General features: G+C 44.7%; 2 protein-coding genes across 5 annotated transcripts; both read left to right on the top strand.

The window, feature by feature from the left end:
- The first annotated feature begins 3377 nt into the window (after positions 1-3377).
- On the top strand, positions 3378-23173 carry ATP5MC2 (ATP synthase membrane subunit c locus 2). The gene is made up of 5 exons (XM_077297961.1): positions 3378-3451; positions 9046-9120; positions 15419-15496; positions 19823-19983; positions 22931-23173. The coding sequence occupies exons 2-5, from the start codon at positions 9082-9084 to the stop codon at positions 23043-23045; spliced, it is 393 nt and encodes a 130-aa protein (XP_077154076.1). The 5' UTR covers positions 3378-3451; positions 9046-9081; the 3' UTR covers positions 23046-23173.
- A 29515-nt stretch (positions 23174-52688) lies between these two features.
- On the top strand, positions 52689-164878 carry LOC143816956 (cyclic AMP-dependent transcription factor ATF-7-like). Of its 4 annotated transcripts, XR_013224032.1 has the most exons (14): positions 52689-52827; positions 114971-115026; positions 141243-141339; positions 148182-148303; positions 154483-154602; positions 155525-155679; positions 156498-156597; positions 156681-156797; positions 158170-158301; positions 158992-159189; positions 159281-159389; positions 159516-160132; positions 160238-161923; positions 161983-162223. XR_013224032.1 is itself a non-coding variant. In XM_077297962.1 (13 exons), exons 2-13 carry the CDS (start codon positions 114979-114981, stop codon positions 164710-164712), a joined length of 1443 nt encoding a protein of 480 aa, XP_077154077.1. In that variant the 5' UTR covers positions 52689-52827; positions 114971-114978; the 3' UTR covers positions 164713-164878. The 4 variants fall into 4 exon arrangements, 3 of the variants coding, with proteins under 3 accessions (XP_077154077.1, XP_077154080.1, XP_077154078.1); XM_077297962.1 differs by lacking the exons at positions 160238-161923; positions 161983-162223 and adding an exon at positions 164495-164878 and having other exon boundaries at positions 159516-159542; XM_077297963.1 differs by lacking the exons at positions 52689-52827; positions 160238-161923; positions 161983-162223 and adding exons at positions 52871-53009; positions 164495-164842 and having other exon boundaries at positions 159516-159542.
- Positions 164879-230162: the final 65284 nt, after the last annotated feature.

The following is a 230162-nucleotide window of genomic DNA, read 5'->3' on the forward strand; positions in this document are numbered from 1 at the left end:
ATCACTAATATATACCTGACAGGAGCCCGTACATTCTGATACCGTCAATGATATATATACCTGATAGGAGCCCATACATTCTGATATCATCACTAATATATACCTGACAGGGGCCCATACATTCTGATATCATCACTAATATATACCTGACAGGAGCCCATACATTCTGATATCATCACTAATATATACCTGACAGGGGCCCATACATTCTGATATCATCACTAATATATACCTGACAGGAGCCCATACATTCTGATATCATCACTAATATATACCTGACAGGGGCCCATACATTCTGATATCATCACTAATATATACCTGACAGGAGCCCATACATTCTGATATCATCACTAATATATACCTGACAGGGGCCCATACATTCTGATATCATCACTAATATATACCTGACAGGAGCCCATACATTCTGATATCATCACTAATATATACCTGACAGGAGCCCATACATTCTGATACCATCACTAATATATACCTGACAGGAGCCCACACATTCTGATATCATCACTAATATATACCTGACAGGAGCCCATACATTCTGATATCATCACTAATATATACCTGACAGGAGCCCATACATTCTGATATCATCAGTACTGTAATATATACCTCACAGAGGCCCATACATTCTGATATTATCACTAATATACACCTGACAGGAGCCCACACATTCTGATACCGTCAATGATATATATACCTGATAGGAGCCCATACATTCTGATATCATCACTTATATATACCTGACAGGAGCCCGTACAGTCTACAGTATATCTACAGTAATATATACCTGACAGGAGCCCGTACAGTCTGTATCTACAATAATATATACCTGACAGGAGCCTGTACAGTCTGTATCTACAATAATATATACCTGACAGGAGCCTGTACAGTCTATATCTACAATAATATATATCCGACAGGAGCCCGTACAGTCTGTATCTACATTAATATATACCTGACAGGAGCCCGTACAGTCTGTATCTACATTAATATATACCTGACAGGAGCCTGTACAGTCTGTATCTACAATAATATATATCTGACAGGAGTCCGTACAGTCTATATCTACAATAATATATATCTGACAGGAGTCCGTACAGTCTATATCTACAATAATATATACCTGACAGGAGCCCGTACAGTCTGTATCTACAATAATATATACCTGACAGGAGCCTGTACAGTCTATATCTACAATAATATATACCTGACAGGAGCCCATACAGTCTGTATCTACAATAATATATACCTGACAGGAGTCTGTACAGTCTATATCTACAATAATATATACCTGACAGGAGCCTGTACAGTCTGTATCTACAATAATATATACCTGACAGGAGCCTGTACAGTCTATATCTACAATAATATATACCTGACAGGAGCCCGTACAATCTATATCTACAATAATATATACCTGACAGGAGCCCGTACAGTCTGTATCTACAATAATATATACCTGACAGGAGCCCATACTGTCTATATCTACAATAATATATACCTGACAGGAGCCCGTACAATCTATATCTACAATAATATATACCTGACAGGAGCCCGTACAGTCTATATCTACAATAATATATACCTGACAGGAGTCTGTACAGTCTATATCTACAATAATATATACCTGACAGGAGTCCGTACAGTCTATATCTACAATAATATATACCTGACAGGAGCCCGTACAGTCTATATCTACAATAATATATACCTGACAGGAGCCCGTACAGTCTATATCTACAATAATATATACCTGACAGGAGCCCGTACAGTCTATATCTACAATAATATATACCTGACAGGAGCCCGTACAATCTATATCTACAATAATATATACCTGACAGGAGCCCGTACAGTCTATATCTACAATAATATATACCTGACAGGAGCCCGTACAATCTATATCTACAATAATATATACCTGACAGGAGCCCGTACAGTCTGTATCTACAATAATATATACCTGACAGGAGCCCATACTGTCTATATCTACAATAATATATACCTGACAGGAGCCCGTACAATCTATATCTACAATAATATATACCTGACAGGAGCCCGTACAGTCTATATCTACAATAATATATACCTGACAGGAGTCTGTACAGTCTATATCTACAATAATATATACCTGACAGGAGTCTGTACAGTCTGTATCTACAATACTATATACCTGACAGGAGTCCGTACAGTCTATATCTACAATAATATATACCTGACAGGAGCCCGTACAGTCTATATCTACAATAATATATACCTGACAGGAGCCCGTACAGTCTATATCTACAATAATATATACCTGACAGGAGCCCGTACAGTCTATATCTACAATAATATATACCTGACAGGAGCCCGTACAATCTATATCTACAATAATATATACCTGACAGGAGCCCGTACAGTCTATATCTACAATAATATATACCTGACAGGAGTCCGTACAGTCTGTATCTACAATAATATATACCTGACAGGAGCCCGTACAATCTATATCTACAATAATATATACCTGACAGGAGCCCGTACAGTCTATATCTACAATAATATATACCTGACAGGAGCCCGTACAGTCTATATCTACAATAATATATACCTGACAGGAGCCCGTACAGTCTATATCTACAATAATATATACCTGACAGGAGCCCGTACAATCTATATCTACAATAATATATACCTGACAGGAGCCCGTACAGTCTATATCTACAATAATATATACCTGACAGGAGTCCGTACAGTCTATATCTACAATAATATATATCTGACAGGAGCCCATACAGTCTATATCTACAATAATATATATCTGACAGGAGTCCGTACAGTCTATATCTACAATAATATATATCTGACAGGAGCCCGTACAGTCTATATCTACAATAATATATGCCTGACAGGAGCCCGTACAATCTATATCTACAATAATATATATCTGACAGGAGTCCGTACAGTCTGTATCTACAATAATATATACAGTACCTGACAGGAGTCCATACAGTCTATATCTACAATAATATATACCTGAAAGGAGTCTGTACAGTCTATATCTACAATACTATATACCAGGAAGGAGCCCATACAGTCTAGCATATTCAGTAATGAGCCGGCTAGAGTGTATGGGCTGCAGTCAGGACCTGGAAGGAGCCCATACACTCTAGGCTCAACCGTCACGTCCTGACCTGCAGTGTATGAAAGTCATCGTGAAACGAGTCTGTGATGTGTGCGCGCTGACGTCACTGACCTGACGATAGTCCAATCCCGAACAGCCTCTATCCTCCTCTCCACTAGATGTCGCTGTAAATTTTTGTCTAAGCTCTCTGTCTACTGGATTTTATAGCGAGGCGCTCTTGGAGAACGGACATGCGCATTCGTTCCTGTCAAAGGCGTTCATCAGCGCGTGCGCAGTCTGGTCGCGCTCCTTCATTCTCTCCCCGCCAAGGTGAGGCCCTGCTTTGCTGCAGTCTAGGTCCACGTTTGCCGGTGTGGAGGCGGCTGCGGTGCGGTGAGCCGGCCTCAGGGGTTCGCATAGTTGTAGTGAACGGGTGTCAGTGGTGCTGCGGTCCAGGCTGTCTGTGCTGGTAATATGACCTTGTGCATGTCCCTGTCCGTGCAGAGCTCTATCTGCACCAGGCAGTGGGGGGTGTAATGCTGAGTGGTCAGGTGGTGGGCCTGAGCTGCACAGAAAGCACTAGTGCTGCACGCCGGCCTCCCTATAGGAGATGTCACTGCTGATGCTGCACGCCGGCCTCCCCTATAGGAGATGTCACTGCTGATGCTGCACGCCGGCCTCCCTATAGGAGATGTCACTGCTAATGCTGCACGCCGGCCTCCCCTATAGGAGATGTCACTGCTAATGCTGCACGCCGGCCTCCCCTATAGGAAATGTCACTGCTAATGCTGCACGCCGGCCTCCCCCATAGGAAATGTCACTGCTGATGCTGCACGCCGGCCTCCCTATAGGAAATGTCACTGCTCATGCTGCACGCCGGCCTCCCTATAGGAAATGTCACTGCTCATGCTGCACGCCGGCCTCCCTATAGGAAATGTCACTGCTAATGCTGCACGCCGGCCTCCTCATAGGAAATGTCACTGCTCATGCTGCACGCCGGCCTCCCTATAGGAAATGTCACTGCTCATGCTGCACGCCGGCCTCCCTATAGGAAATGTCACTGCTCATGCTGCACGCCGGCCTCCCTATAGGAAATGTCACTGCTCATGCTGCACGCCGGCCTCCCTATAGGAAATGTCACTGCTAATGCTGCACGCCGGCCTCCCCCATAGGAAATGTCACTGCTGATGCTGCACGCCGGCCTCCCTATAGGAAATGTCACTGCTCATGCTGCACGCCGGCCTCCCTATAGGAAATGTCACTGCTCATGCTGCACGCCGGCCTCCCTATAGGAAATGTCACTGCTCATGCTGCACGCCGGCCTCCCTATAGGAAATGTCACTGCTAATGCTGCACGCCGGCCTCCTCATAGGAAATGTCACTGCTCATGCTGCACGCCGGCCTCCCCTATAGGAAATGTCACTGCTAATGCTGCACGCCGGCCTCCCCCATAGGAAATGTCACTGCTGATGCTGCACGCCGGCCTCCCTATAGGAAATGTCACTGCTCATGCTGCACGCCGGCCTCCCTATAGGAAATGTCACTGCTCATGCTGCACGCCGGCCTCCCTATAGGAAATGTCACTGCTAATGCTGCACGCCGGCCTCCTCATAGGAAATGTCACTGCTAATGCTGCACGCCGGCCTCCCTATAGGAAATGTCACTGCTCATGCTGCACGCCGGCCTCCCTATAGGAAATGTCACTGCTCATGCTGCACGCCGGCCTCCCTATAGGAAATGTCACTGCTCATGCTGCACGCCGGCCTCCCTATAGGAAATGTCACTGCTCATGCTGCACGCCGGCCTCCCTATAGGAAATGTCACTGCTAATGCTGCACGCCGGCCTCCCCCATAGGAAATGTCACTGCTAATGCTGCACGCCGGCCTCCCTATAGGAAATGTCACTGCTCATGCTGCACGCCGGCCTCCCTATAGGAAATGTCACTGCTCATGCTGCACGCCGGCCTCCCCTATAGAAAATGTCACTGCTAATGCTGCATGCCGGCCTCCCCTATAGGAAATGTCACTGCATCCTCCCCTATAGGAAATGTCACTGCTAATGCTGCATGCCGGCCTCCCCTATAGGAAATGTCACTGCATCCTCCCCTATAGAAAATGTCACTGCTAATGCTGCATACCGGCCTCCCCTATAGGAAATGTCACTGCATCGTCCCCTATAGAAAATGTCACTGCTCATGCTGCACGCCGGCCTCCCTATAGGAAATGTCACTGCTAATCCTGCACGCCGGCCTCCCCTATAGGAAATGTCACTGCTGATGCTTCACGCCGGCCTCTCCTATAGGAAATGTCACTGCTGATGCTGCACGCCGGCCTCCCTATAGGAAATGTCACTGCTGATGCTGCACGCCGGCCTCCCTATAGGAAATGTCACTGCTGATGCTGCACGCCGGCCTCCCCTATAGGAAATGTCACTGCTGATGCTGCACGCCGGCCTCCCCTATAGGAAATGTCACTGCTGATGCTGCACGCCGGCCTCCCCTATAGGAAATGTCTCTGCTGATGCTGCACGCCGGCCTCCCCTATAGGAAATGTCTCTGCTGATGCTGCACGCCGGCCTCCCCTATAGGAAATGTCACTGCTGATGCTGCACGCCGGCCTTCCCTATAGGAAATGTCACTGCTGATGCTGCACGCCGGCCTCCCTATAGGAAATGTCACTGCTCATGCTGCACGCCGGCCTCCCCTATAGGAAATGTCACTGCTAATGCTGCACGCCGGCCTCCCCATAGGAAATGTCACTGCTGATGCTGCACAGAGGCAATAATCTGTTCACTGCCTTAGGATACAGAGCCTTAATGGGTTGAGTGACTTAAGAATTGTGCCTGCAGGGTAGACAGCCAGTACAGAGGGAGACCTGGGTGTGTGCCATAATTACTGTGGGGCTGTAGCATTAGTCAGGCATGTTCTGCCTCTGCAGTGCTTTCCCAGAGTGCTCTCTACTCCTCACTGTTCTTTGCACAGCCCCTCCCCTTTGCCACTGCTACATCGCGATGCTTTAGAAGTCCATAATGTAAGCTTATGATACCTACACAAATCACATCAAGTAAGTCACAAAATATCCAAAAGATTGTTGTGGGTTCTTTTTTTTTTGTGACTTGCTTGTTGCTATAGTGTCTTTACTGCAATACAACGACATTGATTTCTTTAGTGCTGCGATGTAGCAGTGGCGCCTATTGAACTTCGTACTGTTTCTGCCAAAATCACGAATTTGATCTAGCCCAAAGAAAACCTGTCACTTTGTACGTGCAGTCTGACCTGTGGACGTCACGGTGTAGAGAACCTGAGCAGAACGATGTATAGGTTTGGTAGGAAAGATTCATTATAATTTCTGTTTTTATTCCTTGAAATCCCTCTTGTTTGCACGAGTCCAGTGGGCGGCCCTACTAGTGATTGACAGCTACCTCTGCTTGCACAGTCATACAGGGAAGACTGTCAATGCTTAGGCCCACCTGACTCGTATGCAAACAAACACCAGGGAGTTCCATAAAACACAACCTGCTGTAGAACATCCTGCCTGCAGACTAGAGACCATGTTCAACATGACAGGTTCCCTTTAACCTTTTCCAGCTTTAGGACGTGATTAAATGTCCTTGATAGGAGGCTGGAAGTGCAGAGAGCTTCCTCCACAGGCAGTGGATTCCGACATATGTGCAACAGCCGGGGCTGAGCTGACCGTGAGATTCTGCTGTCAGTGTATGGTGACAACTAGTGATGAGTGAGTGTACTCGTTACTTGGGTTTCTCCGAGCACACTCTTGTGGTCTCCGAATATTTTGCCGTCCTCGGAGATTTAGTTTTTGGAGCCCGCAGCTGTATGATTTGCGGCTGCTAGACAGGCTGAATACATGTGGGAATTCCTTAACAAACAGGCAATCCCCACATGCACTCAAGCTGGCTACCAGTTGCAAATCATGCAGCTGTGTCGACAAACTAAATTTCCGAGCACTCACAGATACTGAGACCACCCGAGTAACGAGTACACTCGCTCATCACTAGTGACAACATTTAAATGGAGCGATTGCTGGTGCTCACTGGCTGTGACCCCTGCAGCAGCCATAGTGCAGTATATAGTATAAGTGAGGAGACAATTACAGGGTTAGTTCTCCTAAGGGGAACAAAGAGGGTGATACACCATGGGGTGTATGCTGCTGCCACTAAGAGGCTGACACTAAGTTAATACAAAAAAAGTTACCTCCTCCTCTGCAGTATACACCCCCGTGCTGTCTCCAAGAGGTTGTATTTTGTTTTGTTTTTTGTTTCTTAAATGTAAAGATTTGGAAATAAAGAAATGTAAAAAAGAAACATATCTGGTCTGTGAAAATATAAAAATCCATGCTGTAATGAAGGGGGGGGGGGGGGGGCACTATGGCTGAGTTGCATTTTATTTCCTCCTTGCTTGGAATTTTTTTTTTTTTTGTCCCATATGGTAAAATGAATTGTCATTCAAAAATGCATCTCGTCCTGCAAAAATATTCCAACCCCCTAATACAGCTATGTCGACGGAAGAATAAAATCTATGCCTCTTGAAAGAATGGTGTGTGAGGGACTGAGAACAAAAATGAAGAATTGCCCTAGTGATTAAAAGGTTACTTAGGGTATTTTCATTTCCCAAACATGTTTGCTCTAGTGTGTGTTAAAAAAAAATATATAGCAAAAAAGGGGAACAGCACAAAGATACTTATCTTTGGGTGCAAAGCCCCCAGACAACCAATCCACCGATCATCCAAGCTTCATAAAATTTCAAAAAAAGAGGCAGCACTCCATTGTTTCAATATAAAACTGTGCAGGGTTTAATGTACCCACATGTTCAGGCCTGAACGTGTGGGTACATTAAACCCAGCACAGTTTTATATTGAAACAATGGAGTGCTGCCTCTTTTTTTTTTTTTAACAAAAAATAAATTCTATATATATAATATAAAAATTTTCTTCACATAACTGAGGAACAGCATAAGTGCTGTAGCTATTTCTCCTAGAAAACTTATGAATCAATTACCTGGGCATTTACTGATCAGGGAGTGTACCCTAACTGTTCACACTGCCCAGTGAGTGCTGATTATTCCTGTACATCCCCCTTCCGTGCAACAAATAAAAACCCAGTTATCTTATTCCTACATTCTCTACGCGGCATAACTGAGGAACGGTGTAACTGTTAGGGCGTAGACGGCCGTATAACACGGAGCACAATGCTCGGGATTGGCCGGTGCGTCGCCTGGCCCGAGCTGCATAGAAATACATGCTGTCACACTCGGGTCCTGAGTGCCGCCGGCCCGTCGGAGCATTGTGATCTTCGGGTGAGAAATATGGCAGTGTCGCCTGAATCTGTGATATCAGCACAGAGGAAAAAGGTGAGTATTCACTTGCACACACTTGACTTGCCAGCGCATACATTTGTCTGGGGATAACATACTATAATAAAAGTTACATATCCTGTATGTGCTGCCCAAGCCCTATATCAGAATAGTATTGGTAGATTACACAAAAATCACTTTCTAAAACGGGTCCTCTGTCACAGATGGCTGGTCATAATGCCAATGGCCAAATTGATTGGATCCTTGAAATGTGAGGTCTCCCTATGGGGAGTGGTTGTACCAGTCTGTGTGCCTGCGCTCAGTGCAGGGTCTCTGGGGGCTGCTGTTCTCTGCTCCGTGCATCTAACCTACATCCTAATCCTTTATTATGCAGCTGGCTTTGATAATATCCTGTGATCATGATTGACAGATGTATTATTCATTGATGCTGTCTGTGAGGCTGCAAACGGATATAGAATTTTTTTTTTCCTTTACGTATTCTTAAATCTTACATTCTATACTGGGCAGGAAGTCGCCCAGAATAAAACTAAGGGCAGAGAGTGACTGGTATGGCTATGTCTGATGCGTGTAACGTCTTTCTCCCTTCTCTTGCAGCTTCTTTTCATCCAGTCCGTCCACTCTACCAGAACAATGTACGCTTGTGTCAGGCTTATGTCCAACCCATCCCTGGTGAGTGCTTTACACTGCAGCACCTCTTTGTGGTGGAGGTCCACACAGGTGGATGTGTTGCCTGTGCATGAAAACAATGACTTATCATTATGGTATAACAGGGAAGCCGACACTATTTTCCAAAAGCAGTTAGAGGGTCTGTCCTCTCCCCTCACGTCTGTTTTGTAGATGCTTGTATAGCCCTGAAATGGTAAATCTCTAGCATCTCGTCTTAGAATTTGATGCTCTGTTCCTGGTTTTTCTTCTTGGAAATATAAGAATACGATCAAATGTTTGTTTTGCATTGTCAATTGATTGTGTCCTTACAGTATGACACTGCCTCCTATTGCCAAGTGTATTGGTAACATGTAATTGCATATTTATGCAGAGAAGCTGCACAATACAGAATCTTAAGAAATTATATATTCCATAACAAGTATGTATTTATTGATACAGATAATAATAATAATTTTTTATTTATATAGCGCCAACATATTCCGCAGCGCTTTACAACTTATAGAGGGGACTTGTACAGACAATAGACATTACAGCATAACAGAAATCACAGTTCAAAACAGATACCAGTAGGAATGAGGGCCCTGCTCGCAAGCTTACAAACTATGAGAAAAAGGGGAGACACGAGAGGTGGATGGTAACAATTGCTTTAGTTATTTGGACCAGCCATAGTGTAAGGCTCGGGTGTTCATGTAAAGCTGCATGAACCAGTTAACTGCCTAAGTATGTAGCAGTACAGACACAGAGGGCTATTAACTGCATAAAGTGTATGAGAACATCATGCGAGGAACCTGATTGGTTTTTTTTTTTTTTTTTTTTATTAGGCCACACAGGGATAGTTAGGTTAATGCATTGAGGCGGTAGGCCAATCTGAACAAATGAGTTTTTAGGGCGCGCTTAAAACTGTGGGGATTAATCGTATTAACCTAGGTAGTGCATTCCAAAGAATCGGCGCAGCACGTGTAAAGTCTTGGAGACGGGAGTGGGAGGTTCTAATTAGTGAGGATGCTAACCTGAGGTCATTAGCGGAGCGGAGGGCACGGGTAGGGTGGTAGACTGAGACCAGAGAGGAGATGTAGGGTGGTGCTGAGCCATGGAGTGCTTTGTGGATGAGGGTAGTAGTTTTGTACTGGATTCTGGAGTGGATGGGTAGCCAGTGTAATGACTGGCACAAGGTAGAGGCATCGGTCTAACGGTTGGTGAGGAATATGATCCTGGCAGCAGCATTCAGGACAGATTGGAGCGGGGAGAGTTTGGTAAGAGGGAGGCCGATTAGTAGAGAGTTACAATAGTCCAGACGAGAATGAATAAGTGAGACAGTAAGAGTTTTTGCAGAGTCGAAAGTAAGAAAAGGGCGAATTCTAGAAATGTTTTTGAGATGCAGATAAGAAGAGCGAGCCAGTGATCGGATGTGGGGGGTGAATGAAAGCTCAGAATCAAGGATGACCCCAAGGCAGCTGGCATGTTGCTTTGGAGTAATGGTGGAACCGCACACGGAGATGGCGATGTCAGGCAAAGGTAGGTTAGTAGAGGGAGAGAACACGAGGAGTTCAGTTTTTGACAGGTTCAGTTTCAGATAGAGGGAGGACATGATGTTAGAGACAGCGGTAAGACAATCACTGGTGTTTTATAAGAAGGTCGGAGTGAAAGCAGGAGAAGAGGTGTATAATTGGGTGTCGTCAGCATAGAGATGGTACTGGAAACCAAATCTACTGATTGTTTGTCCAATAGGGGCAGTATACAAAGAGAAGAGGAGGGGGCCTAGGACTGATCCTTGAGGAACCCCAACAGTAAGGGGAAGGTGAGAGTAGGAGGAACCAGCAAAACATACAGTGAAGGATCGGTCAGAGAGATAGGAGGAGAACCAGGAGAGAACGGTGTCCTTGAGGCCGATGGAGCGGAGCATAGTGAGGAGGAGCTGATGATCCGCAGTGTCGAATGCTGCGGAAAGATCCAAGAGAATTAGCATGGAGTAGTGACTATTAGATTTAGCTGTTAGTAGGTCATTAGAGACTTTAGTTTAGTTTCAGTAGAGTGTAAAGAGCGGAAACCAGATTGAAGAGGGTCGAGAAGAGAGTTATCTGAGAGATAGCTGGTAAGACGGGAGTGGACCAGGCGTTCCAGGAGTTTAGAGATGAAGGGAAGATTAGAGACAGGTCTATAATTAGCGGCACAGTTTTGGTCGAGGGAGGGTTTTTTAAGTAATGGATGTATGATGGCATGCTTAAATGAGGAGGGAAAAATACCGGAAGTGAGGGAAAGGTTGAATATTTTTGTTATGTGAGAGGTGACACCCGGGGAAAGGGACTGGAGGAGATGTGACGGAATGGGGTCACTGGTGCAAGTGGTCGGGCGAGAAGATGCAAGGAGCCTGCTTACTTCTTCTTCTGTAACTGGTTCAAAGTCAGAGAGTGAACTAGATGCAGTGGGGGAGGGAGGACAGTGCCTGGTATGCAGAGATTGGGAGATGATTTCCTGTCGAATGTGGTAATTTTTTTTCTTTGAAGTAATTGACCAGATCGTCAGCGCGGAGATCTGTGGTTGGGGCCTGCTCTCTTGGGTTGAGTAGGGACTGGAAAGTGTCAAAGAGACGTTTAGGGTTATTGGACAGTGAGGTGATGAGGGTGTTGAAATAGGTTTGTTTGGAGAGGTGAATGTTTTTAGCATGAACTTATAATGGATGAAATCTTCAGGTAGATTAGATTTTCTCCACAGACGTTCGGCGCACCTGGTGCACCGCTGCAGGAAACGTGTTTGCAGCGTGTGCCACGGTTGTCGCCGTCTGTGTCGAGTTGCTCTATGTATAGGAGGAGCAGCTTCATCCAGGGCACTTTGCAGGGTTTCATTGTAATGCTTCAGAGCAGAATCAGGACATGAGATGGAGGAGATTGGGGCCAATGAGGACTGCAAGTTCGTCATAAGTTTCTGGGTATTAATGGCCTGTATGTTTCTATAAGTGTGGAAAGTGGGGGTGACCTGAGCGGGATGGCAGTTCTTAATAGAGAATGAAAGAAGGTTGTGGTCAGAGAGCGGGAGAGGGGAGTTTGTGAAATCATCCAGTGATACAGATGTATTGAGACATCCTTTAAAAAAAATTACTAAACCTGCTATGTTGCTGTTGAATATTTACATAAATAAGGCCTGTTTTATATGCAGATGCTAAAATGTGCCCTCATTGTGGCCATCTGAGTGATGCCTTACAAGCACTTCACCAGATCTGTTGTAGCATGTAGTATCCATCCTGTCCACCAGGTTTTTGCCATTTGAGAGCAGCACAATGTAGGGGCTGATTCCAGTGATGGCTTTCTGGGCTGCTTGCTGTTATATTGATACAATCATGGGTTTTATCTGCTGCAGATCTACCTGTGCTCTAAATGCTGAGCTCTGTATAACTCTAAGGGTACCGTCTCACAGTGGCACTTTGGTCGCTACGACGGCACGATCCGTGACGTTCCAGCGATATCGTTACGATATCGCTGTGTCTGACACGCTACTGCGATCAGGGACCCCGCTGAGAATCGTACGTCGTAGCAGATCGTTTGAAACTTTTTTCGTCGCTGGATCTCCCGCTGTCATCGCTGCATCGGCGTGTGTGACGCCGATGCAGTGATGTCTTCACTGGTAACCAGGGTAAATATCGGGTTACTAAGCGCAGGGCCGCGCTTAGTAACCCGATGTTTACCCTGGTTACCATTGTAAATGTAAAAAAAAAAACACTACATACTTACATTCCGGTGCCTGTCACGTCCCCGGGTGTCCGCTTCCCTGCACTCCTCCTGCATCCTGTGTCAGCGCCGGCCGGCCGTACATCAGAGCACAGCGGTGACGTCACCGCTCTGCTTTACGGCCGCGCTTACACAGGATGCAGGAGGAGTGCAGGGAAGCGGACGCCGGGGACGTGACAGGCATCAGAATGTGAGTATGTGCTTTTTTTTTTTTTTTTACATTTACAATGGTAACCATGCGCTTAGTAACCCGATGGTTACCCGGGGACTTCGGCATCGTTGGTCGCTGGAGAGCTGTCTGTGTGACAGCTCTCCAGCGACCACACAAGGACTTTCCAACGATCACGGCCAGGTCGTATCGCTGGTCGTGATCGTTGGAAAGTTGCAGAGTGTGACGGTACCCTTACCCACACCACTGATTGGCCACTTTCTGTATGCACCGTGCATAGGCAGAAAGCTGCTAATCATTGTTGTGGGCGGGGTTATACAGAGCTTATGGATATGGTGGACCACATGGCAGCAGGTTTAATAATCTCTTGCTGATAAAACATCAATTTTTATAAAATGTACACTAAGAAGGTCAGTAAGTGACACATCGCTGGAATCGGGGGCATCTACATTATGGTGCGCTCAGGTTAGGAGGCTAAAACCTGATGACACTCCCTTTAACAGATGTGTTGGGGACACATCCCATTATATAAGTATTAGTTTCTTGCCCTGGATTTGTCACTGCCACCTTTATCACAGACTGCACAGCTCTCCTGTTCCCAAACCTGCTTCTGATGTAGGGGGATGTGACCTGTCCGTCAGCCTCCTCCATTTATAATGCGCAGACCATGGGGAAAGCTGCTATTGTATTGGATGTGGCTGATTGACAGGTCTGGTCATGCTTCCCCTCCAATAACAGTTTAATGGCCTGGAGAGCTGTGAGGAAGGTGGCATGAACAAGGGCAGGAGGAGAAGGTGTAATGGAGAGAATAGTAAATGTACACAATCATGTCCCCAACACATCTGTTCTAGGTGATCGACAGGACTCCTCCACAGTTAGAGATCTGTCAGTCATCTCTAGCAGTGCTGGGAGAAGCTGGCCAGAGGAGGTCTTGGATGAGTTTCATCTATTTCTTTTGTTCCTGGCTAGATTATTTTTTTATTATTATTATTATTATTATTATTATTATTATTATTATTATTTTAACCCCTTACCGACCTCCGCTGTACTATTACTGTGGAGGTTGAATGCCCTGCTTTGATTTGGGCTCCAGTGCTGAGCCCACCTCAAAGCCAGGACATGTCAGCTGTTTTGAACAGCTGACATGTGCCCGCAATAGCGGCGGGTGAAATCACGTTTCACCCGCTGCTATTAACTAGTTAAATTCCGCTGTCAAATGCTGACAGCGGCATTTAACCGGCGCATCCGGCCGGAATTGAGTGCATCGCTAACCCGTCACATGATCGGGGGTCAGCGATGCTTCGGCATAGCAACCAGAGGTCTCCTTGAGACCTCTATGGTTGCTGATGCTGGCTTGCTGTAAATAAAACGATAAAAAAAATCAAACCTACACATATTTGGTATCGCCGAGTTCAGAATCGCCCGATCTATCAATTAAAAAAAAAAAAAAAAAAAATTAACCTGATTGCTAAACAGTGTAGCGAGAAAAAAATGTTAAACTCCAGAATTACGTTTTTTTTGTCGCTGTGACATTGCATTAAAATGTAATAATGGGCGATCAAAAGAACGTATCTGCACCAAAATGGTATCATTAAAAATGCCAGCTCGGCACTAAAAAAAAAAAAAGGCCTTACCTGACCCCAGATTACGAAAAATGGAGACGCGCAATTTTTTTTTTTTTTTTTTTTTTTTTTTTTTTTTTTAAAGCAAAGTTTGGAATTTTTTTTTTTACCATTTGTATAAAACGTAACTTAGACATGTTTGGTGTCTATGAACCTGTAATGACCCGGAGAATCATAATATCAGGTCAGTTTTAGCATTTAGTGAACCTAGCAAAAAAAGCCAAACAAAAAACAATTGTGGGATTGCACTTTTTTTGCAATTTCACCGCACTTGGAATTTTTTTCCCGTTTTCTAGTACACGACATGCTAAAACCAATGATGTTAAAAAGTACAACTTGTCTCTCAAAAAACAAGCCCTCAAATAGCCATATTGACTGAAAAATAAAAAAAGTTATGGCTCTGGGAAGGAGGGGAGCGAAAAATGAGAACGGAAAAGGGCAAGGTCATGAAGGGGTTAAAGAGAACCTGTCACCAGAAAAATAAATAATTAGCCTGCAGATATGGGGTTAATTAAAAAGAACTTTATTCCTCGGCTGCGCTTTTGTTTCAGTGATGGAGGTGGCTTCTGCACGGGTTCATTCACCGCTCTGAGTATAGAAAATAGCGGCTGTCCGTCAGGGCCGGCGGTGCTGATACAGCTGCTATTCTATACTCAGAGCTGGCACTGGAGCTCTTTTTTTTTTTTTTTAATGCCCACCTGGCTGTAATCATGCAGCCCAGCTCTGATTTCATGGTGCTCATGGTTTTTGCTTCTGATGTGTAACCTCTTGTTTCTTTGCCCCCACAGGTGAGGAATGGCGCATGCCTGCTCTGCAGACCTCTCTCCACCACCCTGCTGAGCCAACCTGCAGCCAAGACAGAGCAGGTATGGGTAACTCCTAAACAGTCCTGTTCTCTGCGGACGCGCAGTTTACACAGTTGATCACATCATCTGATCATATAGTGCAGATGCTCAAGTCAAATATACAACGGGGAGGGGCTGTATTGCCGATTTAAAATAAAGTTTACGGCTCTAGAAACAAAACAATAAAAAAATTCCATGTCTTGAACAAGGTTAAGATTAGTATAGTTGAAGTAAAACTGACCAAATTTATAGTTTTTCGTGTTCCATTAAGAATGTCTATTTCTACCGCTATCTCTAAATATGACCTTGGGTCTGTAGAGTCTGAACTGCAGGGAAGTGAGGAAATCTGCATGAGTCCATTTTGTTAGATAATTGGGTGGGAGGCATCATGTCGGCAGCGGGCACATCTGTACAGTGTTGTGTAGGAGTCACCGGCTGTAGGGTGATGGTCAGTGACCGTAACGGTCCTGCCATCTATCCTTGTTGGCACGCTTTGCCAGTTCTTACTGCATCACTGGAGCTGCCAGGTTTTATAAATGGAGCCCCCAGAGCTGTCCAGTATTAATGGGTTGCCCTAATAGTGTTCCCCAACTTCGGTCCTCAAGAGCCACCAACAGGACATGTTTTCAGGATTTCCTTAGTATTGCACAGGTGATAATTGCATCACCTGGACAGGCAGTAATCACCTGTGCAATACTAAGGAAATCCTGAAAACATGACCAGTTGGTGGAGGTCGGAGTTGGCGACCACTGCCCTAATAGATGCCTGAACATTTCATGTAATGTAGTAATCATTTCCGATAAGTTAATACTGCATTGTGCATATTACTTTTTGTAAAAAAAAAAAAAAAACAACCATAGATGATATCAACATTTATATGCAGTTCAACCATTTCAGGACTGGGCCATTTATCTAGATATATTTTTGTTTTATACATCTCTCCCCTCACTTTTAGGCTATGTGCACACGTAGCAGATTTTTTGCGGTTTTTTTAGCAGTTTTTCGCTATAAAAACGCTATAAAACCGCTCACATTAAACATCCTATTTAATAGAATGCAATCCGCATTTTTTGTGCACATGCTGCATTTTTTTCCTGAGCGGAATCGGATTCCAGAATAAAATGCATCATGTTCATTGAATTTGCGGAATCGCGGGGATTCCGTACACCTAGGAATGCATTGATCTGCTTACTTCCCGCATGGGGCTATGCCCATCATGTGGGAAGTAAGCAGATCATGTGCGGTTGGTACCCAGGGTGGAGGAGAGGAGACTCTCCTCCACAGACTGGGCACCATATAATTGTTAAGAAAAAAAAGGATTAAAATAAAAAATCGTGATATACTCACCCTCTGATGGCCCCGGAGCCTTCCCGCCTCTCAGCGGTGCACGCGGCCGCTTCCGTTCCTATAGATGGTGTGTGTGAAGGACCTGCGATGACGTCGCGGTCACGTGACCGCGACGTCATCGAAGGTCCTGCACACACACCATCTATAGGAACGGAAGCCGCTGAGGAGATCGGCTGTTTGCGGAAGGTGAGTATAACCATTTTTTTTAACATTCTATCTTTTACTATTGATGCTGCATAGGCAGCATCAATCGTAAAAAGTTGGTCACACTTGTCAAACACTGTTTGACAAGTGTGACCAACCTGTCAATCAGTTTTCCAAGCGATGCTACAGATCGCTTGGAAAACGCTAGCATTCTGCAAGCTAATTATGCTTGCAAAACGCTAGTTTTCTGCGGGAATATGCATGTCAATTCCGCATGCGATATACCCGCGGCAGGAGCTGCAGAATTGCCACGGAAATATCCGCAGAAATTCTGCAATGTGGGCACTTAGCCTTACACATTGTGTGCCACATGAGGCCATAAGACCATTTGGAGGGGCATATGAAATATTCTTATTTCCCTTTTAACTGAGGCTGGTATATTTGCCCAGTTACAGGGGAAATGCAGCCTCCTAATTGGGTAGGTTCCCATGACCATATAAAAAACAAAAAACAAAAAAACCCTTCAGATTAGCACAGAGGCAAAGATGGTAGTAAATCGTCTACACCTTCTCTGTGGGGCTTCTGCATCCACATGATGGTGCGTAGCTGCGCTCCAATGCAGTGATGTTTTAGAACATGGGCAATCCGGAAGTCGTTAAAGGGGAAATCCAGGATTTTGTGAGGGGGGGAGGAGTGCGTAAGCACTAACAAGCAATTATTTGCTACGTACCTACCTGCCTGTTGTGTCCGGCGTCGTACTTTGCTAGTACAGAGTGGTCATGGATCGCTCTTGCCGGCAATTCCCCCTGCTGACGTCACGTCGACTGAGCCGCTGATTCTTTTCTGCTCTGTTGACAAGGCGCGACTTCCAACATCATTTTTGATAGGCAGTGGGAATCGGGCACACTGGGTTAGCAGACTGTCAATCAGGATGACTTTGGAAGTTACACCCCGTCAACAGGGCAGAAAATAAACCTCCGCTCTGTCAATGTGACATCAACAGAGACTGCGGAGTCGGTAAGAGCAGGTTGCTACCTCTGTGCCAGTGAAGCACAGCAGGCAGGTAAGTAGAAACTAACTGCCTGTTAGTGCTTGGGTACTCCTTTTTTTTTTTTTTTTTTTTTTTTTTTTTTCACAATGACCTGGATATCCCCTTTTCAACAAAATAAATACATAAATGTTGCCAGAGCTGTATATTTTTTAAGAGACCACCACATCAAAACCCTGTCATGGGCAGCCCAATCTCCAGACCTGCACCCCAAGAGGATGATGGATAGTCACAAGCCATCAAACAAAGAAGAACTGCTTACATTTTTGCGCCAGGAGTAGTGTGAAAGACTGGTGGAAAGCATGCCAAGACGCATGAAAGCTATGATTAAAAATCATGGTTATTCCACAAAATATTGATTTCTGAAGTCTTCCGGAGTTAAAACATTAGTATTGTTGTTTCTAAATTATTATGAACTTGTTTTCTTTGCATTATTTGAGGTCTGGATGCACTGGGTTTTTTTTTTTTGTTTGTTATTTTGACCATTTCTCCTTTTCAGGAAAAAAAAATTCAAAATGTATTGCTTGGAAATTCGGAGACATGTTGTCAGAAGTTTATAGAATAAATGAACAATTTACATTTTACTCAAATATACCGTATTTTTTGGCATATAAGACGCACTTTTTCCCCAAAAAAATTGTGAGGAAAATGGGGGGTGCGTCTTATATTCGGAACGCAGGCTTACCGGCATTGTGGCGGCGACAGAGGTGTGGGCATGATGTGTCACGGTGAGCTGTATGGCGTGAGCAGGTCCCATCCATATTTGAGGTGAATCCGCGGCCCGGTATTGATGGAGAGCAGCAGCGCTGGTGAGTTACGGTATTTTCCGGTAGCGGCGGCCATCTTGCTGAGGCCGCGCGTGCGCAGATTCACTACTCTGCGTCCCAGGGCTTCAGGAAAATGGCCGCGGGAGGCCGCGCGTGCGCAGATGGAGATCGCGGCGGCCATTTTCCTGAAGCCCTGGGACGCAGAGTAGTGAATCTGCGCACGCGCGGCCTCAGCAAGATGGCCGCCGCCACCGGAAAATACCGTAACTCACCAGCGCTGCTGCTCTCCATCAATACCGGGCCGCGGATTCACCTCAAATATGGATGGGACCTGCTCACGCCATACAGCTCACCGTGCCACATCATGCCCGCACCTCTGTCGCCGCCACAATGCCGGTAAGCCCGCCGCCACCAGGAAAACCACCCAGCTCTGCTGCTCTCCTTCACTACTGCTGTGGCGTCACCTCAAATGTGGAAGGGACTCTGGCCGCTGCCACCTGAGGAAGTGACCGCACGTCTGCCACCGCCACAGCAACCTCCCCATGGACACCAGGCCATGGCGTCGCCCACCTAAGCAGGATGGGACCCTGCTCAGGTGCACGCCATTGCGCCAACCGCACCTCAGCATCACCTCACCTCTGCCACCACCATGCCTCCTGTGACCCTGCTCTGCCACTGCCTGCCCTCAGGTAAGAGATCTTAAATTCGGACAATAAGACGGACCCCCATCTTATAAAAAATCTTTTTTTCTGCATTTTTCACCCCAAATTTGGGGTGCGTCTTATAGGACAGTGCGTCTTATATGCCAAAAAATACGGTACTTATAAAGAGAAAAATCAGACAAACTGACCATTTTGCAGCGGTCTCTTAATTTTTGCCAAAGCTGTATATTCAAAGGGGGCCAAAAAGTTATTCCTGTCTGTGAATATGATTTATGTATACACTGAGATTGCGCCAAATGAGCCATGTCTATACTGTTTGAATTGCCAATGCGTCTTTTTGTTTTTTGTCATTGTTCTTCATGATTGTGTTTTTCCCCAGATGGCTCTGGTTCCAGCTCGAGGAATTCAGAGCAGCGCTGTGTGCCGGGATATTGATACTGCTGCAAAATTTATTGGTGCCGGAGCTGCCACTGTAGGAGTAGCTGGTTCTGGTGCCGGTATTGGTACAGTGTTCGGCAGCCTCATTATTGGATATGCCAGGTAAAGGAATTTTAAGCCATTTATTTTTAGATTATCTTTACCATATCCTCACACTAAATGCATCACAGTAGTAGTAAAACTTCATCCTTATGTCATAAGTTGAATCGTGTTTCTAGTTTCAGAAACTGCAGGTTTTCTTCTCAGATTTGCATCCAGCAAACTGATCGGTTATTCTTGTCTCTAAAGGCCGCGTCTCACATAGCGAGATCGCTAGCGAGATCGCTGCTGAGTCACAAGTTTTGTGACGCAACAGCGACCTCCATAGCGATCTTGCTATGTGTGACACGTACCAGCGATCAGGCCCCTGCTGCGAGATCGCTGGTCGTGTCGGAATGGCCTGGACCTTTTTTTGGTCGTTGAGGCCCCGCTGACATCGCTGAATCGGTGTGTGTGACACCGATCCAGCGATGTCTTCACTGGTAACCAGGGTAAACATCGGGTTACTAAGCGCAGGGCCGCGCTTAGTAACCCGATGTTTACCCTGGTTACCAGCGTAAATGTAAAAAAAAACAAACAGTACATACTCGCCTTCTGATGTCCGTCAGGTCCCTTGCCGTCTGCTTCCTGCTCTCACTGACTCCCGGCCGTACAGTGAGAAGTGAGAGCACAGCAGTGACGTCACCGCTGCGCTCTGCTCTCACTGTACGGCCGGATCTCAGCCAGAGCAGGAAGCAGACGGCAAGGGACCTGGACACCGAAAGGCGAGTATGTACTGTTTGTTTTTTTTGGTAACCAGGGTAAACATCGGGTTACTAAGCGCGGCCCTGCGCTTAGTAACCCGATGTTTACCCTGGTTACCCGGGTGCTGCAGGGGGACTTCGGCATCGTTGAAGACAGTTTCAACGATGCCGAAGTCGTTCCCCTGATCGTTGGTCGCTGGAGAGAGCTGTCTGTGTGACAGCTCCCCAGCGACCACACAGCGACTTACCAACGATCACGGCCAGGTCGTATCGCTGGTCGTGATCGTTGGTAAATCGCTATGTGAGACGGGGCCTTAAGGCAGTACACAACCAAACGTAGCTGTCTGAAGGCCTCTAACGATGGGAATACCTATTGGGCCTTAGTTAGACTGACTCCATAGCGCTGGAGGAAGATGCTCCTCAAGAAATGTTGCTCTAGTCATGGGCTGGCTTACATCTTTGCCATAATTTATTCCATCTTTGTGGCACAAAATATGAATTTGATGGGTGGGCTTCTGCAAAACTTTGACGTTCCATGGAGTTTTACTCAAGAATACTGGCTAAGACTAAATCTGAATCTGAAGCCTAAAGGGATCAACACTTTCAATGTTTACTTGTTTAATGAATCTCATCAGAAGTTTGAGCAGTCATTCTGTGCGGACAGTCCCTTTTTAAAGGAATCTGTCGTCTGATTTAATGCTGCCCAAACCACGAGCAGGATGAATTGGCTTTGCTCACGACGGCATCCAGCTGGACATGAGACTAGTCTGGCTCCGCAGCCGGCCGACTTCTGTGTTGCAGCATGTGACTGATAGTCAGGTCTCACGCTGTGGAAGAGACCTATTGCCTCCTCAAGCAGAGCTGGACTGGTATTGCCTCGGCTCCAGCTACCATCCCTGGTGCTTTAGAGAAACGTGGCTGTGATTTATGCTGCCTGACATTCAGACAGCATGAAGCTGACTGGTTCCCTTTAATGTCAGGCTTATAAGCTGGAGTCCTACTAGTGTCTCGCTTGCAGAAGTCATCTTGGCGTAATGGTAGTACCGTAAAGTGAGACATCATCTGCCTTGTATCTAAAGGTTGATGCTTTGACAACTAGGATATTTAACACCCCCTTTGCTTTACTAGGCTAGCAGGACCCTCGGCTGGCTAACTTTTTTTATTTATTTATTTTTTAGCCCATTATTTTAACATTTCCATTGTACATGAATGCAAAATAAGAAAACTACTAGGAATGTAAATTGTATGTAGCATGTTCAGCATCACCTGTTCACTAACATCACTCTATAGCCGGCTTTATAATGTCTGACTAGATAAAGGCCTCTGGTTTTCAGATAAGCCCTAAGGAAAAACACAAAGGTCCCTGTTCATCAAGACTCATGAAAACAATACCTGTTAGTGAATTTCTTCCAGCTGTACAGTGGCATGCATCTCGCCACAAATCTAAATCTTACTCCAGGCAGGGTCTAAGAACGCCACAGCTCATCTTGAGTTGGAGTAGCTGCGATGTCTTACCCCCATCCTGCCTCATTTTGGCAAAGCTGAAATTAGCATGGAACACAAACTTGCAAAATTTCCATTACTACCCCCTTTCCCCTTTTCAAGGTGACTTATGCCAGATTTTTGGAGTAATGGCTTTGAGTAATCCAGGCCTAAATGTTAAAATGCATTTGGGCTGGGGTCATATATGTGGTAGTGTTATGTTTTGGAACCTGGCCTAAAAGATCCGCAAAATCTTTTCTTTGCAAATTTCAGTCACTTTCTATAGGCTGGTGTCAAGAATCTGCTGCTGACTTTATTGTTGTGTAAAATCCCTGTTTGGTGACATTGAACTATATTTTCTGTGGCTTCCTGGTACCTTCCAATGTTTATAAATCCATCTCTAGGCTCTAAAAGGATTTCCCACTACTGGATAATCCCAGCCTAATTGATTCAGGACCCCAATTAAAATAAAAACTGTATTTACTTACCTCCTGTATCGGCGCCATTCCAGCAATGTTGGTGCTGCTGTTCCCAGAGCGTGACATGACTTTGTCACGTGACGGCCGCAGCCAATGAGCGACGCCACTAAAGGAAGTGAGTATACACTAGTTTTACCCAAATTGGGATTTTAAATCAATGGGGGCTATCTAGTAGGTGACAACTCCTCCTTATTTTTTTTTTTTTTTTTTTTTTTTTTAATAAATCAAAATTCTTAACTTTCTGTGAGATTTGTTTTGTAATTTGCTTTTTAAATAAAATCAATTTTTCTTCTCCCTCATCTATAGGAACCCATCTCTTAAGCAGCAGCTGTTCTCCTACGCCATCTTGGGCTTTGCCCTGTCTGAAGCTATGGGGCTGTTCTGTCTCATGGTTGCTTTCCTCATCCTGTTTGCCATGTGAAGTATCTCCTGTTCTCCAGGTTCCTGTATATCTACCAGTGGCCGATGGCTCTGTTTTGGGGGGTGGTTCACCTGACGCACGACCTGCTGTTGAAGTCTGGGAAATAAATAAATTTAACAAAAAAAAAAGTTCTTCTCTGTCACTTTTTTAATTTGTCTTCTACTAATACTATAAGGAGCTGCGGATCTCCTACACGCAGCCCAGGACAAGCTCCTGACAGTGAAGTAAATGACACCTGCAGAGAGAATTCAGGACTGTAATCTGCAGTTTTCATCCACTCCTAATGGGAAGAGGGAGAGTTGATGGACTTTACACTACGTAACCTGCACAGTCTGAATATGGAGTTGTTTTCTTATACTCCCTTTTTATTCTTTTTCACCATGCAGTACTGGGAATGGCTGTTTCCGAAGCGGTGCATAGAAATGCACCATTTACATCATTGTAGTGTTAGGTGTCATGTCTGCAGTAAGGTGGAGAAACGCTATGGCCGCACATGAAGTGTCTGTTGGTCTGACGCATGGTGCCACATTGAGAACCTGTGTGACAATATATGGTGGAGTATGTCAGGAATCGGAGTCAAGTCTCAGGTTCTGTTTTTTTTATCAAACTTGGAGAATATTTTTCATTTTCTGAAGGTAGAATATTTCTGCTGCAGATTTCAAGGATGCTACAACAGTCAATTCCCAGGGAAAAAATACACACAAATTGAGCTTGGTTTTTTGTTGGTATTCATGCCGCACATAAACACATTTTCACATTGGCCATAAAACCTACAAGAAGCAAAATGAGCAAAAACCCTGCTGTAACTAAAGTAAAAAGTAATAATAATAATATTTATTTATATAGCACCAACATACTCCGCAGCGCTTTACAGTTTCAAACACAACAGTCATAGGTAACAACATTAACAATACAATAATAAAGCAAAATAAGACGACCCTGCTCGTGAGAGCTTACAATCTACAATGAGGTGGGGGAGATACAAAGTACAGGTGTGTATTTACAATGATGGTCCAGCCATCTTCAGGGGGTGGGGGGCAGATAGAGATAGTGAATGGGCTACAAACACAAACATAAAATGACTTTGATTAGTTAACGTGGTAGGCCGCTCTGAAATGTGTTTTGAGTGAGCGCCTAAAACTATGCAAGTTGTGGATGGTCCTAATATCTTGGGGTAGCGCATTCCAGAGAATTGGCGCAGCACGGGAGAAGTCTTGGAGTCGGGAGTGGGAGGTACGGATTAATGCATTTAGTAAAAGTGCATTTAAATAGCAGTTCTTAGTAATACTGTTTTTGATCAAAAATAGCATAAAAGCCATCCCACTGCGACAAGGTGACTCTGATCGGGAGGTCCTACACTGTCTAATATTAAAAAATACTTACCATGTGTCAAAGATGACCTAAGTGTGTAAATAAAGGCAGACAAAAGGACCGAGTCCCAACCAGTGGACACCAGTCTGCTGGGGAAGCCTTTAAATGTGATTTCCAGCTCGGGAAAGGGAGGCCACACCCCGGCTTGCACAGAATGCAAAACACAGAATAACAACGCCAAGCTCAATTTTTGTGTGTATTTTTGCATTCTGTGCAAGTTGGGGTGTGGCCTCCTTTTCCTGAGCTGGAAATCACATTTAAAGGCTTCCCCAGACTGGTGTCCACTGATTGGGGCTCTGTCCTTTTGTCTGCCTTTATTCATACACTTAGGTCATCTTTGACACATGGTAAGGTTTTTAATATTATACAGTGTAGGACCTCCCGATCAGTCACCTTGTCGACGGTGGGATGGCTTTTATGCTTGTTTTTGATTTAAAAAAAAAAAAATATTACTAAGAACCCTGTTTTATTTAGGCCTCTTTCACATTTCCATCGGTATGGGGCCGTCGCAAACCGTCGGCGCAACGGACGTTGTGCAAATAGTGGGCAGTGGATGCAGTTTTCAGACGCATCCGCTGCCCATTCTGAGTTCCGGGGAGGAGGGGGCGGAGTTCCGGCCGCGCATGTGCGGTCGGAAATGGCGGTTCCGATGGATGAAAAAACGTTACATTGAACGTTTTTTTTTCGTCACGACGGGCCGCAAAATCACGCAGCATCCATTGCACGGCAGATGCGACATGTGGCCATACATCGCAATGCGTCGCTAATGCAAGTCTATGGAGAAAAAACGCATCCTGTGTGCAACTTTGCAGGATGTGTTTTTTTTCTCCAAAACGACGCATTGCGACTTTGGCCAAACGATGGAAGTGTGAAAGAGGCCTTAAATGGACTTATGCTTTTTACTTATTTAGTTACAGCAGGGTTTTTGCTCATTTTGTTTTCTACAGGTCAATTCCCGCAGCAGTTTAAAAAATTATATTTAATCTAAATGTCATCCAACTTACTGGAGCTGTAATACACCAGCTTATGCTCACAAAAATGTCCAGCAAAAAAAAACACACAATCAATACTCGCTGTGGGAACTTGGCCCTAATAATCAGTGAAAGCTGCAGAATTTCTCCTCTAAAAATAGCCTAAAAAAATATTAGTTCTGGGTAAAACGTTAAACATACATTTTAATTAATTTGGACAGATCTAATAATGCATTGCTTTTAACCCCCTTCTTGACATGCCATACTGGTAAAAAAAAAATAAAAAAATTAGATGGTGGCCCTATTGTAACGCATCGGGTATTCCAGAATATGTATGCGTAGTACATTGCGCAGCCCACGCAGTACATTGCGCAGCCCACGCAGTACATTGCGCAGCCCACGCAGTACATTGCGCAGCCCACGCAGTACATTGCGCAGCCCACGCAGTACATTGCGCAGCCCACGCAGTACATTGCGCAGCCCACGCAGTACATTGCGCAGCCCACGCAGTACATTGCGCAGCCCACGCAGTACATTGCGCAGCCCACGCAGTACATTGCGCAGCCCACGCAGTACATTGCGCAGCCCACGCAGTACATTGCGCAGCCCACGCAGTACATTGCGCAGCCCACGCAGTATATTGCGCAGCCCACGTAGTATGCACCATATCCCTGTTTAAAAAAATTAAAATTAAAAATAGTTACATACTCACCTTCTGGAGCCTCCGGATCGAAGCGTCCGGTTACCGATGCTCCTCGCGCGCTCAAGTTTGAAGATTGCATTGCGGTCTCGCGAGATGATGACGTAGCGGTCTCGCGAGACCGCACGTCATCATCTCGCGAGACCGCACTACATGCAGCGGTCACCAGGGCGTCGCGAGGAGCATCGGTAACCGGCCGTTTCGATCCGGGGGGCCACCGGAGGGTGAGTATGTAACTATTTTTTTTTTTTAGTATTTTTAACATTAGATATTTTTACTATTCATGCTGCATAGGCAACATGAATAGTAAAAAGTTGGTTAGTAGCAGCGTTAACCGAGTGTTACACCGCGGTCAACGCTGCCATTAACCCTGTGTGAGCGCTGACCGGAGGGGAGTACGGAGCGGGCGCTGTGCCCGGAGGGGAGTACGGAGCGGGTGCTGTGCCCGGAGGGGCCATTTTCTTCCAGATTGTGCCCGTCGCACATACATATATACATACATACATACATACATACATACATACATACATACATACATACATACATACATACATACATACATACATACATACATACATACTAGATGGTGGCCCGATTCTAACGCATCGGGTATTCTAGAATATGCATGTCCACGTAGTATATTGCCCAGTTACGTAGTATATTTCCGAGCCACGTAGTATATTGCCCAGCGACGTAATATATTGCCCAGTGACGTAGTATACAGCACAGAGCCACGTATTTTATTGCCCAGCTACGTAGTATATTGCCCAGCCACGTATGTCACAGGTTAAAAAATAAACACTCGCCTTCCGAGGGTACCCTTGTAGTTCTGTCGCCTGTGTGCGGTGCAGAATATGTATGTAGTTTATTTATGAAGATTTTAGAATAATACATGGAATACACAGGATTCGGACGGACTGCGCCTGTCGCTGATTGTTCGCGGCTGGCCACGTAGTACATAGCACAGCCACGTAGTACATAGCACAGCCACGTAGTACATAGCACAGCCACGTAGTACATAGCACAGCCACGTAGTACATAGCACAGCCACGTAGTACATAGCACAGCCACGTAGTACATAGCACAGCCACGTAGTACATAGCACAGCCACGTAGTACATAGCACAGCCACGTAGTACATAGCACAGCCACGTAGTACATAGCACAGCCACGTAGTACATAGCACAGCCACGTAGTACATAGCACAGCCACGTAGCATATAGCAAAGCCCACGTAGCATATAACACAGCCATGTAGTATATATAACAGCCCACGTAGTGTATATAACAGCCCACGTAGTGTATATAACGGCCCACGTAGTGTATATAACGGCCCACGTAGTGTATATAACGGCCCACGTAGTGTATATAACGGCCCACGTAGTGTATATAACGGCCCACGTAGTGTATATAACGGCCCACGTAGTGTATATAACGGCCCACGTAGTGTATATAACGGCCCACGTAGTGTATATAACAGCCCACGTAGTGTATATAACAGCCCACGTAGTGTATATAACAGCCCACGTAGTGTATATAACAGCCCACGTAGTGTATATAACAGCCCACGTAGTGTATATAACAGCCCACGTAGTGTATATAACAGCCCACGTATATAGCAATGTGGGCATTATATCCCTGGTAAAAAAAAAAAAAATTAAAATAAAAAAGTTACATACTCACCTTCCGTTGGCCCCCGGATCCAGGCGAAGCGTTGGCACAGCCAGGTAGTATATAACAGGCCACGTAGCATATAACACAGCCCACGTAGCATATAACACAGCCCACATTGTATATAGCACAGCCACGTAGTATATAACAGCCCATGTATATAACACAGCCACGTAGTGTATAGCACAGCCCACGTAGCGTATAGCACAGCCCACGTAGCATATAGCACAGCCACGTAGTATATAAGACGGCCCACATATATAGCACAGCCGCGTAGTATATTGCACAGCCGCATAGTATATAGCACGGCCACGTAGTATATAACGGCCCACGTAGTATATAACACAGCCACATAGTATATTGCACATACACGTAGTATATTTCACAGCCCACGTAGTGTATAGCACAGCCGCGTAGTATATAGCACCGCCACGTAGTATATAACACATCCACGTAGTATATAACACTGCCCACGTAGTAGCAATGTGGGCACCATATCCCTGTTAAAAAAAAATAAAAATAATGAAAATAAAAAAAGTTATATACTCACCTTCCGGCGGCCCCCAGATTCAGGCCAGGCATTTAGCGATGCTCCTCGCTACGCTCCGGTCCCAAGAATGCATTGCAGCAATAACACGTGATGATGTAGCGGTCTCGCGTCATGCTACGTCATCAGCGGTCATTGCTGCAATGCATTCTTGTATGTCTAGGTGTATATATGTACTGTATGTGTATTTATCTATGTATACATGTGTCCATATATGCACTGTATCTGTATATATGCACAATGAAAACTATATGTACAGTATATACACTATACCGTGTGTGTGCATCTCTGTATTACATGCATAGCTGAGAAATGTGCGACATTTGACCCCCAATGTGCGGCAGGAGCTGAGGGGCTTTTATCTCCCTTGATTTGACTTATGATGAGAGAAGGAGGAGTCACTGACTGGACGGTAACAGAACAGACAGACACTCTCCGAGGAAAGGAGAGAGGCGGGGTGGGGGCGCCCAGAGATGGGGGACAGGGAGTTTGAAGAGTCGGGGGCCGGGCTATGGAGACATCAGGAGGAGGATGCTGAGAGCTGTGCGCACCGGACACGGTCTGCCCTAGCGACACCTCCACAGCGATATAGCAGCACAGGGAGGCGCACACCGGAGCGCGGCGCACACACACAGCTGCGTCTGCAGCGAGTGCACCACATCCAGCTCTTTATTAGTTGCGGCATTGGAGGAGCCCTGCAGCTGGCACGACCCCGGCACACATGGAGCACACTGCGCATCTGGACATGGGCTCGGAGGCTGAGGGTCTCCCCGGGCTGAGGGGAGTATGGAGGGGGTACTGACAGGAGGGTAGTAGGGAGGGGCCAATTCGCTGATTGGTCGAGGCCGGCTGGCCTCGACCAATCAGCAAGGCGTGATTTCCGAGACAGACAGACGGAAGTGGACCTTAGACAATTATATAGATAGATATATCTGTCAAACAAAAACAAAAAAAAAAAAACATAGATTGGGGGGGGGGAAGGCAAAAAAAAAAAATGTAAACCTGCCTGAGTAAGAAGTTAAGGGTCTCCACTTAAATACTGTGGTCACCTTTTTTTAATATGGATAACTTCCCACACCAACACCGTTTAAGCAATGGTGGTGCCACGTCTCCTGGTGTGCCTGATGTTAAAATAATGCATATAATGTCATAAAAATGTTAGAGGAGTGAGTAATGATGTCCTTAAGCGTCCCCAGTACCTCCACCATCCTCTGGTCCCTCTTGCTCTGCCTCCTCTTTCTGGTTTAAAAAAAAATAAATAAATGGGTGCATGTGCCCGCTAAGATAAGCTGCCACCTGACAACAGCGGGTATTTTTCTTACTTCTTTTTGATAACTGTGATAGACCCCATCACAGTGAACAAAAGACAATAATTATGTCAACCCCTTAGATTTTTTTTTCTTTCATTCTCTGCTTGTAGGGTTGGGGATAAAATATTTTTTTTTTTTTTTTTTTTTCAAAAGTTAAAAAAAAAAAAAAAAGTCTGTGAGCGAACATGCTGGCTACTCGAGTTTTCATTGGGGTGATCAGATATGCACAGAGTATATTGCGGGTGCTCGAGTCTTGGCCTCGCATGTGCTGCAGCTGTTGGTCCAAAAACATGCGGGTTTGCCTGCTGTATAAGAGCAGTCACCCTCATGTTTTTGTTTTTTTTTTGTGTGTCTTAATATACAGGTCCTTCTCAAAAAATTAGCATATAGTGTTAAATTTCATTATTTACCATAATGTAATGATTACAATTAACTTTCATATATTATAGATTCATTATCCACCAACTGAAATTTGTCAGGTCTTTTATTGTTTTAATACTGATGATTTTAGCATACAACTCCTGATAACCCAAAAAACCTGTCTCAATAAATTAGCATATCAAGAAAAGGTTCTCTAAACGACCTATTACCCTAATCTTATGAATCAACTAATTAACTCTAAACACATGCAAAAGATACCTGAGGCTTTTAAAAACTCCCTGCCTGGTTCATTACTCAAAACCCCCATCATGGGTAAGACTAGCGACCTGACAGATGTCAAGAAGGCCATCATTGACACCCTCAAGCAAGAGGGTAAGACCCAGAAAGAAATTTCTCAACAAATAGGCTGTTCCCAGAGTGCTGTATCAAGGCACCTCAATGGTAAGTCTGTTGGAAGGAAACAATGTGGCAGAAAACGCTGTACAACGAGAAGAGGTGACCGGACCCTGAGGAAGATTGTGGAGAAGGACCGATTCCAGACCTTGGGGAACCTGAGGAAGCAGTGGACTGAGTCTGGTGTGGAAACATCCAGAGCCACCGTGCACAGGCGTGTGCAGGAAATGGGCTACAGGTGCCGCATTCCCCAGGTAAAGCCACTTTTGAAACATAAACAGCGGCAGAAGCGCCTGACCTGGGCTACAGAGAAGCAGCACTGGACTGTTGCTAAGTGGTCCCAAGTACTTTTTTCTGATGAAAGCAAATTTTGCATGTCATTCGGAAATCAAGGTGCCAGAGTCTGGAGGAAGACTGGGGAGAAGGAAATGCCAAAATGCCTGAAGTCCAGTGTCAAGTACCCACAGTCAGTGATGGTGTGGGGTGCCATGTCAGCTGCTGGTGTTGGTCCACTGTGTTTCAGCAAGGGCAGGGTCAATGCAGCTAGCTATCAGGAGATTTTGGAGCACTTCATGCTTCCATCGGCTGAAATGCTTTATGGAGATGAAGATTTCATTTTTCAGCACGACCTGGCACCTGCTCACAGTGCCAAAACCACTGGTAAATGGTTTACTGACCATGGTATTACTGTGCTCAATTGGCCTGCCAACTCTCCTGACCTGAACCCCATAGAGAATCTGTGGGATATTGTGAAGAGAAAGTTGAGAGACGCAAGACCCAACACTCTGGATGAGCTTAAGGCCGCTATTGAAGCATCCTGGGCCTCCATAACATCTCAGCAGTGTCACAGGCTGATTGCCTCCATGCCACGCCGCATTGAAGCAGTCATTTCTGCCAAAGGATTCCCGACCAAGTATTGAGTGCATAACTGAACATTATTATTTGATGGTTTTTTTGTTTGGTATTAAAAAACACTTTTATTTGATTGGTCGGGTGAAATATGCTAATTTATTGAGACAGGTTTTTTGGGTTATCAGGAGTTGTATGCCAAAATCATCAGTATTAAAACAATAAAAGACCTGACAAATTTCAGTTGGTGGATAATGAATCTATAATATATGAAAGTTTAATTGTAATCATTACATTATGGTAAATAATGAAATTTAACACTATATGCTAATTTTTTGAGAAGGACCTGTATTAGCTATTTCAGCAGGGACTTGAGCATGTTTACTTGAGCACCCATGATACTCAGTGCGCACCCGATGTAAACTCGAGTAGTGAGCACTTTCACTCAACACTAGTGATGACATAATCAATATGACTAGTGATGAGCGAATATACTCGGTACTCGAGATTTCCCGAGCACGCTCGGGTGTCCTCCGAGTATTTGTAAGTACTCGGAGATTTAGGCTATGTGCACACGTTGCGGATTTTGCTGCGGATCTGCAGCAGCTTTCCATGCGTTTACAGTACAATGTAAACCTATGGAAACCGCAATCCGCAGTGCCCATGCTGCGGAAAAAAATGCCCGGAAATGCTGCGGGTTACATTGCGCAGCATGTCAATTCTTTGTGCGGATTCCGCTGCGGTTTACACTTGCTTCATAATAGGAATCCGCACAAAATCCGCATAAAAACCACGGTAAATCCACAGGTAAAACGCAGTGCCTTTTTACCTGCGGATTTCTAAAATCCGCTGCGGAAAAATCCGCAGAGCTCCTTTCTACGTGTGCACATATCCTTAGTTTTCAGCACCGCAGCTGAAAGATTTACATCTGCTAGCCAGCATAAGGACATGTGGGGGTTGCCTGGTTGTTAGGAAACCCCCACATGTACTTATGCTGGCTAGCAGATGTAAATCATTCAGCTGCGGCGCTGAAAACTAAATCTCTGAGTACTTACAAATACTCAGAGGACACCCGAGCGTGCTCGGGAAATCTCGAGTACCGAGTATATTCGCTCATCACTAAATATGACCTAATATCATTCTGTGTAATACCTTTTTAGGATTGAAACTCTTCACCATAACACTGTATAAAATCCTTGAGGGCTGTAGTTTCCGAAAGTTGTGCGGGGCTTCTGCTATTTGGGTGCCCTGCAAATGTGAGTTGTCACCTGCAATCTATTTCAGCCAGTTTGTGTTCCAAAACTCAAATATTGCTCCTTCCGTTCTGAGCCTGGCCGTTTGTCCAAACAGAACTTTTTGACTCCATCTGGGGAATTCCTGCTTTAATAAAGTGGTTAACGAACTGTGGGGTTCTCTCTTGTATAAGTAAGCAATTTGGGGATTTTTTTTTCCACTTTGCATTAATTCCTGTGTTGCAACTGAAGGGTTACATTTCCTAACAAGTGTAGTATTTGAGGGGAGTAGGTTTTTAAATGGTATCACTTTTTTGGGGAGTTTACAATTTATAGGACCTTCAAAGTCCACTCTCTCAGTGGGTTATAGCACCTGTAAACCGTATTTTCAACAGCAGAAAAAAAGGCAGCAACACTTACCTGCCTAGATCTTGGAACAAATGCACTGCAGGGTGCAGCCAGCCCATAAAGCAAGATGTTGGCAACACGTGCAAAATACTAGATCAACAGCCACTCTCCACATACCCACTCCTGGACGGGGTGACTGCCCAGTATACAATTGCACAATAAAGGCCCACATAGGGCATTGTTCACACAATGGTACTGCATAGTGTCTGGTTCACAGCCTATTAGTCACGCCCCTACTTTTCGATTAGGCGGGCTGGCCAGTACACTCTAAATGCATCCCAGTGCGAACACCCCTCATGCGAGGCCGAACGTGTTTGGGCTTGGCTGCACCCCGAAAAATATAGTGCAAAAATATACAAAAATAGTGAGGTATTGGTTGATATTTTGGCCAAAATACGCAAGCTCGTAACCCACGCCAAGGGTCCCCACGCTTACGAGTCCTACACTAAACTAAATAGCAAAGCCACTAGACTCAAGGTCTACAAAAATTCAATTTTCAACAGAAAAAAAAGGCAGCAACACTTACCAGCTGCTCCCACAACAGCTCAATGGGGTTGAGATCTGGTGACTGCGTTGGCCACTCCATTACAGATAGAATACCAGCCGCCTGCTTCTACCCTAAATAGCTCATGCATAATTTGGAGGTGTGCTTTGGGTCATTGTCCTGTTGTAGGATGAAATTGGCTCCAATCAAGCGCTGTCCTCTGGGTATGGCATGGTGTTGCAAAATGGAGTGATAGCCTGCCTTATTCAAAATCCTTTTTACCTTGTACAAATCTCCCACTTTACCAACACCAAAGCAACCCCAGACCATCACATTACCTCCACCATGCTTGACAGATGCCCATATTATTATTTTCCTTTTATTAGCCAGTCCTGAGATGGCTGTTTCTTTGCTACTCTTCCTTGAAGGTCAGCATCCCGGAGTCGCCTCTTCACTGTAGACGTTGACACTGGCGTTTTGCGTGTACTATTTAATGAAGCTGCCAGTTGAGGACCTGTGAGGCGTCGATTTCTCAAACTACAGACTCTAATGTACTTGTCTTGTTGTGCAGCGGGGCATCCTACTTCTTTCTACTCTGGTTAGAGCCTGTTTGTGCTCTCCTCTGAAGGGAGTAGTACACACCGTTGTAGGAAATCTTCAGTTTCTTGGCAATTTCTCGCATGGAATAGCCTTCATTTCTAAGAACAAGAATAGACTATTGAGTTTCACATAAGTTATTTTATTCTGGTCATTTTGAGAGTTTAATGGAACCAACAAATGTAACACTCCAGATTCTCAACTAGCTCAAAGGAAGGTTTATAGGTTCTCTAATCAGCTAAACTGTTTTCAGCTGTGCTAACATACTTGCACAAGGGTTTTCAAGGGTATTCTAACCATCCATTAGCCTTCTTACACAGTTAGCAAACACAAAGTACCGTAAGAACACTGGAGTGATGGTTGTTGAAAATGGGCCTATATACACCTATGAAGATATTGAATTACAAACCAGATGTTTGCAGCTAAAATAGTCATTTAGCACATTAACAATGTATAGAGTGTATTTCTAAATCATTTAATGTTAGCTTCATTGGAAAAAAACTGCTTTTCTTTCAAAAATAAGGAAATTCTAAGTGACCCTAAACTTTTGCACGGTAGTGTGTGTATGTATATATGTATGTACCATATATACTTGAGTATAAGGCTACTTTCACACTAGCGTTAACTGCAAACCGTCTCAAAACGTCTTTTTTGCCGAAAAAACGGATGCGTCGAAAAAGTGAAAAACGGAGACAAACGTATGCCACGCATACAGCATTTCGACGGATCCGTCGCAAATCCGTTAAACGTTTCCGTCGAAAATACTGGATGCGTTGCATACGTTGCATCCGTTTTTACCATCCGTTGCATCCGTTTTTACGACGGATCCGTTATTAAAATGGGAGGCTCCCAAATTTGATTGGCTACTGGAAAATATGGAAAACTATATAGTTACTGTTTTTACAGCCCATCTTTGAGGGTTTTAGTTTTGTGGCAGCGATGGAAGGTGTTCTTGGGAAGATTGCTAGTTTGGTTATCGACGTTATCTTTGAGACGAATCGCCTGGATATCATAGTGCAGGAGGAGGCGGCAGCGGAAAGACGGAGGATGCTTCTGCAGCAACGGAGATGGAGGCGACTCTGGATACATCCGATTAATGAACTACGGATGACCAGGGGTGTCCAGTCCACTCTGTACCTGGAGTTGCGGCACAATCCACACAAATTCTACAATTACATGAGGATGGAACATTTCGACTTTTTGCTTCAAAAACTGGAGGATGTCATCCGAAGACAGGACACAAGGATGAGGCTTGCCATCACACCGGCGGAGTGGCTGATGGTGACCCTGCGGTAAGCCTCTATTTTTTCCTGTCATTGGTCATTTTGAATGTTATATTACATGCTGCAGACAATACTGCGCTGGCATACTGCGCACTATTTTCTGCAGCATGTAATTTTGGTTTTCTTGGTGGACATTCCACTGCTTTTTTTAAATGTCATTGCTGATATTGAATGTTATATAACAGACTGCAGAAAATACTGCGCTGAAATATTGCGTTGCATTTTCTGCAATTTTTTTTTGGGGGGGGGTTTGATGACATTCCACTGCTTTTTTTTCCTGTCATTGGTCATTTTTAATGTTATATTACATGCTGCAGACAATACTGCGCTGGCATACTGCGCACTATTTTCTGCAGCATGTAATTTTGGTTTTCTTGGCGGACATTCCACTTTTTTTTTTTACACCGGTTTCATGCTGGTTTGATTGTGTGTCCCGTCCTTAAAAAAAAAACTAACAGTGCCATATTGAAACTTGTTGGTCTGTGCAATTTTTTCTAAAATTTTTTTTTTTTTTTTTTTAAGTTTCCTAGCTACGGGTGAATCTATGACTTCGCTCCATTACCAATTCAGGCTGGGCATTTCTACTATTTCCGGAATAGTGAAGGACACATGTCGGGCTATTTGGACCACTTTGCAACCAGAGTATATCCCCCAACCATCCATGGAAATCTGGTTGCGAAGTGCAGAAGAGTTTCAGCAAATTTGCAATTTCCCTAATTGTGTGGGTGCAGTTGACGGGAAACATATAAGGATTGCGAAACCGGCAGGAACAGGATCGGAGTATTATAATTATAAGAAGTATTTCTCCATCGTCCTTATGGCTATTGCAGATGCCAACTGCAGGTTCCTTGCCGTGGACATCGGAGCGTATGGACGGTCCAACGATTCGCAAGTTTTTAAAAACTCACCAATGGGTCGTTGCCTTTATGGAGAGAGCTACGATTTCCCGTCAGCCAGACCACTGCCAGGAACAAGTGAACCAGCCATGGAATATGTTTTTGTAGGTGAAGCCTTTCAACTGTCGCTGCACCTACTGAAACCGTACAGTAGCCGGAACTTAACCCATACCAAGCGGGTCTTTAATTACCGGCTTACTAGAGCACGAAGAGTAGTGGAGTGTTCTTTTGGCATATTGACGGCGAAGTGGAGAGTTCTGCTGACGGCTATCAAACTGAAAAACACAACTATAGATGAGGTAGTTAAAGCCTGTGTGGTGCTCCACAACTTTGTCCTTTCAAAGGAGCCCGTTTCCTTGGATGATGAAGAGTTGGAGACCACCTTGTGGGACTACCGCAGCAGCTCGGTTCGCTCTACAGGTTCTGTTACAAGGATGAGGGACCAGTTTGCGGATTATTTTGTGTCACCTGTCGGGCGGATCCCATGGCAAGACATGATTGTGTAACCTGTTTCCCATGTGTTTTGTTTATGTAAAAAATGTGTTTCTACCAAAACAAAAAAAAAAAAAAAAAAAGGCCCAAAAGCGTGGTTTTCTTGCTAGTAAAACCAATATGTTATACCTTTCACACGTCTGGTGTTTGTTTTTATTTTACCTTTTTTATTTATATTACCTTAATAAATCCACACACACACAAAGACTAGAATTTAAATCAGAGAAAATTTTATTTTAACTTTTTTTTTTAAATAATTTTTTTTTTCCAAAAAAAGATATTTTTTATTTTCCAATTTTTTTTAAAAAAAAATGTGCTAATTTTTTTTAACAAATATTAACATTAACATTTAACATAAATTTTTACAGGTCTTCAAAGTGTGGGGTGGAGATACGAGGGGAGGAGGGTCTGGAAGGTTGGACCACGTCGATAGGTGGGGAAACCCTACTTGTTTGGGGTGCAGTGGAAGGGGGGGTAAAACCAGGAGGCTGACCAGAGGGGGGTGGTGTTGGGGTAGGGGGAATACTTATTGGGGAAGGGAAGCTGGGCAAGGAAGAAAACACTGGGGAAGGAATTTGACTTAAGGGCTTGACTAGAACCCTTAAATTTCCCAATCCCAACATGTTTGATAGGATATTTAGTGACAACTGCGCCCACTTATAATGTTTTGCCTTATAGGTTGCCCATACAGGTAGCGTGCTTTTTTTTTTTTCATCAGTTGTTGTGAATTTCAAGTACATGGCTCTATCTTATTCATCTGTTCTTGCCATTGGGTCGAAAACTGCACTGCATGTTGTAGAACCGTGGTGATTTGCAGTAGAACTACTAATATGCTAAAAAAAGAAAAGGAAAACAAATGCTGTTGCTGCGGATCTGTATAGCACTGTGGTGCGCAATGGTTAATTCTCCGCGCTGTAAGCGCTCCGTAACAGCTGCTGCCACTTGCTGCCAAGTTGCCTTCTTGTTGTTACCATGTTGTTGGCAGATGTGCTGTTTATTACAGTTGTTCCTGTGTTTTGGAAACGCTGCATTTTCTACGAGGCAGAGCAGACGTGTGGGAAATCGGTGTCGTGCATGACGGTTATTTTTAGGAACGATTCATTTTTAAATATCAATCGCTGCTGCCAGATTGGATGTCACAATGGCTGCAGTGAGGGCAGATGACGGGAGCTTGATTTGCGCTCTCTTTAGAGCAGTTTTCTGGGCAGAGAAGCAATGTTCACATTGTCACAACTCCTCTGATTTGGATGCAAACATTAATACACTGTGTGCAGAATTATTAGGCAAGTTGTATTTTGATCACATGATACTTTTTATACAAGTTGTCCTACTCCAAGCTGTTCAGGCTTGAGAGTCAACAACCAATTAAGTAAATCAGGTGATGTGCACCTCTGTAATGAGGAGGGGTGTTGTCTAATGACATCAACACCCTATATAAGGTGTGCTTAATTATTAGGCAACTTCCTTTCCTTTGTCAAAATGGTTCAGAAGAGAGATTTGACGGGCTCTGAAAAGTCCAAAATTGTGAGATGTCTTGCAGAGGGATGCAGCAGTCTTGAAATTGCCAAACTTTTGAAGCGTGATCACCGAACAATCAAGCGTTTCATGGCCAATAGCCAACAGGGTCGCAAGAAGCGTGTTGGGCAAAAAAGGCACAAAATAACTGCCTATGAATTGAGGAAAATCAAGTGTGAAGCTGCCAAGATGCCATTTGCCACCAGTTTTGCAATATTTCAGAGCTGCAACGTTACTGGAGTATCAAAAAGCACAAGGTGTGCGATACTCAGGGACATGGCCAAGGTAAGGAAGGCTGAAAAATGACCACCTTTGAACAAGAAAAATAAGATAAAACGTCAAGACTGGGCCAAGAAATATCTTATGACTGACTTTTCAAAGGTTTTATGGACTGATGAAATGAGAGTGACTCTTGATGGGCCAGATGGATGGGCCAGAGGCTGGATCAGTAAAGGGCAGAGAGCTCCACTCCGACTCAGACGCCAGCAAGGTGTAGGTGGAGTACTGGTATGGGCTGGTATCATCAAAGATGAACTTGTGGGACCTTTTGGGTTGAGGATGGAGTGAAGATCAACTCCCAGACCTACTGCCAGTTTCTGGAAGACAACTTCTTCAAGCAGTGGTACAGGAAGAAGTCGGTATCGTTCAAGAAAAACATGATTTTCATGCAGGACAATGATCCATCACATGCCTCCAACTACTCCACAGCGTGGCTGGCCAGTAAAGGTCTCAAAGAAGAAAAAATAATGACATGTCCCCCTTGTTCACCTGATCTGAACACCATAGAGAACCTGTGATCCCTCATAAAATGTGAGATCTACAGGGGGGGAAAACAGTCCACCTCTCGGAACAGTGTCTGGGAGGCTGTGGTGGCTGCTGCACGCAATGTTGGTCGTAAACAGATCAAGCAACTGACAGAATCTATGGATGGAAGGCTGCCGAATGTCATCATAAAGAAAGGTGGCTATGTTGGTCAGTAATTTTTTGGGGGTTTTGTTTTTGCATGTCAGAAATGTTTATTTCTATATTTTGTGCAGTTATATTGGTTTACCTGGTGAAAATAAACAAGTGAGATGTTAATATATTTGTTTTTTATTAAGTTGCCTAAAAATTCTGCACAGTAATAGTTACCTGCACAAACAGATATCCTCCTAAGACAGCCAAATCTAAAAAAAAACACTCCAACTTCCAAAAATATTAAGCTTTGATATTTATGAGTCTTTTGGGTGGATTGAGAACATAGTTGTTGATCAATAATAAAAATAATCCTCTAAAATACAACTTGCCTAATAATTCTGCACGCAGTGTAAAATGTCTGTGACAAGCACCCTCTATCTGGACCATTCATGGCAGCAGTGCATGAACCCTACTTCCCAATTTCCACTATATCAACCCCCATAAATGCTCACACTGCCCCGTATGCGCAGTGAATGTGGGCGGCCACATGTCCACTGGAGTCTCAGCCACTTCTTTCAATGTAGTCCGCACATGGCCACAATTTTGCAAATCACATATGTGGGGTCATTGAATGCCCACTGCACTGTGGACACAGGGGACCCGTGACATTTCACACCGTCACAATTCAGCAGCCTGCAGTCACACTTTTCTATTTCCTTAAAATAGTGATGAGTACCCCTCAAACAGGAAAATAAAAATTACCCTTAAAGTCTATGTACACCTTCTTTGGCATAAATCTTTTTTTTATGTTTATTTGCTTTCTAAAAGTAAGAATAAGTAACTTTCTAAATTGGTTGAATTCTAAGTTTTCTATCATTTTCTTGTTGTAACCGCAATCTTTGCTCCCTTCCTTCTATAACTGTTAGAGACAGTAGCAGCAGGGTGAAGGTTGTAAATAAATCTGCTGTGGAGAGGGGAGAAAGTGTCTACCATTGTATGGGCTCACTGAGATGTCTGTGTTTCATGTACGAGGTCTAGCTGCGGGGGCATTTACAGACAATAAAGGCATTACAAAGTATCACATAGTTCACCAGATGCAGGCTTGTACTGGAGTGAGGACCCTACTTGCAAGCTACTATCTATAAGGGAGTTGAGGGGGACACTATAAAAAGTGCTTGTCATGTACGATCCCGCAATCATTATAATAAATGGGGCATTTCAAATAAGCTGCATGATCCGGTCACCGGCCAGTATCTGTCTGAGTACAGTTACCAAGTGCTATTGGATGCATGGAGGATGTGGAGACAGATGAATAGGAGGGAGAAGGATGGGGCAGGGGAGATTAGTGAAGTGAGGTGATAGGCCTGTCTAAAGAAATGTGTTTTTAAAATATATTTAAAAACATGGGGACTAGGCATTAATTTGACTGTCTGGGGAAGTTTATTCCAGAAAACTGGTGCAGCGCGAGAGAAGTCTGGAAGCCAGAAGTGTATGTAAAAAAAGGAAATGAAACACTGATGTTAAAAATTGACCAAATACTGATAAAAATCTGATCCAAAACACTGATGGAAAAGTGAAAGAAATGTCCAGCTAGAGGAGCTCCGTAGAAAATAAAACGTCACAGTTATTGGATGCAATTACGGTAACCCTTTTCTGACGTTGGGCGTAATAGTGCGCCCACGTCGGAATCCCTCTCTTTGATATGGGCTTCGGCGATGAGCCCACATCTTTCCCGGCACCCCACATCTTTCCCGGCACAAGTCAGCTGTTTTGAACATCTCACATGTGCCTCTAACAGCCGTGGGTGGAATCGAGATCCACCCGTGGCTGTTAACCTGTTAAATGCTGCTGTCAATCTCTGACAGCGGCATTTAACTCGCGCTTACCGGAAGCGTCTCGGAAATCCCGTCCATCGGTGACCCTGTCACATGATCGTGAGTCACCGATGGTTCGGCATAACAAACAGAGGTCTCCAGCAGATCTCTATGGTTGTCATAGCCGGATTACTATGGGCGCAGCCCAGTGGTCAGTGCTCATAGCAAGTGAGCATTTCTGCTACACACAGGCAATCTGATCTTTGCATATGTGTAGCAGAGGCGATCGGACAAGTGCAGCTTCTAGTCTCCCATAGACTACTGAAGCATGCAAAAAGTAAAAAAAAATGTTTAAAAATATAAAAAAAACATAAAAAAATAAAAGTTCAAATCACCCCCCTTTGCCCCAGTCAAAATAAAACAATTAAAAAAAATCAAGCATACACATAGTTGGTTTCGCCGCATTCAGAATTGCTCAATCAATATATAAAAAAAAGAATTAACCCAATCGGTAAACGGCGTAACTAGAAAAAACTTCAAAACGCCAGAATTACGTTTTTTGGTCGCTGCTACATTGCAATAAAATGCAATAATGGGAGATCAAAAGAACATATCTTCATACAAAATGACATCAATAAAAACGACAGCTCGGCACGCAAAAAATAAGCCCCCACCCAAAAAAGAGCACGAAAAATGGAGACCCGACAGGTCTCGGAAAATGGCGCTTTTTTTTAACCAAAGTTTGGATTTTTGGCAGGTCAGTTTTAGCATTTAGTGAACATGGGAAAAAAAAAAACAAACAAAAAAAAAACAACTGTGGGATTGCACTTTTTTTACAATTTCACCGCACTTGGATTTTTTTTCTTCACATTTTCCAGTACATGATATGTTAAAACCAATGGTGTCATTCAAAAGTACAACTCGTCCTGCAACAAAACAAGCCCTCACATGGCCATTCTAAGGCAGGGTTCACATTGCATCAATGGCAATGCGCTGACGGCATCCGTTACACAGCAGCACTAAAACTATGTAACGGATGCATTAGCGCACCGATTGACTGCCATTATGTAGCGCATTGCTAACGCATGTCATAATCAGCATGCATTAGCGATGTGCCGTCATTCTGTGACGGACCCTCAGACGCAGTCTGCAGCGTTTCCGGGTCCGTCACCGATAGCATAGGTGGAGTATCTGCGCTATCGCGATCGCATAACGCGATCTTTAAAAGGCACTAGCATTGGTGCAGTCCATTTAACGCATGCATTGAATGGACTGCACCAACGCTATGTGAACCCAGCCTAGCCAAAAAATAAAAAAAGCTATGGCTCTGGGAAGAAGGAGAGCAAAAAACGAAAACGCAAAAATACCTCCAGTCGTTAAGGGGTTAGATGAATAGAACATGTTTCGGCGTCCAGCCTTATTCATGGTATACCATGCCGAAACATGTAGGTCCCCGTTGCTGGCCTTCTAATAATATCAGGAACAGTAAGGGGAGATTTCTATTCTGTGACAACTTGTGAATTCTGCTGATTTCTTAATGGACAACTGTGATGAGCCGGCATTTCCTGCTGCCTCCCCATTGCCCCAGTGTTTTACATTCATATCCTGCCTTATCTCCATCTCCCACAGTACAACACAGTTGTCATTTATCTGCGGACTCTGATCCAGTCTACTCTGCAAAGCTGATATGCCAGAAAAATAACCCCCAGCTATAGATGCTTCATTATTATTATTATTACTATGCTTCATTATTGCTATCAATCTGACAGTCGATCTGCTTCATCCTCAGGTATGTCCACTGGCTGCAATCTCAGTCCCATCACCATCACCCAACTTCCTGATCCTTCTCACCCCGTATCCGTCTGCTATTCTTGGTATGTCCACTGGTTGATACTGCGGTTTTTTTTTTTCTTCCTGCTTGTTTTCCCACCATAATTCTTTGATGTTTACACACAGTTGGCTTTATCTTTCCATTTGGTTCTGACTATTTCCTTTTGCATTTTCCCATCTGACTTCTAATTTCTCCCCTCCTGTGTCTGTGACCAGTCTCCCTGATGCCCCTCCCTCCTGATCACACCTAGCCTATTATAAATTCAGAGTCGCAGGTCTATCTTGACCGTGGTCTGTCTCTATAAGGATGGCTCTAAAAGGATAACAGCAGAAATATACCAGAAGTGAACAGAAGGTAAGACTAACCAGTTAATAAATGTACTACATTTCTTTCCCTTTCCACCACACTTAATCTCATCATGCTGTCATACGCTCTAACAGTTTTGGCTCCATTACTCCTTAATCTCCTTCGCTATACCCAAACCCCAGCACCCTCTATCCAAGTAATGATCTCTCGTTCCCTCCTGCCTCCCCACCTGACCTCCTCTGCTGACCTGCTCCTCAACCTCAGATCCAGTGGCGTAACTTGAAAATCATGGGCCCCGATGCAAAACCTCCAACGAGGCCCCCAAATATTTTAAATCTTTAATAGAAATAGTCTTTTTCTATAGGCCAAAGGGACTTTTAGGGCCCCCTAGGCTCCAGAGCCCAGGTGCGATTGCAACCCCTGCACCTGTTGTAGTTACACCCCTGCTCAGATCTCTCCTAATAAAACACAAAACAAGCCACCCACATTCCTTCTCCCACCTGCTCTGTCTCTCTCTGCTTCTCCTCACTGCTAGCGACATATCTCCCAATCCTGGACCCCACTTCTCATACCTCCCATTATTAACCCCTTCTATTGCTCACAACCCAACATAAACACCCGAACTTTTGCCCATCTCAAATCCGTGCCCTTGACGTCCACCACCGTACTCCCTCTCTCTGGATCACTCTGGAATGCCCGCTCTGTTTGTAATAAACTCCACGTGAGTCACAACCTCTTTACCTCTCATAATCTTTCCTTCCTGGGCCTCACTGAAACATGGCTGACACCCTGACACAGCCTCCCCTGCTGCGCTATGTTACAGCGGCCTCCACTTAACCCACACTTCTCGCCCTGGCAACAGACATGGTGGAGTGGGCCTTCTCCTTTCTTCTAACTGTACCTTTAACCCAATCCCACCTCTACCCTCCCTTATCCTCCCCTCTTTTGAAGTCCACTCTGTCCGCATCTACTGTCCCTCCAGCCTCCAAATGGCCATCAAATACCAACCTCCGGGCCCGACCACTGCCTTTATTGAGCAATTCTCCACCTGGCTTCTTCACTTTCTTTCTGCTGACATTCCCGCCATCATCATGGGTGACTTCAACATCCCCATTGACACCCACCAGCCTCCAAGCTCCTGTACCTTACTTCATCTTTTGGACTTACTCAGTGGTCCTCCTCAGCCACCCACACAGACGGACACACATTAGACATGGCCTTCACCCGTTTCTGCTCCCTATCTAACTTCACAACTTTCCCTCTATCTGACCACCCTCTACTCACTTTCTCATCACTGTCCTCCACACCTGTCACCCATGTCAAGCAACAAGCACACCCCCGCAGAAACCTCGCACATGTAGACCCTCGCACACTCTGACTCCATTAAGCCACTGTCCTCCATAGCTTCACACCACGACACAGACACTGCCACTAGTTTCTATAATGCCACTCTGGCATCACCATCGACTCGGTCGCCCCTGTCATGCATAGCAGAGTGCGACAAATCAATAGACAACCCTGGCACAATAATATTACTAAAAAGCTTAGGCAAGTATCCAGAATTGCAGAACGGCGTTGGAAGAAAACGCATTTGCAAGATGATTTCACTGCACTCAAACAAGCAACACTAGCATTCAAATCAGCTCTCACCTCTGCTAAACAGGCCTACTTTACGTTACTTGTATCTTCCCCATCCCACAACCCCAAACAGTTGTTCAACACCTTTAACTCCCTCCTCCGCCCTCCACTACCCCCTCTGACTTCCCTAATCTCTGCAGAGGACTTTGCCACGCACTTCAAAAATAAGATAGACCAAACAAGGCAAGTCTTTGTTGTCCTACCACCAGAACCCCTTTGTATGCCAGACCAATGCGCTAACCCCATAACTTCCCTCTCCAAAATCACTGAAGGACAGCTTGCTCATCTCCTCTCCAAATCACACCTCATTTGTGCACTTGACCCCATTCCACCTCATTCCCAACCTCACCACTGCACTAATCCCATCCCTAACCCATCTCTTCAATCTAACTTCTGGTACCTTCCCCACTGCTTTCAAACATGCCACAATCACACCTATCCTTAAAAAGCCTTCCCTTGACCCGAGCACTATGTCCAGCTACCGCCTCTTATCTTTGCTCCCATTTGCTTACAAACTTCTTTAGCAGCACGTCCACGCTGCACTTTCCTCTCACCTTGCATCTAACTCTCTCTTCGACAACCTACAATCTTGCTTCCGTCCCACCATTCCACTGAGACTGCCCTGACCAAACTTACGAACGACTTACTTGCAGCCAAAGCTAACAGACAATTCTCTATACCCCTCCTTCTAGACCTGTCCTCTGCCTTTGACACAGTTGACCACTGCCTACAGATCCTCTCTTCCTTTGGTGTCAAAGACCTTGCCCTATCCTGGATCTTCTCATACCTTACCAACTGCACATTTAGCGTTTCCTACTCCCATACTACCTCTTCATCTCGCCCCCCTCTCTGTTGGTGTCCCTCAAGGCTCTGTTCTAGAACCCCTTCTCTTCTCAATCTATACCCTTGGCCTGGGACAACTCAGAAAGTCCTATGACTTCCAGTACCATCTATATGCTGACACTCAGATCTACCTCTCTGGCCCAGATGTCATCTCTCTGCTCTCCAGAATCCCAGAGTGTATATCAGCCATATCCTCCTTCTCCTCTCGCTTCCTCAAACTCAATATGGACAAATCTGAACTCATTATCTTTCCTCCATCTTGCACACCTTTCCTACCTGATCTATCTATCACAATACAGGTCCTTCTCAAAAAATTAGCATATAGTGTTAAATTTCATTATTTACCATAATGTAATGATTACAATTAAACTTTCATATATTATAGATTCATTATCCACCAACTGAAATTTGTCAGGTCTTTTATTGTTTTAATACTGATGATTTTGGCATACAACTCCTGATAACCCAAAAAACCTGTCTCAATAAATTAGCATATTTCACCCGTCCAATCAAATAAAAGTGTTTTTTAATAACAAACAAAAAAACAATCAAATAATAATGTTCAGTTATGCACTCAATACTTGGTCGGGAATCCTTTGGCAGAAATGACTGCTTCAATGCGGCGTGGCATGGAGGCAATCAGCCTGTGACACTGCTGAGATGTTATGGAGGCCCAGGATGCTTCAATAGCGGCCTTAAGCTCATCCAGAGTGTTGGGTCTGGCGTCTCTCAACTTTCTCTTCACAATATCCCACAGATTCTCTATGGGGTTCAGGTCAGGAGAGTTGGCAGGCCAATTGAGCACAGTAATACCATGGTCAGTAAACCATTTACCAGTGGTTTTGGCACTGTGAGCAGGTGCCAGGTCGTGCTGAAAAATGAAATCTTCATCTCCATAAAGCATTTCAGCCGATGGAAGCATGAAGTGCTCCAAAATCTCCTGATAGCTAGCTGCATTGACCCTGCCCTTGATGAAACACAGTGGACCAACACCAGCAGCTGACATGGCACCCCACACCATCACTGACTGTGGGTACTTGACACTGGACTTCAGGCATTTTGGCATTTCCTTCTCCCCAGTCTTCCTCCAGACTCTGGCACCTTGATTTCCGAATGACATGCAAAATTTGCTTTCATCAGAAAAAAGTACTTGGGACCACTTAGCAACAGTCCAGTGCTGCTTCTCTGTAGCCCAGGTCAGGCGCTTCTGCCGCTGTTTATGGTTCAAAAGTGGCTTTACCTGGGGAATGCACGGTGGCTCTGGATGTTTCCACACCAGACTCAGTCCACTGCTTCCTCAGGTTCCCCAAGGTCTGGAATCGGTCCTTCTCCACAATCTTCCTCAGGGTCCGGTCACCTCTTCTCGTTGTACAGCGTTTTCTGCCACATTGTTTCCTTCCAACAGACTTACCATTGAGGTGCCTTGATACAGCACTCTGGGAACAGCCTATTTGTTGAGAAATTTCTTTTTGGGTCTTACCCTCTTGCTTGAGGGTGTCAATGATGGCCTTCTTGACATCTGTCAGGTCGCTAGTCTTACCCATGATGGGGGTTTTGAGTAATGAACCAGGCAGGGAGTTTTTAAAAGCCTCAGTTATCTTTTGCATGTGTTTAGAGTTAATTAGTTGATTCAGAAGATTAGGGTAATAGGTCGTTTAGAGGACCTTTTCTTGATATGCTAATTTATTGAGACAGGTTTTTTGGGTTATCAGGAGTTGTATGCCAAAATCATCAGTATTAAAACAATAAAAGACCTGACAAATTTCAGTTGGTGGATAATGAATCTATAATATATGAAAGTTTAATTGTAATCATTACATTATGGTAAATAATGAAATTTAACACTATATGCTAATCTTTTGAGAAGGACCTGTAAATGAATTCATACTTTCCCCTGTCCCAGTAATCCGTTGCCTCGGAGTAACCCTTGACTCTTCCCTGTCCTTTATATCGCACATCCAAGCTCTCGCCACCTCCTGTCACCTCCAGCTCAAAAATATTTCCAGAATCCGTCCTTTCCTCAACCCTCACTGTACCAAAATGCTTGTGCATGCCCTAATCATCTCCTGCCTTGACTACTGCAACATCCTCCTTTGTGGCCTACCTTCTAACACTCTCGCACCTCTCCAGTCCATCCTTAACTCTGCTGCCTGACTAATTAATCTCTTTCCTCGCTACACTCCTGCTTCCCCTCTTTGCAAATCCCTTCACTTGCTCCCAATTTCCCCGCATATCCAGTTTAAACTACTAACACTGACCTACAAAGCCATCCATAACCTTTCTCCTCCGTATACTGTATTTCCAAACTAATCTCTCAATATCTTCCCTCAGTTAATCTCCGGTCAATATCTTCCCTCAGTTAATCTCCGGTCTTCCCAAGACCTCCTTCTCTCCTCCACGCTTATTCGCTCTTCACCCAATCGCCTCCAAGACTTCTCCCGAATATCTCCCATCCTCTGGAATTCTGTGCCCCAACACGTTCGGTTATCCACCACATTTGGATCCTTCAGACGGAACCTGAAAACCCATCTCTTCAAAGAAGCTTACAACCTGTAATGATCACACGGCCACCTCAACACCATCAGAGCTACTGCAACCCCTGACCTACTGTCTCCTTCCCCATAATCCTGTAGAATGTAAGCCCACAAGGGCAGGGTCCTCTTCCCTCTGTACCAGTCTGTCATTGTTAGTTTTGATTTATGCAAGTGATATTTGTATTTTGATGTAACCCCGTCTAATGTACAGCACCATGGAATTAATGGTGCTATATAAATAAATAATAATAAGTGATCTGCAGAGAAGAGGTGAACATAAGCATTGGATTACTCTGGCTGCACGGTGGACCAGTGTGGGCTGTGTGTGGGTCAGTGAGGGCTGTGTGTGGGCCACTATGGGTCAGTGGGTGGTCTTTGCGACTGATGGGTAACAGTTTCTGTAAGGAGGGCAGCCATAACTTCGGCTTCTAACACTTTTTTGTTGTATTTCTTTTGGTAAAAATTCCTATGTGCAGAAGTCAGATGAAAATTTTAACGCTTTATTTTTTAAAGGTGGCACTTTCTCTATTGTTTTTTTTTTTTTTTTAATTGGTTAAAAACGTGTTAGGGTAAGTTCACACAGGGCGTTTTTGCTGCGTTTTTTTTCTGCAGCAAAACCTGATCATCTTGGCAGGAAAGGAGATGCGCCAAAAACGCAGGTTTAGCTGCGTTTTTGGTGTGTTTTTTGCGGCGTTTTTGGTGCAGTTTTTTCATGCGTTTTTTTTCTCTTTGTGCATGCTAATAAAGTTGAGGGCACACAGAGAAAAAAAAAAACTTCCTGTAGATAGAATGAATAGATAGAATAGCTAGATTGATAGAATAGATAGAATGAATAGATCGAATGAATGGATTGATAGAATAGATTGATAGGATACATTACCTGTGGTATCCTCTTCCCTGGCATTTTCCCACGGTGCAGAGGTTACATCAGGTAAGGCTGTGAGGCAGCGCAGGCTCGGTGACGTCACCGCTAGTTACTGAGCCTGCGCCTGCTGCGTCTCATTCAGGGGTGGATTAAGGGTAGCCAAGGCCCTGGGCTGTTCAGACTCTGTGGGCCCCCCAGTCATGTGACGGGGTCATGCGACGGGGTCATCATATGCCTGAACCAGATTATTCCAGAAAAATAGTTGCTGAGTGAAACTCCACTTCTCACCTATCACACATTAACAGTTCCCATCACCAGATCACACATATAACAGGCAGCTTTTGTTTTGGCCAAAAGATTTTTCAAGCCGCCACCATAACACGGTAGACACTTTTGGCCGGGACTTACTCTACTGTAACCTATTAAATATTTGTTAAAATATGTAATACAATTTAGGTATATTTTTATTTATTTTTCAATATTTAAAATGACCAATAATATCACATACAAGGAACAAATACAACACCATGACCAGACCACATATTACCACCAATGACCGAATAATATCACATACTAAGAACAAATACCACCGCACCATGACCAGACCACATATTACCACCACAAAGTGACCAAATAGCACATACAAGGAACAAATACCACAACACCATGTCCAGACCACATATTACCACCACATAGTGACCTAATACTGCAATACTGATCAGTAATAAAAAAACAACACAATACTATCACCATAAGTGCCATTATACACAGGAGATCTGTACTTAGTATGCAGTGTCTGTGTAGAGGTAATCCAGTGATCACTGGTGACATTATACACAGGAGGTCTGTATATAGTATACATTGTATAGTGTCAGTGTATAGGTAACACACCGACTCACCAGTGACGTCTCTAAGTGAAGTCCTTCATCTTTCATCCAGCACAGACCGCCATCACTTCATCCAGCCAGGACTTGTCTCTGCAGGAAATAACACAGTTATTTTGAACTCCGCTTGCAGAACACATTACTTAATTTTTCCCAACTTCTACATTACACTACATGAAGAAAAAAAGGTGACAGTATCACTCTGCACAGTAACAGGACCGCCCTCCCATTTAAAACAGTATGCTCAAAAAATAAAATAAATACATCACTGCAGTAATAATATCCCTTAATTAGCCCCTATGGTAATAATAATATCCCCCATCCTGGCCCCGTGTATCTCATTCCTGGCTCCAGCCATATGTTCTCACATCCTGCCCTCATAAGTATCCATCCTGCCCCATATGATCTCCCCATCCTGCCCCATCGGTCTCCATCGTATCCATCCTGCCCCATGATCCTGCCCGATCTGTCTCCATTCCTGCCCCATGCCTTTCATTCTGCCCCGTGTCTCCAATCATGCCCCGTATCTACATTCTGCCCATGTCTCCAGTCCTGCCCCCAGTGTGTCCAGCATCTCTGCCCCCAATGTGTCCAGCATCTCTGCCCCCCAATGTGTCCAGCATTTCTACCCCCAATGTGTCCAGCACCTCTGCCCCTAGTGTCCAGCATCTCTGCCCCCAGTGTCCAGGATCTCTGCTCCCAATGTGTCCAGCATCTCTGCCCCCAATGTGTCCAGGATCTCTGCCCCCAATGTGCCCAGGATCTCTGCCCCCAATGTCCAGCATCTCTGCCCCCAATGTCCAGCATCTCTCCCCCAGTGTCTCCAGCATTCTGGTCCGGGTCCCCCAGATTGCCGCTCTTTTAATTAAAAAAACGAGTTCTTCTCACCTGACCGCACTCCTTTGGCGAAGCTCCCTCCTCGCAGCTGAAGCGAGCACTCGCCGGTGACAATCAGCAACTTGCGCGCTGCGGCTGACGTCAGCTGCCAGCCTCTGATTGGCTGGCAGCTGTAAACTATTGATGTGCGGGCGTGGGCCCGCACGTCAATAGCGTTAAACTGCCGCAGCGCCGATAGGGGCTCGGTGAGCAGATGAGACGGGGCCCGATGCGGGCCCCCTCTGCCCACCGGGCCCATACAACAGTCAGGGCAGTAATGCCCTGATGGCGGTGGTCAATCTGAGCGGTAGCCCAGGGCCCCCCCACACCATTGGGCCCTGGGCTACCGCCCAGATTGACCTCATTATAATCCGCCCCTGGTCTCATTCATTCCCCAGTAGCGGTCGCATTAGCAGCGCTCCCAGTTGTTAGCTTTATGTTCCCCACATACTGCGTGGGACACTCGTTATATCGGGCTGCGATGGATCAGGGAGTATACTTTTGCTTTTTTATTTTATTTTTATTACAGAAAATCGAGGGCTTCGCTTTGGAATGGTAGAACAATAAAAAGATTAAAAAACTGTTTAGTTTTATTTCATTAAAAGACTTTTTTGTGTGTGTGTTTGTGTGTGTTTATTTAACACTTTAATTACTATAGGATTAGTAATGGATAGGTGTCTTACTGACGCCTCTCCATTACTAAGCCGGCTTAATGTCACCTTACAATAGTAAGGTGACATTAACCCCTCATTACCCTGCTTGCCACCGCTACAGGACAAGTGGGAAGAGCCGGGCAAAGCGTCAGAATTGGCGCATCTAATAGATGTGCCTTTTCTGGGCAGCTACGGGCTGCTATTTTTAGGCTGGGGGGACTATATCAATGGCCCCTTACCAGCCTGAGAATACCAGCCCCCAGCTGTGAGCTTTAGCAAGGCCAGTTGTCAAAAATGGGGGGGACCCCACACCCTTTTTAAAAATTATTTATTTCAATATTTTTTTTTTAAAAGCGTGAGAACCTCTCTATTCTTGATAACTATCCTTGCTGAAGCTGGGGTTTGCAGCCCCCCGCTGTGAGTTTTGTCTGGCTGGTTATCAAAATTAGGGGGGAACCCACGCGTTTTTTATAATTTATTTATGGACGCATCATGCAGCCTGCCATCTAGATGTAGCAGAGCCGAGTGTGAGGTCACATCCGGCTCTCCTTGACTTTTCTGCAGTAAATACACTACAAAAGTCAACCTTGCGTATTTGCAGCGTTTTTCACCATCCATTCAAGTCAATGGGTGAAAAATGCTGAAAAAACGCTGAAAGACGTGACATGCCCGATGTAAAAAAAAAAAGCTGCAAAGCACAAAGTACTGATCACACAAAAACCAATGTGTGTGCATGAGATTTCTGAAATCTCATAGGCTTTGCTGGTACTGTAAAAAGCAGCTGAAAATTAGCATTAAAAAAAAGCAGCAAAAACGCCCAGTGTGAACTTCCCCTTAATGTGACTTATATTACTCGCGGCTCTGTAAGAAATCATAGAATCATAATACTTGGAATGGTGGAAAAAAATGTAAAAACAGGAATTTGTCGCAACTTCAGCCGCATCTGTTTCCTCAGGAGTCAGAGGCGCACAAGAAGGAACAGCTCCTGCCCCAAATCAGGAGGCCCGCCAGGTCATGTGACAGTCTTCCGTCACATGACTGAGGGGCAGGCTGCAGGCCAGGTGAGGGAAGCTGCTGTGAGGGCGTCATCCTGTGGGGGCGCACTCCACAGCCGGAGCCCCCTCTCCTATCTCACAGATGGGGGTCTCCTAATCTGTCGTCTCAGCAGCAGAACTCCACTTTGTACACATAGCACATACATGTAGTAATATCACATGACCAGCAGAGGGCGCTCTGCATCTATTGACGCCGAGATTCCCATAGACAGCCCGCCCACATACCACGGCCTCCGGTGTCAGTCAGGTCCCTCGGCTCCACCCACTCACATTCCTGTCAGTCATCATAGCTCCGCCCCCTTAGATGTCAGTGTCTGGCCCCTCCCCATCCCCTGACAGTCAGCTGGAAGTGCTGCACGTCACGAGGCCGGAGCCTGCCCCGCCCATGTTGTTCTCGCGAGAGTCGAGGATCGGGGCGCCCGCGCTGCTGTAGGTTGCTGGCGGAGGAGAACGGGGCCGGGACTCGGAGGGAACAGAAACCTGACACGGTGAGAGAGCGCTGCCGAGAGCTGAGGCGTCCGTAGCCCACACGCTGCATGTCACGTACGGATTCTCCGACATAACGCCCCAAATACCCCAGAGGTTCAGAGAGGCCCAGACCGGGGAGACGCCCCCGTCCTGAGGGCTGCAGAGCACAGCCAATAGGAGGCGGAGTATGAACAAGTGACAGGTAGGACACCCAATAGGAAGCAGCAGGAGGCGGGATCTGAAAGAGGCCCGGGACAGAGTGTTCTCAGCAGACTACATGTCTGTCTGCGCTGCCGGCCAAGTGTCTGCGACCCCGAGTGCCTGCCTGCTCCCCGCCAGGGGCCGGCCCGGGGGTCCTCTGCCCACACGACCCCGAGTGTCTGCTCCCCCATGACCCCAAACGTCTGCTCTCCGCCAGGGGCCGGCCTGGGGGTCCTCTGCCCACACGACCCCTAGTGTCTGCTCCCAGCCAGGGGCTGGCCCGGGGGTCCTCTGCCCACACGACCCCGAGTGTCTGCTCCCCCATGACCCCAAACGTCTGCTCTCCGCCAGGGGCCGGCCTGGGGGTCCTCTGCCCACATGACCCCGAGTGTCTGCTCTCTGCCAGGGGCCGGCCCGGGGGTCCTCTGCCCACACGACCCCGAGTGTCTGCTCTCCGCCAGGGGCCGGCCTGGGGGTCCTCTGCCCACACGACCCCTAGTGTCTGCTCCCAGCCAGGGGCCGGCCCGGGGGTCCTCTGCCCACACGACCCCGAGTGTCTGCTCCCCCATGACCCCAAACGTCAGCTCTCCGCCAGGGGCCGGCCTGGGGGGTCCTCTGCCCACACGACCCCTAGTGTCTGCTCCCAGCCATGTGCTGGTCAGCGGGGGTCCACTGCCCACACGACCCCAAACGTCTGCTCCCCGCCCCCGGCCAGCCCCAGAACCCCGAGTGTCTGCTAAGGTCTGGCCCCGTGGGTCTACTACCCCCACATCCCCGAGTGTCTGCTTCCCTCTAGTGGCTGGCCGGGGGTCTTCTGCCCCATGCTAGGGTTGGCCCACGAGTGTCTGCTGATACCGAGTGTCTGTCTGGTCCCTGCCGGCCGCCAACTCTGGGGGTCTACTGCCCCCTTGACTCTGAGTGTGTCCTCCCCACTATGGGCTGGCCCCGAGTTTCTTCTTCCCTTGTGACTTGCCCCACCCACCGTGGGTCGGTCCCAAATGTCTCCTCCCCACCAGCAGCCGGCCCAGAGGTCTGCTCTCGCCCAGGGGTGCCCAATGTTGAGTACCTTGTGCCAGACATATGTTGCCCACGTCTGAGTGTGTTGTGCCCTCCTGCGCAGTGTTGTAGTTCTGCTCACTACCACGTTGGTGGTGCCCGTTCATGGTTTTCCCCACCGTCTGACAGATGATGCGGTGTTCCTAACAGTCTGGTGTATAGATGCTTTGACATTTAGTAACTTTTTTAGGGATGTGTGAGATCATGAGGATTGTGAAGGCATTGTATGTTTTACCGGAGGACACATGAGCCCATCATTCGGAAACACCATCCATATCTGATCAGGAGGGTCCGGCTTTGGCTTCCTCTACCGATGAGGTGTCTGAAGGGGTCAGTGCTGGTGTAAGCCCCTTTATACAGAGTAGATTGGTGGGGGTCCTCAGTTTCATACCCTGATCCCATAATAATGGTTTGTCCTACTAAAAACCATCAATGTCTTGAGCCCGTAACTCAGTGTTCCCCAACTCTGGTCCTCAAGAGCCACCAACAGGTCATGTTTTCAAGATTTCCTTAGTATTGCCCAGGTGATAATTGTATCACTTTCACAGGCAATAAATCCATCACCTGTGAAATAAGGAAATCCTGAAAACATGACCTGTTGGTGGCTCTTGAGGACTGGAGTGGGGGAACACTGTCGTAACCCTTGTAACATTTGCTTTGGGTCTTATATTTTGCTCTTGTAGTTAGAAACCTCATAAGGTGCTTTCCGTTCTACCATGTTGTAGTAAATACTTGCATTTTTCCATTAAAGGGAATTTGTCACTAGGTTTTTGCCACCTAATCTGAGAGCCGGATAATGTAGAGACAGATTCCCTGATTATAGTGATATGACACTTACTGGATTGCTTACTGCAGTTTTGATAAAAATCGCTGTTTTATCAGCAGGAGATTATCACTGGTGGACTGGTAAATCTGCTACCATGTCGTCCTCCATATTCATGAGCTCTGTATAACTTCATCCACACCACTGATTGGCAACTGTTTGCTTATGCACAGTGCACCCAGAAAGCTGCCAATCAGTGGTGGGGGCAGGATTATACAGAGTTTACAAATATGGAGGACGACATGGCAGCAGATTTACTGGTCCCTCCAGTGATAAAATCACTGTTTTATCAGCAGTAGATAATCGAACCTACAGCAGACAGCCCAGCAGGTGACACATCGCTGGATTCAGGGTCTCTGTCCCTACATTAGGCTGCTCTCAGATTAGGTGGCATAAACCTTGTTACAGATTCCCTTTTATAGAGATTGTCACTACTTAGAAAAAACCTAAACTACGTTACTCGCCTCGCTGAGTCTCCACCACTACGTCTGTTCCTGGCTACAGTGCCGACGTCACATCAGCAGTGTGGCAGCCAATCAGTGAGCTCAGTCGCCCATGCTGTCTGTATGGGCAGAGACTCTGAGCTCACTGATTGGCTGTCCATGTGATGTCAGCACTGCAGACAATAGCAGACTTTTCGGGCATCAGCGGAGACTCAGCGCTGAACCTGGGGAAGGTGAGTAAAGCACAGTTTTTTAAACAAACTGGTCATGGACACTTTGTTGGTCTGGTCCTTTGGTTTTACATCTGGAAATGTCTGAAAAAATTGATAACTGGGATTTGTCATGTACAGCCCGAAACTGTCGGCACTGATTGGACCATGTCAGTGTGTACGGACGCACCCCCAGCTGGTAACGCCTAAGTGTCAATTTATTTATATATTTCCGGAGGCGTAACAGAGGAACGGCACAATGCAGAGTTATGGTCAGTTTACCCTGAATGACTTTACAATAGGGCATGCCATCACGGACAGCGGAGCTGTCAGAGGAGCTGGTCTTTGTGCTCATCATGGCTATGACTCAGTGATGCCTCCTGTTGTCGCTCCTCATTGTGACCTATTATTTTTGGTACATGTAGTGACTTCACGAGCCGGGCTCAGTGTGACAATTCTGTCTGGTGTGACTACACTCTGTTGGATTGGGGGTCCTAAAAGTGAACTGTGCAGTATTTGACAAGGGGACACCTGAACGAAGGCAATAAGTAAAGACCCTGCTGTAGTGACCAAAGGGTGCATTATTACTAAGGAGTCTGCTCATCATGGTTTGGTCTGGATGTAGTGGCTATCAGGTTTGGATGTAGTGGCTATCAGGTTTATGTAGCCCAACTGTGGTGGTCCATGAATTGCTGCAAGCAAGAACCTTGGGGGGGTCTTCCTTCCAGATTCTCTAAGGGTATACCCAAACTAAAAAAAAAAATAAGTTGTGTCTATTCTGCTGATTTCACTCCATCCATTGCACACTTTTGAATGACTTCATGACATTTCCATGCAGACTTTTTTCTGCAGAGTGTGGATGAGGTTTTCAATTTGCTGTAGACTTTTCGACCTCGTGTGTGGATGAACAGTGCCCTGTCGGATTCTGTCTGCCCTGTGTGAACATAGTGTTGAGGTGCATTTACAGCGCATTGTTATGGTATGTGCACACGCTGTGGATTTTGCTGCAGATCCGCAGCGGTTTTGACGCTGCGGATCTGCAGCTGTTTTCCATGAGTTTACAGTACCATGTAAACCTATGGAAAACAAAATCCGCACATGCTGCGGAAAAAAACACGCGGAAACGCAGCGGTTTACGTTCTGCAGCATGTGTCAATTCTTTGTGCGGATTCCGCTGCGGTTTACACCTGCTCCATAATAGGAATCCGTAAATGTACAAAAACAGGTGCGGAAAAATCCGCAGACATCCCACCTACGTGTGCACATAGCCTTATTGGGAGGGAACATTCCGTGAAATCCTCAATATTCAGTCAGTAAGTACAGGCTGCCAATCACTCAACAAAAGAGCACACCGCCCGTTCGTCATGTGAAATCAACTTTTGGCTTGATTAAAAGTTAATCGTTCTCAGCAGCATATCGCCCTGTGTAATCAGGACATTAGCAGTCTGTGTGCATTTGGGTTCATACTCACTTGCGAGAAACTCGGATGAGTCTTGCACGTCAATACCCGGCACTCAGGAGCGGAGCGTGTGGCTGCATGTATTGCTATGTGGCCGCACGCTCCGATCTGAGTGCCGGCTGCAGTGCCAGGTATTGCTGTGCGAGACTCGTCTGAGTTTCTCGCAAGTGAGTATGAGCCCTTTGATACAGAGTCTGACTGGCTGAGGCCGGTTTCACACGTCAGTGGCTCCGGTACGTGAGGTGACAGTTTCCTCACGTACCGGAGCCACTGACACACGTAGACCCATAAAAATCAATGCATCTGTGCAGATGTCATTGATTTTTTGCGGACTGTGTCTCCGTGTGCCAAACACGGAGACATGTCAGTGTTCGTGGGAGCGCACGTATTACACGGACCCATTAAAGTCAATGGGTCCGTGTAAAACACGGACCACACACGGACCTTCTCCGTGTGCAGTCCGTGTGGCGTGCAGGAGACAGCGCTACAGTAAGCGCTGTCCCCCCCACTGGTGCTGAAGCCGCGATTCATATGTTCCCTGCAGCAGCATTTGCTGCAGAGAAAATATGAATAATAGTGTTTAAAATAAAGATCTATGTGTCCGCCGCCCTCCCACCCCCTGTGCGCCCCCCCCCCGCTGTTCTGAAAATACTCACCCGCCTCCCTCGCAGTGTTCTGTGCTGGCCGCCCCTTCTACTGTATGCGGTCACGTGGGGCCGACGATTAGAGTCATGAATATGTGGCTCCACCTCCCATAGGGGTGGAGCCGCCTATTCATGACTGTAAATGAGCGGCCCCACGTGACCGCATACAGGAGAAGATGGGGCCAGACCAGGAAGCATTGACAGCCAATGAGGGAGCGGGTGAGTATTTTCAGAACAGCGGGGGTGGGGGGGGGCGCACAGGGGGTGGGGGGGGCGCACAGGGGGTGGGAGGGCGGGGGACACATAATCTTTATTTTAAACACTATTATTCATATTTTCTCTGCAGCAAACGCTGCTGCAGGGAACATATGAATTGCGGATTCAGCACCAGATGCTGGTAGTACGTGTGGTACCCAGCACGGTGCGTGTGGTACCCAGTGGGCACACGGGCGGCACACGTGTGCCACACTGATGTTCACCAGAAACGCAGGGGCACACGGACACGGATAATTCCGGTACCGATTGTTTCCGGTACCGGAATTATCTGGATGTGTGGGACAGCCCTTAAGGGGGTTGTTGCCTTTCAGTAAATGTCCGTACCCAGCTGCAGGCTATTATTATTAAACAAACATCTGCTCTGTACTCTCCTTCCCAGGTCCACCGGTGAGGCTCCATGGCAGCACCCGGTGTCTGACATTGGCTGTGGGGTGCTGACATCGCGTGAAAAGTAAAAAAAAATTCACATTTATCTTTTCTTTTTTTTTTTTTTTTTTTTTTAAAAAAAGAGAATTATCTAATATTGCTGTGACAAAAGTATGTGAAAATGAGATGTAATTTTAGGTCAAACTTATGCAGAAATAAGGAAAATTCTGAAAAGTTCTCAAGCTTTCAAGAGCAACTGTGCATAGTCTGTTTACATGAGAACAAAAACTGACTTCACATCACATCATATAGATTAAGAAACTACTGCACGTCGTGGAGAAATTTATTTCCGAATTTTTATATATATATATATATATATATATATATATATATATATATATATATATATATATATATATATATAATCTATCTATCTACCTGAAGTTTCTAGCATTTAAAGAGAATCTGTCACCAGTTTTTTCTGCCCAGTCTTGGAGCAGCATAATGTAGGAACAGAGACCCCGATTCCAGTGATGTCGCTTACTGGGCTGCTTGCTGTAGTTTTAATAAAATACCTGTTTTATCATCAGGAGATTATCACTATAGAACTAGTTAACCTGCTTCCATGTAGTCCACCATATTTATGAGCTCTGTATAACCCCGCCCCCACTACTAGTAGATTACTGCCTATGCACAGTGTACAGTATGAACTGAGAAGATCCCCAGCAACAGAAAAAAGTGATTTATGGTAATCCAAATAACAGCAAGCAGCCCAGTAAGTGACACATTGCTGGAAGCAGAGTCTCGGTCTCTACATCATGCTCCTCTCAGATGAGGTAGCAAAAACGTGGTGACAGATTGCCTCTGGTCTCCGGCTGTCTCATGTCTGTCCACACAGCAGCAGCATTTCCTGTGGCCACTAAAGTTACATCAGCGCATGTGGAGATGGAGGAAAGGCGCTGGGCCATTGGTGAGGCAAGTATTAGTGATGAGCGAGTGTACTCGTTGCTCAGGTCGTCTCCGAGTATTTGTGACTGCTCGGAGATTTAGTTTTCGTCACCACAGCTGCATGATTTGCGGGTATTAGACAGCTTGGTTACATGTGGGGATTCCCTAGCAACCAGGCAACCCCCACATGTACTCATCCTGGCTAGTAGCTGTAAATCATCCAGCTGAGGCAACAATAGCTAAATCTCCGAGCAGTCACAAATACTCGGAGATCACCCGGGCATGCTTGGGAAAACCCGAGAAATGAGTACACTCGCTCATCACTAGCAAGTATATATGCAGCACCCCAGAGTCCTGGTCGTTGCAGTACTGTTGCTCCGCCGCTAAGGGGGGCTATGGTACGTCTGATGGCACTGAAGGAGTTCACCTGACCAGGTATCACAGACACCAATACACTTCACGGTCTGGCCTCCAGGGGGAGCTAAGGGTGCTATGTATTAGGCCACTCCTCACAATCTGGTAAAACTGGGGGTTAGATAGAAAGTTAGTCAGAAGCTGACTGGGTTGGAACCAGGCAACATCCTGTGGCAGAGGGTGTTGCAGGGGAAGATTCAGGGGGGTCCCTGTCAGGGGTGGGATCCTGACAGAGGCCTAGTGAACAGAAAGAACGTTACGGGACCGCGCCTGCACTTCATCGCGGCGGTACCCTAAGAAAGGACAAGAAGCGAGGTTTATTGTGCTGAGTGAGAAACGAGATCAACGCAACAAGGAGAATTACCAGTAGGAGTCGTGCTGTAAGATCGAGGCAACATCCTACTGAGGGGCGTAGCCGGTGGCCGGAAACGCCGAGGAAGTATTGAGCTCCAGGCCTTACTTCAAACCTACGGCAGGACAGTCAGTTATAGGCGGGCTGTCTCACTCAAATCACCTAAGCAGACATAGGGGGCAACATTTGGAGAGGGGCGACACTAGGGTCCCGGAAGAGCTCCGAGCCTACCCGTCATACGGGTGCGTCCTAGCCATATCATCTGGGGGGACGAAGAAGAACATCATAATCGAGTTGTGAGGGAACTTCAGAAACAGACACAACAGTTGTGGGGACTATCCCGTGGTGCTCAGCAGGGAAGGACTACAACACACAAGCGCTAGAAGGTAGGCACCGATTTCCACCTGCAAAGGGAACTCTGGATGTGCCATCGGACCGGCCGGACTCAGGTAGCCTGGTTAACCGTATTCCGGACTGAGGATCCTGAAGCCTTCAGTAAAGAGACGGCAACCTGGTGTCCTCGTTATTCACCGCGACTTGCACCGCACCACAACATCATCACATTCTCAACTTTCACTGGACGCCCCTCAGCAGGGCCACGGACCGGGCCTAGCCACCGTGACAACCCCAGAACTGAGACACAGAGGCCCGGTACCGGGTACCCCTCGGCCCTGCGGCAGTGGGGGCGCTCCATATATATTTTGCAATTTTTAGTCCAATTTCATTTTTTAAGCTTTTCCGGCTCCCACTGATAAATGACCATGATAACCCAATTCTATTCCAGTGCCAGAAACATTGCTGATGTGGGGCAGAGTTCCCTGTTTTAGTAATCTGCTGGGGTACAAGTTGTTGGAAATCCTGACTGAAACCATTTTCATCACCGATCCAGTGAGTAGGTTGCAATTTTTTGGCCAGAATACCCAAAATGAAATTGCGATAGTTCTCTAGACACAATTGTTTTATTATAGGATCTTATCTCCCATTGCTCCTGCTTCACTTCCCAACACACCTAAGATTTTACTTAGGGAAACAGAAGTAGTTGTATGTTTTCTGTGGCTATCCATGAAGTTCATTATCGGCTCCTCTAGTGATGAATGAGTCCCCAGGATTCTGACAATCTCCACCCCGGAGTGCAGAGTTACTGGGATGTGGCCACATGCTGATTTCGTCAGATCTTCTGTTCCATATTCTGATTTATTGTGACCTTACACTAGTGGATGCATTAAGCTGTTCCCCGTAATTTCTAGAGGGTTCTTATACATCGGCGTGTTAGATCTTTCCCTTGCCTTATATGACTACTTGTGTCCCATGCCTGCAGTCTGTCACTTCTGAGGTCCTTCATTGTTGCCGCGCAGAAGTGAAGAACAAGCCGGCTCCACTGGTTACTCAGACTGTGTTCTTCAAGAGCATTCAGCTCTGACAAAGATGCTTTGAAGCCGACTTCAATAATGGGGTATTCAGGGCTGCGGCTGGTAATCCCTTCCTTTGTGTGCCATGGGACTACATTTTCTTCCCAGTTGTCAGGTTCATTTTTTCATGATGGGTAAAAACTGTTTGTGGATGTAACTATTGTCGTCAGTCATCCAACCGTTCATGGCTCTAAAACAACATAATTATACAAAACATCGGTCAGAACAGAGAGCCAACCTGCCCAAGCTTTTCCTTGATGGGAAATGGACCACCATAACGGACGAGAAATCTGTAAAACGATGAACGGGAGCTATTAGGGTACGTTCACATGTAGCGTTTGTGGTATGGATTTTTCTGCATGAGTGTTTTCATAAAGAAGCTGTGTGTGTGTTATGCTTATTTTTATGCGTGTTTTTTTTATATACTTTTTCTTTATATCATTGATTTTAATGGATAAAAATTGCTGCAAAAACATTGAAAGAAGTGACATGTTACATTTTGAAACAAACACACCACAGGTTAAAAACTGCATGGGGAAAAAAATACGTGCCTGAGGTTACAAAAATCTTATACATGTTGCTGTAAAGTGCGGTATTGGGCATGACAGGAAAAAAAAAGCAATGCCGCTACGTGTGATCATGCCCTTACTATATGCACTGTCGTGCTTCTGAAAGGGAACCTGTTGTAGACTTTTGGGAAAATTGCGTGTGCACAGGATTATGTGAATCGTCCTTCACTACTCGACCTATAATATTTAGTAGATTTTTTTTGTTTGTTCACAAATCTGCTGCATATACTGGGAACCTACCATGAGGATAGATTCACACGTCCTTGTTTCGCTGTCTGAGAACTGTCCCCGATGCACAGACCGGACTCATCTCCTGGCCTGAACTAGACGGCCTCATGTATGTCTGACCCGAAGTCGACAGCCTCATCATACTCATAAGTGAGTCTGCAAAGTTCAGGTCGGGACACCCATGACTATTCCGTGTGTTGTGGACTTCACATGGCCTCTGATTATCGCTAGTGATGAGCGAATATACTCTTTACTCGAGATTTCTTGAGCACGCTCGGGTGTCCTCCGAGTATTTTTTAGTGCTCGGAGTTTTATTTTTTCTTGCCGCAGCTGAATGATTTACATCTGTTAGCCAGCATAAGTACATGTGGGGATTCCCTAGGTACCAGGCAACCCCCACATGTACTTGGCTAACAGATGTAAATCATTCAGCTGCGGCAAGAAAAACTAAATTTCTGAGCACTAAAAAATACTCGGAGGGCCCCTGAGCATGCTCGAGAAATCTCGAGTAACGAGTATATTTGCTCATCACGAATTATCGCTAAGATCCTACTATGTTGTAGAGCATGTAGGAGGTTGGCACTTGATAACTGAACATAGCAACTCCAAGGGTGAGCTGTGGTTAGCCCAATAACACCAAAGAGGTGCGAACAGTAATTAAAATGCATTTCTTTATTAGAATAAAATTAAAAACAATAAAAGTTCAAAAAACAATTCTGAAATGGAGGGACAATGTAAGTAACGGGACAGCCAAGTTATGTGAAAATATCAATGCGCTCTCCTACTAGGACTGCAGAATTTTTAGGGTATGTGCACACGTCAGGATTTCTTGCAGAAATATCCTGACAAAAACCGGACATTTCTGCCAGAAATCCGCATGCGTTTTTTTTCGCGTTTTTTTATGCGTGTTTTGCATGTTTTTTTTCGCGTTTTTCCCCCAATGCATTATATGGCGGGAAAAACGCGAAAAAACCGCAAAATTAATGAACATGCTGCTTTTTTTACCGCGATGCATTTTTTTCGCGGAAAAAAACGCATCATGTGCACAAAAATTGCAGAATGCATTCTAAATGATAGGATGCATATGTATGTGTTTTCTATAGCATTTTTATCGTGAAAAAAAGTGAAAAAACCTGAACGTGTGCACATACCCATAGGGTACAGTATTGTATTGAGCATATGATGGTAATGTAAAGCAATACTCCAGTAAATCCTGCTACCACAGAAAGAGAAAGTAATGTCTTTGGCAGAAAAAAGTCCTGCTATATGTTAAGAGGATTCTTCATTGACATATAATTTCCTCTAATTTAAGAGCTCAATTATGCAGTGCTGAAAGCAGCCTTACAAAGTGCAATGCTTGTAAAGTGCAGGAGTACCAAATACTGTCTTACTGGTTTTATGCAAGAGCTTTGTATTATCCTTTCCTATAATAACTGCAATAACAGGATATTATCATTATTTAAGGTGATTAGATGCAAAGCACTTAAGCACTATTAGGAGTGACTGTATTTAAGCATATAACATGCAGCATGACAATGGCTCTTAGTTGTGTTATAGGTAAACTGTGAATCTGGTTAACACTTGAGATGCAGCATATTAAGGGCTCTGTATTATATTACATACAAGCTGCATGACAAAGGTACGACATTCTATTATGGGTCAACAAGGGCTCAGATTAATTTGCATGTACCATGCAGCTTACGGAGGGCTTTGTGTTATCTTCCTTATGCATCATTCCATGGTAACTTTCGTTACATTCACAAGCCAAAAACTGGCTACAGACTGTTCTTTGAAGGCAGGCACAAAAAGGAGTAAATGTATATTGTACATTAAACTATTCTCAATAGATTCCAACACAATAAAATTAAATACAAAATACTGTGTTATTACTTGGTAACTTACGTTACAAAAAAAGAAAGGCAATTATCCTTCATGAGTCTGCCAAGTTTTCTGTTCTGGTAAACAGGGGAGAAGCACTATTTATATTGTATTAAAACACCATAGTCCCAGAAACTTAAAAAAAATGTATTTTAACCTCTCAAGTTGAAAGCAACAGTTTTAATTACAAGAAATATAGATAACTTATGTTACCGCACAGTATAGTAACTTTCGTTACTAAGCTGATGGTAACTTACGTTACAATATGTTACCATCCATTGGCTTAAACTTATTGTAAGGTAAGTTACCATCATCTTTGTAACGTAAGTTACTATATTGTGTTGTAACGTAAGCTACCATGGAATGACCCTTATGAGCAGGATTATGTACTGCCACATGTATACTGCAGCATGTAAGTGCCTTGGGTTTCTGACAAAGTATTCACCTAGGGAGGAATTCCAATGTATGAAAGGTAAGAGATAATATATAATGGTATAAGGAATAAAAGTAGGTATATACCGAAAAAGCTGGGTGAAACGCGCATCGGGGCAGAGGGATGCTACTCCTCTCCACTTCTAAACGTTATCAGGACAAGTGCCAGGTATTGTTAGACAATACGTAAACTGGTGGCCAAGTGATTAACCTGCCGTGGCTTCTGCCATAGGAAGTGAGGCAATAGTGCACAGAGCTAATCTGGAGTATAAAGCAGAGCTCCTCTCCTTCTGCGTGCGATATCACTATAGATACTGCAGCATGATTTCTCCATATAGGCATGTTGAGGAAGGGTTCCCAAATTAAGAAAAGGGGCAAAATTGCATCTACAGTATTTGACAGCTGGGCTTATGACAGTAATAGCACCAACTGCAGCTTATTGACTGATGCCCCAGCTCAATGGTTATCGGCTGACTGTTGTGTTCAGTTTGGCAACTTCTCTCAATCAAACAGAAGGTCAGGCATGATGAAATCTAAGATGCCCCATCCATTTCCACCACTACATCAGGAGCCGATACGTACATAAGATTGTCAGCTGATCTCACCAAAATCTGTTATTTTGGCCAAAATGTAATCGTATACGGCCACTTTGTATTATGACCTAGAAAAGGACTCGTTACCGGCAGTGAAGTGGTGAGAGAAGAAAATCCACCATTGTTTTTTAGGGTTTCAATTTTACAGCATTTTTTGCTTTGTAAGGCTACTTTCACACTTCCGTCTTTTGTCCTCCGTCGCAATCCGTCGTTATGGGCAAAAAACGGATCCTGCAAATGTGCTTGCAGCATGCGTTTTTTGCCCATACACTTGTATTAGCAATGGATCGTGACGGATGGGCACACGTCGCATCCGTCGTGCGACGGATCCGTCGTGTTTTGGTGGACGCGACGCACAAAAAAAAGTTCAATGTAACTTTTTTGTGTGCGACGTTTCCACCATTTTCGACCGCACATGTGCTGCCGAAACTTCGCCCCCTCCTCCCCGGACTGCAGAATGGGCAGCGGATGCGTTGAAAAACTGCCCACGTCTTGCAGTTATTTCACAACGTCCGTCGGTACGTCGGTCACACACATTGCGACGGGCCCGTGCCGACGGAAGTGTGAAAGTAGCCTAAGAAACCTGATACTTGATTCTGTGGTTCAATACATTTATGGCAATTCCAAAATTATGGTCTTGTTTTTGTTTTTTTAAAAAAAGTTTGGTTTTTTTTACACATTTTTGAGTTTTTTTGCCTATGTCATGTACCGTGTAAGCGAAATAATTAATAACGATCTAATAATGCCAAATATGCTTATTTTTCATAGATTCACAAAGTTGACAGTTCAATAGCTGCCAAAGTAACCTGTTCAGCAAAGCAGTTGTTTTACCCCCAAAACCCACGAGGATTACGGCCATTCACTGTGGTTTAGGCTATTCACATGATCCACGCAATTTATCGAACCAGTCTCATCCGCATCACATGTAAATATCTGCCATCTTATCCATTAATCAGACCAGACTAGAGCACGGACTTGCTGTAAAAACTGCCCGTGTGAACTAACACATAGGCTAACATTGGATCCGTTTGGATAATTCTTCCACAAAAACTGTACATGAGTATTTCCCAAACTCCAGTCCTCACGGACCCCAACAGAGAACTCCTGATACTTCCATCACCTGTGCAATACTAAGGAAATCCTGAAAACATGACCTGTTTGGGTCCGTGAGGACTGGAGTTTGGGAAACACTGCTGTACGTGAGCCAAAAATACGTTCATCTGAACTTACCCTTATCCTGCAGCTTTCCAGGAAGAATACAGATATGCGCACACTGTCTTTTTCAGATGGATTCCTCCTGGAACTAGCCTGAAAAAGTGTTGCGAAACCATCGCAAAAAAAGTGAACATACCCCACAGCAATGTAAAAATGACAATGCTGTGCATGTGTTCAGTCTTTTGTTTCTTCTTTTCTCCACTTCATGGTTCTGAAACAGTCAAGTGGTTAAAACAAGTAATAGAAAAATCCACCCCCAAAAAGCTGTTAACATGCTTTAAATAACATGCAATTTATTCTGGCAGATTGCTTCTGCCATGTTGTGGCCAAGAGACTGTTAATGATTTTTTTATTTTTTTCTCTTCCTGATGGATGTGGACAGGGTTGAGGAAAATGCATTGAAGTAATTGTATTGGATTTAGGCTACTTTCACACGTCAGTTTTTTGCTTTCAGGCATAATCCGGCGAATTAGAAAAAAAAAAAACGGATCCGGTGCAAATTGTGAAAAACTGATGCGCCAGATCCGTTTTTTTGCTGGATCCGTTTTTATTTACCGGGCCGGAGTTACTCTGTGCTTCCTGCAATGAGGCCCGGGCCGGAGTTACTATGTGCTCCCTGCAGCGAGGCCTGGGCCGGAGTTACTATGTGCTCCCTGCAGCGAGGCCCGGACTGGAGTTACTACGTGCGTCCTGGAGTGAGGCCCGGGCCAGAGTTACTATGTGCGTCCTGCAGCGAGACCTGAGCGGAAGTTACTATGTATGTCCTGCAGCAAGGCCCGGGGTTACTATGTGCGTCCTGCAGTGAGGTCTGGGCTGGAGTCACTATGTGCGTCCTGCAGTGAGGTCTGGGCCGGAGTCACTATGTGCATCCTGCAGCGAGGCCTGGGCCGGAGTCACTATGTGCGTCCTGCCGTGAGGTCTGGGCCGGAGTCACTATGTGCATCCTGCAGTGAGGTCTGGGCCTGAGTTACTATGTGCGTCCTGCAGTGAGGTTTGGGCCGGAGTTACTATGTGCGTCCTGCAGTGAGGTCTGGGCCGGAGTTACTATGTGTGTCCTGCAGCGAGACCTGGGCGGAAGATACTATGTATGTCCTGCAGTGAGGCCTGGGGTTACTATGTGTGTCCTGCAGTGAGGTTTGGGACGGAGTTACTATGTGCGTCCTGCAGCGAGGTCTGGGCCGGAGTTACTATGTGTGTCCTGCAGTGAGACCTGGGCTGGAGTTACTATGTGCTCCCTGCAGTGAGGCCCGAGCCAGAGTTACTATGTGCATCCTGCAGTGAGGTCTGGGCCTGAGTTACTATGTGCGTCCTGCAGTGAGGCCCTGGCCAGAGTTACTATGTGCGTCCTGCAGTGAGGCCCTGGCCGGAGTTACTATGTGCTCCCTGCAGCGAGGCCCGGGCCGGAGTTACTATGTGCTCCCTGCAGCGAGGTTTGGGCCGGAGTTACTATGTGCGTCCTGCAGTGAGGTTTGGGCCGGAGTTACTATGTGCGTCCTGCAGTGAGGTCTGGGCCGGAGTTAATATGTGTGTCCTGCAGCGAGACCTGGGCGGGTTACTATGTATGTCCTGCAGCGAGGCCTGGGGTTACTATGTGCGTCCTGCAGTGAGGTCTGGGCCGGAGTCACTATGTGCGTCCTGCAGTGAGGTCTGGGCCGGAGTTACTATGTGCGTTCTGCAGCAAGGCCCGGGCTGGAGTTACTATGTGCGTCCTGCAGCGAGGCCTGGGCCGGAGTCACTATGTGCGTCCTGCAGTGAGGTCTGGGCCTGAGTTACTATGTGCGTCCTGCAGTGAGGTCTGGGCCGGAGTTAATATGTGTGTCCTGCAGCGAGACCTGGGCGGAAGTTACTATGTATGTCCTGCAGCGAGGCCTGGGCCGGAGTCACTATGTGCTTCCTGCAGTGAGGTCTGGGCCGGAGTCACTATGTGCGTCCTGCAGTGAGGTCTGGGCCGGAGTTACTATGTGCTCCCTGCAGTGAGGTCTGGGCCGGAGTTACTATGTGTGTCCTGCAGCGAGACCTGGGCTGGAGTTACTATGTGCTCCCTGCAGTGAGGCCCGAGCCGGAGTTACTATGTGCTCACTGCAGCGAGGTTTGGGCCGGAGTTACTATGTGCGTCCTGCAGTGAGGTTTGGGCCGGAGTTACTATGTGCGTCCTGCAGCGAGGTCTGGGCCGGAGTTACTATGTGTGTCCTGCAGCGAGACCTGGGCTGGAGTTACTATGTGCTCCCTGCAGTGAGGCCCGAGCCGGAGTTACTATGTGCGTCCTGCAGTGAGGTCTGGGTCTGAGTTACTATGTGCGTCCTGCAGCGATGCCCGGGCCGGAGTTACTATGTGCGTCCTGCAGTGAGGCCCTGGCCGGAGTTACTATGTGCTCCCTGCAGCGAGGCCCGGGCCGGAGGTACTATGTGCTCCCTGCAGCGAGGTTTGGGCCGGAGTTACTATGTGCGTCCTGCAGTGAGGTTTGGGCCGGAGTTACTATGTGCGTCCTGCAGTGAGGTCCGGGCCGGAGTTACTATGTGCGTCCTGCAGTGAGGTCCGGGCCGGAATTACTATGTGCGTCCTGCAGTGAGGTCCGGGCCGGAGTTACTATGTGCTCCCTGCAGCGAGATTTGGGCTGGAGTTACTATGTGCGTCCTGCAGCGAGGTCTGAGCCGGAGTTACTATGTGTCCTGCAGCGAGGCCCGGGCCGGAGTTACTATGTGTCCTGCAACGAAGCCCGGGCCGGAGTTTCTATGTGCTCCCTGCAGCAAGGCCCGGGCCGGAGTTTCTATGTGCGTCCTTCAGTGAGGTTTTGGCCGGAGTTACTATGTGCGTCCTGCAGTGAGGTTTTGGCTGGAGTTACTATGTGCGTCCTGCAGTGAGGTTTTGGCCGGAGTTACTATGTGCGTCCTGCAGTGAGGTTTGGGCCGGAGTTACTATGTGCGTCCTGCAGTGAGGTCTGGGCCGGAGTTACTATGTGCGTCCTGCAGTGAGGTCTGGGCCGGAGTTACTATGTGCGTCCTGCAGTGAGGTCTGGGCCGGAGTTACTATGTGCGTCCTGCAGTGAGGTCTGGGCCGGAGTTACTATGTGCGTCCTGCAGTGAGGTCTGGGCCGCAGTCACTATGTGCGTCCTGCAGTGAGGCCTGGGCCGGAGTTACTATGTGCGTCCTGCAGTGAGGCCTGGGCCGGAGTTACTATGTGCGTCCTGCAGTGAGGTTTGGGCCGGAGTTACTATGTGCTTCCTGCAGTGAGGTCCGGGCCGGAGTTACTACACTGTTCCAAATTATTATGCACAAAGAGTTTAGGAGTGATAAGGTTAGAATTTTTCTGTTACTTATTTAACCCCTTAATGACAGCCAATACGTCTTTTAACTGACCTGAGATATAAGAGAATAGCCTCCCCACACAGGTGACAATCCAGCAGCTGTTGGCTGTACACTATAGCTGACAACTTGCTGCATCGGCCACAATCAGTGTTTGCACCTTAAAAATCTGTTTAACCCCTTAGATGCTGCTGTCAATAATGACTACATCATTATAAATGGTTAACAGAGTGTGGGGACTTCCTCTTTATCCCAATTGGTGCTCTCGGATCATGATTGTGTGGTCCTGATGCTTGCCATGGCTATTCATGACCAAATAGTGGCCTTAGAGTCTGACAGCTGTTGTAACCTGTTCAGAAGTTAGAGACATTTAGGTGGTAAAAATACACATTTTCATTTCTGTTATGTCAATTTGCATTAATTCCTGAAAAGCAACTGAAGGGTTAATTAACAACCTGACAGCAGTTTTCAATATGTCAGGGGGTGCTGTTTTTAAAATGGTATCACTATTGGGGGTTTCCAATATATAGGACCCCTAAAGTCACTTCAAACATGGATAGGTCCCTAAAAAATAAATTTTGTACATTTCCTTGAAAAAATGAAAAATTACTGCTACATTTTTAAACCTCCTAAAATACTAACAAAATAAAAGAACATTTTACAAATGGTCCTGATGTAAAGCAGACATGTGGGAAATGTTATTTATTAATGGTTTTCTATGGTATGACTATCTGGATTAAAGGGATAATCATTCAAAGTTAGAAAATTGCTAATTTTTTAACATTTTTCTCAAATTTCTGATATTTTTTATAAATAAACAAAAAACATATTGACCTAAATTTACCATTATCATAAAGTATAATGTGTCATGAAAAAACAATCTCAAAATCACTGGGATATGTTGAATCATTCCAGAGTTATTACCACATAAAGTGAAATTGATCAGATTTCAAAAATTTGGCTCCGTCACTAAGGGGTTAAACTCATTGATGGTGATGTGTGTCAGGGCTCTTTATATCACTGAAAGCAATTGCAGATACCTGTGCAAATTAGTTTGGCAGGTGTGTCCAAATAAAGGCAAGACTTAAGAAGGCTGTTCCACATTATTAAGCAGCCTACATTTTTTGCCATAATGGGAAAGAAAAAGGATGTGTCGGCTGCTGAGAAGCAACAAATTGTGGAGTATTTAGGTCAAGGCATGACTACAATCAACATTGCCAAGACACTTCATCGTGATCATCGCACAATCAAGAAGTATGTAGCTGATTCCCAGCACACACGTGTGCGTGCTGATAAGGAAAAATTGAGGACTCTTTCCAACAGGCAATTGCGTAAGGTTAAAAGAGCAGCTGCAAAATTGCCTTGTCATAGCAGCAGACAAGTTTTTGAAGCTGCTGGTGCCTCCAACGTCCCCAGAACAACAAGATGCAGGGTCCTTCAGAGGTTTGTAGCTGTGCGTAAGCCATCCTGTCGACCACCTCTATCCACTGCACACAAGCAGAAATGGCTCCAGTGGGCCAAACGATACATGAAGACTGACTTCCAAACTGTTTTGTTCACCGATGAGTGCCATGCAACGCTCGATGGTCCAGAAGGATGGAGTGGAGGATGGCTGGTTGATGGACACCCCATGAAAACACGGCTAAGGCGCCAACAAGGAGGAGGTGGAGTAATGTTTTGGGCTGGAATCATTGGGAGAGAGATTGTCGGCCCCTTTATGATCCCTGAAGGGGTAAAGATGAACTCCATAATCTATGTGGAGTTTCTAAAACAACACTTCCTGCCATGGTTCAAGAGGAAGAACCGTGCTTTCCGCAGCAAGATCATTTTCATGCATGATAATGCACCATCTCATGCTGCAAAAAACACATCTGCATCTCTGGCTGCTATGGGCATAAAAGAGGACAAACTTATGGTGTGGCCACCATCTTCCCCTGACCTCAACCCCATTGAGAACCTCTGGAGCATCATCAAAATGAGTGTCTATGATGGCGGGAGGCAGTTCACATCTAAGCAACAGCTCTGGGAGGGTATTCTGTCCACATGCAAAACAATTGAAGCAGAAACCATCCAAAAACTGACAAATTCAATGGACGAGAGAGTTCAGAAGCTTCTTTCGAACAAGGGGTCCTATGTGCAAATGTAACATCACCTAGAATAAAGTTTTCACTTGAAAACTGTTTGATTTCATTTTGTAATAAGCTGATGCTTATAACTTCACAATTGACCACTTTTTTGTTCAAAATTAAAAAAAAAAAAAAGGTTGAAAACTCTGCTGTGCATAATAATTTGGAACCTGCATTTGAGTGTTTAATTTTTTTAAAAAGATACTGTTTTCATAGGCAGTTTGTTCCAAAACATTGCAATTATACTAGAATAGTATATGACTGGAAAATAACAATGACTGCAATTCAGATAGGTAATTTAGAGAAAATATGAGGAAATATTATTTGCATAATAATTTGGAACACAGTGTATGTGCGTCCTGCAGTGAGGTCTGGGCCGGAGTTACTATGTGCGTCCTGCAGCGAGGCCCGGACCGGAGTTACTATGTGCGTCCTGCAGTGAGGTCCGGGCCGGAGTTACTATGTGCTCCCTGCAGCGAGGCCCGGGCCGGAGTTACTATGTGCGTCCTGCAGCGTGGTCTGAGCCGGAGTTGCTATGTCCTGAAGCGAGGCCCGGGCCGGAGTTACTATGTGCGTCCTGCAGTGAGGCCCTGGCCGGAGTTACTATGTGCTCCCTGCAGCGAGACCCGGGCCGGAGTTACTATGTGCGTCCTGCAGTGAGGTTTGGGCCGGAGTTACTATGTGTGTCCTGCAGCGAGGCCCGGGCCGGAGTTACTATGTGCTTCCTGCAGTGAGGTCTGGGCTGGAGTTACTGTTTGCGTCCTGCAGCGAGGTCTGGGCCGGAGTTACTATGTGCGTCCTGCAGTGAGGTCTGGGCTGGAGTTACTATGTGCGTCCTGCAGCGAGGTCTGGGCCGGAGTTACTATGTGCGTCCTGCAGCGAGGTCCGGGCTGGAGTTACTATGTGCGTCCTGCAGTGAGGCCTGGGCCGGAGTTACTATGTGCGTCCTGCAGTGAGGCCTGGGCCGGAGTTACTATGTGCGTCCTGCAGTGAGGCCTGGGCCGGAGTTACTATGTGCGTCCTGCAGCGAGGTCTGGGCTGGAGTTACTATGTGCGTCCTGCAGCGAGGTCTGGGCTGGAGTTACTATGTGCGTCCTGCAGTGAGGCCTGGGCCGGAGTTACTATGTGCGTCCTGCAGTGAGGCCTGGGCCGGAGTTACTATGTGCGTCCTGCAGTGAGGTTTGGGCCGGAGTTACTATGTGCGTCCTGCAGCGAGGTCTGGGCTGGAGTTACTATGTGCGTCCTGCAGCGAGGTCTGGGCTGGAGTTACTATGTGCGTCCTGCAGCGAGGTCTGAGCCGGAGTTACTATGTGCATCCTGCAGTGAGGTTTGGGCCGGAGTTACTATGTGCGTCCTGCAGTGAGGTTTGGGCCGGAGTTACTATGTGCGTCCTGCAGCGAGGTCTGGGCCGGAGTTACTATGTGCGTCATGCAGTGAGGTCTGGGCCGGAGTTACTATGTGCGTCCTGCAGCGAGGTCTGGGCCGGAGTTACTACTGTTGGTGGCAGCACTTAGTGATCTGTGATATGTTAAGTAATTGCGTTTTTATTCCTCGCCCTAGATTCAAAGACATACCATTGCTGGGTTATTACTTTTTAATGATCTCAAAATTTATAATTTTTTTTCTCTGAATGTGCATTTATTTTAATAAGAAATTGCTTATTTCCTCATTGAGAAACTCAATGAAAGACTGTATTTCTCTTCTTTTTCTCTGACGTTGTCCAGCAATCCCAGAGCAGTTCGCTCTATACGCGGTGTGATAACATTCCTTGATGATCCCCCGAGTGTACTTTGCGTTTGATGAGTAAAATGTTGACTTCCACAAACTTGTTTCATTCTACTTCAAGTAAAAAGTTGATATGAAAAAGTCTGTTTTTTTGTGATCTATGTAGTGCCACATGCTACTGTTCATCATAGCTGCTTTATTTTAAATTCTTCTTTTAGACAGTTTTCACATGAAGTAGAGTCAAGTCTTACTGCTTCCCTGTCTGTCAAACTGTATGCTGGGAAGTGAGGGACAAGGTAGTTCCGGCACCAATAGTGCAGGGGGAATGCTGAAGGAGAGGGACTGCCCACTCAAAAAAAAAATAAAAAAAAATTACAGAACAGGAGAACTCTCCCTTTACAACAAGTCCCTGAGCAACTGAATTTGTTAAAACATTAACATGTCCTAAAGAAGTAGAAATTGGTTATATCCAAAAATGTTCATTAGGCTAGAGCTACTCGGCAGATTTTGCCAACTTGGCTATACCGTATATCCGTACAGTAACAAACACGAGCAGTATAGTGATAGGTAGTCCTCTGGTATCACATGACACTCCTCCAATTATATGAGCTGATTTAATTAGACTGGGTCGCTTTTTCCTGTGGTCCTTCACTCTGTTTAAAGGGGTTTTCCACTATTCAGACTACCTTTTCTCTATCGCCATATTCCACCAAGTAAAAAAACAGCCTGTGCTCACTTCTGGTACAGGGGATTGCTTGACGTTATGTCACATGAGCCCTGCAGCCGATTAGCGGCTGGCTGCTTCACACTCACTCATTTCGGATGAAACATCTGCTGCCTCTTCCTAAAATGATATTTTATGCTGATGAAAAGCCTGATATTACCATATTCAGCATTACATTTGTTATTACTAATTATGTTATGTCAAATTGAAATCCACGTGAATAAATAAATGTTGTCTGGGAAGTAAGTCTTAGGCCCCTTTCACACATCAGTTTTTTGCCGTCAGTCACAATCCGTTGGATTGACGGATCTGATTTTTGGACTAGCAGATCTGGCTAATTGGATCGGAGCATGCTCAATTAAAAAATGAATCTGTCGCAGGATTCCGTCATTTCCATTCTAGCAAACGACGGACGGCGATGGATCCGTCGCTGTCCGTTTTTTCGACGGACACAACAAAGTTACTATGTCCGTTGTCTCCGGCTGCCGGATAAACAATTTTCGCCGTATAGGGGAACAACAGATGAAACATGAAGCAATCCGTCGCTAATACAAGTCTATGAGAAAAAAACGAATCCGGTGGCATCAGTCGCCGGATCCCTTTTTTTTTCAAAATTCAACGGATTGCGACTGATGGCAAAAAACTGATGTGTGAAAGGGGCCTTACCTACTCCTGAGGCCAGACTAGGACTGGTTTGATATATTGGACAAAGACCAGAGTGGTGCAGTCTCAGAAGGAGGGAGCATTTTGAAAATCTTTTGTTTTGTTCCTGATTTAGATTTGATCCTAGTTTTAGAATTTCCCTTTTCTTTTTACTCTAAATTTGGAGAGTCCTAGAATCTGGAGTTAATGTTGTTCAATGCTGCTAATCCCACATCTCGTTTTTATTATTATTATTATTATTATTATTATTATTATTTTGTTTTACATCTTGTTTGTCCGTAAACTAACAAACAAAAACGTGCAAAAAAAAAATCTGTTTTTGTTCTACTCTTGTTATACTTTTCCCTTGAATCTAAATCTTGGCACTGCTTCATCTATACCATCTCATCAACTGGCCCACCTCAGTGACCCCAACAAATGGTGTATATTTAAAGGGGCCACATCTTTTTGCATTATACCACTAAGTGGTGACTGCCATTTAAATTTATACATTCACATTCTGGGCACTACGTCATTTGCCCCAGTTCGTACTGGGCTATTGCAGCGGTTGCATGTAGTGTCTCAGCTAAATTTAAAGGAGCCACACGTTTGTGTACTGTACCGTACTACTAAGCGACTATTCTATTGCGTTTTATTCTGTGTTTTTCCCCTATTACACGCCCTCAAGCGTGGTTTCATTGTGATTTTTAATGTTTAGCTGTTCTAGTAGGATTTTCCTGACTCTTTCTTGGTTGCCTTCTACAGCAAAAGCCATGGGGCCCTATACGTCAAACCTTTCAAGCTAGAATTGTGGTGTAAAATTTTGCAACTTTTGGTTTCTCCCAGCTCTGACAAAATGGGCAGGACAGGATGTCACATCTTGTCTAACTCATGACGAACTGTGACATTCCCTATAGAAATGGACGTCCCCCAAAAATTTATGAAAAGGCAAGAAGAAAATTTGTCTTGAAAGTACCAAGAGGCCTTCAGCAACATTAAAGAGGTGGCAAGTACTGGTTATGTACTGCATGTGACCACAATCCCCTATATTCTTCATATGTCTGGCATGTGGGGAAGGGTGGCAAGACAGAATTTGTTTCTTACAAAGAAAAACATCTAAGCCCTCCTATATTTTGCCAAAACCTTCATTAAGTCTGTCAAAAGCATGTGGGAAAACGTGTTATGGTCTGATTAGACCATGGTTGAACTTTTTGGCCATAATTCCAAAAGATATGTTTGGCGCAAAGCCAAAACTGTGCATTACTAAATGAACATCATAACCAAAATGAAGCATGTTGGTGGCAGCATTTTGATTTGGGGTCGGTGTTTGGGCTTTAGTCAAAGTGGATGGAATTATGAACAGTTCCAAATATCTGTCAGTTTTGCAACAAAACCTTCAGGCCTCTGTTAAAAAGATGAAGAATAATGTAGTCTTTAAACACAACAATGACCCTCAGCATTCCACCAAATCAGCAAAAGAATGGCTTCACCAGAAGAAAATACCGTAAGGCCATGTTCACACTTTGCGGTTTTTACTGCGGATCCGCGGCGATGTTGATGCTGCGGGTCCGCAGCAGTTTCCATTGCGTTTACATTAACATGTAAACCCTATGGAAACCGCAAACCGCAGTGCACATGCTGCGGGAAAAACCGCGCAGAAACGCAGCGGTTTACAACCCGCAGCATGTCACCTCTTTGTGCAGAATCGCAGCGATTCTGCACCCATAGAAATGCATTGATCCGCTTACTTCCCGCATGGGGCTGTGCCCACGATGCGGGAAGTAAGCGGATAATGTGCGGTTGCTACCCGGGGTGGAGGAGAGGAGACTCTCCTCCAGGCCCTGGGAAGCATAAATAGTGTAAAAAAAAAAAAAAAAAGAATTAAAATAAAAAATTATGCTATACTCGCCTCTCAGCGCTGCACGCGGCCGTCCCGTCTCAGTTGCTGTGCGAGCAGGGCCTGAGATGACGTCACGGTCACATGACCGTGACGTCACGAAGGTCCTTCTCGCACAGCATCTTTGGAACCGGAGCGCCGCGTGCAGCGCCGAGGAGATCCGGACATCAGAGGGTGAGTATTTAACCAATTTTTATTATTCGCAAAACATACCGCGATAAATCTGCAGGTATAACCGCAGCGGTTTTGCCCTGCAGATTTATCAATTCCGCTGCGGGAGAACCTGCAGAGCACGCCGCAAAGTGTGCACACAGCCTAAGAGGTTTGGCATGGCCCAGCCAGAATGAATCCAATTTAAAGATCTGTAGTATGACCTGAAGAGAGCGCTGTACACAGGAGATGCCCTCACAATCTGGTGTATTTGGAGCTATAGCAAGGAGGAAGTGTAGCACAGATTGCCAATTTTACATGTGTCATGCTGATGGACTCCTACCCAAAAAGACTGAATGCTGAGGTGACGGGTATTGGACCCCAGCCGATCAGACATTGATGACCTATCCCAAGCACAGGTTATCGGTGATAAAATAGTGGACAACCTCTTTAAAAGTGGAAAAAGTTCTGATTCTTTTTGGAATGGTTTCTGTCTGTCCTGGAAATCCCACGTCGCTGATTGGTCGAGGCCAGCGTGGCTGTGCAATATACTGCGTGGGCTATGCAATATACTACGCATACATATTCTAGAATACCCGATGCGTTAGAATCGGGCTACCATCTAGTATACATATAATTGTCTAAGGCCAGTCTCACACGTCCAGATAATTCCGGTACCGGAAAAATTGGTACCGGAGTTATCCGTGTCCGTGTGCCCGTGCGTTTCTGTGGCACACGTGCGGCACACATGTGCCGCCCGTGTGCCGACTGGGTACCACACGGAGCGTGCAGGAGACAGCGCTAGAGATAAGCGCTGTCCCCCCCACGTGGTGCTGAAGCCGCCATTCATATCTTCTCTGCAGCATCGTTTGCTGTAGAGAAGATATGAATAATCCTTTTTTTTTTTTTCTCGTGTTTAACATAAAGATCCATGTCCCCACCCCCTGTGCGCCCGCCCGCTGTTATTAAAATACTCACCCGGCTCCCTCGCTGGCGCTGCTTCCTGTCCTGGCCGCACCGTCTACTGTATGAGCGGTCACGTGGGGCCGCCGATTACAGTCATGAATATGCGGCTCCACCTCCCATAGGGGTGGAGCCGCATATTCATTTCTGTAATGGGCGGCCCCACGTGACCACATACAGGAGAAGCTGCGGCCAGGACAGGACACTGCGAGGGAGGCGGGTGAGTATTTTAATAACAGCGGGCGGGCGCACAGGGGATGGGAGGGGGGTGGGGACATGGATCTTTATGTTAAACACGAGAAACAAAAAAAAAAGGATTATTCATATCTTCTCTACAGCAAACGCTGCTGCAGAGAAGATATGAATGGCGGCTTCAGCACCATGTGGGGGGGACAGCGCTTACTGTAGCGCTGTCTCCTGCACAGCACACGGACAACGTCCGTGTGCGGTACGTGTTTTACACAGACCCATTGACTTTAATGGGTCCGTGTAATCCGTGCGCTCCCACGAACACGGACATGTCTCCGTGTTTGGCACACGGAGACACGGTCCGCAAAAAATCAATGACATCTGCACAGATGCATTGATTTCAATGTGTCTACGTGTGGCAGTGGCTCCGGTATGTGAGGAAACTGTCACCTCACGTACCGGAGCCACTGACGTGTGAAACCGGCCTAAGGGGTACTTCTGTCTGTCTGTCACGGAAATCCCACGTCGCTGATTGGTCTCGCCAGCTGCCTGTCCTGGCTGCTGCGACCAATCAGCAACGGGCACAGTCAGGCCGAGAATTAGTCCCTCCCTACTTCCGTCCAGTCAGTGCCCGGCGCCCGCTCCATACTCCCGTCCAGTCACCGCTCACACAGGATTAATGACAGCTTTAACGGACCACGTTATGCTGCGGATAACGCACTCCGTTAACGCTGCTATTAACCTTGTGTGTCCCCAAATTTGTACTATTGATGCTGCCTATGCAGCATCAATAGTAAAAAGATCTAATGTTAAAAATAATAAAAAAAACAAAAAACCTGCTATTCTCGCCCTCCGTCGTCCAACGATGCGCTCGCGCCTGCCTCCAGCTTCCGTTCCCAGAGATGCATTGCGAAATTACCCAGAAGACTTAGCGGTCTCGCGAGACCGCTAAGTCATCTGGGTAATTTCGCAATGCATCCTGGGAACAAAAGATGGCGGCAGCCGTGCGCGCATCGGCACAGCTTCGCTGGACCCCGGTGGGTGAGTATATAACTATTTTTTATTTTAACCCCTTCCCGACCTTTGACGCCACGTAGGCGTCATGAAAGTCGGTGCCAATCTGACCCATGACGCCTATGTGGCGTCATGGAATGATCGCGTCCCTGCAGATCGGGTGAAAGGGTTAACTCCAATTTCACCCGATCTGCAGGGACAGGGGGAGTGGTACTTCAGCCCGGGGGGGGTGGCTTCACCCCCCGTGGCTACGATCGCTCTGATTGGCTGTTTCACTTTCAACAGCCAATCAGAGCGATTTGTAATATTTCACTATGAAAACTGGTGAAATATCACAATCCAGCCATGGCCGATGCTGCAATATCATCGGCCATGGCTGGAAAACCTAATCTGTCCCCCCCCCCACACCCACCGATCTCCTCCCCAGTCCTCCGTTATGTGGTCCGCCCCCCTAGGTCATCCTGCCCGCTCCCCCGTCGTCCTGTCCGCTCCACCCGTGCTCCGATGCCACCCCGCCACCCCGTGCTCAGATCACCCCCCCCCCCCCCCCCCTCATGCTTACAGAGCCTCCGGGCGTCCGTCCGTCTTCTCCATGGGCGCCACCATCTTCCAAAATGGCGGGCGCATGCGTAGTGCGCCCGCCGAATCTGCTGGCCGGCAGATTCGTCCCAGGTATATTTTGATCACTGCGATATAACCTATCACAGTGATCAAAATAAAAAAAATAGTAAATGACCCCCCCCTTTATCACCCCCATAGGTAGGGACAATAATAAAAAAAAGAAAATATTTTTTTTTCTTTTTCCACTAGGGTTAGGGGTAGGGTTAGGGAATGTGCACGCAGCGGATTGGTCGCGGATCCGCAGCGGATTGGCCGCGGATCCGCAACGGATTGGCCGCTGCGAATTCATAGCAGTTTTCCATCAGGTTTACAGTACCATGTACACCTATGGAAAACCAAATCCGCTGTGCCCATGGTGCGGAAAATACCGTGCGGAAACGCTGTGTTGTATTTTCCGCAGCATGTCAATTTTGTGCGGATTCTGCAGCGTTTTACACCTGTTGCTCAATAGGAATCCGCAGGTGAAATCCGCGCAAAAAAACACTGGAAATCCGCTGTAAATCTGCAGGTAAAACGCAGTGCCTTTTACCTGCGGATTTTTCAAAAATGGTGCGGAAAAATCTCACACGAATCCGCAACGTGGGCACATAGCCTTAGGGTTAGGGTTGGAATTGGGGCTAGGGTTGGAAATAGGGTTAAGATTAGGCTTGTGGTTAGGGTTACGGATAGGGTTAGGGGTGTGTTGGGGTTACAGTTGTGGTTAGGGTTGGGATTAGGGTTGGGATTAGGGTTAGGATTAGGGTTAGGGTTGGGAATAGGGTTACGGGTGTGTTGGGGTTAGGGTTGTGGTTAGGGGTGTGTTGGGGTTAGGGTTGTGATTAGGGTTATGGCTACAGTTGGGATTAGGGTTAGGGGTGTGTTGGGGTTAGTGTTGAAGTTAGAATTGAGGGGTTTCCACTGTTTAGGCACATCAGGGGTCTCCAAGCGCAACATGGCGCCACCATTGATTCCAGCCAATCTTGCGTTCAAAAAGTCAAATGGTGCTCCCTCCCTTCCAAGCCCCGACGTGCGCCCAAACAGTGGTTTACCCCCACATATGGGGTACCAGCGTACTCAGGACAAACTGGGCAACAACTATTGGGGTCCAATTTCTCCTGTTACCCTTGTGAAAATAAAAAATTGCTTGCTAAAACATCTTTTTTGAGGGAAAAAAAAAGATTTTTTATTTTCACGGCTCTGCGTTGTAAACTTCTGTGAAGCACTTGGGGGTTGAACGTGCTCACCACACATCTAGATAAGTTCCTTGGGGGGTCTAGTTTCCAAAATGGGGTCACTTGTGGGGGGTTTCTACTCTATAGGCACATCAGGGGCTCTGCAAATGCAACGTGACGCCCGCAGACCATTCCATCAAAGTCTGCATTTCAAATGTCACTACTTCCCTTCCGAGCCCTGACGTGCGCCCAAACAGTGGTTTACCCCCACATATGGGGTATCAGCATACTCACAACAAACTGGGCAACAAATATTGGGGTCCAATTTCTCCTGTTACCCTGTGAAAATAAAAAATTGCTTGCTAAAACATCTTTTTTGAGGAAAGAAAAATGATTTTTTATTTTCACGGCTCTGCGTTGTAAATTTCTGTGAAGCACTTGGGGGTTGAACGTGCTCACCACACATCTAGATAAGTTCCTTGGGGGTCTAGTTTCCAAAATGGGGTCACTTGTGGGGGGTTTCTACTGTTTAGGCACATCAGGGGCTCTGCCTGCAAACGTAACATGATGCCCGCAGACCATTCCATCAAAGTCTGCATTCTAAATCATCACTACTTCCCTTCCGAGCCCCGGCATGTGCCCAAACAGTGGTTTACCCCCACATATGGGGTATCAGCGTACTCAGGAGAAACTGGACAACAACTTTTGGGGTCAAATTTCTCCTGTTACCCTTGGGAAAATTAAAAAATTCTGAGCTAAAAAATATTTTTGAGGAAAGAAAACACATTTATTATTTTCACGGCTCTGCGTTATAAACTTCTGTGAAGCACTTGGGGGTTCAAAGTGCTCACCACACATCTAGATAAGTTCCCTTGGGGGTCTAGTTTCCAAAGTGGGGTCACTTGTGGGGAGTTCCTACTGTTTAGGCACATCAGGGGCTCTGCAAACGCAACGTGACGCCCACAGAGCATTCCATCAAAGTCTGCATTTCAAAACGTCACTACTTCCCTTCCGAACCCCGACGTGTGCCAAAACAGTGGTTTACCCCCACATATGGGGTATCAGCGTACTCAGGAGAAACTGGACAACAACTTTTGGGGTCCAATTTCTCCTGTTACCCTTGGGAAAATAAAAAATTGTGGGCTAAAAAATCATTTTTGAGAAAAGAAAAATTATTTTTTATTTTCATGGCTCTGCGTTATAAACTTCTGTGAAGCACTTGGGGGTTCAAAGTGCTCACCACACATCTAGATTAGTTCCTTGGGAGGTCTAGTTTCCAAAATGGGGTCACTTGTGGGGGAGCTTCAATGTTTAGGCACACAGGGGCTCTCCAAACGCGACATGGTGTCCGCTAATGATTGAAGCTAATTTTCCATTCAAAAAGCCAAATGGCGTGCCTTCCCTTCCGAGCCCTGCCGTGCGCCCAAACAGTGGTTTACCCCCACATATGGGGTATCATCGTACTCAGGACAAACTGGACAACAACGTTTGGGGTCCATTTTCTCCTATTACCCTTGGGAAAATAAAAAATTCCAGGCTAAAAATCATTTTTCAGGAAAGAAAAATAATTTTTTATTTTCATGACTCTGCGTTATAAACTTCTGTGAAGCACCTGGAGGTTTTAAGTGCTCACTATGCATCTAGATAAGTTCCTTGGGGGGTCTAGTTTCCAAAATGGGGTCACTTGTAGGGGAGCTCCAATGTTTAGGCACACAGGGGCTCTCCAAACGCGACATGGTGTCCGCTAACGATTGGAGCTAATTTTCCATTCAAAAAGTCAAATGGCGCGCCTTCCCTTCCGAGCCTTGCCGTGCACCCAAACAGTGGTTTACCCCCACATATGAGGTATCGGCGTACTCAGGAGAAATTGCCCAACAAATTTTAGGATCCATTTTATCCTGTTGCCCATGTGAAAATGAAAAAATTGAGGCTAAAAGAAATTTTTTGTGAAAAAAAAAAGTACTTTTTCATTTTTACGGATCAATTTGTGAAGCACCTGAGGGTTTAAAGTGCTCACTATGCTTCTAGATAAGTTCCTTGGGGGGGTCTAGTTTCCAAAATGGGGTCACTTGTGGGGGCGCTCCAATGTTTAGGCACACGGGGGCTCTCCAAACGCGACATGGTGTCCGCTAAAGATTGGAGCCAATTTTTCATTCAAAAAGTCAAATGGCGCTCCTTCCCTTCCGAGCCCTGCCGTGCGCCCAAACAGTGGTTTACCCCCACATATGAGGTATCCGCGTACTCAGGACAAATTGGACAACAAAGTTCGTGGTCCAGTTTCTCCTTTTACCCTTGGGAAAATAAAAAAATTGTTGCTAAAAGATCATTTTTGTGACTAAAAAGTTAAATGTTAATTTTTTCCTTCCATGTTGCTTCTGCTGCTGTGAAACACCTGAAGGGTTAATAAACTTCTTGAATGTGGTTTTGAGCACCTTGAGGGGTGCAGTTTTTAGAATGGTGTCACTTTGGGGTATTTTCAGCCATATAGAACCCTCAAACTGACTTCAAATGTGAGGTGGTCCCTAAAAAAAATGGTTTTGTAAATTTTGTTGTAAAAATGAGAAATCACTGGTCAAATTTTAACCCTTATAACTTCCTAGCAAAAAAAAAAATTTGTTTCCAAAATTGTGCTGATGTAAAGTAGACATGTGGAAAATGTTATTTATTAACTATTTTGTGTCACATAACTCTCTGATTTAACAGAATAAAAATTCAAAATGTGAAAATTGCGCAATTTTCAAAATTTTCGCCAAATTTCCGTTTTTTTCACAAATAAACTCAGAAATTATCGACCTAAATTTACCACTAACATGAAGTCCAATATGTCACGAAAAAACAATCTCAGAATCGCTAGGATCCGTTGAAGCGTTCCTGAGTTATTACCTCATAAAGGGACACTGGTCAGAATTGCAAAAAATGGCCAGGTCATTAAGGTCAAAATAGGCTGGGTCATGAAGGGGTTAATTGGTGAGTGGCCGGGCCAGGACGTAGTGATCTATGTGTACGGTGGCCCCAGCTGTGCGGAGTAGTCGTGTATCATATGAAGCTGTATGAGACTATTTACTTCTATGGCCAGTGTTAGATACTATGTGGGCTGTGCTATATATTACGTGGGCTGTGTTATATACTACGTGGCTGCTATATACTGCGTGGGCTGTGTTATATACTACGCGGGCTGTGTTATTTACTGCGTGGGCTGTGTTACTTACTTCGTGGCCTGTATTAACGCATCGGTATTCTAGAATATGTATGTACAGTTGTGGCCAAAGGTATTGACACCCCTGCAATTCTGTCAGATAATACTCAGTTTCTTCCTGAAAATGATTGCAAACAAAAATTTTGTTATCTTCATTTAATTTGTCTTTAATGAAAAAACACAAAAAGAATTGTCCTAAAGCCAAATTGGGTATAATTCCACACCAAACATAAAAATGGGGGTGGACAAAAGTATTGGCACTGTTCGAAAAATCATGTGATGCTTCTCTAATTTGTGTAATTAACAGCACCTGTAACACCTGTGGCACCTAACAGGTGTTGGCAATAACTAAATAACACTTACAGGGGTGTCAATACTTTTGGCAACAGGCACAGTACTCCTATATACTACGTGGCCTGTGCTATGTACTATGTGGCTGCTATATACATACATACATACATATTCTAGAATACCCGATGCGTCAGAATCGATCGGGCCACCATCACGTGTGTATGTATGTGTGTATATATATGTATATATGTGTGTATGTGTGTGTGTGTGTATAATAAATATATATATATATATATATATATATATATATATATATATATATATATATATATATATTATAAAAAACCAGAAGTGAGTGATAAATACAGTGGTGATGTGTTTCTATTAGGCTGTGTGCACACGTTCCGGATTTTTTGTGTTTTTTCGCGATAAAACCACGGAAAAAAAACGCTCACATTAAGCATCCTATTAATAGAATGCAATCCGCATTTTGTATGCACATGCTGCGTTTTTTTCCGGAGCGGAAACGCATTCCGGGAAAAAAATGCAGCATGTTCATTAATTTGCGGAATCACGGGGATTCCGCACACATAGGCATGCATTGATCTGCTTACTTCCCGCATGTGGCTATGCCCCCCATGCGGGAAGTAAGCGGATCATGTGCAGATGGTATCCAGGGTGGAGGAGAAGGAGACTCTCCTCCACGGACTGGGCAGCATATCACTGTGAAAAAAAAAGTATTAAAATAAAAAATAGTGATATTCTCAACTTCCGATGGCCCCCGGAGTCCTCCCGCCTCTCAGCGGTGCATGCGGCGGCTTATGTTCCCAGGGATGCTTTGTGCGAAGGACCTGGGATGGCATCGTGGTCATGTGACCGTGATGTCATCCCAGGTCCTTCGCACAAAGCATCCCTGGGTTCGGAAGCCGCCGCGTGCACCGCTGAGGAGATCGGGGGCCGTTGGAAGGTGAGAATAACCATTTATTTTTTTTATCATTTTTAACATATCTTTTTACTATTGATGCTGCATAGGCAGCATCAATAGTAAAAAGTTGGTCACACTTGTCAAACACTATGTTTGACAAGTGTGACCAACCTGTCAATCAGTTTTCCAAGCGATGCTACAGATCGCTTGGAAAACGCTAGCATTCTGCAAGCTAATTATGCTTGCAAAACACTAGTGTTTAGCAGGAGTACACATGCCAATTCTGCATGCGATATACCCGCGGCAGGAGTTGAAGAATTTCTGCGGCAATTCTGCAACGTGTGCACTTAGCCTTACACTTCTTCTCTGATTGTTCCCCTGGTTTTGGCTTAAAAATACTGAAGAAAATACTGACCAAATACTGATGTGTGAACGTGGCTCCAAAGAGTTAATAGGAACCAGTTACCTGGCTGCATTTTTCTCTGAAGCTACTGTGTGATTGACAAGTCTCTCACTGTGGAAGAGGACTGTTGGTCACCTGCTGTGACGCTGAGTGAAGCCAACCAGGGGGGCATCACAGGACTCATCTAGTCTCTGGCTATGGTGCCCTGCCAGATCTTTAAAATCTACCCAGCTGCAATTGTGCATCCAGATTTTCATTCATCCTGTCTGCGGTTTGGACATCATGATTTTTTTAAAGGGTATCTGTCACCCCCTGGGCCATTTTGATCTATCACTATGGGCATACAGGTAATAGAATGGTTAAATCAGATGCAGTGTAGATCTTGAGAAATTAACTTATAATATTATATGCTAATTATTTCTTCCAAGCTTTGGGGCGTGCAGTGCCTTGAAAAAAATTACTGCCTCCTGACCTCATTATAATGGTACCCCCTCCCTTCAGCGTCAAACTGACCTGGTCAGCGCTGTAATCCTGCACATGCACGATGCACGCACGCGGTTATGCGAACCCTGTCCGCCGTCCTATGGGCAGTGTCTGCATTGAACTTGTGTGCAGGCATCAGCAAGTCTCTTCATTATAATGAAGTCAGGAGGCAGTGATTTCTTCCAGGCACTTCACGCCCCGGCGTCTGGAAGAAATCATTAGCATATAACATTAGAAATTAATTTATCAAAATCTACACTTCAACTATGAGGCATACAGGTAAGACTCGTTAAACCATTCTATTACCTGTATGCCCATGGTGATAGATCAAAATGGTTCAGGGAATGACAGATTTGCTTTAAATATACAGGTGCGTCTCACAAAATTAGAATATCATCAAAAAGTTACGGTAATTTATTTCAGTTCTTCAATTTCAAAAGTGAAACTCATATATTATATAGAGTCATTACAAACATTGGTATCATAAAGTATTCTAATTTACTGTGATAATGACTTTTGAGTTTTCATTGGCTGTAAGCCATAATCATCAACATTAACAGAAATAAACACTTGAAATAGATCACTCTGTTTGTAACGACTCTATATAATATGAGTTTCACTTTTTGTATTGAAGAATTGAAATTAATTTTTGATGATATTCTAATTTTGTGAGAATCACCTGTATATTCTGTTAGTCATGGAATGTTAGAGTTGGAAGGAACCTCAAAGGTCGTCGTGTCCAACCCCCTGCTCAATGCAGGATTCACTAACCCATCTCAGACAGATATCTGTCCAGCCTCTGTTTGAAGGCTTCCATGGAAGGAGAACTTGCCACCTCTCATGGCAGCCTGTTCAACTCGTTGATCACCCTCAAAAATGTTTTTCTAATATTTAATCTCTATCTTCTCCCTTTCAGTTTCATTCCATTTCTTCTCGTGTTTCCATGTGCAAATGAGAATAATGATGATTCCTCTACAGTGTGACATCCATTCAGCTATTAAATCTCATCTTAGCCTTCTTTTTTGCAAGCTAAACATTCCCAGATCCTTTAACCGTTCCTCATAGGACATACTATTCAGTCTGCTTACCATTCTGGTAGCTCTTCTCTGAACTTGCTCCAGTTTTTCAATGTCTTTTTAAAATGTGGTGCCCAGAACTGGACACAGTATTCCAGATGAGGCCTGAACCTGGAGGAGAAGAGGGGATCATTACTTCACGTGATCTAGACTCTATGCTTCTCTTAATACATCCTATAACTGTGTTTGCCTTTTTTGATGCTGCATCACACTGTTGACTCATGTGCAGTCTGTGATCTATTAGTATACCCAGGTCTTTTTCACACGTGCTGTTGCTTAGTTCTAGTCATCCCATTCTGTAGATGTCATTTTTATTTTTCTTACCCAGATGTAGAAACTTGCATTTCTCCCTGTTAAATACCATTCTATTAGTCACTGCCCTATTAGGACGTATGCATGTCGTAGAGGAGGGGGTCGTCTAGAGACCGCCCATGAAGAAACACCCATTCAGGATCCCCAATTTTTAGCCAAAACAGCTGTAATAGGGGCTATGGAGTACAACATATGTTGCATTATTTGCACAGCCCATGGTTTTCAGGGAATCCTGTGTAATGTTTCCTTCCCCTAAAGTGGTGCTGCAGGGAAAGTGTACCCTGCTGCTGGATTACTGCACAGATTAGTGCAGATTTCAGCCAGTCCAGCAGCAGGGCGCCTACTACCATCATATTGGCTCTGTAGCTTTACCATGTTTCGGCACATTTGTATAAATAGGGGCTAAGTAAAGAGTTACATTAAAATGGGAAAATATTCTTAAGTTGGACTATAAGAATAATCAGTGTGTTTAGTGGCCGGTCCCATCTTCACTGTTGTGCCCCCCAGGACAGACGTGCATTTCCGGCCCTCTCCTCCCCAGTACTCATGGTGGCTATCTTACCAAGAGCAGAGCTGGCAGAGACACAACGGCCGCTGTTGTATTGTGTTGTAAGTAAGATGAGGTTTTCCTGAGGATGTGTTTAATGCTGACAGAAAATAGCTGAGCCGTAGGAACAGTTGTGGGAATTCTATTTTCAGCGCACCGGTCTGGATATAAAAGTGTGGAGGAGGGAACAAAGCTGATGGGATTTACCATGTGTCCACAGCCATCAATGCGCACTGTGAATAGCCGGCGGAGGGTGGAAAACAGGACTATTGAAAATGTGCCACCATGGAAATAGCCGGGAATAGCACTAATTATGGCGGATGTAGTGCTGACTTATGTCAGCATATGTATCCGTTACATATTGTTATTGACTTTGTCTAGCAACGGCTGTTTTTCATTCATAACCCGGTAACCCTATAGGATTAGGTTATTCGAGAGGAAATACTTGGGTCATGTCTGCTAAATTACACCGATATTACAGCCGGCCGACACGATAAACATAGGGTCTTCTTACACCTTCATGTCTGAGGACGCGCTCAGTCGTTGGGCAAGTTAGAGTTCATCCAGTCCGATCCTGTTATACCCCAAAATAGGTGGCACTGGCCCCATCCCCCACTTTCCATGGAAACTTAAATATTGAAATAGACATAGTGACAACCCAACTGTCACGGGCGTGTCTGACAACAAATGTTGACTGTTCCCAGCAACAACTGGCAGACTTACGACTAAGACCTCATTGACACCTCCGATTTTTAGGCTTCTGAGAAAAATGGACCAATTTTCCCAATCAGAGTGTGGTCCAAGTGTCACCCAATTTTCTTGTACGTGGAAGGAAAAAACAAAAAACATGGTCTCCACCTCCATTCTTACAGTCTAGGAAAATCGAACTGCACTCTGATGCATAAATTCTTTTCATAGACTTTTATTGCCGATTCTGATCTGACCGTGAGATCAAAATTGGAAATGTCTCCTCTATTTTTGAAACATTACGGACATATGAATGGACCCATAGGCTATCACAAGTACGAGTGCGATCTGTGAAAATCACCGGGTAGGACTCCTGCACAAAAATCAGAATATGGCTCTAGACTGCTCATTCATATGTGAGCTTTTCATGTATGAGTGCTGTCAGGTTTTTTTTTTTTTTTTTTTAATGGCCAGCACTCGTAACTCTGATAATCTCGGGGACCGTGCATGTCAGATTATTTTCCTCAGACCAAGTGTTCCATGCAAGATCATGGAGACATGTCCAATATTGATCCAAGTGTCAGATCAAAATATGCAATGCAAGGCTGTGGGTCAGTGAAAAAAATCTGTGAGCACTTGGTCAGTTCTTCACTTGCATAAGAAAACCTTGACATCTGAATGAGGCCTTAGGCCAGGGACCCCCAACCTGTAGCTCGAGAGACACATGTGGCTCGCGGTCCCATGAATTGTGGCTCGCGGCTGTCTGCCATCTTGGTGCATTAGCTCCAGGTCTACCAAACAGGTATGAAGAGCACATCTCAAGATGGTGACTATTGGTGCACAGAAGAGCAGATTTGGATACACATATTTCTAGAGATAATTTAACTATGGTAACCTGGAGACATGACGATACCACCTATCAGGAGTGACACTTGAAGCTGGGTGCGACAGTATGTTGGTAGAATATTGAATGGGGGTATTGTGGGAACCCCTGGATCTTGGTATACTGCTTCCTGGTGATTTCTGTGGAAAAGATTTTGTTGTCATTATACCAGTAATGGGATCTTTGGTTGCCATAACTGTGAGGTGAGTGGGAGCTGGATGTGGCTCGCGACCCTCCCTCAGAGCTGAATGTGGCTCTCCAGGTCAGAAAGGTTGGGGCCACTGCCTTAGGCTGTGTTCATCACAATCCGTTCCCGAAACATCACCTGACCGACCCCATTTGTTTATACTGTACTCCTTTGTCCGTTGTTTCCAACCTCACAGAGTTGTGAGCCGTGGCTGTGAGCCTTGGCACAGATGTGAGCAGGGCTGTGGAGTCGGAGTCTGAGCCCATTTTGGTGGAGTCGGAGGTTTGGCTTACTGACTCCCTGGATGTCAGCACGGCCAGATCTGTCTGATGAATATATTGGACCTTTCCCACGCAGCGGACTCGTTGTGGCTTGTTGTGGTCCGACGGGTAAAATGTAATTTCTACAAAACTGTTGCACAAATACACCTACGTGACCGGTGACAGCGAGGGCAGTATAGTGCACAGGACAGGTCACCTCTGAAGGGCTTTTTCCCATCTCACAATGGTAAAATATATAAGATATAAAGTCAGTGATGTCCGTTTTCATGGACCCCCAGTGATTTTGAGAATGAAGTGGGTGCAGCGCTCGGTTTCACTCTAATTCCTCCATATTCACGAACACTCCTGGCCTCCCGGCTATACAGGGAACTGTTCCATTCTCTTAGTTTAGGCCGTCGGTTGAGTGACAGATGTAAATGTGACCGTAATAGCTTGTTTTATGACTGCACGTGTCCCACCTTGATATGTGCCTGTATATAACAGTGACTCAGGGTGACTGTCCGTGTAGCGGGAAGAGAGTGTGTGCGTCACAAAGTTTGCTGGAAAGTGAAAGTTTATCATTTGTTTGTTTTCCACCCTCTCTGTTTCTTGTCATAGCATGTGTCTAATAGCAGCACTATTGAGGTTTTCTAATCGCCCCTTAGGGTATGTGCACACGTTGCGGATTTTGCTGCGGATCCGTAGTGGATTGGCCGCTGCGGAATCGCAGCAGTTTTCCATGAGTTTACAGTACTATGTAAACCTATGGAAAACAAAATGCTGCGGAAAAAAACGTGCGGGAACATAGCGTTGTTTATTCCACAGAATGTCAACTCTTTGTGCGGATTCCGTAGCAGTTTACACCTGTTCCTCAATAGGAATCCGCAGATGTAAAACCGCAGGTGGAATCTGCACAAAAACCACGGTAATTCCGCAGTGCTGGTTTCCTGCGGATTTACCAAAATCAGCACGGAAAAATCCGCACACCTATCCGCAATGTGTGCACATAGCCTTTCTCTTACAATAATCTGGCTAAACACTACAGATTTTGGACAGTGATGAGTCCGATTCAGACAAAAATTACGTACACCTTCCTACTTGGTGGCTCAGTGGTTAGCATGGTTGCTTTGCAGCGCTGAGGTCCTGGGTTCAAGTCCAACCAAAGATAACTATTGCAAGGAGTTTGTATGTTCTCCCCGTGTTTGAGTGGGTTTCCTCCGGGTTCTCCGGTTTCCTCCCACACTCCAAAGACATACTGATAGGGAAAGTCGATTGTGGGCACCAATGGGGACAGCAATGTTATCTATACAGCGCTGTGGAATATGATGGCGTCATGTAGGCCAAGCATAGTAATGAAATAATACCATGAGCAGGTCTGACCCATGGCCGTTATCGGTCACAAAGTTGATGTTGGAGGTTTTCTGGTCGAGTGCTGTAGTTGCTGTATCCAACACCAGGTCACAAGATCAATTGTTGTATTTTTTTTGTTTGTGTTTTTTGTGTTTGTTTTTTCCCCATACTGTCATTTATCCCTTATGAGGACATCATCAAATTTTGAGTTTATTTGGATGCATTTTTGATGTTTTTTTTTTCACCATTCATTTGCATTAGTGAAAACCGCTGCAGAGAATGCAAGAATCTGCAGATTGGAAAATGCGTCACATGCGTTTTTTGCAGTGGTAAAAAAAAAAAGTGTGAACAAGCCCTAAGGAGTTTTTGGGTAAATGCAAATGTTGCTGAATAGTTATAGATTTTCCACTGTAGATTTTTGAGCGTGACGTGCTGATCTTGTTGCAGATTTTATCTTGGGCAATACAAAGTGCGCAATCCACAATAAAGTCCACTTAAAAAATGACTTTTGATATGCTGCGGATTTTAAAATCTGTACAGCAAGTCAATTCACATGTGAAAAATGTCTGCAATAAAAGATATACTGGTATATCTTTCCTGCAATAATAGACACAATGACAACCCATCTGTCAGGGACATGTCTGACAACAAGTTTGTTGCCGGTTTTCTGAGACAACCGGCAGAGTTATGATTAAAGCTCTGGACTGTGTTGGGCTGTGTCTCATTGCAGTTCTTAACCCGCCGCCTGACGGACGCTGGCCCGCCACCTGACGGACGCCGGCCCGCCGCCTGACGGACGCCGGCTAACGGACGCCGGCCTGACGCTGACCCATCACCCGATGGACCCCATTGACTTACACTGGCCTTTTTTATGAAGTCCGTTTCCAATGTGACGGAGTTGTGAACAGAGGCTCCGAGTATTGGCACAGATGTGATCACGGCCACCTCTGTCTGATGACTATACTGGACTCTGCTTGTTGTGGTCTGAAGTGTGAGATGTGATTTCTACATACCCTCATTGTGTGCATTTACCCTCACGCCTCGTTCACACGTGTGCAGTTCACATAGCTCTTCTGCTCATGTGTTTCATGGACAGAACTTGCAGTCAGCAATCTATAGGGCTGTTCACGTTTGCAAAACATTCATTCCACAGAAAAAGCACAGAAAAAAATGTGCTTATGGATCCATGATAAAAATTGTTCAGACCATTGAAATGGAAAAATATAAGTAAAAAGACAGCACACGGGCGCCAGTAATGTGTTGTCTGTTTTTTGCTTTTTAATGGGTAGGGGTAGATGATCACAGATTTTTAAAAAATGGACATATGGCAGGAAAATGACTGAAAATTTGATCCAGCACATTGATTTACAATGATTACTTTTTTCTTGTTTGCAAAAATAAAATCGATTGAATGAAGCCATAGTCTCTGTAGCCCGCGGTGAGGCACCAAACCTAATTAAGTGTATTGCAGGGCCGGCCGTGAGCTCCTCACCATACCCGGACGGCTCCTACTCCTGTAGTAATACTATCCCAATTCTCCATGAGGACAATACTCGCCTGACTACGCTCGGTGCACTTTCAGGAACTTGCTGTGTGATCGTCACTGCCGTCGTGATTCTCCCTCCCACACACACAGTCTAGCCAAGGCACAGCATAACTGAGTGGGCAGCAGCCCTACAAATCTCTCCTCCGCACATGTGGGGGGAGGCGCAGAAAATAACATGAGCTGTACAAGTCTGTCCATTGACAGCAGGTAAGAAATGATTTCAGCCGGACGGTTTACTACTATGTGTTATGTCTGAGACAAGTGGGAACCATCTCTTCTACAGAAAAGCAGCGTACAGGAGGCGAAGCGCTTCATGTGTCCTGGTCTTCTCGGTCATAGATGTATGGAAACTTTGCTTCATGCTGCAACATCTGCACAGGAAAAGGAAGAACGTTACCCGGGGTGAGTGCAATGTATACGGCACTGGCTGCTGGGCATGGCTCCGGCCGCAGCCCGTGGCTTTCTAGTGGGCATCTTGGGGGTTCCATGGCACAATAGTTGGAGAGTCGGGGTTTGTAGGCCTCTCCAACGAGGAGGAGGAGGACACAGAATGGTTTGTCATTTCTTCTGATCACTACGTTTTTGTTTGTAAGTCCGAACTTCTAGAATTTGAAATGAAGGAAATCCAAGCTCGGCCCCAGAAGTCTGTGGTGTTTTTTTCCCTCTCGCATTCCACAGTTGACTTTGCCTCTCCCCAGCAGGCAGCTCGCCAAGCCGGTGGGACTCTGTTGTTATAACAGCAGCCTCAGAATAGGAAATGTGAAAAAGAATGGTTGGTCTGTGCCAGCACTTCAGCTTTGTAGGGATGTGCAGGCATCACCTTTGTGTCTTCATAGCAAGGTCTGTGCTGTCACCTCGGGGCTGGAGCTGGTTTATAGCTCTATTTTTCACGTTGGTGGCCAAATGGCCGCAGTCTATTTTATGGAGAAAAATATAATTGCACTCGGAGCATAAATGGTACAGCAGATCATTACCAGGGCTGCGAGACTCGTATAGAGCAGGGCTGTGGATTCAGAGTCGTGGAGTCAGTCAGTGTCATGAAAATTGAGGAGTCGGAGGTTTGGCTTACCATCTCCACAGCCCTGGTTTAGGAGCCCATACGAATTCCCATTACACTTCTTCATTGGTTCCTCGTGGATCTGTAAAGTAGGGATGCCCATTTTCAGACTTTGTTTTTTCTTCATGGGTTCTTAAACAGAGCTTTATAGTTGCTTATGATTCTCGGATGTGCAGTCCCATGTTTTAATTTTTTTTTTCTACTATTCAGCAAACTTTACAGAGTTAACAGAAATGTATTTAAAAAAATCCCTTAAAAAATCTTTTAGTTGCATATTAAGATAGTCATCCAAAAAAAGCTTCTGCAGTTGCAAAGTACCAGAAAAAGCCTCATGCAGGAGTTTTACACGGTTTTCAATGTTTCTCCTGTTTTTGCACCCTTCTGTAGGCTACATTACACAGTGGTTACATTTTTGCATTCAGTAGTATGCTAATGAAATGACAGCTTGCTTTTTTTGTAATACATTGACAAAATGCCTTAAAAAAAGCGGCATCTGTTGAAGCTCCTCATCGATTTATATTGTAAAGTAATAAAGCCTCTTCATAGTGGAAACGCCTGAAGAATTGTCAGTTTTTTTTTTTCCCCTTTTAAACCACTTGGTGTCTTTAACCCTTTCCAGACCAGGCATTTTTGCGTTTTTGCACTTTTATTTTTTTCCTCCCCTTCTTCCAAGAGCTACAACCTTTCCTTCATTGACCTATGCGCGTGAGGGTTTATTTTGTGCACGACGCGTTTTGCTTTTGAATGATTCCATCCATACTGGATTGCAGGGGAAAAAAAATACCAAGTGCAGTGAAATAGCAAAAAAAGTGCAATTCCAGAATTGTTTCTTTAATTTTTGTTTACAGCATTTATTATACAGTCAAAATTACCTTGAATTATATAATATTCCAGGTCGGTAGGATTACAGTGATGACAGACATGCATAGTTGTTGTTTTTTTTTCTTAAGTGGTGAAAAAACACAGTATTTTGCTTGAATCTCCATTTTCCAGGACTAGTAACGTATTCAGGTGATGAAGCTGGGTCAAGGCCTGTTTCATTGATACCATTTTCAGTGTTTTTGTTTCCCCCTCCCCACGTCCTTGGTATGATAGTTACTGATCGAGTTAATTCGTTTTATATTTTGATAGGTTGGATTTTTACAGCTGTAGCGATATCACATGTGTTTTTTTCATTTCAGTTTTTATAGAGGGAAGGAGGTGGTGGTGAGTGGTGATTTTTAATTTTTATATATTTTTTACAGCCGACATGCTGTAAATACCACTGTCACAGATTGACCCTGGTATTTAGCGGGTTAGGCTACTTTCACACTAGCGTTGTGCACTGCACGTCGCTATGCTTCGTTTTGTAGAAAAACGCATCCTGCAAAAGTGCTTGCAGGATGCGTTTTTTCTCTATTGACTTGCATCAGCGACGCATTGCCACACGTCGCAACCGTCGTGTTGCATCGGACCGTCGCCACCAAAAAACGTTGCTTGTAACGTTTTTTGGTGCGTTGTGCCCCCGCCTCCCCGCACCTCACAATGGGGCAGCGGATGCATTGAAAAACAGCATCCGCTGCCCCCCATTGTGCGGCGCTTCCACAGTATGTCACGGTATGCAGCCGCAGGTGGAGCATCGCAGTCATCATCTGTCGGTAAACATGCAGGCGCTCAGATCCTGAGCCCGCATCAAAGTCAGGGAGCTGGCATATGATGATATAACTGTACGTTATGTGTCGGAAGGGGGTTAGAAATCTGAATCCGTTAACAGACGCTCAAGCTGCTGAACATACGAACAGCAAGTTGTTTTTACATAGAGGTTAGTTTATTCTTTTGCTTATTGTTAGCACCTAAGAAAAACATTGCGTTAACATAGACTTATTGGTAGATAAGCTAGTACTGTACTACTTCCAATAGATGAATTGTGCTTGGAAGAAATGACCAGTGTCGTGTAATATCAGAGGTTAGCGTCACCACAAAATATTATCCAGTAGGGTATATTGGAACAAGTGATTCTTTATTTGGTAAATTCAATAGGTATAAATTTTATATTTCAACCTTACTCGGTCTTTGTCAAGACTCTCTGTATGTGAGGAGGTAGATATATCAGGGCACAGAGGATCGTTGCGCCGTGTTTAATGGTTTCAAGCGGTGTTTTTTTAAAATGACATTAGATCAGATGATTAAAACAAACACGGCACTCTGCAGCGATGTAGGAGTTGGTGCCCAAGTAGGGTATCCAACCCTAATGGCAAATGTCAAAAATAACTTGGCACTCAATCATTTGTGAAGAAAAGAATGTTCAATTTATTTTGCGTCCAGACACAGAACCAATAGTTGTTGAACGTTTTCGGTCCTAAGTGGACCTTTTTCAGAACAGTTCAGTTTCTGGATTGCGGGGTCAATATGTATAATCTGTAAATTGGTCTCCCTGATAAAATGGATTGTCACCAAAGTAGTGTGCAATATGCAGGTACTAAGTCGCTTGAGGACATGGAACCCACACGGTGTAGAGCTCCAGCGCTGGTGGCGTCCTATGTCGCCGGTGAAAGCGCGCTGCGCATGCCCCCCAAAAAAACTTACAGCGCAGGCGCCGGGAACGCTAATGAAGGAAGAGGAGGCGGCCACCATTAGTGCTGCACTAGATGGCTCTTTTAGTTAAAAACGCCTGGGGGGTGACAGGTTCCCTTTAAGGAGATGAACTTTTCACCAGGCATTTAGATTTAATGAGATACTCGAGCAGGACAAGGACCGCAGTATACTTACGGTGGCCAGGCTGATGTTGTGTGGCCAGGACTTCCTGAGCTCTGGATATGGTAGTCACAATTTATTAGATTTCACAGCTCATCATTCAGACCCAAAAGTCATGTTTCTTGCCAGAATTCTGGCTTAAAACTCGTTGAAATGTTGTAAAATTTTTGCACCATTCATTTTTGCAGAAAATTTTGCTACTCTTTGAAAAGCAGGTGGAGTTTGGCAGGGAGGGTGGTGTCCAAGCACAACCTACAAATTCATCATAATTTACACCACATGAATGACCACTGAAATGTACTCCAGCCCTGACTGGAGTAAACTTTTTATACTGGCACTTGGCTACTGGAAGATGTGTCAAATTCATCAAGAGGTGCATGTCTCTTAATGAATTTGGCATGTCTTTCTCCAGAGTACCTTACGTCAAGACTGGCATGCAAAACACTAAACGTGATAAATTGTGGCCTAAATATCTTGTGAAAAATATAAAAAAAACTCAGACTAACACCCCTGAGTCTATTCACATTATCATTCAGCAAATCAAAGAGAATTTTAAAAAATCTCAGAAATCTAAATTTTCTTTTTTTTCCCCCCTAAAATATATTCTAGATACTATAACCTCAGTTTTCACATGTACAGCACCATGGAATTAATGATGTTATATAAATAAATAATAATAACCTCAGTAGTCATTTTCCTACATATCAACAGGACATCACATCTATAGAGCTTTCAGGCTCCTACTTACACATTCCTATTTATCCAGACTCTAAAAAGTGTTAAAAAAACGACATTTTGTCTAGATTCCATAATTTTATCTTAAAGTGTCGGCCTTTGTCCTCTTGGCGACTATTTCAAACGTCTTCACAATCGGAGAATAGTTCTTATTCTCTACTGCATTTGATTCCTGGAATCAGCAGATGGGGAACCTTCATGTGAGTCTGACCTTTCTTGCCTGAAGGTAAAATCCCAAGTATCAGCAACTCTAAGGGTACCGTCACACAGTGCAATTTTGATCGCTACGACGGCACGATTCGTGACATTCCAGCGATGCATTTACGATATCGCTGTGTCTGACACGCTACTGCGATCCGGATCCCCGCTGAGAATCGTACGTCGTAGCAGATCGTTTTAAACTTTCTTTCGTCGTCTAGTGTCCCGCTGTGGCGGCATGATTGCATTGTGTGACACAGGTTGTATACGATGTGCGCACAGTAACCAACGGCTTCTACATCGCAAATACGTCATGAAATTATCGCTCCAGCGCCGTGTATTGCAACGTGTGACCGCAGTATACGACGCTGGAGCGATACTTATACGACGCTGCGACGTCACGAATCGTGCCGTCGCAGCGATGAAAATTTCAATGTGTGACGGTACCCTTAGGTAATATTTTCAGCACTCTACAGATAAATTGATTAAAAGAGGTTTCTTGAGCCGTCCCTCAACAGCTCAGGTTATTGTACTCAGTTGAAGCCTACAGCCTTCCCAAGGTGCCGCACATATTGCAATTTTCGGCATCCTCCAAGTGTGTGTTCTTGAAAAGCACAAAACAGATTACAGAACGTAGTACTTGGCTGAGCCATAGACCAGATAGACATACATACAGTACCTCTACCTCGCTTGGTAGACCAGAGATGGTCAGACGTAAGCATAGTTTGACTATTGTAGTATATGGCTCTACTGAAAGGCAAAACAAAATCCTTCAGTGATGCCAAAATTGAGGACAAAAGCCCCTAAGCCAAGAGTTGTACCTCAATTTTCAGAGTTAAATTAGCTTAGCTACTAGTATTTTTTCATTGCATTTGTAACTCAGGAAGGTGTCCATCCTCACCTCCAAGAACAGCACTTTTTGGGGGGATACGGAGCTACACGTTGCCAGTTTTCCCAGGCCCACTGGGAGGCCAGTGTGGAAATGAGCAGATGTCGTATTAAACTACTTTCCAAGCATAACATTACTTCTGATTTCCAGTCTGATTGCAGTGCACCCCGGCTAAAAAGCTTCCAGTTATACAGCAGAGAGTAAAACCTTCTGCCTGAGGCCCGTTGCTGACACGACGGCTTTTCATAGTGTATCACGGCTTCCCAGCAGATCCAGTGAGTGGATTGCTGCCGACTTGGACCATGTCCCAGGCTCCGAGCTGCTGCAGAGTGGAATTGCTTTTTCCCTTCACGCTTCATTTCTAAATAATAATAATAAAAGGATACACATGCACGTCTTATGGGCTCCGAATCCTTACTGCGGCCACCAGCCTTTCCCAGGAAAGGCTGGGGGACCGAAGCTTGTAAGACAAGATGATTACTACATTCCGTTCTGAAAATGTGCAGAACTCATGTTGGCTGCTGTGCATGTGTGTCTTTCCTGCCGTTCTGCTGATGATTGGATGAGTACATGCTACAGCTAATATCCAGTACGAACACAGTCCCATACTATTCTTGATGGGGCAAAGAAGAGATCCCACAAGTACCATATAAAATCAAGTTTATTAGTAAATAATGAAATAAAACAATAGATAAATCCAACCAATACATAAGATACCATGTAAGGAACGCCACGAAACAACAGAAATATGGGTCTATCTATATGTGTACAGCAACCTTCTACATGCAACAAAGGCTAGAAGATGACAACGTATATCCTAGTTGACAACATGCTGACATTATACCCACTATATAGTGCAGAGAAACTGGGCGGCATAGATGTCAATACTCCAAATCCTAAACCATAAGAATTGTAATAAATACTAGGGCTTCCTCCAACAATAAATGCGTGCCACAATGGGCATAGTATCCAGAGCCCAATAGTCACAATAGGAGTAGGTGAGTAAGCAATAAAAGATGTATAATATTACCTGCCGCACAGTTTCTCCCGGGCGTCCCTTCACCCCGACGCGCGTTTCGCCGCCAGCTTCTTCCGGGGGCGTGTCAGGGTGAAGGAGAGCCGAGTTTTTAAACAAAAGGTATCCAATCAGCGGCCCGCAGTGTAAGTCGCTATCGCTGATGACGTCGGCGCATCGCGCGTCCGCCCTCCTCCGATGACATCACTTCCTGCCGACGCTCAATGGCACGCAAGCCAAAAGGTTGCGTGTCAGTGTATGAGCGTCACTGGAAGCGACGGAGGATCGGGACAGCGCTCATGCGCACAATCAGCTGCGACTAGACTGCAATAAAGGCCGGACCACGTATGTGGAAAAGTAACATGAAGCGCAATATAGCAAAATAGAGGCATTAACTGGCAGTTATATATAGAATAAATACACATACAATACATGAATAAGGTGCATACTAAAGTGCATAATGCATAAATAACAACAAATACCTATATAGAAAATACATATATATAATACATAAATATAAATACATAAATAGAGTGCCTAAAATATTAATTACATCATTTTAACCATCCCTTAATGGATGTGATAATTTATTAAAGTGCTTAGTGATGATTATACCGTAAAATATATTAAAGTGCTTGGTGATGATTATACAGTGAAATATATATATATCATAAATACAAAACAAATATCAATATATAATACTATAAAGTGCTAACATTAAACCACTACCATAACCTACAGTAACATGTACTATAATGTATATACTGCCAAATATTATAACATAACCCCAACTATAAAGCTAAAATGGCCTATGATTATATATATATAGTAAGATGACATGAAAGGATGAGGACTTCTTCTTCATAAACTATGATTGTAGTCCACCAACTTCCATACATATCCACATACGACAGTGCTAATAGAAAACTCCCAAGATCTAAGGTGAAAGAATAAAAACAGTTAAAATACAAATACAAGACAATGTAAACCCAGCAACCCTCACCCCTAAAAAAGAGAACCTCTTATAAAAATGCTGAAAAGCCCATGTTTTCATTTAGACCTCTGGGACTCATTGTCCCTAGGCGATGGATCCACCGACATTCCAGTTGGGCTAAGACCCTGCCCAAATCACCCCCTCTGATACCCATGTGTAATTGGTCAATAGCCCTGAACATCAAGCCTTTGGGGTTACATCCATGGTACTTTTTGAAATGTCTAGGTAGCGTTTTTAAACTAGACTCGTCTTTTACCAGGGCCGCTTTTTCAATATCTAGTATGTGTTCCCTAACTCTGATCTTAAATTCTCTAGTGGTAAGGCCCACATAAACCTTCCCACAGGGACACTCGGCGTGATAAATCACTCCTTTAGAAGAGCACGTAAGATGTTTCCTTATTTGAAAGGTGCGAGACCCATCCGCATTTTTGAAATTTTTGGTCCTTGTCAGATTTAAACACGCCTTACAAAGGCCACATGGGAAGAATCCCCACACCTCAGAATTCATGTTATGCCTCCTAGAGACTTCATAGTGACTGTGCACCAAGAGGTCTCTAAGGTTGGCCGACCGACGGGCTACATATTGGGGGGATGAAGGCAAGATTTGTTTCAACGCGGGATCGGTGAGTAAAACTCCCCAATGCTTTCCAATAATAGTTCTAAGGTTATTCCATTCTCCGTTGTATGAGGAGATGAATCGTACCTGTGATTTATCCTCGTTGGTACTGATCTTTTTCCCACTGTATAGCAGTTGATTTCTTGTTGTAGATGACGCTCTTCTATAACCCCTTCGGATCATCCTGCGGCTATAGCCACGGTCTTCAAACCTCCTTGTAAGATCTTGGCATTGTCTCTCAAATGCTGTTGAATCCGAACAGATTCTTCTTGCTCTGAGGAATTGGCCAATAGGAATCCCCCGGATAGTACTAATGGGGTGAGCTGAATCCGCCATAAGATATGAGTTAGTGGCCGTAGGTTTTCTGTAGATGTCAGTATGGATCATACCTTCTTCTGATGCTTCGATCCAAATATCCAAAAATTCCAAACATCTACCTGTTTTAAACGTCAGTTTGATATTAACGTCATTGTTATTTAATTTCTGCATCAAATCTGCAAGTCCAGATACATTCCCCTCCCATACAAACAGTATATCGTCGATATACCTTACCCAATTATGTACACAACTAATCTCCTCAATTTCTTCCCCCATAAAGACACGTCTTTCCCAGGCCCCCAAAAAAAGATTCGCATAAGACGGAGCGCATGATGCCCCCATTGCCGTACCTTGTAATTGTCGGTATATTTTTCCATTGAAGGTAAAAATATTATGGGTCAAGATGAATTCCAATAACACCAAAATAAGGTTGGCTAGGGGGCCATCAATATTGCTTGATTGTAAAAACCAGGATGTGGCCGCTAAACCATCACTATGCTTGATTGACGTATACAACGCTTCAACGTCTGCTGTGACCAATATCATGTTGTCTTCCAATTGTATTTGGTCTAGTCGTTGAAGGGCCTGGTTGGTGTCTCTAATAAAGGATGGAAGAGTAGAGACAATGGGTTTAAGGAAATAATCAACGATATCTGAAACAACCTCACATAGGCCCCCGTTTCCTGCCACAATCGGGCGTCCAGGGGGATCTGTGGGATTTTTATGTACCTTGGGGATGAGGTAGAACGTAGGAAGTCTAGGTACCAGTTTACGAGTCCTATCCAGAAGTGTCTTAGAAATCAAACCATCCTCAAATGCTTTTTCCAAAATGGTAACCAGACTCTGTTGGAAAGAGGAAGTGGGGTTATATGCCAGTTTTTTGTAGCAATTGCCATCATCAAGTAATTTCAATGCCTGGCGTTCGTACATCACAGACGGCCAAACCACCAAATTTCCCCCTTTGTCCGCAGGTTTATACACAACGTCATCCCAATCCTGCAACTCCCTTAATGCTCTACGTTCTTCCCCAGATAAATTGTCCCTATGCTTCTGGTTACAGGCCAGGGTTTCTATATCCCTGGTAACGAGGCGGGTAAAAATTTCTACTGCTGACGACAGTTTCAAAGGGGGAAAGGTTTGAGATTTTACAAATGGCCGAGACGGGATAGTACTTACCCCATGGGGTTCATTTTCTTCGAGAAGAGTTTCCAAAATATGTGCTACCTCTTCATCCCCCATAATATTAGAACATTCTGTATTCAAATCATCCGATTTAAAGTGTAACTTTTTTAGTAATATCTTACGGGCAAATAGATTCAAATCCTTTATGGCAGTAAAGGCGTCTAAATTGGAAGAAGGAGAGAATGTAACTGTGCGGCAGGCAGGGCCGGACTGGCCATAGGGCACTTCTGGCAAATGCCAGAAGGGCCGGTGCCAGTGGTGGGCCGCTCAATCCGCCGCCCCCGCCGTCGCATTCAACTATACCGGCGTATAGACGCCGGTACAGTTGAATGCAATGATGGAGGAGAGCGTCCACAGACGCTCCTCTCCCATCATTCCCCGCTCTGCCTCTGACACTGCGGGTGCGCGATGATGTCATATCATCGCGCACCTGCTGTGTCCCGGGCAGACTGCAGCTGCTGAGACAGGAGCAGGAACCAGGAAGCAACGCTGGGCACGAGGAGAGGTGAGGAGAGTTTTTTTTTTTTCTGGACTGTGGGGCCATTCTCGGAGGAGGTGAGGGGAGGAAGAGAAGAGATGTGGGCTGTATATAGTTCTCTGTGGGCTGTGCTCTGTGCTGTATACTGCTGTGGGCTGTATATAGTTCTCTGTGGGCTGTGCTCTGTGCTGTATACTGCTGTGGGCTGTATATAGTTCTCTGTGGGCTGTGCTCTGTGCTGTATACTGCTGTGGGCTGTATATAGTTCTCTGTGGGCTGTGCTCTGCTGTATACTACTGTGTACTCTGTGCTGTATATAGTTCTCTGTGGGCTGTGCTCTGTGCTGTATACTGCTGTGTGCTCTGTGCTATATATAGTTCTCTGTGGGCTGTGCTCTGTGCTGTATACTGCTGTGGGCTGTATATAGCTCTCTGTGGGCTGTGCTCTGTGCTGTATACTACTGTGGGCTGTATATAGCTCTCTGTGGGCTGTGCTCTGTGCTGTATACTGCTGTGGGCTGTATATAGTTCTCTGTGGGCTGTGCTGTATACTACTGTGGGCTGTATATAGTTCTCTGTGGGCTGTGCTCTGTGCTGTATACTACTGTGTGCTCTGTGCTATATATAGTTCTCTGTGGGCTGTGCTCTGTGCTGTATACTACTGTGGGCTGTATATAGTTCTCTGTGGGCTGTGCTCTGTGCTGTATACTGCTGTGGGCTGTATATAGTTCTCTGTGGGCTGTGCTCTGTGCTGTATACTGCTGTGGGCTGTATATAGTTCTCTGTGGGCTGTGCTCTGTGCTGTATACTGCTGTGGGATGTATATAGTTCTCTGTGGGCTGTGCTCTGTGCTGTATACTACTGTGGGCTGTATATAGTTCTCTGTGGGCTGTGCTCTGTGCTGTATATAGCTCTCTGTGGGCTGTGCTCTGTGCTGTATACTACTGTGTGCTCTGTGCTATATATAGTTCTCTGTGGGCTGTGCTCTGTGCTGTATACTGCTGTGGGCTGTATATAGTTCTCTGTGGGCTGTGCTCTGTGCTGTATACTGCTGTGGGCTTTATATAGTTCTCTGGGCTGTGCTCTGTGCTGTATACTGCTGTGGGCTGTATATAGTTCTCTGTGGGCTGTGCTCTGTGCTGTATACTGCTGTGGGCTGTATATAGTTCTCTGTGGGCTGTGCTCTGTGCTGTATACTGCTGTGGGCTGTATATAGCTCTCTGTGGGCTGTGCTCTGTGCTGTATACTGCTGTGAGCTGTATATAGTTCTCTGTGGGCTGTGCTCTGTGCTGTATACTACTGTGGGCTGTATATAGTTCTCTGTGGGCTGTGCTCTGTGCTGTATACTACTGTGTGCTGTATATAGTTCTCTGTGGGCTGTGCTGTATATAGTACTCTGTGGGCTGTGCTGTATATAGTACTCTGGGCTGTGCTGTATATAGTACTCTGTGGGCTGTGCTGTATATAGTACTCTGTGGGCTGTGCTGTGTATAGTACTCTGTGGGCTGTGCTGTATATAGTACTCTGTGGGCTGTGCTGTATATAGTACTCTGTGGGCTGTGCTGTATATAGTACTCTCTGGGCTGTGCTGTATATAGTACTCTCTGGGCTGTGCTGTATATAGTACTCTCTGGGCTGTGCTTTATATAGTACTCTGGGCTGTGCTGTATATAGTACTCTGGGCTGTGCTTTATATAGTTCTCTGTGAGCTGTGCTGTATATAGTTCTCTGTGGGCTGTGCTGTATATAGTTCTCTGTGGGCTGTGCTGTATTTATTACTTTGTGGGCTGTGCTGTATATATTACTTTGTGGGCTGTGCTGTATATATTACTCTGTGGGCTGTGCTGTATACTACTGTGTGGACTGTGCTGTATACTTCTACATGGGCTGTGCTGTATACTACTGTGTGGTCTGTGCTGTATACTACTGTGTGGTCTGTGCTGAATACTGCTGTGTGGGCTGTGTTATCTACTACGCGAGCTGTGCTATAGTATGCAGGCTGTGCTGTATACTATGCGGTTTGTGCTATATAATATGCGGGCTTTGCTATATACTATGGGGAGTATATTATATTCTATGGGGGAGGCCATGTTATGTACTATGTGGCTGTGTTATATACTATTGTGGGGGTATATTATATTCTATGGGGGAGGCTGCGTTATATACTATGGGGGGCTGCATTATATTCTATGGGGGGCTACATTATATATTATGGGGAGGTGGGCTGTATTATATTCTATGGGGGTTACATACTCTGGGGTGGCTGCATTATACTCTGTGGGGTGGCTGCATTATACTCTGGGGTGGCTGCATTATACTCTGGGGTGGCTGCATTATACTCTGGGGTGGCTGCATTATACTATATGTGGGCTGCATTATACTGTATCGAGGACTATGGGGAATACGTTATACTATATGAAGAACTATGGGGTGCATTATACTATGGGAAGTGAATTGTACTACATGGATGACTGTGGCGGTGCATTATACTATATGGAGCACTATGAGGATTGTATTATGCTATATGGAGGACTATGAGGATTGTATTATGCTATATGGAGGACTATGAGGAGTGTATTATACTATGTGGAGGACTGAGCAGTGTATTTTAATATATGGAGGACTATAGGGAGTGTATTATACTATATGGAGGACTATGGAGCACATTATAATATATGGAGGACTATGGGGTGTATTTTACTAAACAAGTAAAATGCTGCATATTCGGATTGTTTTTGCTGGAACAAAAAGCCTTGTTGTCAGCAGCACATTGCCAGTGTAAACTGTAGATGTGCTGCTGAAAACATGATACTGTATGGTGATCTATTAGTGATCGTTCTGTCTCATCATTATTCCTCAGCTGGTGGAAAGAGGCCGGGAAACAAGCGTTGAACAACTTCAGTATTGTCGATCAAACTCGTTTAGCGGCCTGAACTCAGCGCACGTAAATACAACAGAAAGGCTTCTGTGTGATGTGCAATATGTTAGCACTTGGGGCCCCATTTTAAACTTTGCCTAGGGCCCCACTTTGCCTAAAACCGGCCCTGCCTATAAGTGTACAAAGGTATTATACAGTCACCGTGTGACAAGTGGGCCTGTGTAACTTCAAATGCCAGGGCTGAATTTTAGTCCCAGTCCGGCCCTGGCGGCAGGTAATATTATACATCTTTTATTGCTTACTCACCTACTCCTATTGTGACTATTGGGCTCTGGATACTATGCCCATTGTGGCACGCATTTATTGTTGGAGGAAGCCCTAGTATTTATTACAATTCTTATGGTTTAGGATTTGGAGTATTGACATCTATGCCGCCCAGTTTCTCTGCACTATATAGTGGGTATAATGTCAGCATGTTGTCAACTAGGATATACGTTGTCATCTTCTAGCCTTTGTTGCATGTAGAAGGTTGCTGTACACATATAGATAGACCCATATTTCTGTTGTTTCGTGGCGTTCCTTACATGGTATCTTATGTATTGGTTGGATTTATCTATTGTTTTATTTCATTATTTACTAATAAACTTGATTTTATATGGTACTTGTGGGATCTCTTCTTTGCCCCATCAAGAATAGTATGGGACTGTGTTCGTAGTGTAGTTGAAGTGCCCTATGTGATATTTGGACATTAGTGATTTAGCTAATATCCAGGCATTATAGCATGGCAAGATTTACAAAGGGACCTCACTAATTTTGTTGTTGTCCATGACAAACATGGCCCGATGCCTAGGCTACCACTACGCTCACTTGTACTGCATCATTTGTTTTTGGATTCGGTGGTTTAGTAGTTTGTGATAATATTCCTGATGAAAGCCCTGGTGGCCCGGGGGGTTACCACCTAAAATGCTGTTTAGTCTAGGATGGTTACAAGTTACTTGTAAGAAGCTCTGGAGCTAAAGGGGTTGTTCAAACCTTGAAATTGATTATACATTAAACAAAAAAACAACATTCTGCAGACTCTAAATAATAATTAAACATGCTCGCTAATTCCCTAACGCGCCTTTTCTAATGATCGGTTCTTCATTTATACAGTGCATTAATCTGGATGTATAGGATGTACATCTCTTGCATGCAAAAACCTGCATTCTGGTGTACACTCTCCAATATTAAAAATTGCAGCACCAAGATAGAAATGTCATACAATTCCTAGAACTCACCGGATGGATGAACGTGTTTATGACATGAAAATGATCAAGAGAATTGAAATAACATTTTCAAAACTAGGACTAGGATCAGTGTAACATTAGAGGGGTTCTGCTATTGTACATTATGCCACTCCACGCCATAATCCCAGGACTAGGATCAGTGTGACATTAGAGGGGTCCAGCTATTGTACATTATGCCACTCCATGCCATAATCCCAGGACTAGGATCAGTGTGACATTAGAGGGGTCCGGCTATTGTACATTATGCCACTCCACGCCATAATCCCAGGACTAGGATCAGTGTGACATTAGAGGGGTCCAGCTATTGTACATTATGCCACTCCACGCCATAATCCCAGGACTAGGATCAGTGTGACATTAGAGGGGTCCGGCTATTGTACATTATGCCACTCCACGCCATAATCCCAGGACTAGGATCAGTGTGACATTAGAGGGGTCCGGCTATTGTACATTATGCCACTCCACGCCATAATCCCAGGACTAGGATCAGTGTGACATTAGAGGGGTCCTGCTATTGTACATTATGCCACTCCACGCCATAATCCCAGGACTAGGATCAGTGTGACATTGGAGGGGTCCGGCTATTGTACATTATGCCACTCCACGCCATAATCCAAGGACTAGGATCAGTGTGACATTAGAGGGGTCCGGCTATTGTACATTATGCCACTCCACGCCATAATCCAAGGACTAGGATCAGTGTGACATTAGAGGGGTCCGGCTATTGTACATTATGCCACTCCACGCCATAATCCCAGGACTAGGATCAGTGTGACATTAGAGGGGTCCGGCTATTGTACATTATGCCACTCCACGCCATAATCCCAGGACTAGGATCAGTGTGACATTAGAGGGGTCCGGCTATTGTACATTATGCCACTCCACGCCATAATCCCAGGACTAGGATCAGTGTGACATTAGAGGGGTCCTGCTATTGTACATTATGCCACTCCACGCCATAATCCCAGGACTAGGATCAGTGTGACATTAGAGGGGTCCGGCTATTGTACATTATGCCACTCCACGCCATAATCCCAGGACTAGGATCAGTGTGACATTAGAGGGGTCCGGCTATTGTACATTATGCCACTCCACGCCATAATCCCAGGACTAGGATCAGTGTGACATTAGAGGGGTCCAGCTATTGTACATTATGCCACTCCACGCCATAATCCCAGGACTAGGATCAGTGTGACATTAGAGGGGTCCGGCTATTGTACATTATGCCACTCCACGCCATAATCCCAGGACTAGGATCAGTGTGACATTAGAGGGGTCCGGCTATTGTACATTATGCCACTCCACGCCATAATCCCAGGACTAGGATCAGTGTGACATTAGAGGGGTCCTGCTATTGTACATTATGCCACTCCACGCCATAATCCCAGGACTAGGATCAGTGTGACATTGGAGGGGTCCGGCTATTGTACATTATGCCACTCCACGCCATAATCCAAGGACTAGGATCAGTGTGACATTAGAGGGGTCCGGCTATTGTACATTATGCCACTCCACGCCATAATCCAAGGACTAGGATCAGTGTGACATTAGAGGGGTCCGGCTATTGTACATTATGCCACTCCACGCCATAATCCCAGGACTAGGATCAGTGTGACATTAGAGGGGTCCGGCTATTGTACATTATGCCACTCCACGCCATAATCCCAGGACTAGGATCAGTGTGACATTAGAGGGGTCCGGCTATTGTACATTATGCCACTCCACGCCATAATCCCAGGACTAGGATCAGTGTGACATTAGAGGGGTCCTGCTATTGTACATTATGCCACTCCACGCCATAATCCCAGGACTAGGATCAGTGTGACATTAGAGGGGTCCGGCTATTGTACATTATGCCACTCCACGCCATAATCCCAGGACTAGGATCAGTGTGACATTAGAGGGGTCCGGCTATTGTACATTATGCCACTCCATGCCATAATCCCAGGACTAGGATCAGTGTGACATTAGAGGGGTCCGGCTATTGTACATTATGCCACTCCACGCCATAATCCCAGGACTAGGATCAGTGTGACATTGGAGGGGTCCGGCTATTGTACATTATGCCACTCCACGCCATAATCCAAGGACTAGGATCAGTGTGACATTAGAGGGGTCCGGCTATTGTACATTATGCCACTCCACGCCATAATCCCAGGACTAGGATCAGGGTGACATTAGAGGGGTCCGGCTATTGTACATTATGCCACTCCACGCCATAATCCCAGGACTAGGATCAGTGTGACATTAGAGGGGTCCTGCTATTGTACATTATGCCACTCCACGCCATAATCCCAGGACTAGGATCAGTGTGACATTAGAGGGGTCCGGCTATTGTACATTATGCCACTCCACGCCATAATCCCAGGACTAGGATCAGTGTGACATTAGAGGGGTCCGGCTATTGTACATTATGCCACTCCACGCCATAATCCCAGGACTAGGATCAGTGTGACATTAGAGGGGTCCGGCTATTGTACATTATGCCACTCCACGCCATAATCCAAGGACTAGGATCAGTGTGACATTAGAGGGGTCCGGCTATTGTACATTATGCCACTGCGCCCCATAATCCCTGGAGTAGGATCCCTTGTAAATTCGTCCTCACGGCATTGCTAATGGCTAATGTGGTCTCTCCAGACCAGTCTTTGGCTGCCATTGTGTCCAAGGCAAAAGCGGGGCTCCTTGCTTAGTAGGATCAACCTCCATTCTAGCCTCTGGTTGCAGGCCATGTGGACAATGACATAAAGAGACCTTCACGAGAGAATGTCACACCGGTCCTACTCCTGGGATTATGATGTGGGGTGGCATAATGTATGGGAGTCAGACCCCTTTAGTCTTCATTCTAGGTGCACGGGCAGCTCAGCCTTTCTTTGGTTTGATGGTGGAACCAGTGGTACGATCATTTCTCCAAAGTGTCTCAGGAGCCATTTTTCAATACAGTAACACAAGGTCGCATGTTGTTCTTGTTACTGTGAGCAGGCAGTGTGGCCTTAAAGAGGTTGTCCACTACTTTCATTACTGATATATCCTCGTCCATGCGGGGACTTCTGCATGTGGTGCTCATACTTGATGCTAAATAGATTCAGATGTTTTAAACATTTTGTTTCCATTTTTTGATAATTTGCATATCATTAACATGATTTTGTGATTTTAATAGTTGAACAACGTTTCCTTCTTGGTGATGCAATTTCTATGTTGTGGGAAGTATTTTGCATTGTATCCATAGACAAATGGGCAAGATATAATCAGTCAAAATCATTTTTTTTTTTTATTAACTGTTTTGTCAAGTTTGCATCACTTTGCGGCTTATTTGGACATTCAAAAAAAAACAAAACCTATGTAGTAGAGAAAAATTGTAAAATCCATAAAGACATCTCCAGAGAGGGGACATAATTCTCTCACTTGTACCATGCCTTATGAAGAGACCTAAGAAGTCTCAAAAGCCTGCTTTGCAACATACCGTAATTTGTTTCATTTTTGCTAGCCATTAAAAGGTATAACTACAAGACTATTATTTTGTTTTTCCAAATGAGAGCAAACTTTTTTTCAACTGGCTAACGCTGTACCAAACCTTTTTTTTTTCTTTTATGTAATATATACACAGCAGTCTCAATGTATCCTATGTGATGTACATACAGCAGTCTGTGTATCCTTTATGATGTACATATAGCGGTCTCATTGCATCCTATGTAATGTATACATTGCATTCTGTGTCCTATGTCATGTGTATACCGCAGTCCCTATGATGTATATACAGCAGTCTCGGTGCATCGTATGTGATGTACAAACAGCAGTCTCCGTATATATGTGTTAAGGTACCGTTACACTAAACGACTTGCCAACGATCACGACCAGCGATACGACCTGGCCGTGATCGTTGGTAAGTCGTTGTGTGGTCGCTGGGGAGCTGTCACACAGACAGCTCTCTCCAGCGACCAACGATCAGGGGAACGACTTCGGCATCGTTGAAACTGTCTTCAACGATGCCGAAGTCCCCCTGCAGCACCCGGGTAACCAGGGTAAACATCGGGTTACTAAGTGCAGGGCCGCGCTTAGTAACCCGATGTTTACCCTGGTTACCATTGTAAAAGTTAAAAAAAAACAAAAAAAAAACAAACACTACATACTCACATTCTGATGTCTGTCACGTCCCCCGGCGTCCACAGGGTTAAAACTGCTTTCGGCTGGAGCGCTGGTAATGCACGCGCTGCTGCCGAGAGCTTCCCTGCACTGAATATGTCAGCGCCGGCCGTAAAGCAGAGCACAGCGGTGACTTCACCGCTGTGCTCTGCTTTATGGCCAGCGCTGACACAGTCAACCCTGTGGACGCCGGGGGACGTGACAGACATCAGAATGTGAGTATGTAGTGGTTTTTTTTTTTTTACTTTTACAATGGTAACCAGGATAAATATCGGGTTACTAAGCGCGGCCCTGCGCTTAGTAACCCGATATTTACCCTGGTTACAAGTGAACACATCGCTGGATCGGCATCACACACGCTGATCCAGTGATGACAGCGGGTGATCAGCGACCAAAAAAAGGTCCTGATCATTCCCATCGACCAATGATCTCCCAGCAGGGGCCTGATCGTTGGTCGCTGTCACACATAACGAGATCGTTAGCGGGATCGTTGCTTACGTCACCAAAAGCGTGACGTTGCAACGATATAGTTAACGATATCGTTATGTGTGACTCAGCCTTTACATCAGGCAGGGAAATGTTATCTCAGAAAGCAGCAGCCGAGAGCCCCTGCTGCTTTGTATGTATACTTACTTATCATAAGTGACTTATGGCTCCCTTCCTGACCTGAACTTTTTACTTTTAACACATCCAGTTGTGGAGCTTATTGTTCTAAGATCTATTGATTAAAATGTACTTTGTTCATGGGATGACCTCTTTAATTCCGTAGGGACTTGTGTGCCACCAAACCAATGCTTTATCAGGTGCCATACATACTGAGCTATTCTCAGCTCCTGCACCTGTTTCGCCCTGCACCAGTAATACTTGGAGGAGAATGGTTACGTACTTAATGCATTCAATTTCTTTTCGTTTGGAATCTGAGAGAAATAAAACTCCATATGAAATCGGTGGTACACAGTATGTAGATGTTATAAAGGCCTAATTGAATGTTTGTTTTTATCTGAAGTTGTACACTGATTACTCGTTATTTATTCTTTGCTTTTGATGCGAATATAGAAGAACACATGATGTAACACCATAGAGAAATGAAGACAACATTAAAGCGTCTACATGATTACTTAGGCCGGTTTCACATTTGCGGTTGTGTCCGCAGCGTTTGTGCCGCAATTTTCCGCATGCTTTGTGTATTCCTATCTTTAACATTAGGGACGCAGGTGTCTGCGAGTGGTTGCGTTTTGCCGCTTTTGACGACGCATGCGTCGTTTCATCGTCTGCGGCGTGGCGCGGTAAGCGCTACATGTAGTCATTTTAGAGGCGTCAATTTGCCGGCTAGAAACGTATGCGGTTGTTAGCGCAAGGAATGCGGCAAAAAAATGCATTACTGTCTATGGGAACGCATGCGTACACATGTCTTTGCGTACGCATGTGTTTGATGCGCTTGCGTACTTTGGACTGCACATGTCCAGGAACTGATTTAGACATGCCCGTTAAAGACACACCCTCCTGGAAATATTAAACACATGCGCATAAAAAGCACAAACACATGTAAAAACGCAGGCAAACGCTGCATTTTTTGTACCATCATGTGTAAGCTGATGCGGATAAAAAATGCTGCGTTATCATACGTTTGCATGCGTTTGCGGTTGCGGACGATACGCTGCGGACTTAACCGCAAATGTAAAACTAGCCTTAAAGCGTTATTCCCAAAGTATCTAGTTATCTCCTTTCCATTCTGAATGGCAGAAAGCTCTACTTTGCTTTTTCCGGAGGTCTAGGATGGGGTTCTGCATCACCTGTTCTCGATATCGTGGGTGTCTCAGCGGTTAAATTGTCAATTTGGAAATAACCTCTTCTGTTGTTCAAAAGTGGAGTCTTCTGCGTGGCTACTTGGGGTATGTGAGACCTAAGAGCTCTGTGTCAGAAACTATCTGCAGATTATCAGGATTTCTGTATGGTCAGATGTTCGATTTAAAGGGGTTGTAATTCCCGGCATGGCTGGGCAGTCACATCACACTGGGAATGATATATATCAGCCCTGAAAGGTGATGGCCGCATCTCTTATCGGCCAAACCTGGTGACAGGTTCACTTTAAGTTAATGTGATGTCTTGCTGTCAAAGATTGTTCCTTGGAGATGACAACTACTGGTAGATGGAAAGCAGGAGGAATGAGTTAGGAGCTGATAGGGTTGCATTTAGTGGCAACAGTGAGGGTGGTGAAATGATTGGTGAGCGACTTCCAATTCTTCCACCTGTTTGACCCCAAACAAGGTTAACTGGGCAGATCTCCTGAGTGGCTGTACAGCGCTTATCATTGCGGCACTTGGACCTTAGCCGAGGACAAGTCTGAACCCACATGCCCCTTTATGAAATGAGACGCCAGATAGCAAAAGCTTGAATAAGGCGAGTACACTCCGCGGCCATTCTTTGTTTCCTGCAGCAAGTGTTGTCCTATCCTGCTGTGTTTTAGTGTACTCTATGTTTACACGGACGGTATTCTAATACTTTGTCTACGTGGCACAATCCGCGCCTTTGATCAGCCGCCGATCTGCTATATACAAGTCGACTGGTGGTAGACTGTCTAGAGGACAGTTCTGTGCGTGCAGGATGATGGGCTGCGGAGAACCATGATTTATTTTAAGCCTTCTTTATAGTGATCGCACCTGATGAACGAGCGTTTTGCTCATTCTGCAGGTGTTTGCTTGTCAAATTAGATAAGCTGAAAGTTGGGAGCGAGCGGTTTAACAAACATTTTGTTTTCCCAATTATGGGCTTGTCTAAATGGGTTATAACTGTGACGTTGTGTTTGTATAACTACTTGTTCTTCAACTCTCAATTGCTGAGTTTACATCTGCGATCCACTGATCTGCTCCATGCAAGCCGATTGTCAGCCGTCTGCTGGCCGGTTTCGTCAGGTTGACCAGAATTTTATGTGCCATGATCGATGGTTAATATGATCATTCTTTGCTCGTAGAATAGCATGTTATCAGCAGAACATCAAACACCATTTTTAATCATCGCACCCAACGGATGAGCGGTTTCCCTCCAGATGCCTATTCCCCAGTAGTCAGCCTGTGTAATTGGGCCTTAATATGATCATTGTATGCACTGCAGATGTATCAGCAGAAAGTTATATTCACTTACTGCAAAGCTTCATTAGCAAATGAAAGTTGATTATTTATTTATTTTTTTACCTATAATTAAAGGGTTTTTTTCATGTTACAATCGTCTTGACATTGTAACTTCAGCACATGACTAATAAATCAATCACTGGGCTCAACCAACGTAGAAAATGTCATAAAAAAGAGCGAACATCCCGTTTAATAGTTTTCCATGCTATTCTAAATTACAGTATGTTACTATATTACCAGCTCCCTGCTGGATCTGTGTCTCTGCACTGGCAGCGCTCTTTATGGAAAGTGATACTTTATTTTACACACTGTAGTTAACTATTTCTTTTTTTTTTGTTTCCTCTGTAGAAAAAGTAATGGGAGACGACCGTCCTTTTGTGTGCAGCGCCCCGGGCTGCGGACAGGTAAGAGACACTGTTCACTTCTTTCTATTTGTAGTTTTTGTTTGTGATTGATGAAGAGGGTCCTTGTCTGTTGTGCTTCCCACAGGCTTAGTAACCATTCACATTGCTCAGAAATTATGAAACGGACCGGTCACCTGGTCAAATTGGGCAGTTTTTGCCCTTATCCCATTCCCGCCATATGATACCCTAGTTATGGACCTTAACCCCTCCCCCTGAGTCATGTGAGCCACTCCCCCTTGGAAAGACTCCCCCTGAGTCATGTGAGCCACCACTCCCCCTTGGTAAAGACCATAAAATTAGCACAAAATAAATCTCATACCTCTAGTAGGCAGATTTATAAAAAAAATAAACCTTTAATACTGAGGGGAGTGGTGGGAATAAAATAAGAGCAGAATCAGCCCACTGTTGCCCTAGTGACAGGTCCACGTTAATAAAGGGACAGTATTATCAGTATTGTTAATATACCGTAGGTGCGGCATGTCCAGCCATTCATCACTTTTCCCTGCTGCAGCATTAAACGTAGGTTCTGTTCACATCTCCATAGTTCATTGCTATTGTTCTCCTCATATATAATATGAGTCCGCGACAGAACATCCATTGTTTAATCAGGTGAAAGTGACATTTGTTAAGACCATTCTTTTAATCCCGGATGTAATCTTGTCCTCAAATGAGCTTCCATTGATGAGATGTTGTTTGGTATAGGTGATGTATATACTTTTTTAACTACTTCTGGACTGCCCAAAAACTAGATAAACATCCAGGCAGTCCACTCTTTACTCCGTACTGACATGCTAAAATCTTGGTGCATTATAAGCAGTTGGTGAGCCGACTGTCAGACACAGCCAGACTCCCCATAGGGTAGACAAACCATGTTTATTACCATAATTACCTTCTCGATCTTTGTATACAAAGCACTGCTCTAGTGCTTGTATATACAGTCAGAAGCACTCTGGACTCTGCTGGGTTTTACGAGGCCCGGTCAGATCTGCTATGGAACCAAGAAGCTGAATTTCCCCTGCAACTGGATATAATATACCTGACTACCTGCCTGTTCTGCTCTGTGATGATCTGTTCCGGTTCACAGTGGTCATGGACAGCTCCTACCGGCGATTCTGCCACTTCCTATGAAGTCATGTCGACATCAGCTTCGTTTCTTCTGCTCTGCTGTGTTGACGGGGGATCACTACCAACAGCATGCTGATTGACAGCTATCTAACTGCAAGGAGCTAGCTGTCAATCAGCATGACGTCAGCAGAGAGGAAGTGATAGAGCTGCTCTTTTGATGAGTGGTCAATGGAAGTATGGGAATCACCAGCAGGAACGGTCCATGACCACTCTGAACTGGACAGTCGTCATAGGACTGGTAGGTAGATGGCAACTACCTGCTGTTAAGTTCTTAGCCCCATAGTCATAAAAGAAAACAAAGTCCTGGATAGCCCTTTTAAGTAACTTTTAGCTTTGAGCTTCTTAATATCTATCTACATTTACAGATTCATACTAGCCATACTAGCCATATCGAGTGGCCAGACCTGTGTCTTGTGTGATTGGTGTGGATCACTCTTAGTAGTCATACGAGGCCTGTATAGCCTGGCTGATGTCGGAGCAGCCCCAGGAGGCTGTGTTCAGATGAGCCGTACTACAGTAGCGGCTAATTTCTTTTCATTGCGTCAGTGATCTGTGTATTCAGTCCCCTGGAATTAGCGATGGAATTTCCATGGCGGAGCTCCCGGCGCCCACCATTATTGTGCAGGAGACCTGGTGAAGGGACCTCCGTGCCGTTGTTTTCAGGATATGTTTGGCTCCCTGCGGTCGGACTCCCACCTGTCAGAATGCTATGACGTATGCTAGCAATATAATGGGAATAGTCCTTTACAGTGTCTCTGTATTGATTACCTGGCTAGTTTTTGTAGCGCTGTTGGAAATGACACCTAACATTACTGTCGAGTTTTGATTTATACAAGATTTTCATTATCTTGGTCTGTAAATATTAATAATCTTTATTTTTATATAGCGCTAACATATTCCACAGCGCTTTACAATTTGCACACATCATCATCGCTGTCCCCAATGGGGCTCACAATCTAAATTATTTTCTATATTTTATAAAAAGAATCTGTCGCCAGGTTTTTCCTGCCCCATCTCCGATCCGCCTAAAGTAGGGGCAGAGATCCTGATTCTAATGCTGGGTCACTTATTGATGTTATTGCTGTAGTTTTCATAAAACACTAGGGTTTTTTTCTGCTGCAGCTCTGCTAGTCCTCTTGGTGATGAGCTCCCACTAAGATGTCCTTGGTAATTATGAACTGCGGCTATCCCTGCCCTGCCATATCTGATTGGCAGTTTTCTGCCTTTTACAGTACAAGCAGACAGCTGTCAATCAATGGTGGGGCGCAAGGTTAGGCTGAGCTCATCACTGAGAGGACCAGCAGAGCTGCAGCAGGTAAATCGGTGATTTTATCAAAAGTGCAACAAGAGCCCAGTAGAGGACGCACCACTAGAGTCAGGGTCTCTGTCTCTACTTTATGATTTCCTCAGATTCATAAGCATAACCAACAGATACTTTTCAAACACACATATATATATTTATTTACTTTTATGCATGCCTTATGTATAATTTTCTCTTATGATTGGACTGTAGCAGTGAGTATGTGTATATACATTTTCTACCATAAGAATCTGAGTGCTTTACCAGCATCTTGGTGGTGCCCAACAATGTATTTCTTCAGGATCCCAGCTCTCCTCTAGTACACGGTGGATATAACACCTGTTCTATAGAGATTAGAGATAGCTATTATTACTCTAATGTATACATGTTTTTTTTTTTTGTTAGAAAACAATATATTTTTGTTGGGTTTATACTGGCTGCGCGGCAGGATAAAGTGTAGGTAAATCCAATAAACTATATCTGCGGGTGCAGGCGCTGAAGATGGGTGAACGTTTTGGAATTTTCGCTACCTCCCGCCTGGTTCATCGCAGAACATTCTGATCATTTGTCCCTTGAGGAGGGCAGTGTTGGATAGAGATATAAACATCTTATGGTTGCTAGGTCTCTTCTTGCTGTTATTTTTGGACTTGGCTCTCCGATCACCAGCAAATTCGCAGCTGAGAACTGAAAAGCAATCCTACCTCAGTCAACCCGTGTCTACAACAGCCCTTAGTCCCCTCCTGTGTGTCCTACACCAGCATTTCCACCATATCCATAAATATGTGCAATGTATAAATGTTCATCAATGTCCCTAATTAGATTTCTAATCCTCTAAAGTGAGGATAAATTCAATCTTTGCATTTCCTAGAATGTAATCTGTAAATTGTAGAACAGAATAAAGGGTGGGGTTCCTTACAAACCCTAATGCAAAAAATTGCAAAGTATAGTTCTAAAAAAAAACTTTTAAGCCCTTGTAGTTATGAATGTGTTAATGAAACTAAATAAGATTGCACAATTATTTCTATAAAATCAGGGTTTGCATGCTATGAAATGAGCCGGACACAACCACGTCTTATGAACGGTGCAATACACAGGATTTTGTTTTCTTTTTATTTAACTTGGTATTATCTTTTCCAAGCATAACCGTGGTTTAATGGACTGTATGGCACCAAAGTGACTAGACAGCGTCAGGCAATTGCCAGGATTTTCACCTCCATCATCAATGACCTCAATGAGTTTCGTGTTTTCTGAGATGTGCTTTGTTTTTTTTAAGGAACGAAAAGGAAAATTGGTTTAAAAAAAAAAAAAAGAAAGAAAATCCTCCTGGTGCTTAAAGGGAATCTGTCGTTAATGTATTGCCACCTAATCTGAGCGCTGCATATTGTACAGACTGAGCCCCTGATTCCAGCAGTGGGATGCTTGCTGCACTTTTGTTACAATTACTGTTTTATCTGCAGCAGATCTGTCAGTTCTCTGTATGCTGAGCCCTATATAGCCCCGACCATGCCATTGATTGTCCGCTTTCTGCCTATGCACAGTGTACACAGAAAGCTGCCATTCAGTAGTATGCGCTGGGTTATACAGAGCTCAGCATACAGAGAACTGAAATCAGGGTCTCTGCCCCCACATCATATTGCTCTCAGGTTACATAGCAAAGACCTTCTAACAGAGATTCCCTTTAACAACCTCTAGCTCAGTTTATATCATTTATCGCCTTAATATATAATTTATCACCTTTTAGAGTGCACACTCGTTTATAGGTGTCTGTAGTCTCTTCATAGAGCATATCTCTTCGCCTGCCAATGTGTGCAGCAGTTCTGATTGCACATTATATAGGACAATTATAAACATTTTTGTAATATAATCTTTCTATATCTAGTTATTATTTTTTAATCATGCATGGTAGACCTTTTTGCAATCATGATCGAAAAAAGCCATTCTTTCCATTCTAGTTACAGGTACACGTGCATCTCACAAAATTAGAATATCATCAAAAAGTTAATTTATTTCAGTTCTTCAATACAAATAGTGAAACTCCTATATTATATAGAGTCATTACACACAGAGTGATCTATTTCAAGTGTTTATTTTTGTTAATCTTGATGATTATGGCTTACAGCCAATGAAAACCCAAAAGTCATCATCTTAGTATCTATCTACTGTATAATTGTTTAAGGGTCACTTCCGTCTGTCTGTCACGGAAATCCCACGTCGCTGATTGGTCGCAGCCCACATAGTAGTATACAGCCCTGCCCACATAGTAGTATACAGCAGAGCCCACATAGTAGTGTATAGCCCTGCCCACATAGTAGTATACAGCAGAGCCCACATAGTAGTGTATAGCCCTGCCCACATAGTAGTATACAGCAGAGCCCACATAGTAGTGTATAGCCCTGCCCACATAGTAGTATACAGCAGAGCCCACATAGTAGTGTATAGCACAGCCCACATAGTAGTATACAGCACAGCCCATACAGTAGTATACAGCACAGCCCACATAGTAGTATACAGCAGAGCCCATATTTCTCCTCCCCCCCCCCCCTAGAATGGCCCCACAGTCCAGTAAAAAAAAAAAAAAAACACTCCTCACCTCCCCTCGTGCCTGCGGTGCTCCTGTCTCCTGTCTCGGCGGCTACCGCTGCACTGCCTGGGACACAGTGAGTGCGCACTCAACCGCAGTGTCAGAGGCAGAGCGGGGAATGATGGGAGAGGGAGCGTCTGGTGACGCTCTCTCCTCCATCATTGCATTCAACTGTACCGGCGTCATAGTACAGTTGACTAAGCGGTACTTCCGTCATTGTCTGTCTGTAACGGAAATCCCGCGTTGCTGATTGGTTGCAGCCGGCCGCGACCAATCAGCGACGGGCACAGTCCCGCAGCGAATTCGCCCTTCGCTACTCCCATCCAGTCAGTGCCCCCTTCCTACTCCCCAGTAAGTGCCCCTATAGCGGTTTAGCAGTCTGTTAAACGGACTGCGTTACACCATGGTGTAACGCAGTCTGTTAACGCTGCTATTAACCCTGTGTGACCAACTTTTTACTATTGATGCTGCCTATGCTAATGTTAAAAATAAAAAAATAAAAAAAAATCATTATATTCTCACCTTCCGGCGCCTTTCCCGCTCCTCGCGACTCTCCGGTCCCAAGAATGCATTGCGGCAATGACCGGACATGACGCAGCGGTCTCGCGAGATGATGACTTAGCGGTCTCGCGAGATGATGATGTAGTGGTCTCGCGAGACCACTACATCATCACATGTTATTGCCGCAATGCATTCTTGGGACCGGAACATCGCGAGGAGCATCGCTAAACGCCTGGGCTGGATCTGGGGGCTGTATATAACGATTTTTTATTTTAATTCTTTTTTTTTAACAGGGATATGGTGCCCACATTCTTATATACTACGTGGGCTGTGTTATATACTGCATGGGCTGTGTTATATACTGTGTGGCGTGTGTTATATACTACATCTCTGTTATATACTATGTGGGCTGTGTTATATACTATGTGGCTGTGTTATATACTATGGCTGTGTTATATACTATGTGGCTGTGTTATATACTACGTGGCTATGCAATATACTACGTGGCTGGGCAATATACTACTTGGCTGTGCTATATTCTACCTGGCCTGTTATATACTTCGTGGCCTGTGTTATTTACTACGTGGGCTGTATTATATAGTACGTGGGCTGTATTATATGGTATGTGGGCTGTATTATATGGTACGTGGGCTGTGTTATATACTGCGTGGGCTGTGTTATATACTGCGTGGGCTGTGCTATATACTACTATACATATTCTAGAATACCCGATGCGTTAGAATCGGGCCACCATCTAGTTTTAGAATAATTGACAAAAACACCTGCAAAGGCTTTCTAAGCATTTAAGGTCCCTTACTCTGTTTCAGTAGCTCCACAATCATGAGGAAAACCGATGACGTGACAGCTGTCCAGAAGGCAGTCATTGACACACTCCACAAGGAGGGTAAGCCACAAAAGGTCATTGCTAAAGAAGCTGGCTGTTCAGAGTGCTGTATCCAAGCATATTAATGGAAAGCTGAGTGAAAAGTGTGGTAGAAAAAGGTGCACAAGCAACCGGGGTAACAGCAGCCTTGACAGGATTAAGAAAAGGCCATTCAAAACTTTGGGGGAGATTCACAAGGAGTGGACTGCTGCTAGTCATTGCTTCAAGAGCCGGCTCACACAGACGTATCCAGGACATGGGCTACAAGTGTCGCATTCCTTGTGTCAAGCCACTCATGATCGATAGACAAAGTCAGAAGCGTCTTACCTGGGCCAAGGAGAAAAAGAACTGGACTGTTGCTCAGTGGTCCAAGGTGTTTTCAGATGAAAGTAAATTTTGCATTTCATTTGAAAATCAAGGTCCCAGAGTCTGGAGGAAGAGTGGAGAGGCCACAATCCAAGCTGCTTGAGGTCTAGTGTGAAGTTTCCATAATCAGTGATGGTTTGGGGCGCAATGTCATCTGCTGGTGTAGGTCCACTGTGTTTTATCAAGACCAAAGTCAGCGCAGCTGTCTACCAGGAAATTTTAGAGCACTTCATGATTCCCTCTGCCGACAAGCTTTTTGGAGATGGAAGTTTCATTCTTCAGCAGGACTTGGCACCTGTCCACACTGCCAAAAGTACCAATACCTGGTTTACAAACAACAGTATCACTGTGCTTGATTGGTCAGCAAACTCATCTGACCTTAACCCCATAGAGAATCTATGGGGTATTGTCAAGAGGAAGATGAGAGACAACAGACCCAACAATGCAGACGAGCTGAAGGCTGCTATCAAAGCAACCTGGGCTTCCATAACACCTCAGCATTGCCACAGACTGATCGCATCCATGCCACACTGCATTGATGCAGTAATTGATGCACAAAGAATCCCAACCAATTAAGGAGTTGTTTTTCACTGAGCATACATTTCAGTAGGCCAACATTTTGGATTTTAATGTCATTTTTCAAGCTGGTGTTCTAAAGTATTCTTATTTACTGAGATAACTTTGGGGTTTTCGTTGGCTGTAAACCATAATCATCAACATTAACAGAAATAAACACTTGAAATAGATCATTCTGTGTGTAATGATTGAGTTTCACTTTTTCGATTGAACAACTGAAATAAATTAACTTTTTGATGATCTAATTTTGTGAGAAGCACCTGTATATAGACTTGTCCAAAAATCTTCTGAGATCGAGTGGAGCGACATAGAAGCTATTTATTGATCTCAGTAGCAGACAACTGCAGAAAAATGCCCCTAGTGGCGGCTACTAAGATTGATACTTTTTGTATGTAGGTTCTAGCCATTTGAGCCCCATAGAAAGAACAGAGATCCAGAGGATCCTCTTCTAGGACTTCTCCCAAGAGCATACAAAAATTGTCCAAATGCAGTGTATGTGATGAAAGCAATAGTGAATAGCTATATCCCTTGTTGCTCCATCACTTAGCCCTTGTTTTCTTGCTTGCAGCAGTGATATGCCAGTGTGCACATGTGACCGCTCGAGCCGATCGCTGACGTCATTGGTCTTGTACTGTGCGTCCCGGAGGTGGGTGATTGGCTGCAGCAGTCGTGTGTCACTGACAAGTAGTTGCTGCAGGGGATATAGGTTTTTTTTTTTGTTTAGTTTTTAATTATCTTTGGACCCCATTCAGTAGTTACAAATTGCCACCACCACTCAATATACAAGGACCAAAGATGGCTACCTTTTTCTTTTATGGCCCTTTCCAACTCCAAAGGATGTTTTTTGTCTATATTGATTAAAGGGAATCTGTCACCCCATTTTAGGCCTATAAGCTAAGGCCACCGCCATCAGGGGCTTATCTACAGCATTCTGTAATGCATTCTGTAATGCTGTAGATAAGCCCCCGATGTAACGTGAAAGATAAGAAAAACAAGTTAGATTATACTCACCCAGGGGGCGGTCCAGAACGGTCCAGTCCGATGGGCGTCGCGGTCCAGCGCCTCCCATCTTCATACGATGTCGTCCTCTTCTTTGCTTCTTGTCGCGGCTCCGGCGCAGGCGTACTTAGCCCTGTTGAGGAGCAAAGTAGTGCAGTGAGCAAGTGCCGGGAAAGGTCAGAGAGGCCAAGCGCCTGCGCAATGCAGTACTTTACGCTGCCCTCAACAGGGCAGACAAAGTACGCCTGCGCAGGAGCCGTGACAAGAAGCAAGGAAGAGGACGACATCATATGAAGATGGGAGGCGCCCCGGACCGCGACACTCATCGGACCGGACCGTACTGGACCGCCCCGGGTGAGTATAATCAAACTTGTTTTTCTTATCTTTCAGGTTACATCGGGGGCTTATCTACAGCATTACAGAATGCATTATAGAATGCTGTAGATAAGCCCCTGATGGCGGCGGCCTTGGCTTATAGGCCTAAAATGGGGTGACCGATTCCCTTTAAGGTTGTCCCCATGTGACTTCCAAAAGCTTCAATCAAGTTTTTTTTTCATGATTGCAGAAGTCTGCACATAGGATGGCGGAGTGACTTTTATCAGTCATTTTTTTACTTTGTTTGTATAAAATATCCTTTTTAATGTTGGGCTGGTCACAGCGACCTACACTGGAGAGCCAATATAGATGGGAACATTAATAGTAAACCTTGAATGAAATAAGTACAAACTGTACAAATAACTGGAGAGAACAGACCCCATAACCTGTTACTGTGTCGAGGGGCCACCTTGGATGAATCCAATCACTGCGCTGTAAAACCTGGAGGAGACTCATAATTCCACCACATTACCAGAGACATCTGAAGTTTCCACTTCTAAGAAATACTATTAAATCTTTCTAACTTTTTCACCTTGTGCTCCAAATAACACCCCTAACAGGGGCCCTTGTCCTAATATCCGCTCTTCTGGCCGAAACCAATCACTGAGATCATAACTCATGGGAATTGCCCTTAATGTATTTTCACCAGACAAACCCTTTATCACCAGTCCAAAAGCTTGGTGATAGCTTGTTAATCGGTGGGAGTCTGACTGCTGGGCCCGCTCCGATCAGCAGCAGGGGTGGCTTTTTATCCCCATTAGAATAGTCAGTGCACATGTCCGGCCGTGCACTCGACACTGCCGGCAGCACCTAGAGAATGAATGGAGTCACAATCAGACATCCGACTGGCAGCGGGATTTAGTAACTGGGATAAAAGTTCTCTGTTCTGCCAGTAAACTCTGATCCCAGCAGTCGGACACTCACCAACCTGTAAGTTCTCAGTTATGCTGTGGAAAGTGTTTAAAAAAAAAAGGCCTATATCGCCAGCCAGACTTGTGCAAAGGAAAGTTGAGAATGTGTGTATGGCAACCAATCAAGTTGTAATTTTTAATTACCACTGTAAATAATGACCGAAGCACTAGAAGACACTTTATTTAAGCAGAGGAAAAAAAATCAGGTAAGTGAGAGCTATTGTGAATTGTCCTACTGTGCTGGATCACATACATTGTGCCGTCACCTAGGGCATGACCCGTCCTAGATTGTGCTGTGGGGTGCGGTGTGGTGTCACGTCCCCCAGGCCGAACACTCACTGATCATCCTGCTGTAGACTCCTGAAAGGACACTTCAGAATAGATAAGTAAGAATAGTTTACATGCTCTTACCGGGCAACAGACTCTTCGCTCCATGGCTGGCGACATTGACCTCATTGCTTTGAGGCAGGTTTAGTCGTCTCTAGTCTTGCGGGGCCACAAGCATTTCCAACCCCTGGGATTTCTCCAGGAAAGATGGTCACAACCCTTTTAAAAACAGTGTTACTATGCAATAAAGTGATAAAATGTTGAAAAGATCTGCTATCATTTTCATTGTTGGGGATCTCATCTCTGGGACCTCACCAATATTGTAAATAAAAGGGCAACAGATCTAATCCAGCACTACACCCTCTTGTCAGTCATTCCCCACACAGTGGTGCCCACCTGTGCACTGTCCAAGGGGAACTGCAGCACAGGGGCACCACAACCCCGCGCAGGTGATTGGGGTCTACCACAGCTCCCCAGGGGATGCCGCTGTGCAGGGAAAAATGGGGGGCAGGGGTGAGGGCCTCACACCTCCTTCCCCATGATCAGTAGTAGCCATATACTGTCAGTTTCAGAGAGGAATACCGTATTAAAGGGGTGGCCCCACAATTGAAAGTTACTCATTTTCCATAGGGAAAGAGAATTTGCTATTCACCGTTGGTCTAACTGCAGCAACCTCCAGTGATCCCGATATCCGGCTTGTACAGAGGAGCGCATTCGCGACCTCCGCTCTGTTTGTTGATTATGGGACTGCCAGTGAAAGCTGAATACTCCTTTGGAAGTGAATCTGTCAACAGGTTTTTGCTGTGTAATCTGAAGACAGCCGGAGATAGAGGCTGAGGCACAGAATTCAGGGATGTGTCACTGGTCACAGTGCTGCTGTTGGTTACTAACTGTGAAGTATATATCATCACTTAGGCCGGTTTCACATTTGCTGTTGTGTCCGCAGCGTTTCTATCGCATACATCCGCATGCGTCTTGATTTCCTATCTTTAACATTGTAGATGCAGGTGCATGCGTTCGCCTGCGTTTGCTTACGCACGCGTTTTTTCGCGATGTGTAGCGGGGCACGGCTAACGCACCATGTTGGAATTTTTGAGGGGGCAAATTTCCGCCAAATATGCGCAGGCATGCGCATGCTGGTGAGTGCTTTAAAAAACGCATTACTGTCTATGGGAACGCATGCGTACTCATGTCTTTGCGTACTTCAGACTGCGCATGTCCAGAAACTGATTTAGATATGCTCAATGAGACACGCCCTCCTGGAAATATCAAACACATGCAAAAACCGCATGCAAACACTGCGTTTTTTTGCCGTCATGCGTAAGCTGATGCGGATAAAAAATGCTGCGTTATCATGCATTTGCAGGCGTTTTTGTTTGCGGACGATACGCTGCGGACTCAACCGCAAATGTGAAACCAGCCTAAGAGAGTATCATTGCTGAACTACACTAGTCCAGCTACGCCCCCTCCCGTGATAAGAAGCTCACTGTCTATTGGCTATGTGCACTGAGACTGATGGGGCGGGGTTAGCTGTGGTGTGGGTTGGGTTAGCTGTGGTGTGGGTTGGGTTACCTGTGGTGTGGGCAGGGTTAGCTGTGATGTGGGCGGGGTTAGCTTTATCAGCTCCGCTTCGTTTTAAAGGGAACCTGGCACCACTTTTTTGGGATATCATGTAAAAGTATCTTTCAAGTGTCACCTATGCATTATACCAGTACTTTTGATACCCCTTGACTTCTCACCTTTGATCCATAAATACCGTTTATACAACCCCTGGCAAAAATTATGGAATCGCCGGCCATAATTTTTTCCCTATGCTTGGTTAAAAAATATAACCATTACTGACTACCACATTTTTTGTTCTTGATTTCTTTCAGTGTGAAATGACTTTAGTTTTGTGCGATGTCTGTGATCTGCTTTTTTACTACAAAATTAAACAACTGAATGAACATCCTCCAAGGCTGGTGATTCCATAATTTTTGCCAGGGTTTGTATTCCTCCCGTGGTATAAATCTGCTCTGTCCAGTCCGATGGACGGAGCTTATTGTCCGTCTCCACCCCCCCTCCTCAGCTCGCTGCATGTATTATTTTCTGTGAATTTCACAGCTCACGTACAGTTACCGCACGTGCGCATTCAAATGGCCTCTCGCGCATGCACAGTATGCTTTGCGCATGCGCCGGCATACACCATTAGGTTTTATGGCCCGGAAGTATTGCGATGCAAATTGTGTGTTTCCTCACGCCAGAAGTCTGTCAAAAGTTCTGCACATTACACCGGGCTATAGAACGTAATGGCGTATGCTGGAGCATGCGCAATATTGATTTTATGCTTTTGCCCACAGTTGGGCAAAGCATACTGAGCATGCGCGAGAGGACATTTGAATGCGCACGCGCTGAAACTCTATGCGAATGCAGGAATTACCCGTAAGAAATGCGTAGAGCAAGCCAGGAGGGGGGGGAGAGACTGACAATAAGTCCCACCCATCGGACCGGACCGAGCAGATTTACATACACCACGGTAGGAATATAAACGGTATTTATGGATCATAGGTGGGGAGTTGAGGGGTATCAAAAGTACTGGTATAATGCATAGGGGACACTAAATTGAAAGATAATTTTACATGATGTCCCAAAAAAGTGGTGACAGAGTCCCTTTAAATCCAAAAGCTCTTACTGGGTCATAATGGCGGCACCCAGTAATCTAAGTGATACATCGTTGGAATCAGGGTCTCTTTGCCTAAATTTGGGTATGTGCACACGTTGTGGATTAGCCTCAGGAATTTTTTGGGTGGATTCTGCATCTCTTGGCAGAAAAAGCAGGTGAGGATTTACTGCGGACTTCTTGTTTTTTACCCTATTTTTACCCTATTTCTATAATGGAATGGGTACAAAAATGCTGCAGATCCGTACAAAAGAAGTGACATGCTACTTCTTTCTCCTTCGCCTCATTGGGGGACACAGACAGTGGATGTATGCTGCTGCCACTAGGAGGCTGACACTAAGTGATACAAAAAAGTTAGCTCCTCCCCTGCAGCATATACCTTCCTGCTGGCTACCAGTTCTTGCTTAGTATCTGTAGGAGGCGCATGGGTCTGGTTCAGACCCCATCGTTTTTATTTTTTACTTTTTTTTTTCTTTTGATCCGGACAGACTTTACTATCAGGGAAGGTCACCCCTTTTTTCTCTGCGATCTCGTCATCCTGACAAGTCTTCGGAGCTAGACGCTCTGTTTTTTCAGACCTTTTTCCTTTTTACCATCAAGGCACGGTTGTCCTCAGGCCATCCCCGTCCCTTGTTACCATGGTGGTATTGTATTCCCAATGTTACAAGGGCATCGTTCTTCCCTCATCTCTTTCGGCACCAGTCCATAAAACGGGAGGGATGGGTTCTTCATATTCTGGAAGAAGTGAGTGCTCTGAGTAGGTATGTATCGTGCACGGCGTCCATCGGAAGGTTGGACACCTTATTTGGGCTTCGTGACGGTCAGAGGAAGGCTTCCTGATGGTTACAGGAAGGGTTTAGCCATTTCATCGGCCATGTTAGCCTGGTGGATTCGTTACACCATCCAGGAGTCCTTCCGGGTTACACGTCAGCCTAACTCCACTCCACTCTGTCGATCGAGGTTTCTTGGGCTCTTGGCACCAGGCGTCGGTAAAGCACGCCTGCAAGCTTGCGGGTTCGTCCAGTCCGCATGCATTCTTGAAGCATTATAATTCCCAGCCTTCTGCAAATGTGAGTCTGGGCAGGCCGACTCTGCAGGCCACGGTGGCGCTCTTGTAAGTAGCGGTTACACAGGGCCTGATCTGATGTTGTACCCACCCAGGGACTGCTTTGGGACGTCCCACGGTCTGTGTCCCTCAATGAGGCGAAGGAGAAATAGGGATTTTTGTGTACTCACCGTAAAATCTTTTTCTCCGAGCCATTCATTGGGGTACACAGCTCCCACCCTGTTATTAGCTTCTGCTTGTTTTATAGTTTGACATGCTATACTCTCATATTTAATGCTATACTTTGTTGTTATTGATCTCCTACTGCTTTTGCACTGAACTGGTTAGCTGAGAGCCAGCAGGAAGGTATATGCTGCAGGGGAGGAGCTAACTTTTTTTGTATCACTTAGTGTCAGCCTCCTATTGGCAGCAGCATACACCCAAGGTCTGTGTCCCCCAATGAATGGCTCGGAGAAAAGGATTTTACGGTGAGTACACAAAAATCCCTATTTTAATCTGCAGAGTTTCCGTGTGGAATTTTCCGCACCATTAGCACAGCATTTTTTTTTTTACATTGATTTACATTGTACTGTAAATCACTTGTGGATCTGCAGCGTTTCTGCACGGTAAAAAATGATGCGGATCCGCAGGAAATCCGCAACGTGTGCACATACCCTTATGCTGCTCTGAGGAAAAACCTGGGGACAGATTCCCTTTAAGGCAATGTCTACTTGCATAATCTAGTAGAATTCAGCAAGTACAAAAATACAAAATTTTTAGAATGGGTGTTTCATTTACAAGTCAAGAATGTGTAACCACAAAAGCTGCATAATGGGCTTATTCCACATATCTCAGATTCCTTCTCCTACAAACCCTCTACATTTGCACTTTTTTAGTATTGCGTCTGTCACATTGCGAGTTTCACACGTACATGTTATGCGACTTTTGCTCGCAGCCCGGGGCTGTAGGAAGCACAGTCATGTCACCACATACAGTGCAGAATTCGGCCAGGAGTTGGATTCTTTATCAAACTGACAAGCTGCTCGTTGTGTATATTCCTCGGCTCCCCCAACATGTCGCGTGTAGGAGGAAACATCCAGGTGCGCTGTCCGTCATGCGCCTGCTCTGCGCCCTTCTCTTATCAGGCTGAGGTGACAATATTTTTAGCATGTGTATGTTTTAACAGCGCCGGTATCTGACCTTTTCCTCTACATCTCAGGTTACACTGTCTGTTGATTCTGCTCAAAGATCACAAAAAGGGAATTAGAATTTGTTTTCTCTGACAAAATTCCAATGGGGGGAAAAGAGGGCTCATTTGTGCACTTTCTCCTGCACGGAGATTGCCTGTGTACACTAACCACTTACTACATGGCGACAGCTACCAGCTTGTATCTCTATTGTTCTTACTGATGGACCACCACTTACAGTGGCCATTTTAGAATAAAACAAACACGTCCTCCTTAGACCTCAAAGGAGCGTTGTTTCTGTCCATGTTCTGTCTGTGTGGACTTTAGGCTGTACATGGACCAAGTCCGAGCCTCCTCCGGATCAAGGACCACCGTGTAGTCACCGCTCCAAACCTGCCCCTTGTTACTTGATTGCAACTTCCAGGTGGAGGCTGCTATGACCTACATTGGTGAGAAGGTGACAATCATGCCAGTAGGGTTGGTATGGGAGCACTACCTGATCTGGACGCCTCTGTGTCATGTACTCACAGCCTGTGGGATTCTGAAACGGGATCATGTTTTAGAAACATCAGTTTATATAGTAAGGTATGGTTGCGGTTTAGGGGCAAAAAATTGCTGACCGGTTCCCATTAAAAAGTGACTTCAGTCAATTAAAATCTTAATTTTCAGATTAAACATCCTAACCCTTTAGCGGCCCATCACGCATATGTACGTCATGGAGCGGGTCAGTATGTGCAGAGCAGACTCAGGATTTGAGCCCACCCCACACAAGGCAGATGCCGCCTGTGTTACACAGCCTGCATTCACCTCAAACAGCAGCGACTGGGCTAGCTCCAGCTATTATTCCCTTACATGCCGCTCTGAAACACTGAGCTGCCCACTTCCACCACGGCTTCTCTTCTGGGCTCTCATCAGTCACCCCACCGTGCAATCGCAGGATGAGGATTTGTTGCCAGGGTCCTACTGTAGCTGCAATGTTGGCTGGGCTTCATTCATATATGGCTTTTACTACATACTACCATAGCTATTGTGGTAATTCACTCACGTGGCGGCACAAAGAGGTAGGAAAAATGGGAACGCTTTCTCTTTAAGTCATGGTTTATTGTCAGTCAGCATAAACCAACCCATGGGAACAAAACTCAGCCTTTCTGGCTAAAACAGGAACACAATAACAAATGGAAAACAAAAATGTTGCAACGCAGACCGTGTTCATGGAAAACACAAAATTGTCTGGGTGACCCTAAACTTTTGAACGTTGGTGTGTATATGTGTGGTGCATGTGTATATGTGCATGTTTTTATACTGTGTGTGTGTGTGTGTGTGTGTGTGTGTGTGTGTGTGTGTGTGTGTGTGTGTATGTATATATATATATATATATTTTCATAATATTTGCCATATTGCAGTATATAGAATAAGCACTCAAATGGCCGCAGGTTACAAGTTCACTATAAGCATTAATAACACACACAAAAAAATTTTCTTTATAAAAAAAAAAAAAAAATCTAATTACCCAATGAAAAATGTAGACATTTAAATATATTTGGTATAACCATGGTCCTAAATGTCCGATCTAACAAAGCATGAAGTTGTTTAAGGCTGTGTGCACACGATGAGGATTTGCTGCAATGTTATTCAAAGGCAAAAAAAAAGCTGTGCGGAATTGCTGCGGATTTCAAAGAAGTGCATGTCACTTCTTTTGTGCGGATCTGCAGCGTTTCTGCACCCCCTTCATGTTAAAAATCCACAGTGGCAAAAACCGCTGAAAATCCGCATCAATTCCGCATAAAAACTGCGGCAAATCCGCGGCTGCGGATTCTGCCAGGAGATGCAGATTTTGTGCAGAAAATTCTGCACCTCTTTTCCTACATGTGCACATAGCCTAAAGGGAACATGTCACCAGTAAAAATGCTATTATCCTGTAGATATTGGGTTATTCTGCAGGGTAATAGTGTTATTAAGGCCGGGATCACACACAGCGAGATACGGCCGAGTCTCGCAGGTTAAAACCAAGCTCTGGCACCGGCACTCCGGAGCGGAGCGTGCGGCCGCACAGCAACACATGGAGCTGCACGCTCCGCTCCGGAGTGCCGGTGCCAGAGCTTGGTTTTAACCTGCGAGACTCGGCCGTATCTCGCTATAGTGTGACTCCGGCCTAATAGTGATGAGCGAGTATACTCCTTGCTCGGGTGATCTCCGAGTATTTGTTAGTATTCGGAGATCTAGTTTTCATCACGGCAGCTGAATGATTTACATCTGTTAGCCAGCATAAGTACATGTGGGGGTTGCCTGGTTACTAGGGAACCCCCACATGTACTTATGCTGGCTAATAGCTGTAAATCATTCAGCTGCGGCAAGAAAAACTAAATCTCCGAGCACTAACAAATACTCCGAGGACACCCGAGCGTGCTCTGGAAAACCCGGGCAACGAGTATATTCACTCATCACTAATTATTAACCTACCCGATGCCTGCACTTAGCCGAACCTGTGGGGAGAAAATGATCTTTATTCATGTATCCCCATCAGCGTTTCGGTTATGTGGGCGGCACTGGTGCTGGTTCAGTCTCCGTTCTCAGCGTGAGCCTACAAGAGTGATGGCTGTAACCGTGCCCCGGCCCTGACTGACAATCGCTCTGCATTGGGGGGGACAGCTCTGTCCGGACCAGCGTTGCCCCTATAGCTAAAACCGGAGCACTACCGAGAGAAACAAAGTTAATTTTCTCCCACAGTGGGGCTCAGCGTGGGCATCGGGCAGGTTAATAACTCTATTACCCCATATCTGCAGGTTAGTAGCGGGTTTTTTTTTGTTTTTTTTTGGTTAACAGGTTCCCTTTAAAGTGTGTAGAAAAGGAGAAAAAAAAATCTAAACTCCAAAATAGTATTTACCCCAAAATGGCACCAAAAAAAACTACAGCTCGGCAAACAAAAAAACAAGCCCTCACATGGCTACATCAATGTAAAAATAAAAAATGTGCAAGTCTCAGAAAATGGTGACACAAACCAATTTTTTGCTATTGCTGTAATCATACTCTCCTGAAGGATCCTGATCTCTGGTCATTTTTTTACTGCACAATTGGCACCATAAAACCAAAAAATAATGGCGTAATGTTTTGATTTTCACCATTTTACCTCGCCTTTTATATGTTTCCATTCATTACATGGTAACGTGAATGGTGTCTTTCAAAACTATACCTTGTCACGTGAAATAACGATCCCCCGTACGTCTGTGTCAACAAAGAGATAACATTACAGCTACTTGAAAAAGGGGAGGAAATAATGAAAGCACAAAAATGAAAATTGCCTGTTTCCTTCAGGGATTAGGACATTTTTCCTATGTAACCTTCATCTACGACATCGGGGAACAATCCTCATGCAGTAAGGCTTTTCTGTGATACGTTCTCTGTTGGGCGAATGATCCTTTGTGTTTGGTGAATAGAAATCCTGAGTTTAATCCCATCGCTGCTGCATGAGATGTTTGTGACAAGTCTCGTCAGATCCTGGGCACCTTTCATGTGATACAAAGCCAGGTATATGCTGATCCCTCCCCATAGAGCTCAGCAAGTATATGCAAACAGGTTTTACCAAGAGTGAGAATATTTCTGCGCTCATGTGTATATATGCTGGAGTCAGTGACCTGTAAACCATGGAGCGGTGTAGAGAACACCCCACCTACCTCCAGGTAGTGCTCCGATGGATTTTTCAACACATTTGTCAATTTTCTTTAAAGACAACCTGACGACCCAACTTCTAGCATGTGTTTATTCCTATGGTAACACCCTGGCTAACAAACCCTCTGTACAGTATAAGTGGAAGAATGTTAAACATCCATTTTCAATACTTTCAGACTAGTCGAGAGGGTACTGGTTTCTCCAGACTAGTCATCCCAGTAATCATGTTACCGCGATCGTGTGGATGGGAGAACATGAATTACGAGAGCGGTGTCACCGCTAGTTGTCTGCAAGTCTCTTATATGCACTCGCTCAGCCTTTCGCCCTCGGCTTCGCTGCGCTCATGCAGGAGACTTGCAGACAGGTAGCGGTGACACTGCTCTCGTAATTCATGTTCTCCCATCCACACGATAGCGGTAACATGATTACTGGGACGGCTAGTCTGGAGAAACCAATGGCCTCTCGACTAGTCTGAAACTATTGGAAATGGATTTTTACCATTCTTTTTTGACCATACCCTGAAATCACTTATACTGTACCAAGTGCTTGTTAGGCAGGGTGTTCACATAGGAATAAACATATGGTAGCGGTATTGGGGACTTGTTGGGGTCCCTTTAATATAATTAAAGTGTGTTCTCCCACTTGGAAAATTATTTTTACCAAATGTCCAGTATAAAGCTGTGATCACATTGTCGTTTCTGTACTGTTTTTACTTCCTGCACTGAATCCAAACATAACTTTAATTGTGCCCTTCACCCAAAACCGAATAGGTGTAACAGGCTCCACGCATATGAAGCTGAGCTGTGATGCCAGAGACATAGATCCATCTGTGCATAGAAGGGCACCTTCACGCTGGTTCCATATGACATTTTTGTCTACCAAATCAACTATTTGTTTCCAACACTGAAACTCTGCTGCTTCATATTTGTTGTTACAGTAGATTCTTCCCCTCATTCCAATACAATGTAAGTTACCTGTGTCCTCAAACATCGATGTCTGGGGACACCCACCAGCCCAATACGCTGAAAACACTTCTGCCAACTGTTCTCCCACAGGAGTTTTCTGGGTTCACAAAGCCCCGGTCTCCTGATTGCATTTAAAAAGAAAAACAGTGTCTGTGGTGTTCCTTCCCAGTTCCTCGCTTCATCTCCACCGCTGCTCCTAGGTTCCGTTATTGTCTGCAGCGGTGAGGTCACGTCAGCAGCGCTGCAGCCAATTACTGTGCTCTGCATGAGCTGGCAGCAGGAGGTGTTCATGAGCTCACTAATTAGCTGCAAAGCTGTCCACATGATGTCAGCCTGTAATGAGAGACACCAGGAGTAGCCGTGGACACTCACCGCTGGACCTGGGGAGGGTGAGTAAAACAAGGTTTGTTTGATTTTGTTTTTTTTAAAGCAAATTGTAGTTGGGAGAAAGGGGTTTTCTAAGGCTATGTTCACACGGTGCGTTTTTTGGTGCGGATCCGGAGCGGAATTTCAGCTGCGGATCCGCATCCGTTTTCCATGTAGGTTACAGTACAATGTAACCCAATGGAAAACAAAATCCGCTGTGCCGACGATCCTTTTTTCCCCAGGAAAATCCGCGCGGATTTGCCTGCGGAAAAAAGAAGTACCATGTCAATTCTTTCTCCGGATTCCGCTGCGGGTTTCCAGCAGCACCAATAGGAAACTGCATTTGGAAACCCGCAGTGGAATCCGCAGAAGAAAAAGGATCAAAATCCGCAGCTAAAATCAGCGCTGAATTTTAGCTGCGGTTTGTCAAAACAGGACAGGAAAAAAAACTGATGAAAAAACTGAACGTGTGAACGTAGCCTAAATCTGGAAAACCAAATTTAAGTTTCTGGCCATATCTAGTAGCAGAGGCACAAAATACTGCAGAGTGTACTTGTGTGACAGATCCTCTTTAAAGCAAAAGCTATAAGGGGGTCGCCTCTTCAGGATCCTTATCTCTTGGTCAGAGTTGAGAGCGGATACAAAGAGCCTATATCACCTTGGAGGACTTCCTGCAAGACGTAGACAACTCGTTGATTTGAGTAGTTCCTGCTAATGTTTCACTCTCCATTCCACCTTTCTTTTTTTTTTTCTTTAATCATTGGTTAGGTATTGGTAATGAAAAATACTTAGTGGTTGTTGTCTCCTGCTGTTCCCAGTGCTGCTCCAGGACCTCTTCACCATCTTGTGACAGCAGCTCTGAGTCGGTGACGTGCTGGGTCACAATATGGACAGTTACTTGCTCTCAATGTAAGTCTGAGAGTCTTGTTCTCAGTCTCAGACTAAGGCCATGTTCACATGTTCAGTATTTAGTCAGAATTTTACCTCAGTATTTGTAAGCCAAAACCAGGAGTGGAACAGTCAGAGGTAAAGTGCAACAGAAACACGTCACCACTTCTGTATTTATCACCCACTCCTGGTGTTGGCTTACAAATACTGAGGTAAAAACTCACCAAATACTGAACGTGTGAACATGGCCTTACATTGAGAAAGTGATTTCCTGTCACACTGCAAATATTGGAATGGAATGAACAGGCTGCTCACAACTCTGGCCATGTGATCCAGAAGAGGAAGTGAGCAGCGCTGGAAACGGCAGAAGATGTCAGAATTTTTTGTACACACACAGATCATACATTAGGGTGACCTAATCGATGGGGAAATAAAAAACAAACAAACACCAAACTGGTAGTTTAAAGGGGGTGGCCATTGTGTTGTGGACATTATTTTGTGCCACTTACTAAAATATAAGGTTACATGTCTTCCCCTTTATTAGTGCCCCGTTCCTTATAGACATCACAGTTTTCACAATTGCCGCTACTGGAGGAGCATGTGACCAGGCCCGTCCATCAGCCTCTTCTGTTTGTAAAACATTGCATGTGCGAAAGCTGCTTTTCTACTGCAGGAGACTGATTCACAGGTCGGTTCACATGTTCCACCAGTAGCAGCCATTTTGAGAACAGGAGCGCTGTGTAGTCAGTCTGTGAGGAAGGCGGCACTGACAAGGCGATACTGTAATACTTATATCAGTAAGTGCCACAAAAATCATGTCCCTAACACATTAGTTCAAATAAAGAAAAGGTGAACAACGCCATTGTGGCGCTGGAAGGAAATTACCAAGATTACTGTCAGACTAGCCAACTCATTGCTTGGGGTCCTACCAGAAGGACGCTGGAGCCCAAGTTTAATAATAAAAATCTTTATATAGCGCCAACATATTCTGCAGCGCTTTATAATTCAACAGTTCATATACAAGTTTATCAAATAGTTTCAACTTTATGGGGATTAATTTACCCCCAAGACTGAATTAAACTGTTAAAAAAAAAAAGTTCAATGTTTGCACCAAGCTCTCCAAAAGTTTTACACCAGAAAATGTCACACATTTTGTCGCAGATCTGCGTCCCCACATGCGAGGTGTAGTTTCTTTTCTGGCTTTGCCAAAAACTGCATCTTGAGCCTTAAAAAAAATGTTACGCTGCTTTTTTTCAATGCAGGAAATCTGCATTTAAAGAGAAACTGTCAGTAACACCTGATCGAGGTCATTCAGGCTGGGACAGTGTAAAACATTGTAAAATATTTGGCTTTTATTGATATGCGAATTAGGTTTGCAAGTGCGATGATGGGCACTTGCAGTCCATTGCTGCTCTTTGCTCTCACCCCTTGATTGATAGCGGGCACACATGAGCTGCTGCGTAATGTCATTACTGCTCACCGCCATCTGTCTTATAAGCGATAAGTCATAGACTTCAAGTGCACTGATATTCTGCTTTTATTGATATGCGAATTAGGTTCCCAACTCTGACGGATGGAGGGTAGCTCGGTGTTTTACACTGCCCTATCCTCCACTGCCCTGCTTGCTCAGAACAGTGAAACTAACAGGTTGTGTTTAGCAGTTCAAGCAAAGTGGATGTGATGTCATGAAAATGCTTGGCCATTTTGCATTTAATTTTTTTTTTTTTTTTACGTGTGTTTTTTTTGGTGCATTGTTTTTTTCCTCTGTGGGAAGGCTGAAGGCAATACATGTTAAAAAAAAACAAAAAAAAAACAAACCCGCCATTGCATTTTTAAAAGCAGAGTCTATGTACACGGGGTGATGCGCTGCCAATCATTATGATCATCACCCGACAGATAAGTGCTGCTTTACTCCTCCGACAGATTGCGGACACCGTTGGATAATTGGGAGCGAATATTCCCATGAAACAATTATCGGCTGGTGTAGACGCACCATTCGTCTCACGGCTCCCTTCTTCCACGTAGGGACTTTCCAACACTGACTTGTGCTGTGAAGCTCTTGTGCACATACTCCGCAGCCCCACATGTGTAATAATGACTCATCACAAGCGGCAAGAATCGTCATGTCCGCCCAAACCTACATACTGTTCTTTTAGAATCCTTTTTTTTTTTTTTTTTTTTAAACAGTTGGTTTAAGTTAAACTACAGATACATCTGCCAAGATGTTTGTTGAACACAATGAAATTCTGCATACTTCCAGTCAATTCTGTGATTTGTTGTGGCATGATGTGACGAGTACTATACTCCAGCGTTATGTAAGCCGGCTCTATTGTACAGGGGCGCACTCAATGCCACTGCACTAAAGAGGATCATTATTCTTATTTAGGCAAATCATGATCTCGTCTGACTGCGTGGGACTATAAGTGACGGGGATACCTTTCACTGACGAGATGAGTCACAGTCATCCTTATGGTGGCCATGTCTAGGTTACGCCAGTACTCGTCTGAGTCATACCCACTGATGCACCGAGTATTTCCTTTTTATAAAGTGCCCCCTGCTGTCACCAACAAGTGTAACCAGACTGCTCACAAGTGTGACTCCCCTCATCATGGAATTGTAAGGCCACGTTCACACACTCAGTATTTGGTCAGTATTTTACATCCGTGTAAAGCAGAAGTGGGTGAAAAATGCAGAAATGGAGCACTTGTTTCTATTATACCTTTCCTCTGATTGTCCCACTCCAAATACTGAGCGTGTGAACATGGCCTAACTGTCATTTCAGGTAACTTTTCGTGATAAGCTGTCATGTGCTTACATGAGGAATAGCACTATTTCTGGCTATTATATGATTTGTAGTCTGCATTTTTTACCAGCTTTCTCCTCTGCAAGCTCTATCTTTAATTTTGAGTTTCCTGTTGGGTGGAGATTAGCTGCTATGGTGGATGTCTCTTATGCACAGAAACAGATTCCTGACTTTATTTCTATTTTAGGGACATGTTCAGAAGTAAGAGAAACAGCATACATGGCATTTATACAGCAGTACTGAGTGGCGTGGATGTGAATCCAGCTCTGTGTTAGCTAAATCAATCACTAACTGTAGTACAATCGGCCTCTTCTTGTTTATCCACTCTGCTCCTCTCTCCTCCTTCGCCACCCCTGAGTTTAAAAGACCCTGTAACCTGGCACCTCACTGGGCTGACAGTCCACGTCTTGCTTTCATCAATGCAGATTTGAACTATTTTGATGGGGGGTTTTATAGTGGGTGTAAGGGGAGTTCCCAAGTGGGGGAAGAAAGAAGTGGCTTGTAAATGGAGAAAGGAGTTTTTTCTCACAAGATATTTTACAGTGTTTCTTAGATTCACCAGTGCTACTGATTTATGCAAAGTGACCATTTAAAGAGCATTGAATCTTAGATGGGCTAAACCCCATTAAGGGGCTCTTTGTCTCATTTTAGCATAAATAAATTTCTGCTTTGACATGATAGGATATAGGCAATGTTCAGTGTCCCCATAGCCGTAACTACTCATGTACAACACTAGCAAGAAATACTATAGTAATACAATTTTTACCCTAAAAATGAAGTCTAAAGTGAGTAAAACGTTCCAAAATCAACATGTCTCTAAACCGAATGGATGTGAAAATATTAGGATGCCAAGAGGAAAAGAAACATTCCTGTGGTCCTTAGGTCCAAACTTGTCCTTTTCCTTAGGGGGTGAAGCCCCCACCCTGTAATTCCTGATTTGGTGCTCGCCTTGCGCTAGGTCTCTCTCCTAATACTCATTGAATAGTGGACGATGATCACACATAATATCCTATCAGACATTTTCCTCGTTCCCCAGCTGCCTCCCCTCCCCGCACACATATGCTCGCTCTCCTCCAGCCCAGAGGAAGTGGAGGAACATGCTTGTGTGATTGTATGTGTGCAGTAATCCCATAGCTCTCATGTTTCCGCAGGCTGTGCGTGCCAGGCTTGGACACGGCTTCCAGGGGCCTATTTTTCCTGAGGTTGTTTTGGCACTAAAAGCTCGGGACTAGAGGGGGTGCGGTGCCCTTTATTCACTTTTCCTGGCTGCTGGAATGCATTTCTCAGCTGTTACAAGAACTCCCCATCTTTTTTTTTTTTTTTTTCAATCCCCCTCCCAAGTTATCAGTGCGACGCTGCTGTACAACTGCTATCTGTTTTTAATATGCCATATTTAAGTTAAAGGCAGTCACATCCTTCGCTCAGCTGACTACTAGCGATCACTAAAAATTGTACAATTGTTAAGCAAATTTTCCTTTCCTCCCTTCAGCAGACTTGTGTACAGCCACTCACTGCTGTTTGGCAGCCATTCATCTCCAGTTTGTACATTCACTTTATGTTTTAGGGACAGAATTGCATCTCATTTTTCACCCGACTTTGAGGACCAGCAGTCTCAAGTGGAGCCGATTAGTAGCAAAGTGGCAGAGATGTGAATGAAGTGTTCATACACTCCGTTTTTGTCCTGTTTCTCTCAGCGAGAAAAAGATGCAGCATTTTACAGCACCAGCAGATTGAATATTCATGGGATCTCATGCACATGCCGCTTATTTTGTCCTTACATATTTGGACAAAAGCTTTTTTTTGTTTGTTTTTTTTTGTTGTTGTTTTTTTTAAATTTGCAGCGTTTTTACAATATTTTTCCCCCATTCAAAAGAAAGGCGGAAAAACACAAATAAGCGTGTCTTTTTGATGCAGCCAAAATCTGAGATAAAGTACGCTATGTGTGCACATATCCTTAGAGTAGCAGAACAATTACCCACACCAATTCTGACATGTGGGCGCATTGACATTGCACAGTGTGGTATTAAATGGCTGCCAACCGGTGACATGTTTTTTCTTTTACCTGACGTTTTATAGCCGGTTTACACAGGTAGTCCGCACTTCCGATGCATACAGAACAGTGTTATAGATCGCTCAGTGCACATAGGCAGCCATTGTTCACCGCAGCTCAAGTCCTACATACACATGGAATGTTCTGTCAAGAACGATGATCTATTAGGCAACCCCAAAAATATCATTTCACCCGACGAACATGCATTTTTGCTTGTTCGTCAGGTGATCAGCAGCTTAGTTACATGGCCCGATTATTGGGAAGCCAGCAATTCTCGATAAGCATTTGATGTAAATGTGCCTGAAGACTCCTCTTCCCTGTAATGCTAATGGAAGTGTCCTAATTACCCTCGAGGAGTCGCCCGTATGATGTAACCTTGGGTTCAGTGGTAGCTGCCGGGGTCGCTGTGCGAGTCCTAGAGTAGACTCGTAGCCCACCCACTGTCCTGTCTGTGTGTCTCGGTGCATAGTGAGACGCCTCATGTCCGTATTGCAGAGATACAGAAGCTACAAACTCGCTCTCAGGCCATAGTGGCGTATTTTGTGGCATAGGTTGAGCAGCACAAGTTTTACAGTATTTTTTTTTGCTTTCTTTTATGTCTAGGTCCATTATTACTATTAAATGCTTCTTCCATTTATTGCAGCGCTTCACAAATGAAGACCATTTGGCTGTACACAAACACAAGCATGAGATGACCCTGAAGTTTGGGCCTGCAAGGACCGACTCCGTGATCATCCAAGGTAATGTTGTGCCCCCTCTGGCAGGTAATTTAGAGAAGAATGAAAGGCCCTGTTATATTGGACGTCTTATGGAGTCTGGCCTTGTGCCCATGGCAGCCAAACCAACCACTGCTTTTATATATTTCTTATAGAATAGTCTAAGAAATGGAAACGGAGCTCAGATTGGCTGCCATGGACAGTTGGGCAGGTTTCTTAGATTCTTGTACTAATTATTCACCAAAATGTTTATCACGCCAAGTGCCCTCTTTACTGGTGTGATTTGTGTAATGGACTGAAGCAGGTTATACCTTTTGTGCTGCCAAGGACCCAGCGGGGGGGAGAGCCCATGGCTACTTAAAAGCTTCTTCTAGAAGGTTTCTCATAAAGGATGAAGATAATGAATTTCATGGCCCACTATTAATGGCGGATTGTCATAAGGGTCTGTGTATAGGAAGCTGCAGTGATAATTCATTCTGATGGCCATCCGCAATTGCCACGGTAAGGCTTCTTTCACACTTCAGTCGTTTGGCGTCAGTCACTTCCGACAAAGTGACGGATCGACGGATCCGTCACAATTGTTGAAAAAACGGATGTAACGGATCCGTTTTTTTGACGGATCTGTTACTCGGGGGTTGTATATACTTTTTGGAGCATGCGCAATTGAAAAAAATAGAAAAAACGGATTGGGGCGACGGATCCGTCGAAATAACGGTTGCGACGGATCCGTCGCCCATAGGTGGCCATTCTATGGAATGACGGACGCGACGGAGCCGTCGCGATCCGTCATTTCAACGGAGACAAAAAACGTTGCAATGACCGTCAATGTCTAGATGACGTCCGCTAAATTTTGACGGATCCGTCGCAAGACGGATGGAACGGACGACCATCCGTCACAATCCGTCGCTAATGCAAGTCTATGGGGGAAAAAAACGGATCCGTCAAAAAAAAAAAACGGATCCGTTTTTTGAGGAAAATGGCGGATTTAGACTGACGCCAAACAACTGAAGTGTGAAAGAGGCCTAAGTGGTCTTCTAAGGTGTGCATAAACTGTCATGGAACTGACTCGTGGGGAATTAAGGGTTGGATTCATTAACGTTTTTACTCCAGAATTATAGAGTATAATGCCTTAAAGGGGTTTTACAAGAATGAGATAAATTGGATTCCCTGATATAATTCATTCCACAGCTCGTCCTTGTCACGTTTCGGTGTGACTAGGGTGGGCAGCCGTTTTATCTAATTTTCGGAGAGCCCCTTTAAGTAATGACATTTTTGCACAACTCTGAAGTTGTACAAAGATCTTGTCTTTTGGCCTTTTTCACACTAGTGTTGCCAGCTACTCCAATATGGGCAGAGTCTGGGTAGGACAAGTGTGACAAAGCCTACATATCTATTTAATTAAACTTGACGCCTTAGGCTACTTTCACACTAGCGTCGGGCTCGGCCCGTCGCTGTGCGTCGGGCCGACGTTCCCGACGCTAGCGTTGTCTCCGTCGCACAACGGGGGCAGCGGATGCTGTTTTCCAGCGCATCCGCTGCCCCATTGGGAGGTGGGGGCGGAGTTCCGGCCGCGCATGCGCGGTCGGAAAAGACGTTTACGACGGAGCAAAAACCGTTGCAAGCAACGTTTTTTGCTCCCGACGGTCCGCCACTGCACGACGCATCCGTCGCACGACGGGTGCGACGTGTGGCAATCCGTCACAATGCGTCGCTTAATGTTAATCAATGGTGAAAAAACGCATCCTGCAAACACTTTTGCAGGATGCGTTTTTTCGGCAAAACGACGCATTGTGACGGAATGCAGTTAACGCTAGTGTGAAAGTAGCCTTAGTGGGGAAAATGTCACCAGTGATGTACTCCAGTTCCTGACTGCAGTACATTTGAAGTGGCAACGCACGCTAGTTAGGAGGTGCGCCAAATTCATTAAGTGAAGAGCGCCTCTTAATGAATTAGCCGTCTCGTACTTCAGTGAGCCCGTTCGTAAGGACTGGTGTGTGCAACACCTGTCATAATGAATAGGCCCCCAAGTGTGGCAAGAAGAAGCGGAGGGTCTTCTTAAAGTGATGGTCTTTTCAGAGAGGTCTCACTGTAATTTGCAGGGAGTGGGCAATATCCTACATACACAGGGGCCCTGTGGTGTCTGTCCATCCCTGGAGCAGGTGGGAAGCTCTTCCGCCTCCTCCAGTGGCAGAATACACAGTCTTCACTATGGCTGCCCTCACCTGCTGCCATTCAGGATACATGTGATTTGGGATGTATTAGAACATTAAAGGAGGTCTGTCAGCTTAATATGCTCCTTATAGAAGGGCAGAGAGACTACACCAGGCACATAGTTTGTCCAGTGTAGTGAGGGACGCTCCTTTCGCCTATGTCTCACCTCCCTCTGCCTAACAGGCCAATGGCGGACAGACTTCTGTATATCTGTGCATAGGCATCTATAACGAGGCGCTCTCCTCATGAACAGTCCAGACTCAAAAACGTATCAGTGCTCCTGGTAACCAAACGGTGCTGCAGGAGAACGGACCGGTCACTGTAATAGTTACACAGGGCACAATATTAGGCTAACAGACCTGATTCAATGTTTTTTATGCAGTTGCTTAACATGCAGTTTTCTCATGTGCCAGGTAAGGCCATGTTCACATCACATTCTTGTTCCTATTCACAACAGAATCTACAATTTTAAAGGGAACCTGTCATCCCCAAAATCGATAGCGAGGTAAGCTCACCGGCATCAGGGGCTTATCCACAGCATTCTGTAATGCTGTAGATAAGCCGCCAATGTTACCTGAAAGAGGAGAAAAAGAGGTTAGATTATACTCACCCACGGGCGGTCCCGCTGCGGTCCGGTCAAATGGGTGTCTCAGGTCCGCTCCGGCGCCTCCTATCTTCATTCCATGACGTCCTCTTCTGGTCTTCACGCCGCGGCTCCGGCGCAGGCGTACTTTGTCTGCCCTGTTGAGGGCAGAGCAAAGTACTGCAGTGCGCAGGCGCCGGTCCTCTCTGACCTTTCCAGCGCCTGTGCACTGCAATACTTTGCTCTGCCCTCAACAGGACATACAAAGTACGCCTGCGCCGGAGTCGCGGCGTGAAGACCAGAAGAGGACGTCATGGAATGAAGATGGGAGGCGCTGTACCGGACCTGAGACACCCATCGGAGCGGGACCGCCCCTGGGTGAGTATAATCTAACCTCTTTTTCTCCTCTTTCAGGTAACATCGGCGGCTTATCTACAGCATTACAGAATGCTGTAGATAATCCCCTGATGACTGTGAGCTTACCTCACCATCGATTTTGGGGGTGACAGGTTCGCCTTAGGCCATGTGCACACGTTCAGTATTTTTCGCGTTTTTTCGCTATAAAAACGTGATAAAAACGCGAAAAAAACGCTTACATATGCCTCCCATTATTTTCAGTGTATTCCGCATTTTTTGTGCAAATGTAGCCTTTTTTTCCGCGAAAAAATCGCATCGCGGAAAAAAAAGCAACATGTTCATTAAAATGCGGAATTGCAGGGGATTCCGCACACCTAGGAGTCCATTGATCTGCTTACTTCCCGCACGGGGCTGTGCACACCATGCGGGAAGTAAGCAGATTATGTGCGGTTGGTACCCAGGGTGGAGGAGAGGAGACTCTCCTCCACGGACTGGGCACCATATAATTGGTCAAAAAAAAAAAGAATTAAAATAAAAAATAGTCCTATACTCACCTTCGATGTCTTCCCGCCTCTCAGCTGCATGCTGTCGCTTCGGTTCCTGTAGCTGGTGTGCGGTGAAGGACCTGCCGATGACGTCGCCGTCTTGTGATTGGTCGAGACCGGTCATGTGACCGCTCACGTGACCGCGACGTCATGGAAGGTCCTGCGCGCACACACCATCTATACGGAACGGACGCCGGTGAGGAGATCAGCTGTCTGCGGGTGAGTATAAGCATTTTTTTTATTTTTTTTATTATTTTTAAACATTCTATCTTTTACTATAGATGCTGCAAAAGCAGCATCTATAGTAAAAAGTTGGTCACACTTGTCAAACGCTATGTTTGACAAGTGTGACCAACCTGTCAGTCAGTTTTCCAAGCGATGCTACAGATCGCTTGGAAAACTTTAGCATTCTGCAAGCTAATTACGCTTGCAGAATGCTAAAAAAAACGGAAAAAAAAACGCAAAAAAAAAAAATGCGGATTTCTTGCAGAAAATTTCCGGTTTTCTTCAGGAAATTTCTGCAAGAAATCCGGACGTGTGCACATACCCTTAATGTCCCAGTGCAGAGATTTGTTTTTTTAATTTCCCCATCCATTTGATATTAGGGAAGTATGTGCAGGTCTCACATTTGTACAATGCATTAAAATACTTACCATTCACACTCTTCTGCCATTTCCAGCGTTGCTCCGGTCCTCTCCTGGATCACATGGCCGCAGTGGTGAGCAGCCAGATCACTGCAGCATTTCATGTGTGGCTGTACGTCACTTTCTCAGTGTAAGTCTGTGAGACTCAGAACCAGGCTATCATAGACTTATATTAAGAAAGGAACTAACGGTATGTGGTGTGAGCTGGGCAGAAAGGACTGCAGGCACAGGAGGCAGTAGAGGATCGGAGCAGCACTGCAAACGGCAGAAGACAGCAACCAGTAAGAATTTTAATGTATACACGTTATCCAAGAAGTATTATTTTTCCTTACAGAGACCGACATGCTAAGCATGCCGAGATGAGGAGACTTAAAGCCGCAATGCTCCTCTGGCTAATATGCTAATTATGCAAATTGTCTCCAGAGAGGAAGAAAGCTAGAACTCTAGTGCCACCTATTGGAAGGTAGCACTCCTACAAGTCAATGTTGACCCTTTAAAGGGAGCCTGTCACCCCCAAAATGGAAGTTGAGCTAAGCCCACCGGCATCAGGGGCTTATCCACAGTATTCTGTAATGCTGTAGATAAGCCCCCGATGTAACCTGAAAGATGAGAAAAAGAGGTTAGATTATACTCACCCAGGGGCGGTCCCGCTGCGGTCCGGTCCGATGGGTGTCGCGGTCCGGTCCGGGGCCTCCCATCTTCATAGGATGACATCCTCTTCTTATATTCACGCTGCAGCTCCTGCGCAGGTGTACTTCTCTGCAGAGCAAAGTACTGCAGTGCGCAGGCGCCGGGCCTCTCTGACCTTTCCCGGCGCCTGCGCACTGCAGTACTTTGCTCTGCCCTCAACAGGGCAGACAAAGTACGCCTGCGCCGGAGCTGCAGCATGAAGACAAGAAGAGGATGTCATCGCAAGAAGATGGGAGGCGCTGGACCGCGAGGACCATCGGATCAGACCGCCCGCCAGGTGAGTATAATCTAACCTCTTTTTCTCATCTTTCAGGTTACATCGGGGGCTTATCTACAGCATTAAAGAATGCTGTAGATAAGCCCCTGATAGCGGTGGGCTTAGCTCAACTTCCATTTTGGGGGTGACAGGTTCCCTTTAACGAGCCTTGTCACATGACTTAGGATAATAGCCAAACCAGAATCTCAATTTGCAGACACTGTGTTTCGGGGTACTGCCCCTCATCAGTGCAAAGCGGAGATCCCCCAATCCTCCAATAGGTGGCACTAGAGTTCTAGTTCTCTTCCTCTCTGAAGAGACAATTTGCATAATTAGCATATTACCCAGAGGAGCATTGCGGCTTTAAGTCTCCTCATCTCGGCATGCTTAGCATGTCGGTCTCTGTAAGGAGAAACGATACTTCTTGGATAACGGTCTGACACCTCTCATTTAGCCAAACCAGATCTCCACTTTGCACTGACGAAGGGCAGTACCCCGAAACAGTGTCTGCAAATTGAGATTCTGGTTTGGCTATTATCCTAAGTCATGTGACAAGGCTCGTTAAAGGGTCAACATTGACTTGTAGGATTGCTACCTTCCAATAGGTGGCACTAGAGTTCTATCAAATATATGAAAAAAGTTAGTAGTTCCAGCTCCTTTTAAAATTTCCAATTCTTTATTTTTCCATTAAAAATGCAAAGTCCTTGTGCAAAGTGAATGTAGTTACAGTGGATACAGAAAAACAAGCAACGCGTTTCGATCTAATATGATCTTTTTCACATATTGGATTGAAGACACGTTGGGTCAGGACGGGTTCCGTGCACCTGTGAAGCGAATCGGTGAGCTGGCTGAGGCTTCGCCTCATATCTATTCATTTACTTTATATTGCACTAGAGTTCTAGCTCTCTTCTTCTCTGAAGAAACAATTTGCATAATTAGCAATGTATACGTTAAATATTCATTATTTATAGAAAATATATAGTGAAATAAAAAGCCCACTGGAATGGAACTTCATAGTGAATTTTCTTGTATGCTCCGGTGGTCCTATGAGCATATTCGTTCCCAAAATTTCAGACAAAATTCCATTCTCTTTTTGCTAGAATTTATAGCAAATAGAGAATTAAGATGTATGGCAAAGATTTTTCAGCCACAAAATAATTCTGTAACAAAACTACGGTGACTAAATGTACCTTAAAGAGGAATGAAGTAATACATTCTGAGGTGTAACCCCAGTGTACAGGGTAGATTTGGTGTAAATGGGTTGATCAAGTAGGTACTGGACATCGGATCAGTGGGGATCCGAGGGCAGACCTTACTGAGCTGCAAAGTTCTGGCTCCATACACTGTCTACACCCAGTATCAGTGTCAGGAGCAAACAACTGATCTTTCATGATGCTGATTTTCAGACCCCCAATCTGTCTGATATTGATGAGATGACCTCACCAAAGGAGGAGGTCATCAATATGCAAGTCCTGGACAACTCCTTTAATATATTTTAATATTTATTGCAGTGCATTTAGAGTTTAATTACTGTTATACCTGCTGAATGTCTGATATGAAAAATTCTCCCTTCTTCATAGATCAGACTCCCACTCCTACACGCTTTCTGAAGAATTGCGAGGAGGTCGGTTTATTTAATGAGTTAGCCAGCTCTTTTGAACATGAGTTCAAGAAAGGCACCGAAGAGGAGGATGACAAAAAGGTGAAGGCTGCCATTAACTATTACGTGTTGTTGAACCTCCTGGTTTTATGCCTGTTTTAAAAAGTGAAGATGTAAAAGTGATCTACACTTTGTATAACCAGTAGTGATGAGCGAATATACTCGTTACTCAAGAATTCCCGAGCATGCTCGGGTGACCTCCGAGTATTTTTTAGTGCTCGAAGATTGTTTTCATCGCCTCAGCTGAATGATCTACAGCTATTAGCCAGCATAAGTACATGTGGGGGTTGCCTGGTTGCTAGGGAATCCCCACATGTAATCAAGCAAGCTAGAAGCTGTAAATCATCCAGCTGTGGCGAAAAAAAACTAAATCTCCGAGCACTAAAAAATACTCGGAGGACAACCGAGCGTGTTCTGGAAATCTCGAGTAACGAGCATATTCGCTCATCACTAATAAACAGTTCCTGACCACCCATAGACTTTATACGTCTGGGCGTTCAGCACTTTGCTCTGCACTGATGTTCTGAAACATGTTTGTTTAGCTGTAGGGGTGGGGAGCCGGCTGTCAGACACAGCCGGCCTCCCCATAGAGAAGACAACCATGGTTTGTTATCATCTCTGCCTTCCTAGTATACACCACACTGAAAAAGTGCTGTGTATATAGATTAGGAATCACTGACATTGCTTTCTCCTCTGGACCCAGCATTCATGTGATGTTAGACCATAACCCAAAAATGGACCTAGTCAGGAAGTCTTGGCGAGTTAACTGGTCCTGAACTTGTTAAAGGATATATAGAATAATAAGCCTTGCATATTAAAAACTGTTACAGAGATAGTATTGTTAGCCATAGCAACCAATCAGAACTCTGCTTTCATTTCTTAAACTCTTGTGGTAGAATGAAAGCCGCACTGTGATTGGTTGCTCTGGGCCACAATATCTGTTTTCCTGTTAGCCAGTTCTGATGCCTTAGATTAGGTGTGGCAGATTTGTGGCCATAATACATTGAAAATATAATGTTCAAATAAGAACCTGTTTTTTTTTCTGGGGGGTTTAATTAATCTTTTGCACTTTTTTTTTTAAAATGCACTCACATACCTTGGGTAAAGTGGCTTGTGCTTTAGAGTTGCCCTGACTAATTTTCGAAGATTGTCTTTTAAAATCCTACTTATAAATGTGGCAGAACACAACTATGGGTCCGGCTTGGCATTACTTTTAGCCCCATGTGTCCTGTTGGTAAGTGTATTGCACACTTTGTGGGACGAGATATTGCTGCTACCAGTATTATAAAATCGCTCCCATTGACAGGAAGTATAGGAAAAAATATTTTTACTGTAGGTCCAACTTTTGGAACAGGGGCTCAGTCTTTACATTTCTATTTTTGGAGGAATTAGGGTATGTGCGCACGATGCAGATTTAGTGCAGAATCGGTGCAGAACTGCAGCAGATTTTTCTGCTGCAGAAAATCTGCAGAACTGCACTGTGATTTACAGTACAATGTAAATCAATGTGAAAAAAAAAAAGCTGTGCACATGGTGCAGAAAAATCTGCGCAGAAACGCTGCAGATTTCAAAGAAGTGCATGTCACTTCTTTTGTGCGTTTCTGCACCCCTCCATTAATAGAAATCTGCAGTGGTAAAATCTGCACAAAAACTGCATAAAAAACGCACAAAAAATGCACTAAAAACGCATAAAAAATGCACCTGTGGATTCTGCCAGGAGATGCAGATTTAGTGCAGAAAATTCTGCACCACATTTCCTACGTGTGCACATAGCCTTAAACTTTTGGGCGGGTAACACATTATTTACATCTACCACAAATTTCTTATCGGGATCGCTATGTACTAAATACTATAGCACTTTACAGTGGGTACGGAAAGTATTCAGACTCCTTTAAAATTTTCACTCTTTGTTTCATTGCAAATGTTTGTTAAATTCAAAAAAGTTCATTTTTTTCTCATTAATGTACACTCTGCACCCCATCTTGCATGAAAAAACAGAAATGTAGTAATTTTTGCATATTTATTAAAGAAGAAAAACTGGAATATCACATGATCATAAGTATTCAGACCCTTTGCTCAAGCACTCATATTAAAGGGAATCTGTCACCCCAAAAATCGTATATGAGCTAAGGCCACCGGCATCAGGGGCTTATCTACAGCATTCTGTAATGCTGTAGATAAGTTCCTGATGTAACCTGGAAGATAAGAAAAACAAGTTATATTATACTCACCCAGGGGCGGTCTGGGTCCGATGGGCGTCGCGGTTCCGAGTTCGGCGCCTCCTATCTTCATACGATGATGTCCTCTTCTGTTGAGGGCAGAGCAAAGTACTGCAGTGCACAGGCGCCGGGCCTCTCTGACCTTTCCTGGCACCTGCGCACTGCAGTATTTTGCTCTGCTCTCAACAGGGCAGACAAAGTACACCTGCACCGGAGCCGCAGCAGGAAGACAAGAAGAGGACGTCATCGTATGAAGATAGGAGGCGCCGGACCCAGACTGCGACGCCCATCGGACCGAACCGCAGCGGGAACGCCTCTGGGTGAGTATAATATAACCTGTTTTTCTTACCTTTCAGGATACATCGGGGGCTTATCTACAGCATTGCAGAATGCTCTAGATAAGCACCTGATGCCGGTGGCCTTAGCTCATATACGATTTTGACAGATTCCCTTTAAGTCACATGCTGTCCATTTCCTTGTGATCCTCCTTGAGATGGTTCTACTCTTTCATTGGAGTCCAGCTATGTTTAATTAAACTGATGGGTCTTGATTTGGAAAGGCACACACCTGTCTATATAAGACCTCACAGTGCATGTCAGACCAAATGAGAATCATGAGGTCAAAGGAACTGGCCAAGGAGCTCAGAGACAGAATTGTGGCAAGGCACAGATCTGGCCAAGGTTACAACAGAATTTCTGCCATACTCAAGGTTCCTAAGAGCACAGTGGCCTCCATAATCCTTACATGGAAGAAGTTTGGGACCACCATAAGTCATGCTAGACCTGGCCGTCCAGCCAAACTGATCGTGGGAGAAGAACCTTGGTGAGAGAGGTAAAGAAGAACCCCAAGATCAGTGTGGCTGAGCTCCAGAGATGCAGTAGGGAGATGGGAGAAAGTTCCACAAAGTCAACTATCACTGCAGCCCTCCACCAGTTGGGCCTTTATGGCAGAGTTGCCTGACGGAAGCCTCTAATCAGTGCAAGACATATGAAAGCCTGCATAGAGTTTGCTAAAAAACACATGAAGGACTCCCAGACTATGAGAATTAAGATTCTCTGATCTGATGAGATGAAGATAGACCTTTTTGGTGATAATTCTAAGCGGTATGTGAGGAGAAAACCAGGCACTGCTTATCACCTGCCCAATACAATCCCAACAATGAAACATGCTGGTGGCAGCATCATGCCATGGGGCTGTTTTTCAGCTGCAGAGACAGGACGACCGGTTGCCATTGAAGGAAACATGAATGCGGCCAAGTACAGAGATATCCTGGATGAAAACCTCTTAAAGAGTGCTTTAGACCTCAGACTTGGCAGAAGGTTCACCTTCAACAAGACAATGACCATAAGCACACAGCTAAAATAACAAAGGAGTGGCTTCAGAACAACTCTGTGACCATTCTTGACTGGAAAAACCTTCATAAGAAATAGTGAGGTCTTACTATTGTTACAAACCAAAAAAGAACCCTAGACCTCTATTAACCTTTATTTAAATTCATTTAAAAAGGTATATCAATATCACATAATAGTAGTTATCCAAAGAGTGCAAAAATAAACAAATTTAAGTAGGAGGGGAGTGATAACTTACCCTTCCTACCAGCGGAGGTTGGCACCCTAATTTGTTGACGTAATGGCGCCCCTGCTCACGGTTGACAGCCCTAAAGGCCATCTATGGTCCTTAATTGCTGTTTAAAGTATTGTTATTAGCATTACAGACTTTGGACATTTCATTTGATACAGGTCATCTTGCTACAACCTATTTTTTCCTTTTCTTTTGCTACCCATTTTTTGGTTGCAATATTTCTCCTGGCACTACGAGATAATTTTTACATTGGGTATTTCTTTGTATGTGTGTGTATTTTTTGTGTATATTTAGTGTAAGATTTTTTTAGGGTGCAAGAGGGCCTTTAGGGCTGCCGACATTGAGCGGGGGCGCCATTACGTTAACAAATTAGGGTGCCAACCTCCGCTGGTAGGAGGGGTGAGTCTAGGGTCAGTCTAAGGAGAGATTAGCACTAGTTAAGTTATCACTCCCCTCCTACTTAAATTAGTTTATTTTTGCACTCTTTGGATAACTACTATTATGTGATATACCTTTTTAAATATATTTAAAGATTAATTTTTAGAGGTCTAGGGTTCTTTTTTTGGTTTGTAACCATTCTTGACTGGCCCAGCCAGAGCCCTGACCTAAACCTAATTGAGCATCTCTGGAGAGACCTGAAAATTGCTGTCCACCAACGTTCACCAATCAACCTGACGGAACTGGAGAGGTTCTGCAAGGAAGAATAGCAGAGGATCCCCAAATCCAGGTGTAAAAACTTGTTGCATCATTCCCAAGAAGACTCATGGCTGTACTAGCTCAAAAGGTGCTTCTACTCAATACTGAGCAAAGGGGCTGAATACTTATGACCATGTGATATTTCAGTTTTTCTTTTTCAATAAGTTTGCAAAAATTTCTACATTTTTGTTTTTTTTCAGTCAATATGGGATGCAGAGTGTACATTAACCCCTTCACCCCCGGAGCTTTTTCCGTTTTCGTTTTTCGCTCCCCTCCTTCCCAGAGCCATAACTTTTTTATTTTTCCGTCAATTTAGCCATGTGAGGGCTTATTTTTTGCGGGACGAGTTGTACTTTTGAACGACATCATTGGTTTTAGCATGTCGTGTACTAGAAAACGGGAAAAAAATTCCAAGTGCAGTGAAATTGCAAAAAAAGTGCAATCCCACACTTGTTTTTTGCTTGCCTATTTTGCTAGGTTCACTAAATGCTAAAACTGACCTGCCATTATGATTCTCCAGGTCACTACGAGTTCATAGACACCTAACATGACTAGGTTATTTTTCACCTAAGTGGTGAAAAAAAATTCCAAACTTTGCAAAAAACAAAACAAAACAAAATTGCGCCATTTTCCGATACTCGTAGCGTCTCCATTTTTCGTGATCTGGGGTCAGGTGAGGGCTTATTTTTTGCGTGCCGAGCTGGCGTTTTTAATGATAGCATTTTGGTGTAGATACGTTCTTTTGATCGCCCGTTATTGCATTTTAATGCAATGTCGTGGCGACTAAAAAAACGTAAATCTGGCGTTTCGAATTTTTTTCTCATTACGCCATTTAGCGATCAGGTTAATGCTTTTTTTTTTATTGATAGATCGGGCGATTCTGAACGCGGCGATACCAAATATGTGTAGGTTGGGTTTTTTTTTTATTGATTTATTTTGATTGGGGCGAAAGGGGGGTGATTTAAACTTTTATATTTTTTTTATTTTTTTCACATTTTTAAAAACTTTTTTTTTTTACTTTTGCCATGCTTCTATAGCCTCCATGGGAGGCTAGAAGCAGGCACAGCCCGATCGGCTCTGCTACATAACAGCGATCATCAGATCGCTGTTATGTAGCTAAAATGCAGGTGTGCTGTGAGCGCCGACCACAGGGGGGCGCTCACAGCCACCGGCAATCAGTAACCATAGAGGTCTCAAGGACCTCTATGGTTACAATGGAGGAGCATCGCCGACCCCCGATCATGTGACAGGGGTCGGCGATGCGCTCATATCCGGCCGCACGGCCGGATGCGGTAGTTAAATGCCGCTGTCTGCGTTTGACAGCGGCATTTAACTAGTTAATAGCGGCGGGTGATCACGATTTCACCCGCCGCTATTGCGCGCACACGTCAGCTGTAAAAAACAGCTGACATGTCGCGACTTTGATGTGCGCTCACCGCCGGAGCGCACATCAAAGCGGGGGTCCCGACATGTGACGTACTATTCCGTCTCATGTCGGGAAGGGGTTAATGAGAAAAAAATGAACTTTTTTGAATTTACCAAATGGCTGCAATGAAACAGAGTAAAAAATGTAAAGGGGTCTGAATACTTTCCGTACCCACTGTAATTAGTTTCGTTGTGTAGATTTTCAGTTTTAATGTGTTTACAATTAAAAACGAAGACCTGTCTGTACATGAAATCTTTGTGAGGCGTCGGATGTTTATTCCTTATTCTTGTCTTCTGCAGAGTGCGGGACCACTGGACATGTCTTTACCCTCAACACCCGATATTAAAATCAAAGAGGAAGATCCGGTAGATGTGGATTCCTCCCCTCCAGACAGTCCTAGCTCATTAGAAGAGGAAAAGGTAGTGATGTCTATTTGTACGTGGCAGTGATGCTGAAGTAAAGCTTTCCGATAAACCCGTATTTGATACTTTTGAGATATACTTTTTTTAATGTAGCATATAGATTATTACTCCATGGAAGCCTGTAAAGAGGTATATGGAGCCATAGGCGCTTTTTGTGCCTCTTTATCAGACCTAGGCAAACTGCGTTGGGGACTGTGTAGGGACATCATTCTGTATGGGGGGTTGTAGTAGTTACCAGGTGCCATAAGGGTTGGTGGAAAGATGACCACTTCCCTGTTGGGTTGTTATATGCTCAGACAATCGTATGATTTACCCGTCCAAGAACATGTCAGACTATAGTGTTTGGATGCAACCAAAGTAGTATCGTTGCTCGGAAGATGTCAGATTCATTAAAGAATCTGTGTTTTTATGCCCGTCACCCACTGTTCGATATTGTGCCACAGATAAAATGTGCATGCACACTGCTGAACCGTCAGCTAATGAACACTTCTTATCAAGTGACGAATGCAGCAAATTGTGCTCATCTACGTTCCCTGCTTTTGTGGCCCCTGTCAGGGTAGCAGCTCCTATGATCTAGGCCTGGTTTTGCATAAAGAGCATACATTGCATGGTGTAGTTTTTTGGCCATGGTCCTCTCTGCCCACAATCTGCTGCACATAACTTTACAGGTAGATAAACTGTAGGCAAACACTTGCCAGACATTAGGCCCATGGGAACGTCAGACTTACCTTCGTTTTATCTAATGTGTGTGGGATTGCAGTCATCGGGACCAGTCCGGGTTCTGCCTATTTTATCCAATATGAATGTGCAATCGTAATGAGAAAATGTTGCAGGTGCTTTGTGTCCGTCTCACGCAGGTTGACTTTGCTCGTTGTTCAGTCCTTTGAGTGCTGATTATTACTCTGTCACTCTGGTTAAGGTTCCAGCGAAGCCTCAGGTCAGCTCTACACCCACTCCAACAATAGTACGGCCTGGTTCACTGCCCCTCCATTTGGGATACGATCCTTTGCACCCCACACTGCCTTCACCTACATCTGTCATCACTCAGGCCCCTCCGTCCAACAGACAGCTAGGGTAAGGAAGCAGTAGCTGCACTGTCTGCAAATGTCTGCTCGTGGTGTTCGCCTGAGACCCCCTAACTCCTCTCTACTCTCTCCCTGTCTACAATTGTCATGTTTTGTTTGTTTTTTTAGTGCGAGCCTTCCATCCTACATTCTGCTTGTTGTAATCTAATCTCCGATTATTATTCTTACTGTTTTCTTGAAGTATATCATTCTCCATCGGCCTTTAGCAATCGTTTTTTATAGGGGTATTCCCATCTTCCATTGCTAGGATATGCCGTCAGTCTGCAATCATGTCAGGTCTGACTTGGTGCAGTCACCAAACCTTAGAATGACCTGAGCTCTGGTAACGAGCCATGTCCGCTATCCCTGGCCAGGGCCGCTCCTGTCCAAGCAGCTTTGCAGAACGCTGCAGCCGGCACCGATCACTTGGCTAAGGCTGAACTGCAATTACCTGCTCCACCGGTGACTGGAGCCTCGCTGTGCAAAATGACCAAAGTCTCCCATTTATTCTCCACATCTGGGGAGTCCCAGACATTGGACCCCAACCAATAGGCAATGGCATATCCTAACGAGAAAGCGGAACTGTCTAGATAGGAATACCCCTTTAAGACTTGCTGTGATGAGTGGGAGTGTTGCATTTATTGTCTCGATTAACCAATCCATCAGTATCCATAAAATCTCTATCTGCTTGTTGCTGTCTGCACAGTGAATAGTACATGTGGTGAATGCAGGTGCACACCCCTTGCACAATTTTTAAGCTCCGTTTTCTTGCTATTCAAGTATTTGCCCTCAGTTATCCTTTTGAATGTTTTCTCCTCTACGTTTCAGTTCCCCGGGCAGCTCTCTTTCCCTTATGATGCATCTGGGCAATGGTCCGCCGGTTCCTTTCCTCCCGGGTCCTCATGTACAGATGCCATCAGTTATATCGGTAAGGACATCTCTCCGGGCTGTGGTTTCATACCATGTGGGAAAAGCCTTTGGACCACCGACAACTTTGTGCTCTCTGTTTAGTTGGCAAGACCTATGCACATGGTGCCCAATATTCCAGGGATACCCGGGCCCCCGATAATTGGCGGTGCAGGACATATATCTCCTTCTGGGCTTTCAGCTCATGCAGAAGCCAAATTGGTGAGTTTTCTCCATTTTTCATGATCTGGGGGCTTATTTTTTGCCTGACGAGCTGACGTTTTTAATGATACCACTTTTGTGTAGATACATTTTTTTGATCGCCCGTTATTGCATTATAATGCAATGTCGTGGCGACCAAAAAAACGTAATTCTGGCATTTCAAATTTTTTTCTCGCTGCGCTGTTTAGCAGTCAGGTTAATGCTTTTTTTTTTATTGATAGATCGGGCGATTCTGAATGCAGCGATACCAAATATGTGTAGGTTTGATTTTTTTTTTTTTATTGTTTTATTTAGGATGGAGCGAAAGGGGGGTGATTTAAACTTTTATAATGTTTTTTATTTTTTTCATATTTTTAAAAACTTTTTTTTTTAACTTGTACCATGCTTCAATAGCCTCCATGGGAGGCTAGAAGCTGGCACCACTCGATCGGCTCTGCTACATAGCAGCAATAATCAGATCGCTGCTATGTAGCTGAAATGCAGGCTTGCTATGAGCGCCGACCACAGGGGGGCGCTCACAGCAGGCCGGCATCAGTAACCATAGAGGTCTCAAGGACCTCTATGGTTACCATCCTGATGCATCGCCAACCCCCGATCATGTGACGGGGGTTGGCGATGCGCTCATTTCCGGCCGCACGGCCGGAAGCGGTAGTTAAATGCCGCTGTCAGCATTTGACAGCAGCATTTAACAGGTTAATAGCGGCGGGTGAATCGCGATTTCTCCCGCCGCTATTGCGCATACATGTCAGCTGTACAAAACAGCTGACATGTCGAGACTTTGATGTGGGCTCACCGCCGGAGCCCAAATCAAAGGGGGAGATACGACCTGCACAGTGCTAGTACGGCGCATGTCGTGAAGGGGTTAACACCACAACTCGCCCTGCAAGAAAACCAAGCCTTCACACTTAGTATGATAACATGTAGATTCAAAAATATGGCTCTTGGAAGGTGGAAGCTTAAAAAATGGAAGCCCCTACCAAAAGTTGCTGCTGAGCGATGGGATATAAGGTATTCAGCCCCCTACTTTCTAGAATACCACTTATATTTCTTCATATTCTTTGTACCAGGTATTCTCATGGTAAGTGCGTACCACCTGTGTTGGATATCCATAAGTCGTAGTCCCACCTATTTCATTAATGGCTTATCCACAGAATATGCCATAATTGTATGGTAAATGCCGGTCCCACCGATACTCCTCGCATCCAGCTGCAGCCAGAGAGCCGTGCATGTGTCTGGGACTGCGGACCACCTCTCCTCTGATGACCACGTGCGTTAGGGCCCCTCTCTCAAATCAGATGCTTTTTTTCCACTATGTAGATAAATATGTGACCTTCGTTGTAAATTGTATTTCTGTTTTCCATTTATTCCCCAGAGACTTAAAGCCTCCCTTACTCAACAAGTGCCATCCTCGCTGAATGGAGGGATGGCTATGGTAGCATCGCGACCAGAGCAGAGCCAGATATTAGTTCAGCACCCAGATGCCCCGTCGCCTGCACAGCCCCAGGTGAGTGTCCTGTAACTGGAATGAATGGTATTATGTCTGCTGCGGGATTAAAGCCTCGCAACCATATATTTGTCAGTGCAGAGATGACACTCGTGCTGCAGATGGGGCTAAAACCATCCCATTTTCAGAAATTGTCCCAGTTGATGGACGCCAATGCAGCAAAGGGATATTTCCATCTCTAATTATGACTACAGGGATATGCCCTACATGTCTGATGGCGGCAGGTTCCCCCACAAGTACCGTGTACCTCGAAAACCAGAACTTGTCCGACATCATCCAGGAAAGGAAAGTTGGCTACACGTGTGCGACTTCCTCCATTCACTGGTATAGAAGTTCTGAGAATTGCTGCCGCTACCTCTCTGGTCATCGGGGAATTAAGGGGCTTTGTTCACACTTGTGATGCATTTTTTTTTTTTTTTTTACATGCGTTTTTGCTGCAGATTTTTTCCCACTCATTAGAACGAGTGGACTCTGCAGCAAAACCGGTGAAAGATTGGACATCACACAGTTTCACATCTGCAGTAAAGTCCCAATGAGCAGCGTGCGTATGAGAATCAGGGATCTCATTCACTTTGAGGCATCGGGAACCCTTCAGGATTTGTGACTTCTGTACAGAAAAAATGCGACAAATCCGCAATGTGCGCACCGGCCCTTATCGTTTACTTTTCTGATTGCACTTTTTATTTGAAGGTTTCTCCTGCTCAGCCCACTCCGAGCACTGGGGGCAGGAGGCGGAGGGCAACAGATGAGGACCCAGACGAACGTCGCCAGCGCTTCCTCGAGAGAAACCGAGCTGCCGCCTCGCGGTGTCGTCAGAAGCGAAAAGTTTGGGTCTGCTCTCTGGAGAAAAAGGCCGAAGAACTGACCACTCATAATGTGCAGCTTAGTGTAAGTTCCGGGGGCCAGTAGACATGAATGAGGGTCCGTAGTACCCAGAGGGCTCGGCTCACAATGCTTTTGTCTGAATTTCCTCCCGTAGAATGAGGTTACTCTTCTGAGAAATGAAGTAGCCCAATTAAAGCAGTTGTTGCTGGCTCACAAAGACTGTCCTGTCACTGCCCTGCAGAAGAAAAGCCAGGTCTATCTAGGTGAGTAGTGGCGGACGTCCGCTGCCTGCCCCATGTAGAATATTACTTGTCAGTGTCATTAGGGCTTCTCTCATTAGTAGATGTGTTATGTGGCCTGTCCCAGTGACTGATCATTTGTGTCTCTAGGGAATCCACGGGGAAAACTCCAACTAGGTAAGCTAGATCCATTCCTTACTGTACATTGTGTTATTTGCAGATGTATCAAAACTAACCTTAAGGGATTATTCCCAAGATGGAACATCATCCCCTGCTTATAGGATGGGGGATAACTTATAATGATGGGCGGAGGCGGGGTCTGAACAGTGGGACCTTCATTGAGCCCCTGAATGGGGCTCCAAAACTCAAGAGCAGGGGTTTGCAGTACCATCTGGAATGGAGTAGAGGGGCACATCCTCAACCTGCCCTCTGTTCATGGTCTATGGGTCTGGCGGAGTGTGGAGTACAGCTTTCTCCAGCACTACCTTAGACAATGAATGGAGTGAAGGATGAGTATGCTCAACCTGTCCTCTGTTCATGGTCTGTGGGTCTGGCGGAGTGTGGAGTACAACTTTCTCCACACTACCTTAGACAATGAATGGAGTGAAGGATGAGTATGCTCAACCTGCCCTCTGTTCATGGTCTGTGGGTCTGGCGGAGTGTGGAGTACAGCTTTCTCCAGCACTACCTTAGACAATGAATGGAGTGAAAGATGAGTATGCTCAACCTAACCTCTGTTCATGGTCTACGGGTCTGGCGGAAATGGCGTAGTACAATGTTCAGCTTTCTCCACCACTACCATAGACAATGAATGGAGTAGAGGTACACATGCTCGACCTGTCCTCTGTTCATGGTCTGCGGGTCTGACGGAGTGTGGTGTACAGCTTTCTCCAGTACTACCTTAGACAATGAATGGAGTGAAGGATGAGAATGCTCAACCTGCCCTCTGTTCATGGTCTACGGGTCTGGCGGAAATGGCGTAGTACAATGTTCAGCTTTCTCCACCACCACCATAGACAATGGAGTAGAGATGCACATGTTCAACCTGCTACCTTTTCATGGTCTATGGGTCTGACGGAGTGCGGTGTTCAGCTCCATAGACAATGAATGGAGTGTAGGATGAGTATGTGCGACCCTACTCCATTCAAGGAGGGACTGCAGAACCTGGTTCCTGGGTTACAGAGCCCCATTCATGGGATTGCAGGAGGTCCCCAGCAGTTGGACCCCCAGTGATCAGTGCGTTATCTCCTAAGCTATGGATTAGGGTAAATTTACAGTCTTGGGAGTAACCCTTTGAGATGCTCATGTACCTTCACCAGCTGTCAGCCTACAGCTATTCTCCCTGTCTCTTCTGTACACATGCCTGCTTGGGTTGGACAAGTGTGCATGTTTTTTATGTGGGTAGGGAAATAAGCCGCTGCCAAGCACCTTTATTTTTCACTGTGTGCTGCCCATGGTGATAAATTGGTTCCAGCTCTAAACCACTGCGAAGGCATAGCATTTCTCTGCAGCTGCCACTAGAGGGAGCTCTGTATAAAGATTTTCACAGCTTCCACTGAGTTCAATAGTAGAAGTAAAAGTTCAAGTGCATCATGCTCCCCCTGGTGGTGACTGCATGCAGCAGTGTTTTCTCATGTACTATGTGAAGGGTAGCCAAGGATTTAGCACTGTATAAGGAGAATTATACCTGATGCTGATGAAAAAACACTTAGGCTATATGTCCACGATCCGTAAATAGCATCGTTTTGGACGCAGTGTATTTCGCTACATCCAAGTGCTGTGTTCTATAATCGTGCCTGTTAGTCCTCATGTGTCCAGTGAGCCATGCGGATTTACCGCATCTAGTGAATGGCTATGGGTGAGACTAGTGTCTCTGCTGCAGAAAACTGGCATGCTGCAGCTCATGAACCCACACTGCGGGTGAGTGTACGCAGCGTTAAATAGAAGCGGTGGGCATGGGATTTCTATAAACCCATCCTCTGTGCTGGTAATGTTAAATACACAAATTCCAAGGCAAAGTGCACATATGTAAAAAATGAATAGATAAATATAAACATCCAAGATACAAGACAATGTTGTACTAAGTGCACAAATGGACAATGCGAATGGACAACTCGGAAATTGAGATACCGTATATATACTCGAGTATAAGCCGACCCGAGTATTAGCCGACCCGAGTATAAGCCGACCCCCTAATTTTGCCACAAAAAACTGGGAAAACGTAATGACGCGAGTATAAGCCTAGGGTGGAAAATGCAGCAGCTACCGGTAAATGTCAAAAGTAAAAATAGATACCAATGAAAGTACAATTAATTGAGACATCAGTAGGGTAAGTGTTTTTGAATATCCATATTGAATCAGGAGCTCCATATAATGCTCCATAAAGTTTATGATGGCCCCATAAGATGCTCCATATTAAAATATGCCCCATATAATCCTGCATAAAGGTTAATAATGGCCCCATAAGATGCTCCATAGATACATTTGCCCAATATAATGCTGCACAAATGTTGATTATGGCCCCATAAGATGCTCCATAAAGATATTTGCCCCATATAGTGCTGCACAAATGTTATGGCCCCATAAGATACTCCATAAAGACATTTGTCCCATATAGTGCTGCACAAACGTTGATTATGGCCCCATAAGATGCTCTATAAAGATATTTTCCCCATATAATGCTGCACAAACGTTAATTATGGCCCCATAAGATACTCCATACAGACATTTGCCCCATATAATGCTGCACAAACGTTATAGCCCCATACAGACACTTGCCCCATATAATGCTGTACAAACGTTATGGCCCCATAAGATGCTCCTTACATACACTTGCCCCACTTGCTGTTGCTGCGATTAAAAAAAAAATCACATACTCGCCTCTCCGTCGCTCAGGCCCCCGGCACTTTCAATATTCACCTGCTCCTCGTTCCGGCGCCGCTCCTTCTTCAGCGTCTTCTGCACTGACGTTCAGGCAAAGGGAGCTCACTAACCACGTCATCACGCCTTCTGACCTGAGCGTCACTGCAGAAGACGCTGAAGACAGGTCGGCGCCCAGAACGGTGAGCAGGTGAATATCACCCAGCACTCCCCCTCCCCGTTATACTCACCTACTCCTGGCGCGGTCCCTGCAGTCCCTGCTTCCCCGGCGCCGGCAGCTTCTTCCTGTACTGAGCGGTCACCGTTACCGCTCATTTCAGTAATGAATATGCAGCTCCACCCCTATGGGAGGTGGAGACGGATATTCATTATTGTAATGAGCGGTACCATGTGACCGCTCAGTACAGGAAGAAGATGCGGCACCGGGAAGCCAGGGACCTGCTGGGACCGCGCCAGTAGCAGGTGAGTATATTTAGACAGCTCCGCTCCCCCCTCCCCTGCTGACCCCTGGGTATGACTCGAATATAAGCCGAGAGGGGGACTTTCAGCCCCAAAAAATGGGCTGAAAATCTCGGCTTATACTCGAGTATGTACGGTAACTAGCAACGAAAAAGAACCCGAACAGATATCCAATTTTCAAATAAAGAAAAATGTTTATTTAAGGATACATAAACCATAGGGAGGGGTGGGAAAATACCAAAGAAAGAGGGAGCAACGTAGGGGACAATGATTATTAGAACTCAATATGGTGTGGCCAAAATATTATACCATGATATAGTTAAATTAAGGAAATCCAAACAGATAATCATTTTGCCACAGAACTGAAAAAACAACAAGATCTAATCAAAAAAAGAGAAGTAGATGTAAAAAATGTATACAGGCATATTAAGAGTTAAAGTGAGATACACATAATCAGTCATATAAGGGGGCTAGAATAGAGCTGATAATCGCAAAGCATATGTATGCTAAAGTACACTTGAGTAAGTACGTTCAATAGCCACCCAGTTAATTACCTTCTGCCTGTATATTCAGAGTCCCCAGGGACTCAACAACAGGGACTGAACATGCCAGGGTGGATCTGTTCTAAGCAGAAAAGGATGCGCCCTGTCCCTGATGAAGGCAGACGCCAAAACGCGCGTCAGGGCAGGGCTCATCCTTTTCTGCTTAGAACAGATCCACCCTGGCATATTCAGTCCCTGTTGTTGAGTCCATTACGTCCTCCACAGGGCAGAGCTGGCGGCACACCACAAACTCACATACTAAGTTTCGCTATGAAGCCCCATCGATTTTGTGCATGCCCCCACCCATACACGAGGGCCCGCCACTTTATAAGGTTTTCTGCAGTATTATATATTGAAATAAAGATTAACCATTGTGTGAGTAAACGAGGAAACCAATATCTACGTGCTAGCATAGACTGGAAGCAATTACTGCTTATTACCTCTGTATTCAACAATTAGCTGTAGGGCATTTGTGATCAATGGGAGCGGGCATATTAAAAATCAAAATGCCTAATCTTTTTTTTTTTCCTGATGTCTCCCATCAATAGAGAGTTGGGACAGCCTGATACATTGTGACTAGCCTAAACATATGTATCTGTATAGATAAGATGTTTGCTGCTATGAGGTGTAAGCTCACAGAGGACTGACTACACGGAAATATTGTTACTTAATAGGATTGGTTTATTGGCCGCAGTGAGAAATGTAGCACCTAGCAAGGACATGAAGCCCAATAGTTGGCATCACCTTGTGAGCACAACCTGCAGGTAGCCCGCACCCTGTTAGCGGTAGGTGAGGCTCCATACTGGGTCCGCTCACCTCTCCTCAGTAAGGGTCCTCTCACACTGCACTGTCTCATACGTTCGTTGGCCCCGTCCAGGCTTATGTCTGTACCCCCTCACCCTGCAAAACTGGATTCAGGCATGTGCAACAACAGAGCCTAATGGTGCCCTGTAACGTGCATCCCGCATGTATTATGGCAGACACACATTATTATTTTGACTCTGGATACTATTATACCAAAGTCTGACCATTTGTTATACTATTCCTTTTATCTTGGTGTCTGTAAAACACATGTGGGACTCGCCGTGCCTGAAGGAGGTTCTGAATGGAGAAATGGCTCAGGTGTGGGATTGCATGGATGCGGCCGGCTTTCATCTGACAGTGATTGCCCCACCGGTCAGGGCTCGGGTACTTTCATTTTGTGTGTCCTGGATTTCATTTTCTTTTTCTCCATTTCTTTTTGTGCAGAAAACCTCAAAGACAGCTGTGATAGCAGAGGGTCTCCAGCCCCCGTCTCCCAGCACAGCTCACTGTCCTCTGCCTCCCCCAATGGGCTCCGCTCACCAGCCGAACACATGGCCACTTCAGTGCTCACGCAGATGGCCAGCCAAAGGACAGACGGCCACAGTCAGATTCTACAGTCACACGTCATCATGTCCCCACAGTCTCAAGCAGCCAGTAGATGATGCATCTACTCCATGTATACCTAGAACTAACCCACGGGATGCCTCAGCACCAAAGACTGAGCAGAATAACTAAGCCCCAGCACAGAACGGGCGGATACGGATAATAAAAAATATATATACCTATATATATTTGTTTTTAAAGTTCGGTAAAGGGTGTTTAGAAACTTTTTTTCTTTTATTTTTTAGTACACGGACATCAAGTGGCTAAAGCACTAATCTTCAGATCCCATCAGGTCAAATCAACAACCTCAACACAAAAAGTGTAAGGGCTTCAAGCACTAACAGCCATGTCCGAGGTCACGCACCCTGCCGCTCGCTGCGTGGTGTATATAGACGACAGCTCGCAGGTTTACCATTTCAGTGCCAGCAGGGTGGGGGTTTCTTTCCCTGGTGCTCCTTGTCTGAGCATTATCCCTGTTCTGCTCCATTTGTGTAACCGAATATTACTGAGAAACCCTTTCCATATTTTACTACTACAATTTTTACTTCGTTGGAAAAGGCAGTGCCATCCATACTTTACCTGTCCTCGGCATTTCAGTGTTGCTCAGTCATTCATTACAGATGAGGCCTTATTGCGCAGTTGCCTTTCTGCATTACGTGGAGACCATAGAGGAGCGTTCTCTGGTCCTGGAGCCCAGCCTGGTGCTGGATGGACACCAGAGAAAAAACTATGAGCAGTCCGTGAGGAGGAGACCAAGGAACAATCGCTCTGTACTTACCAAGAGGGAAAGCTTTACAGCCAAGTGATCAAAGTGATGTCCTCATGTAATGCTTCATGGCAAATCTGCAAGTCTTCCTCTCCTCCAGTAATGCTCCTGAGATTTTCTTCCTCGAACTTGAAGATTGGTCTCTCTGCAGCGACTTTAACACTAAATATAACCATCGGTGCAGCCTCTTCATAGTCTTCCAATAGTCCATGCCTGGGGTGACTTGGGATTTAGCGTGCAATGAGGAGGCACCTTGTTTGATAGACTTGTATGAATCAGACATGACCACGGAGGAGGAGGAGGAGTCCATACTTATAGGAGAGACTTCTTCCTCCATGTACTGTAGGTACGGCACTAGCTTATTCTCATTGCCCCATGAAACGGCAACCAGAGGCTTCTCCGTGTCGAGTAGAGGGCTGGCTTCTTGTGCCTCTTACATCGTCCTTTATGGAAAAAGTGAAGTTTTTGCACCTAATATATAGTACTATGATTGCTTCTAGCTCTTTCAGGTATTGTTCTATGCAGTCCTGTGGACCTTTCGCAGAGACATCTTGCTAAACTTTGCTATAGTTTTACTTGCAGGTTCACAAGGTAAACATTAACAGTTCATCATCTAAGCATTCTCCTTAGATGAGAAGTTTACAGCATAACATGCAGAGCATAAGATGAGTAATATGCCCGCCACCGCCTGCAGTCTCGTGTGCGCGCCGCCTGCAGTCTCGTGTGCGCGCCGCCGCCTGCAGTGTCGTGTGCGCGCCCGCCGCCTGCAGTCTCGTGTGCGCGCCCGCCGCCTGCAGTCTCGTGTGCGCGCCCGCCGCCTGCAGTCTCGTGTGCGCGCCCGCCGCCTGCAGTCTCGTGTGCGCGCCCGCCGCCTGCAGTCTCGTGTGCGCGCCCGCCGCCTGCAGTCTCGTGTGCGCGCCGCCGCCTGCAGTCTCGTGTGCGCGCCGCCGCCTGCAGTCTCGTGTGCGCGCCGCCGCCTGCAGTCTCGTGTGCTCGCCACCACCTGCAGTCTCGGCCAGTTTGTCTTTGTGAATGAAGAGATTGCAGATTCCTGTAGCTGTCTCATTATCGTGGTAATGTCGCCAGTGTCGTTGCTGAGACAGACACACAGTCTATTCTCCCTCCTGGGATAACACTACATTATCTTTATTAGGCGTTTTACAGTCTTCAAGTGACATTTCATTGTTGAAACCCAGATATCCTTTGCAGCAAGTCGCTTGGTGTTGATGGTTGATGCAGATTTTATATATTGGGAAATACTAGTTATTTGAGTAGCAGAAACAAGGTAAGTGATGTCGGATTGCAGTTACGCAGCGCGTTCACATAATTGTGCAGTTGTGTAGACAGGACCGACTACACTAGGAATCCTCCTAGCCAAGAAACTAGGAGCTAGTAATATAGAGAAATGTCTCTTTATAGTTTTACATTGTGTATGAAGTCCTTGACTACTTTATCTGCAGAACTAAATATTTTTACATTTGGCATTTTACGCCCCAAGATTTTGTCCTGTCCATATCCCCCAATGTACACCTTCCCTATTGGTCCGAGCAGATTTCCTAAGGACTTTTTTTGGTTGTATCCTGAAATTGGGCCTATTTTAGCGTCTAAGCATTAAGTGTAGCATTCAGGGGCTTAAGTCCCGCTTACATGTGCTGATAATCTAGAAACGAGTGCTGGTAGGAGGGAACGCTCGTACCTTAATTATCAACCTGTCTAAGCAGGCCGGCAAACGCCCAACAAACCAGCAAAATGCGCATTTATCGGATACAATGATTTTTAAGCCGGCTTAAAAATCATCGTTCTGAGCAGCACATCGCACTCTGTAAGCCGCTCATGGCCTGCTATAATTATCACACAGAATGATCGTTCTGTGCACTAAAAGTGTGGTCTGAATAGGCTCGATCCGACCATGTGAACCCGGCCTTACTAGTGTGTGCTGGAGGAAAGCTGGTATGTGGATCCCTATTAAGTGGATCACACTGACCCTTTATGTCTGGGTCACACCCGGCTGGGTTTTCTTTTGTGTAGGCCCTAGGCTGTAGCTCATTACCTACGTTACAAGATGTTATTGCACTTACAGCTGCTATTCCTGGCTACCCATAACCACAACTAGAGGGGTGGAGATGGGTTCCACATGTTAAAGGATTTCTGGGACTTTTGGATTATTATCCTAACAGCAGGCAATGTGATAAAATCCCGATTGCTCGCCTGTTACATGGACCCCACCAGTCTTGCACGCACATCCACATGGACACAGCGGGGTCATGCTTTAAATGTAGCAGTCATCGCTGATGCAAATAATGAGCTCAACACCGAAGTGGTGGACAAATATAACACATGAGCAATAGTTTTTTGGGTTTTTTTTAAATTTCATCTCATTGTCTTCTGTGGAAATAGTTTTAGAGAATTCCAGACGACCACAATAATCTATAGACCTATTGCAAAGACTCTGAATGCTGAGTCCCCAATGATTAACATTATGAGGTTCCCAAAACCTGTGTGTGTATAGGGCCGAGCAGTGTAGAATTGAGCAAAAAAATCCACCGGACCCTGTCTGTGGCCACCGGACTAGAGCCCTACAAACATCCAACTACCTGCCGGCATTCCCAGTGCCATCATCGGACTGTGGCCGCTGGGCCGAGATCCTGCAAACCTTTATGCTCCGCTCTACAATGGATTCATTCACGGTCTATGGGAGTGGCGATGATACCCGCACATTACCGTTCCCATAGAGCCACAGAAGTGAATGCAGCAATGCGTACCACCTGTTCATTCACACAGTTGACTATGGGACCCTCATTCTTGTTATCAGTGGGGGTCTCAGCAGTCAGATCTCCACCAATCATACATTTATTCTGTGACTAGCTAAATGATGTTTGGGGCCTAACCCTTTAATCAAGCAGTGTCAGTACTGGGGATCGTGAGCCCCGTATCGTAGATAAATGACGGTTAATTCATATTAAAGTACATTTATTAGTGACGAGAAAATCAATTTGCTGCCAATCCGGCTAATCGGCAGAGGCGCAGCGCTCACCAAATACCGGCCCGGCGGCTGGACCATTGTCCAGGCAAATTGATTCTTTCATATCGAACATTTAGCATTTACCCAGTACAGAGTTTTAAACCTAAAATCATGGTGTGAAAAGTTGGACATTTCTTAAAATTAGATTAAAAATTTTGAATGACGGAAAACATTTTGCCATTAGACACCGTGAGGAGTTTTATAAAGCTGCTAATGAGATGACGGGTCATTCAGCCATACTTGTTCTGGTCGGAAAATATCATTTGTTATAACTGGCAGACTTTAATCATAGCACTTAAATGCCAGTGTATCATGCTGGGGTCGGGCATAGCGGTTATGTCACGGTTTTGGATTTGCTCATGAGCCTAAGGCTGCTTTTACACATCCCTTTCCAGTTTGTGATCTGGTTTTTCCCATGTTTAAAAAAAAAAAAAAGAGTGAAGAAAAAAACTGATGGAAACGAACGGAACTGTTTTTTTTCCATTGTCACGCTGCAATAAATCAGTGGAAAACTGATGTTTAAATAAAAAATGGATGTATGAACGGTTCCATTAAACTAAATAGATCAATGTGCTGTCCACATTAAAAATGAGCAACACAGAATGAGGAAAACGGATGTGTGAATGCAGCCCAACGGGTGGAATAATAAACGTACGAGCTTGTGCCTTAAGGAATAGGCCGGTTCTGTCTGTACAGCAGGTCTACGTCTGCATATCAAACAGGTTACACAGGAAGACTGTGGTCCCATTAGGAAATCACATCTACAACCAAAAAATTTAGGAGAATGTATAAGGAAATGTGTCAAAACAATAAAATTGACCTTATTTTACTAAGCATTTCAATAATCAGAAGTGTCCCAATAACAGAAGTAAGAATGCGTTAGTGTTCTATATGATCAGGCCTGTCCTCCGCTTCCTACATTTTTACAGACTGTATATAGAATTTATTTGTCACGAGTTCAACCAAAGACAGTGTAGATTATTATTTTTTTGGTAGGAGTCCCGATGTGTTTAAAGGGAATTTTCAAGATAGTTATACTACTCTAACTAGTGGTGTGGCTGTATAGGTCCTAGTACAACAATGAAAACGATGCCTGTCTTCTAGTAATCCGATGTGCCAGCGCTGAGAAATCAAGCTTTGAAGCCACATGCAGATTAGCATTGAGGGGCATTGGGGGCGTGTCTATGCACTCTGCCCCTAAAGCACTTCCAGGTTAATTTGCATGTGGCTCCAAAGCTTGATTACTCAGCGCTGGCACAATCGGATTACTACAAGACAGGCATCGTTTTCATTGTTGTATTAGGACCTGTACAGACCATACCACTAATTTTGATAGTAAAATATTCCTGGCAGGTTCCCTTTTAATAGTTTTAACCTTATTGCAGAGGCATATATCAACCAGCATAAAGGATAAAAAAAAAACCTCGGACTCAAAATGCATTTTTTTTGGGTGGACAAAGCCCTTTGAAGAATGCCTATTGTTTATCTGGATGTCATCCATTTACAGGTGCAGTGGACTTGCAATAATAGACAGGTTCTTAGTGTTGTATTCACACATTGTGGTCATATTGTGCGCTGTTTATTTTGTTTTTTTAGGTGGAGAAGTGGGAGAATTTTGCAAACATTCACAGCAAACTTCTATGACTTCAGTGTGTGAATCCATCTCAATGTGATGCAACATCTTGCATTGACCTCAGAATAAATTCTATACACATCCTTAAATATTACACCTGTATTTTAGGAGACCTATGACTGTAAAAATTAGGGCTGCCTATTCTGTACCTATTCAGTGCCTTCTGTTGTATAAGGCCTTATGTAGGAAAACTAGTGCCCATCGCAGCCAATCAAAACTCAGCTTTTTTTTTTTTTTAAGTAGGTTTGAGAGACAAGCGAGCAATGGCAGCTGTGGGCTTCTCGGCACTCGTTTTTAGACAGGCCCATTCTCTTTTGGTAATTATTTTATTGGTTCTTTTACATTTTAACAAGTGACGTTTGACACCATTATTTTAATATTTAGTGCCTTTGAGTATGTGTTTTAGAATACTTAAGTCGGGTTGGTCTCTATTAATGCTGATCTTGCAATTTTATTCCAAAAACAGCACCACTCTTGCCTCTTGGTGACTTATGGTATTGCAACTTGCCCCCATTTACTTGCATGTGAGGGTGAATTTTGATACCCGGCTGCCCATGTGCTGCAAACACAAGCAGGTTTTCTGCCGAAAAAAAAATATTTTGTGCCGAAATTTCCTCCAAGCCAAATAGTCTACATGGGTGCCCCCTGCATGGGTGGCATTATTTTATTCTGTTTCTAGTTATTCTGTACATCCTGTGTGATATCCTTGCAGAGCGTCTATGTAGAGAATAACCAGCTGTGATGTCGGGTAGACCGCCATGATCATGCCCTCCTCCCGGTAGGCAGCGGATGGACGCGCTCATTTCCGTGAGTTAGTAGTTTACATGTCATTGTTCGCATGGAGTACATTGAGGCAAGGTTGTGGTGTTACGTCCTGTAATTTTTTGACTTGGTTTTTTATTACCTTTCATTTTCAAGGTAGTAAGTAAAGAAAAAATCCAGGAAGTAAATAATCTTCAGAAAAGTCAGACGTTCATGTGTGAAGGTTACATTGCGGAAGTCTTGTGTTCATTGATCACATCTGATAAAAGATTATAGAGAGATGAAAACCACTTTGATACTATTCAGAGATTTTGCTACTGAAAATTGGCAAAAGTGTTTGAAGCAAATTCACTGATCTGAAGGCGCAGAATGCCATTTCATTTTAAGAAAGGGAAGCTTCTCCCACAATCGGTTCTTGGTCTGTAGCTCCCTTCCCTTTTGGAAATCAAGGCCTCGATCACGTTACACATGCGGATGTGTCTTCTGAAGATTACTTTGTGTATCCTCTTTAAAGGGAATCTGTCTTGTGTGTCGTTCAAGGTTGGACCGCTAATGCATGGACTGGATACGGCTGTCCGAACTCGAGCGTGGCGGTTTCATGTATTTCTATGAGGCTATCCATCTTGTGTTGGGAGAGCTGCAGCCAAGTCCATACATAAGTCTCTGAGCCTATAATTTGGCTTCATAGAAAGCTTCTCACTATTCATGTACAGGAAGTCCCTGCAATCAAACCCTGGCCAGCAGAGAACTGCCCAGACTACTCCTTCCAGTAATAAAACACTGCTCTCTGACATGTCGCCATATTCGGGATATTACAGTAACGTGATGTTCGATATCTGCAGCGACTTGTACACTACAATGCTGAAGAGCGGTCTAATTACCAGCCATAAAATATGTCATCCAACAAGGTCACGTTCAGATCCTACAGTGGAAGGTTATAGGTCGGTCGCTGTTTTGCTGAATAACTTTTCCTATAATACAAAAATCTTCAGATGTTGTGTAGGAAAAGCGTCATACTGCGCAAAACTGTGAACCTTGTAATAGATGATTGAGAGATTAGTCAGGACGTCGTGAATAAAGCTGAGATATACAGTGGGTACAGAGTATTCAGACCCCTTTAAATTTTTCACTTTTTGTTTCATTGCAGCCATTTGGTAAATTTAAAAAAGTTCATTTTTTCTCATTAATGTACACTCTGCACTCCATCTTGACTGAAAAAAAAATGTAGAAATTTTTGCAAATTTAATAAAAAAAAAAAAACAACCTGAAATATCACATGGTCATAAGTATTCAGCCCCTTTGCTCAGTATGGAGTAGAAGCACCCTTTTGAGCTAGTACAGCTCTGAGTCTTCTTGGGAATGATGCCACAAGTTTTTCACACCTGGATTTGGGGATCCTCTGCTATTCTTCCTTGCAGATCCTCTCCAGTTCCGTCAGGTTGGATGGTGAACGTTGGTGGACAGCCATTTTCACGTTTCTCCAGAGATGCTCAATTAGGTTTAGGTCAGGGCTCTGGCTGGGCCACTTAAAAATGCTCACAGAGTTGTTCTGAAGCCACTCCTTTGTTATTTTAGCTGTGTGCTTAGGGTCATTGTCTTATTGGAAGGTGAACCTTCGGCCAAGTCTGAGGTCCAGAGCACTCTGGAAGAGGTTTTCATCCAGGATATCTCTTTACTTGGCCACATTCATGTTTCTTTCGATGACAACCAGTTGTCCTGTTCCTGTAGCTGAAAACCACCACCATAGCATGATTTTGCCACCACCATGTTTCAGTGTTGGAATTGTATTGGGCAGGTGGTGAGCAGTGCCTGGTTTTCACCACACATACTGCTTAGAATTATCACCAAAAAAGTCTATATCCGTCTCATCAGACCAGAGAATCTTCTCATAGTCTGGGAGTCCTTCATATGTTTTTTAGCAAACTATGTGGGCTTTCATATGTCCTGCACTGAGGAGAGGCTTCCGTCGGGCCACTCTGCCATAAAGATCCGACTGGTGGAGGGCTGTAGTGATAGTTGACTTTGTGGAACTTTCTGCCATCTCCCTACTGCATCTCTGGATCTCAGCCACAGTGATCTTGTGGTTCTTCTTTACCTCTCTCACCAAGGTTCTTCTCCCACGATTGCTCAGTTTGACTGGACGACCAGGTCTAGGAAGACTTCTGGTGGTCCCAAACTTCTTCCATTTAAGGAATATGGAGGCCACTGTGCTCTTAAAAACCTTGAGTACTGCAGACATTCTTTTGTAACCTTGGCCAGATCTGTGCCTTGCCATGATTCCATCTGAGCTCCTTGGCCAGTTCCTTTGACCTCATGATTCTCATTTGGTCTGATATGCACTGTGAGCTGTGAGGTCTTATATAGACAGGTGTGTGCCTTTCCAAATCAAGTCCTATCAGTTTAATTAAACACAGCTGGACTCCAATGAAGGAGTAGAACCATCTCAATTCTTTATTAAATTTGCAAAAATTTCTACATTTCTGGGGTTGTTTCAGTCAAGATGGGGTGCAGAGTGTCCATTAATGAGAAAAAATAAACTTTTTTGAATTTACCAAATGGCTGCAATGAAATAGTGAAAAATTTAAAGGGGTCTAAATACTATCTGTACCATCTGTATTTTCTGTATATTGAGGACATGACAGGCGCTCAGTCGTACGACAGCTACGCTTCACCCATGACTGAAGCACCACTGTCCTATAAAGGTTCAGCCTTTTTCTTAGTATACAAAGAATGAATATTTCTACACCTTACATCCTTATAGATACAGCTCTGCTGAGTTTAGTGTTGTGTATGTACCGTAGTGCCCATATATACCAGTTTCCTGCCTTATAGGATGGCGGTGTTGCCGTATGTCATGCCCATATATACCAGTTTCCTGCCTTATAGGATGGCGGTGTTGATGTATGTCATGCCCATATACACTAGTTTCCTGCCTTGTAGGACTGGGGTGTTGCCGTATGTTATGCCCATATATACCAGTTTCCTGCCTTATAGGATGGCGGTGTTGATGTATGTCATGCCCATATACACTAGTTTCCTGCCTTGTAGGACTGGGGTGTTGCCGTATGTTATGCCCATATATACCAGTTTCCTGCCTTGTAGGATGGCGGTGTTGCCATATGTCATGCCCATATACACCAGTTTCCTGCCTTGTAAGACGGTGGTGTTGCCGTTATACATGCCCATATATACCAGTTTCCTGCCTTGTAGGATGGCGGTGTTGGCGTATGTCATGCCCATATATACCAGTTTCCTGCCTTGTAGGATGGCGGTGTTGCCGTATGTCTTGCCCATGTATACCAGTTTCCTGCCTTGTAAGACGGTGGTGTTGCCGTATGTCATGCCCATGTATACCAGTTTCCTGCCTCTTAGGGTGGCGGTGTTGGCTTGTGCCTGTATAGATTCTGCATTTACCATAGTGACAGCACTTATAGGAAGCGTACGCTGCAAAATAAACTCTTTCCATGGTCTGCTGATGTGAGTGATAAAAGCCATGTGCTTCATTGTATGCAATGTGAGAGATGATGGTAAATTACTGCAGAAAACTAGCGTCCCACAGATGTGACCTCTGGTCCAGATACGCTCACGGTTTTCTTTATGGACATTGTGGTCATCTCTTACTTTAAATAGATGACTTTGGATATAAAAGTGCAAAGCGAATGAGTGCAGTGTTCAGATTGTGTGCCATGGAGACACGGGCCAGCTATTGAATGCTAAGGAAATGGACCTCCATGTCTGCATGCCGTCATTTAGTGACGTAGAATATTGTCGCTATACTGCCATGGCTTCAGGAACTGCAATGAGCTACCTTTGACAGATGTTATAATGAGAAGCCTAAGATCGGTCCTTGCTCACTTACTCAGGTACATTTTGTGCATTAATCTCTAGACCTGAACACTTAATATGCCGCAAGGTCCCCTAGAGCCGGGGGCCGCAGGTGTCTCTTCACCATTTCACCCGCCTGCCAGAGAACTGCAGAGCAAACCACTCTGGAAGTGGGTGACTTCAAGGCCTTCTCCCTTTCACTATTGTTGACACCAAATTAATGTTATGTGCCTTTTATTTTGTTATTCATGTAACAATAAACTCTGTTACCAAGTACCTGAAGACTGGTTATTGTCTATAGCTCGGGGGTCTGTAAGGGTGGGGTTGTTACACTACATGACCAGGGTGGCTATACAGCAGATCATGATGAATTGGAAGTGTTACACACCTGTCCTGGGTCCGAGTTCTTCTCCCTTCGCCTCGGTCCGGTGCTCTCTGTTGTGCTCCACGTTGGATTTTGCAGGTTGCTCAGCTTTGTAAGCCGATTAGGACACACCTGTGTCTCCGGATTGTTATTCAAGACTTGAGTTTGTTAAGGTACCGTCACACTAGGCGATATCGCCAGCGATCCGTGACGTTGCAGCGACCTGGATAGCGATATCGCTGTATTTGACACGCAGCAGCGATCTGGATCCCGTTGTGAAATTGCTGGTCGCTGCTAGAAGGTCTGCACTTTATTTGGTCGCTAGGTCGCCGTGTATCGCCGTGTTTGACAGCAAAAGCAAGGATACCAGCGATATTTTACACTGGTAACCAGGGTAAACATCGGGTTACTAAGCGCAGGGCCGCGCTTAGTAACCCGATGTTTACCCTGGTTACCAGCGTAAAAGTAAAAAAAACAAACAGCACATACTCACCAACGCGTCCCCCAGCCTCTGCTTCCTGACACTGACTGAGCGCCGGCCCTAAACTGAAAGTGAAAGCACAGCGGTGACGTCACCGCTGTGCTGTTAGGGCCGGAGCTCAGTCAGTGTCAGGAAGCAGAGGCTGGGGGACGCGCTGGTGAGTATGTGCTGTTTGTTTTTTTAACTTTTACGCTGGTAACCAGGGTAAACATCGGGTTACTAAGCGCGGCCCTGCGCTTAGCAACCCGATGCTTACCCTGGTTACCCGGGGACCTCGGCATCGTTGGTCGCTGGAGAGCGGTCTGTGTGACAGCTCTCCAGCGACCAAACAGCGACGCTGCAGCGATCGGCATCGCTGTCGCTATCGCTGCAGCGTCGCTTAATGTGACGGTACCTTTAGGCCATGTGCACACGTTCAGTATTTTTCGCGTTTTTTTCACGTTTTTTCGCTATAAAAACGTGATAAAAACGCGAAAAAAACGCTTACATATGCCTCCCATTATTTTCAGTGTATTCCGCATTTTTTGTGCAAATGTAGCCTTTTTTTCCGCGAAAAAATCGCATCGCGGAAAAAAAAGCAACATGTTCATTAAAATGCGGAATTGCAGGGGATTCCGCACACCTAGGGGTCCATTGATCTGCTTACTTCCCGCACGGGGCTGTGCCCACGATGCGGGAAGTAAGCAGATTATGTGCGGTTGGTACCCAGGGTGGAGGAGAGGAGACTCTCCTCCACGCACTGGGCACCATATAATTGGTAAAAAAATAAGAATTAAAATAAAAAATAGTCATATACTCACCCTCTGATGGCCCCGGAGTGTTCCCGCCTCTGTGCTGCACGCTGGTTTCGGTTCCTGTAGCTGGTGTGCGGTGAAGGACCTTGCCGAATGACGTCACTGTCCTGTGATTGGTCGAGACCGCTCACGTGACCGTGACGTCATGGAAGGCCCTGCGCGCACACACCATCTATACGGAACGGACGCCGGTGAGGAGATCTGATGTCTGCGGGTGAGTATAAGCATTTTTTTTATTATTTTTAAACGTTCTATCTTTTACTATAGATGCTGCATAAGCAGCATCTATAGTAACAAGTTGGTCACACTTGTCAAACGCTATGTTTGACAAGTGTGACCAACTTGTCAGTTTTCCAAGCGATGCTACAGATCGCTTGGAAAACTTTAGCATTCTGCAAGCTAATTACGCTTGCAGAATGCTAAAAAAACGCAAAAAAAACGGAAAAAAACCGCAAAAAAAAAAATGCGGATTTCTTGCAGAGAATTTCCGGTTTTCTTCAGGAAATTTCTGCAAGAAATCCGCAACGTGTGCACATACCCTTACTGTCCTCCTTTGCACACCCGTTACTGGCTTTTATCCCTGCTGACTTCACTGCAGCCATCCCGCTGTTTCCCAGGATTTAGGGTGTCTCGTCCTCGCTCTCCATGTGTCATCATGCACCAACAGTCAGGGCCTGTGTACCCACCGGGACCTGCGGCTTAGTGGGTTCAATTCACCAGGTGTGCCGTAATAGGAAGATTACTGAATAGAGAGGGGCAAACCCATGGATGTTTGGGCGAACAGTTAAAAAAAATAAAAATAAAAAAGTTAGGGTAAGGTAAACAGTACCCGGACCTAAACCCTGTTCACTTGAATGGGACCCCTGAACATCCAGTGTTTGCCCTGCTGTCATGTGCATGAACCACTCCCTCTGATCAGCGGTAAAATCATTACCTTCAGTCAGAGCCAAGGTCCCCATGCTGTCAAATGGCAGCGTGAGCCTGCAGCTGTGATTGGAGGTAAAAAGTTTACCTCCGGTCACTGGCGTTGTCAGCTGATGGGACTACTACTCCCATCAGCGTATGCCTGCTGCTGCTAATAACCGTGAGAGCAGGCAGCTACTCATGAATGCTCCAATCAGCTGTCATCTACTATCACTGTTACTAATGGCAGCAGGTGTACGCTGATGGGAGTAGTAGTCCCAATGACCAGTGGTAACCTTTATACCTCCAATCACAGCTGCAGGCTCACGTTGTCATTTGACAGCGTGGGAACCGCGGCTCTCTGACCGAAGGTAGTGATTTTTACCGACGATCAGAGTCAGTGTTTGCTGCTCTGTCATGCACATAACGGTGTGAGAAACACCCACTGTTCGAGGTGGGGGGGGGGGCGAACCGGAACAGTAACACGGACTTCCTGGTGAAGTCCATGTTTGGCTTCCGTGCCGGAACAGTAGGTGTTTGGTACTTTACTGTTCGGATTCGCCTATCTCTATTTCTGAATGGTGGCCAATAGATATTGATATTGGGCCACTATGCTTTAATGTGGAAATTGCCTTATCACCAGCCTTTCTTGTATAATATTCAGAGATAAGTCCTGTATGATCTTGTCCAGCACTTTTATCCAGAGTGCGCCCCACACTCTCCATGATGGCGAATATACATGCTATGGAAAGGTAGAACTAATTTTCAGTTTTCTAATTGTGTCTGTTGACTCTACAATGGGGACATTAGAATATACAGTATATTGCAGAATCCTTCATCCTCTACATGTATAGTTATTGCTGTAGGTAAAAGGTGGCCATACATTCTGGATAGCTGTCAGACCAAAGCTGGAGAGCCCAAAGCTATTCTGACTCCCCAAATCTTGGTCAAGCATCCGTTTTATTATGGAAAGTGGCATAATGTGCGGCTATACTCAGGACGGGACCATCTATGTTAATTCCCACATGTCTGATCCTCCTTCCGCTTAATGTCTACATAGTTATTAAGGTTGAAGGAAGACTGTATGTCCATCTAGTTCAACCCTTAGCCTAACCTAACATGTTGATCCAGAGGAAGGCAAAAAAAAAACCATGTGGCAAAGAGTAACTCCACCATGGGGAAAAAAATTCCTTCCCGACTCCACATACAGCAATCAGACTAGTTCCCTGGATCAACGCCTTATCAAGGAATCTAGTGTATATACCCTGTAACATTATACTTTTCCAGAAAGGCATCCAGTCCCCTCTTAAATTTAATTAATGAATCACTCATTACAACATCATACGGCAGAGAGTTCCATAGTCTCACTGCTCTTACAGTAAAGAATCCGCGTCTGTTATTATGCTTAAACCTTTTTTCCTCCAGACGTAGAGGATGCCCCCTTGTCCCTGTCTCAGGTCTATGATTAAAAAGATCATCAGAAAGGTCTTTGTACTGTCCCCTCATATATTTATACATTAAAATAAGATCACCCCTTAGTCTTCGTTTTTCCAAACTAAATAGCCCCAAGTGTAATAACCTATCTTGGTATGGCAGACCCCCCAGTCCTCTAATAACCTTGGTCGCTCTTCTCTGCACCCGCTCCAGTTCAGCTATGTCTTTCTTATACACCGGAGACCAGAACTGTGCACAGTATAAGTGTGGTCGAACTAGTGACTTGTATAGAGGTAAAATTATGTTCTCCTCATGAGCATCTATGCCTCTTTTAATACATCCCATTATTTTATTTGCCTTTGTAGCAGCTGTCTGACACTGGCCACTGAATATGAGTTTGTCATCCACCCATATACCCAGGTCTTTTTCATTGACGGTTTTGCCCAGAGTTTTAGAATTAAGCACATAGTTATACATCTTATTACTTCTACCCAAGTGCATGACCTTACATTTATCCCCATTAAAGCTCATTTGCCATTTATCAGCCCAAGCTTCTAGTTTACATAAATCATCCTGTAATATAAAATTGTCCTCCCCTGTATTGATTACCCTGCAGAGTTTAGTGTCATCTGCAAATATTGAAATTCTACTCTGAATGCCCCCTACAAGGTCATTAATAAATATGTTAAAAAGAAGAGGGCCCAATACTGACCCCTGTGGTACCCCACTGCTAACCGCAACCCAGTCCGAGTGTGCTCCATTCATAACCACCCTTTGTTTCCTATCCCTGAGCCAGCTCTCAACCCACTTACACATATTTTCCCCTATCCCCATTACTCTCATTTTATGTAACAACCTTTTGTGTGGCACCGTATCAAAAGCTTTGGAAAAGTCCATATAAACTACGTCCACTGGGTTCCCTTGGTCCAGTCCGGAACTTACGTCTTCATAGAAGCTGATCAAATTAGTCTGACATGATCGGTCCCTAGTAAACCCGTGCTGATACTGGGTCATGAGGTTATTCCTCTTCAGATACTCCAGTATAGTATCCCTTAGAATGCCCTCCAGGATTTTACCCACAGTAGAGGTTAAGCTTACTGGCCTATAATTACCGAGTTCAGTTTTTGTCCCCTTTTTGAATATTGGCACCACATTTGCTATACGCCAGTCCTGTGGTACAGACCCTGTTATTATGGAGTCTTTAAAGATTAAAAATAATGGTCTATCAATGACTGTACTTAGTTCCTGCATACTACCATTAGGAAGTATTAGGAAAACCCGGTAAATGGCATTAGTCGGCTGATCTGGGAAAATCTGGCTGACATTGATGTGTATGGAAATTCACTTGGCCTCCACAAAAATTAAATGGTGTATTAAAAAAAGGTCACTCCTACCATGAGGGCATCATACAGGCCCCGATTCATTAAAGCAATTTCAGCAAAATACTGACATAAAATGTTTTGAAAAGTTGCTACATTTTTGTGCAACTTTTGACGCTTTCACACTGGTTTCTCCCAACTCCACCAAAATGGGAACACTGGGGGCATGACGCCAACCCTCATCTAATTCATGACGGGGCGTGGAGTTTCCTTACTCAAGTCAGAGACCGGAGTAAGATTTGTGGCGTGGAGGTGATTCAGTAAGAGGCGTGCACCCCCTCATGAAGCGGGAGCATCCGACCACCACATTCATCAAGACCGGCAAAAAAACCACCAGTCATAATGAATTGTGGCCATAGTGTTAAGGTAAGAGGCTCATCCTAGCTCCATGGCTACGGCAGAGGTGTATGGTATATCACATTAATGTGTGTATGAATATATTCGGTATTCTGCTACAAATATTAAAAATGGCTAATGCAAAAAAAAAAAAAGATTCTATTTTTTCTTTTAATCCGATACACTGCTCTAATATAATTGATTACACAGAGAAAAGTGATGCACACTTCTTTTTAACCCCTTCATGACCCAGCCTATTTTGGCCTTAATGACCTTGCCGTTTTTTGCAATTCTGACCAGTGTCCCTTTATGAGGTAATAACTCAGGAACGCTTCAACGGATCCTAGCGATTCTGAGATTGTTTTTTCGTGACATATTGGGCTTCATGTTAGTGGTAAATTTAGGTCGATAATTTCTGAGTTTATTTGTGAAAAAAACGGAAATTTGGCAAAAATTTTGAAAATTTCGCAATTTTCACATTTTGAATTTTTATTCTGTTAAACCAGAGAGTTATGTGACACAAAATAGTTAATAAATAACATTTCCCACATGTCTACTTTACATCAGCACAATTTTGGAAACAAATTTTTTTTTTGCTAGGAAGTTATAAGGGTTAAAATTTGACCAGTGATTTCTCATTTTTACAACAAAATTTACAAAACCATTTTTTTTAGGGACCACATGACATTTGAAGTCAGTTTGAGGGTTCTATATGGCTGAAAATACCCAAAAGTGACACCATTCTAAAAACTGCACCCCTCAAGGTGCTCAAAACCACATTCAAGAAGTTTATTAACCCTTCAGGTGTTTCACAGCAGCAGAAGCAACATGGAAGTAAAAAATGAACATTTAACTTTTTAGTCACAAAAATGATCTTTTAGCGAAAATTTTTTTTATTTTCCCAAGGGTAAAAGGAGAAACTGGACCACGAACGTTGTTGTCCAATTTGTCCTGAGTACACTGATACCTCATATGTGGGGGTAAACCACTGTTTGGGCGCACGGCAGGGCTCGGAAGGGAAGGAGCGCCATTTGACTTTTTCAATGAAAAATTGGCTCCAATCTTTAGCGGACACCATGTCGCGTTTGGAGAGCCCCCGTGTGTCTAAACATTGGAGCTCCCCCACAAGTGACCCCATTTTGGAAACTAGACCCCCCAAGGAACTTATCTAGAAGCATAGTGAGCACTTTAAACCCCCAGGTGCTTCACAAATTGATCCGTAAAAATGAAAAAGTACTTTTTTTTCACACAAAATTTCTTTTAGCCTCAATTTTTTCATTTTCACATGGGCAACAGGATAAAATGGATCCTAAAATTTGTTGGGCAATTTCTCCTGAGTACGCCGATACCTCATATGTGGGGGTAAACCACTGTTTGGGTGCACGGCAAGGCTCGGAAGGGGAGGCGTGCCATTTGACTTTTTGAATGGAAAATTAGCTCCAATTGTTAGCGGACACCATGTCGCGTTTGGAGAGCCCCTGTGTGCCTAAACATTGGAGGTCCCCTACAAGTGACCCCATTTTGGAAACTAGACCCCCCAAGGAACTTATCTAGATGCATAGTGAGCACTTATAACCCCCAGGTGCTTCACAGAAGTTTATAACGCAGAGCCGTCAATAAAAAATAATTTTTCTTTCCTCAAAAATGATTTTTAGCCCAGAATTTTTTATTTTCCCAAGGGTAATAGGAGAAATTGGACCCCAAATGTTGTTGTCCAGTTTGTCCTGAGTACGATGATACCCCATATGTGGGGGTAAACCACTGTTTGGGCGCATCGCAGGGCTCGGAAGGGAAGGCACGCCATTTGGCTTTTTGAATGGAAAATTAGCTCCAATCATTAGCGGACACCATGTCGTGTTTGGAGAGCCCCTGTGTGCCTAAACATTGGAGCTCCCGCACAAGTGACCCCATTTTGGAAACTAGACCCCCCAAGGAACTTATCTAGAAGCATAGTGAGCACTTTGAACCCCCAAGTGCTTCACAGAAGTTTATAACGCAGAGCCATGAAAATAAAAAATAATTTTTCTTTTCTCAAAAATGATTTTTTAGCCCACAATTTTTTATTTTCCCAAGGGTAACAGGAGAAATTGGACCCCAAAAGTTGTTGTCCAGTTTCTCCTGAGTACACTGATACTGATACCCCATATGTGGGGGTAAACCACTGTTTGGGCACACGTCAGGGCTCGGAAGGGAAGTAGTGACGTTTTGGAATGCAGACTTTGATGGAATGGTCTGCGGGCATCATGTTACGTTTGCAGAGCCCCTGATATGCCTAAACAGTAGAAACCCCCCACAAGTGACCCCATTTTGGAAACTAGACCCCCCAAGGAACTTATCTAGATGTGTGGTGAGCACGTTCAACCCCCAAGAGCTTCACAGAAGTTTACAACGCAGGGCCGTGAAAATAAAAAATCATTTTTCTTTCCTCAAAAAAGATGTTTTAGCAAGCAATTTTTTATTTTCACAAGGGTAACAGGAGAAATTGGGCCCCAATATTTGTTGCCCAGTTTGTTATGAGTGTGCTGGCACCCCATATGTGGGGGTAAACCACTGTTGGGGCGCACGTCAGGGCTCGGAAGGGAAGTAGTGACATTTGAAATGCAGACTTTGATGGAATGGTCTGCGGGCATCACGTTGCATTTGCAGAGCCCCTGATGTGCCTAAATAGTAGAAACACCCCACAAGTGACCCCATTTTGGAAACTAGACCCCCGAAGGATCTTATCTAGATGTGTGGTGAGCACTTTCAACCCCCAAGTGCTTCACAGAAGTTTATAACGCAGAGCCGTGAAAATAAAAAATAATTGTTCTTTCCTCAAAAATTATGTTTTAGCAAGTAATTTTTTACTTTTGCAAGGGTAACAGGAGAAATTGGACCCCAACAGTTGTTGCCCAGTTTGTCCTGAGTACGCTGGTACCCCAAATGTGGGGGTACACCACTGTTTGGGCGCACGTCGGGGCTTGGAAGGGAGGGAGCACCATTTGACTTTTTGAACGCAAGATTGGATGGAATCAATGGTGGCGCCATGTTGCGTTTGGAGACCCCTGATGTGCCTAAACAGTGGAAACCCCTCAATTCTAACTTCAACACTAACCCCAACACACCCCTAATCCTAATCCCAACTGTGTAGCCATAACCCTAATCACAACCCTAACCCCAACACACCCCTAACCACAACCCTAACCCCAACACACCCGTAACCCTAATTCCAACCCTAACCCTAATCCCAACCCTAACCACAACTGTAACCCCAACACACCCCTAACCCTATCTGTAACCCTAACCACAAGCCTAATCTTAACCCTATTTCCAACCCTAGCCCTAATTCCAACCCTAACTCTAATTCCAACTCTAACCCTAAGGCTATGTGCCCACGTTGCGGATTCGTGTGAGATTTTTCCGCACGATTTTTGAAAAATCTGCAGGTAAAAGGCACTGCGTTTTACCTGCGGATTTACAGCAGATTTCCAGTGTTTTTTTGTGCGGATTTCACCTGCGGATTCCTATTGAGGAACAGGTGTAAAACGCGGAATCCTCACAAAGAATTGACATGCTGTGGAAAATACAACGCAGCGTTTCTGCACGGAATTTTCCGCACCATGGGCACAGCGGATTTGGTTTTCCATAGGTGTACATGGTACTGTAAACCTGATGGAAAACTGCTACGAATTCGCAGCGGCTAATCCGCTGCGGATCCGCTGCCAAATCCACACTGTGTGCACATGCCATAACCCTAACCCTACCCCTAGTTCTAACCCTAGTTCTAACCCTAACCCTAGTGGAAAAAGAAAAAAAAATATTTTCTTTATTTTATTATTGTCCCTACCTATGGGGGTGATAAAGGGGGGGTTTATTTATTATTTTTTTATTTTGATCGCTGTGATAGAACCTACCACAGCGATCAAAATGTACTTTGTAATGAATCTGCCGGCTGGCAGATTCGGCGGGCGCACTGCGCATGCGCCCGCCATTTTGGAAGATGGCGGCGCCCAGGGAGAAGACGGACCAACTTCGGGAGGCTCGGTAAGTATGGGGGGGTGGATCGGAGCACAGGGGTGGGATCGGAGGACGGGGGGAGCGGACTGGAGCACGGGGGAGCGGACAGGGGGACGGAGGGGGGTACCGGACAGAACGGAGGACTGGGGAGGAGATCGGGGGCGGTGGGGGGGGGGGCAGAACATGATTTCCAGCCATGGCAGATGCTATTGCAGCATCGGCCATGGCTGGATTGCAATATTTCACCATTTTCATAGGTGAAATATTGCAAATTGCTGTGATTGGCTGTTGCACTTTCAACAGCCAATCAGAGCGATCGTAGCCACGTGGGGGCAAAGCCACCCCCCCTGGGCTGAAGTACAACTCCCCCTGTCCCTGCAGATCGGGTGAAATAGGAGTTAACCCTTTCACCCGATCTGCAGGGACGCGATCATTCCATGACGCCACATAGGCGTCATGGGTCGGATTGGCACCGACTTTCATGACGCCTACGTGGCGTCAAAGGTCGGGAAGGGGTTAAAAAGCAGGAAATAAAAGTGCCCCACCAGGTTAGATGCAGTTCACACTTGGTCCACTTGGTGGCTTTCACTGATTACAAGAACTTTCGTAAAAAAAAATAAATGTAATTTATTTTTTTAAAGAAATTCTGGGTCCAAACAGTGAAGCCCCCTGCCGTTTATTGCAGAATATTCTGCAGAATGTTAATGATAGTCTATCACTGCATACTCTGATAATTAAATCATCTTGATGTTCTAACCGCGTCCTTAGTAACTTTTTCGCAAAAGGCAGAATTAAACATTTCATGTAAGTGAGGGATTAGAAGTGATCATCGATGCTTCCCTCACTATATAAATTATTACAAACCATTGTAGTCCATAGCTGCCATGTTACCTGGGCTGGGTCCACACAGTATTCCTATACAAAGCATGACGGCTGTTCATTGCCCGAGCAATGACTACGGGCAATAGCAACATGGTTCCACCATGCAGTGCCCTTTTTGTCCAGTATGGTATTCTGATTTCATGTCCGATATTGAGAATAACATGTAGATGTGTCTTTATATAGTGTATGTAGACTTCTAGATCCAACTGTATACATCAAGAAAGGCATCCAGGCCTCCTTGTACTGTTGTAGTGAATCATCTCCTATAACATCATGTGGCAGAGAGTTCCATAGTCTCACTGCTCTTACAGTAAAGAATTTGCTTCTGATGATTACACTGTGTGCAGAATTATTAGGCAAGTTGTATTTTGATCACATGATACTTTTTGTACATGTTGTCCTACTCCAAGCTGTTCAGGCTTGAGAGCCAACTACCAATTAAGTAAATCAGGTGATGTGCATCTCTGTAATGAGGAGGGGTGTTGTCTAATGACATCAAAACCCTATATAAGGTGTGCTTAATTATTAGGCAACTTCCTTTCCTTTGGCAAAATGGTCAGAAGAGAGATTTGACGGCTCTGAAAAGTCCAAAATTGTGAGAAGTCTTGGAGAGGGATGCAGCAGTCTTGGAATTGCCAAACTTTTGAAGTGTGATCACTGAACAGTCAAGTGTTTCATGGCAAATAGCCAACAGGGTCGCAAGAAGCGTGTTGGGCAAAAAAGCCGCAAAATAACTGCCCATGAATAGAGTAAAATCAAGTGTGAAGCTGCCAAGATGCCATTTGCCACCAGTTTTGCCATATTTCAGCGCTGCAACATTACTGGAGTAACAAAAAGCACAAGGTGTGCGATGCTCAGGAACATGGCCAAGGTAAGGAAGGCTGAAAACAACCACCTTTGAGCAAGAAACCTGAGAAAACGTCAAGACTGGGCCAAGAAATATCTTAAGACTGACTTTTCAAAGGTTTTATGGACTGATGAAATGAGTGACTCTTGATGGGCCAGAGGCTGGATCAGTAAAGGGCAGAGAGCTCCACTCCGACTCAGACACCAGCAAGGTGGAGGTGGGGTACTCCAACTACGATAAAGGACCTGTGGTCCCTCATAAAATGTGAGATCTACAGGGAGGGAAAACAGTCCACCTCTCGGAACAGTGTCTGGGAGGCTGTGGTGGCTGCTGCACGCAATGTTGATCGTAAACCGATCAAGCAACTGACAGAATCTATGGATGGAAGGCTGCTGAGTGTCATCATGAAGAAATGTGGTTATATTGGTCACTAATTTTGGGGGGTTTTGTGTTTGCATGTCAGAAATGTTTATTTCTAAATTGTGTGCAGTTATATTGGTTTACCTGGTGAAAATAAACAAGTGAGATGGGAATATATTTGGTTTTTATTAAGTTGCCTAATAATTCTGCACAGTAATATTTACCTGCACAAACAGATATCCTCCTAAGATAGCCAAATCTAAAAAAAAAAACACCAACTTCCAAAAATATTAAGCTTTGATATTTGAGTCTTTTGGGTTGATTGAGAACATAGTTGTTGATCAATAATAAAAATAATCCTCTAAAATACAACTTGCCTAATAATTCTGCACATAGTGTAAACCTTCCCTAGATGTAGAAGATGCCTCCTTGTGATCGCTGCACCCTACGTTTAAAAAGATCATTAGAAAGAGCTCTATTGTCCCTTCATATCTTTGTACATTGTAATTAGATCGCCCCTAAGCCTTTATTTTTCCAAAATAAATGACCCCAAATTTGATAACCTGTCTTGCAGTCCACCCATTCCCTTAATGACCTTGGTTGCTCTTCTGTACCCGCTCTAGTAAAGTTTTATCCTTCTTATACATCAGAGACCTAAATTTGGGATTATGTTTACCTTCTTAGTCTTCATTTTGTCCAATTACCCTTGTGAAAATAAAAAAAAAAATTGGAGTAAAAACATTTTTTTGGTGAAAAATGTGATTTCTTTATTTTCAAGACGGAGGGTTTAGGCACATCAGGGTTTCTACAAACGTGACAGGGTATCCACCATCCATTCCAGCCATTTTTGCTTTAAAAAAACAAAACAAGAGTACTGCTTCACTTCCGAGCCTGGCCGTGCGCAGTATTTTTCCATCCACATATGGGGGATCAGCGTACTCTGGGACAAATGGCACATACATTTTGGGGTACAATTTTTCCTGGTACCCTTGTGAAATTAATAAATGTGGCTAAAGTAACATTTTTATGAAAAAAAAGTAAATGTTCATTTTTTTTCTTTCCACATTGCATTAATTCCTGTGACGCACCTGAAGAGGTAATACACTTCTTGAATGTGGTTTTCAGGACTTTGAGGGGTGCAGTTTTAAGAATGGTGTTATTTTTTGATATTTTCTGTCATATGGGCCCCTCAGTCACTTCAAATGTGTTGTGGTCCCTAAAAATAATGATGTGACAATACCGCATTTAATTTTAATTATTCACACGTCTTTTTTCTGTAAGTCAGGAGGCATAGACTGTTATTTTTATGTTGACTTTTTAATTTGTGTTCGTTCCTTGGAAACACTGTAGTTAACACTAGCCTGAATATGAATCTGGAGTTGATGTTTGCTGCAAGCTCATTTTCTGCTATCTTTGAGGCATAGAAACATAGGGTAATTGAGCAGTAGATGTTTGATAATATGTTGATTGACCATTGTGTGGTACCCTGTGACTTTTTGACTTACAAAACAGAGGGGGAAAAGCTATGCAAACTGATGAACTTGCACTGTTTGAGTATTTAATCTCATCATACTTTCCTCTTGACCTCTGCATGATGACTTGAAGGACAACCGTTCACAACTATATAAGATTGATATGCCTCTGTAACAAGAGATCCAAAGAACCAGAGACTCTTTACAAAACCATAGCCAGAAACACTCTACAGGACAGCGGCCAGGACATTATTGCTCCATCACAAGGGACACAGATTTGACATTCTGCTGGATGCCAGCATAGGGGACCACGGCCCCTGCTGCAAAAATACAGATCTGCTCCATTGACCATCACTGAACCCATGGATACGTTTGGGGAAGCCAGGATTTAGACCCACCGGTCACCTGAGCCCCGTGGATACGTTTTGGGAAAGCCAAGATTGTGTCCCACCAGTCACTTGGCCTCATTGAGTTGTTCAGAGAAGCCAGGTTGTGATGCTCCAGTCACCTGACTTTGTACTTCAATGAACTGTCAGCTTGTTGTTACCTCCTGTCTGTGCGTGCCACAGGTGGGGGGTAGTTTGTATTGGAAGTCGCAGCTGCTTAATCCCAGCAAGTCAGCGGAAAGGTGAAAACTCTAATTTTTCAACATCTTGAGTAGTTTGCTGGGACTGTTCTATGGGTTATTGATGGTTCATGGTTCAAAAATGTATTGCTATGCTGTTTTATCCTCACCCTGTGTTGTCTGAGCAGTATTATACCCATGGTATAAGGAGAGCGTGCGTTCAGTGGAATGATCCCAGGTCCATGCTGTCTAGAGCACCCACTGACCCCCGTGTCTTCACAAATGATTTTGTAAATATTGTTGGAATAATGAGAAATTGCTGGTCAAATTTTAACCCTTCTCACTTGCTAACAAAAAATGATGTTTAATAAAAAATGGTGCTGATGTAAAGTAGACATGTGGGGAAATGTTATTTATGAATTATTTTGTGTGACCTAACTATCTGGTTTAAGGGCATAAGAATTAAAAATTTGAAAATTACCAAATTTCTGATATTTAACAAATAATCGCAAGTTATATCGAACAAATTTTGCGGCTATGATGAAGTACAAAATGTCACGGGAAAAAAAGGCTCAGAATCTGTGGGATTCGTTGGAAGTGCTACAGAGTTATTACCACATAAAGTGACACTGGTCAGAATTGTAAAATTTGGGCTGGTCATGAAGGTGAAAACGGGCTTGAGGGGTAAAGGGGCTAAAGTACTTATGAGATGGTACATTGTCCCCTCTATAAACTACACAAATTCCACAGTCCTCTAATTGCTTCTGTGGATGCACTACTGATGGCCCCATGTATCACATTTGTTGAACTTGTCCCAAAGTTAAGATTATGGATACACATTTAATTACCTCCACTAATTTGAAGAAAAACCCATACAAGCTTTCCTTAATAAGCAAATTCCTCAAAAATGTCATCTCACAGTCAAGCTCTTCATCCTTATGGCAACTAATATCACAATTGTCTGCTCCTGGAGATCTGTAGTTTAACCCTTTTAGTTATATTCAAATTGATTTCTATAGTGATTAATTAACATTTATGCAGTATACTTAATGATACCTTTTCCACACTTGAGCACATATTGCAGCCCAACATGAATTATTCCAGTGGGCTCTGATTTTTGTGGGCCGGCGATTCTCTTCAAGGGTGACACTGGGGGGAGGGGGAAGAGTAAAAAATAGTTCTAGCGAATACTGTTTTAAATTTGTTCTTAATTCATTATTTAACTTGTGCATTTCTCAGTTAACTTTATTTGGTTTCTTCTGTCTTTTTTTGTTTGTTTGTTTTTTAACAATGTGGGCCTGATTTTTATCATCCAGGTGCTTTAGCCTCCTAGTTCATTATTTGCACCTTTCCAAAATAACGCAAAACATTTGTGCCATTGTTGTTGCGTTCCCTTGGTGGAATACAAAATCTAATTTTATTTTTCTGCAATTGAAGTCTAATGTGCAACACTTTACAGCCTCGTGAGACTTTTTAATCTAAAAAGGAGCTAAAAAATGTGCAAAACAAGAAGACTATTTTTAATTTTGCTCAAAATTCATCAGCCCATGTGCACCGTTTTGAAGAATTTGGTACAAAAAAAAGCAAGTGCCAAAACACAAAAGAAAAGTAATTAGCAAAAATAACCCTACAAATGATGAGTCTGTCCATAGTGGTTCTGCATCTATGGCTCACTAACATATAATCCTTGATGTGTTATAAATAGGGGAGTAAGTGCTGACAGATTTCTGTGGTCGGCTCCTCTTCCTTGAAAACAAAATATTTGGATGCTGAATTTGAATTTACTTTTCCCAGTGGCATCTCTGGAGGAGAGTCTGAAGTCCAAAGATCATCATGCCGAAACCAACTTTGTTCTAGTGTGCATGTTCTTTAGAAACACAAGTCTTTAGAGGGAAGACCGATCTGGAACCCAAGTCTATAGAGGGAAGACCTATCCGGAACCCAAGTCTATAGAGGGAAGACCTATCCGGAACCCAAGTCTATGGAGGGAAGACCAATCCGGAACCCAAGTCTATAGAGGGAAGACCGATCTGGAACCCAAGTGTATAGAGGGAAGACCTATCCGGAACCCAAGTGTATAGAGGGAAGACCTTTCTGGAACCCAAGTCTATAGAGGGAAGACCTAGCCGAAACCCAAGTCTACAGAGGGAAGACCTACCTGGAACCCAAGTCTATAGAGTGAAGACCTATCCGGAACCCAAGTCTTTAGAGGGATGACCTATCCGGAACCCAAGTCTTTAGAGGGATGACCTATCCGGAACCCAAGTCTTTAGAGGGATGACCTATCCGGAACCCAAGTCTATAGAGGGAAGACCTATCCAGAACCCAAGTCTATGGAGGGAAGACCTATCAGGAACCCAAGTCTTTAGAAGGAAGACCTATCCGGAACCCAAGTCTATAGAGGGACGACCTATCCGAAACCCAAGTGTATAGAGGGAAGACCTATCCGGAACCCAAGTGTATAGAGGGAAGACCTATCCGGAACCCAAGTCTATAGAGGGAAGACCTATCCGGAACCCAAGTCTATAGAGGGAAGACCTATCTGGAACCCAAGTCTTTAGAGGGAAGACCTATCTGGAACCCAAGTCGTTAGAGGGAAGACCTATCCAGAACCCAAGTCTGCAACCAGTAAATGAAGCCTCAAAACAAAAATGAAATCTAATTTTATTTTTCTGCAATTGAAGTCTAATGTGCAACACTTTACAGCCTCGTGAGACTTTTTAATCTAAAAAAGGAGCTAAAAAATGTGCAAAACAAGAAGACTATTTTTAATTTTGCTCAAAATTCATCAGCCCATGTGCACCGTTTTGAAGAATTTGGTACAAAAAAAAGCAAGTGCCAAAACACAAAAGAAAAGTAATTAGCAAAAATAACCCTACAAATGATGAGTCTGTCCATAGTGGTTCTGCATCTATGGCTCACTAACATATAATCCTTGATGTGTTATAAATAGGGGAGTAAGTGCTGACAGATTTCTGTGGTCGGCTCCTCTTCCTTGAAAACAAAATATTTGGATGCTGAATTTGAATTTACTTTTCCCAGTGGCATCTCTGGAGGAGAGTCTGAAGTCCAAAGATCATCATGCCGAAACCAACTTTGTTCTAGTGTGCATGTTCTTTAGAAACACAAGTCTTTAGAGGGAAGACCGATCTGGAACCCAAGTCTATAGAGGGAAGACCTATCCGGAACCCAAGTCTATAGAGGGAAGACCTATCCGGAACCCAAGTCTATGGAGGGAAGACCAATCCGGAACCCAAGTCTATAGAGGGAAGACCGATCTGGAACCCAAGTGTATAGAGGGAAGACCTATCCGGAACCCAAGTGTATAGAGGGAAGACCTTTCTGGAACCCAAGTCTATAGAGGGAAGACCTAGCCGAAACCCAAGTCTACAGAGGGAAGACCTACCTGGAACCCAAGTCTATAGAGTGAAGACCTATCCGGAACCCAAGTCTTTAGAGGGATGACCTATCCGGAACCCAAGTCTTTAGAGGGATGACCTATCCGGAACCCAAGTCTTTAGAGGGATGACCTATCCGGAACCCAAGTCTATAGAGGGAAGACCTATCCAGAACCCAAGTCTATGGAGGGAAGACCTATCAGGAACCCAAGTCTTTAGAAGGAAGACCTATCCGGAACCCAAGTCTATAGAGGGACGACCTATCCGAAACCCAAGTGTATAGAGGGAAGACCTATCCGGAACCCAAGTGTATAGAGGGAAGACCTATCCGGAACCCAAGTCTATAGAGGGAAGACCTATCCGGAACCCAAGTCTATAGAGGGAAGACCTATCTGGAACCCAAGTCTTTAGAGGGAAGACCTATCTGGAACCCAAGTCGTTAGAGGGAAGACCTATCCAGAACCCAAGTCTGCAACCAGTAAATGAAGCCTCAAAACAAAAATGAAATCTAATTTTATTTTTCTGCAATTGAAGTCTAATGTGCAACACTTTACAGCCTCGTGAGACTTTTTAATCTAAAAAAGGAGCTAAAAAATGTGCAAAACAAGAAGACTATTTTTAATTTTGCTCAAAATTCATCAGCCCATGTGCACCGTTTTGAAGAATTTGGTACAAAAAAAAGCAAGTGCCAAAACACAAAAGAAAAGTAATTAGCAAAAATAACCCTACAAATGATGAGTCTGTCCATAGTGGTTCTGCATCTATGGCTCACTAACATATAATCCTTGATGTGTTATAAATAGGGGAGTAAGTGCTGACAGATTTCTGTGGTCGGCTCCTCTTCCTTCAAAACAAAATATTTGGATGCTGAATTTTAATTTACTTTTCCCAGTGGCATCTCTGGAGGAGAGTCTGAAGTCCAAAGATCATCATGCCGAAACCAACTTTGTTCTAGTGTGCATGTTCTTTAGAAACACAAGTCTTTAGAGGGAAGACCGATCTGGAACCCAAGTCTATAGAGGGAAGACCTATCCGGAACCCAAGTCTATAGAGGGAAGACCTATCCGGAACCCAAGTCTTTAGAGGGATGACCTATCCGGAACCCAAGTCTTTAGAGGGATGACCTATCCGGAACCCAAGTCTTTAGAGGGATGACCTATCCGGAACCCAAGTCTTTAGAGGGATGACCTATCCGGAACCCAAGTCTATAGAGGGAAGACCTATCCAGAACCCAAGTCTATAGAGGGAAGACCTATCAGGAACCCAAGTCTTTAGAGGGATGACCTATCCGGAACCCAAGTCTTTAGAGGGATGACCTATCCGGAACCCAAGTCTATAGAGGGAAGACCTATCCAGAACCCAAGTCTATGGAGGGAAGACCTATCAGGAACCCAAGTCTTTAGAAGGAAGACCTATCCGGAACCCAAGTCTATAGAGGGACGACCTATCCGAAACCCAAGTGTATAGAGGGAAGACCTATCCGGAACCCAAGTGTATAGAGGGAAGACCTATCCGGAACCCAAGTCTATAGAGGGAAGACCTATCTGGAACCCAAGTCTATAGAGGGAAGACCTATCTGGAACCCAAGTCTTTAGAGGGAAGACCTATCTGGAACCCAAGTCGTTAGAGGGAAGACCTATCCAGAACCCAAGTCTGCAACCAGTAAATGAAGCCTCAAAACAAAAATGAAATGAGATTGAACAGATCACATGGAGAAGTTACAGACTGGAAGCCCGATTCCTAAAGGCCTGACTATCTGTTGCCATAATACATGGAGACAATGATGGTGAAGAATGGCTTTAATAAGAGTCCATGTTGCATTGGGAATACATTGTCCGACATATTACTATGTGAGCCCAGGGATTACTGTACTGCTTGCGATCTGCTGCTTGTCTTCTCAGTATTAATCAGTCTGTCTCCACATGGACTTTCCTATTGTCGGCAACGACACGGTAATTTCCATATCTACCCATGTACTTTATGGGAACAATATTCCCTTATTTTAATTTTGCGCATTCTCTACTTAAAACAGTTTGTAAGTCATATGGAAATGTGACATTATTAGTATATTCTAGTTTACTGTTCAATAAAAACTGCTGCCACTGCCCATCTGCCGCATCATCGCTTACAGCAGCCGAATATAAAAAAAAGCTTATTTTCTGGAAATCAATTTAAACTGTATTCTTTGTTTACTCAGTGGTCACTTATGACCATAAGCATACAACATACAGACCCGTAGTGTCTTATCTAAAAGTAAAGTTCTTGATTATTTTTTTTAAAGAGGAAACCAGTCATTAATACAAAACATGGAGAAGGAGTAGTATTTGCTTCATAATTCATCGGGGGCAGAGTATGAACCATCTAGAAAGGAACATTTCCTGGTCAAAATTGGCAAGTTTTTGCTCTTATTTTATTCCAATAGCCCTCCTGAGTATGAAATTTTTATTTTTATAAAACCGCTAAATTGTATGATCTTTACCAAGGAGGCAGAATCTCTGGGGTTGAATCTTTAGGCTGCTCTGCATTATTACCCTGTAAGCTACGCCCACATGGTAAAACCCATAAAAATTACCACTAAATAAAGACTCCCATATCTTTGGATCACTATGGCAGATTTAAAAAAAAAATTAAACTTAAGGGGAGCAGCGGGAATAAAAATACGAGCAAAAATTGTCCACTTTTTACTTGGTGAAAGGCTCTCTTTAATGATCCTGAATAGCAATTACACTAGGCTCCCACACACTCAGTGCTTCATACTGAACAGTACATTGGGGGCTTCTGTCTGAATCTTTGAAAATCAGGATTCTGATGGAAACCTCTACAAAGCAGACACCATTTACCAGTATGAGGCAACAGTCACTTTGGACTAAATATGGCTACTGTCCTGCCACTGTCAGTCATCTGACATGCAGAAAAGCATGGTAGGCTACACTTCTGTGCACCCCTAAAAAAGAAAGACACTGCTGTGACGCATGTCAGATGGAGCCCAAAATGACTCCCACGATCACATTATAGCAAATGGCTATACTGGCATTTTCATTGGAATCCTGGTTTTCCAAGACTCCAACAAAAAACCTGATGTTTTGCTCAGCATAGGGTACTGTATACAACCCCTGGCAAAAATTATGGAATCACCGTCCTTGGAGGGTGATAATTCAGTTGTTTAATTTTGTATAAAAAAAAAAGCAGAGCACAGACATGGCACAAAACTAAAGCCATTTCAAATGACAACTTTCTGACTTTAAGAAACACTAAAAGAAATCAAGATAAAAAAAAATGTGGTAGTCAGTAATGCTTACTATTTTTTTAACCAAGCATTGATGCAGTAATTGATGCAAAAGGAGCCCTGACCAAGTATTGAGTGCATTTACTGAACATACAGTTAAGTCCATATATATTTGGACAGAGACAACATTTTTCTAATTTTGGTTATAGACATTACCACAATGAATTTTAAACAAATCAATTCAGATGCAGTTGAAGTTCAGACTTTCAGCTTTCATTTGAGGGTATCCACATTAAAATTGGATGAAGGGTTTAGGAGTTTCAGCTCCTTAACATGTGCCACCCTGTTTTTAAAGGGACCAAAAGTAATTGGACAGATTCAATAATTGTAACTAAAATGTTCATTTTTAGTACTTGGTTTAAAACCCTTTGTTGGCAATGACTGCCTGAAGTCTTGAACTCATGGACATCACCGGACGCTGTTTCCTCCTTTTTGATGCTCTGCCAGGCCTTCACTGCGGTGGTTTTCAGTTGCTGTTTGTTTGTGGGCCTTTCTGTCTGAAGTTTAGTCTTTAACAAGTGAAATGCATGCTCAATTGGGTTGAGATCAGGTGACTGACTTGGCCATTCAAGAATATTCCACTTCTTTGCTTTAATAAACTCCTGGGTTGCTTTGTCTTTATGTTTTGGGTCATTGTCCATCTGTAGTATGAAATGACGACCAATCAGTTTGGCTGCATTTGGCTGGATCTGAGCACACAGTATGGCTCTGAATACCTCAGAATTCATTCGGCTGCTTCTGTCCTGTGTCACATCATCAATAAACATTAGTGACCAGTGCCACTGGCGGCCATGCATGCCCAAGCCATCACACTGCCTCCGCCATGTTTTACAGATGATGTGGTATGCTTTGGATCATGAGCTGTACCACGCCTTCGCCATACTTTTCTCTTTCCATCATTCTGGTAGAGGATGATCTTGGTTTCATCTGTCCAAAGAATGTTCTTCCAGAACTGTGCTAACTTTTTTAGATGTTTTTTAGCAAAGTCCAGTCTTGCCTTTTTATTCTTGATGCTTATGAGTGGCTTGCACCGTGCAGTGAACCCTCTGTAGTTATTTTCATGCAGTCTTCTCTTTATGGTAGATTTGGATATTGATACGCCGACCTCCTGGAGAGTGTTGGTCACTTGGTTGGCTGTTGTGAAGGGGTTTCTCTTCACCATGGAGATTATTCTGTGATCATCCACCACTGTTGTCTTACATGGGCGCCCAGGTCTTTTTGCATTGATGAGTTCACCAGTGCTTTCTTTCTTTCTCAGGATGTACCAAACTGTAGATTTTGCCACTCCTAATGTTGTAGCAATTTCTTCGATGGGTTTTTTCTGTTTTCGCAGCTTAAGAATGGCTTGTTTCACCGGCATGGAGAGCTCCTTTGACCGCATGTTTACTTCACAGCAAAACCTTCCAAATGCAAGCACCACACCTCAAATCAACTCCTGGCCTTTTGGCTATGTGTACATGTAGGAAAAGAGGTTCAGAATTTTCTGCACAAAATCCGCATCTCCTGGCAGAATCCGCAGCCGCGGATTTTGTGCGGTTTTTATGCGGATTTTATGCGGTTTTTGCCACTGCAGATTTTTATCATGGAGGGGCGCAGAAACGCTGCAGATCCACACAAAAGAAGTGACATGCACTTCTTTGAAATCTGCAGCAATTCCGCACTGATTTTTCCACACCATCTGCACAGCTTTTTTTTTATCCCATTGAATAACATTGTACTGTACATCACAGTGCGGATTGCAGCGTTTCTGCGCGGAAAAATCAGCTGCGGATCCGCAGCAAATCCGCATCGTGTGCACATAGCCTTAATCTGCTTAATTGAAAATGACATAACGAAGGGATTGCCCACACATGTCCATGAAATAGCCTTGGAGTCAATTGTCCAATTACTTTTGGTCCCTTTAAAAACAGGGTGGCACATGTTAAGGAGCTGAAATTCCTAAACCCTTCATCCAATTTTAATGTAGATACCCTCAAATGAAAGCTGAAAGTCTGAACTTCAACTGCATCTGAATTGTTTTGTTTAAAATTCATTGTGGTAATGTCTATAACCAAAATTAGAAAAATGTTGTCTTTGTCCAAATATATATGGACTTAACTGTACATTTCAGTAGGCCAACATTTCGGATTTTAAAATCATTTTTCAAGCTGGTGTTATAACGTATTCTAATTTACTGAGATGATGACTTTTGGGTTTTCATTGACTGTAAGCCATAATCATCAAAATTAACAGAAATACCGTATATACTCAAGTATAAGCCGACCCGAGTATAAGCTGATCCCCCTAATTTTGCCACAAAAAACTGGGAAAACTTAATGACTCGAGTATAAGCCTAGGGTGGGACATGTAACAGCTACCGGTAAATGTCAAAAGTAAAAATGGATACCAATAAAAGTAAAATTAATTGAGACATCAGTAGGTTAAGTGTTTTTTGAATATCCATATTGAATCAGGAGCCCCATATAATGCTCCATAAAATTTATGATGGCCCCATAAGCTGCTCCATATTAAAATATGCCCCATATAATCCTGCATAAAGGTTAATAATGGCCCCATAAGATGCTCCATAGACACATTTGCCCAATATAATGCTGCACAAACCTTGATTATGGCCCCATAAGATGCTCCATACAGACACTTGCCCCATATAATGCTGCACAAACGTTGATTATGGCCCCATACAGACACTTGCCCCATATAGTGCTGCACTAACGTTATTGCCCCATAAAATGCTCCATACAGACACTTGCCCCATTTGCTGTTGCTGCGATTAAAAAAAAAAAAATCACATACTCACCTCTCCATCGCTCAGGCCCCCGGCACTTTCAATATTAACCTGACTTCGTTCTGGCGCTGCTCCATCTTCAGCGTCTTCTGCACTGACGTTCAGGCAGAGGGCGCGCATTAACCACTTCATCGCGCTCTCTGACCTGAGCGTCACTGCAGAAGACGCTGAAGAAGGAGCGGCGCTGGAATGAGGAGCAGGTGAATATCGCGCAGCGCTACCCTCCCCGTTATACTCACCTGCTCCTGGCGCTGTGCAGTCACTGCTTCCCCGGCACTGTAGCTTCTCCCTGTACTGAGCGGTCACCGTTACCTTTCATTACAGTAATGAATATGCGGCTCCACCCCTATGGGAGGTGGAGCAGCATATTCATTACTGTAATGAGTGGTACCATGTGACCGCTCAGTACAGGAAGAAGCTGGGGTGCCGGGGAGCCAGGGGGGGAGCCAGGGACCGCGCCAGGAGTAGGTGAGTATTATTAGACAGCCCCCGCTCCCCCTCCCCTGCAGACCCCTGGGTATGACTCTATGAGGAGCCTCCTTGGACCGCCGCATCATCAGGCGGCCCGCTGGTGCCCCCCTGTCGGCTGCGCCCGGGGCACATGCCCCGGCTGCCCCCCCTGGATACGCCACTGATCCTGGCCCCCTTCCCCCTGTATGTGTATCCTTCCTGGCCCCCTTCCCCCTGTATGTGTATCCATCCTGGCCCCCTTCCCCCTGTATGTGTATCCATCCTGGCCCCCTTCCCCCTGTATGTGTATCCATCCTCGCCCCCTTCCCCCAGTATGTGTATCTATCCTGGCCCCCTTCCCCCCCCCCCCTTGTATGTATATCCATCCGGGCCCTCTTCCCCCTATATGTGTATACATCCTGGCCCCCTTCCCCCCCGTATGTATATCCGTCCTGGCCCCCTTCCCCCTGTATGTGTATCCATCCTGGCCCCCTTCACCCAGTATGAGAGAGAGGAAAGAAAACATTCCTCTTACCTGCCTGCGCTCCTGGCAGGGTCCTCCTCCTCTGCAGGTTGGACTGCTCATAATAAAATGGCCACCAACATAGCAGAGGTCGGCAGTGAATGTGTGTGCCCATTGCATGTGGCGCATGACACGGGCACACACTCTTCAGTATCCATCGGAACGCGCGCAGCAGTGGTTCAGGTAATGAACGCTGCGTTCGCGCACCCCTGCACATATGCGGCATGCGTTTTTAACCCCATTTTTGCTACATAGAGGTGATCTGTGCTTCACCTCTATGTAGCAGAGGCGATCGTGTAGTGCATATCCTATGGAGGCTATTGAAGCATGCCAAAAAAAAAAAAAGTGTTTAAAAATATAAAAAATATATAAAAGTTTAAATCACCCCCCTTTCGCCCCAATCAAAATAAAACAATACAAAAAAAAAATCAAACCTACACATATTTGGTATCGCCGTGTTCAGAATCGCCCGATCTATCAATTAAAAAAAGGATTAACCTGATCGCTAAACGGCGTAGCGAGAAAAAAACAAAAAGCCAAAATTGTTTTTTTGGTCGCCGCGACATTGCATTAAAATGCAATAACGGGCGATCAAAAAAATGTATCGCCACAAAAGTGGTATAATTAAAAACGTCAGCTCGGCACGCAAAAAAATAAGCCCTCACCCGACCCCAGATCACGAAAAATGGAGACGCTACAGGTATTGGAATATTGCACAATTTTATTTTTTTTTTTAGCAAATTTTGGATTTTTTTTTTCACCGCTTAGATTAAAAAAACCTAGACATGTTTGATGTCTATGAACTTGTAATGACCTGGAGAATCATAATGGCAGGTCAGTTTTAGCATTTAGTGAACCTAGCAAGCAAGCCAAACAAAAAACAATTGTGGGATTGCACTTTTTTTTGCAATTTCATCGCACTTGGAATTTTTTTCCCGTTTTCTGTTACACGACATAGTAAAACCAATGGTATGGTTCAAAAGTACAACTCGTCCCGCAAAAAATAAGCCCTCTCATGGCCATATTGACGGAAAAATAAAAAACTTATGGCTCCGGAAAGAAAGGGAGCGAAAAACGAAAAAAAGCTCTGGGGGGTTAAGGGGTTAAAGGGCCCGTGCCCCTAAAAACCGCAGACTTTTTTTTTTTTTTTTTTAACCCCGTCTCCTCCTCTCCTTCCCACAGCCAAGGGCCCACCGGTGATTTCCCCAGCACCCCGCCGGGCCAGACCGACCCTGAGTACAGGGTTATATATAAGCAAATGATTCAATACCCGAAAATAGTGCAATATACAGCTCCCTCTTAAATGTTGAATGGTGTCCACCCCGACGCGTGTTTTGTCGCTCGGCCTTCGACAAAAAGGTCAAAAGTGGCCAGCTTTTGCTCATCTTTTATTCCCGCTGTTCCTCCCAGTATTACTTTCTTTTTCTTCTTTTTGTAAATCTCCCATACGGTTCCAAAGATATGGGCCTTTTTATTTAGCACTAATTTTTATGTGTGAACCTAGTCTTAGTGGCACGCAAAAACCTTCTCTGAGCTATTCAGGAGAAAAGGCTAATAATGCTGCATAATATTCATTATTATTGAGTTTATTGGCATCTGTAGAAAGTCCCTATACAGTGAGCTCCTCTAGTGGCAGCAGCAGGTAGACAGAATTTTATCATGTCACTCAATTGCTGTGTCAGTGCAAGGAATTTATAACTGTGTCTGTAAATGAAGCCTTTATATAAAATTGAACTCATGGGTGGACATGCTGCATGGGACCAGCTGGTAACTGATCTATGCCTTAACTCTGGCTTTTCTGTTTAGTGCTGTGTAGTTTTTGACACCGCACATTACTGTCATCACCCAGAATTACAGAAATGGGTAAACGAAATATAAGCCACCAAATCCAAGAAATTTAGGAGAAATGTTAATGACAGATTGACTGGTAATATGTACAGGTGGCATAGAACCAGTGAGAGGTCCCATCCACAGCATAGACCGTTTTCTCACTCCTGCTCAAGATCTACCTCTAGGAAATCATATACAGCTCATGAGAGATCTACCTCCCACCAAAACTGTACCTCTAGTGAAGAAACTACTACTGCCGCTCCTACCAAGGGTGTGGTTACACGACAGACTGCCAAACAAAAGGGCTCTTCTGGAGGGAGACCTGGGTCTGGAACCCAGGGTGGGCTACAGGTATACAATCTGTCATCTCGTGTCTTCTCGGATACTCAGTTGGATGTACATGGGAGGGACCTGACCTTCTCCCCTACTAATTCCTTTGATTATTTTCTAGCATTAAAAGACCTGCACCTTTTCTCCCGGAAACTCATTTTGAGGAAACTACATCAAAAAGAGACATCTACACAAGAACCATTAACCGAGATTGAGAGGGAGGCATTACAGAACCTTCAGGACCTCCTTCATGAATAATCAACATCTCATCAAGGTAGGTCCCCTTCATCTCTCATGCCCAGATCAACGAGGTTTCCCCCCTTGGCGCTATGTCCTGCTGTTGAGGTTTTTACCAGATTGGTGTCTGAAGATCTCAAAAAACTGTCATCTAGACCCAGATTTAATAATTTGACACACCGACAACGGCAGGCTATTAAAGAACTACAATCCTATAAGGTTGTAATCTATAAACCAGCAGACAAGGGGGGAAACATCGTGATCTGGCCATGTGATAAGTACGAGAAGGAAGCGTTTCGTCAATTAAAAGATGATAGTACCTATACTAGACTGTCGTACAATCCAGTGGCCTCCTTCTCATCTCGGTTACAACACATCCTCATTAGAGCTTACGAGGAGTGCATTATTGACAAGAAAATGCTGGAGGGGTTAACGGTCAGGGCCCCCAAGACACACACTTTTTAGATTTTGCTAAAGATCCACAAAGACGCCACCGACCCTCCTGGACGTCCAATAGTGTCTGGCATTGAAGGACTATCTAACCCGATATGCAAATTTATAGATCATTTTTTGAAACCATTAGTAGAAAATTTACCATCTTATGTACGTGACACGACGGAAGTCCTCACGAGGGTCGATGGCATCTCGGTGGACCAGGATGTTTTATTGGTCTCTGTGGATATCCAAACCCTATATACATGCATTGATCATACCCACGGTCTGGATGCGGTCCGTTTCTTCTTGGGGACCTCCGACCTGGACAGCTCTCTTTGTGAACTGATCCTCGAGCTGCTGTGCTTTGTCCTCACCCATAATTTATTTGTATTTAAAGATATTCTATCTGCAGAAGGGCGGCACAGCCATGGGTACGGCCTGTGCGCCCTCGTACGCTAATCTCTTCCAAGGGTACTGGGAGAGATTCCTTTTTGGCGACGGGGCCCTGAGGCCGCTGACCATGTTCTGTGCTGGCTGCAATATATCGACGACATTTTTTTCATGTGGGGTGGGACGGTGCAGCAGCTCGAGGAGTTCATGTTCAAACTCAATTCTAACTCTTATAACATTAGGCTGACTTACCAATATCATTCTACTTGGGTGGACTTCTTGGACGTCACTCCGGAGCTTGATACTACGCGATGCGTCCAGACTGACGTCTTCAGGAAGCCCACCTCCGTGAATGCTTTAATTCTCGCTGATTCAGCCCATAACCCTGCTACTATCAGAGCTGTCCCGGTCGGACAGTCCCTAAGAATGAGACGGATCTGTTTATCTGATCAAAAGTGTTATACTCAGGCTGTTGACTTAGTCTCTATTTGAATCACGCGGATATCACCGCAGGGGTATCAGACGTGGTTTTGATAGGGCTAGGAAGACACAGCGCAGTGACCTATTATACACAACAAATAATTGTAACAAAAAAGGTAATAATGATACTGTCAGATTTATCAGTACTTATAACCATGAGTGGCAGAGTATCAGAGAAATTCTGAATAAACACTGGCCTATATTGAAGACAGAGCCTGCCCTGGGGCCCACCCTGGGTGATTTACCAGCTATGACTTCCAGGAGAGCACCTAATAATGGTAGCCTTTTGGTGAGGAGCCATTACATCCCCCGATCAGGGCCATATTTGGCACTCGGGGTCCTCTCCTGGGCTGCTTTCAGTGCGGCCACTGCCTGGCTTGTGCAAATGTTCAGCGTAGCTTCACATTTGAGTCATCAGATGGCTTTAAAGGGACTCTGTCACCTCAAATTGGCGGGATATTTAAATGTCCTTTTACCTGTCCGATGGTGACGTTTCACCTTCATTTCTCCACCCCGTCCGTCCCTGTTGTCCGCAATATGTTAGTGAATTAGAGTACTTGTGCTCCATAGTTGGCGTGTGCGCAATGCAATCTTCGGTCGCGCACGCGCATTATGCTTTGCCCAACTGCGGGCAAAGCTGAAAATCATTACTGCACATGCGCCCACGCACTATGTCCCAAAAGTATTTTGCTGTGTTGCGGGACTTAGTGCAAGATTCCACAACACATTACTTGTGGTACGCGTAATATTATTTACTATGCCATATGCACTTGTCCTCTGATATACATAGGCCTTACCTCTAAGAAGCTCAGAGTTAGGGTACGTAAACACGTTCGGGACATCTGCGCCGCCAGAACGGTGGTCGATCCCTCTGAGTTGAAGACGATCCCGCGTCACTTTAGGACACATCACAGATGTGACGCGGGGTCGCTTCGAATCAGAGGTATTGAGAGTTTACATATGTGGGTTAGGGGAGGTAATAACAAGAAACTGCTGCCACAAAAAGAGGCTAAGTGGATAGTACAACTGGATACCATGGTACCAAAATGATTAAATGAGGCATTGACTTTTGCTCCATTTTTGTAATTTGCATTCACACTCCCCTTCCAGAGATTGGATGTTTTGCCCTAATTCTTATCAGCTCCTTGCGCTTCCTTGATCATGATCTGATCCAGATTTTTTTAACTGTATTTTCCCCTTTGATGTGAGTTATTCTTATTTTGTTTATTGTCACCTTTACAGTATTAATTCACTCTCTGGCTTGAACCGGTTTATACCCATTTCGATTTGTATTCGTCTTCAGCCATACCGCATGCCCCGCTTGAAGAATTAAACACACCATTGAACTCGGACTCAAACCCGTGACATGAATTGGAAGATTCCAGTAGTTGTACCTTCCTTTGTATTGTATATTGTTATTACAGAATGTATTGGAATTCAAATAGTGTTTTGGGATTATAGTATGACAATCTGATGGTTTGTTATATGTGTACATATGGTTGGCTGATTGTGGTACCGTTTAAAGGAGTTACATGGTAGTCCGCATGCGCCCTGTTGATCCAGCGGCTCCTCTCCCGTCGCAGCGTCTTCACAGCCTCTCATACATGCCTCCACGTATGCATGATTGCGTTTGACACCGGCGGCGGCTGAAGGACCTGTGGATCACAGGACGCATGCGCCAAGAGAGCAATGCTATTGGCCGATTCACATCATGTGACCGGCAATGATATGAACTACCAATGGGATATAAAGGTCCTTGCGAGCAGTAAGAGTTATCCCCTTAAGAAAGCAATTTAACAAAGAAGCAAAACGTACGTCGGGGGTTCTGCTGGATCATTTTTGTGCCACCTACCTTACTTGGTGTCAGTTGCTGGTAAGCGCTATCTTATAGATCTTTATCTGAAAGACCACATGGTCGCACTATGTCAGCAGTTTAGTTATAGAATGCTTTCCAGTTTTATGCACTCCTGGCTATAATGGGGTGTGTGGCACTTATGATCTTTTACGTCATCCTTTTTCAACTTTATCATTATGTGTTTTGTACTTCACTTTATTATATGTTCACAGTAAAATACCCTTTTTAAACCTAATTACTCCTTTTCCTCCAAGATTTGTCATCACCCAATGTAGATTTCGCTTCTGCATTGTTGTATATAAGGTAATTTTTCTGCCTAAAGATCTAAATATTACTCTGCTTCTTTATAGGCATATTGTACTGGTAGATACAGATACATGCCTTTAATCCAGTACATTATTGGGGAAAAATAGCTGAAAAGTTGCATGAAAATTATACTAATTACATTTTTTTTAATTAAATGCAAGTTACAGAAAGTAAATAACAGGCATTTCTCTAGTCACCTTCCACGACAGTCACCTTGGAGGATGTCTCCCCGCCCTAATGGGGGACAGGAAACACAAAGAGGATAAATAACACTCCCCTTCCTGCTATTTCCAGTGTTTTTCCTGTCCCCCAGTGGGGCATGAAGAGGTTCCTCAGGTGCTATCGTGGCCGGTGAACGGAGCACCTGGATACTCTTACCTGCCGGGCAGCCAAGGTCGGGCGATGATCCTCTCCTCCACGTGCTGCGCCCCGTCTCCATCTGTAACATTGGACTCGGGCCCTCCTTCCCACCCCTCCCGCGCCTCTATCAGGGGCAAAGCGGGGCGGTGACGTGCTGCCGTGGTCCTCGCTGAGCTCCCCGGTGTTGTCCTCCTCCGGCGTTCGTGTGGAGTTTCGGGTCCGCGTGCATGCCGGATGTGACATCAGCGCACTTCCGATTCGCGGCCTGGGGCTCCACGCTGGAACGCACGCCATCTCATGCGTTCCATGAGGTCAGGGGCCTTCGGGAAGAGTCGCCGACATGATAGTTGTCTTAGGCCTCCCTATGAACCAAAGGGGGAGGAGCACGTAATTGACGCTGGGAACCTCGATACCTTCATATCCTGGTCAGGGGCCTCCAGGTAAGATGCTGTCCCCCTGTCTCTGTGTAACTGTATACAGCTTGACCATGGACGGCGACAAACCCTCTGCTCCATCTGCAGATCCCAGCATTCACCCTCCTTCCGTGAGTAGCTGGGCTGGTCCCTTTACTGTTCAGCCATGTTAAAATGGGTCACTTAGTATACCTCTCTCTCTTCTAGGGAGAAAAGGTCTCTGCCCCAAAGAATAAACCTAGCCGCAAGTGTGGTGTTTGTGGCTCCCGGCTACCTTCCACCTATAAGAAGACCCTGTGTCAACCCTGTACGGATGACATATTACGTGCTGAACAGCCCTCCCTCCTGGACAGCATAAAAACTTTGATCAAGCAAGAGGTACAATCCTCTATGGCGGCCTTCTCCCAAACCCAAGTGACGCATCCTCCTCCTCCTAAAAAGAGGAAAATGGCCCCTCTTGATACTGATTCTGACTCTGGTGAGGTCCATTCCTCTGAATCAGACGATAATTGGGACAATGAGGGCTCCACATCCATCCCTAAATCTGATGGAAAAAAATATTACTTTTTCTCTGAGGATATGGATGAGCTAGTCTCCATAGTAAGAAGCACCATGGGGGTTGAGGAAGTGGAGGAAAAACATTCCGTACAGGATGAAATGTTTGAGGGCCTGAAACCCAAAACTAAAAAAGGATTTCTTATCCATGAAAATGTTCAAAATCTCATTTTACAAGAGTGGGCTTCCCCAGAGAAGGGCCTTAGCGTTCCTTCAGACTTTAAAAACCGTTTTCCCCTAGAAGGTGATAGTTCTATTTTGGAGATTCCCAAAGTGGACATTCAGGTCTCTAAAGTCACCAAAAAGACATCTCTCCCATTTGAGGACTCTTCTCAATTGAAAGATCCAATGGATCGAAAAACAGAGAGCCACCTAAAGAAGTCCTGGGAGTCCTCTACAAACCTTCTTAAAGCAAATATTGCATCTACTTGCGTCGCCAGGGCCCTGGTCCTCTGGCTTCGCAAATTAGAGGAACATCTCTCCCAGGGTACTTCCAGAGAGGAAATCCTGGACTCCCTTCCCCTTCTTCAAAAAGCTTCGGGGTTCTTAGCCGATGCTTCAGGAGAGTCCATTCGTGTGGCCGCTCGGTCCCTAGTCCTCTCGAACTCAGCCAGGAGAGCTCTGAAATCTTGGGGAGACGACATTACTTCTAAAACTAAGCTCTGCGCCATCCCCTTGCAGGGTCACCATGTGTTCAGGCCAGTCCTGGATGATATCCTGGATAAAGCCTCTGATAGGAAGAAATTGCATCCTGAACAAAAGGTTGCTAGGAAGCTGTTTTTTCGTACCCCTCGTGACCAGTCCTCCCAGAAGGACTTTAGGGGAAAAGGTAAAACAGATCGATGGAGCTACCCGAAGGGGGGTAGAGGCAGGAATATCCTTGTGCCTCAACAGCAACAGACTCCGGACAAACAACGACTCTCCGGTGGGGGCCAGCTCTCAGTTTCTCACCCAATGGCAGTCCATATCCACGAACCGGTGGATCTTCCACACGTTACAATTCGGGCTGAAATTGGAATTCAAGAGCCCTCCCCCCCCCCCCAAATGCCTGAGAATTACCCCGAAACAACCCCCAGACCTCCACGACTCCTTTCTCCTTCAAATTCAGGATCTCTTATGAGGAAATGTGATCTCCCATGTACCTCAGCAGGGCTTAGGCAGAGGTCATTACTCTCGTCTATTCCTCATAAGGAAACCCTCCGGGAAATGCAGAGTGATCATAAATTTTAAAACCCTTGAACCAGGTCATCAGGTATCGAAGGTTCAAAATGGAGTCAGTCAAGACCGCAATCCCACTTATCGGGCAAAACTGGGTGATGGCAACGATAGACCTAAGGGATGCCTATTATCATGTTCCAATACATCCGGATCACAGGAGGTTCCTCAGGTTCACTATCGGAGTATCCTCAGCCCCGAGGGTATTCTCGAAAATCATGAGAGAGGTGGTTATCTTCATCTGTCTTCGGGGAATCTGCCTTGTCCCTTACTTAGACAATCTTCTCATCACTGCTCCTTCAACATCTCAGCTGAACCAAGATATATCAAAAACTCTAGGTATTCTCGAGTCCCTGTGCTGGATCCTGAATCTCCAAAAGTCGGACCTACAGCTGTCCACAAGGAAGAAATTCCTGGGTATTCTCTTAGACTCAGAAGAAAGGATGTCCTTCCTTCCCGAAGATCGTCAGCGCGACCTTTGCCAAAGAATCTCCAGATTCAAACAACAAAGATCCCCAACCCTAAAGGAGTCCATGTCCATTCTAGGATCCCTAACTTCGTGCATCTAGGCAGTATCCTGGGCCCAGGCACACACATGGACCCTCCAGACTCACGTTCTCCTATACTCTCGAAAGTATCGGAACACTCTGTCCAGGAGAATTCCACTTCCCGGACATGTGAAGTCAGCCCTCTCGTGGTGGCTGAAAGGCTGGAACCTTCAGGTGAGGGGTAAGCTGGGAGCAGCGCCCCCTGAAAGTTCTTCACACAGATGCCAGCCGAAGAGGTTGGGGTGTCGTGGAGGAGCAAACATATTTTCAGGGACTATGGTCCTCAGACATAAGTTCCAGATCCTCCAACCTGAGGGAATTAAAGGCAGTAGAGGAAGCACTGGTAGCTGCCTCATCTCTAGTCCAAGGCCATCATATAAGTGTCTACTCCGACAACATGACGACAGTGGCTTACCTTCGTCATCAAGGGGGCACGAAGTATGCCAGTTTGAAGCTAGTGGCAGCACGGATATTCCTCTGGGCGGAGAGAAACACCTGCTTTCAATCTCCGCAGTACATCTGAAAGGTTCGGACAACATCAAGGCGGACTTCCTCAGCAGGAATGACTTACATCCTGGGGAATGGTGCCTGAACCAGGAGGTTTTCCTATCCTTAACCTCGAGATGGGGGACCCCCGGAGGTCGACCTATTTACGAATGCCCAAAACGCAAAGTCAAAAACATATTTCTCCCTCAGCCCCATGCATGGGGCTCTGGAAATAGATGCTTTCATTCATCCATGGACCTTCAACTTAGCTTACGCCTTCCCACCAATTCTGATGCTGTCAAAGACGCTGCAGAAAATCCGGTCAGACAAAGTCACAACAATCCTGATTGCCCCATTGTGGCTAGGTCGGAGCTGGTACAGCGCCTTGAGGGGAATGACCGAAGAAGGTCCCATACTTCTTCCTCAAAGAACCAACCTCCTTGTTCAAGGTCCCCTCCTTAATCCGGATCTCAAAAAGTTGAACCTGGCTGCTTGGCTACTGAGACCAACATACTAAAAGCCAGAGGTCTCTCCAGCAGGGTTATCCACACTCTCCAAAAGAGTTGGAAACCGGTGACCAATGCCATCTATAACAAAGTATGGAAGAAGTTCTCTTCCTGGTGTCTTCCCAGTGTCCCTGATCCCTTCCATCCCAACATTTCTCAAATCCTAGACTTCCTCCAGAAGGGTTTAGATCTGGGTCTCTCCCCGAGTACTCTAAAAGTTTAAGTATCAACCCTTTTTTGACCTGGATCAGGCTGGCCATCGCTGGATCAAAAGATTCATAACTTCAGCAAGCAGACTACGTCCTAGTCTCCCTAGCCGGGTTCCCCCATGGGACCTAAATTTAGTACTCAATAGTTTAACTCATCCACCCTTTGAGCCCTTGTCTTCTCTGCCCTTTAAAATCCTAACACTTAAAACAGTGTTCCTGGTCGCAATTACCACAGCTAGGCGCATAGGAGAATTGCAAGCCTTGTCAATTCAAGAGCCCTTCCTATCCATAAACTCTGATAGCATAGTCCTACGACTAGACCCCGCCTTTATGCCCAAAGTCGTTTCAGATTTTCATAGGGGTCAGGATGTGGTTTTGCCCTCATTTTGTCCAAATACTTCCAAAAAGAAGGAGGAAAACTTCCATACCCTGGATGTGTCCGCAGGGCAGTCCTCCACTACCTGGAGCAGTTCAAGGCTTGGAGGGTCGACCAGAATCTATTTATCCAGTTCTCAGGACAGAATAAAGGAAAGAAAGCAGCTAAGAGCACGATCACAAGCTGGATAAAACAAGCCATCTGCCTTGCATATTCGGCGAAAGATCTCCCTCCGTCGATGTCGCTGAAGGCCCATTCTACCCAGTCAGTTTCCACGTCATGGGCAGCAAGAGGGAGCACCTCATCAGAGCAGATATGCAAAGCTGCCATGTGGTCTTCTGTTCATACTTTCATCAGACACTACAGGCTAAATTTCGAAAGGGATCTGACATTCGTCAGACGTGTTCTACAGGCCGTAGTCTCTCCCTAAAAAAATTAACGTTGGTATAACTCCAAGGTGACTGTCGTGGAAGGTGACTAGAGAAAATAGAATTAGACTTACCGGTAATTCGGTTTCTAGGCACCTTCCACGACAGTCACCTGATATTCACTGGATGATTCCTGCACTTTGGTGGTAACTAATCATGGTAGCATGGCCAGAAAAAACACGAGATAGCAGGAAGAGGAGGCTTATTTAACCTCTTTCTGTTTCCTGTCCCCCCATTAGGGCGGGGAGCCATCCTCCAAGGTGACTGTCGTGGAAGGTTCCTAGAAACCGAAATACCGGTAAGTCTAATTCTATTTTTCCATTACGTCCCTCAGGACAGCACCATGGACGTCCTTCCTTGACCTATAGTGGGACAGGATCATAGAGCGGTTAAAAGGACCCTCCACCCTCCAGTGTTTTTCCTGTCCCTACAGGGGACGGTTGTATGAGAGGTTGCTCCTAGAGCGAAGATAGCCTGTGGATTCTCTTCCCCGTCAAGTGGTCCGTGGCCGACACCTCACTGGGTAGAGGTCCCTCAGCTATCAGTGCTGTACCAGATGGACTCGGAGTTTGGAGGTCTCAGCCTTCCCTTCAGTTGGACCGTGGCCGACTCCTCTTTGAGAGGTTCCTCAGCCAACAGTCAGCCTGTGCAATGGGCTTAGGGGGATCGTGCGGCAGGTCCAATCCTTCCCCCTGTCATGTAGCCCAGGGTGGATACTCCCCGGTGGGGAGTCCCTCAGCCCCAGAGACCAGTCAAGCGGACAGGCTCCTGGGTAGAGCCGCTTCCTCATGGTGGGGGGCTCTTGTCTCGGACGCCGACCGGCAAAACACCACTACGTCCGAAAGTCGTGTGGTGGAGAAGGCCGTTGCACTTCCAGTGACGTCAGAGAGGAGCGCCGGCACATAGGATTGGCGTGCGTTCCACGATGGAACACAGAAGGGGGCACAGGTGAAGAAATCATTTACAGTAATGCGGCATTCCTGACGGGACGCCGCTTCCTTCCACGGTAGGCTCTTGGCGTTACCAGCTCCCCCTGTCTTCTAGCAGGTATGGAGCCAGCACAGGTGAGTGCATGGTTTAAATGTTGCATTGATGGCCTGGGCCTCTGGGCTGACTCTAGTCTCATGCCTTTGTGCCAAAGCTGTACCTGGAACCCATTTGCAGCTAGGCCTTGGACCTCTAGGCTATGGTAGGGCCATATGTCCAGGCTACATCTCATGACTGGACTTCAGTTAGTTGCAGGTCTTGTCTGCACAGAGCCTTATGATTGGGCTTCAGAGTGATTTTTTTGGAAGCATGCTTTCCATTTTCTGGTTCAATAAACAAGTGTTTCACTTTTCTTTGCAACTTAACTACTCCGTCCATAGGAGGACACAAGGTGTTAATTCAGCACATTGTCTCCATGAAGACTGCCCTCCAGCTGCGGCTCATTAATTAGCTCCTTCGGGTGGAGTCAGTCTGACAAATGAGATGTACTGTTCAGAGTGGAGATTTATCGGGAACTCTGATAGATTGCTCTTTTGCTTAAAAGTGTATGTCTGGTCTCTAGTGTTGAGCGATACCTTCCGATACTTGAAAGTATCGGTATCGGATAGTATCGTCCGATACCCGAAAAATATCGGATATCGCCGATACCGATACCCGATACCAATACAAGTCAATGGGACTCAAATATCGGAAGGTATGCTGGATGGTTCCCAGGGTCTGAAGGAGAGGAAACTCTCCTTCAGGCCCTGGGATCCATATTCATGTAAAAAATAAAAGAATTAAAATAAAAAATATGGATATACTCACCCGTCCAGGGGCCCCTGGACCTTACCGATTGTAACCGGCAGCCTCCGTTCCTAAGAATGAGCAGTTTAAGACCTTCGATGACGTCGTGGCTTGTGATTGGTCGCGTGCCGCTCATGTGACCACTCACGCGTCCAATCACAGGCCGCGACGTCATCGCAGGCCCTAAACTCCTCAATTTTAATTCTTTATTTTTTTACATGAATATGGATCCCAGGGCCTGAAGGAGAGTCTCCTCTCCTCCAGACCCTGGGAACCATACACTGGGAACTTCCGATTCCGATTTCCGATACCACAAAAGTATCGGAACTCGGTATCGGAATTCCGATACCGCAAGTATCGGCCGATACCCGATACTTGCGGTATCGGAATGCTCAACACTACTGGTCTCTTGTTTGGCACCTTCAAGCATGGCCTAGTCTCTCTGTGTATCTCTTTGCATCATACTGCTTCTAGGCATCATATCGAGTGCCTCCGTGCATAATACTGCATCATACTGCTTTTATGCATCATATGGAGTGTCTCTGTGCATGATACTGCATCATAGTACATCTATGCAACATATTGAGTGCCTCTGTGGCTTCATACGGCATCATACTGTTTCATAGGGACTTTGTGAATCATATTGCTTTATAGTTCCTATATGCATCATAGCGCTTCATATTGCCTTTCTGCATCATATTGCATCACGGTTCCTATATGCATCATAGTGCTCATATTGCCTTTGTGTATCATATTGCTTCATGGTTCCTATGTGCATCATAGCGCTTCATATTGCCTTTGTGCATTATATTACAGCATATTGCTTCATGGTTCCTATACGCATCATAGCGCTTCATATTGCCTCTGTGCATTATATTACAGCATATTGCTTCATGGTTCCTATATCACAACGCAACAAGACTCAAACCACAACTTTTAATAATCTTAACACGAGAGAACATGTCAGGGATATTGAGAAGAGCAAAAATGTGGAGGATCCGTCCCTATTAAAAACCATACCCAGACATTTTTTCAAACTTCACCATAGTGACTCCAGTTTATTAAAGGTCAAGGGCATTGACGTAGTTCAAATGGGGTCTAGAGGGGGCAATATGGCTAAAAATCTAGCAAAGCTTGAAAGCAAGTGGATATACAGACTTGGCAGCGTAGCCCCCATAGGGCTTAATGAAAATTTTGGTTTCTCAGCATTCTTAGAATAGTCTGATTTTGGGGCGTCTTAGTGTTTTTTAGGGGTTTTGGGATGTTTCTTTGGATTTTAATTGATTTTAACTGTCTTTATTTCATTTTCATATTATAGATTCCAATTGTTATGATATACATGTGGATTTTATATGTTGTCCTTCCTCCATCTGGGATTCATGCAGGACGGATATGGCATCGTCAGGAGAATAATAATTGAAGACACAGAATAAATATTGTATATTTTATGGTTCACTTCACTTTGTATTTTGTTCATTTCTAGTTTCATACCTAAATTTTAGGTTTGGAACTGTAATTTAACATAAGATCACATTAGCACTTTAATTGTCACTTGTCACTTTATTAAAATGTATTGTTTATGGTATAAGTGCAATTTGATTGGTAGTTTAATTATGATAGTGGTCACCAAAATTATACCTGATGACACAAAGAATTAATATTTAATATTGTATGGTTCACATATTCTATGTTCTCTTTTAGTTCCACACCGGATTACAGGTCTGGAACTGTATTTTTTTATCACTTTAGCACTTTATTTTTCACTTACTGTATAGTAATTTATTGAGTTTAAAATAGTGTATTTTTAATTGGTCTTAATTGTTATAGCGATAATCTTGCACAGTATATATTTTATATTCAATTTTTAACATGGTATTAAAATGTGTCTAGTTATATTGATATAATATCAAAATATATTAATATCAATTGTTATATGGTTATGTGCAATTAATTTAGACGTGCTATTTATCTTCTATTGACGTTTTCATGTCTGCCTGATTCAGGAATGCGCGCTGCTGTTTTCGTCTGACCGCACACAGACTCCACTGATTCCGGCATATAGGACTTAGCTGGCACGCATAGCGCTCATCAGTGAGCGCTTGCCTGTTTGCGGTCCACGGTCCGGAACTGGTGAGGTCATTTCCGGTGTGCGGTGGACGACATCAGCGCTCATCTTATTTCCGGGACCACGTAGTTGATGGGCGTCCTTACCGTATGTATTTCTGATTGGTGGAGGTATCATTTAAATGTCCGGCGTCCCTCTACCCCGACATGCCCCCTGAGGAAGTGTTACGAAACGCGCGTCGGGGTTCAGGAACGGTGACACGGACATCATACCTTATGTGAGTATAACCCTTGTTTGCCTTATCTAGTCTATTCACAGTGTGCATCGGCAATATTTTATTGAGAGAGTGAGCGTTCAATACACATGCTGGATGGCAGTGAAATAATTTTAAGCTCCTTCCATCTTTTCAGATACACGTTGTGTGTTCATGCACCATGGTCATATTAGTGACAGGTTGCAACCTACTTTAGGACTATTTTTTTTTCTGTGATAGGCAGCGGTTGTTTATTTATTATTCTCATATAGGTTTTTCAAATTGATGTTATGTGTATGAATCCGCTCCATTCACATTGGAGGTTTTTTGCTGATAAAAATTATTATTATATGTTGTAATTATCAATAAACATCATAGTATTAAGATTATTGAAAGTTGTGGTTTGAGTCTTGTTGCGTTGTGGTTATGGCAATTTCAGACTTATTTTGGATTTAAGTTTATAGTTTAAACACAATAAAATAATAGGGACCTTTTTTCAGTTGATTTAATGGTTCCTATATGCATCATAGCGCTTCATAGTGACTTTGTGCATTATATTACAGCATATTGCTTCATGGTTCCTATATGCATCATAGCGCTTCATAGTGACTTTGTGCATTATATTACAGCATATTGCTTCATGGTTCCTATATGCATCATAGCGCTTCATAGTGACTTTGTGCATTATATTACAGCATATTGCTTCATGGTTCCTATACGCATCATAGTGCTTCATATTGCCTGTGTGCATTATATTACAGCATATTGCTTCATGGTTCCTATACGCATCATAGCGCTTCATATTGCTTTTGTGCATTAGATTACAGCATATTGCTTCATGGTTCCTATATGCATCATAGAGCTTCATAGTGACTTTGTGCATTATATTACAGCATATTGCTTCATAATTCCTATATGCAACATATTGCTTCATTGTTCCTGTATGCATCATAGTGCTTCAGATTGCCTTTGTGCATCATATTTCTTCATAGTTGCTATATGCATCATAGCGCTTCATAGTGACTTTGCATCATATTGCATCGTATTGAATCAGATTACTTAATAGTGCCTTTAGACATCATATTGCATTATATTGCTTCATAGTTCCTATATGCATCATATTGCATCATAGGGTTTTGGTGCCCTGTGCCTCAGGGGGTATCATTAGTGTGTCGGGCGTGGTGGTTTTTTTGCCTCTGGCGGTGAACCAATGGGTTAGACCTGTCTGGTGCCTTGTGTGGCCGCACATTGTATCATCGGCCTACCACTTCACATTTTTGTCTTGGGCCTCATCTCTGGATATAGAGTCCTTGTGTTTTGGACCCAGATCCAGCTTTTGTTATTTCATTCTTTACAACAGGGCTTAGTCAAGCAAACAGATATGCTTGAATTGGCTTAGTAAAATTTGCATTTCTTCTGTTTGGAACAGATCTCTCAGGTAGGTTCTACCTTGATTGCTAAAGGCAAGTCTATTTCATAATTAGCTTTAAAAGATGACATACGTCATTTTGGTACATCCTATAATCCTATAAAAGGACATACTACTGTCCTGGGAGCGGAAAAATCCCACCAGTTGACACGAAGGATTCCTTCCTCCTTGGAATGCTTTGCCCTAAAATATTAGGACTATCTACAATTTGCATAGTTTTAGGCGCACCCTCAAAACACATTTGTTCAGCGTGGCCTATCACGTTCCCTAATCAGTCATTTTATGTTTGTGTGTGTGTAGCCCATTCACTATCTCCATCTATTCCCCACCCCCTGAAGATGGCTGTGCCATCATTGTAAATACAACATTGTTAATACACACCTGTGCTTTGTATCTCCCCCACCTCATTGTAGATTGTAAGCTCTCACGAGCAGGGTCGTTTTGTTTTGCTTTAATTATTATATGGTTGTTACTTATGACTGTTGTGTTTGAAACTGTCAAACTGTAAAGCGCTGTGGATTATGTTGACGCTATATAAATAAAGTTTATTATTGTTGTTATTATTATTGATCCTTCCCAAACTCTACATTCGGCAATCAGACAGATTCTTGTCCCATAAGTCTGTTGCGTTTTGTTTACCAGGGACATCAGCACGGCCTTCTGTACCTTGTGGTGAAGCAGCAGCACTGTGTCGTGTGGCAGAGGATCCCATTCTCACTGCTCTTACAGCAGTCGCGGCTCCTAAGATAAATGAAACCGTATCCAGGGCTCTTACTGTTAAGACCCCATAGTCTCACTGCCTCACAGTAGATAATCTCCCTCCGTAATGGGGAAGAGACCTACTTTTTCTGTAGCCATGGAATATGGTTACTCCCACAATGGCAGTCTGGGTGTATAAAGATCTCTGAGAAGATTGCCTCTTGGGATATGTATGTGCGTAATATGCATATATGGACAAATAAGTTGACATACTTATAATGTCTGGATTAATGACTCGTATAAATGCAGTTTCGAATAATTTCAAGTGTAGGAAGATTTTTTACTAGCACTACCACCACCACCTTCATCGATTCAGAGTCCGGACTCCCTGTGTCTAACATCAGTAAACAGGAGTGATGATCCACGTTTCTCTTTCAGAGCTTCTAATGAGAAGCCCGACATTAGTAATGGCAGGAGATATTACCTGCCGAATGGTGTATTCCTTAGTTTAAATAATATCCAACCCTTACTTGGGGTTAGACATCTAAGGATTTGGAATAGACGTGATCTCCTGGATGAGTAATGTGCGTACACCCAATGCTCTGCCATTATCCATGTACTAACTGTTATTGGTTTGATATTCCCACAGTCCAGGGCCTCTGTCCTGCAGGTCTCCTTGTAGTACGGTAAGCTGGTCTATAACCAAGACTTAACCTGAGCCCAGAAGGACCGATGAAGGAACAGTCCTGTTATAAACACATGCAGCTTATTATTGGTCGGTACAGTCCTCATTGTGTGGTGGCTGTGACTTTCACCATATTTTGCTGGGCAATAAGGTTCTCTAACCCTATTCTGGGGCTGCGATGTCTATAAGTATCTATCACAATAAATAACTTGCTTGGTTCATTATTGGTATTGGAGTACAATGGGTGAATTTCCCTCTCTGTTTCTGATGCTTACTTCATTTACCACATTCATACTGAAATTGGCCATTATAGATGTATATCAGACACTCACTACGGTGATTTTCTTTGCAGATCTCTTTAGATATCTATGGTTTTTCTGATCTTTCAGATCATTTATATATCTAGTCTGTTTTTTGCCTGGGACTTTGATTCCTGGGCTTCTGTACCCACCCTGGGAGAGTTGCTTTGGTATTCTCCATGGTGCTGTCCTGAGGGACGTAATGGAAAAAGGGAATTAGACCTACCGGTAATTCGGTTTCCAGGTAGTCCCTCAGGACAGCACCCTTAGTTCCCTCCCTTATGTTTCTGTTTTTTGGGCTTGTACGGGATTAATCTACTGGCAGATCGTTCGTCCTTTGGGTCACCATGGCTCGAAATTAAGATGAAGCCGTTAAATGGTTATTACAGACATGTTTGTAAGGGCATGTTTAGATTATTTATTTCCATCCTTCTGTGGTACTTAGAAAAAACACTGGAGGGTGGAGGTGGGAGGGTCCTTTTAACCTGTCTATGATCCTGTCCCGCTATAGGTCAAGGAAGGACATCCATGGTGCTGTCCTGAGGGACTACCTGGAAACCGAATTACCGGTAGGTCTAATTCCCTTTTTTCTTATTTTCCATTCATTTTTATGGTGATCAGTAAATGGCGTAAATTAAAATGACTGTTTTTTTTCTACTTTTAACCCAAAATAATAATGTAATATGTGGGGAAATGGTGCCTAAAGCGAAAAAAGCAAAACTGCATCCCGTAAAGAACAAGATGTTATATAGGGATGATTACTTGGGGAAGGTGAAAACAAAGAAAAATCTTCTGGTCTTCTAAAGTGCGGCGCCAAACTTTGAATCAGTACGAGGATTGTATTGGAAACTTTGTGTCATACAGCTGCAACTCAATGTTAGAGTGTATTCACACACAGGATGTTAGCGTTTTTTTTCCTATCTGGGAATTGCGTTTCTGGAACAGACAAATGGAATTTCTGCCCAAAGCGGGTCCATTGCATAATTGATGCACAGGGGCCCCATTTATTATTGTGGGGTCTGTCTGGGTTCTGTCGCTACACTTTTTAGAACAGATACTAAAGTGCATCTTGTATTTCTTGTATCTTGTTTTTCCCCATTGCATCTTTACAACAGATGTAATGATTCATTATTTTGTATCATGAGTAAACGTTATGGCAGCTGCTGTGTATTTATTAATATGAAGGAAATGAAATGTCCAGTGACTAATTGCTGAGACTTAAGAACAATGGAGAAAGCAAAGTGGAGATAAAACTGGTGGAATATCCTCATTAATTAATTATTGTGTGCAAAATCCATCAGCATTATCAAGTGCACATTTCTCATGGGGGTTATTGTTCTCATCTGTTAATGTGACATCCATGTTCCTCCAGCCCAGACGACCTATTCTGCAGGCCACCTGGTGCGCACCAGTAGGTAGGGCGAGCTTCGTGCCTTCTGACGCCCATCTTGTGATTCACTATAATGGTTCCTGTGTGGGGACAGATAATGCGCTTTATCATCTTCCAATGGCTAAATGATGGGCAATTTAGTTCAGCAGCTGACACCACTAACCTGGCACAATAAAAAACACTAGTCACCTATCTCACTTCGTTATCTGCTGCAATTTACAGTGTAAATATTCAGGCAATTTATCAGATTTGCTCTTTATCTCCCAGTCCCTCAGCGAGGCAGTGTCCATATCATTCTGATCTATTGCTCTTTAGTTTTAGCTCATTAACAAGTTAATGCAATTGTCGTCCCGGAGCGCTCCTTTCTAATTTGGAATTTTGTTAGATTCCATATGCCACATAGGTGCAGGTATAATAATTTATTACAATACGCAAATTGCCTCTGCTGAAAAAAAGAGGACTTAACTCTATAGCGCCACCTGTTGGAAGTAGCGATCCTACAAGTCACAATCAACCCTCTAACGAGTCGTGCAATATGACTTAGGATAAAAGCCAAATCAGTATCTCAATTCGCAGACACGGTGTTTCGGGTTGTTGGCCCTCGTCAGTGCGAAGCATGAGAACTGATTTGGCTAGGTGAGAGGCTCTGGAGTGGGGTCTAAGGGGTAAGGGGTAACGTCCTCTTTTTTTCAGCAGAGGCAATTTGCATATTTAAATTCCCAGAGGAGCATTGCACGGCGAATAAGCCTCCTTACCTTGACAAGCCAGCTGGTATGTCACTCTCCATAAGGAGAAACGTTACCCCTTAGACCTCAGTCCGGAGCCTCTCACCTAGCCATATCAGTTCTCATGCTTCGCACTGACGAGGGCCAACAGCCCGAAACACCGTGTCTGCAAATTGAGATACTGATTTGGCTTTTATCCTAAGTCATATTGCACAACTCGTTAAAGGGTTGATTGTGACTTGTAGGATCGCTACTTCCAATAGGTGGCGCTATAGAGTTAAGTCCTCTTTTTTTCAGCAGAGGCAATTTGCATATTTAAATTCCCAGAGGAGCCTTATTACAATACGTAATTTACTATTTTTCACTATTTTTTCTATACCCCCTTATTAGGGAGGGAATTGTTTTGATAACGTTATTGAAATATAGGCAGCCATGGTCCCCTGGCTCTGTGCGCCCCTTGTGCAGTCATGCGTTTATGCAGTGGTTTGTACTTAATGTGGCACTGTGTCCTCACCTGTTTTCTATACTGTATCTAATAAAGATTATTTATATTTTATTATAAGTTGTGGACTTCATGGTCATTATTTTGTTTTTTTTTTTACCCATTTCCCCCTTCTGTCTACATGAGCTCTGTATATAGTGCCAGTGTACAGGTAATACAGTGATCACCAGTGCCATTATACACAGGAGCTCTGTATATAGTGTATAGGTAACACACTGACTCACCAGTGACGTCTCTAGGTGAAGTCCTTCAGCTTCGCTTTCCATCTTCATCCATAACACATTACTTAAATTTTTCCCAACTTCTACACTACACTAGATAAAGAAAAAAGGCGACAGTGTCGCTCTGCACAGTAACAGGACCACCCCTTTCCATTTAAAACGGTATCCTCAAAAAATAAATGCATCACTGCAGTAATAATATCACTTAATTAGCCCCTATGGTAATAATATCCCCCATCCTGGCCCCTGTATCTCATTCCTGGCTCCAGCCATATGTTTTCCCATTCTGCCCTCATGAGTATCCATTCAGCCCCCATATGATCTCCCCATCCTGCCCCTTCTGTCCCATGAACCTGCTCCTTCTGTCCCATGATCCTGCCCAATGTGTCCCATGATCCTGACCCATCTGTCCCATGATCCTACCACCCCATCTGTCTCCATCGTATCCATCCTGAACCATGATCCTGTCCCATGATCCCGCCCCATCTGTCCCCATGATCCTGCCCCATCTGTCTCTATGATCGTGCCCCATCTGTCCCATGATCCTGACCCATCTGTCCCATGATCCTGACCCATCTGTCCCATGATCCTGACCCATCTGTCCCATGATCTTACCGCTCCATCGTATCCATCCTGCAACATGATCCTGCTCCATCTGTCTCCATTCTGCCCCCTGTGTCTCACATTCTGCCCCCCGTGTTTCACATTTTTCCCCCGTGTCTCCATGCTGCCCCATGTCTCACATCCTGCCCTCTGTGTCTCACATCTTGCCCGTGTCTCACATTCTGCCCCCCTGTGTCTCACATTCTGCCCCCCTATGTTTCACATTCTGCCCCCCTGTGTTTCACATTCTGCCCCCCTGTGTTTCACATTCTGCCCCCCTTGTCTCACATTCTGCCCCCCTGTGTCTCACATTCTGCCCTCCTGTCTCACATTCTGCCCTCCTGTCTCACATTCTGCCCCCCTGTGTCTCACATTCTGCCCCCCTGTGTCTCACATTCTGCCCCCCTGTGTCTCACATTCTGCCCCCCTGTCACACATTCTGCCCCCGTCTCACATTCTGCCCACCGTGTCTCACATTCTGCCCACCGTGTCTCACATTCTGCCCACCGTGTCTCACATTCTGCCCCCCTGTATCTCACATTCTGCCCCCCTGTGTCTCCATCCTGCCCCCCTGTGTCTCCATCCTGCCCCCTGTGTCTCACATACTGCCCCCTGTGTCTCATACTGCCCCCGTGTCTCCATCCTTCCCCCTGTGTCTCACATACTTCCCTGTGTGTTGTTTCCATTCCTGCCCCGTTTCTCACATTCTGCCCCCTGTGTTGTTTCCATTCCTGCCCCGTGTCTCACATTCTGCCCCCCGTGTTGTTTCCATTCCTGCCCCCATGCTGTTTCCATTCCTGCCCCCTGTGTCTCGCATACTGCCTCCTGTGTTGTTTCCATTCCTGCCCCCTGTGTTTACATTCCTGCCCCCTGTGTCTCACATTCTGCCCCCTGTGTTGTTTCCATTCCTGCCCCCGTGTCTCCATTCTGCCCCAGGCTTGGCGCATTCAGTAAAATTAAAAAACAACCTTTCTCCTTACCTGACCGCCGTCCAGCGCTGATGTCTATCACAGGCATTTCAGTGCGGATTCGCCGACAAATGACAATGACGTCATATGCCAGCGACGTGCGCGCTGACGTCAGCTGCCAGCCTTCGATTGGCTGACGGCTTTAGCTGCTGGCCTGCAAGGCAATAGAGTAACTGAACCTGCTTCTCAGACACAGGTTTAGTGTACAGTCATGAGCCTGCCGCTGGGGCCCGGGCCCGATGGGCAGAAGAGACAGGGCTCGATGCGGGCCCCTTCTGCCCACCGGGCCCCATACGCCAGTTAGGGCAGTAATGCCCTGATGGCGGCCCTGCAGCCAGTGCCTGATACATGCCGGGGTGACAACGTCCGTAAATCCCTGGACAGCCGGTAAAAATTGGACACTTATTTTCCCCGCACGTAAAAAAAATGTTTGTGCCCGTGATTGTTTGGAAGCTAAAGAAACTTATAAAAATTATTTTGCTTGGAATTATCATCCTTTTAAAGTTCATTGTGAACGCAGATAATGTCGTTATATCCGAATTATGGTCTGTAGACGCGTATCACTTACAATCTTAATGGTTTATTATGGTTTTCTAATGTGTCGGTAAAAAATATTGTCTGTACGTGATTTTTTGAGAAGCTGTCCAGTAATAATAAGGTTGGCAACCCTGATACATGCTTCAGCGTAAAGAACAAGGAGTCCTGGAAGTGATGATATGGTGGCAAAAGAGCCCTGATCTCAACATCATTGGGTCTGTCTGGGGTTACAAGAAGAGACCGAAGGATTTGTACAAGCCGACACCCACAGAAGATCGGTGGTTAGTTCTCCAGGATGGTTGGAACAATCTCCATCTAGTGTCTAGAAGAATGAATGCTCTTATGGAGGCCAAGGGCGGTCACACCCAATATTGATTCGATTTTGATTTCTCTTTTGTTCACTCACATTTTTGCATTTTTAAAATTGATAAAAATAAACTTTTAACATTTCCACATTTGAAAGTATTCTCACTTTGTGGCATTTTTTCAACATCTGCCTAAATTGTTTGCACAGCACTGTATATTTACCCTTATTGTATGTACACCCTTGTATTTAGTTTTCACTCAAGTATAAGAAAGGCGAAACCTAATAACATAAAGCATGCCCGCTCTTTCACAAAGACCATGTTTTATTACATGTTTAACTTCCCTCATCACAAGCTAAAACTGCTTTTGGTGCACATAGTATAATGTATATATAGTATAATATTTCCTATAGCTGTCCTGATTCTCATGCCCTGAAAATTTCCATCCACTAGTTGTCAGTGGGCAGTCTTCCTTCCGTCGGCATTCTACCAGCACTATAAGTGCTAGTGTAGCGCCCCCACTGCCGCAGGGCCGAAGGGTACCCGGTACCGGGCCTCTGAGTCTCTGCTCTGGGGTTGTCACGGTGGCTAGGCCCGGTCCGTGACCCTGCTGAGGGGCGTACAGTGATAGATATGATGGATGATGGTGGTGGTGAGGCTGTAGTAGTGCGGTGCAGTAAATAACGAGGACACCGGGTTGCAGTCTCTTTACCTCTTTACTGAAGATCTCTGGGTCCTCAGTATGGAGTCCGGATAACCAGGCTGCGCAAGTCCGGCCGGTCCAATGGCACCTCCAGAGTTCTCTTAACAGGTGGAAATCTGTGCCTTCCTTCTAGCGCTAGGTGTTGTGGTCCTCCCCTGCTGTGCTTACGGAAAGTCCCCACAACCGTTGTGTCTGTTTCTTAAGTTCCCTCACAACTCGATTAGATGATGTTCTGCTAATCCTCCGTCCCTCCCTGATGTTACGGTTAGGACGGCACCCGTATGACGGGTAGGCTCGGAGCTCTTCCGGGACCCTAGAGTCGCCCCTCTCCACAAGTTGCCCCCTATGTCTTCGTAGGTGATTTAGGTGAGACAGCCCGCCTGAGACTGACTGTCCTGCCGTTGGTTTAGAGTATTGCTTGAAGCTAGATATTGTAATACTCCCTCGGCGTTCCGGCCGCCGGTTATGCGCCTCAGTAGGATGTTGCCTCGGTCTTACAGCACGACCCCTACTGGTATTCTCCTTGTTGCTTTGATCTCGTTTCTCACTCAGCACAATCTATCTCGCTTCCAGTCCTTTCTCGGGTACCGCCGCTATACTGAGCAGGCACGGTCCCGTTACGTTCGCTCAAGTTGCTAAGCCTCTGTCAGGATCCCACCCCTGACAGAGACCCTACCGAATCTTCCCCTGCAACACCCTCTGCCACAGGATGTTGCCTGCTTCCAATCCAGTCAGCTTCTGCCTAACTTCCTGCTTGACCCCCAGTTTACCCACTATGGTGGGGAGTGGCCTAGTGAATAGAACCCTTAGCTCCCCCTGGTGGCCCAGCTGTGAAATGTATTGGTGTCTGTGATACCTGATCAGATGAACTCCTTCAGTGCCATCAGACATACCATAGCTCCCCTTAGTGGCGGAGCCACAGTACTGCAACGACCAGGACTCTGGGGCGCTGCACTAGAACTTCCTTCACTTCACAGCATGCTTTGTTCTTGACATTGTCCAATATCTTGTTTGACCAGATCTGTAAACCTTACTTCATGCTAAAACAGAGGTATTTTTCCTGTAGGCACTTTTTAGTACCTCCTTATTGTTCATATATTTTTAATGCATCTCTAATAAAGTTATGTTGTTTTAGTGGGGTTTGGATTTGGTTATGTCCTGGACTGAAAACCTGCCTGTCTGTTATATCTTTATGCAGTTTAGCAGTAACGAAAGGAGGAGCAGAGAGGCAAGGATCCGACTCCACTTTCTGTAATCTGTCTCTGTGTCTCTTTTGCTAAAGATGGATTTCACTGGAGACCGGTCAGTTAAGTGAAAAATAGGGAGTGGAAAATCTCATTAGGGATAAATGACCAGATTTTTTGAGTATATGATACACTTTTTTAGCAAGATAAAATGTTGCAAAAAAAGTGTCTTCTAGTCTGGACGTGGATTACTATAATCAAGGAGACTGCTGGAACAGAATGCTTCTGCAATCACTGACAGAACTGTGTTGCGGGAGTTTTCTCTCCCATAGCTCGACACTGATCAGTTTAATCTGTGGCAGGCAGGAGAGAAAGCTACTAGGACTAGCTGAAGGACCTTTAGGATTATGTGATCAGTCACATGCATGGAAGGAATTTCACAATGTGGTAGTTTGTACACTGTGTGCAGTGTGTGCTGATGTTGCAGAGCTGTGTTTGTATGTATGCTAATGTAGCAGAGTTGTGTGTATGTAGCATAGCTGTGTGTATATACAGCAGTACTGTTCATGTAGCAGTGTTGTGTATATGTGTGCGCTGTAGTAAGTGTAAATAATGTGCATAGTGTAAAGCTATATCTGTATAATACATTAATAATACATCTATTCCCTCCATATTTTACCGTAGTGCACTGCAATTAGTGATATTGACCCCTTATTAACATTTTACTTTTCTTAGAGATTTAGCATCATAGATGTCCACACCTCTGCGCACCTGAAGGCAGAGTCTTACTAAGGTACGTGCATCAGCGGTAATGCCTGCATAAGAGAGTAAGCCATGATGCACATAATGGAGGAAGCTTTCCTCCTCACTAATCTACCATATTGCTCATTAAGGCCATTTACAAACCGGAAATAGTATGGGTACACAAAGCAATTAGGAAACTTAAAGTAAATGTGAGTGTGACCAATAATAAAGGGTAACAAGCCGAGAGGAATTTATTTCAATATGTTCATTCATTCAGCTTTGTTGTATTGAAGAAAGCGAAAAAAAAAAAATTGTGACAGTCTTATTCATAATAAATGCAAAGAGGATCGGTGCGATATGACACCGCTATTTTGGAGCTAGTTCTAAACTTTTAAAATTAACTTGGTTTGTGCACGTACTAAGTATTTGCTGCAGTCATTTCTGCATCAAAAATGGGACTCTTGGCAGAAAAAGCGCTGCCTAAAAGACACACGGTTTATATTTTTTTTATTTTTTTTTTTATACTTTTATTAGAATGGGTGAAAAACGCTGAGGGTTAACATGCTACAGATTTGATAGCGTTTCAAATCTGCAAGGAAAAAAAATAAGCAAAGTGTGCATGAGATTTTAGAGATCTCACTTTGCGGGGACAATAACATTTTGCGTTTTTTTTTTTTTTTTTGTGTGGCAAAAACGCTTTGAAAAAAAAAAACATGGCTAAAACTCGATTTGTGACCATACCTCAAAAGTATGAACTGTTTGAAAGGTTACATTACACTGATGAGAAATAATGTTAAACACAGAAAAAGTCCAGCAATGCAGAGACGATCCCATACGATTGAAAGGGGTATTCTTAAGTTTGAAAGTTATCACCTATCCATGGGATGCCAGCGGTCAACCGGCTGGGACCTCCATCGATCCCAAAAAATGGATGTTTGAAGAGCACCATGGGTCTCTTCAGATCACCAGTTCTTGGGAACAGTGGGAATCCCAGTCGTCAGACCTCGGCGATCAGAAAGTTATGCCTTACCTAGAGGATAGAGGCACAACTTTAAAATTTTAAAATTTCCCTTTAACATTTATTCCATCATGATTAAAGTAAAGTAATTTATTGAATCCATAATGGAACAAACGTTAAGTTATGGGATCATCTCTTCATTGCTGGACTTTTGCTAGGTTTGGGATTCAAAATTCTTTGTTTGCAGGCAGATGTCCGTTCAACCTTAGATCTCTAAACACACAAGCTGTGCACTGATCGCGCCATAAGTAACAATAGTCCTGGAAGCTAGACTCGAAACGCGTCAGGTATATTTTTTACGCCCATTCTACTATTTTAATGAAGTCATAATAAAGTATTTTTGCTGTTAACTCACTTTGCTTGATTGGAAAAACTTTTTTTTTTCATGGATGCCATACGTACCTATTATAATCTATGGTGCTGTTCACATATCCATTATTTTACCAGCAGCACCTATGACAAGGGTCTGTGTAAAACACGTACACGTACATGGCCTCCGTGTTACCCCTATAACTGTCCGATATCTGTCAGCAGCAGAGACCCCCATGGCATAGGCTGTGGTTCATAATGGTGGACGGTGTGGTGGTTAGGCTGCAGTCACACGCTCAGTATTCGGTCAGTATTTTACATCAGTATTTGGAAGCCAAAACCAGGAGTGGAACAATCAGAGGAAAAGTATCATAGAAACATAAGCACCACTTCTGTATTTATCACCCACTCCCGGTTTTGGCTTATAAATACTGATGTAAAATACTGACCAAATACTGATAGTGTGACGGCAGCCTCATAGCTAGGCGGACAATGTGGAGGTCATATACCACAGGAGGCTTAATTAGGTCATAATATGGACAAATAGTTTTTTATACAGGAGGGCATTTTAATAACTGTTATTTTTCAAGGGCATCATGTTGGGGTATGTTGGAGAAGAGGGAATATGGAGAGACAAGCAGTGAATGTGAAAAGTCATCATGGCATCTGGACAAGATGGAGACGAAGGCCCAGTAAGAGAAGAGGTCACCCATAAGGTATCTGGATATAAATGTTTACTTGTTGATACTGACTACGTCTCATTTATCAGTCATTATAAGACTGCGGACCATTTAGGAACCACAACACTTCCTGCGTGGTCCGCAGTCTTATAATGACTGATAACTTCCAGCATTTCTTCACAATGGTTAAGGAGGTACTGGGGGCTGTAGATTCATGATATACAAATGTACAGTACAGACCAAAAGTTTGGACACACCTTCTCATTTAAAGATTTTTCTGTATTTTCATGACTATGAAAATTGTACATTCACACTGAAGGCATCAAAACTATGTGGAATTATATACTTAACAAAAAAGTGTGAAACAACTGAAAATGTCTTATATTCTAGGTTCTTCAAAGTAGCCACCTTTTGCTTTGATGACTGCTTTGCACACTCTTGGCATTCTCTTGATGAGATTCAAGAGGTAGTCACCGGGAATGGTCTTCCAACAATCTTGAAGGAGTTCCCAGAGATGCTTAGCACTTGTTGGCCCTTTTGCCTTCACTCTGCGGTCCAGCTCACCCCAAACCATCTCGATTGGGTTCACGTCCAGCCAGGTCATCTGGAGTAGCACCCCACCACTCTCCTTCTTGGTCAAATAGCCCTTACACAGCCTGGAGGTGTGCTTGGGGTCATTGTCCTGTTGAAAAATAAATGATGGTCCAACGAAACGCAAACCGGATGGAATAGCATGCCGCTGCAAGATGCTGTGGTAGCCATGCTGGTTCAGTATGCCTTCAATTTTGAATAAATCCCCAACAGTGTCACCAGCAAAGCACCCCCACACCATCACACCTCCTCCTCCATGCTTCACGGTGGGAACCAGGCATGTAGAGTACATCCGTTCACCTTTTCTGCATCGCACAAAGACACGGTGGTTGGAACCAAAGATCTCAAATTTGGACTCATCAGACCAAAGCACAGATTTCCACTGGTCTAATGTCCATTCCTTGTGTTCTTTAGCCCAAACAAGTCTCTTCTGCTTGTTCTCTATCTTTAGCAGTGGTTTCCTAGCAGCTATTTTACCATGAAGGCCTGCTGCACAAAGTCTCCTCTTAAGGGCTCATTTCCACTTGCGAGAGACAAAACTGTCCGATTAACGGACCGAAAAAATGAAGGAAAATCATGCGATTGTCATGCGAGTGTCATGCAATTTTTTTTTTTTTATCGCAACATCCGTATGACATCCGTATTGCTGTCCGATTTTTACGCAACGGTGTCCTTTGAAAAGCCGGCAAATCAGTGCTGTGTACAGTAAAATCACACTGACCGGTTAGAATAGAATAGATATATACACATAGAATGTGTATATATACATATATATATGTCACTGAGACACCTATATATATATATATATTTATATTTAATGCAGCGCTAGATCGCAGAAAAGCCGCTAATTCAATTGCCGGCTTTTGCTCTCTCCTTCACAAACCCGACAGGATATGAGACATGGTTTACATACAGTAAACCATCTCATATCTCTTCTTTTATTACATATTCCTCTTCACTAATGTAAGAAGTGTCTGTGTGTCAAATTTGGGGGCTCTAGCTATTAAATTAAAGGGTTAAATCGCGGAAAAAATTGGCGTGGGCTCCCGCGCAATTTTCTCCGCCAGAGTGGTAAAGCCAGTGACTCGAGCCTGGGAAAAGTTCCCACGCTCGAGTTCATATGAGGACATCCAGCAGGGGGCGCATCACCGCAACTCAAGGTAACTGCAGTACATTCCCCTGCATTCCATTAATTCCCCGGGGTTTTACATCCACGAACACTGCATGAGCACTGCATTAGCACAGCTCCTGGCTGTAAAATGATTTAACCCCTTCAGATGGATTTACATTGTGGGACGTGACTGATCATCGGAAGGTATGGGATATTGTTGATTTTTTTATTTTTACTTTTTTACAGAACGAGGGTCTTCAGGTGGATTAAGAAAATAATAAAATATTACAACACCCTGTGTCTTTATTTCATTAAAGTACTTTGTAATAATGTGTGTGTGTTTTATTAACCATTTCCTACTTTTGGATTAATAATGGATAGGTGTCATAATTGACTCCTCTCCATTATTAATCTGGCTTAATGTCACCTTACAATAGCAAGGTGACATTAACCCTTCATTACCCCATATCCCACGGCTACATGGGAGTGGGAAGAGAGTGGCCAAGTGCCAGAATAGGCACATCTTCCAGATGTGCCTTTTCTGGGGTGGCTGGGGGCAGATGTTTGTAGCCAGGGGGGCCAATAACCATGGACCCTCTCTAGGCTATTAATATCTGCCCTCAGTAACTGGCTTTACCACTCTGGCGGAGAAAATTGCGCGGGAGCCCACGCCATTTTTTTCCGCGATTTAACCCTTTAATTTAATAGCTAGAGCCCCCAAATTTGACACACAGACACTTCTTACATTAGTGAGGAGGAATATGTAATAAAAGAAGGGATATGAGATGGTTTACTGTATGTAAACCATGTCTCATATCGTCGGGTTTGTGAAGGAGAGAGCAAAAGCCGGCAATTGAATTAGCGGCTTTTTTGCTATCTAGCGCTGCATTATATATATATATATATATATATATATATATATATATATATATATATATATATATATATATATATATATATATATATATATATATATATAATGTGTCTCACTGACATATATATATATGTATATAAACCTATTCTATGTGTATATATGTGTATATATCTACTCTAGTCTAACCTGTCAGTGTGATTTTACTGTACACCGTGCTGAATTGCTGGCTTTTCAAAGGACACCGGTGCGTAAAAATCGGACAGGACTCGCATGGTGCAAGTGCTTTTTTTCTCGCACCCATTGACTTGCATTGGCGAGTCTCGTCCGAGAATCGCAGCAATGCGCAGCATGCTGCTATTCTCAATAGGTGTCTTTTCAATCGCAATTGAAAAGACACCTATTGAATAACATTGGTCCGAGTGCAATCCGATTTTTTTATCGGATTGCACTCGTCCGTTTTCCTCGCAAGTGGAAATGAGCCCTAACAGTTGTTGTAGAGATGTGTCTGCTGCTACAACTCTGTGTGGCATTGACCTGGTCTCTAATCTGAGCTGCTGTTAACCTGCGATTTCTGAGGCTGGTGACTCTGATAAACTTATCCTCAGAAGCAGAGGTGACT

This window comes from Ranitomeya variabilis, chromosome 3 (assembly GCF_051348905.1).
Source record: "Ranitomeya variabilis isolate aRanVar5 chromosome 3, aRanVar5.hap1, whole genome shotgun sequence".
NCBI classification, from domain to species: Eukaryota; Metazoa; Chordata; class Amphibia; order Anura; family Dendrobatidae; genus Ranitomeya; species Ranitomeya variabilis.

What these genes read in the sequence shown, in the direction of transcription:
- LOC143816956 (XM_077297962.1), top strand. Translation starts at nt 114,979, where the DNA reads ATGGGAGACGACCGTCCTTTTGTGTGCAGCGCCCCGGGCTGCGGACAG. An exon ending in CCGTCCAACAGACAGCTAGG is followed by an intron (nt 155,680 to 156,497) that starts GTAAGGAAGCAG and finishes TCTACGTTTCAG; the next exon opens with TTCCCCGGGCAGCTCTCTTT. An exon ending in CGTCGCCTGCACAGCCCCAG is followed by an intron (nt 158,302 to 158,991) that starts GTGAGTGTCCTG and finishes TTTTATTTGAAG; the next exon opens with GTTTCTCCTGCTCAGCCCAC.
- ATP5MC2 (XM_077297961.1), top strand. Translation starts at nt 9,082, where the DNA reads ATGTACGCTTGTGTCAGGCTTATGTCCAACCCATCCCTG. An exon ending in CTGCAGCCAAGACAGAGCAG is followed by an intron (nt 15,497 to 19,822) that starts GTATGGGTAACT and finishes GTTTTTCCCCAG; the next exon opens with ATGGCTCTGGTTCCAGCTCG. An exon ending in CTCATTATTGGATATGCCAG is followed by an intron (nt 19,984 to 22,930) that starts GTAAAGGAATTT and finishes CCTCATCTATAG; the next exon opens with GAACCCATCTCTTAAGCAGC.